This window comes from Diadema antillarum, unplaced genomic scaffold (assembly GCF_040938485.1).
Source record: "Diadema antillarum isolate AM-2024a unplaced genomic scaffold, OU_Dant_1.0 seq00000140_RagTag, whole genome shotgun sequence".
Taxonomy (NCBI): domain Eukaryota; kingdom Metazoa; phylum Echinodermata; class Echinoidea; order Diadematoida; family Diadematidae; genus Diadema; species Diadema antillarum.
The window spans coordinates 130210-418567 of record NW_027271217.1 but is presented as its reverse complement, the minus strand read 5'-3'; the positions used below and the strand labels follow the sequence as shown (position 1 = coordinate 418567).

The window sequence follows — 288358 nt, the reverse complement described above, 5'->3', positions numbered from 1 at the left end:
TCTCTTCCTTGTGATATTCGAGTAATGTGTGTACATGTACAATGATAATGCAGATACCAATCAATCAAATTAAATCATATCAAATCAAATCAAATAAACAATGCTGTAAAGGAAAGCTTCATAATTATATTCTTTTTCGATTATACTTACAACCAAATGAGGATATTTCTCCGTTGTGATAGGTAATCTATGCACCTGACAGACAAACGTAAATATGTATTTGTTAGATAATATAGATTTGTAGATAATATAGATATATAAAGATATTTCCAATTTTGGAATGGATCTTAGAATCAGTTTGTGGCAATATTCAATGAAATGCGCTTGCATTTCATGAAGTTGTTTGAAGGGGAAAATCCAGTCCAAATATAAGTTAGTCTGATAAAAAAGAGTAAAATCTTACAAGTTCAACGGTAAAAATTTGACTGAAATGGGATGAAAAATAAGGAAGTTACGACATTTTAAAGTTTTGCTAATTTCTGCAAAACAGTTCTTGCACAGTGGATAATGAATGTGCAAATGAATGAGCTAACCATGATAACCTCACAATGTTCCATTGCTCTCGTACACAAAATGACGAAAATTCAATGTTTCTCTCATTTTAGTCTGAAACATGATGTTATTCCTAGTTGAATAACTTCAGAATGGTGATTAGTTAGATATATTAGGATTTGAGCCTCGAGCATAATTGCGTCTGAATGAAAAACTGGAAATTTCAAAATGTTATGTACCAACTAAATGGCAAGTATAGTGAGGGGATGACGTGCTCACTTTGCCATTTGCATATTCATATTGACCGTTCAAGAACTGTTTCCTGAAAAATTAGCGAATCTTCAAAATATCATGACTTCCTTATTTTTCACACGATTTCGATCAAAATTTTACCATTGAACCCGTAATATTTTACTCTTTCTCATCAGACTATCTTGAATTTGGACTAGATTTCCTCTTTAAAGTGAACATGACTATTAAGAGCATGAGAGCGGTAGTCATACATTTCAAATGATTCGCAACGAGACGTTATTGAACACGATGGGAACAGACACAACCAAACGTAAGTGTTTGTCTGTGTGTGATAGTGAGTATGTGTGTGTGTGTGTGTGTGTGTGTGTGTGTGTGTGTGTGTGTGTTTTGTGTGTCTTTAGTCTGTTGTTTTATGTTTGTATTCGTTTACGCGCGTATTGAGGTGTGTATATTTGTGTGTGTTCATGGCGGTAGGTACGTGTTGCATGGGTGTTGTCTCGTGCTGGTGCAAGTGGGGTGCTGATGCATTGGATGTTTTCGGCGTCCAGCATCGTCAGGATGCATCGGCGCCAAGCTTGCCGTGGCGCCACGAGACTGCTGGCGTGTTATACTTGAAATGATCGTGGGTTAACATTCGGATGAGAATGCAGCTTCATTGATAATCCTGGCATGTACGATAATCATTAGTAATATTTTGACAATGTTTCCATTTCTTACATCTAGACAGACACCGGATGAGGAGATGCTTGTACAATGCTGTGTTACATTATGTTCGCGGTAGCTACGTGTACTTGAATGAAATTGTGCTCTGTGCATACGCTGACTTTAATCAATTGAGTAGAATCGCACAATTCGATTCAGTTCAATTCAAATGAAATTTGATTTCCAATAACACATGTTTATTACCGATACAAATTCAAAGAAAACAATGTATTACTACAAATATGCAAATATTACGGAACTAATCGTTCAAAATAATTGTGTTGCTAAATGGAAAAGATGGACCCACGTAAAAGACAAACAAGAAACTAAATAATTCTCCAAAATTTAAGTTAAGATAATAGATAACAATGAAGACATTGGGATTGGTTGCACTCTCTAAATTTTTGAATAGCTTCCGATTTTTGTTGCCAGTATTTGTTTAACCTAATGACTTGGAAGTAAGTACTATAGTGAGGTGGTGATGTTAAGCTTTGCTTCCTTTATGTTTGGTCTATTTCTCTCTTTTTCATTATGGGGGGGGGGGGTGGAAAGCTCGACAGGACTAATTTTATGCTTTAGTCCAACAGGGTTATACAGGTGTGTTGACGACTTTAAATGAAATTAACACAATTAAAGAAATCTAACAGAATGTTCATCAAGAAAAAAGTAATTAGCTATCTCTTATTCTTCTATTCATCATGACATGTGTGCATGTGCGTGTGATGTGCGTGTGTGTTTGTGCGTGTGCGTGTGCGCGCACGCAACAGGGTATCGGTCAGTGTCTTTTACTGAGACTTTAGTTCTTCTCAAAGACGTGCCATGGTCTGGTTTTCGCAGACTAGTTGACCTACGGCTCACACCCTGACGCTGCTGCCCAACAATGCCGGGCCGGCCGGGGGCCTCCTGAATCATACATATATATATTTTTAATTGTCAGAGCTTCTCTGACCGACACTCTGACTAATTGCAGTGCCCTTTTCCAAGCTTATATACCATAACCAACTCTGTTCTCCGATCTTTGACGTCAGATTTTCCGAGGACATCTCACTTGCCGCACGGTACAGCTTTCGGACCATTTAGAGCTTCTATTCCCCCTCCCCCCTCCCCCTTTCCTCCTTGCCGTCGTACAAAAACCACAGTTTTCCTTGTCAGCCTATCATTAAACGGGAAAAGAGAGGGAGAGGAAAAAAAAATGAAATTTTAGCCAGCCATCATTTCGATGCGCTCGTTTGTTATCACAAGTGGTCTGGTCTCTTAACGTCAAAAAAATACCTCGTCGTCACGCAGTTTATTCATTCGCGACGCACGCACCAGCAATTTGTTCGACTTGGAGATCTCCCCCCTCCTACCATCCCTCCCCTCCTCCCTATAATCCCATCCCACTCCCGCGGTTCCTTTCCTACCTCTCTACTCAATCTTTTATCCCACCCCACCCAACTCCCCCCCTCTCTCTATTCATCTATGTGCTTTCTTCCATTCTCTCTTTAAACATTTTCATACTTGAATCATCTCAAATACTGCACTCATTTCAACTGATTTTGAACAGAGGAGATGAACATTTGCCCCATGTGTGAATCCTCTCTTGTTTGCAGTTGATGTGGTTTCCCTTACTTGCTTGCTTCATCAGGTACACGGTGTCCACTGATATTTTGAAAATAAAGATTGAATGAAGACATCGAGCATGTCTTTTTCTCGTCACATCGCAGTCGCTATATATCGCCATTATTGTATTTAGTACGCTTGAAATGGTAACAAATGTCATTATTTTTATAACATTTTTTATTCATTTTTGTTGATACTTTACATTGCCATTTTTAGTATTATGATAACGTACAAAGGATTTTTGCTGTTTACATCATAATCACCGGTCATTTGATGGCAATCCATGATTAAACACACACACACACACACACACACACACACAGACATACAGATGTATATATATGTATATATATATATATATATATATATATATATATATATGTGTATATATATATATATATACATATACATATACTGTATATGGTAATCTGACCTGGATTGATACTGTGAGAATCTTGTTTCAACAGTTTGTTTTTTCCAGCCTTGACTTTGATTTTTTTTAAAGGAACGGATAAGCATGTAGGGCTACTTATTTCATAGAACCATATCAATTAGTTCCCCTCTCTATGCTTTTCACCTTTCTTTGTTTCTTTCTCTCTCTCTCGCTCCCTCTCTCTTCTCTCTGTCTTTCATCATATTTCGCCCTCCTTCATGAGGGTAGCCCCACCCTTTGCCCCCCATCCCGCTCTCTTACCATTTTTGTTTCGTCTGTCCTCTTCCCGAGGTGGCGAGCCAATAAATGCGACCTCACGACAGGCTGGTTATTTTCTTTGCCTTCCCATCCTCCCTCGCTCCTCTAAACAAATATAAACAGAGATATATTAACACCGGGCTTGTGTGACAGCGAGGGGAGGGTGGGGAAAAACTTTGCCCTTGTTCTTTACTCTTTGCGAGGTCCAGAAAATGACTCTTTGATTGTCCCTTCTTCGCGCGTTAATTACCCGACCAGCCTGTCAACTTCATAATCGGTCGCGATTTGAGCTTGAGCAGTCTGGTCGATAGTCTCCACTGAAGGCGCTCTATATTTTTTGTTTGTCATTTTACGCCCGCGCGCGTTCATTCCTGAGGCCTGTCGTCATACCGTCGTGTGCGGCAGCCGAGGACTGAAACCCAATCGCTGGTATTGACCTGTTCGAAATAAACACTTTGCTCTTTTTAGCGAGTTCCAGAAGACAGACAGAAGCAAGACTGCGGACTATTTCAGACAATAATGACCCAGCATACCTCCCATTTCAATCATATGTAAATAATCATATTGAGTTCCAAAATGATCAAATCAAACAGTAAAACGCAAATAATTAAGCACAGATTAATGAGGCAAAGTAATTGATATTGATCACCCCACCGTCTGATATGTTAATGACCTTGATATTCATCTTTCGATCAAATTCATACTGAGTGTTCTGGTAATGTTAATGACCTGACAGTGACGTAGATTAATTTGCACTCTGTTATGCTGCCTATGGTAGACGGATAAATTCATATTTTAGCTGAGTACTCGTATTAAAAAAAACACAAACGACCGTATTCTCATTATTTTTGAAAACGACTTATATTTTCATTATCAAACAGTGAGCGTCCAATTACCACATGAAACACAATCAGCCCATAATATATGATCTGATTTTTTATTTTTATTTTTATTTTATTTTATTGGTTCCTGCATTATATCATTTCTCATGCAGATACATACACATACATAGTATAACTATATTACATACATTGATGGTGCTATACATATATACACTCAGCAAAAAAAGAAAGTAAACACTTTTTCGAGGTCATATTTTTCATAGAAGATTTTTATGAAAATCAATGTATTATATACCATATTAAAGGTAATTTAATTGCCTATTAGGCTAATAGGTTAATTACGAAGAAAACTTTACGCATGAGTAAGCACATTCGATTTTGTCCTCCAAGGCACAAAATAAAAGATTGCAAAAATTGACAAGTTCTCTTTTATTTGCAAATGCCCTTGATGATAACATTGACAACAAAAGACCAGTTTAACACAATGAGAGACATGACTTCATAAAATAGGAAAGATAAGTTTTTGTTCTCTTTATCTCTTTATAACCTCTAAGAAAACAAACTGGGAAACTAAGGGGGAAAAACAAAAATTTTCTTTGAAGTCAAACTTCAAATTACAAAGGGAATAATAAGCATAAAGATGGTTAAATGAGGAGAATTTCTTTATTTATTTCTTTCAATCTAGTGATTTAAGAATCCATGTGACAATTTCAAGAACCGAACATTATTTACAATTTCCAAATTTGAAAAAAGTTTTTACCATTTTTGTTAATTATTACTTCTTCTCTTATTTCATTTGAATTTAGATTTGACATAAGATGCTTTATTTTCCCCTTTACTTTTAGCCTTCATTGATCTTTTGGTCTTTAAAGATATCATAGAGATCAAAGGTTTATTTTTGCAACTTAATTCATGTTTCTTTTTGTGTGAAATTTGTTGTTTGTTCTTATTGTTCTGTGGAAGAGCACATACTCATGAATGGCAAATTGTTCAGTTTTACAATTTTTACTTTTGTGCCCTGGAAGAGAAAAACAATGGTGTTCACTCATGCGTAAAATTTCCCTTTTTGATGATCTACCAGGTTGATAGCCGATTGAATTACCTTCAATATGGTATATAATACATTAGCTTTCAGCCAAATATTCTATGAGAAATCTAAACTTGAAAAAGCTTTTACTTTTTTTTTTTTTGCTGAGTGTATATATATATATATATATATATATATATATAAACATTAATTGTTAATAAAGTAAGTCTCTTCATTACCTTTAGAATATACAGCAATACAATTTCTTCATTGCCTTTACAATGTACAACAGAACATATTCTTGGGGTTTTTTTCTGTTACTTTAATGCAGAGGTAAGGCGGAAAGCAGAACAAAGAGGAAAAGCTCATCTAAATCTGACAAAAACTAAAAGGGAAATGAATATTTGATTTTCGATAGATTTTCACTAAATGGCTATACCACTGCAGATGAATTGCGTATGCAATGAGGGGGTGAAGTTAAGTGCTATAAAAAAAAAAAGAAACCTAAAAATTACGTCACAACTATTTTGTTGATCTCAAAGCGTTCCGACCGACGCGACACCACTTAAAAGGCCGAAATTTTGTGCAATCTTTTGTCGGCTTTACACTGTAACGGCACACTGAGGCATTGTCTATGTAACGTATACAGGGCGATATCGCTAGCCCCCCCGCATGCACCCAGTCGCAACCACCGTGTGCACATACGTGATGATGTAGCTTGTCTAGTCTGATACGCCTATATTGTACGTGCGCGCGTTCAGTCGGTGATTTATTTATGTCAATACAGTGGACCCGATAATTTGGTGAAAGTTCGTTATTCCGAAGATTCAATATTCCGGAAGTTCGTTAATCCGAAATTGAAATAAGGTTTGCTATTCCAAAAGTTCTTAGTACCGAAAGTGAGAATAAGGTTCGTTATTCCAAAAAGTTCTTAGTACCGAAAGTGAAATAAAGCTCGCTGTTCCGAAGGTTACATGTACTTATTCCGAAGGTTCGCAATCCGAAATTGAAATAAGGTTCATGATTGAGTCCGGATGTCGCTAGTAGAACGCACTTTCATTTTACTTTTGAACTTTATTCAATTTTCGGATTAACGACTTTTTTTCGAATTAACGAACATCTTGGTAGGCTATGCGGAATTTGTGTGTTTCGGAACAACGAACCCTCTTAATAACGAACCTTATCTCTTATTTCTGATTAACGAGCCTTCAGAATAACGAACATCTCGCGATAACTTAGAGGCAGTAAGCACTGAACGCACGGGTATCGGCAAACGGACGAAAGTCGGCATGGAATTTATACACTGTACTTGATCAATTTCTTGAACATCATTATCGTTTTGTTGTTATTTTGTTTTTAGATTTTCTCTTCACAGAAATCATAGCCATCCCAGATACTTCATTAGCAGATGTGTTTTGTTGTTGTTGTTGGTTGTTGTTTGTTTGGGGGTTTTTTTTTGGAAAAAAACCTGATAATCGAAAGCCGTTTTCTGCCCAGTGGTCCCCCTTTATTCATTTCTAAGAATTCATGTCATTAGGTGAGTTGGAAGAGAAAGAAATTATTGCTATATCAAATTTTTATGTGTGATTACGACCGATAACCAGTATTTCGTGAAAACATGTGAAAAACGTACGTACGGATAATCCAAACGAAATTTCCCTAATTACCGAAAAGGTTTCGAAGAAGGGGCGTTTTATCTTTATTTAGAAATGAAGAGCTGTAATTTGGGGATTTATGAAAGGGTGTAATAACTGGTAAGTCATTGATAAATACTGTTTTTTCTTTCACAATGTACTAATAATTATGCAAGTTGTGCACACAAGAGTTGTGAGACGATGACATCCCCACCACATGTTATGCGCACAAGATGCATATGTTATTATGACAGCTTCACTGTTTCTTTGAATATGTGAAACTTCGTAATGTTTCGTTCTAATTGGAGCATTTCGTTCAATGAATGCCAATTTCCTTTGCTTTCTAAACACCCTTTTAGGTTTGGATAGCGACAACAAAGGCTTATTACCGTTGGTTTCAATTAAGATAAAGAATAGTTTCGTAGATTTTCCAGCTCATTTTAATGTTTGTGTCACTCAAATTCATTTAAAGGCATTTAAATTCAGACTCTACTGTCTAACGATCAGTACTGTTCTTCCCAATTTGAATCCTCATCAAATTCTATTTAAAACTTTCCCATTCATTTAGTGACAGAATGATCATTAACTCTGCACTACGTTTTCTTCATTGTTACGTTTTAACGTTGTGGAGTGTTTTCCTTTTTCATAACAATTATGCCGCATGACAGAAATACACGTGTTCATGATCATGTTAAACCTTATACATGACCATGTTTATTTTTCGATCTGGTTAATGTGGAATGTTAAAAGTGTGTTGTTTTTTCTTTGTTTATTGATCTGTACATGCGTTATTTCCTTTTTATATGGGACGAAACCATGATTATGCATCGCTTGTATTACATAATATAATATTTGGTGCAGAGTTGTAGTTGATATGAAAACTTGAAAAGAGTTTGATCAGGGAGGTCCTCTTACCTCCCTGGTTTGACCCAAAATGAATCTTGTATAGATCTGTATATTTGTAGTCTTATTGTTTACACTTTAAAGAAATGAAATGTGAAATCAACATTTTCAATACTGTTACACATCCAACTTTTCGCTGAATAAGAAATTCAACACTCGAAATGTTAAATTTACACTAAAATGTTAAATTTAACACTAAATAAGCTGAATTCATCATTTCAGAAATGATATCTAGTCTAATATTGGATAACTTATTTGAAGAATATCTTGTACAAATTCGACTATAATAAGCGAAATTGATTTTGAAAACATTCCTTATGATGCATGTTTTTCAGTTAGATTTAGGTGTGACTTTTTTTACATGTTTGTTGTAAGAATAGCGAATTTGAATGAAAAAGCATTTATTTAAACCTTTAATCGTATGCTCCTAATCTAAGTTTGCTTAGTTTTATTCGCACGAAAGACGAATGAATGAAAATGGATTCGAATGACAATTTACCAAGGCGATCAAAATTTATCGTAAATTTGAATGCGTTTGCTATTAAATTGAATGGCAAACATCCAAAATCAAGCTGGAAAAACCTGTAGTATTTTCGACCTAAAGTTGTCTGATACTCACACTGTTGTTTGTCCGGTGACAAGATATTAAAGGGGAATTGTTTATCGATGGCATAACCAGCGAGCTCTCAGATTTGTTCGTATCTTTGCTGACCATTCTTCGGGCCAAGTAGGCCTACTATTTGACCCGCCCTGGATATAGAGGGTTATGAGAGAGAGGGTCTTCATATAGCTTGTTTGGCTCGTAAAGATTTCTAAAACGTGTCACGTATATTCAAACCCTTTGCATAACTGAAACTGAGATGTAATTATTGATGAGGTTTTCCTTCGCACTACGAGTTTTACGTTACAACTACAAATCACTGCACCTTGCACTGACCTAGAATAGTCTGAATATCTTCCATAGGTTAAAGGTATTCCAAACCTCCTTGGCAATTACAGCCATGACCTATTGTATCTTAACCAATCATTTTAATCACGCTCAGTGCCTACCCTTCTTTCATACATTCGCATAACTTTTTTTTTTAACTTTCTAATGTCATTCCACAACAAACTACTTGTACCAAATTCCTTTGTCATATCAATCTATAATGATCCCTTGCTGGAAATCCCACAGTAATCCTCTATATCAATGACGTTCAAGAAATACTGAAATATTATTTCCGAACTTTAAGATTATGATTTCTTCCACTTACATTTTGCAAACATTTCATGGTATTTTGATTACCGTAATATCCAAATGTTTACTGTATTTCTTTCTTTTGCAATGATGATAAGATTCTTCTCATCCAGAAAAGTGCTCTTAGAAGTTAACCATGCGCAAGCCCTTTTCTTACTTATACAATCGAATTATCATTTTCAAATAAAATCTTAAGATAACCGACTTGTTATGTAGAACGTTGGTGTGTTAGTACATACGTTACACCCACTGATAATGTATCTCCGACTATGTTTAGTGGACGCGATGCTTATCCAATCCAACAAAGCCAGTCTTTTCTATTACCACTAACAATTAAGAGCAGTCTTTGCCTTGAAAACGACCAAGTATAATATACCTTAAATCTGGAATGACCTCCCTCATAAAGTTATGAATTGCCCTTCTCTTCAGATATCTAGTTAGTAAAGATTACCATATTTATTGCTAAAAAGATATGACAATCAAACCGTATCATCTGCTACACGTTAATAACAAGATTTTCTTTAGCCAACCCTTTTCATTCTGTGTCTTCGAGGAGGATTCAGATTGGTCAAGTGTTAGTGTGCAACGTGTGTGAGGGTAAAACGCAGATGAGAAGAGCTGCAATGACGTCACAGGTTGGCAACCAAGACTGCCATTCTGAGGAAACCGGAGGATACCAAAAATGACTGGTGATTTATTGACATTCAAACGGTCATAAGTTTCCTTTTCGATTACATTTAATTTGATTTATTGGTTTTTCTACCATAACAATGAATGTTCATCGTGCGCCTATAGTGTACGTATTCGTGTGTGTGTACTAAATGGTATAGAAACATTTGTGCCTTAATAGTAGCCTACATTCATGAATAAAAGTGTTGACAATGGGTAACAGCGGAAGTAAAATTGAATACACGTTTAGCTCTTAAAATATATTATGTATCCTTAAGCATTTTCAGTGATTAGTTGTATGTGTGTCTTCATCCGATACAACTTCTCACTTTTGGTAAAGGTTTGCATACGCGCTACCTGTTTGAGATGTGAAATATCCGATCATAAGAACCCAAATATGACGAACAACAACAACAACAACAAATTAACGTGAACACGTGAAAGCATATATTCAATCTGCAAAACACTAAACATGTAGAAAAGATCCATGTTTGGAAGGTTTTATTCTGACAAAAATTTAGGATTTTTCATCAACTTTTGTTAACTATTCTAAGTTGATTCTGAAAGGCTGATAAAACTGAACAGGGAATCCTGTGGCATACCATAATTCTAACTCGATCTTAACTGTTACGACCGACTCTTCACCTAAAACCTGGGGGTCGATGCATGTTTCTTTCATTTCTTTACACATGAATTAATATACAAAAAGAATATATATTGCATTACAATTTTTTTCTAAACAAAAGATTCCACTCGCGCAATCTTCAAGAAGGTATGAAATGACTTTCCTTTTTGGATCAATACATATTTCTTTAATTCCTTTACACATGGATTAATATACAAATAGATAGTATCCTCCTTAACTATTATATTATATTCTAAACACCTTTAGAAATTTTGTAGACACATCGAAAAATTTATCAAGAGGATTTCACTCATGCATTTTTCATTAAGGTATCAAAATGGTAATTTTCTTTTTTTGGGATAATAAATGTTTCTTTCATTCCTTTACACATGAATCAAAATACAGATTGTATACTGCAACACCCTTTTTTTGTTGTAAACAAAAGGTAACTTTTGATTATGTACGTACTTCAAAAAATTTATCAATAAAACTTTTCTCGTACATTACTTCAATAAGATATCAAAATACATGTTTCTTTCATTTCCTTACAAATGAATTAACAAATAAACATATTGTATACTACATTACGTATTAAAAAAAAAGAGGACTGTTTTCGCCTTGTACGAACTAAAAAAAAAAACAACTTATCAATAGAATTTCACTTGTGCGATCTTGAAAAAGATATCAGAATGATGATGAAACAGCAGCATTTGAATGACATTAGTACTTGGGCCAATACATATTTCGTTAATTCCTTTATACATTACGTAATGTATAAATAGATAGTTCACAGCATTACGTTATTTAAAAAAAAAACACACACACTTTTTTAACATTTTGCAAGCACTTTTGCAGCATAAAAATGATCAGTAGCATTTTGCTCATGCACTTTTCATTAGGGTATTTTTTGGGGGGTGGGGGTGGGGAGGGAGAGTTAATAAATGTTTCTTTCATTCCTTTACACATATATTAATATACACACAGATTGAATACTGCATTACATATTCTAAACGCGCACACACATACACACACATATATATACATATATGTGTTATATATAAATATATATATACATATATATATATATACATATATATATACATATATATATATAAATATATATATATATTTACATATATATATATATACATATATATATATTTCATTTTGTATGTGCTTCGAAACACTTATCAACTGGATTTCAATCATGCAATCATCAATAAGATATCAAAATCACATTCCTACACGTGTGAATACATAATTCCTTTATACATTACTTAATATACAAATGAATAGTACACCGCAATACATTATTGTAAAAAAAACCCACATTTTTAAAATATATTTTGTAGGAACTTCGAAATACTTATCAACAGGATGTCACTCATGCATTTTTTTGATAAGATATCAAATAATATTCCTTTTTTGGTCAATAAATGTTTCTTTCCTTCCTTTACACAAAAATTTACGTACAAACAGATGGCATACCCATTAAATATTTAAAAACAAGATTTTTTTTTCATTTTGTTCGTACTTCGAAACACTTATCAAAAGGATTTCACTCGCGCATTTTTCGATAAGATATCAAAATGATATTCCTTTTTGGGTCTATACATGTTTCTTTCATTAATTTACATATGAACTGATATACAAATACATGGTATACTGAATTACAGTATCATTCCTCTACAGTGAAAAAAAAGACATTTTTTAACATTATGTATGCACTTCAAAAGAGATATTACCTTCGAAACAAATTCTAATTCAACTACAACAAGTAAGTAGATGGTGAAATATGAAAAAAAAAAGTTAGATAAGAGAGGGAGAAATGAAAAGAAGGACAAGAAACAGAAGAAAGGGAGCTGAAGAAAATAGTGGAAGAATCATTTCAAAAACACTCTCAAAGAAACACTTCACATCAACCGAAGAAAGCAAAGAAAAACAGAAAAGAAGTGGAAGATTGAAGGGAAGAAGTGGAAGAAGAAGAGGCGGGATGACGAAAATGAGAAAATGGTAAGATGAAGAAAGCATCAAGAGTGGGTCGAAGAAGACCCCGGGGGTGGGGTATCACGTGGGGAACTGTCTAACATCTCCCCGCCCCATTAATCTCTCAAATTGACGTCTCAACCCGGTCGACTCCATCTCCTTCTCGTTGTTTTTACCGCGAGAGGGCCTCGTTAGCGATAAACATCCTCCATCGAAAACAAAACACTACAGGTGTGGGCCGAATCGGCCGTAAAGAGAGATTGAAAGAGGGAGAGACAGACACAGGGACGGAGAGAGAGAGTGAGAAAGACAAGGGAGTGGGGTGGGGTGAGTAGACTGAGGAGGGTGACGAATGCGATGACGCGAGTGGATGGGTCGCAACTGGCCGTGTTTTATCACAATTTCAAAAACGGTTTCGTTAAAAGATATCGATAATCTTGCTTTTCCAAGAGATGATTATTCTTATATGGCTGACAGCTGTCATTTATTGACCACCCTCAGTTACAAAGCATTCTGCAACGTTATTCTCAAAAACCCAACCAGAAGGAAACGGCAGTTGCAAAGTAGATTGTATGATTTAAAAACAATGCTATGAATGTCACAAACAAATTCTTTTCATCCTTTGGACGGATAAGGAACGACGAATACAAAAAGGTATCTTGAAACTGTTGAAAATAAAAATAACGAAAGTAAAGAAAGATCTTTCCACTTTTTCTGTAGAGTTTACACAGTAATACTTTGATGAAATGACAGGAAGGAATAAACCTTAGTGTGATGTGAACATTAGTGTGATACAAATAGTCGTGCTAATAGCGACAATTCGAATAAAAGGCTGCATATTTTATTGAGATGGGGGATTCAGACTGTAACTTTTTGCGAGATAATTAGAAATCACTTAAGAAACATGAAAGAGCATACAATCCTAAGAGGAATTCAAAGTTTATGATGAAAATCGCGGTTTTAAGATGGCCGAGAAACCCAAAAATAAAGTTAAACAAAATTTGTCTAATAAAAGATGTGGGTCCCACCTTCTATCAGAACCTCTTTGTTTTTGGATATCTCAGCCATTTCAAAACCAATTTTCATCAAATAAACTTAGAATTGTATGTTCTGTTATATTTCATAGGAGGCTTCTCATTTTCTCACCAAAAGAAGTGAAAACCTGAAGCCCCATCTTAACTAAATCTACTCACCACCCTATTAAATGCAAAACCCCGCATAACACAGCTGTATAATACAGCTGTATATCAGGGACACTGAAGTTAACAAAAGGAGGAGTTCAGTTTGGATCGCACTATGATCTTCGGAAGAACAAGCAATTAAACGCTTGAATAGCAGTTCGAAAATAATGACGATTATTGAAAATTCATTTCCTCTATATATTAGTTTGTCAAACGCCACAAAAAGTTGACAGAAACGCATATATATATATATATATATATATATATATATATATATCAGACAGATATCTTTATGTATGGTTTCATCAAGTGGTGACTTCACGTTTTATCACTAAAGGTTACTTGGGATGATGATTACTCAGAATCACTGAGTATCATTTCCGCCTCTCCCCTCTCTCTAGAGTGGAATAGAATCATTGCTCTCTTCATGATAGCCTGGAGGTTGTCTTGGTGCTCACAGAGTGTTATGTCTGACCTATAATGTAAAGAAAAAGAGCTAAACAGGAAACGTCATTAGCAAGCGGTTTTTATTGTTATTGTTGTTTTTATTTATTCCTCTATAATCATTATTATTATCATTATTTTGCTTGAAGATGATGAATCTATGATAGACGAACAAAGGAGAGGTGAGTAGGTGGTTGTCGTGAATAAAAAAGACACATCCATGATGGAACCCCACGAGGGAGTGTTTCTCGTCCCCCAACAGCTCGGGATGTGGGATGGGGGAGACTCCGCCCAGCAGCGACGATGTTATGTGGGTCATAAACCTCAGGTGGAGTTCTGACGCAGTTGTGGCCCGCCGCGGCGCGCCGCCACCACCTGCGATAAACGGACCCAGGGGGTCGCCCATATCATCTACCGTCTCGGTGATGCGTGTTCTTCTTTTACCTCCCCACCTCTTCAACCGCGTCTGACGTTGTCATTTTTATTCGAAAGCCCCCCCCCCCAACACACACACACATAACGCAATAGTTAGTATTGTATTGTATATCCAACTTCGTGCTTAATCTCGTGTTACTTATACATACGCCAATCTACATCAATCTATCCCACTGTCTTCAGATGACATTTGCGTAACAAGATATGCAATCAGCTGACAATGGTATTCATATCACCACCCATCACCTTAGAAAATGGATTACCACGGTTCTCCACTTCATGAAACGTTTTGAACTCCTTGCACGCATATACAGTACAAACTACAGATATTTAAAGGTATAGAGTTGGATAAGCAGTATGTTAACACTAGGCCGCCACCTACATAAGTGTGAACAGGAGGGCAATAATACACAGCACTGTGAGTGATGTCTCATTTAACTTTGATTATAGTCAGTTGATGACCAATTCTAAACACCAATTTTCGCGATTTATTTTGCTTGTGGTAGCTTATGTGAGGCTGGTTTCTTTTTATGATAATTGGATGCACCGATACTAGCGTGCCGGGTGGCGGCCATTTTCAAAGGAGGAATGGCCTGGCCTACCTGAGTGACCTGACGCTTTGTTATTTATTATGCTCAAGTATGCTCGTAACCTCGTCCATCTCTAAAACAACTTGACGTATAAACTGCAGAGAGAGAAAAACACGAGAAATCCATAAAGGGTAATAGGCCGTACATCAAAGTGATGGAATGCCCTCGTATTTTGTCATCCCTACGCGCGGGGAGAAAAGAAAGAGGCTTTTGCGAGGTTACCTCTGCTAAGAACAAGCCCGTAAATTTCTCCCCTCTTCTTTTGAAATAGTCCAGATAGTATGTTTGAACCCCTCCCCTTTGTGGCTGGCCCCATGACACACCCGAACACATAGTAACAGGTATCTCCCGTTAGTTCACATGAAACTGACGATCATTCATGCAGTTTCCATGTTCTTCGCGGCGAAATGAGATCGCGATGCTACAGGGAAACCCTACTCTGTATCTAGGTTTTACTTTTGCTTTAAAAAAACACCAAAAAAAAAAAACAGGCAAAGTGGCAAAGTTTTAGCAAAAATGAAGACAGTTATTGCACTTCGAAAATTGTAATACATGTATTAATATTTGGCACAATCATATGAAAATGAGACGATTCGATCATCACCACAGAGAGTGGCTGTCGATAGCGCGTCTGACTCGGGTTCGATTCCACCGACTGTAGCTGACCAATGTCGTGTGTAAGCATGTCCTCCTTCTAGTAGGAGGTAAAAACATATCAGTCTCGAATAGAGAAGACACACATTTTACAAGCACTACGGTGACAAATTTATCAAAATCGGAGTAAAAATAAGTTATGACAGGCTAAAAATTAGCCAATTTTTGCAAAACGGTTCTCAAACAGTTGATACGAAAATGCAAGTAAGTGAGTTGATGATGTCATCATCTCACAATTTTCCGTTTATCGTGTGCAAAAAAAAAAAAAAACTTACGAAAACTTTTCTTTTTTTCTGCCATTAAAGCGCTAAACATATTCATGGCTAAATTAGAACTCTCGAATAATCAGTCAGATACATTAATATTCAAGACGTATAATGTTGAACAACAACAAAAAAATACTGGAAATTTTAAGATTTTATGTACGAACTATAATTATGGAAGTTGTGAGGTAATTACGTCATAAATTCTCTCATTTGCATATTCTAATTGACTGTTCAAGAACTGTTTTGTGAAAATTAGCGAAACTTCACAATTTCATAACTTTCTATACTTTCCCTATACTATCAGACTTTGTTCTTTAAAGTTTTCACTGTTTGTAAATTTTACTTTTTCTTTTTAGACTAACTTATACGTGGCCCAGAATTGACAAGTAGATCATGTTATAAATACAAAATTTACTACAACAAAATGTTCTACCCATATATAGGTAAGTGTGGTTCGTGCTACTGTATAATATATAGCACTTGATCATGTACTCTGGATGACCGTTACTTGACTATCAAGTTTGTCATAGATACCTAATCAACGTGACTAAACTGTTACGTCTCAAAGAAACACCTATTGTGGCATCCAACTGGGGTAGTTTCCGACAGGGGCAGAGTACCTATAGTGAGTACTATGTCCGTAAAATGATACTTGGTAATATCACGGTAATGATTAAGGCGGTGCTTTAAGGGTCATTCTTGGTGAGACCAGTTTGGTCATGTCCAACTTATGATTTGTATGAACATCACCTGTAAGATATATACCTAACGTTAAACATCATTGATTCTGTTGCCTAACAATGGAGCCATGCTTTAGTCTACCTCTGTTCCTAAATGAAGAAAATGGAGGACCATGTCCTGGGCATAGTTACCATTACAGCAGATAAAGTTTGAATTTCATCGCGATGTCCACTCTATAAATTGAATATCTTGCACTTTGATTTTACCATGTTGATGCTGCCATGATACCACGTTGTTGACGTGACTTCCAAAATGATCCGTTTACTATTAGAGGCATATGAGACAGCAAGCTAATGTATCCCTACGCCGATGATTGACCTAAACTACAACATCTAAAGAAACATCGATGCATTATGCATATACAAACAACGGTATAATTATAGTTACCCCTAAAAGTCAATATTTCTTTATATGGCATGATATTACATCACGCCTGTACTACGTTTCGCTGGCGACGAGGAGGTCTCTCCCTGGTAGAGATCGGAAGTTACATGTCTGGAGACTGGAGAGGCAAAGGACCCATATGCAGCTGGGAGCAGGGTGGGGTCACTTTCCTCGCTTCGCATTGTGCATTTTAGTGCCGGGGATGAACTTTAAAGAAACACGTCCTTCTTGAAATATGTCCGCGTCATTTTTCCCCTCTCTACTTGTCATTTTTTTATTTTCTTCTGCATCATCTTTTTGCCCCCCTCTTAACTGCGTTTGATTTACGGTCTGCAACTATTATTCTTTCACTGAATCGGGGGCTGTTATCATCGGGTGTACGGCGGGCGACGAGGGTCCCGCATGATCATTGCCCGAGGAAAGTGGCTAGAAAGTAGAACGTAAACATCCAGCAATGGTTCCTGTTCGATGTCTCTGCCCTCCTGACACCACTCCAATAATTTCTCCTAATATAATGTCGTCGAACTTGTCAGTTTGGCGTTCCCCGGTCATCTCACTTTGTCATGAAACTGACTTGGTGCCTTCAGTTCCATGTATGTACAAATAGATACGTATATGACTTGTGTATACATGTATTTATGTCAGTATAATTCATAATGTTAATATGTTATATACATATATATATATATATATATATATATATATATATATATATATATATATACATGTACATATATATACATTATATTACATCATACTATATTCTATATATTTCATGTGTGTGTTTGTGTGTGTGTATGTGGGTGTGTGCTTGTCTGTTCCCATTCAGGAAATCATTGAATACCACAGATGAAAAGTGAATGCGTATTAGTGAGAACATAGAGGGCTACTTGAGTGACATAATGATCTTAATAGATCTTAATTATTGATATACATGTAAGCTCGGCGCAAAACCTGTATGACTGTGTACTTTGCATAGGCCACTTTTAAGATCTTTAGTCTGCTTCTACTTATTTTTCGTCTTCTTTCCTCTATTCCTACTTCTTTTCCCTCTCACTTTCACTCCCTCCGTCCCTCCTTCCCTTCCCCTCTCTCTGTCATCTTGCGGGTCTTGCTCTTCTTCTACTGGGCAGAAATCGAGGGCTGACAGCGATGTGTATAAGGGCGAATGTCAGCATGGCAGAGGTCGTGTTATGTACACACTACTAATGGGCTGTGGTCAATGAGAGTCACGGCGAGGCTGTCATAGTCGAGCCTGTCATCACTGACGTCACACGATGACTTTAAAGGCGAACTACAGTCACTATTCAAGTTCCCTTTCGAAAGACCCTGACACGATGGCTTTAAAGGAGAACTACAGTCACTATTCAAGTTCTCTTTCGAAAGACCCTGACACGATGACTTTAAGTTTAAAGGCGAACTACAGTCACTATTCAAGTTCCCCTCTCAGAAGACCCTGACATCACTAAGAGGCAATACGGGCTTAGCCTATACTCTTGGCATCGCATCATAAACTAGGTTCCTTACACGAATCACAAAATCCCCCCCCCCATTTCTTTCAGAAATACTACGTGTTACGTATACCTACACGTCACTGTCTATGAGGCATTTAATATGCATAAGGCCGACACATTTTTTTTTTTTCTAGGAAAGGTATTATGAGTTTTGGTCCAGGAATCGAAGCCTGTTCCGGCGCGAACACCGATACTAATGTTTCATTCATAACGTTCTTCTTCATCAGAATGTACAGCACTATTGGGTAAATCCTAACCAACTGGCTCTTCGGAATCAATAGGACCCTCTGGCAGAGCAACAACACAAAGACATTCTGTGTCTAATCAGTATATCTGGTCTCAGAGCATGGGAATAACGGGAATAACCACGATACTGTGTATAATGGATTTGCTTCGCATTCTTTGTTAATTTTTTGATCTATTTTCATACGAAAACGAAGAAATATCATGCAGAAATCAAGTTAAACCAAAACTAAATCAAACATTTCACAAACTTGCCCCTGTAGCTGCTTTGCAGATCACATGGCGTAGTCCCGTATGAGAGAAATAATGTTTGGTGAGGGGATTGGCCCAACTCTGTAGACAAAAACAAAACAAAACAAAACAAAAACAAAACCCAAAACAAAATAATAGTAACGGGGGCAACACTGCGAAGATTAGATGAAAACATCCCTGGTATCTTCTTTGTATGTGACGGCAATGGCACTAAGAACTGGCAGCCTTCAGAGGATAAGGCGTCAAAGAATTGAAAGTATGGGTGCATTGGCTATGCGTAATGAAATCGTTTTGTTCTTGGAGTTAACAGACTGATGCTTTCTTTGGATAGAAACGGGCAAAACTATCAATAAAGATAGGGACATGAATCTAAAAAGAAATGAGAAGATAGAGAAATATATCAAAACCTCTTGAATAATTTGTTATGCTTGAAAGGACCACAGACATGGATAAATACCATAAACTCGTGTATATCTCGATATCATTTGCTATGACCTGTGCCGTATTATACGGGCTTGGACTATTCACCTCGCTTTTGACAAGTATTTCTGGGACAGAGTTTGTTCCAAATCCTAACGACAGTTTGGTCGTAACCTCATCGTAATTCACCTCATAGCTGAGGACAAGCTGAGGACAAGGTCAGAAAGAACAAACCGCTTTTCATTTATCTTTGGATAGAGGTGCCATCACTATTCTTGCTGTAACAGGATGACCGGACATCTATTGTCTTATGTGAGGATTAATCCGTCACTTTCGACAAACGTTCGCCCCCCCCCCCCCACCTAAAAAAAGTGTAGATCTTTCTTGCTATGGTTTACAAGATATTCCATCTCTCCGCTGAGTTGTTCTCTTTCCCGCGATCAACCAACATCTACAGACAGTGTTCTGGACGACAGCAATGGCATCAATTTCCTCACAGTTTCGTGACAATCATTTTACAGGAAGCGCAGATGACTTCTTAGCACCGTTGAGTGGTTCGACCTTTCACAGTTCAATGTATTTCTTTTCCCTTGTAAAAATATTATTCGACGACGCCCCAAACCCAGACTAATCGCGCAAAATTCCTACGTTGGCAGGGGGACAACACTATCTCCCGGAGCCATCCCCCGTACTTGGTCTCGAATCGCTACCCAAACATATCCCTCTCTATTCGAGCTATGGACTGTTGATGGAGAGCAAGAAGAAAATCGAGATGTGATAATATTTTGCCTGGATTCCAGTTTGCTTCGAGTCATTGTTGTCGAGAGAGACAGAACGAGAGTTAGAGAAACAACGCGAAAGAGAAAGGGAGAAAAAAAAAAAATTGTCCCTCCTCTAAATACCATATTCTTGTAGTGGGGCTGCGAGGTTTGGTCTTCTGTAAATACGCGGGAAAATAAGAATGCGAATTGTATAAACTGTTTTGGAAGAAGAAATCACCAATGTGATGTTATTTGGTGCCGAGTTAATCCCCTACATGATTTTTGTTGGTTAGCGTTTGGCCCTGCAGGGCAGAGTGCCTGATGTATGGTTGGAAAACAAATCACGATGTCTCGTTGACACGCAGCGCATTAGGGGATATCCACTGGAATAATAAGCGCGCCAAGGAGCAAGATGGCGATGGGATTGCTTTCATAAGTTGTCGCCTGAGTGCTGGTGTCTGTCCTCCCTCGAACGGCTTTGATCGGGGAGATGAGAACAGGTCAAGCTAAATGAGAGAGAGGGATTGATCGAGAGCAAAATAATGAGTTTTTTTCGCTGATGTATCACCTTTGCCAGGAATCCCTGCCATATGATTGACAGAGCAGGCCTATTACATCTGTCATGTCTCCAAATAACGTAATTTCTCTCTCTTCCTACCCTCTGGGCTATGTCAAATTCATGCCCATTGGTCTTCTCCACACCTTTTCATCTCCTTATGTTCTCCCTCTCTGTTTCTCTTCAAATGATTTGTCCTCCTCCCTGCACTTTTTCCTTCCCTCCCTCTCTCCCTCTCTCATTCAAATAACTCTTTGCTATACGGTAAGCCTTCATCATCACATTTTTGCTACCGGATTATCTTTCGAATCTCCTCCTCCTCCTCCTCCTCTTCGTCCTCCTCCTCTACATCCAAAGGCTTAGCAACATCATTTCGCTTCTATCCTTGATCTTTCAGTGAATGTTAAAAAACAACAAAAATGAAACTTACCTTTTCATTGCTGTTTTTTCTTTGTACACTGTAACACGCATTCATACATGTATAGGCTATAGCCGCATGTCTTCTGTCCTTCCTAACACTTCATTTCTTTTATAGTTTCCTTTCACATCTTCTCGCTCTGTTTTTCTGCCACTAATAATCCTCCATTCATACCTTTCTCTCGTCTTCCCTAGCTCCTCTGGTCTTTTTCTTTCTGACTTAACCCGAGTTTCTCACCAAAGTCTGTGTCATCACATTAAAGTAACGCGCATTCATGTCATTATGTGATCATGCATTTCCTCTATTTTTTTTTAAGACCAGAGTCGCATTATCTCGTTCTATTCTCACTCCTATTGAATTTTTCACCCTCCCCTTTCACCTTTTCCTTTTGCATCTTATCCCGTTTCTTCTTCATCTTGAGCTTCTTTTTGTCTCTTCTTCTTTCTCATTGACTCCTCCTTTCCATTATCTTCTTCATCATCATCACCACGTTTTTCTTCTTCCCTCCCCATCCTCCTCCCCCTTCCCCCTTTTCTGTTTTATAGGACTACTTGTCATTCAATTTCATTCCTTAATCCTAGCGTCATGCCGTCATATCCTGGAACCCTTTAAAACTTCTTAGAACTTTTGTTATTGTAAATGGGATACTTTTCCATGGTCATTTAGAAGAGCTACATGTTAAAGGGAATGTACAGTACTGGTTGAGGTGAGGATTCAGCTCGTAACGTTTTGCGAGATATTTAGAAACCACTCTATGAAATGTTAAAGAGCATAAAATTCTAAGAGGAATCAAAAGTTAATTTGATGAAAATCGGTTTTGAAATGACTGAGATATCTAAAATCAAAGTAAAACAAAGAGATCCTAATAAAGTCGTGGCTTTACAATTTTATTAGGATCGCGTTTTTTGAATATCTCAGGCATTTCAAGGCAATTTCATCGAATAAACGTTGAATCCTTCTTGGAAATTACATGCTCTTTTATATTTCATAAGAGGTTTCTCATTATCTCACAAAAAAAAAAAAATGCTATAAACCTGAATCCTCACCTCAACCAGTACTGTACAGTCCCTGAACACAAAACACTGTCCTTTCTAAGTTTAAGAACACCATAAGCATCAATAAGATGTATATACAGTGTTGCGTAAAAGTGATTTATTTCTTAATTTCTTTCGGTCACCACAATATCATTTGGAATCATTTGACACTGACAATGAAGAACCATAACCGGATCTGTACATGTCTGCGGACAAAATTCTTAGGAACCCCGCCTTCGGACAGAAGTGAAAGAATAACACAAGGGAAGCGAACAACATGGCATATAAACGACGAAAAAATCATAAAAAAGGGTCCGTGTCAATAAACTATTTCATGGTGTCTTTCGTCGAGAAATTCAACATAAACAAATCGCTGCAGCATGAGTACAAAGGAAAAAGAGAGGAAGAGAGTCGTCCCGAGGTTTTGATAAATTGACTTGAAAAGGTGTACATGTTCAGAAGACTCTTGCCCAGCTGAAGTGGTAGTCTAGGCCTTTCACCTCCGTCACATTCATCACTCAAATTTTTACATTCACTGGAGGGGGAAAAAAGAAGGATCAATCGGCAATTGCACCCAGCTGCACATCTGGGCATACTAGGAGAAATCGGGGAAAACGGAAAGACAGAAAGAAAGAAACAGAGATTGAACTACTTACAGAAAGAAAGAGAGACAGATTAAAAAAAAAAACATATAAGGAAAGAGGCAGATAATCATGAAGTCGGCTTGGTGGAAGAGAGATGTGTGCCATGATACATTTTGACTGCCAGCGAAAGGGCAGTGCACACAAATTAATAACTAAAAGGGCAGCAAAAATAAAAATCACCGATATAAGTAATTCGCCCCTCGGCCATTCCCTAACGGGTTGAATCACCTGAACCATGAGTGCATGGTGAAATCGTACCCGAGTTTGTAAAAGACAACAACAACAACATTTTATCATTTCAGAAAATCAGCCTGTGGGGCCCTATGGCATGGTGGATAAGATTCCTGACTTTCAATTTGAGGTCCTGAGTTCGAATCCCGTAAAGTGCATACGTCCTTGGACAAGATGATTTACCCACCATCCGTGTCCCTCTCGACCCAGGAGTATAAATGGGTACCTGGCAACGCTATGATGATGATGATGACGATGGTGGCAGGGCCCTCTGGTAGAGCAGCAGTAACACTGAAGAGACTAACCTGTAAAAAAGACTGTTTAACATTAACCTAGAACAGAGAGACAGACACAGTGAACAATATCAGTATCAATCAAATCTATGCAATTGATATCGATGCAAGGAGGACTGGTAGATTTCTTAAAAAGCTGAGAAAAGATGAATGACCTTGCATGTTTACAAAACAGCTGTAAATTCCTGAATACCGTGATTTATTGTTGAATATCTGCTTTTTGTGCGTTTTGCGTTTCAAAACTTCTCTTAAAGGCGTTTTATAGAAGATATCCACCCCAAAAATAAATAAACCTTAAAAGAAGGAGAAAATATTTCCTACAGAATCATACAAAAATGACAAAAATCGAATAAGAAATAAGGAAGATATGACATTTTTAAATTTCACTTTTTTTCGGAAAACATTTCTTGACCAGTTCTTATGAATATTCAAATGAGCGAGTTGATGATGTCATGCCCTTACAATTTTTCATGTATGTTATACATGAAATTCGGAAAAATTGTTGTTTTTACATAATACAAGTAAAAGTATATTCCCATTCCAAGATATATCAGAGCTAACGTTTGCTCTTTTTTAGTTTCGGTGGTTTAAAGACAAATTTTATATATTTACAGCTGGATTATGGGATTTTTTTTTGTCATTTGTGTATATGAAATGGATAATAAGAAATTGTGAGAGCTGGTCATCTTCAACTTGCTGATTCGAAAATCCATAAGAACTGGACTAGCAATTTTTTCCGAAAAAAATTGAAATTTCAAAATGTCATAAAGGTTGTATATCTTTCTTATTTTTCATCCGGTTTTTGTCATTTTTGTATCGTCTTGTAGGGAATATTTCTATTCTTCTTTTGAAGTTTATTCATTTTTGGGTGGATTTCCTCTTTAACATCATATATCCGTGCAGATTCAGCTAAGACAGAAATATTAGTTGTTATACACATGTGTAAAATTTAAGGAAAATCTGAAAATCCCTTCAAAAGTTGTGAGTTTTTATCTTTTTTTAATCCATATGCCGCCATCGCTGGATAGGTAGGGTACAGTAAAAAGTCTATCAGTAGGGGAACTCCAGCTGCACACAGATAGATTTTAGATATGTTATTTACACTTACTTATTGAGTGTTCCACGTTTGACAAGATCTGCTCTTCAGTGGATCACTCTTTTTCATCATCACAATATTTCGTTTTTGTCAACCTGCAAAGTACGCATCGTTTTTCTTGTTATCCAATTCATTCGTACATATATTTTTTTAATCACTTTTATGATTCACCTTGTACTAAACGTATGACCTACACAAGGTTAAAACAACGTGATTCATGAAAATTTATGTTCGTATTATATTTCACCCTTTTGTAAGATGGAAATAGATTATACCTGAATTGAAAAAAAAAATATTGAACGACACAAACATATGTGAAAAGAAGTGCACATGATTCAATTTCATGAAAAGTGCACATTTTCTTCAACGTGTTATGGCATACATTGTTTGGGAAATATTATTCACATGATCGTGAAGGAATGAATTATGAGCTTTTCATTATGCTAGAAAAATGAATAATATCTTTCTTTGATTGATAGAACTGCATTGGACAAATCGAAGTGACAATTTCGAGAAAACCGTCGGAATCCTTATATGGCGATAGCCAGGGCTTCCATGGTATTTGTTTTTCTAAATCTACACAATATCATCCTGGTTTAAGTGATTTGAATGATCTAAACATGGACTTACCTCCTCAACTGTTAGAGAAAATTGGGAAAATTGGAATTAGGTGGTCTGGAACTGAGACTGTGGTCGACTTCGTCAATGGTTACGCACCACGCAGACACGAAGCAATCGTTTGCGCACGGGAGAAATAATGTGACTGAGCTTGAAGAAGGCGATCAAATCCGTGTTTATATGTCTTCGCTCTTGATAGGGCTTTTAAGCCTCCAAGTGTGAATAGTACCTTCTCAAGAACGCATTACCGCCTCTATCAGCCGCACGTCAGATAAGCCCGTTTCTCTCCTTTATGTATTTGTCCAGGTGATAAGGAGATCGCTCAATTTTCGCGCGCGACTTATTAATGTGAAATTGTTTTCACTCCAGCGAAATGTTTATTGTCGGGTAATCTATAGCACAAAAGATTCACGGGCTGAAGAACGACGGATGGGATTGTGACGTTGCGTGCCAAGACCAGATGAAGACATTAAGAGGAATCTGTCTGCATGCCTCAAACATGATAAAAAATAGTGCTTCTTGCCGTCATATAGAATTCAAAATAATCGCAAAAATATTTTCATATTTTTCTCTCTTTTTAAGACATTAGATAGTGCTGCTATTAGGTTATAAGCTATTTGTGTTATCATTATTCTTGCTAATAAATTGTTATTCTTTATGTCATGTCATCATTAACATTATATTATTATTATTATTATTATTATTATTATTATTATTATTATTATTATTATTTATTCGGCTTTCAATCACAAATATCATATTACATTTTTCGAAATCAGAACATACACTGGAGTGGTAAGGGTGCACCAGGTTGGGCAGCCCGGGTCTGGAGAGAGCCAACTAAATGACTTGGGCCCTCAGGCCATCCTCCCCAACCCACCTGGTGCACCCAAAACAGTCAGTTTACAATATAAAAAGAAAAATGTCTTTAAGAGGCATACATAAAAAACCCCAAAACAAAAACGAAAACAAAACAACTGTTTCTTTGTAAGTGTCAATTCAAGATATGTGTAACTACCAATCTTTCTTATTCCATTCAAATATCAGAGGTCATTTTCTACATATATTTTGTCATTAGCTTTACCTGCACGTTACCATTTATCATTAAGTTTTATCTTATTCAAAGATCATTTATATCGTCATAAGACCTACTGTTTTCCATATCAAATCTCACTGATGTATTGGTTTTACATGACATATGCCAAACGATTTATACACAAAGTCCTGTATTTCGCTACATCGAAGCTTTCCGTCTTGAAAAACTACTTGGTAACTAATCGGTAAGACTACAGTACCAAAAATACAGTTACGAAAAGATCGTTGAGATGTTCAAATACTACCCACCCAATCTTGCACACTATTCACACATTTGTATCTCGCTTATATGGAATTTCGCATTACACAATAGAAAGGGAAGACAATTACATTAAAATGATAAAAATGAAATTTGGCTGAATATAATCATTATAATCATCATGGAGGGAAAAAGAGGGAAGCACCTGAGAGCGAACTGTTGTGGGATTAAGGCTTGAAAAAGGCTAGACCATCGGGGGCGGTCCAGTCCCCCTAATCTAGGCGCTGTCACGCACTTGGCATCGGGTGACCATGTTATGTGAAAATAGTTGGAGGAGCATTGGCGAAAACAACAACAACAACGGAGCCCAGATACGAAGAAAGACCTCATCGACGCGCGGTCTTCAATCAACATGTGACTAAAAGCCCGATGCGAGCGTTACCCGCCCTTCGGCAGGTAAGTATTACTTGACATCTATCATTATTAGCTCTCTCTTTTAGCCTTCACTCACTCAACTACTATCTCTCCATCTCTCACTTTAAATACTTTTTCCTAGCTAACCAGTTTAACCTCCAAATAATGCAGGGAAGGTGTTTTCCTCTTCATCTTTCATTCTATGAGGTGTTGGAAGGGAGAAAAAACTGACAGTAAAGAGACAGTGAGATACTGTTTTGTTACAATGTTTTTATATGACGATATCCAGTGTCGACAACTATAAAGTTTCAACGCAAATACACACAAAAAATATTTAAAAAATTAATACATATATGATTATGAGGCCCTGTTGATGTTGTTGCGTTTTGCCTGGTTGAAGGGGGAATTTCGGACCAGTAAAAAGTGTATATAGTCTGATAGGAAAGAGTACAAGTTTATAAGTACAGCAGTGAAAGTTTGATTGAAATCGGATAAAAACTAAGGAAGTTATAAATTTGTTAAATTTTGCTAATTCTCACAAAACAATTCTCCATTAATTAATACCAATAAGCAAATGAGTGAGTTGATAATGTCAACTTGCCATACAATTATACAAAGTATCTGGAAATTTCCTTCTTTTTTTTTTGTTCAAATGTAATAATGACAAAGTCTTAAATACCATAATTATAACTGATAATTGTTTCGAAGTTATTCAACTTGCCATATAATAGGTTGAACACAAAATGTTGAAATTTCAATTTTTTAAAAAAAGTCGCAATTTCCCCGGTCTTAGATTACAATACATACAAAACAAAAAAGTAACTACCCTTGATGAAAATAGAGTAACTTTTAACAAGAGTCATGAGAGAAATTAATAAAGTAGCACACACTATATACAAAATTGCCACTTTCCAGAGGTCACATCAATGGTGGTTTTCAAAGGTCTGTGAAGCATTCTGTTTGCTTGTTTTTATTTTTTCATATTCCACGTTTCAACAAATAAACCATAAACATAACCTAAAAACAAAAAAAAAATGCATGGGTGCATTGTCAAATACAGCATTTAAGGCAATTTAACATGTGAAAATGAGGAATCTACATAAAAGCATTGCTTGTATGGTGTAGATTCCCAGATGCTGATATGAGATAAATTCTGACTTGATATTTACAATTGAAAGGAATGACAATTTATGAATTAGGGAAATATAAACGTCGAAGAATATAAAGAAGAAAAGGAGAAGAAAATGAAAACAATGTCCGCGGCACAAAACTTCCAGAGAGTTGCGTGATCACCCGAGCGAGTTAGGCCTATACTAGTATACGATGTCAGATACAATTTACAACGACAGAAATACAAATTATGCACTTAGAAAGTTCAGGAGATAGAAGAAATCGCGAGCGAGGTACATGTTAGATACAATAACAGAAATACGAAGTATGAACAATAGAATGTTCAGGAGGATTAAAAAAATAGCTATAAGTACTAATTCAGAAAAACTAGTTTAAGTTCATGCTTAAATGAATTAAGAGACTGAGATCGGACTATTTCTCTATCCAAATCATTCAAGAATTTAGGTCCTGTAATAGTTATTGTTTTTAGAACAGATACGGTCCGTACAGGAGAAAGATGAAATATGTTTTTGTGCCCCGTTGCATAAAAGTTACCATTGTGGTAACTTTGCCATCCAATGGTAACTACCATTGTAACAATACTCAACAGCCAATCAAAATAAAGAATTCCATGGTAGTTACCATTGGATGGCAAAGTTACCACAATAGTAACTTTTATGCAACGGGGCCCTGGTGAATGTGTGAGTGCTCTTGTTTAATCATCAATTGTTTGGCTCCCTCACACCTATCCTGACACTTTCATCCAAAGACGCTTAACTTATCTCTACTATCTTTGCTTTCATCTTTTCTCTCTTTTTTTAACATTTTGTCTAGCGAAATCTTTTTGGGGAAATGGCTTTGCTCAACTTCAAAATCCATTCAGTTTGTTGAAAAGAATTTACATCAGATATTATCAATAATATATAATGATTATCATGAAAAAGCGGAATGTGTGAATATTTAAAGAGGGAACCTTTGTTGAAAGACTATAGTTGAGTGCATGAGCAAACTCTATAGGGATGGAGCAAGAAATTCTAAAATTCACTGTTAATATGCCATTCTTTTTTCTTCTGTTTTATCAAATAGAGTGAAGGTATAATTTGAGTTAGGTTTTGACGTGAAGATTGGATAAATTTTGGGTATTTTTTTCATTTATCTCTTGTATTTTAATGTGATATTTTTTATTATTGGTCTGTTTTGATAATAATTCGTATTTTCATTTCTATAAGTCTATTGTATATGTGTAAGGGAATGCATCACCTGAGGGCTCATATGCCTAAGGGCAACAGTAAAATAATTACACACTGTTAGAACGCTGTGTAAAATTTCGTTGTTTAAAATACTGTTGTTTAAAATTCTAAACAATGTTGTTTAAATACAGAAAATTGGAGCTTGAATGCCTTAAACAGCGGTTGTTTAAAAACAATTCGGAATGATTGTCCAAACAATTAAACATCGTTGTTTAGAAATTGATGGGCAAGAGTCATGTGATAGTCATGAACCAATCAGCGGGCCTGCATGTATCCTTCGTCGCATCAATCGATCGCCGCCCGGGCGGCGCGGCCACCGTGTACCGCGCCTCACACACACTCCTAACACGTACACGGCCGATGGCCGTACATCACACGTTTATGCGCGGCTATTCGATCATCATGATGGACGGCGGTGACGATGACTGCAATGCAGCTATATGGAGTCACGAACATTCTCAGCAAATGGGGTCTAGCTATAGAAGAACTTTGCCAGTCATTCCAAGGTACATGTATTTATTTATTTAACTGATTGTTACATCGCTTCATGCCCATCTAGATCTGTAATTTGCATGATATATGAAGCTAGTCACGGCTAACGCTTTGGGTTCTTGGCCGGGCTGCGCTACGCCTCGCCTTCATCATGCATGTAACGTTAGATCTAACAAACTGTTAGGTCGTCTGTACCGGTACGTACATTATGTTTTTCAACCAATTCGTGCTTGTATAAACACTTGCATAATTCAATCCTTACATACATTTTCAAAACTTCACATAAAATACGAATTTCTTTTACAAAAACTAATCATCTAAATCAGCGTACAGAATATTCCCATTGTTGACACAGTAGTCAGTACAGTAGCCTATTCGTTGTAGTTCTATCTGAACAGTAACAACTGGCACCGTATCACATCATGCAAAATTATAGGCGCAGTGTCCAAGTTCGATGATGTAGAAATCTAACAAGTTGTTAGGCATAGGGTATAACGTGACAGTTAGGGCCTAGCTAGGCAATGCTAGCCTAGGGCCTAGTCAAGGGCTAGGGCCTATATTTTAGACTGCTGTGCTAGTGCTAAGTTCAATTACACAATGACCTGTCTCGATCACTTCCTACCTCATAATTTAGAACTTATGGTCGGCTGTATGATAGCCCTACTACATCGACCACCCTCTTGTATAACCTTGAAACCGACCGTGTATCAATTGGCGCACTGAACGCTTAGTACGCACTTCACTGCACGCAAAGCACATAAAAATGGATTGGCTTTGACTGTTGATGAGGATGGTGTGGGAAAACGCGAAAATTCACCGTTTATTAACAAAGTTAATGGTTTTAATCAAGGACAAAATTTCGAATGAATATTTTCACCGAATCGTAATGTAATGTCTATGGAAGTTTCTAAAAAGCTTCTTACAACACGGTGTTCAATACAACTTGGTTTGCGTGCATTGTCAATGCAAAAACAGCGGTCGATCTCAATAAGGAGCGTTACCGCGGGGAGCTGAAACGAGGCCACGCAAGTTGGACGGCGATATTTTTGCACTGAAACTTCGAATCGAAAAGGGAACAAAGGCATTTCATAGCCTAGCTCTGGATTTCTCGATCACGTAGGTCAAGTTTTTTGCATGAATTTCAGTGTTAAATATTCTTATCAAGCAAATAAACATTAGGCGGTCGATGAGTAGTAGGTCCAACCGTACAACCAAAATCTACTGTAAACACAATGAACCCCCTAAAATCCAATACTAAAGTGCAAGTTAGGTCCTGCTACTTTTGCTGCATGGAGCAATTCATTCTTTACTGAGCATCATTGCCGTCAATGATGCTCGATGAATTAAGGTCTACGTAAGCTTCCAGTAGAAAAAAAGGCCTAGAACCCCTATAGAAAATGAAGATGAAGACAGAAAACAGAATGTGGTGTTTTTAACGCACAATATAGTCTATGCACCACACGTAAACTTAATGCCTGTAGTAGTAATATACCACCTTTAATAGTAAAGTTCTATTTGTTTAGTGTAGGTAGGTGGATTGGAACCAATTTTTGGCACTTTTGTCACTTTCGAATAAGTTTCTATGCAAAGATTAGGAGCTTTCTTCTCAGTCTGTCAAGATTTCCATGCCAAATGAAGCAAATTGTGCAAATTCACACAAACTTTTTGCAGAAGCTAATGATCATGCATAATTCACTCCATCATTTATGTTTTTGTTATCAACTTGAGTATTATATTTTTTTTTCCATTTGGTTTATAGCATTCTTTCTGGGCCACCCTTAATATGATTACAAATGCAATCTTGTTCCCTAATTTGTACAGATCAAGCAAGACTTCAGCCAGGAGATCATGGCTGAAGACAGGATGTTTGCAGCATGGCCATGTATGCTGACAAAGTACTCTAGTATGGGGAATCAAGATGTCCATCTTAGCAAACGCTGCTTATTTGTCACATGGGTGACACCGATGGCCTTTGCCAAGGTACATTTTAAATAGTATTGCTCTGTGTAGAGATTCTAATCTACAGCCCCAGTACCACCATTTCCTTTTTTGCATTTGAGTGGAGGTGAATTTATTAACAACATTAACAAAATACTTACAGTATGTACATGACTATTTAAAAAAAAAAAAAATTGTTAGACCAAGAAATTCATTCAATGCTTGTTAATTATTTTCTAAGATTTTCGCAAAAACCTGCAAAAACTGAAGTGGATCTGTAATTTCAAAGCCAATATCAAAGAGATCATCCGGGCTCTTGATGACTCTGCTTTGTCCATCATTCAACTTGCATATGTCATGTTCCCGTATTTGGTTTTGTTGCCGATTCGACATCATGAGCTTCCTTGGCATTTATCATGCACTGATCGAGTGACACATTGCATGCCTTTAGATCTCCATTGATGTACACACTTTTCATGTTCTCTTTTCCTTTCAGACTAGAATGCCCAGAATACAGTTTGTTCCTTTTGTTTGCAATAAAGTGGACTTTGATCTGCCTGCTCTTTCCTTCTTGCCTTTTCCCCACGATGATGACAAGATCATAAAGATGAGATGTCCTCTTTCCAAATGTCTAAGCCAAATTCCTTGGCAACATTTGACTCGCCCTCAGTAAGATCTTCCTCTGTCTCCTCAGCCCCCTCTGGCAGGCCAGTCAGGCAGAGATTGTCCCTCCTTAGCTCATGCTGGACCTCGTCCTGCTGGAACTGAATCCTCAAGAGATGACATGTGGATTCACAACATCTTTAATTGTGCTCATACAAGCTTCTTTCGCTTCTTGTATCACATGCGGTAGTGCAGCTTTAATGACTGTAACTACAGCTCGAATGATTATTAGGGAGAGGCTGTCTCCTGCCCCTCTCTCACATTATAGCACCCCACGGCCACACAGTTCATGTACACTGAAACTTCTGGACGGTTTGTCCTTGCCTCCTTCATCTACCATTCCCCTTTTCTTCTCCACTGCCTGATCAACTCACATGATAATCAAGCTTTTGTCATTATAGGATAACATTAACAGAGAAGTCTTTTATGAACTATTAAAGTTTTTGCATTCTTTTTCCTACTACTTGGAATAAAAATCACTGGACCTTGAACATCCCTTGCTCTTGCTAATCTAATTAAGATATATGCATATTAACTGATCTTGCTTTATGCAATGCCAGAATATGGCATGAACCTCCTGCAAAAGCCCAAATGTCATTCATATTGCAATAGTCTTTGTTAAGCACTTAACAGTAGTGCAAGATTATTCTTATTAAGGCACTGGCTGTCAACACCATTCAACTTTCTTTCATCCAAGTTCATGGTAACTCTTGATTTCTGCTTTGTAGAATAGCATGATGGTTATTACAGCATTGTAATTCTAATGCTTGGCCTTACAAGTTTGGCTCTACTCATCCACAATTACTTGCCCGTCTTGGTAGTAAATGCCGTTGCCAGAATCAGTCCCTCATTCAAAATGTGTAGTATTTTCTACAATACCCTCCAAACAACTTTAAAACAGCCCCCCCCCCCCCCCCACAGTTAGTAATCCCGGTTGCAATCAAGTACAATATAAGTACATAAGCCAGCATCTGAATATGAGCTGATACTTGTCAGCATTTCTCTTTATCAGCCTTGATTGTGTTAATATTTTTAAAGGGTATATTTGTACTTATCATTAAAAATACTCCCCCTGTGTCATACATTTTGCTCCACAGAGGAAAAAGAGACGCTTGCATTCAGCATGCTGCCACTAGTTTGCCGAGGCTGGACTGCGAGGGTGTGGGGCAAGTGCTCCTTTCAGGAGTCGTTGGAGTTATTCTACGACTTTCAACCTGTAAGTACCTAACTGTTCGGAGGCTAATCTTCTAAAACAAGTGATGTGTTGCCCTCTTATTAAAATGATGAGATGGACTTTGACATTGCAATACAAATATAAAAATCATCAAGCTGTGGTCCATAGTTACAGAAATTCCCAGTTTACGCTGTTTCATTTGTTAGTTTAGTCCATGGATTCTACATATTTATGCAAAATTACTATGTTGCTAATGTATGCTGTGAATCACAATAATTTTTTTTTAATGAAAAAAAAAATCTTATATTACATAGTCAACATACATATTTACTTTATTTTGTGCCTGACTGCTCAATCACACACTTGTCCAATATCAATATGTCCTTTTCATTTTGACGAAAAGGGGAAAAATTCGCATGAAATGCAAAATTGGTCCCAAATGTCGCCAATAAGGAATATTCCATTCATCAATAAATATTGCACTTGACCTATGGTATCATTATATTCAGCAAGATGCTGGAAATATATCACGTACCACTCATATACATCCAATGTGATACAGGGTGTCTCCCCTCCCCCCCATACCAAAAAGAAAAAAGACCTCGCATACTCCTTAATGTTCCTACAGTGTAAGTGGACAAAATTGTTATACTACTAGTATTGGAAAGAGTAACTTACCCAAAGTAATGAAATGCAATTCAGGAGTAGTTTTTGTTTGAAAATACTTTTTGCCTGGGCTTGCAAGCAATAAAATTAATTGCCTTTCAGAAGTTCCCATAGGCGACACAGTTGAAAATTCATTCAGCAAGGTCATGGTTAGCCCTTGCAAGAATAGAATTTTATGTAATACATGGATGTTATATACTACATAAAATACCCAATTTAGGGTATATGTTTGCAAATGAAATGTTGCAGAATTTGGCCAGGCACTTTATTATGACCTCTACCTTGAACATTAGAGAGGTGTGGGAAATATATCTGTTCTGATGGACCTCATTATACCAATGCCTCAACCCAACACTTCTGCGTAGATTATTTCAAGATTTTATCGAGATGTATAGTTATGCATGTTTCTTTTCCAATTCCATTTCATTTTACAGGAGGGCACAGACCTGGCTTTCTACATTGGACAAATTGACAGGAAGCAGAGACCACAGTCCTTCATCTTGCTGATGGGAGGATCCTGGAAGAAGCCACTGCAAACCTTTGTCATTGGGTAGTTTTGGCTACACGACGCGAAGACCGAGAATATGAGGAAGCGATCACTTGTGACAGTCCCCGTACTCTGACTCCCGTCCCCATATCTATGCAGTTTCGCTTTCCTGTGCAGGACGGAGGCGTGGGGACAAGATCGCTGATTGGTTGGCTGACTGGCTGGCTCACTCCTGCCCAGCATCGGGACCGAACGCTATTTTGGCCAAGTACCGTACTCGTTTTCTCCCGGACAGGACGTTCCTCGGACTTAATCATGTGCAGAAGCAAATTTCGCACACGACACGCTTAACTCCAGGCCGCGTTGTGTTTGCGAAAACTCCCTATTGTAGAGAGACAGGGATTCTTGTTTCCAACTTTGACAAAGGCTGTGGACTGTGCATTCAAAGTGCATTATGTCCTAGATGTAGAGTACCAGGCTCAATGTTTTGCTGCCTGGCAGTTCTTGGAGACAGTTGTGTACAAAATGCCTGGTAAAGTGACGTCCAATTCTGTGAGAGAGATCAGGACATACCTGAAATCTTCAAATCAGGAAGATTAGATGCGTAGAATGAGATTTTCATGGTCATCAGAAGTTTAATTGACAAAGTTGACTTTTAGGTCATTCGTGAAAGCAAAGGTTTGGTATCTATGTTTTATTTGTTTATAACTCAATAAGTAATGGATACATGTCACATGGAAAGATCAAAGGTCATGAGAAGATTGTTCTATTAGTGGGTAATGTTGGCCCTTGAAAACTTGTGATAAAGATGGGCTAGAAATGAATGAATACAGATGTGCTGTACTTGGCACATCCCAGTTATGGAAAAAAAAACTGTATGTGTTCATGGTAGCAGGTATGACTAAACAGGAGTAAGTTTCATTATACTTTTGTAATTACAATGTACTGTATATGTTATTTGGACTGTTGAGATATGCTGAATATAGGTATAGAGTAGAATTTTCACAAGAGATAAAACTTATTTCTTAATGTGAATGGTTTCTCCATCTGCAGTATATTTACAGTCATCATTGTACTGTCAAAGAAATATAATCTAATAACCCCTGACTTACTATTGCAGATGTTCCCCAAAAGCATTGCAACCGAAATGATTCAAAATGTTGTTACATCAAATTGAACATTGTTAAAAATGATCTAGTTAATAGAGAAGCTGTGTAGTGCAATACCTTCAGTAATTTTTTCTTAGTGGGGCAACAAAGTATGGTATTGGGACAGAAAAGCAAATCCTTAGAGGGCCATTCCCGTATGCTTCGCTTATGAGATTTCCAAGCGCATGTTATAGTGACAAACACTTCAAGAACAAAGTCAGTGGTTCTAAGAAAATCAGATAATTATTCCAGGAAATAAGACTCATTCAAGATTTATCTTGTCTTGTCAGGGTATGATCACTATAAAACTGGATAATGTGTCGGTACGGTGTGCATTGGACTGTAAAAGCATTCTAAAAAATTACATTCTCTGTGTATTGTTCATTCAGTTAGCCCTTTTGGACCCATCTGAGGACAACTGATGGTCCCCATGCACCCACACAATATGAGAAATGAAGCAACAAAATATTCAATGTGGCACAGGCATAGATAATCTCAAGCTGAACACATCCATGTTATGCATAATAATTAATTCTTTAATTATTGCATGTTTCAAATTCAATTTGCCATTGCAGTTAAGTTGAAATATTGTGAAATGTGATTTTTACGGCGTTAAGTGCCCCATTTGTATGTAAGTGGAATCAAAATGTACATTTGACAATACACTAAGGTTTAGATGAGTCGAGGTCAATTCAGCTGGGAAATCACTTAACTCAAGCATAACAAAAGCTCGTGATTTTTCCTCTGCAGTCAAACTGCATATTTTTACTAAATCCGCGCAAGTCGACACATTTTTCTCGGTTCTCGAGAACTTCGACTTATCAAAGGTTAACTGTATAAGAAGAATTGTTACTCTGTATATATTCTGAAAATGGATGAGACAATTCTTGATTGGCTCAATTTGTTATTTGTAATAAGTTTGCACATCGATGGACAGATTGACCGATTGAAGGTTTTCTAATGATACGTTGTCAGTGATATAGACAGTGAAAATGTGCTGAAATATATAATTGGCCAAAAAGATAAACATTTGTGTTATTGTGCTTATATACAAGTGAGTTGTACAGTAGTATGGGATTAAGAACTGTTTAAATTCTAAACATGAATATTTAATATTTGCTTTAAACAACCCAGTTGTATAAATTTACTTTTAAACAACCCGGTTGTATAAAATGACTTTTAAACAACAGTTGTCTAGAGTTTTAAACAACTTTTTTTAAACAACTCAGTTGTATAAAATTACATTTAAACAACAGTTGTTTAGACTTTTAAACAACTTTTTTTAAACAACCCAGTTGTATAAAATGACTTTTGAACAACAGTTGTTTAAATTTTTAAACAACTTTTTTAAACAACCCAGTTGTTTAAATTTCTTTTAAACAACAGTTGTTTAGTATTTTTAAACAACAAAGGGTTAAAAGTTTAAACAACTACGTGTTGTTTAATTTTTAAACAACAGTTGAGCGATTCACCGGTTAACTTGTGGTTGTTTAAAATTTTAAACAACCTTGTTGATTTTTTTCTAACAGTGCATGTACTTTTGTGTGCCCTAGCCCATGTATTGCTTCCCTGTTCATACTTTGTGTAATACGTCAACTGTGCCATTTCCATGTGAATGTATGTTATGTTAATGCTATTGTCATTTTCATTTGGCTGAATAAATAATGATAATGATAATGATTAAAATAATGATTATAATCATAATAACAATAATAATAATCATAGTAATATTAATGATAATGATAATAATAATCATAGTAATATTAATGATAATAATAATAATAATAATAATAATAATAATAATAAGGTCAAACAGTAGCTGATAAAAATAACAACACTTAGAAATTCACCAGAAACACAATGTTTCACAGACCCCCCAAAAAAGGAAATTTGTGACTCATTATACTAGTGACTATACTTTGTCTTTAATGTGTGCTCACTCTCACGCATGACTCACGCAGATCACTCTTATTTTCACACACAAGTTAGTCAATAAATGTATAAATAGTCCTGCTAAATTATTTTGCTCAGTTACTTTTTCGGTAAAAGGTTACGCCATTTTTATTGGGGGAGTTACTCTTTTTGTATATAACTGAAGACTGATCATAATTTTGAAGTTATTCACCTAGGAATAACACTGTATTTTTCACTCTCAAAACAGAACACTGAACTTTCCTAAATGTTTTTGTTTTGTTTTGTTTTGTATACACGCTTAATGGAAAACTTTGAGGTAAAGACATCATCAGCTTACTCAATTATATATTTAAATTAACTATTCGAGAACTGCGAAGCAAGAAATAGTGAAACTTCACATGTTCCTATCTCCCCTGATATTTATCTGATTTCGAAAAAATATTTTACCGATGTGCTTATGAAATTTTACTCCTCCTTTTTGGACTAACTTTCAACTGGTCTGGAGCATCAGAGGTAGTCATAATTAATGTAATGATGAAATCATTTCAAATAGTTTCTTTTTCTTTTTTGGAAAGCTTTTGATATTATAGTGTGGTCATCTAACATGACTGCGAGGTGGTATAGACAATTCCATTAACGTTAAACCTGGAAGTAGGAAATAGTAAGAAGCTTTTCATTGCTAACTGAAATTTGATGCAGACTGTCATTTCTGTAAAAACAAGTGAAAGTCAATATAAACAAAAACGAAGGAAGCAAAATGTTTCAGTGTGTTTGTCTGAAAAGGTTTGCACTTGAAAGCTACCATACGAGTTATCTACATCGTTTGGATAAATCCTTCTCGTTGACAGCCCCATGTAATCATTATTCTTTCCCGAGCACCCGCAGCTCGTCATAACACATGAATGGTATTCACGACAGCAGGAAGAAGTTCTGACACCGAAAAACGGGCTTACAACTTCGCAGTCTGTCCGTAAGAATCCCCCAAAGTGACTGCCTTGTTCTCGTTACTCGTGATTGACGTGGAACAATAACTGCGGGCTCCCCATCCGACTCCAGTGGTATCCTGCTGCTGTGTAAAGAAACTACCCGGGGAGCGTTTTCCCGCCCATCAAAAATCACTTTTCGTCGCGATGGTCGTCTGACCACCGAGCCAGCAGGAGTCGTGTCGAGCAGGTTCGGAGTGCAAATGACCCCCTCCCATCTTTCGGTCACCGACAAATTGGTGTCTCTTCCTTCTCCTTCGTTCTCCGCTTTACTTCTGCTGTTCCCATAATGACGGTGATGATAAAAATGATAATGATAACAATACAAAGAGACTCGACAGTTCTCCAAATCCAGAAAGCAAGCTGCAGAAGACGGGAAAAAATAATCAAACCAACAGCTCGAGAAAGGTCGAAAAGAGACAAACGTGAATCTTTTCAAAAAGCAAGATTGAACCAATATTGCCGCGGTGGAAGAATCGACAAATGGACTAATATAATAATGGACTGTGTTCATGCCAGAGCAAAGTTTCGGCGAGTGCAAATTATCTATCTCGACAGAGTTTTCCTCTTTAGTGCTTCAAGCAAACTGCTACTTTCTTTTGACCGAAGAGATGTTGCATATAGGGATAGTATCATACCGAGGAGAGGTTAATCTTGGTGCGGGTGACGTAGATATTCTGAAGTAATTATGAGCAACAAGGAATGACTATTGTATACAATTATCAAACACCATGCTGTAATACATCCTTTAACATAACAAATTTTTTCAGTCAAAGGAAGGCAGACGCACTGAAAAACGTTTGGAAGGGTTTGACGTGAAAAATTAAATCACATTGTAAAGTTTGAAACTTTTGATAAATTGCGCTTGCTTAACACATCACATAGACCTATACAATCAAAAAATTGGTCTATAGAGCGTACTGCTCTAACACGTGGCGCCATTAGCGACAAACTTCAATTCCTATTTAATAAATCGTTACTTTTGCTATTTTCTTGACAAAGAAAGAGATGCCAACGTTTTGATACCCCAGACGCTTAATTAGGTTCTTCCTTTTTTTCCTTACACTCATTTGATTTGAAATTCAATCAAAGTTTTCTAGTATATGATAATCCAACAACCATCAGTTTGCCAAGGTTTTCATGCAATAGCGGCTACGAGGGACAATAATTCTTCATGTTCTTCTCTCACCAACTAGCAACAAGAGTGGCATGACAACTTGCCTTTAGGAAATCTTGTTATTTCCTCTTTTTTCTTCCAGTGGGATGCTGAATTGGGATGTTTGAATATCTCTAAAGATACAACTACAAAGAGAGGGTGAGGGAGGAAGAGAATGGGAAGGCATACAGGTGTGGACAGAAGGTGAGTGAGAGGCAAAAGGAAGGACAGAAAGACATACTTTGCGAACAATATGACTCTTAATTACATTCAAACTCATCTTGTTACTACTCGAAGTCCCTCTTCTTTCGGTGTCTAGTATTATTCGTCATCAGCAACACATTATTTATCAAACTCAGAGAAAAATACACAACCAAACAGAACAAGGAAGTAAAAAGCTTGAAAAGCCGTGTGATTCCCGGGATTACAACTTCCTGTAATCCAAGGGTTTGAGATAGAGGTTTCTTTTCTTTTCGTTTTCTCTTTCAAGATTAACATATAGCAAATGTATTTATCTATTCTCCCAACTGTGAAAAGTATGATTTTGCTCTTAAGTCCCCCCCCCCGCTTTTTCTCTTCTTAATTTGGACATCACCCAAGTCGCTGACACTTTTCTAACAAAAGGGGACGCTTTACCAGGTCCTTGGACCCGCAAAAGCGGGGACAATGGAAGCACAAAAGAGAAAAAGTAGGGGTGATAAGAGGTATTGATGAGCGCCATTCACGGAAAGAGGTTTAAGTGTCGGGCGTAACACTTTGGGATAATACCGCCTAATTGGGAGTGTCTGGTTTGGCCATGGACTGAAAACTGAGGATGAGGAGAGAGCTCAAGGAAGACAGTTCTTATTGAAAAGTTAATTCTGTGTTAAAGTTAGTACAACTATACATTATAGACTTGAAGTTCTATACACGCACACTCAAATCTGTGTGATGAAGAAGAAATGTAAATGTGAATGTAGCTATGTGATGAAGAAAAACATATTGCCGAAATTCATAGAGCTCTCTATATTTCAAACATAATAATTGCCGAAATGCATAGAGTTCTAGATATTCATTTTCATCTCTTTCCTTTATTACGTTCTCATGTCAATTTATATAGTTCAGTCTTAAATGATCGGACTACTGAAGCGAAGCTCTTGCGCTGCCATAAGTTGAATGAGGTAATAACTTTAAAACCCTTTGAGGACGAGTCCCGCGTATACTCGGGCAGGTATCTAGTGGAAATGCGTGTTGTAGCAAAATCAGGCCGTCCTCAACGGGAAGCAGCTGATCGGTTCCCTCTCAAAGGACAAGTTCACCAAAATATATAGATTGAGTGAATCCAGCAATATTAGTAAAATACACACACACACACGCATTATTACATCAGGGAAAGTTTGAGGAAAATCGGACATCCGTTAAAAAGTTATGTGCCGCCATAGCTGTAAAAGAAAACGTCAACGGTTTGTGACGTCACTGCAAGACAACGATATAAGGAAAATATAAGCAGCATTCGACATATTCCATATTTCTAGCAAAGTGAAAGAGCACTTGATTTGCCTCTTTCAAAAAGCCGGGGGAACATAATTATACCATTAACATAATCATGTCAGTATTAACTCGAGGGCAGGTGTGCTTTAATTACAGAAAAGTGAAATTTTGTGGAATCATATTTTCTTTCCTCTTCCTCCTTTTTGGGGGTGGGGTGGGGGTGTAGACGGGGGTGGGGTAATCATTATCATTCTGTAAACACAATACTTTACTGTGTAGTACTCTACTAAAAACAAGAAGAGGTACACACCTGAAGGAGGACTGAACTAGATGATACGTACATGAGAAGGTTTTTTTTTTTTCTTTTTATCAGTGCCACGACCACCCTTTTCTTCGAACCTTATCTTCTTCATGACAATTCATCTCGTTCTGCAATATCAAATACGTAGAGAGGCAGGATCCACCGTGTGAAAGGGGTAAGTTTGAGTTCATTCTCCTTCAGACGATTCATGGTACACAAAGCCGTCTACGCCCAGCTAGTGTCTATCACCGTGCTTGTGTGGCTTGTTTGGGGTCGAGCGCGCAGCGGGGAGTTCACACCAAGGGCCACTGGTACAAAGCGCGTGAGTTCGAACCCCATGCCGCGAGTCCTTTCAGCGCCGGATTAGGGAACATCTCATCACCACGAGGGCTTCTTTCACATAACACACACGTGCGCCTTTATGGAACTCATCTCAGTGATTGGCATGTGAATGAGAAGCCGAGATGGTTTGTGCCCTCATCGAGGTCCACTCTCGTCCACATGAGGTCTATAATAAAGACTGGATCTGGCGTTATATCCTCGTACCATACAATATGAAATAAGTTAGGCCTGAGGGCGTTGACCGATGTGATGCTGAAAAGATGGACCAGCGTCGGAGTGTTGATTATGTGCGTTTGAAAAATCCCATGCGAATCAGATAGGATTTGAGGAAATGGGATTGTTACAAGGACTTATTGATTATGAGACACGGTGCATGTACTATGTATATAAACAGAGATGTATTTACGTTTAGAAAAGTTGTCTGTCTTTTCTCGTGGAGATTTTCTGATGAAAGGAGATCTCCACAAAGGGATGCAGTCATTTCATATAGATTTATTTATTCAAAGAAAGAAAAGCTGGACGGAAATTAGAAAAAAAAAATCAATCAAAAATTCGAACAAGATGCAAATGCCTTTAGTTCGCCAGGTAGAGGGGACACAATTTGGATGGGACCGAACAGACACTTAACATGAAAGAATGATTAGATTCCAAACAGGAGTTCATAACTGAGGGTATTGCACTCATACTATGCGTTTCACACCATGACATGTCTTGTGAACGGAACACAGGTATATTCGTGGTTTTTGTTTTTGTTTTCATTGAATGACTGATAATCTTGTTCTGTACAGGTCAAATCATATTTAGCGTCCAACTAGTCTGTCTTCTGTAATTTGCTTAAGACTGGGGGGGGGGGGGTGAGACATAATATAGAGGAAGGAAGACAGAGAGAGAGAGAAAAAAAATATTCTGCATGTGACGACAAAAGTGTTAATCAGCATGAAGTGTGTAAGTGGATATCCACTCCATCACGAGCTTAGGTTATTTCATCACCTTCATAGACATGTGGGTTGAGTGAATGCAGCAATATTAGTAGAACACATTAGTGAGAGTTTGAGCAAAATCGGACAATCCGTTAAAAGTTATGAATTTTTGAAGATTCTGCTCAGTCACGGCTGGATGAAAAGACTACTATAGCTTGTGATGTCACATGAGTAAAACGATTATAGAAAGAATAAAGAAAATTTGACATATTTCCATTTTTCTCGCATAACAAAAGAACACTCGATTTCTCTCTTTCAGAAGGCAGGGGGAACAATATTACCCTTAACATACGTCAGTAGCAAGTCGAAGAAATGTGCACTTTATTCAAAAAGTAAAGTTTTGTGAAATTCTCTTTTTATTTTCCTTATATAGTTGTATATACGCATGTGACATCATACACTGTAGTAGTCTTCTCTTCCAGTAGTGACTGCGCAGATACTTAAAATATTCGCAACTTTTGAACGGATTGTCCAATTTTCCTCAAACTTTCACTGATGTGTTCTACTAATATTGCTTCATTCTCTCAATCCTTATGTATATGAAGGTGGACTTGTCCTTTAAAGTATCATTGGCACGGCTTGAGGAAAATAGTGGCCTCATGCCTAGAACAAGTATCTACCACAATCTTGCGCCATAGTTTAAAATTCCAGTTTTTGTCATTATTTATCAGTTCATGAAAAGGATAGTGTATTTCGTTTTGTTTGTTTTGTTTTGTTTTTGTTTTTGTTTTTTGTCCTCGCAATATGTCTGTAAAAAGCAAGATGTATTTTTGTTGGAAATAAAATGAAATAAATTCGATTCAATTCACAATTAAAACCTCTCCTCCGAGATCACGTTGAGATATTGATCCCTGTCCTCGTTTCTGTCTGTCTGTTTGTCTATCTGTCTTTTCTCTTTCTCTCTCCCTCACCCTCAGTCTCCTTCTCTTCCGCTCCAATTGTTTGTGGTAAGTGGAGGGTTTTTCGCAACTTCCCCATTGTAGTCAGTAAGTGATGATTACTAGGCGGCCATTGTTCGAGGATTGGCCCTAAGTGTGCCGCCATTGAGAGGCGTGAATGGGATTGGGTAAGAGTCATCGAGAACCGCCTGTCAGTCAACCCATTCAACACTGCTGGCAAGAAAGGCGAGACTGCTGTCTATAGGGGGCGCTTACACAAGAGCCCGACTGTGTTCCTTTTCTCTTTCCGCGGAGAAGTCTGTTCCCACTGTAGCTCATGGATTTAAACATTCATTTTTACAGTGGATTTTTCCCTTTTTTTAAAGTCACTGTTATTCCTTGTCATACGAGTTAGAGATGTGTGTTTGTAAGGAAAAGGGAGAAAAGTCGGTACTTTTTGTACAACACGAAGTGTGTGTGCGCGCACGCGCGATTCATATTACTTTACATTTATTAAGTTCGTGAGCGCGTTGATGTTCACCAATGTTTGTTGGTGTGAGATATCGTCAAGAAATTGTCCCTCATGGAAATTGGAAGCAATCATTGATTAGGCTTCTGTATCAAAAAGCAATTGACAAATGATAAGGGCGAAACAGGAACCTGTCCTCGTTGCATAATCCACTGGTTCAGTACAGGGAGGTGACCTCCCTGTTCAGTATGAGGAAAAAAATTGTGTCACTTTACTACTACCAGGTGTGATAGCAAGCTCGCATGTTTTGTGGTTTTCCCGTGAAATTATTTTAGATTAAAAAGTCGTTTTCGCTTAATTTTGATGCCAAAATAGTGTTTCTATCAAACTCGCGTTACGAATAAGTTTCATTGATGTATAGGTCATAAAGAGATAATTGCAGAATTATAGTATTTAGTACGACTTAGGTGTTTCCCTAAACGGTAGATTTATTGGACGCAATCACGTAGCACGCAAATCACACGAAGTAATAATGTTATGGCGTCTCAAGTCTTCCATTTGTTGCCATGGTTGCAGACAAATATTGGCGATACTTATCCAGTCTTTGACATGAAGTCAAAAACAATAAGAAGAAAACTGTACTTCATACTTTTGTTGGAAATGATATAAAATTAAATTTAATGAAATGAAATGAAATGAAGATAACATAAAACTCTTGGTGTCAAAGCGATGTAGCTGTGAAAACAAAGGAAAGGGGTATATTCAAGTTTAAGTTATTTTTTTCATCTGAACATAATCAATGACACATACGCATTATGTACCAAGGGTAAATAAAAGGAAAGACAGTTAGTGCCGAGTGCCAACAGAAGTAATAAAACAGGGTACATTATACTTTTGACAAGGATTAAAGAAGTGAAACAATAATTAAATGAGTGGTAACTAATTTGGAGCTGCAGATGGAGGACCCACTTAAAGTGAAGTTTGTTGATTGTGGGTCTCACCAGCGACAATATTGTTGAACTATTTTTGTTTGAAGAAGAATTTAGATGTCCTGGTATATTTTGACATTCTGTATGGACGCAAAGCAGATGCCGCACACTAACTACGACTAAAATACTTGTATAGATGTGAGAAAATAGGATAAAATAGGTGCAACAAAGGTTATAGGTTTTGACGGGAAAGGGAAAGGGGGTTACAAAAGCCCGTAATGAAGACGCTTCAGTTGTCCATCGGATTCAGAAATTGTCCGGCTTCTTTCGAATCGTCTCTCTGCTTTGAGGGTGCAGAGATGCAAACATGAGTGTCTTCTATGCGTTCTATGTCACCCGAATCGACCAAAACCTCCAGTAAGCCGTTACATCTCAAAGGCGCAAGCATTTTATTTTGTACAAAAGGAACTCACAATCAATGTGTAAAATTAATTGCACCGAGCCAGGGGGAAAAGTGCCCGCGTTGAATGAGCGCAATTACGCCGCTATTGTTGAACAGGAGAAGCGGCTTTTCCTAATGATGATATCATGAATGATTGTGTGTATCGCATTATGCTCTTCAAGGAGGGGAAAATACAAAATCGAAGGGCAAGAGGGTTCGAGACAAGGGAGGGGGGCGGAGGAGTTGTTGGTCGGTCTGGGAATTTAGAAAGGGAGAAGGGGAAGGGGAGTGTTAGAAAAGTGTGAGAATTAAGTGCGAGACAATCTGCGTGAAAGAAATCGAGAAGTCTGGAAGATGCATCACAATCAATGGATCATCAATGGAGAATAAATCCTAAAGTGAAGTCTTTCCTCTCTAGGGTTTGACAGAGATATTAGAGTTTATGTAATTGTAAATTTTTTATCTTCATTTTAAAATTCATTTTCTTTATCAATGACCTAAGTATTATGGAGATGAAAGCAAGAAAATATGACATAATCATATATTTGTATACTATTATATACATTATGTACATAATAATGTATATTCCCTATCGTATAATCTTATTGCAATGTATCTTTATTGCAGCACAGCCGCAATCATGCAGAGTACCGCGAGCAGTGGACGTGATTATAACACAGTCGTCTATGAGGCCGATACCGATAGCACTTTACACACGCGATCGATGTCATATTCATGGTATAGTGCACTATGCCATGAAAATTATGATTTTCTCAATCGACAGAGCAATGTTTGGTCACTTGGCGCTTTGTAGATCAATCAGCGAACAGAATTTAATTAATGAAGGATATAAAACAAAAGGTATACTCTCAGAAGTAATACGTGTCCTAATTTCAACTAAACCGATATCCCTAATTAAACCCGGTTACAGTCTCACGAATGGCGGAGATATTTGATTTACCCATTCCCATAAACTGAAAATCAAGCCAACAAAGATTCTTTCGATTGGACAGGTGTTAGTAGTTGTAGGTCTGCTACACATCATACAACCACTCGATTACCTTTGTTCTACGAGTTTACACGTCACTTTGAACGCGTCTGAACCTCTCGAGTTTTTTCTCGGTTCGCACGAGATACCAGCCGCACATGACGTCGCAGATAACTGAAGAGGGCGACACTTCAGATCTCGACAAAATGTCTTTGCCTTCTCCCAGCTCCTCAAACACTGGTATGGACTTTTTCGAGTGCTCTTTTCTAGGTAGGTTGAAGGAGAACGTAGTCTTTTACACAGGCATTCTGACGAACAAGAAGTGTCTGACCTCTTTTTCCTTCTTCTGTGTTTTTTTTTTTCTTCTTCTTTTGATATCTCTACCTTTCTATGAACTGCTCATCACAATCTAACTTTTTTTTTTCTTTTCGATTAGCATTGTCTAAAACCGTCTCCACTTTCATAGATCCATATCTTTCTGAACGGTCTCATACTATAAGTCTTAAAAATCTACCATAGAGATCTCGAAAGAATAGAATCAAAGAAGGCAGACAATGCTTCTTAATACTGTTGCATTAACCCGTTGAGGACGAGTTCTGAGTATACTCGGGCAGGGGTCAATGGAAAGTGCGTGCTGTATCAAAATCAGCCCGTCATCAACTGGTTAATTATGATGAGATCGTAAAAAGACGCCACTTTAATCACACACACACACACACGCACGCACACACACACACACACACACACACACACACACGCACACACACATTTACAATTCATTTTGACTCTCTTATAGTACAATCCATGCCTCACATTTTGGGGGTCTATATTCTGAACAGATGTTATTATCTCACGGCATGTGAATTTATGGGTACGGCAATCATTACTCACGCATAAAGACTATGTCTCGAAAATGGGTTTGAGAGGTAGACTACTGAGGCACACCTTTGACCTGTATCATGGGCGCGGGGAACAACTTTTAAAGTAAAATTCTACCCAAAGTTTAGGTTTTGACTGTAATAAATAGTGTAGACCAAAATGGGTGAAACCATACACACTGTTGTGAAAAAAAAAATCGGACACAAAGAAACCCGTTACTGCATTTAAAGTTTCACATTATTTAATTTCATTAAGAAGTGGTAACGGCCACAATCGAGTATGCAAATGAGAGAGAGTGATGACGTCATCGTCTGATTAATCTGCACACAACTTATTTTTCTATTTCCTTTTGTACAAACAACCAAAGAGGAAAACTACGTGCATGACATAAAGGGTGATCACATGATTCTGGTGTCTTAAGAACTTAGAGCTGATAACTCATAGGGGAGCGAGATTTTAGTCACTTTATTGACCAAAATTGTGAAGTTAAAAAAGAAGAAGAAGAAGAAGCAGGAGAGCTGTAAATTGTACACATCATCAGCTCATCTAATTTGCGTGTAAGCATGTTTACGAACGTGTATTACTGTTAGGTAAAATGTGTGAAACTTTTAATGTCTATTATCATCTCATGTCGCATGAAACTATGTCTGATGTCTCATGAATCTTCTTTCATTGTGGTACGGCACTTTAAATTGAACACAGTGTGTGGGTTCCCTCCAGTTATCTCTAGAACCTATAGAGAGAATTAGTTAGACTCGAGGAGGGATAGACAGTCCTTATCCTCCTAAACCGATTGTTTCCAAGCTCTCAGGTGCTAAGTGGATGGACAGAAGGACGTGTCACTCACCAAGCCCTCAAGTTTGTGGTCTGCCTTTCCTTTCTTTCTCACTGGCTGTCTTTTTCTTCGTTTTTTTTTTTTTTTTTTGGGGGGGGGGGGGGTAAGGTTTCAGACGGTCCTATAGCGCCCTTTTGCACTTGGCGTGTGCTTGTTTGTGTATGGTATCTCTGAATCGCGCAATTAAAATTCTTATAGCATGAAGGACCTTCTGACAATCACTCTTCTCTATCTCGCAGTTTTTATCTGCCGAGCCCATTTTTAGTATCAGGCGTGGCGGGTAATGTTCTATTAGAAGCACTCAGAAGTAGAAGCGTCTCCCATCCATGTCCACTATGTCGTCATTGGTGGTAATGGGCAGCCCACGAGCTAGGCACCCACGAGTCATACGGCCCACGAGCTATAGGCACCCATGAGCCATACGGTCCATGAGCTAAACACCAGGTAAAATGGGCCCAAGAGCTCGACACTATACGTGAATTAAGCCTCGAGATGACTGTACGTGTATAATGTCGAGTTCGTGGTCCTTCCTAGTTTCGAGCTCGTGGACCTTATTTGCCCAGTGACAAGGATGTTGGGTCTTTTTTTGTTGTTGCTAGTATCCAGCTCGTGGACCGTGTAGCTCGTGGGCCTATTTCACTTGATGTTCACTTAGTGTCTATAGCTCGTGGTTTGTATGACTCGTGAGTTTTATAAGTACTGGTAATGGGCTATATGACTGGCGGGGCAGTATGACTCGTGGGCTGTATGACTCATGGGCTGTGTGACACGTGAGTATTGAGCTCTTGACGTGTACCCTGATGGCAAGACCAGCATGTTCCGTCGATGTTAGACAGACCATACCCATAAAACAAAATATTCTAATTTCAGTAAAACACAAAATTCAGCCATTGAATTGAGTAATCATAATCACGTGATAGTGATCTATCTGTACAATGTTACCCTTCTTTAGCAGAGCATTCTAGGCCGTTTTCTTACAGGAAAGAAGTGACATATTATACCAAACAACAGAACTAGCAATCATCAATTCTTGATTCAATGATTCAATTATTTAGAGAAAACATGCGAAAAAGATACAACAAACGAAGAAAAATCAGGATCTGAAGTTTCTTTTATGGGGCAATTATTGTCCCATCAAATAAATAGAATTTCAGACTCATCGAACAGAACATTCTGTACTCTCTCCCTTGCGTCAGCCACAAAATATACTCTGTTTAAATAATATGCCAACCTGTTCAGGAATAAATGTATCATACGCGAGTAGATTTGAAAAAAGATATGACGTCAGCCTAAGTACTAACACTTGACTCAAGATCTCTAAGCTTGTTTCTGGAAAACATGCCTGCCAATTAATTCTTGTTTTTAAACCTCGGGTATAAGCTTTTGCATGCATTTATGAATTATTTCTGCGTTTTCTTTGTTTGCTTGCATTGTGTTTCAAATCTGCCACAAGCTGACACTGACTAAAACAGAAAAAAAAATCCTATACATAAACCGAAATTGTCTGTGAATTTCTGGCCACTTGAGAGAGGACTTCATATATATATGTATACCTATGAATAGCTACCAAAGAATAAACACGGAAATGATGTGTGCTTACGAAGAAGTGAAATGTCAAGCGACGTACAAGAAAATGATAAACAAAAAGATAAACAGAAGAGGAACTCTTGGAAATTATCATGTTTGCCTATGGAATTAAAAGAAGTAGTGCTTGTTGTAGGATGTTTATCATTCACATAATGTACCACCATATGAAAGGAAACTGTATTCAAACTATTTCGCTTTAAGGTGTACTAAAATTAATGTAAGCAATATTTTAAGGATGATGTAGGGAAAATGGAACTTATCTTATTCAATCGCGTAGTATGATAATGAACGAGTAGGCCCTATGCACACGGGTCCATGAAGCAGCCCTTATAGAAGCATTTATGGTCCCTTCAAGCTATATTGTGTGTATACATGCGATGTTTTGCATATCTCTGATCCTTTCTTTGAATTTTCCCAGCAGTATAAAGGCATTTGTAATTTTGATCATTTGCGGTTTGAAACGACTTTGATTGATCTGCGTCCTTAACTTACATTTGATTTCTGAAATGTAATTCATGTATTTCCCTATGATTTTTTTATATATATTTAAAGCTGTGTAGGCTATCATGAGTTAACTTTGGGACAATATGACTTAAAAGGATATAAAAGTATAAAAACCCAGACATGTGTACACAAAATATAGATCCGTCAAAACTAAAAAAGAATGAAAGAAAGACAGGCTTAATTACTCTGTAAGATGAAACCTTATCAGTATGAACGAACACCATTTAGGTTTAAGTCAAGCAGTTAACTCCAGCAGTAGACACACGGTATTCTTCGTGTCTTTTTCAATTCAATTCAATTCAATTCAATTCAAATTTGATTTCATTTTTCGACAAAAACATAATTATACATAATCACTTCCTTTGGCAACAGCAAACAAAGTAAGCAAAACATTGTGAGATGAAAAGATATAGAATAATTGTGGAACCCTTTAGTAATTAGGCCCTACACCGCGTCATTGTTTTGAAAACTTAAATGAATAAAGTGAAGCAAAGTGCGAAAAAGATGGACCAACTGAATAAACAAAGTGTGGCTCCTCTGAAAAGAACATGAATACAAAAATAATGGTCAATGAAATGGAAATGGTCAAAATTTCAATGGTAAGTGTAAATAATGATATTGGTGGGTATGGTGCGGCATTTTGATTTTCTAAGATGTCCAAACACGTCCAATTTGGGTTAAAGTATTTACCGCTGCACTCTTTTGCTGTGGGTTGTTCGCTGGGACCCACAATTGCGATGAATGTTCCTATACTATGATCTACCAAAGATGGCGCTCGACTAACAGAAAGTATGCATTTTGCTCTGAGCATGTGCGCGAAACCCGAACAAAATCGCTTGGTTTAATTTTTCTTTCTTCATCTCCTTCTTCCTCTTGCTACTGATTTTTCATTTATGATTCTTATGACATGTTTACCATCTGACTCGCTCGTTTGCAACTTCCCACCTTTGACATACTGTCTCTTGAGCTGACGACCATGACTGCTCTAATAGTCATGTTTTTCACGAACTTTCAAATGATTGGGAAACTGTCAATAATGAGTAATTAACTGAACTGATTCAAGCTAACAAGCTATTCCATAATGTACAAACAACGCATTATATGCTATTCAGTAATTCCTTTGATAACCTTTCTGATCAAATCAAATTTAGTCAAACTCCCACTGACTGCAAACAATTCAGTTGTGGCCATCATCTCCGCCCTCGATATAAGCTGGAGAGCATAAAAACGCTTCTATTTTGATGTCCGTCCCCGCAGTAAAATCAAAGTGCGCCCTCTCTCTCCCAATTACCAACTGTCGCTGGACGTTGAACAAGGCTTCGCATCTCATCCTATATCACATTCTTGGGGGGGGGGGGGGGGGGGGGGGGGGTACTGAAGTTTCTGTATGTAACAAATTGTCACAGTGAAGACGAGATAATTCTTCTCCTGCTCGAACTTTTCGTGCCGCAGAAGGCGAAAAGGTGAAATGCAAGATCTCGTCTTCTTGACTTTTCGGTTCCGAAAAGATAAAAGGATGAGAAGACGTTGTCTAATTTGGATTATAGCTTTGGAAACGAGGTACAGTTTACATACTCATAAAGTTTTCGTGTGTAAGAAAAGGTAACATGTCTCTTGAAACTTGAAGTTTTAGTACTGGAGGACATTCCTTCATACGATCGTACCTTGATCCATTTCAGAATGAAAAGTCAAGAATAAAAATAGTGAAAAAGTTGTTTAATCATACAATCAAGTTCAAATATTTAACTTTAGTTCAGAGCAAGTGTCTGTGTGCATTCTGTGCGTTGTCCATGTCTACAAGATTTATGCTAATGAAGGGCTTCATAGCAAAAACTTTTAGCCAATCAGGTGAATCTATACACGCTGAGAGACGTAACCATATAAAATCTCTTTGGGTTATAATAATACTTAGGACACAGGTGAATATGCCTTTATTCTTGTGCTTTGTGCTTTACAGTGGAATCCATCAAAAACCTGCTCATTATACCGTAACATAATTGACTTCACACACACACACACACACACACACACACACACACACACACACACACACACACACACCACTTTTATACAGGTGCAGTGCGTGTCCGATGTGTTAAAAAATGTTGATGATTCGTCGCTTGACTCACAAAAACGTCGCTGGTCTGTTAAAGGGGAAATCCAGTCCAAATATTAGTTAATCCGATAAGAAAGAGTAGAATATTACGAGTTCAACGGTATAAATTTGATCGAAATCGGATGAAAAATAAGGAAGTTATGACATTTTGAAGCTTCGCTATTTTTTTTTTTTTTTTTGGGGGGGGAACAGTTCTTGAACAGTCAATATGAATATACAAATGGCAAAGTGAGCATGTCATTCCCTCACTTACTTATATAGTTTGTACATAAAATTTTGACATTTCTTGTTTTTTATTCAAACGCAATTATGCCCGAGGCTCAAATCCTCATAATATCTAACTGATCACTATTCTGAATTTATTCAACTAGGAATAACGTCATGTTTCAGACTTCAATGACAGAAACATTGAATTTTCGTCATTTTTTATTTTGTACACAATCAATGAAAAATTGTGAGGGTATGACATGTTAGCTCACTCATTTGCATATTCATACCCACTGTACAAGAACTGTTTTGCAGAAATTATCAAAACTTCAAAAATTTCATAACTTCCTTATTTTTCATCCGATTTCAATCAAACATTTACCTTTGAACTCGTAAAATTTTACTCTTTTTTTATCAGACTAACATATATTTGGACTGGATTTCCTCTTTAATGGGGTCAAGGCAAAGAGAAATTCGTCACTGAAATGTCGCCCTCTAGAGTTCTCCGGTGCGTACTTGGTGTAGTACCCGGGTATTTGAGTTTATTTCTTGAGTTCCGTCAAAAAATAATTTCAAATTATTGTTACTTGTCAATTCGTCTCTCTTTCTTAGTGATGGTTTTCACATTCAGCAAAAACGCGGGTAAAACGTAGAATTAGAGTTCATCAATGAAAATACACACACATACTAACACAACACAAGGAAAAAATCACACAAGAAATCGTCCGCATGTAACTCAAGATGTTGACCAAAGCCAGAACATGAAACACCACAATGACCATCACTCTGAATCTGACTCAATGATAATCACCAGTTTCTTAATCCAACATGCCCATTTACGAGTCTCATCTTGCAATCTGAGCATGAATTTCTCAAACCATAAAAGCTCTTAATGATTCTCCCCATGCAACTGAATAGCTCATTCGTATTCAAGACATGGTATTATGCCATAGATTAGAGATGAATAAGAGGATGTCTATACCTTTAGTAAAGGAATTAATTTCACTCTTTGTCATCAATTCTTGCCGTGCAGCCACAATTACAAATATAAAATTATCATAAATTGCAATCACGAAGAGAAGAAAAAAAAAACCGTTATCAAATCTAGCCTGTCCACAACCCATTACAAAAACAACTTCATCATCATCATCATCATCATCATCATCATTATCATCATCATAATCATCACCATTATCATAATCATCGCCATCATCATCATCATCATCACCATCATCATCGACAACAAAATAGATACCCTTACAATTCTGGACATGATGCTTTCTGACTTTTTTTGTTTAATTCAAACGACAAAATGTTTCAACAGTCTCGTAAAGTCCGTGATATGTCACAGTTTCACTGACAATTTTCGTTGCTACACTGGTGGTCCTATATTAGTGCCTTACATAGAGATATATACTAAGAACACTAGAGGGCGGACTCCGTAAAATCCCTGTGACCGATAGAGGGCTCACACCCGTAAATACAATGGAATGTCCGAAACCCCTTCACAAATTCGTACCAAAGATACCAAAATAAATGAAGAAAAAAATTAATTAAAAATCAATGATGCAGTTTGGCAAAAAACTGAATAGCTGTAGATATTGAGTATGAATTCCTCTACAAATTGCATTTTGGTTAGAAGATGAAAGCTTTTCTGGTGGAATTTGAGGGGACTATATTTCATTGGGTACGTGCACGGAAAATGGGTGACTTTTTGAGTGACAAGAACTCGTAGTCTGGCTTTTCGTACCCCTGAACAGAATTTGAACTGAATTATCCACCCAGAGAATTTGATGGATGAAAGGGTACATCTAACTTATCCAGGTTAGTGAAGCTGAAACACCTCATTTCTCCCAGCTATTTTACAGAATTTTTTGAAATTTGATTTTTAACACACGTCCCTATGGGGAAATATTTATGGGTGTGAGCCCTAGAAGGAGGCGTTCGCCATTTTGGTCCGGGCAAATTTCGACTAGCGACCGTACCGATAACGTGTAGCGCTAGCGGAGCATGCAGGGGGATTGACGACGGGATGCAACGGCAGTAGGCTAGCATCTATGCCAAGGTCTCCATCGGAGTTTGGAAATCGAAAATGTTCTTAAATTCGCAAATTCTACTTAAAGTAGCATAGATCTATGTTGCAAAATGCCTGGTTCATGTGCTGCTTTTGGTAGAAACAGGAGAAAAGAAGGGGAGCCGGCGGAGTTTCCTTTCACAAGTAACTAAAATTACATTATAGTGTGAGTTAAACAGATTGATTCAAGACAAAAAAAAAAAGAAAAGAAAAGGTCTTGCAAAATTCGTCAGGGGCACTCCGCCCTCCCTCAGCTATTCTCGATCTATTGCTACTATATAGATAGCTAATACAGTACATAACTATATGCAAGGTCGGCGGAACGGGGGGGGGGGGGGGGGCATTTGCCCCATTTCCAAAATAAAAAAACTCCCCTTTTTAAGTTTAAAAAGTGCTCATTTCTAAGTGCCCTATTTGGCCCTTGAGCCCCCCCCCCCCCAAAAAAAAAAAAAAAAAAAAAAAAAAATGTTCCTCCACCCTTTGCTATACCAGCAGTTAATTTCACTAAGATAGTGTGAGAAAAGCTCAGAATACGTAATATATGCCTGGTGACAGGACATATGCTCCGGCATTGATATCTTTCTGAAAATAGAATTAGCATCATGGGTCTGATTGGGCTTTTGGTTCAAGGGTGAGGATTAGGGTTAGGTGTTTTGATTTGGGTTAGGGTTTATGTAAGCTTCAACATTAGCATTTCGAGCTTGAACATGCAATAATATGTCATGGAACCAATATGCCTACACGTACTTATAAAAATGATTTAATTCATTTCCACAAAAAAAAAAGAAATACAATGAAACACTCGTATATACAGATAGGACTATAGAATGCAGTCCCCTCATACAGAAAAAATATAATTGCAAAAAAAAAAAAAATACAAAAATTGACGCAGTATACTGTATCACAAGGGGCATCCGGCTGTCTAGAGACCAAGAGAACCCTTTGTATTGCATGGACCATGGTCGTGTTGGTCGGCTTGAAAGTATTTACCGGTACCTCGTTGAGAATAAAGTAACTTTTGTTTGATTTTCATTTTCTTTACCACTCATAATAAGAGATTGCTAGCATCTTAAATTTTTGAGCTGTTTCCTTCTCTCATCTCCGACCCCCTCATCTGCTTGCTGAAAGCCAATACGTGTTTGAGCGCTTGTTGTTTTCACGTGTCCACCACTACTGCGCTGCCCGGACGCGATGTTTGTTTTTGCCCGGACAAAGATGGCGCGCGGCCTCTTCATCTCGGCACACGAGCAATGCGTACGCGCCACACGCAGTCCGCGCTCTAGTATATTATTAGTATACATCTCTATGGTGCCTTATTACTTTCTCACGCTTTGTTCTGTAAGAATCGAAACTCAAAGAAATGGGTCGTATAGCATGCTGCATAATCACGTTAACTATTACAGAATCACCTAGTGTATACCTGCCAACAAAGATGCTTCCATTCACAACAGATGTGAATCTCCATCTGAACATTTCTTTGAAAACAACAACGACGATTGCAGGGTGATTTTTTTTTCTTTGTTCGTACTACCAGAAACAAAACAAAAACAAAACAAAACAAAGAGGTTGCAGTGTACAGGCAGTTGAATGTTGTAATGTCATAGACAGTACATGTGTACATACATCAATTAATACCGGGATATTTCGCAAAGTGCTGCACTCTACATCAACGTTGATACAAAAGCCCCACACAAGTAAGTTTATTCCATGTTGCTGCGCCTTTGCTGTTATAGTTATGACAGATATGACGTCCGATCCTCTCATAAGTTTAGCAACAGGACAATGCGTGACATAGATGTCACTGCATAACGCTCTTTTCATTTATAGATGACTTCGCATTTTTGCCGATTCCTTTAAAGAGAATTTAAAAAAAAAGATGATAATGCGGATGACAGGCCAAGGCTCCGGCCAATTCCTCATGACTGAAGTAGGCCTATTTATAACTAGCTGATTTCTATTATCGTCGAAATTGCCAGGATAGATTAGCAAAAGGCAGACACCTTTCTAAAGACGGGCTACCGGGTAGGACGTCTCCCGGTAGGCCTACATTATCACAACTGATAGCATAGCCCACTTTTTTTTCCCATAAATCAGAGCAAGTTTGTGGACATTCCTAGCCCATAGGCAGGTAAGTACAAGGAAAAATACAATATTACAGCACAATATAATTGACTACTCTATATTATACAGTGGTGGATCCAGAAGGGGCGCACCCGACGCCCCTTTATTTATTTATTTATTGTTAAAACACAAGAAATAAAAAGAAAAAAAAAACAGGGGGGTGCGCCCCCTTTTTGTAAAGGCGCATCCCCTTTATGGAATTCCTTGATCCGCCTCTGTTATACCTATAGTTTTGCATAAAAAAAAAAAACAACCCACGAAATCCAGGTTATCTTAAATGCTGTAAACATTCTATGAAGTGATCTTTGAAGTAAATTCGACTTACACGCTTTGTGGATTGGGTATTTCTAGCTTTGGTTGGGTGTCTTTTCTCATCAAACCCTCACCGGAGACTCGATACAGATCATTCCATCCCACCACGAAGACACAGGTGGTAGAACATTGATCGCTCATGAGGATGAATACCGTACATGATTCTTATGACACAGGGCCGGCGCAGCGTTTTCAAAAAAAAAGTGTGGGGACCCACTTCCGGGTTTCATGAGCTAAAAAAAAAAAAAGGTCCTCGGCTCATTTCTTCCCATCTACTTCCGGGTTTTTTCAGCTGACAAGCTAAAAAAAAAAAAAGGAAAAAAAAAAGGTCTTCAACTCATCTCCGGGTGTTTTCACCTGACAAGCAAAAAAAAAAAAAAAAAAAAAAGGTCTTCAAAGAAAAAAGTTACATAACCTTACCGCCGCCAAACTTCAAGATCTCTATCTGGTGTCACTTACGTACTTCCGGGTTAAAAAAAAGTGTGGGGGCCCAAAGTGATGACACCTTATATGTATTCCTTTGCATGGTGCACAAAAAGTGTGGGGGCCGAGCCCCCAAGGCCCCCACGGCTGCGCCGGCCATGTGACAGACGTACTACTAAATAATGTTTATCGTCTCAATCTGCAGTATTCAGATTTCAGATTCAGATTCAGATTCACATTCATTTGGTGTCCATTTAGGAAATTCTTTTTGTTAGCATATGGGCATACACATAGGAATATCTAATACATACATACAGACATACATACATACACTCAGCAAAAACAGAGAGTAAACACTTTTTCGAGATCATATTTTTCATAGAAGATTTTGGTGAAAACCAATGTATTGTATAGCATATTAAAGGTAATTTAATTGGCTATCAGGTTAGTATAGGTTAATACAAAAGGAAACTTTACGCATGAGCGAATACATTCATTTTTGCCCACCAAGGCACAAAAGCAAAAATTGCAAAATTTGATAAGTTGTCTTTCATTTTGCAATGCCCTTCAAGATAACAACGACAACAAAAGGTCAGTTTAACACAATGAGAGACATGAATGAAACAGCAAAAACAAAGTTTTTGTTCTCTTTTTTCTCTTTATAACTTCAAACAAAAAGAAAATGGGAAACTAAAGGGGGAAATAAGAATTTTCTGTCAGCTTAGACTTCAAACGACACAGGAAGTAATGGCATAAAGATGAAAGAAACAGAATTTCTTTATTTTACTCTTCTTATTTCGTAATTTAAGGATTCATGAGATAAATTTAAGAACCAAATATTATTTACAATTTTCCTTATTTGAAAATAAATTGAAATTTCTACCATTTTTGTTAATATTGCTTCTTCTCTTATTTCATTGGAATATGGGTTTGACCTAAGATTCATCATTTTCCTCCCTTATTTTTGGCCTTTATTGATATTTTGGGCTTTAAAGATATTATAGAGATCAAAGGTTTAATTATGCAAATTAATTCATGTATCTAACTGTATTAAATTTGTCTTTTGTTCTTATTGTTGTATGGAAGAGCACTTGCGCATGAATAACAACTTGTTCAATTTTGCAATTTTTGCTTTTGTGCCTTGGAAGAGAAAAACAAAGATGTTCACTCATAAGTAAAGTTTCCCTTTTTATTGACCTCTAGGATGATAGCCAATTAAATTACCTTCAATATGGTGTATAATTCATTAACTTTTAGCCAAATATTCTATGAGAAATATAATCTTGAAAAAGTGTTTACTTTCTTTTTTTGCTGAGTGTACATACATACATACATACATACATATATCCATGTACATTATTATACACATAAATACAATTTTCATTATTATACACAATTCTACAATCATAATTATACATCATTACAAATTTAAAATTCATTACAATTCATTATTTTTACCGATCAACAACAGAATAACAAAATTAAGAAAACGTGGAGTCCGTCTTTTCCGAGGAAGTGCATCTTTTACATAACCTTTGCACCCCCCCCCCCCCACGCACACACACACACAACATACACACTCACACGTACTCAGAGGAGTGATACTTTTTCAACATCGAAATTTTGAACGAGTTTAGGTGTCGAAACTCCAGCGCAGAGGGCTCTCCTCATGCGACAACAAAATGTGCAAAGGCACGTACAGTTTTCACCATTGCCGTGTGTTATGAGGCTCGTACCTGCACCAAGTGTATGCAAGGCGACTGGGATGCCCTCTTCCTGCAGCATATTATAGCACTGAACTTGCGCGGCTTCGTAAATTCGTACTAGCTCGATCCGTACAGGGACCGTACGGTCGTACTCGATGAATGAGACTCGGTGTGTTGTACGCCAGAAATGCCAGCAATTATTGTTTGAGAATAGCGGACTGTAAGTATTACCTTTTCAGGAGTATGTTTCTATTTCAACACCCAGTTGGGTCGTGTAGAAAATAATTACCGAGCAAATTTGGCGTGTCCTTGTTGGTATTTGCATTTTGCCAGTGACGTGTTTTCGTTTCGACCCGCCGACCGACTGTAATCACTATGCCCGGCCTCGCTGGCTTGGCGCGCCGGCGCGTGATCAGTCAGTCGGGTCATAGGGCAGCTGAATTACCACTACTGCACCGCACTGATTCTAAGTTGCGGAAGAATCGAATTTCTTATCATGAAGGAATGGGTAGGAATGTCAGATTCAAGCCATAGCGTAATTTATGTATTACTAGGCGTAACATAACAAACATTTGTATGGGTGATAGCCATGCATAGAACAATAGTCGATGGAATTGGACGACTTCAAGCAAGCAAACTTGTGTGTGAGAATTATGTGCTTGGGCTTCATCATAAATAGTGACACATTGCTGTGTTGGATTGGAGAAGAGCTGGTTCTAGAGCTATAGAACCTACTGGTTATGGTGACCAGTCCAGCCAGTTCAGTTTTGGTGCTTTAGAAGACAGATCCAGACCTCTGTTGCCACTGTTTAGTCATCTAGTGAAAAAACAACAAACAAAAACAAAAATCAAAAACAAAAACAAAGTAGGCCTAACTTTCTATTTAAAGGACAAGTTCACCTTCATAAAAAAAACATAAGGATTGAGAGAATGTAGCAATATTAGTAGAACACATCATTGAAAGTTTGAGGAAAATCGGACAATCTGTTCAAAAGTTATGAATTTTTGAAGCTTTTGTGCAGTAACCGCTGGATGAGAAGACTACTGCAGTGTGTGAATAACTTAGATGTCACATGCGTACAACAATATAAAGAAAATATAAAGAGAATTTCACAAAATTTCATCTTATGAAAAAAGTTCACATTCCCCCGACTCGTTACCGACAAATGTTATGGGTAATATTATTCCCCCTGCCTTTAGAAAGAGCAAAGTCAAGTGCTCTTTTGTTATGTGAAAAAAGTGAAAATATGTTGAATTTTCTTTATATTTTCTTTATACTGTTGTATGCATATGACTCACAAGCTGTAGTAGTACAAAAATTTTAAAAATTCATAACTTTTGCATCGATTGTCCAATTTTCCTCAAACTTTCACTGATGTGTTCTACTAACATTGTTGCATTCTCTCAATCCTTATGTTTATGAAGGTGAACTTGTCCTTTAATAGCTTTTCAAATGAATTGAGTAAAGTACCATCGCACAGTCCTGGATTGGACGAGTGTGGACGGGGCGGGGAAGGGGATTTTGATACATATACTGCACCAGAGGATAGGATTAATAAAGGTATAGTTTATTTGGGATGTTATAAAGAATATCTGAATTGCGGATGAATGGCAAAGGCCAGGGCCCAGCAGATATTCCTTGCAAGATAGGATTTCATTTTCAATCATTCACTTTTCACTTTCAGGCACATCAACCCCATTCAGACTCAGAGAATTCAACCTAAAAATAAAAATAGATTTACTAAAAAAGAAGCCCCTCTGTTGTAGTGTCGATTTTGCGGTGTGAGCAAGCTCCAGTTAAATTCAAGGGCAAGGTTAACGTAGCCTCTCTTACAATGTAAACAATATTCTCAGTATGAAGTGAAAGAAAGGGCGCCCTCTTGGACAGGAGCATCATCATTCTTTCTCAACCTTGTTTTCCTCACCCATTTGTTTGTACAGTCTAATACCTTCTTTGTGGTAAAATTTGTATGGCTTCCATAACTATAAACTATAGCAATTAAAGGATGATGAGAAATAGGGATAAAGGTATAAAATGAATGAATGAATGAATGAAAATACACTTTGATAATGGTCAGTTCCAAAAAATAGATTTTAAGTTGGAGTTGATTCGTGTCAGGCACTAGAACATTTTCACTGTTGATGTAAAGTAACTGTTTTTACTATAAACGTACATACAGTACATGTACCATGTTTTCCATTCTTGTGGATGTCATTATGCTCTCTTGTCAGGCTATCTTGGAATACCTCTGGTTTGTGACTATCAGCTATTTTCTGGATAACCTACATAGTTGTGCTTGTGACCAAATTTGCTGCTCAATTCCTCCACAAATGAGGACCCAGACGCCGGGATTTTCCCAGACAGTGGACCAAGCGGCCGGTGAGCATGCCGATTGCATCGACTGACGACAGCGATTCCAGTTCGAAGTCTCACGAGCCCGTTCTGAGGAGACGGCAAGTAGAATCAAAGTCCTCGCAGGCTAGCTCGGCCAAGGACTCTCTCCACAGCCCCAAGGTCAACTGCCCCGCCCGGAGAAGCCCGAATCACTCCCAGAGCCTGTTCTCATTCGTGGATGCGTCCCTAACAAGGGCAGAGACACCCCGCGATCGGACATCCGCCGAGCACGCTGCGTCCATGCTGAATCCCGCTGGTAGCTACTGGGGGAGTGTTTCTCGAAGGTCAAACTCGCCAAGGACACGGCTGTCTCCATCCTCGTTCGGTGGGAGGAACTTTTCTGGGAGGACGCACACCTCGACCAGGACAGGGCGTGGTCGTTACTCGCCGCCCGACAACGTGGCCACAAACCAGCCCCGCTCCCCCAGCTACGATTTCAGGGATACCACTAGTCGCAGGAGGTCCTATCAAGGTTTGTACTACCTCCTCATTGCTCTTCAAATACCAACAACGACTTTTCATGTACTCATTTGTATTTTCATTAATCTGTGGTTTTTCAAGAATTCCATGATTCTCTCTGTGATAACAATAATGACAGGACATGTCAGTACCATATATGACGATCATTGTAATGACATAAAAAGTCTATTGGAAAATAGGTCAGAGATCTCAGTTCTCTTCTCTTTCTACTATTTTAACAGGTTTGATCACCCATTGATCCATTTGTTATAAAGGAATTCTGGTCCAGTTTTAATTTAGTCAGATAAGAAAGAATAAAATCTTATGAGTACAACAGTAAAAATTTGATCAAAATCAAGGAAGTTATGGAATTGTCAACTTTTGCTAATTTCTGCAGAACGGTTTTTGTACGGTTGATATGAGTTATACAAATGAGTGAGCTGATGATGTCATCTCCTCACAATTTCCAATAGTCGTATACGTACACAACCCCCCCCCCCCCCCCCCCCGAAAATGATGAAAATTAATGTTTCTGAATTATTAAAGTGTGAAAGCTGATGTTACAGTATTCTTGGTTTAAGTGTAACTTCGAAAGAATAAGTTGAATAGGTATAAAATTATCAGGATTTGAGACTGGGGTGTAATTGCATTTGAATGAAAACTTGGAAACATGTCAAACTTATGTACAAATTATATGGCAAGTTGTGAGGGCAGAACATCATCACTGCACTATTTGCATATTCATATTGACTGCATTCAAGAACCACTTCCTGAAAAATTAGTGAAACTTCAGAATGTCATAACTTCTTATTTTTCATCCGATTTTGATCAGATTTCATTGTTGTGCTAAGAAAATTTTAGTCCTGTCTTTTCAGACTAACTTTCAACTGCACTGGAATTCCCCTTTAAATTCACAAATGATAACTGAGTTTCACTTGTATGATTCCCATATTCCCAGTTTCTCCGACAGCTTTTTTCTAGGGATATTGGATATCATAAAATTACAGGACTACAGTCATACTGTTCATTGAATCCCCCCCCCCCTTTTTTTTTTTGTCTGCCGAAAAGGTATTATGAAGTGAAGCCTCATGCGTTTTTCTTCATATGAGTGGCTCAGAGGCCTGGTTTGAAGTCACCTTGCAGTTGATCAGTGCAGTGAACTTGAATTGCCATGTTATAATTATTCCATGAGCTGTGGTACATGATATCTAATGGAGCTTAATGAACAGTATTATTCACTGAGCGTCATTCAAGGAAGTACCGCAAACTGAGTCTACATGTATGCCAAGATGCTTTTTAGAGCTCTATGAATAGAGACCTACAAAGTGTAGGCGAGATGGCCTCAAAGTTGGGCCCTGTTTTGACAGAGCCTTTCAAACTAGAGTTACCGCAGCAACGTTCGGGTGACGTCAGGGTTTCTTTTTTATCACCCTGCCTGTTAAAACGGTCCCCGCAAAATGTTGCTTGGACATTGTTGCGGTAACTTTTGCCAAATTCTACCCTAGCATTACCATGACATTACTGCAACACTACCCTGGTAACCCTTCTATTAGAACGACAACTGCGGTAACATTCCCGATACACTCCACTCGCATAATGTGCAACATTGCAGACAGACAATGATTGATGCGCCAATCACTTGCGTGAATTGTAACCACTGATCTCCATGTAGTTGAGATCAGTGATTGTATGTGCACAATCTAGAACAATAGGCAGCGCTGGCCAGTAGGCATGGTTGTCGCATCAGTGGACACACCCCCTTCGTGGAAATCTACCAGGATAAGGTTTTCAGTCTGTGTCTTTTAAAATGGTACATCTCGCTCTTTCGTGCGGTTTCATTGGAATTTCAGAGGAATTTTGTTCTTCGGATACTGTCGCGATGTTGCTGTGGTCGGGTCTGTTTTAAAAACAGGGCTTTAGATCTAGAAAGTACTGTAAAACATGATATATTCGCGGCATGAAATTTTCGCGAATTGGAGCGGACAGCCTTTTTCGTGGCATGAAATTTTCGCGAATTGCTTCTGGCATTCAATGTATGTAGTGTAGACAAAAGCTTTCGCGTGCATTTTAATTTCGCGAATTTTGGCGCTCGCGAAATTCGCGAAATTAAAATGCACGCGAAAATTCCTCGTTTTACAGTATGTACCAGGTAGTGACTTTGGGTAGACATGATCTGTTAAAAAAATATATTCTGTGAACTCTCACAGTTCTCTAGATCGTATTTCATTGCATGCGTAATGTGATGGTACCCACAGAGAATGTCAAGGCTTTTGACTTCTTATTTGATGTTTTGGTCTTTTAAATTGTCTTTAGGGGGTCATTACTGAAAGATGTGTTTGTGTTTGGAGACAGATCAGTAATTATGGCCTATCTTTGTATCTTTTTTGTATCTTTTCTATTTGTGCCAATTCAGAATGAGGGGAAGCAGTCAATTTGAGTTCAATTGAAGTCAGTTCATATTTATCGTAAATGAAACCATAAACAGAACAAGAAACCATAAACAGAACAAATATTAACCAAATACAAAGAAAATACAAGAGGAAAACACGACAAAACATGAAGTACAGACAAACATTGAATGAAAGGCATGAACGACATATGCGAATCGTCTGATGTTTGTGAGATACATTGTACATGTATTGTGTTTACTTCTGTCTGTCTGTAGGCCTCAGGTGCCTGTCTGTCTGTGTCAGCTGTGTTTAAAAACACCAAAACTAATGTCACTGATTTCCTGAAAATTAATGGTTAGGTGATGCATTATGATGAATTGCATGATATAGTATACCAGCATTGCAGAGGGCCAAAGGCCCACTGTACGTTGTAGGCACCCTACATACAATCTTGTAATTTCAATAATTAGAAGTGTTGTTTTCTGTGTGAGGTGACTGCTGCATCTTGTTGACATGAGCAGTGCTACATGTGACAGAAAATAAAACATATTTTGATTCATTAATGCTTCGATTGTGGTAAAGGCTGAAGGCAGCACGCAAAATGTCTTGCTGACATTTATGAGTGATCATTTTATATTTTTTTAAGCTCTCACTTGCATAGATACACTGTTGTGCAATGTATCATACAAATGTATACATTTATAATTAACGTTTAGGACTGCGTACAAATGAGGTACAGTATGCATCTGAACTATTTTCATGGAGAAAATGTGTGGCAGTAACGTTTGCCAAAGGGCTGAAAGCCAATATGTCTGATAATGAGAATCATTTGGGACAATATATGAGTATCATCAAAACAGCTAATGATGTAGTTTTATTACCCAAGAAACCACTTGGAAAGAAGCTTAGCATTCACTATTGTTTCTGCCAGATCATTCAATGCTAATGAGGTTTACTACAAGTATGAAGTATTTAAAAACAAATAAGGTAAAGTACTAAAATGACAGATTTTGGTAGCACACTATTTATGATACACTGCAAGGGAAAGGTACTTCACAGCTGAAAACTAGTAGAGTGGATTTCTGATGTATTAAAGGACAAGTTTATTCATGTTAATCGAGTGAATGTAGCAATAAGTAGAACACATCAGTAAAGTTTGAGGAAAATCGGACAATCCGTTCCAGAGTATATTGATGAATTATAAAAGTTTCATTGCCGCCGTTGCTGGATGAGAATACTAGGAATTACTACATTAGTTTGTGACATCACCGTGTGACGATGATGTTAAGAAAATAGAGTAGAAAGAGATTTCCACAAAATTTTTGATTTCCCTCAATTTGTTACTGGCACATGATAAGAGTAACATTGTTCCTCCTGCTTTTTGTAAGAGTTTATTAAAGTGCTCTTTAATTTTGCAAGAAGTTTTTAAAGTATTGCACTGCATTCACTCAATCCACACATACTGTAGTGGGTGAACTTGTCCTTTAATGCACATATGGTGGAATAAATAATAATGGCTGTCCATCTGGATGAAGCTGTATGGTACCTACATGTACTTTTGTTTTGCTTCACATTTTGTGGACGCAGGTACCATACACAACACTTTGTACTATGTACATAATACAGCATATGTGCTTTGCAATCAATACAGAAACTGTGATTGTCATGATTCAGGTTATACTACAAATGATGCACAATCCATCTGTTGTATGCAAGTGGAGTATTTGTTTGTTACAATCTCATTATGAAGTGCCACATACAGACTCTGCCAATATTCTAGGATGGACATGAAATCAAATTTAAGTTTTCTTTTTTTTCTATGATCTAGGGATCTATGTTCAAAAATTGGACAGTTGAAAATGTAAAATTATTATTATTATTATGCTTGGAAGAAGGCTTGACAACACAGAAGATATTTAGTCTCTGTATAATTATACTGTAAAAGTAGAAATTTCCGCGGTACATTAAAGGCATAATTTACCATTTGCAGATGAAACAAAACCCCAGCATTTGTGCTTCAAAATAGTTCTAAAATGTGAGTTAGGGCTAGAAGCACCCAATGTAAAATTTTGAACCAGTATAATCGATGTTTTAAAGTATTGTTAAATAAACAAAATGTTAACAGTAGTTATAATAGAAATGCAGGCCTCGAATTAACCGACGGCCACCGACGGCCATGGCCGTCGGTGCCCCTCTCGTTGGCCGCAATGCCTTTCTTTCCTTGATCAAAGTTACGGCCAAAAAAAAATTTGCCCTTTTTCTTGTGGCAGTGGTGCCCCTTTTAGAATGAAAGTTAGAATGAAAGTTATAATATGCCCTTTCTCAAAGTCTACTCAAATATCATACCTTCAGTTCACTCACGTCCCAATATATCTGATTCAAAGTTTCAAACTCAAAGTATCTGTCCGAGATACGAGACGACGTGTACGTACATGTGTCTACACCCGACCGGCTTTCACCGTCCCGACTGCCTCCGCAGCGCAGCGGCCATAGAGTTACTAGCTAGGCAGCGGCGAACTGGAGCAAGTGGTCGCAAACCATGCTAAAAAATGCCAGGCTTGTCGGACGGCTGCAGCTGCTAGCATTGCCATCTCTCTCGCTCTGCATTCATGCCCGCCCGACCGACCAGCGCCGCATGCTCAAAGCAATATGGCGCCTGAAGTGCTCCAAAGCGAGCGCGGCGTGTGCGTTGAGAACGTACTGTATTACAGAACCTACATCGTATTGCGTATGGCCTACTGCCTAACGTCGTCTGCTGCGGAGAGATCTTATGCGTGCGTGCGCTGCTGGAGTGTAGCAGCACGGTCGATAGCATACAGCTCTATGGGGCATTCACATCACATATTTAACACCCAACATCCCCTTTCGAATGTGGCCTTGGTGCCCCTCTGACTGACCCAAGTGCCCTGGCCTCTTGGAAAAAGTGCCCTTTTCTAAATGGCCTTGCCCCTCCAAAATCCAATTTCGAGGCCTGGAAATGTTTCCAGACTAAACCGTATGTACAGTTATGGTTTAATTAGAAAAATAATGATATCTCCGATATCTTAGGCTTTACTGCAAAAATTTTATATGGTAGGATGTTTTGTGAAACAACTGACCTACACATATACATCAAAAGTGATATCTTGAACATTTTTTAAATCACTGCTCCCAAAGGTAAATAGGAACTTTAATTTTTGCATATTTCGCACAAATTCTAAAACCTGCAAAAATTATCTTCACAATTTTCTCTGTGCATTGTGATAGGATTGACAATTTGGCAGCGCAGATTCAACAACCCACGAATATATGTTTTTGAGCCACTCAGTGCGAAAATTTTGACGTTTACAGTACTAGTTGGTATTTGCTCATCTCTGAAGGCAACATGTAGCAATTTTATGTTAACATTCCCGTAGAAAGGTACGTGATGATATCATTAAGACCAATCATGTTTTTGTTATTAAACCTTGTTAGATTCAACGTCAGTAGGGTGGTAAAACACTTCGAGAAAGTAACGCAAAGAATTAGTTTATGTTTTAAAAAAGACACTAAAGCGCAACAAATTTAGTGGAGTGTAAAAGAATCAATGGAAGACTTGCAACTTGCACTTGCACTGATGGTAGTGGCCCGCCAGCATCAATGTTCTGTTGAAAACATGTCAAAGTTCAAAACCTTGTGACTTTGTTATTTTGTGTCAGGTTGTAAAAAGATTTCTGTCACTCTGTTTGGTTGAATTTACCCTAGATGTATAAAAGGAGAATTTACATCAAATACATACTCAAAACATAAACTTAAATACAGTTGGCATAGGGCTGTAAACTCTGGAGACAAGTGTTATTAATTTTTTTTTGGTGACATCATTATGAAACATCTCTGCCATTTGATAGTACTTGGAGTGTGACTGCTTTGTTTGTGTTCTTGGGCCTGTTTCATAAAACTTGTTATCAGTGACAAATGCCACATTTCTATGACAAATTTGCTCTCAGCCAATCAGATGCAAGGATTTCAGTAGCTTGTCACATCAATGATGACTTGTCACTGATGACAAGTTTTATGAAACGGGTCACACTGAAAACAAGAGCAGAAACACATTTGAAGGTCAGGAAATCCTCCAATAGCTCTGGTTTGTCATGAACAATTCACACAGTCCAAGTTTACTGCAAGGGTATGAAATAGATGATCTATAGACAAGTTAATTTGTGCACCCCTCCCCCCCCCCCCAAAAAAAAAAGAATGTCCATAAAATGCTTCCTTTCCCTCTTGTCCACTCCTTAAAGAGGAAGTCCACCCCAAAAATGAATAAGCTTTAAAAGAAAGAGAAAAACATTCCCTACAGAACAATGCAAAAATGACACAAATCGAATAAGAAATAGGGAAGATATGACATTTTGAATTTTCACATTTTTCTGAAAACAATTCTTGACCTGTCCTTATGAATATCCATATGAGCAAGTTATGATCTCATGCCCTCACAATTTTTCATGTATTATGAAATTTGGAAAAAATTGTTATTTTTAGCTAATATGAGTAAAAGCATGTTCCCATACCAAGATACATCAGAGTTGACATCTGTTCTTTTCTTATTTTTATATTTGTACAGCTGAAATATGATATTTTAGTCATTTCTGCATATGAAATGAATAAGAAATTGTGAGAGCATAACATCGTCCATTTGCTGATTTGAATATTCATAAGGACTGGTCAAGAACGACAGTGTATCGAAAAAATGTGATATTTCAAAATTTCATATCTTCCTTATTTCTTATACGATTTTTGTCATTTTTATATTGTTCTGTAGGGAATATTTTTCTCTTTCTTTTGGAGTTTATCAATATTTATTCATTTTTTTTTTTTTGGGTGGGGGGGGGGGGGGGGGGGTGGGGGTGGATTTCCTCTTTAAACCCTGACCTGACCCCAGGGATTGACCTTTTATGTAGTGACCCATCACTATGCTGCTGAGATGAAGGCTTAGACATTTGAAAAAAATTGACAATATCTCGAAAATATGAAAATTTATTTTGCTCACAAGTCTGGATCATCTGTTTGTTACCGTGTGACAGCACTCTATAAAGATCGTATAATGTACTGAAATATTGTAGTTTTCATATTCTTTTATTATTTTCAAAATGATTTCTAGACTGTATTTCAGTGGTCAGCATCCTTACAACATCCTCTACATATATGCTTGTAAGAGTTGTATGGAACATTGTTCTGAGTCAAGTGGAGAAATTCTCCATCATATGAAAGCTTAGAAGTCTAGAACCAGTCAGACTCTTGTGTCGTAATGTGATAAAGTTTTAATGATGATTGGTCATAAACTATATGAAGACAATTCATCTTACTGTCCATATCTCCATAACCTGAGACGTTAATTTTTTTTCTTGACATCTTGTGTTTTTTGTTACAAGTAGATCTAACAATATTGACATCAAAAATCTATCATTTGAGGGTAGAAACAATTGAATGTTACATCTCCACACAGTTTTCAGCTTGTTTTTTTTTTTCCCAAATGTGAACCCTAAACACTCCCTCCTTCCAAAATGCTTCAGTATCATATCTGTTTGGACAAGTTGCAGACTTCATGAACAGAATTTAGGAGAAGGGTTGCCATGGTAATGAGCATGCATGTAAGCTGTCATTCCTGTGACTATGGTGACTGATAATACTTTGCTCACTCAGTCCTTCCGATTATGTAATGTTATGTATGAATAAGAGCTCTTCAGTGGAATTGTCAAGCGAACAAAGATTTTTTATTTTTTATTTTTTTTGAGGGGGGCATTGTGTGAAGAGCAGATGGAAACAAATCCCTCTAAATCTAATGTCATCTTTCGATTGAGCTGCAGTTTTCGGTGATCTTTTGGTGCATTTTGTATTTATATTCTGCAAGAACTTGTGTTCAATATTGAATTTAGAATGCACTATTAAGATCTGTTGCCACATCAGAGAATCTGAAGAAAGTGTTGAAACACAGCATTAGTCATAAAAATGTATCCAGGTTATAGCGTTTATGTACTATGTACATTGTACATCAAAGTAGCACTGTACATTGTAGGATTGGTGATTCTTGTGATGCACAACATGTCCCCATTTGTACAAGAGGCTTTCCGTCCTTTTCTTCACAATATAATGAATTGATGCTTTGGTCTTCCACATTTCAAACCATTCTATACTGTTTCTGAAGGTTCATATTGATAATTGAATGATGACTGGAACATCATTTTGAACATTAAAATGACTGTACTGGCTGTACTTTGAAAGTTCTCTGTCTGGGTGGGAGTAGTCTCAACTGGGCAGGGCCCAGTGTATCTCTCTATCATGCCAAGTTGTCCCAACTTCGGACTCCGAAACCGACGTGGATGTGCGAGCATCATCATAGCACTTTGGGCAGAGCCCAAGAGGCTGTGTAATAGTGAAACTCTTTCATTGCTTCACTGCTGCGTGATAATTTATCACAAACCAGGGTCTGCTGTCTGAATGCTCTCATACACTGTACATGTTGTGTTTCAGGGGGCTGTGTCTGGGTATTTTTTATACGATTGCACAATGTGTCTCAGATGCCCTTTTTCACCTGGATATAAAGTGTGACAAAGTGATTTACTTTCAGATCAGACATGAAAAAAAAAAATGATGTGTCCAAAGAATTGTTGTACATGTACATTGTATGTGTTCATGTGTTTACTTTTTCCTTGGTGTAGCCAGCTGTGCGATTATATGCATGAACTTTTATGGTATGTAAGGGAGTGGGGGAGGGGTGCTGGGGTAAAGGTAACACCAACAAGCGACACCATTTTGTAGTAGTTGTTGTTGTTGTATGATCCAAACTGAATTGTGTTGACAGTGCATCATCAGTTAATACCAAAGTTGAGTTTGAAAAGAAAAAGAAGAAAAAAAAAGTGCTGACTTTGCAACTGATTAACAAATTACGCTACAGTGTACATTGACGTAAATAAGCACTGAATTGTTTAGTGTTTTAGTAGTAGCCATGACAAAAGAAATCATGGGCATGTTGGTACTCGGGCAGGATTTGAACCTACGACCTCCTGATCTCCGGACAGCTAACGATGTGCAAATCAATGGGACAATTGGGAGGGAATGATGTCTTTGCCTCATCTCACTACATGTCACGGTTTTAATACCCTGGTGCGAACTTTAAAATGTTATGTTATTCATATAAATCAGTGTATAAATCAGCGTAATAAAAATTGTTACCATTCTTGTTTGTTTGTTTTTATTCTCTTTACTGAAGTCAACTTAAGTAATTGGTGCGGGGGGGGGGGGGGGGGGATGGAACCGGTAACAAGTTTACCAAACTGAGCAATGCACTGCAGCATCAGTGGGGTTTTCATATGGTGAATCTCTTTTGAATAGCGTCCAGTAAATCAGCCCTGGCGATACGGGGCAATTAACTCACTGATATAAGACGCCAGAGCTTTTGAATTTGTAATGGTCATCGAAGCACTGTGCGGAGGGAAGGACAAAAAAATCTTGAAAGTTCACCTCCTCGTATCTCCCTTATTTTACCACCAAATCCCTTGATACTTCACACATATATATCTAATATGGATATATCATCCTTCATATGATTTTTGGGCAAAAATGCTGATGTATCTTTCGAGATATGTGTGTTTTTCTGTTTGAGTCGACCGTTGGAAAGGGTTACGATTTTTTCTGAACATAAGTCTGCGCCTGCCTGAATATTCATTTGATGAACATATTGCTAGTCTGTATACACCAGACTCACTACCTGCGAAGTTTTGTGTTTGTGCAATTAGTAGTTAGGTAAAAATAAGAGCAAAACGACAACCGAATTTAAGAGAAAATACTGGACATGCACAACTAGATCATCCTCCTGCGCATGCGTTCTCTACTGGTCAATGCATGCTTAGCCAATCAGCGGTGTCAGGTTCAGCGCAATGCGACAGGGTTCGGTTTTTGGTCCACAGGGTGGTGAGTGGGCAAGAGAGGAACCCTGCAATGTGCTTCAACTGTTTCATGCAGCACGAAAACCGATACATCGGACTGCGTACTGCTTACGCTATGGATTTTACGTGGGTCACAAGTGACAGTGATCACAATTTTTTCCGGACATCACCGTGCGCCAAATGAAGGAAAATGTGAAAAAATAGCACTTGTTTTGAGACCAAATCTTCTGTTTTGGAAGCTAAGTTTCGAGGTTATTTTCACACGTTCATCCTCAATAAAACCCCAAATAACTAACATTATGAGTTAGAGAATAGTTTCTTCCTCAATATGCTGTATAGATTTAATCATTTGATGGCTTCTGAGGTGAGATATTGCGATTGTCCTGCAACACTTCCCCAGCGGTTTTGCGTACACAAGCTGTCTACTTTATGCAAATGAGGCTTCAAGGTCATATGCTTTTGGCGAGTTAATTGCACCGTATCGCCGTGCCTGAAATAGCACTCACTATTGTTGACTGGGAGATGTATTTGGCAGCCTGTGGAATTGGTTGTCGCACATACTAGTAACTATCGGTCCAACCTTTGTGATATTTCTCTGAGATGCTTTAACTTTTTTTTTTAAAACCTGGTAGCATGGGGATTCATGGATGGCCCAATTCATTCGCTGCCCACGGAGGTACATAAAAAAAAAAACAGGTTATATCAGGTTCCCAGAACAATCTAGTCAAAAGGGGAATGTGTTTTTGTGTTTAATGCCAACTCTAACGCCAACAATTTGACTCATTGCAAAGGAGTAATCTGGGTTCAAAAGTAAGAATATTTGTAAGTCCTGGACAATATATTTCCTATGTGACCAAAATAAATCAAAGTGGCATTTAAGTAGGTTGACAGGGTAGGACCCTAGTGACTCTAGATCAAGGAGCTTGTAGATGTAGCTGATGTGATTACAGAATATTTAAGATGGCTATCAAAATGTGACTAGCAGTTGATACAATCATTGTTGAGCTCATGTCACAGTTTAGAGTGTGTGATCTTGGTCATCAGAAATTTGCAATGGCTTTTCATAATCTCAGTCTAAAAAATCCATACCCTTTAAAAGAAGAGAATTTGCTGCACAAGTATGTACACTTGTAATGCATGCATGCATGTACATTGAGCGTAATTTTCAGCTCAGAATTGAGTGTTAAATGAATGTTTTACATTAATGTGGATGATTATTGTCCTCTTTCAGTCAGAATGACATAATATATGTGCACCTAGCAGTAAAGTTGTTGGAAAGGATGACTGCCTTTAATCATTGGGGTCATTACTGTAGATGTCTGTTTAGCACAGTATACCTGCCCTATGCAGAATGTGTGTTGAGGTACGTGTGCAGGGATAGGCTGATCTTACGTTGGAGTAGGAAATCCATTATTGTAGGGAATTAGGGCAAACGGGAGAGGGACAGCAGTGTCAAGTGTGGAGAAGTCCAGATGATACTTGACACTTTTCGTCAGCTGATCTTGCAGCAACAGCCTCCAATGAGTCTACAATAACACAATTTACAAGTGATATGGAGTGTTTTTTTTTTGGGTGTGTGGGTGTGTTTATGTGTGTGTCTGTGCGCATAGTTTTGAGCAATGGTTGTTGTCGATGTGTTTCACAGTATACTGTACAGTATGTGAGAAATCAGAACGCTGTTGGTTAAAGGGTACATGTACGGTGCAGCCTGCCTTTTCAGTTTTTTGCTGTTGGGCAATTCCACGGTATGTAGGACACAGATGCTGAAAATTCAAAATTATATTTGTTTCAAACACCATACATTTTCAGACAATACTTGAGTTGAAGTTTTAAGAATCATTATGTTTTTCAATAAAAGTGGCCATTTTGATTTTCAAAATGGCTGCCAAAATATGCCTATAACTCAGTGGTAAGAAAGAGTGTATTGTCACATAATTTACCCTCTGTATATCCACTTTACTAGTACTCTAAACAACAATCTTTTATATGTATGCAGTTACCAGGCATGTCTTTTACCACATGATAGAAAGAAAAAGCTGGTTGCTTTAAAGAATTTTATAAAAACTTTTGATTAGTTTGACAATGATGGATGTAACGTCAGTTACCAAAAACAAGGAATTTTTAAGTTTATTCATCAAAGAAAGTGAGCTGTATGATGTAACTTAGGATTTCTAATGTATGCCCACATGCCTTCCTTTCAATACCAGAAAATAAGGATACTTGGCATACTGGAGAGTCAAATGAACACATCAAAATGTGTAACGTCAGTTACCGAAACGTCATATACCAGTATGTAACGTCAGTTACCATGACAGTAATTATATCTTAGGCAAATTTTTTGACTTTAGGCCATTTCAATACATCTGGGAAGTCAAAGGTTATCAACAAAGAGCAGCAATCCCTTTGATAGGGAATGATGTCATCAGGGATACATTTTTTTGGTTCATTTTATCTTATTTATTTATTTATCATATTTTTTTGGTGGAGGGGGCTTGAGCTTTTGATTTTCGGTTCAGCACAAGTTTAAGGCTGAATCATCTGGAAGTTTAGGTTTACCACATGCAATATAAAATGCACTCAAATTACTATGCAGTACATTCACAGTCCTAAGGGATGATAAAGCTACCAAATTTGTAGGCCTAATCAATGATGTGGTTGCATGGTAACCACCTTTTTCTATTAAAAAGCTTGTGTACAGCTGTATACCAACAGTTTTATAATCTTTACTAATGACTACTTTTGTTAGCATTTTTCTTTTTTTCTGGAAGCTTAGTGAAGTTTCTACCTCAAGGCAAATGCAGAGAGAGATATGTGACCGGCGACAACGGTTTCAGGCAAAAGTCGGGAATTTTGAAAATTCATTTTTTCACTGAATCTCATTGCCCATTTCCTAAGCTTTACATTGATATAAAACACTTGTATTCTTCGGCACAATAAGTGGGCATAGAAAGAGAAATAAAATGCACTTTTTAAGTTGTTAGCCTGACAAATTTGCGAGAAAACAGGCTTTGAAGATTCACCTCTTTCTCAAAGACAATGTCCGAGCGGCGAAGCGAGGGGAGAATCACCCATCCGTACGATGGTGCTAATCGATGTTAAGCTCCGCCTCTAGCAACCACATCGCCTTCTGATTGGCTCACTGAGAGAGTCAAATTTCCCGGGCACCTTCCTCGGAGCTCAGCGTATAGAGCCTAAAAACAATGCATTTCGCTCGGGTTTGTTTACCCCAGGACGTCTTACAAGATGGCGAATACGATATTGCACGTATGGTGTACATGTACAATGTACATGTGTATGGTGCACGCATTACGCAATGGCATCCACATGCCATGTCCGTGTGCATGTAACAGGAGCGGTGGCGAATCCACACATTTACAAATCGCGCTTTCATTGTGGTGCATTTTGAAGGCAGAAAATTGCTAGTGCTGGCTAGGGTCACGCTTCCTGTTTGTTTCACTTTTACAAGACATGCATAATTATGTTGCTTTGTTCGGTGGTGCTAATTAAATTAAAACAAACAAACACGACTCGTTAGTTTGGTGCGATCTTGACGTGTAGTATTTGAATAGAATTGGTTGCATGTAGTGTGGCCGCTCCTTTCCTGTCATCTACCTTCCATTAAATCAGTCTGCTGTCATAATTTTTACTACATGTACAAGTAGACAAATTTGAGAATATTTAGTTTTCTTTTCACACGATTATGTCATGCTACATGATTTTTGTTTCACTTCCGTTGTCGAATATTGCGGCAGAATGTAGTTTGGATAGAAAGCCAAACGAACAGCACGCAGTACAGAGCGAGCGTATATAATAAACCACTATAGCAAGAACAATGGAGCATGTAATCGTGCACGCGTGGACAAAGCATTCCCCAAACGCTGCAACTGGTGTCTCCGAAAGCCAAATTATGTAAATGTATGCGACGCACCAGCCAATCACATGCGAGACCCTGCGCCGTAGCAACGCTGAGGATATTGGCGCGGCGTTCGAAAGAAGCTTGAAACTGACGAGTGCGATCCCACATAGGGTGTTTAAAATTCCATTTTTGATAGGAAAAACGTAGTCTTATGCTATGAAATTTAGTGTAGATGTAGAAAACATATCAAAGATTCGATTTCTGCAAAAAACCTAAATCGACAAAAATAATGGTCAAAATCTTTGTACCCCGCCTAGGAGGGAATTTGCTCATGCGACTTTTGCCTGAAACCGTTGTCGCGGGTCACATATATTTCTTCGCTTGCACTTAGATGTTTGGTTTAGTTGATATGGCACATCTTGAAATGGTACATAAGCAGGCCTGACACAAGGCATGTACTGTCATTACTGTTTGAAACTAACACTGATGTTGCTCAACGTTTAACAATAACGTTGCTCAAAGTGAGAGGTGATTCTAGGGTAAAATAAAAAACTGTTCATATTTGTTGATTACTTTATTTCATTCATGCAGGGACATTTTTGTAATACATGATAATTATGAACAGGAAGATTCATTTATATTGATCTTAGAATTCTTTCATTGCAAAGTCCTATTTCTTGGGTATCTGGGATGTATTTGCAAGCCTTGATATACCAGTGAAAAGGAAAAGAAAAACAATTACATTCCTTCAAGCAAGGAATAAACAAATGCCCCTTTGACCAAAAAAGCATGCTTCTTCTTCACAGAAAAAATATTAAAAGTGTGATAACACTATTCATTTAAATCATTATTGATAATGGAGATCATTTTGTCATTTGTGGCCCTAACAAAGCCTTGAGGGAGAAGGAGTAAAATAAAGAAAAGAAGAAAGAATACATCACATTGGATTTCATATGAATATTTCTATTTGTATGTGTTTTTTCCCCATGACCTGAAAGATATGTTGTTGTTTTTTTTCACACACAAAAATATCTGTGTTTTGTGTAGTACTGCAGGGCATTATGGGTGGGGTACTCTAGATAGAAACTTTCCTGTTCATTAAGAAAAAAAAAACCCTTAGTTATGTCAATATTCATACTTGGAACTGCTGAATCTAAATGGCTCTGTGTAATCATAACTGTTGAATAAGCATTCAATCTTAAGACAAATGTCAAGAAATATCCTCTGGTGCATTTACAGTTGTACATTATTTTTGCTCAACTGTGCTATGGCATGGGGGGGGGGGGGAGCTTGCCCTCTAAGGGCCCCACCCCATTTGTGTCTTTAGATTTTGTTTTAACTTGTTGCTAAGTAAATGCCTGGGATTGTTACTGGTATACTGCAGCAGTATAATAACCTATTAAATAAGTTAGTTCTTTGTAAACCCCATAGCAAAAGTATGTGTAACGTCAGTTACGTAACGTCAGTTACTGACATGTTTCCCTTTAAGTTTTCATTAAACACAAAGAAAATGGGCAAATGTTTCATTTCATTTGGGTATTTGTAATTGATGAACCAAGGTATGATTCCATATCAAACAAATCACTCTGAAAGGTCAGAATTATAAAATATCACAAAACAATTCCTAATTATGATTTTCCATGTGTAAACCCTATGGCAAATGTAAGCGTAACGTCAGTTACGTAACGTCAGTTACCGTCATGCCTTCACTGAAATTGGCATGGTGCTAAAAGGAAATATCTAAAGTGCACATTATTTTGCACACCTGTTCCTAAGAACCTAGGTATATTGCCATATAAAGCACATAAAGTTTAGAAGTCAGGGACATGAGATATTTCCATTTAAATCTACACCATAATTTCCCATGTCCTTTTTCCGTAACGTCAGTTACCGACACATTTTCACTTGCTATGTGATAAGAAATGCAGTTTGAGAGAAAAACTTTCCACCCATTTCTTCATTCTCATGAACTCATTCATCAATGCTAATTACAAGCCCCAGGTGCTTTCATTCACAAAACTAAAACATAAACAATTTCATGAAAATCCTTACGCGTAACGTCAGTTACCGTGGAATTGCCCTGTTGAGTTTTCTGCGCTCTAGTATGGGTGGAGTGGTTGCTGTAAACTACAACTACGACTGCTGCTGTATCTATTCCACTGCTGTTCCACAGCACCAATCATTGCCCAACTGCTGCTACCCCTGCTGATGCTACTACTACTACTTCTACTACCACTATTACTACAACTACAACTGTACTTCTACTACTACTACTACTACTACTACTACTACTACTACTACTACTACTACTACTACTACTACTACAACTGGATTACTACTCCTTCTCATACTACTACTATTACTGTAATATTAGTACTACTACTACTACTTCTGCTGTTATTGCAATTACACGACTTATACTACTATTGACACAGCTACTACACGTTCAACTGCTATAACAAGTGCTACTACTTCTACTACTACTACTACTACCGCTGCTGCTGCTACAGGTACAATGTTTACTATGGTTAGAATCAGTGATGTCACTTTCACAGCAACATCATTTCCAGTACCACAACTCGGGATTTCTAAATTTACAGCTTTGTCTGCTTGCCAAGAGTGACCCAAATCTGTTATAGGGCAAGTGAAAAGTACATGACATCTTTTCTGGCATGGCAACTGTTATGACTTAAGGACAAGTTCACCTTAAAAATGGATTGAGTGAATGCAGCAATATTAGTAAACACGTCAGTGAATGTTTGAGGAAAATCAGACTTTCTGTTCAAAAGTTATGAATTTTTAAAATTTGATTGCTGCCATCCCTGGATGAAAAGACTACCACAGCTTGTGATGTCACTTGCGTAGAGAAGGATGTAAAGAAAATATATTCAAAAGAAAATATATTCAAAAGAAATTCAACATATTTTTACTTTCCTCACATAATAAAAGAGCACTTGACTTGCCTCTTTCAGAAGGTGGAGGAATAATATTACCCTTACAACATACAGTGTATGTCAGTATGAAGTTGAGGGAGTGTGTATTTTTTTCAACAAAATTACGTCATTTCGCTGCTACGGTTTCATGCCACGTGCGTGCATAGCGCATGCTTGCATAGGCACGCGTGTAGATTTCTGTGCTTCGGACAGAAGCTAGAAGCTAGAAGCAGTGGTACAGCGCGCGCTGAATGCAAGCACTGTCCAGTGAGAGATTCGCGCCACTGTACACTTTGTATGGAGCATACTTCCGGCTTAGGAGTGAGTTTTACAGACATTTCAAAACGAAAAAACTAGTATAAATCATGCTTGCGTCTCCTTGACTCCAATATATGATGAGCATCTAAGTTTCCTCTCTACAAAAAAGCCAAAATCAGAAACAACAGTTTCTTAATCCGGTCAGGAACCAAAAACGAACTTTAGATGACAAAATCTTCTGTGAAAAGCAGGTAAAATTTACGCAAATTCAACTGATTATATCATCATGATAAGAACCGATATTATATGCAAATTTAGTATCAAAATAAAGATCAAAGTCTGGAGAACAATTTACCGTGACTTGTAGCCATGATAAATGTACAATGTATGTACAAGTCGCTACACTGTGAAAACCATAGCCCTGTCAAACTCTCGCAAAATCTCGCACGACGAGACACCTTTCGAACGCAAAGATCGTCAACGAGAGTGCTGAGTAAATCTTGCCGAATTGGCTCATTAGCATACGTGCTGCGGTCTGACTGAATACAGAGCAAAGGAGCAAACATCCGACCTCATTAGCCATTCATTATGAAGCTAGGGCTTTCTTTTTGTAACTTTGAAGATGGTATTAGGCATACTTTGTAGTGTGTACTGATTATATGATTCCTCCCTTTAATAGTGGGGCAAGTGATTTTTCACTTCAGCCTCTCGAGTCTCAGGCACCCATTTGTTTATCCACTGGTCTGATTGAATGTGTGACACGTATTATGCTGACATCTGTACAATTGTACTTCTAATACAAAGTATACTGGCATTGTACTACCATTCCAAAATTACAGCAAGTATCTTGCAATGCTTCTGTCATTATATCGAGCAACTGCTACAATATTACTACATGTAGGCCTATGTCACTGGTGAAGATACAACAGCGACACTACTAAATTATAGTACTGCTGCTACCCCTGTTACTATCATTACTATTGCTGCTGCTGCTACTACTACTTCTACTACTACTCGCAGACTACTACACTGCACTACTACTACTTTTAGTATTACTATTTGATATTAGTTTTACTGTTTCTACTATTTCCATTATACCTCTTTGCGAAAAAATATTTTGACTAGTGTTACTGCTACATTTGCTATTAAAGAGACCATGCAGATTTCTGCAGACTTGTTTCCACTACTATACATGGGTAAGCCTTACTACTCCTCAACACAGTGCTACAGCACTACAGTATAATGTCTCTGTGTGTGTACGAGCTACAATAGGCCTACAGAACACAGTGTACAAGTTAAGCATAGCGTACTAAGCTTGGAGTCTGCCCGTGCACAACAGTGTGAACGAGTGAATCGATCGAAGCGCCACTCGGCTGGAGAAGCAGGAGGTTAAGGCTAGGTTGTTGGCAGAGAGAGAGAAATAGGAAAAGAGAGGGAGAGAGAATGAGTGGTAAGGCTGTCGGAGTGAGCGGCTCTGTGCCATATTTCGCAGAGCCTGAGCCAAAGCAGTTTGGCTAGGGCTCTGTGAATAACGAGTGAGCTCTCTGACCCTGCCCCTTTATGCGGCACAAGGTTTATGGTCTTATGCCCACTGCTATCAGTCAGTTGCTGGCATGAATTGCCAGTGGGGAAAACAACAACAACAACAAATATATGTATATATATATATATGCATATATTTTACAAATATACTTTGCCTTGAGAGTTTGTGGTTTAAAACTATGGACAGAGGTGACTCCAAAATAGTACTATTCACTAAGGGGTGCAGTCCCAAGAGGAATAGTACTCTTGGAGGCATTGAGGCCTATAGTTTTAACCAGAAACTTGAAATTATGCAGAGTGTATTTGTTTTGTGTTTTCAATGGAAAAAAAAAATAAACAAAAGAAGGGGAAAATGTGAGGCGAGAAGTTGTGTGGTGCATGCGATGTTGGGGGGGGGGGGGGGGAGGGTTCTACACTGACCATACAAAGTAGCGCACAATGTCAGAATTACTTTGTGTTGTCAGAATTACTTTGTGTTGTCAAAATTGTTTTGTTAGACTAAATCATTATTAGAAATCATTACATTTCACCGAATGAAGGTACGGAGCAGTGCGCAATGTCAGAATTTCTTTGTGACATTTCACAAATACTATTCGGAAAATGTCATCTTAAAAAGTGATGTCATTTTGCAAATAGTAGGTACGCCATGGAGTGTCACTCATGCCAACATTCTGACATAGCTGAAAATACCAATAATCACATGAAGCTCTTTTGACCCATTCACCAGAGGATTTTTTTTTTTTTAAATCCAAAATATAAATATGTTCAGGCCTACATATTACATATATATATATATATTATTAGAAAATGTCGTCTTAAAAATATACATACAGTATATACACTGTATGGCTGGATAATTTAATAGTGCACATGTATGTATATCTAAATATAATTATAATGTATATATATATATATATATATATATATATATATATATATATATGAAAATGGTCTCATACGCATGCAGCCTACACTTGTATATGGGTGTAAAAAACAAAAATGTACTGCATATGGATGAACATAACAAAATGTTCCTTTACCACAGTGATCATGGTTTAAACACAAACAGGGAACACAAACAGGGAGTGCACATGAGTAGTAGTTGTTTTGTCTGTTTTTCACACTGAGTATCATGGGCAGCCAATGTTATCCATATTCTGGTCCATCAGTATGCACCATGGATTATTATTATTATTTTTTTTAGTACTTGTCTTCTCACTCCACACATCATTTTATTTTTGATGAAGATTTGAAGTTTGGTAGTTGAAGAGAATTGTTCTGAAATTACGCCTAGTTGCTACATTGTAATATTCTTCTATAAAAGAAAAGCAACAAAAATGCTATCTGTGTGAGTGTGCTCAGTGACAGAGTAGTGGCACAAAATTAAATCTTGCCAAGCTGTTACAGTTTTGTCATGCACTTATGGGCCCATTAATTCCCTGTTTGTGATTAAAACATGATCACCGTGGTAAAGGAACATTTTGTTATGTTCATCCATACGCAGTACAGTTTTGTTTGTTACACCCATATACAAGTGTAGGCTACATGCGTATGAGACCATTTTCATGTTGAAACAAATGCAAATGATACAGAATGGTGCTTTAAAGCAGAGGTGATTAGATACTTTATGTTTGCAAATACCAGGAATGCCCAGGGACAATATCTTTTTAAGGATCAACAGAGTGTTTGTAAACAAGTTGGAGATATGGGTCTTCAAAATCCTTTTCTTGTGAAACACATAAATCAGGACATGGTACGCAATCAAAATGGTATGGTAACTTTTTGTTGTCAGGAATAATTATTGTTCAAACTTCAGGATATAAATGCTCACACTGGGGATTACAATCAGTCTCCCAAGTGCACTTTAACCCGTTGAGGACGGTTTGATTTTGCTACAACATACATTTCCCATAGACGCTTGCCCGAGTATACTCGGGACTCGTCCTCAACGGGGTAAAGGGATAGTGTAGTATTGGTAGAGATGAGGATGGGGCCTATAACTTTTTGCGAGATACCAAGAAACCACTTATGAAATAGTACAGAGCATACCATTCTAAGAGGAATTCAAAGTTTATATGATGACAATCGGTTTGGGAATGACCGAGACATCCAAAAACAAAGTAAAACAAACAATCAAAGGTTGGTCCCACCTTTTATCATAATTGCTCTGTTTTGGATATCTCAGCCATTTTGAAACAAATTTTCATCAAATAAACATTGAATTCCTCTTGGAAGTACATACTCTTTCATATTTCATGAGAAGGTTTTTCATTATCTTACAAAAAGAATGTTAGAAAAGATAAGTTACTGTTAAACGAGGAATGTTTGCGTGCATTTTAATTTTGCAAATTTCGCGAGCGCCAAGATTCGCGAAATTAAAATGCACGCAAAATTTCTTGTCTACGCTATTTGCATTGAACGCCGGTGGCAATTCAAGAAAATTTCATGCCACGAAAAAGACTGTCGGCTCCAATTCACGAAAATTTCGTGCCGTGAATATATCGTGTTTTACAGTAGGTTTCAACCAAAGCTATAGGATCCCTTTTAAACCTTTTGAGTAGAACATTCTGTATGTTCCCCTCCCTGCCAGTCAATATCCATGTATTGTTGCAGAGACTGAGCTTTGATATCAGTAGTGATCACACTGTATATTGTTTGTGATTTGTGAACAATTTTACATGGCATGGCGTTCTTGTACCAGTTTCTTTTTTCCCCACTTTGATATGAATGGCTGAGTGTAACCCAAATTTCTCTGACTGGTATGCCCTCTACTTCTATGCTTCTTAAATGTCTCATGCATTATATGCATTGTACATTGAATCACCACAATGGTAAAGTCTTCAGAAGAAACAAACAAGCCAAACAAGCAAACATAGATGCACACCTGCATGAACATCCCCCCTGCACACACAAAAGAAAGCAATAATAACAAAATTAATTTATGAAACCTGTTAAGATATGGAGAATCCTGGTGAAGGTTGTACTTTCCAATGTAGGTAGACTTAGGTGAAGTTGTTTATTCAGCAATTTATTTATTTATTTATTTATTCATTCATTCATTTATTCATTTATTCATTTATTCATTTATTCATTTATTCATTTATTCATTTATTCATTTATTTATTTATTCATTTATTTATTTATTTATTTATTTATTTACTTATTTGCTTATTTATTTATTCATTTATTTATTTGCTTATCTATTTATGTTTTTTAATTATTGATTTATATATTTACATAGTGTACAAGTTGTTATGTGAAAGGTAAATGAAAACCAGCATTTTATGGTTGTTACACAGTTTGTTTGTTTGTTCATGCTTGTATAATAAGTAAAGTGATATTTCATGGATGAATTAGCTGAATTAATTTTAGATGATGACTGATTAGATGAATATAGGATGAGGTAATTCACAGTCAGTTCTTCGTAAGTTGATGGCACATACACACTGTATGTCCATCAGTTGGCTACATCAATGAAAATAAGAAATCCCAATTACATTGATTCATAGCCTTACTGGTTTTGCTCCTCTATACAAGCAGAAATCAAATATCTCCATTAAAGTCAATGTATTTTCCTCTGTCCCATTAGGATTGATGTATACAGAGTTGACTGTGTGTAAATTTCATTATTTTATTGTCATTAGTAGATTATTCTATAAATCTATTCAGTTGTACAACCCTGTAATTTTGATGTATTCAATAATTTTAGATATTTTATTGAGTTATTTACATTGTATTCATTTATTCTTTGTATGCTTTCATTCATTCATGCATTCATTTATTCATTCTTTCATTTATTTATTCATCTTTCACTCATTCATTCATTCATTCATTCATTCATTCATTCATTCATTCATTCATTCATTCATTCATTCATTCATTCATTCATTCATTCATTCATTCATTCATTCATTCATTCATTCATTCATTCATTCATTCATTCATTCATTCATTCATTCATTCTTTCATTTCATTTCATTTCATTATGATAGCCATCATGCCCAAACTCAGAGTTTTCCTGGTGAAATGATAGATAGCACTCAGTTTTGGAACTGAATGTGCATGTTACGTTTGTACCTCATCTGTGCCTGCTGCACATTAATGCTTTTTTAGATAGCTTTCATGTCATTTACAGAATTGGGGAAAGTACTATCTCTGTCATTCCTTGATAGCCAGATACTGACACATGCATTTCTGTGCAAACAGCATACAGGGGATGAGATTATCAAGGGATAATATCAAGGTGGTTACCTTCATGTGTGGCTTTTCATTAATCTGTTCACTTTACGTGCAGATTAAAGTAAGATTAGTGTAGTTATTGGTGAGCATACCAAAGTTTTAAATATTTTTTTTTTCTTTATAGAAGTTCAGAAATAAGGACTAGAAATTCATGTAGGCAAATTTTAAAGGCATTTACCATTTACAGATGAAACATGAACCCAGCTTTAATGCTTCAAAATAGTTCTGAAATGTGAGTTGGGGGTAGAAACAACCAATGTAAAAATATTAATCAGTATAATCAATATTAAGTATTGCTGAACGTACAAAATGTGAACAATAGTTATGATAAATTTTTTTCTATAATAAACCATCTACAGTTACGGTTTATTGAGAAAATTAGTGATATTTCCTTATATATTAGGCTTTATTGCAAAATTTTCATATGGTAGGATGTTTTGTGATACAACTGGCCTACACATAAGTTTGCTTCAAATATGGTAACTCAAACATTCTTTAAATCACTGCTCCCAATAACCTTCGAAAAGAAATGTACATTGTGAATTGCAATACAGGCATCTTTGTCATCAGGAGGCTCATATGTGATATTCTACAATAACATGACATGTGAGCGATCACCAAATTATACGGATAGAGAGACAGACACAGTTATTATCTGCCTGCAGAATTGCAGATTTTTTGCTCTATTGTATACATTATATGCAAAGAAATACATGTATGTGAAATAATGTTGTAATAACACATTTTCAGTTGGGTAACAACGAAAACGTGAAATATCATAATAGCCAGAAAGGTTTGCCGGAAGTATGACAGTCAAAGGGCATAAACAGTCATGGTTGCTATGTACTGTATACGCCGAATATTTCGCGAGGTTTTTATTTTCGCGAATTTCGCGAGTCAGCTGCTATTCGCAAAATTAAAAACACGCGAAAAATATTAACCCTAATGCCGATATGAATGTGACGTACGCGTATACAATTCTCCGTTCAGTACAGGACTCAATGATCGCGAATTTAACCACTCGGGGAAATTGTCGGGAAGTCCCGACTCGCGAAAATTTAGACTCGCGAAATGTATGGCGTATACAGTAATTTGTTATCATTGATTATTGATAATAAAATAAAAAAATGGGCAACAGTAGTACTCACTGATCTTCTGCGCTAGACTGAATTGCATAGAGCTTGTTGGGAAATACAATTGCTAGGGCACGGTAGATTGTCACGTAACATTTTACCTGCCCACAATGCTGAACAGGGAGGTCCGTTCAGGAATAAAAGTTGCATGCATGCAAATCAAAATTATTCTACTGACCATGGGTATGTGATGATTGTGCAGTTCAGCATGTAAGAAAACTGCAGGCAACGGAACAGACCTATTCATGTGTTGTAGGCTGGTAAAGATAACCATGCATCTTTGTATTCAAGATGTGACTCCAGTCGTGGGATGGGAAGAGATATGGTTCAACTTTTGCCATTCTATACAGATTCATTCAGAGATAAATGGTTGCCTATGGTTACTCCTTTTGTGAGGAGGGTAAGTAATGAATGTACAGTCCAGCTTGATAGTTGCTGTGGACCTGTAAAATTTTATACATACATGTATATCCATGAGAAAGTATGAGTTTATTTTTTACAAATATTTTTTTTTTTTGTTTCCTTTCAATGCAGATTCATTTGGAGGTGGTAGCCAGTTGTTACATCACTCGCCTACAGCGGTACCCAGCCTCCAGCCGTCTGAGGAAGGGGACAGGAAGGTAAGGCGCGGTCTTGTGAAGAGACTACCACTGAAAAATGCACAGTTTCTTTGTTACAGAAAGAGACAGATGGACAGACAGACAGACAGATGATGGACCAAAATGTGACAAAACAAAAAATAAAAGGGAGATAGTCTCTGTTCAAGTTTGCCAGCATGCACACTTGCTGTGAGCATACTGACAAAAAAGTGGTAGACCTATAAGAATACTGTTTGCTTTGACGTTGGTTGCATATATCCTTATACAGTCTTTTGTGTGTGTGTGTGTGTGTGTGTGTGTGTGTGTGTGTGTGTGTGTGTGTGTGTGTGTGTGTGTGTGTGTGTGTGTGTGCTCTGAGAGATCACTCGCCCACAGACTTGCCTCAAATAATGTGCCAGCGTGTGAGAACGGTTACCCATAGCAACGCGACATACATATCTCCCACATTATTGTGCCGCAGAGAAGTTGCCTGTTGCTGCGGACTGCCGCCGTGCATTGTGAAGTTGTTTAAATGAAAATTTCTTCAGGATCTCTGCGAGTGGTAAAAACTGTTCCTCAGCCATATACCCTCCTATGGCATTTATTATGATGCATCAGTATGGATGTGTATCATTTGATGAAATGCCATTTAAAATAGTATTATGAGATGCTATTTGTGCATTGCTGGAAGAGTGGATATGAGTAGGCATACATATAAAAGCTGAAATTTTACCAGAAAATTGTAAAATTTGGTGGCTTTTTTGCATAAAATGATCCCCCCCCCCCCCCAATTGGGGGCCCTAACAATAATCGGTGCCAGTGAGCAAACTCAGCCAATTTCAGCCAGTGTTTTATTAGATGAAAATCAGGATGTTTATATAAAATAGATATATAAGTGCTTCAAACTAGAGGTGAACTCCCTCTGGCTTGTGAATTGATGAGCCTGCTGTCGTAAGTTGAACTTTATGTAACTGTGATACCCTTTAAAAAGAAACGAACCAGGTAAAGATGTAATGATATCATCAATGACACTCTTAAAATCGACGACAAAGCAAAAACAATATACGCGTTGAAGTTAACAACTATATGCTTTTAAACCAAGAAGTTTGTCTTGCAACCAGCACAAGCACACAAGATTGCAAAGGTTCCACTCGCTGTGAAAGCACAGATTTTGTCTCCGAAAGATAGACCAATGATTAAAGGGATGGTATAGTGCTGGTGGAGATGAGGATTGGGCTTTTAACTTTTTGCGAGATATTAAGAAACCACTTATGAAATAGTACAAAGCATACCATTCTATTAAAGAGGAATTTAAAGTTTATTTGATGAAAATCAGTTTTGGAATGGCTTAGACATCCAAAAACAAAGTAAAACAAATTGATCGTAATAAGAGGTGGGTCCCACCTTTTATTAGGATCGCTCTGTTTGGATATCTTAGCCTTTTCAAAAACCAAGTTTCATCCAATAAATGTTGAATTCCTCATGGAATCATTTCATAAGAGGTTTGTCATTATCTCACCAAGAAATGTTAGAAACCTGAAGTTTGATTTCAGCCAGAACTATATGACCCCTTTATAAAATGGGAGAGGAGATTCCTACCATCAAATGAAGGGGGTGGGGAGTTTATGTACATGTACGTAGTCCCGTTGCCAATTTGAGATGACCAAAATGTGGTTGTACTCCGTGCATGTATTTAGCGTTAAATTGGATAAGAGTCTGCTATTGGTTCCCAGTGACGGACGAGCCATCCTACGTACCAACTGACCTCAAATGAGAAATGATAATTCAATATGCAGGTACCTTAATGAAATAGCTGTGCTTCTCTGCTGAGCTGAGTCCTCGATAGTGAATAAAATGTTTATCGGGGACTGTGTTTATGAGACATATATCAAGCATATGTGTCACATATACTATGATGACTCAAGTGTGATGTGATTTAAAAAATCAAATTAAAAAATAAAAAAAGTGTGTGGATGTGGAGATTCTTGTGTGATTTTTGGTACCTGCATTGGTCAAAAGTGTTTTTTTTTCAGATGACTCATGTATATACAAAGCTAGTTCATGGATATGACTTACACATATGCAAAGCAAAAGGTCATTTGAGAATGTTTATGAATGTTCCATTGACTTAAAAAATGGAAAGAATCCTCCGACAAGCTCTATTTAGAATGTTAAAAGTTAAAATGTCTTTTACACTGGTTGGAACTGTACAGGTGAGAGTGATTCATCAGAAGTGTCTAACAAAGCTCAAATGTCAAGGGTCATCAAACTTGGGCTATTAACCCGTTGAGGACTGGCTGATTTTGCTACAACATGCATTTTCCTTAGACACTTGCCTGAGTATACTCGGGACTCGTCTTCAACGGGTTAAACAGTGTCTTTTTCCTGCCAAAACTTTTGCTCTGCATGTGCAATGATGATTTAACCCGTTGAGGATGGACTGATTTTGCTACGACATGCATTTCCTGTAGACACCTGCCCGAGTGTACTCGGGACTCGTCCTCAACGGGTTAAGATATCGAAAAGAATGTTTAGAAGTACTAGTAGACAATATTCATGATATCAAAGTGGTGTGTGGTCAACAGTAATGGTCAAAGGTCACCATAGTCTGATTACAACTGGCATATTCTTCCCACTACGACTTCAGGTTTGAGAATGTCCAATTGTGATGTGATGTGGTAAGAAGGAATAAAATGAATAGTCAATCAGTTGCATGCAAAAGAAAATGTTGAAGCTCAAAGGTCACTTCCAGCTATAACTTTTGCTAGGAACATGTTATGACCCATTTACCACCCGGTTTCCTTTCGTATCCTTCATATATAAAAGTTGATATGAACACGTGGCAAATTTTGATTGTTGAACTGTCATTTGTCAGGGTCATTAACTTTTGCCAGTTTTATCAAGTGTGCAACTGGAGCATTGGCACATAAAATTTATAAGTATTTTCCTCAAGCTCATCATGTTTGGATGAGTGGAGACTCATTGACAGGTTTCTGTCAAAGTTTTCTGCTGGTGTCGATATCCAGCTCTGCAAGATGAGTCATGCAGTATGTACAACTGTATGACTTCAGTAGGGTTTCTCCCGTCTTGTTTCGGAATAGTTCCACACGTAGCAGTGTTAGACTCAAACTACAATGCTTCTCCATCAGTTTCTGTGTGGGGTGATGCTCTGTAGCACCCAAACCCTGAATAGTGAAGAGATTTTCTTGAACAGCAGAATATGGCCTTTGGGTCTGTTAGCTGGCCAAGATATGAATGAATGGAACTGCATTCAAGATAGATGCGTATAGCGTGTACAGTGAAATGAGACCAGGGGGATGGAGGGAGACAGACTGGGTGAGGATGGGTTGCCATGGCAACATGCTTTCTCCAGTGGTTGACAGTGGAGAGGAGTGGAGGCTTGTGTATAGATGGGAGTGGGATACGAGTTGTCACTCTCTCCCTCCCCTCCCTCTCTCTGCCTATTTTTCGTTCTCCTGTTCAGCACAAGAGCTGGAGCCCCTCGAGGTCATATGCGCAGCATGTAGCTGCTCCGTGAGGCTGTCAAATACGAGAGAGGAATGGAGGGAAAGAGAGGGAGAGAGAAAAAAAAAAGGCCAGTGGAGTGCATGCATGCTCAATTTTTGTGCGGGTCAGAGAGAGGTGACGCGCCCGAGAGAGGGAGATTGGTACTAGGGAGATGGCTTCTATGGAGTCTGACTGGAGTGTAGTGCTTCCACTGTGCTAGTTATTGCACAAGCTCTACAGAGAAGTCATAGAATTGTCAAAACTATATGAATTCTACTTTCGTAATTCTTTTCTGCTTCATTGTTTTTTCTCTTGCACCAATGTATAAAATGGTGTAGTAGATGCCACACTGTTTGTAGTAGTGGCATGCAGTGCATAACAGTGATGTCAACAAGTTGATTTGAAACACCAAGCTTGAGTATTATCATACTAAAAGATATAAATTTCAAATTTTGCCAATGGGCTGATGAGCCCAGATCTTGTAATTATGCAGTCTGTTCAAGATACGGCCATGGAATGCTTGTGATGTGATTATTTTTCTGTCATGTTTTTGTTTTGTTTCTGTTTTGACGAAAAAAGTTCTGCAGTCTGACCATTCAATGGAGTTATGAGTTCATTGATTCGTGAATGAAGTACACGTACACAAGTGGAGCTTGGGCGAACACAATAATGCTTGTTTGCAGCGGTAGTTATATTGAGTGTCATTGGAGGGACAGAGTAGAAAGCTGTGCCTGTTGCTTTAATGTATTTGAGATTAAATGATGTATCTGCAGAAGGTTGTTGACAGAATGTTTGCATTCTGCAAATCAGTCCCTGGTTGAGCCTCGAGTTAAGGCTTAACACTGTGTTCTTGGCTGTCCATTTGCACCCCCCCCCCCCCCATCCCATTGCTGAGGATCAATGTCAACAACTGCCATTTCACTTCAACAAACCAGGGGCAACTGTGGATAATTACGCAGACTGTTTTACACTATGAAAACATGTCTTTGCTGTGTTAGTGTGATTGTAGTGACAATAATCCATGGACAGGGCTGTGAAAAGATAAATAGAAAAGAAACAGTCAAAACCCTCCAAATTTGAATATAATTTAAAAAAAAAAGAATAAACTTTTGCATAGACAGATAGACAAATAGACACGGAAAGTAAAGTCTTCCATTGAGCACATTGAAGACAAGTATTCAAAGAAATGAAAGCAACAATAATGCAGCAACTGACTGAAGAATTTGGGATAGAGTCCCATGTTTTGAGAACAGTGTAGTATGTTTTTAACTAATACCCTCCAAATGCTTTCGCCAGAAACAAATGATCCCTGGGTAAGATTTACAACACACTAGCTACTTGTAGATCTGCCTAAATTCTTTCGAAATTCTTCATTATCAGTGCATGGTTCATACATGGTAGAGCAAGCCTGTGAAATAGTAAACATCTATTTTCTTGATGGTATATAGAATAAATGCACTGGATGCATACTTCACATTAAAGGCATAATTTATTATTTGCAGATGAAACAAAAACCCAGCATTAGTGCTTTAGAATAGTTCCAAAATGTGAGTTTAGGATAGAAACAACCACTGTAGAAATTTGAGCCCATATAATCAATGCTGAGTATTGTTAAATAGACAAAATGTGAACAATAGTTTTAATAAAAATGTTGCCAGACTAAACCGTCTACAGTTACATTTAATGAGAAAAATAGTGATATCTCCTTATATTCAAAGCTTGAGTGCGAAAAATTTTATATGGTAGGATGTTTTGTGATACAACAGACCTACTACACATGGTATGTATCAAATGTATCATGAACATTTTTTAAATCACTGTTCCAAAAGGTAAACAGGACCTTTAACCCGTTGGGGACGGTTTGATTTTGCTACAACACGCACTTTCCATAGACACCTGCCCAAGTATACTCGGGACTCGTCCTCAACGGGTTAAAGAAGAGGGCTTGTACAGGTGTCTCTCACTTTCAGGGGTAACCAGATTGTCAGTATTTTTGTGAGACATAATAACACTTTACTTTCATTTCTTAGGTTGACTGCAATAAGGACTTTACTAAGTTATTTTAGTCCTTAAAACATATAGGACATATTTATTCACCAAATGTCACTTTAAAGTATGAATCCATGAAGCTATTTCTGATTCCAGCATATTGATTGCTTGATAGGATGTGTTACGGGTGCTGCAGTGCAGTGGTGGCCATCTTGAGAAGTACCTTGCACTTTATACATTTACGTATGTGTGCAAGAAGGTTGATAATTTTAGAATCATTAAAGGAATAATTGCACCAAATTTGCCCAAGAAATACATATATGTGGCACTATGATGTCACAGTCCTGTCATCAAAATGAGTATGTGGAGGTGATTGTTATGCAGCCCACTATGATGATTTGTTTACAATTTGAGGAACTTTCTCAATTGTTTATCATTTGTCTGCCTTTGGCTCTCACAGATCTTTGGCTTTAGTTTCACTGGCATTATAACTCAGATTAGATATCTTGATTCATACCTCTTAATAATAATATGTATGATTGCAGGGACCTGCGTTGTTGTTGTTGTTTTTTTGTATGACCAAGCTCTGTATATAAGATCATTTTGATATTTGTCATGGAACTTTTGATGCAAGAGCTGATTTATATAAATGTTCATGTGCCATTAGGGGAATACCGGAAAAAAAATGGTGGAAGATACGTATTACATTTTTGTTGGTGTTTTTTTGCTTCATCTTCCTTCTGTGCAAGTGTATGATGCATTGATTTGTGTATTTGCAGACCAGTAACGCTTTATCATAGTTTGCTAGTTTCTTCATTTTTTTCCCTCTAAGCTTCTTTGTACAGATTATTTTGTTAATGTACAGCATGGAAAAAGGCTTGGTGTAACTAACTGCCTACTTTATTTTCTGCGTTCTTATCCACCCTGCCAAGATTTTATTAGTCAAAGCTGGGTCACATTTTCTCGCTGTTGCATGGATCTTTCCGTGACCCGGAGAGATAAGAGTCGCCCGTAGGCGAAGCTGCCACTGCCTTCGGCCGAGCCACCGTTCATGCAAAAATGCGCATTCCCAGGTCGGGTCGGCTGCTGGTCAGGCATAAAGCTGTCACGGCAAGGGACAAATGCTACTTGCTGCTTTGCTGCCATGTAGGCTGCTCGACAGTGGTAGGTTGCATGGGGGCCTCTTTACACTGGTTGGGGAAGCGCCTTATCTGTATACATACACACAGCTGCTTGATAAATTGAACCATTACATGCGTGGAGGCAATGTATGCAGTGCACTCAGAGTGTATAGTCCCAGTTACTATGTATACTGTAGTGCTGCTCAGGTGGCTTTGCTTTCGTAACACATTAACTTTGAGGTATAACTGGTATATTGTCTTTTTGTCAGAATTGTAAGCTGTAATTGTGTAGATACTAGCCTCACATTATTGTGGGATCAGTTTAGTGCAAAGTTTAAAGCATCCATCTTTATCAATATTATCAAATCTTTGAATCACAGGTTTTCTTGGAAAAAAAAAGACCAAACCAAAAGAAAGAATCGACACTCATATGTGAACACACTAAGTTGGAAACTAATATTTTCCACTGTGGTCACTGTCATTATACTGGGCATTCGCTATTAAAAAACAAAACAAAAAACGAAACAAAAACAAAAAAACAACTACCTTGTAATTCTAAGTACTTGTATTATCTGCATCGACATGTAGGACAAGATCATGACATAATTTAGGATACTCGCCTATAGCCTATTGCTGTATATTTTTGCAGTGATTACAAAATCTTCATGATGTCGATGATCACCTTTGGTACAAATGAAACTTTAATCATTTGTATTAACTTGACTCAAACTACACATATCTTTCAGTTGTCTTGATATGCGCCGAGTGCACGTCACATTTATTATTCAGCCATAATACACGTACAATGTACAGGTACATAGAATGATATTTGTGAAAACGAGAAAAAGATCTGCGTAGTTGTACCTGTGTTTTACTGCATCTGTGCTGTATGGATTTCTCATCCAGGCATATTTTTTTTTTCTTTCAGCTGAGGAGAGTTTAGGTCTAGTTCACTGGGTAGTAGACACAATGACTAAAATCTATTGACTATCAATATCAATGTGTAGTTATGCTACTCCATTAGATGCCAGTTTGGGCTCAGCATATTGTAGATCCCATTTCTCATCCAGATCTTTTGCCATGTTTTTACCCCTCAAAATGGATTATCACCTCCGAGAGTTACATTTAACACTTTCTTTTAGCAAAATGCTGGAGGAAATAGAATGGTGTGCCTCCTGCCCCCCCCCCCCCCCTAAGATTTTGCTGTATATTCAAGCTTTGCTGATGCAGCCTCTTGCCTCTGTTGTTGTGGGGTAGTCAGTGATTCCTTGTGCTTGAAATCCTGTCCAGCACTGAAGTCTGGATGTCCGCAGAGTAGCCAATCGCGGAATCTCTTCGCATCCTGACGGACTTGGCAAACTGCATGGCTGGAGGGAGGAAAGAATGGACGAAGAGAGATAGAACGAGAGAGAGAGAGAGAGAGGCAAAATTTGCATTTTCAAAGAAATCCCTCAAGTTTCACAGACTTTGGGCTCAAAAATTGGCGACGCCACTCCTGACACTACATCTGATTACGGCTTGACAAGGCATTTCTCTTTGGAATGATCTGAAAAAAATGTAGGGAAAAGGGATATCATCTCCGTGGAAAGACAGTCTCTGCGTCTTATCTCTGGTCTCTGTGACTCCTCTGTTCAGAGCAGTATTAAGTTTTTGTTTTTCTCATTATTACTACTCTCTCTCTTGTAACTCCAGGAAATGGTTAACAGCAAATCTTATTGATCAGAATCTTTGCTACATTGGGTAGTTCAAGCATCTTGATTGTGGTTGGAGGGGGTGGGGATGGGAGGTTTACCGAGATGCTGTGCTCTAGCTCAGGATTGTTATTCTGAAGAGCTGCTATGTGTAAATCACACAGATGCACAGTGATGGATATGCATAGTAAATTTACAAACAATGTTTTCTCATGGAAAGACAAAAGCTAGACTGTGCATAACATGTCCAATATCATGCTTTTCAACCAATATTTTTCCTCTCTGACATTGACAAAAGGAAAAAAAAAGATATATCATAGATTCCTGATCAAGAGTTCTTTATAGCAAATGAGAAATACTCCAGTGACCATGTGGTAGCTGTATTAAAAAAAAAAAAAAAAAATCCTTACAGGCTGACGACGACAACAACAACAACAACGACAACATTTGGAAAGGTATGGCTAAAGAAGGGAAGAGAAAGCTGCAGATACTCAAATAGAAGAAAATGGCAAAGGAAAAGTGAATGAGAAAAAAAAATACATTGGGATGAGGTTAAGACAGGATATTCAGGATTGTACACATGTCTGTACAAATACTTGTGTGTCTCAGGCTCTGTATTATATGTCCCTCTATGTATGCAAGTTCAATGTTAGCCATAGGAGGAGGGGGAGGAGGGGGAGAACAGGAGGAAGAAGAAGAAGAGGAAGAGGAGGAGGGAGTGAGAAGGAGGAGGAAAAGGAGGAGGATGAGGAGGAGGAGGAGGAGGAAGAGGAGGAGGAGGAAGAAAAAGAGGAGGAGGAGGGAGTGAGAAGGAAGAGGAGGAGGAAGAAGAAGAGGAAGAGGAGGAGGAGGGAGTGAGAAGGAGGAGGAGGAGGAAGAGGAGGAGGAGGAGAAGTAGGAGGAGAATGAAGAGGAGGAGGAGGAGGAGGAAGAAGAGAAGGATGAGGAAGAAGAGGAGGAGGAGGAGGAGGAGAAGGGAGTTGGAATGCTGAAGAGGATGCTTTGGAAGAGGAGGAGATGGAGAGGGAGGGGGATGAGGAGGAGGAGGAGGAGGAGGAGGGAGGAGGGAGGGAGGAAGGGGTGTGGGGATGAGGATGACGAGGAAATAGGCCAGAGGGAAGAATGGAATCCTTGGGTGAACTAGCATCGTCGTCGCCAGGACTTTATGGTTAGTGAGCATCCTTTGCATTTACAGACGGGTCGTCGCCTCCTATGTCTGAAACCTGAACGTTGCCGTCCGTACTGTATGGTATCTGCAACAGAAGCAGTATAATTTTCCGGAGAACTGGACTGTTGTCTCTGCCTTTGTCTCACTACTCCTCTGTCTGTAATTTACTCCTGGTCTTTCATGGTCTCTCAACCTCTCTCTCTTGTTGTCATTTATCTCTTCATATATGATGTTACCTCTTCCAGTAGCTTTTTTGCTTCTCGTAGTATTTGTCATTGTTGTTCTGTCTGTCAGTCTGTTTGTCTATCTCTCCCTCTTTCACTATGCCACTCCCCCCCTTTTTTTTCCCTCTCAGAATGCTTTTATGAGATAATAGTGCCTTTCTCATTAGGCGTTTTCACATCAACCCGATAAAGATCCAAGCTCGAGATATTTTTCGCAGAAAATAGTCAGCAAAATAGCGCGCTATTTAGAAACATCAGGCTGATGTGAAAATGCCTATTGCAAAAATTTCAAAATTTTGGTTGCGATCAGGGTGGGTGTCGTTTTGATTCAGCATTGTCAGTGTAAACAAAAAAATGCGAATCTTTTTGGATAGCGATAATACGCGAAGAGCTGGGTCGCGCATTTTATGAATGGTTTCTTACTAGTCTATGTCTTAAGGCCAATTCAATAAGCCATGGCATGCCAAAGAATGCTAAAAGAAAAAACAAAAATATCAAGGAGCGACCTGCGCGGTGCATTGGGGGATATAAAATTTCAAAATTTTTTGAGGTCACTTTCTCACTGCACAACACTGCATCCTTTTGAAGAAAAAAAAAATCACACAAATTCGTGTGATTTGAATTGTGACCCTAATCTTGCAACAACAAAAAAAAATCAACACACATTTCTGTTCTCACTGTAAAACTTTTTAAATTTCGATCGCAATCTGGATCATGATTTAAAAAAAAAAAACCATTATTTTGGTGGCAATGAGAATGGCATTACACTAGTGCCTGCAAATTGGCACTATGTCTTGGGAAGTGAGTCAGCCAATAAGAGTTGTGAGAGGATGGCAACAGGCACAAGGGAATGGAATGGCTACCTTTTAGCCCCTGCCAAGTTCTTTTTTCCTAGTTTTTGTGAAAAATTTGCAAAAAAAAAATTGTAATCAGAAAAAATTGGAGAGTACAACATACATTGTACGTAGTCAGACTCTTCAATTGGGCAAACTATGAAATAACATTTTTGATTACACATGAAGTTTGAGATTATGGACACTTTGAAACACTTGCTGCAGATCGTCAATGTAAATACTTGGGTACGGCAAAATGAATCAGACAATGCATGCTTTAAAATGGATGTGAGGCACCTTAATGATGACTGTCTTGGTTTCAAAAAACAAACAACATATGTAAATCATTTCTTCTATCTCAATTTTTCGCTTTCTTTTTCTCTGTACACAGTCTGATATCATTAGGAGTGTAAAGACCATAGAAACGAGCAAAATTCTAAAGATTAGTAATTAATGCTGCACATGCAAAAAATGACAACCCTGCATTTACAGGATTACCACTATTTCACAAAACAGTAATTTAATTGCTGATTACATGTGAATATTCAGAGCTGCTAACTAGCCAGCTATTTACAATGTCAAGCGTGTTTGAAGTTTTTTCTTGAAAACAAGAGGAAAATACTGTATGTTCTTGGAATGCAATATGTGCTTTTTGTGAAATTTGATTGAGGGAGTGCAGTATACATGCGCTAACAAGTAAAACAGATGATTTGAAATAATTTTGGACTGTATTATGAGCTTATAACCATTTTTTGGTTGGAAAGGTCAACTTTTAATTCAATATATCCCCCTCTCTTTCACTAAAAATGATTGATCACGTGACATCACCCTCCCGAATCTAAGCGCAAGATGAATAAAAGAGATTGAGAGCGATTGAGGCCAGTAGGTGATACTGTGCATCATAATTTTCCTCCTCCTCCTCATCATCATCCAATGGCTTTTCATTTGGTCACCATGACAACAAAAGATTGAAGACTTATGTGTGTCATAGTGAAAGGTCTTGTGGACTCTTTGGCTGTGGTATGATACTGCACATCGTATATATTATCCATCATCGTTATTTACATCTGCTAACCTTCAACAGTGAGATAGTTTGTCAATTCTGATATTTCAAGCATTATTTGTTTTGTGTAGCTGTCTTTGAGAAAGTGAGATTAGCTTCCAAAGGAATGTATTTTTAAAGAAAGTAAAATTTTAAACTGTAAGTTCATACCAATTCTGCAGGGGGGGGGGGAGGAATTGATTTCTCTGCACAGAGTAATACAATTTGCTTTAATCGTAAGTTTCTGTGTATACAGACTATATTCCGTGAAACACATAGTTGAACTTATTATCCAAGCATGATGAAGAGAAACTATTGTTATTATTTTGAAGTCCAGGAAGAATCACTGGTTTTATTTCAGAATCACGAGTCTTTTGTTTAAAAAAAAAAAAAAAAAAATTATGTTTTCTTTTTTAAAATATCTATACTTTTGTGGGTCTTTATGTGAAATTGCTTTTGTGATATTATATTTATCCCTTCCCTTCAATTTTCCACAACTCTTTTACCAAGATTAGCGGCATCAGGGCGCTGGCTGACAACAAAGAAACATCTAAGCCCACGTAGCCTCGTAGGTTGCCATGGTGTTTGTATCACTCCCGAGAGTCGTGCACTAGCCTGTTCTAATTAATTAGGACTCTCTCTAAATGTGTATGGAATAGGACAAAGTGAGTCCCCCCAAATCCACCTAATAGATCTCCGGCTAACTTGGATGTCTTTGGCCGCAAAAGCTGCTGTCAGACACGGATGAATGTGATTCATTTTTTTAAGGATGGGGAAAGGGGGGAGGGGTGGGGGGTAGAGAGCTCGTGTTATCCGCTGTTTTTTGCGCCGTCCATTCACCCGCCCCTCCAGTAATCAGAGCATTGCCCCGTAAAAAGAAAAAGCAGGAAACAGATCCCAGGAGATGGCAACACGAAGATGGAGGGAGAAATCAGGAGGCAGTAGAGGGATGGCGGTGGAGGAAAAAAAGAGAGAGAGAGAGCAAGGGGGACGAAGGAAGAGATAGAGAGAAAGAGAAAGAAGGGGAAAGAAGGATAGAGAAAAGAAAAGACTCGAATCACAACATAGATTATGTTCGTAGATGGAGAGATGAAGTGAGCAAAGGAAATTGATGGGAGGCAGAAAAAGAGAGAGGGAGAGATGGAGGGAGAGTGAGGGGGGAAATTGAGTGAGGAAGGAGAGACAAAAATGAGCGAGGGGGGAAAATTGCAGTTTGGTAATTGCCAATTTGATGTATTCAAGTCATCGTGCAGCGATTTCTGCTGGCTTGATGAAATTATGGTAATGAGAGGGAACAGGGGGATATGTGTTGCCGTAGGGGGAGGCAAAAATGACTGCATAATCACACAATAAATTATTGATTACTCATTTGTGTATAACAATCGGCATCACTGCCTAATTCATTCAGCCTGTCAGGGGTGGGAGAGAAGGGAGCTCCTGATTAATATTGTGTGACTTTTGAGAAAAAAAAAACCCAATATGTCATTTGAATTCATGTTATAAAGATGTTCATGTCAGATGCAAAATGAAATATGGTTTGGATACATCATTTTACTGCAAGTTATCTTTAGTACCAGGGATTTCTGTCCGCTTCTCCTTAAAATAAGAAGTTTTTAGACATTTCATCCCTTATTGTTTTAGTGATAGTTTCTATTTATGTGAATCCACTTATTTTAATCCACTTTATTTATGTTTATGCAGCCACCTATTTTTTTTGCTATTGCAGGGTGCTATATTACTTTTTTTTTAAACCACTTACCCAGTCGGACAAACAGATTTTCAAATTGTTGCAGAACACATACGCGAACATGTATTTTACTTGCCCGAAAAAAAAAATCAAAAGATGTAAGAAAATTAAAATCACTTTTAAGTCAAGGGCATGATAAAGCACAATCATTTGAATAACCAGCACATGTTGGTTTGCACACTTAAACATGTTGGAGTAACAAACTTGGTTTGATCGAGTGTTGTGTTGCATCACATCAGAGCTTCCTCATCTAAGTGCTGGTACGTTGTTGACATGAGCATCACTAAACAGTCATTATCTTTGGGCTTCTGTATGATTGACTTTAGGGGTTTAAAGAGGGAGGGGAAAGTGGAAAAAAAAAAAGATGGCTGCTTAACCTCTAACTTGTCCAATTTTTCCCCATCGTTCCAAAACACTTGTCTAACTTTGATTTGCCTTTGGCGAATGGGCAAGCGCCTTTCGTGCACCCTGCTTTTGACAATTTCATCATTCTTGTTCGCTTGCCCAAGTAGCTTTATAGCCCTTTTGAACTTCTAGCACTAGTTAATGGCTTTGAAAGTGATGACTCGTCATGGTTTTCAAAGAGTTCGTCACCCCCTCCCCAACCATCTTTTCAGCGTGTTCCTGCTGTAATTAGGCTGCGTTCATGTAATTTTTGAAGCCAGAAATGCAAACATGAATCACGATTCAAAATGCGGACATGAAACTCATTTACTGTGAGATACATGTAGTATTAATTCAACTTTTCATTGATGCTGATTCTACCTCAACTCAAGGTCTGCCATTGCACAGCATACTGTGCAGTTTGACCCAGGAAGTATAGGTCAACTTCAGCGTGCACTTTCTCAATTTTTTTTTTTTTTTTCACCAACTCCAAATCCGGACAGAAAGTGGCATCATAGAATCTTGATTGAAAACTTCGTTGCATTCATGCAATTTTGGCAAAGCTGATTCTGGCAAAAAAAAAAAAAAAAAAAAAAATGATGGAGAATGCACATACACGTATTTCAGCATTTCATGTTGCCGTTTTGATATGTGTGTACTCTAACAACAGACAAAAAAAAAGATTGCAAGAATGCAACTGTGTTTTAAACTAAATGTGTTTGAAAACTATGATTCTGGGGAGAAAAAATGGAGCATGAACACAGCCTCACTGTACCAGAGGAGGAGAGCGAGTCTTTCCCCCCAGAGCTGCCAAGGGAATGCAGGAGAGAGCCAGGGGTTAATTGTAAGCAGGAACTGAGCAGAACTGGAGACTGCAGAGATAAGCCATGTCAGCCAGTAACTGCCAAAAAAGAGATGGGAAAAAAAAGAAGAAGAATATTTAAGACAGAAAGTAAAAAGAAAGAAAGAAGCGGTAAAGTTTGAGGATGAGAAGGGGGCACAGATAGTGTGTGCAAAAGGTAGCAAGTCCTCCTATTAGCACATCTGAGCCTTGGGAGCGAGTCGGCCATCTTGGCAGGGAATTCTCGCAAAGGCCACCTTCCTGCAATCTTGCCTACTTTATTAGGACTGTACATACGTAGATGGCGTGGTGGATTGTGTCATCTCTGTGAGTTAAATCAAGGAATCAATATTCACGAGGCTTGTTACTGTATACGCCGTTATTTCCGCGTACAGATATTTTCGCGAATGAGGAGGTCACGGACATTTTCGCAAGATGTTGCTTTCGCGAATTGACACAGAGGCCTACATTAAAGTGCGCTACTACCTTAGCGTATGGTAACATTTTCGTGTGTTGTTAAATTCGCGGTCCAATTGAGATTCGCGAAAATTAAACCCTCGCGAAAATAACAGCTTATACAGTATAGGCTACAAGTAATGGCACATATGCAGACTGGCCGGGAAGACCATGGTCTCTTATTGTCATAGACCTATTTGCTTTTAAAGCACTGTAACTTATGTTGGCCATTACTGGGGACAAAATATCATTGTATATTCATTATATCAAAATACGTATAAGAACAAAATGTGATTCAGTCGATTATGTAATGAGTCAGATGCATTGCTATATCAGCGCATAAGTCAACTATTGATAGGCATACTGAAGCCTGCCCCCCCCCCCCTCCAAATCACGGCTAAAATAGACATTAACATAAAAAGTGCCCTGAATAACTGAGCATGTCTATATGACAATAACAGCGGCAGTGATCACAGTTATAATGGTGATAATCAAGATGATAATAATGACAATAGTGATGATGATGATGATGATGGTGATAATGTTAACAATATTACAATGATTATGATGATGACTGTAATAACAATACCAATGATAACCACGTCTGTGTAGTAATAAGTAATGGGCATACATATAGCAGTTTTACTAATTATAATAGTCTTTGTAGTGATGACAGTGACAAGTATTTTCATGATTGTGATTAGCATCAGTGCTATCATCTTTATGTTTCAGTCATCAGTAATACTAAATGCCTTTTTATATACATTAAAAAAAAAATTGTAGTATATCATCAGATGTGGACCTTTCATAGCCATGGTTTGCGTACTATGTCCATTCTTATTTTCATGTTCAGAGCTGAAATGGTTGAAAGCCTCAGTGAAGTTTTTAAAAGCAAACAAGGGTGGTTCGTTTGGTGTGAAAAAGTTTATGATCTCTTCTAAAGGTTGTTAGAGACATATGCCAAGGGTAGTTGTATTCTCCCTTCCTTATGAATCAAGAATAGTCAAAAGATTTTTCATCATTGTGCGAGAAAAATGAAGATATTTGGAATTCTCCTTTTATTTTTTTTACAGTGCCGACCGCGGGAAACGTCACGAAAACCCCTAGGGCAAATGCGGGAAGCCCTTTCGTCCGGGCGTACTAGGTAATACGCGGGCGTTTGGACGCGTACAGACGAGGGAAGTCGCCCGCACTTTCACGCTCGTCTAAACACCCGCATTTGCCCGAGCGCTCCAGCGCGGAATTAATGATATGAAAATCAAACTCTCCCGTCAACCATCGGCTACATGAAGGAAATTAGCTGAAATCGATCCGCGAAAATCTTTTGAAAAGTATCAGTAATTTGCCGGATGTTTGCTTTTACGTTCGAAAGTAAAATAATAACCATGACATTCAGCTCCCGAATATGCTAAAGCAAATGTCGAATGATCCCTTTGACGTTTGGAAATGAATAACAATAATACTCCGTACGATGATTAAATAAATGTCGGATGTTTGCTTTTACTTTCGGAAGTAAATAGCAATAACATTCAGCTCCGGAAGATGCTAAAATAAATGTCGGATCTTTGCTTTGACGTTCGGAAATGAATAACAATAATATTCAACTCTGTACGATGATATAAAATGGCGGATGTTTGCTTTTACGTTCAAAAGTAAATAACAATAACATTCAGCTCCGGAAGATGCTAAAATAAATGTCGGATCTTTGCTTTGACGTTCGGAAATGAATAACAATAATATTCAACTCTGTACGATGATAAAAATAAATGCCGGATGTTTGCTTTTACGTTCAAAAGTAAATAACAATAACATTCAGCTCCGGAAGATGCTAAAATAAATGTCGGATCTTTGCTTTGACGTTCGGAAATGAATAACAATAATATTCAACTCTGTACGATGATAAAAATAAATGCCGGATGTTTGCTTTTACGTTCAAAAGTAAATAACAATAACATTCAGCTCCGGAAGATGCTAAAATAAATGTCGGATCTTTGCTTTGACGTTCGGAAATGAATAACAATAATATTCAACTCTGTACGATGATAAAAATAAATGCCGGATGTTTGCTTTTACGTTCAAAAGTAAATAACAATAACATTCAGCTCCGGAAGATGCTAAAATAAATGTCGGATCTTTGCTTTGACGTTCGGAAATGAATAACAATAATATTCAACTCTGTACGATGATAAAAATAAATGCCGGATGTTTGCTTTTACGTTCAAAAGTAAATAACAATAACATTCAGCTCCGGAAGATGCTAAAATAAATGTCGAATGATCCCTTTGATGTTCGGAAATTAATAACACTAATATTCAACTCCGTATGATGATTAAACAGATGTCGGGTGTTTGCTTTTACTTTCGAAAGTATAAATAGCAATAACATTTGGCTCCGGAAGATGCCCAGAAAATGGCAGATGATTGCTTTTTACGTTTGGAGGTGAATAGCAGTAACAGTCTGCTCCATATAATAAAATAAATGTCGGATATTTGCTATTACATTTCGAAATGAAGAACAGTAACATTCAGCTGCGTTTGATGGTAAAGTAAATGTCTGATGTCTGCCTTGACGTTCAAAATGAAAAAACAGTAACATTCGGCTCCGTACGATGCTAAAATGATTGTCGGATGTTTGCTTTTAAATTTGGAAATGAATAACGGTAATGTTCTGCTCCGAACGATGCTAAAATAAATAACAGATTGTTGCTTTTACATTTGGAACTGATTAACGGTATCAATCGGCTCAGTTAGATGCTAAAATAAATAGCGGATGTTTGCTTTCAAGTTTGGAAATGAAAAAGGATAACATTCAGCTCCGTAAGATGCTAAAATGAATGTCGGTTGTTTGCTTTAACATTTGAAAATGATTAACGGTAACATTCGGCTCCGTAAGGTGTCAAAATACTAGTAAATGTTGGATGATTGCTTTTGCGATCAGAAATGAATAACGGTAACTTTAGCCTCTTTACAATGCTAAAACAAATGTCGGATAAATCAGATAATTTTGCTTAACATTCGACGTCGTGCGATACCAAGTTGATTGCATAAACCTTCGACACTTCGTTGCTGCTCAATTTTATTTGATCTCGACATTATGGACGCTATACCTATTTGATTTAATTGTCCTTTAATATTTTATCAACTTTCGACATCAGCCGCTATTTTCTCGATCACTAACGTCGGACGGTATGACCTAATCAACTTTGGACATTGGTCGCTATTTAATAATTTCATCAACCTTACACATCGGTAGCTATTATTCCGATGTTCGTTATTCCGAAGGCTCTCTAGTCCGAAGATTCGTTATTCAGAAGGTATATTGTTCCGTTAATTTCATTTTCGGATTCATGAATCTTCAGAATAACGAACCTTCGGAATAACGCCACAAACGTTCGAATTAACGAACCTGTAGGTTTAGGGAATTTGTGTGTTTCGAATTTAACGACCCTTCGGAATTACGAACCTTCGGAATATTACGAACAGCACCCATCCGATTATCAACCTTCGACATCGATCGCTGCTTACTGATTTTATCAACCTTCGACGTCGACCGTAAATAACGTATTTGATTGACACTTTCGACGTCGATCGCTGCACATTAGATTGGCAAACCGTCGAAGTGTCGATCGCTGCCTATTTATTTACTGGTTCCCCAATTTCTGACTTAGTTACTGATTTAATCTACCTTCAACATCGGTCGGTCATTATATTGTAAGTGGCCACTTATTGTCTCGAGCTTGATATTTCCCAATGGCGTCCACGTCTACACACACACACATAAAAAGAAAGAAAAAGATCTGAGTCTTAAAGGTCTAACGAGGCGTGAAAGTCCTTGTGTGATGCTTTTAATTGTGTCATTCACAATAGTGTCACGGTCCCTAAGATGGATGAAAGAGGCGCAGATCTTAAGAAGCCACTTGAGTTGAAGTTTAACACCGTCTGTCTATTCTTAACTCTTAACGTGCCATGGTCGCCGAACGGCGACCTTAGTCCTGACGTGCCATGGTCGCCGATCGGCGACTAAGAAGAGCGAGAAAAGCATTGACCATTTAAGTTATTGTGGTACCGTAATGTGTTACACCAAGAAACTGCCAATGATACGTACTGGTAGCTGATTAGTATAACCATCGTTTCCACAGAAAATATGACCATGTTTACATTGGAAATTTTTGAGTAAATACATGATTTTTCAGCTAGATGTATTTTTTTCGCGTCGGGAAAATCCGCAGTGAGCGCACCCTCCGCAAGATGTGTATGGACCAAAAGTCTCATTGGTAAACCACGCGTGTGTATGCTATTGAATCAGCGTGTATTGTCTATGCGGTTCCACTCGCATTGTTCCACTTGGATGCTGTCCTGCGGGAAGCTGCTTTGATTTTGTCCCTGAAAGAGGGTCAGCTTTCGTTGGTCGGTCAAGTCTTTCATCCTTTTGTTTTGGTAAACGTCACTAATCGTCCCCCACGCTAGCATAGGAATTACGCGCGGACAAAGGCCAGCCGATTTCAATAGAATACGCCCGCCCCCGGTCCGCTTAGACAAAAGGAGGATTAGTAGGTTCTTCCTTCTCAAGTGGACAAAAGACACTCTTCCAGGGCCAGGGACATTACTTCAGTTGCAAATACAGGATCTGGGACTAAAGAAGTCACATTTGGGAATGAATTACTGAGGCAGAAAGAGAAATTGCTAAGACAAAATAAACTGCTAGTATCTTTGGAATCATACAATTCTAGAAGGCAATTTTGTTATCATTTGAAAGAGGAGATGTTGCTCTAAAACTTTCTCACAGAGTCAAGGGAGCGTTCTATTGAAGAAAAACCGCGAGTGACTCTTTTTTTTCCATACTACACAAAAATGTATAACAATTTTTTTGATGTATCAATTATTTCTGCAATATTTCAGGTTCTGATAGAAACTATGGCAAACTGACTACATGTCATGAAAGAACAAATATTTCTTGATATATGTTGTGTAGAACTCAATTCAAAACAGTCAATAGTTTCAGAGATATGGCGGTTTTAAATTTCATTGTCGGTCCAATTTCGAAACGTTCTAGCTTTAGGTAAAAACCTCTGGCACGTTAGGGGTTTTGGGCCTGGCACATTAAGAGTTAAAGTACACGATTTGTAGGGGAAAAAAAGACAAAGAGAGGGAGAAAACAAAGAAAACGTAGGAGAGAGAGAAGGGTATGGCGAAACCACCAGAGTGGCATTATGTAATCAACAAAGCTGCGTTTAACTTCACTCGAGTCCCCGAGAAGTGGTACTACACGTGCATGCATAATGTTTATCTTGGATACATGTACTGTAGGTACCCTTCTCTCCTTTCATGATAAATTGTTTATAGGTATCACATAACTATGTCAATGCATGTTTACGTCGCAGTTTGTCCAATCGGGGTTTTCCCTCTTTAAGGAGTGCTTGCTTTCCAAGAAAAAAAAAAGAAGGATGAAATTAATGATTATGAGCAAAACTGAATGCATTTAAGCAGCGGAATCGCGCTACATCAATAGCACTCCAAAATCTTCGAGTGATCCCGGAGGTCACTCCGAGTGAAAATGAACATTTTCACTCAAAATTCACTCCAATTTCACTCTAAATTGACTCCGTTTTAAATGTATCCACCCCTTCAAGTGTGAATGTTTTCATTTTTTTTTTAGAGAGAAAGAGAGAGAGAGAGAGAGAGAGAGAGAGAGAGAGTAGGCCTACTGTGCATTGGAATACGAATCTCTGCTGTGCAGCGATATTATGATCGCTATAAAAACGATCAGTTCGATGAGCAAAGCACGTGCTTGCCCTGCCAGCAGTGAGTGCGCCATGTGGTTCCAACATACTCATCTTGTGTGCCCAGCGTGTTTTTATCACAGAACTCTTGTGTGTAGAGTTCTGTCGTTTTTACGTTATGGTCAATTCATGACGTGTGAGTGCTTCGACTTGACGCCTGTGAGATTGACAGGTGCCGTTTACGAGAATAAAAACTGTCAGTAGTGACTATCAATCCCAAAATCAGTTGCTATATAATAATCAGACTAATTACTTAAATGTAGAGTTACATGTAGTTACATGTATTTCGAATGACAATGCGCACATCCCCTTTATCATCACACTTTTGATACGGCGGACAGAAGGCCGTTAAATTTCATTTCAATGATTCGATACAATCATAGCTTTTAAAAGGTCCAATTAAACAAATTGGATATGAAATCACGGTTACAGCTCGTTATTCCGAAGGTTCGTTAGTAAGGTTCTTTAGTCCGAAGGTTTGTTAATCCGAAAATGAAATAAGGTTCGTTATTCCGAAGGTTCGTTAATCCGAAAATGAAACAAAGCTCGACTTACTTCGAAGGTTCGTTACGGACCCTATATCATTTCGGATCCTATATCATTTCGGATCAACGAACCTTCGAGATAACGAACCCTATTTCATTTTCGGATTAACGAACCTTCGGAATGACGAACCCTATGTCATTTTTGGATTAACGAACCTTCGAAATAACGCCGCAAATGTTCGAATTAACGAACCTTTTTTCGTTTTCGGATTAACGAACCTCTATGGTTTAGGGAATTTATGTGTTTCGGATAAACGAACCTTCGGAATAACGAACCTTCGGAATAACGAACAGCACCCGAAATCACAACGTCTTTATCTTGTTAAGATATAAGACAAAAAAAAAAAAGGTCCCTCAGTTCATGAACTTGCAATGTTTCTTTATTGCGTGTGTTTCTAGCTTGTATTTGGCACTCACGGAATGAATGCGCGTACAGTATATGGTAGGCTACATACTCGTGCTCTTGTTGTTGCTGAACATTTCCCCTTCACAGTGATTGTGTGGCATGATCGTTCAGTATGTTCAGATGGTGTTAGTGCGTTGATTAAAATGTTACCACAATAGATGCACGTGTGCTATAACAACGATCTGAGGTCTTTGCTACGCGCTGCTTTCTTGTTTACAAACATTGAATCTTGGTGAACTTAATTCACTATCGTCCCCATGCTAACATGCAAAAGAAGAAAACGCTTTTGTTCTTGTTTATGTGTACCATGCAGTGAACAGAAGGTAGACCTGTAAACTGTGCCGCTAGGCCCTAGCTGTAGTTTGCACTTTGACGGATTGTCACTGCTCGTCTACTATTCGAAGCGAAATGAAAATCAAACTAGAGATCTCGTGCTGTATACTTTCTCGTACTGTGTACTATATACCATATTTAAAATGCAATTTGTGGTAGTACTTGTCAACGCTGTGTTTTTGGCTCAAACTTTTCTCTCTCAAACTTACTTGGTTACGCAGGGGCGGATCCAGGGAGGACCGCAACCGGCGCCCGCCCCCCCCCCCCTTTATTTTTTTTTTTGTTGTTGTTGTTGAAACAAAAGAAATGTAAAAAAAAAAAAAAAAAAAAAATGGGGGAGGGGTGCGTGCGCCCCCCTTTAATTTTGTAAACGCGCCCCCACTTTACGGAATTCCTGGATCCGCCCCTGTTACGGGATAATACCTATCAGAATTGTGATTTTGGTGCAAGCTGCATGGCAGTATTGATTTTGAGACACTTCTATGGTCCGTCAGCGCCTGATTCTCTTTATGTGACGATGTGCACGTGAAAAGCATTCAAACTTTCCCATGTTTTTGCTCTTGCGTTAAAGGCGTATTAATTCACCACGTACATGAAACAAAACCCCCATAGTTCTGAAATGTGAGTTATAGGGATAGAAACAACCGCTGGAAAAAAAAAAAAAATTGAATCCGTATGATCGAAAATACAGTACACTATGTGAACGGTTACAGTTTGCTATTCCGAAGGTTCGTTAATCCGAAAATATGAGGTTTGTAACTTGTTATTCCAAAGGTTCATTTATCAAAAAATGAAATAAGGTTCGTTATGCCGAAGGTTCGTTAATCCGAAAATGAAACAAAGGTCCTAATTCCGAAGGTTCTTTACAATCTATAAGAGAAATACTGATATCTCCTTATATTCTAGGCTTTATTACAAAAAATTATGTAGGATGCTTTGCACAACGGACCTATTATGCATCACATGTGATATCTAAAACATCTTTTAAATCACTGCTCCCAAAGGTAAACATATGACCTTTGTGTATCTACTCGTTTGTGTGTATGTGTGTGCGTGTGTGTGTGTGGGGGGGGGGGAATAGTTTCCTCCTTCTTCTTCTTTTTTGTTAGAGTTTATCTTAGTTGATCTTGATACAGTGTACCTCTTTCGGTGCGCCCTTTCTCTTGTTATGTGTCACTTCATCTGTTTCTACATTTTGAAGCAAAGTAATTTGTTCAAGCATTGTGTATGTCCTCGTAACCGTAATGTGTCATTTTGCTGCGATGAGTTGGTTCTAGTAGGCCCTATTATCGCTGTGAGATGTAATTTTTGTAATAACGTGTTGAGAATAACAGATTTTTGTTTCTGAACGAAAGGAAAATGACGGAATTGTTTTGATAACCAATGTGGATGACGTGTTGAGAATTCTGATTCCTGTTTCTGAACGAAAGGAAAATGACGGAATTATTATTTTGATAACCAATGTGGATGACTACCTTCTATAAGTGATTTTGGTGTGAAAAGAGAGTTTGCTCAAAGAAACGCTTCTCATGAATGGTCAACGAAACAAAATACATCATACAATGCAACGTGACTCGCGTGCATTTAGCAAACGAAATGTCTAGACCTTTAAGTTCAAGTAAAATGCATAAAACACAGAATAAGAAAGCAGACAAACTAACAAATATGGAATTAATGACCGCAGACGTAACGTAGGAAAACCTGACACCTATGCTTGAAGAAATTCCCACAAAAGCAGAGCGCAAGATAAAAGAATACATGTGCGTAGTCCATACAGGTCGTGATGCGCTCGGTCGAAATGCGTATGTCGCAGTAAACGAAATTTTAGGCATGTCTACACATGTATATATAAATACTTGAATTCTACATACATTGTATAGTTTTATCTTTACAATAATATATAAAACAACCCCTTTCCGCATCCCTAGAAGTCATAAAAGAAAAAAAAAAGAAAATCGCCCTTAAAGTTCAGGTTATGTTCAAGCTCACAACCCGTTCCCCCCCCCCCCCCCCCCCATGATGCAACAGTCCTGCTTAGCGACGGCGTTAACGCTTCATCGCACACACATAAATGGCGACAGCTTGGGTGTGTGAGAAAATTCATTCTTAAATGGATGCACCCCCATGGCACTCAGGATTATCACTGACCCTCCTATGCCTTTTGTCTATCCACCCTCCTGCTTTAATCCCCCTCCCTTCACCTGTTGGCCTCCTTGCCCATGACCTCCCATCCTCTCCTTTTGTTTTCTTTGTTCCGTGTCCCTAGCCTGTCCCTGACTGTTCGTGTTGTGTGAACTTCTTTATAATGTGATTGCTTTCCCTGCCTGATTATCATTTTGCCTCTGACGAAGATTCTTCTGGAATCAAAAGCTCAGGCCCCTTTAGAGTATAGACTCCATTTTACTCCTTTGGCACGCCACTGATATTCGATAAGCAGTTTTCAGCATTTTTGTGTTTGTTTGTTTTGTTTTTGTTTTGTTTTGTTTTGTTTTTGCTACAGATAATTAGCCAATCACAAGACAGATATAATTCGATTCTAACCAATACCAAAATACGGTTGCCTGAATGTAAACTTTGGTGTGTTTGTGTTGTGTGTCGGCTGCAGTGTAGTTTGAAACAACAGAAACAGAAAAAAAGAAAGAGGCACGCAATGTGTGCTATATACGAAAAGCCTCATTTACCGAGAAAGTTGATCGCTTCCATTCTCCTCCCATGGCATGTTGTTGTCAATGGAAGCTAAAGAGAATGCTTTTAGCAAGTATACCAGTACCTAAAGAGGACCTGAGGAACCCGTTGTTTTGAATGCTGTGCTCGGTACGAGTTCAAAACGCAGTCGAAGTTATCAGAATGCCATTATAATAGAACTGATAGCTCTATAGAAAACTTGTTTAGGTCAGTAAAGGTTGCTGTAATGCAATCTTTGTGGAATTGACTCATTACATCTGAGCATTTTGAAAAACGTGTAGAGTACTTTCGTTTTGCATATAAATGTTAAGAAATAGTTTGAACTATGAAAATAAAAAAGTATGGTTACTTCAACGATGTTGAATAGTTCGATTAGCCGTGATGCATAAAGTGAATTCATGAATTCATCTGACTAATCCTTACCGATTGATGATCACTTCTATAAGCCAACAGTTAAGCTGAACTGCTTTGGAGTGATAAGACAGGTAAACGATGAAAACTTGGTACATGTTGAATGCTATTATAATTATTATAAAATCCTGTAGCCAGAACTGATTTTACGATCATCTTTAACCTTTCAGAAAGTTCCAGTTTTCAACTTAAATAGTAGCGATAGCTTGTAAGAGTAAATTAGCATCCCTCTGACTATTTTTGGTCAATATGCATACTATTAACCCTATTCTAACTGGGTGGGGGGGGGGGGGGGTCAAATGGGTCAAATTGACCCCCCCCCCCCCACGTTTCGCGTCACGATTCTGCAACGCGCAAAGATTTTGCCGCGTCGTTTCACAACTTTTTTCATTGAAGTCTTCCGCATATTTTGAGACCAAATTTGCGACGTCTGAGTACACCGTTCTGAAGTTACGTAATGTTATGCAAATGCATGTCAACCGGAAAACAGCTCAAATTCATGATATCGTGTGCAAATTGAATGTAAATTGTGTTTTTGGGGTTAAATTGATATAAATTATAGTATTTCATCTTTGAACCATTGAAATTAATCAATTCTATATAGTGTAGATAAGCCTGAAAAAGTGCCTGCAACAAATTTTGAAAAACAACAGAAAACACAAGGTCGAACAATCAATAAAATACATAAGAAATTAACAAAACAATAAAAAACAAAAGAAATTGGTTTTGACTGTGCTTTATTTTTAAATGAAAATTGGTTTATATGTCTTGAGGAATTTTGACACAAAAATTTAGCAATACTTCAGTCTTTTTTATGGAGTTATAGGTGAAAATATGATTTCATGCACAACTTTGCATAATCAATTTATTAAAAATAGAAAGGCAATATTTTTCTATTGTATGACCATGTAATCTTGTAGTTGACATCCAGCTCTATCTTCAGGAAAAATTTCGCAGCGATCGCGCGATCGGTGGCCGAGATCTGAAGGGGGGGGGGGGGGGGGGGGGGGGGGTCACCCCCAGTAAAAACTCCTCCCAGTTAGAATAGGGTTAAGCCAGCTGGACAGAGCGATCAATGGGCGCGATTATCACCACGCGTGGTTAACCTAAACAATGCTCGGCCGGCTTGTTCGGTTTCAGTGTTGTTTATTTCCCCCTTTTAAAAACGAAGGTTCCTTAGTCCAGCCATTGTTTTCGCTTCCTGCTCAAGACATTGAACAGTTCAGCAAAGCTGAGGTTTAGATCACTAAACGGCGACATGAACTCATGATGATAATAGGACTTAGATCACAGCCGAAAGTGCGCTCCTTCATTACTCTAGAATGAGAAAGAATACCCTGTCTGTGTTCAAAGTTGGGTTACGGACGATGAAAAAAAAAAAAAGGTTTGAATCATGAATTGTCGGATGACGTCGGCAGATTGATGATATAAATATTAGCGTATCATGGGAAAGATTAAGTAATGATGAGCCCAATGATATCGCAGGGCTCCAAACTAATTTTTATTTTTGACCACCAAAATCATTGATTTCTATTTTTTTTTTTGGTGGCCAAAAAAATCAAGAAAAACATAGGAAAAACTAAATCGGTCCTACTAAAAACAATTATTAAGCATTACTGACGTGACAGGTACCCATGTCTAAAATAAATGAATACAAAAGTAGATCATCTCAATCACCATTATTCTGAATTCTAAGATTTAGCAAATAGGCTTATAGATAATTATAAAAGTTGATGCCTATGCTATTAGGTGGTCATAGCTTACTTTTGGGATGAGAAAGTGGGAGCATTTCCAGATTGTTTGTTTTAGCATTGTAAAGAGCCGAAAGTTACCGCTATTCATTTCTGATTGTAAAAGCAATCATCCAACATTTACTATAGTATGTTAGAACCTTACGGAGCCGAATATTACCGTTAATCATTTTCAAATACACTGTATAAAAGCAAACAACCGACATTCATTTTAGCATCTTATGGAGCTGAATGTTACCCTTATTGATTTCCGAATGTGAAGCAAACATCCTCTATTTATTTAAGCATCATACTGAGCCTATGTATACCATTAATCATTTTCAAATGTGAAAGCAATAATCTGTTATTTATGTTAGCATTGTACCAGAGCTGCCAACCGTTCCGAAAAATTCGTATACGAAAAATCGAAGGGAATACGACAATATGAAAACGTCCTTAGAAAGTACGAATTCACAGTGGGGCAAAATAATGGGTAAAAATATAGCAAACGCACGTCGCATGTGCCATGTTATCTGTATTCAGCTGGGATATCGATGCAACGCGTACGCACCGTATGTGGAAAGCGCTGAATAGAAAAATGTGCGCACACGCATATCGCTGCTTGCGTACTGTGTACACCGAACAGAACTTCGCGCGCGTGAATCCCTGTCGCCTACGGACCCTGGATGTTTACATGGATCGCCGTGGTATCCCCATGTGTGGCCGGCCGGCTGGGGATTGTCTACACACTGTAGCCAGCTGCCACTACAGTACCGTATGAGGCGGGGTGAAAGCGTCCCGTTGTGCAATGTCTACTTCTTTTTCTCTTCTTTTCATCCTGTTGTCCCTTGCCTCCCAAGTACGAAATGATTTTTAGAGTGTTGTCTGTTTTTTTTTTTATAACGCTATTGCATCATTTTCTGCGAGGAAGTTGTAGAGGTGAGTTTCTGTTCGTGTATTGATGACTGATGTGCACTGCCCTCTGCAGTATATGTGCAGGTGAAAAGCGTTCGAACTTTCTTTCCAGAGTATCGTGGAAACTCGATTATTTCTAGGCCTATTAAAGGAGATCTCATATAACAGAATACTTATAACAAACTATTTTCCCGTCAAAATGAATCAATTTCCTTTGTTTTGTATCGTTTATTGACTTGATCCCATAGGATCTCGTCGCAATACCGAGTTTTATATGTGTGTTTATTTTCGCGTAGCTTTCGGTGCTGCAAAACTTTTGCTAGGGCCTAAGCTTACTACTAAACTTCGTTTTATTTCCGTCGTTTCTCACACCTCGTTTAGTACGATTTCTTACATTTTATATCACTTTATCTGTTCCCTTTATACTTTGAAGTATTTAAACGTAATTCTCTTAGTGTCTCGCACTGTTATTTTCGTAACGGCGATTTCTCCGCTTCGCTGCAATCGAAGCGACGGAGTTTGATCCCAGTCGCTTCGATGTGCTATTTGCTGTCTTTTCTAAATGTTTGTGTTGTTGGGAGGTGTTGATACTTTGTATTTATTATTGAGTTTCCTAGGTATTTATCTCGAGGGATTATGCGTGTTTCTTAATGTTGATCATAGGAAAAGGCTAAAATGATCTTGAGTGATGTCTGATAGTGATGATAACTATGCTGGTGACTGGTGTAAAAAGACGGCTTCCTGTGAATGCTCAGCGTACGTGACGTTTGTTTTATTTCCCTTTCCCTCTAGTCTTCTTTCCCCCTTACTCTTCTTTCCCCTCTCAAGAATGATTAAAAAAAAAGAAATTACGTACACCTCACAACAAAACGAACCATGTGCTATAGCAACTTTCGTAAAGTTAAATCTAAATGTTCAATATCAGCAAAGAATAAGGCGAAAACACGAATGACAATAAATAAAAGCGAAGAGATTGTGTATGCAGTCTCTTCGGCTCGAAGAAACTTGACACCCCACCCCTCTCCCTTGTGGAAATTTCCACAAAAGCAGGTGCCACACCCAGGTGCGTGCCAGACGAAAGAATGCGCGCATTGGAATAAACAGCGTGTAAGTATCCTGGAAATATCGATCGAAGAACCAGCTCATTAGTTGAATTAAAGGAAAAATTCCAAAGATATCATGGTTCTATGTCTATAGCCTTTCTTTTGGCGCATAGTAGGGAACATCGAAGAGTCGATTATAGTGTACTTGATCGAATATCTAATGTTCCCTGAACAATAACAAAAGGATTGATTATTTAGTCAATTAAAAATGCAATCACAGAAATACATGAAAGGTCTCGTATGCCCAGACAAATTCACTACGAGAAGGTCCAATGAGATGCAGTCATCACCTGGTTAGACAGCAAAATACAACGTGTAATGACAATTAATTTCAGTTCACGCGCATCAAAACTGCTTATTACTTTTCAAAGTTTTGGCTATCAACATTCGTTCGTGGGTGTATTTTGTTTGTTTGTTTGTTTGTTTGTTTTGTGTGTTTTTCCCTCGTGAAAGACGTAATGATTTCTTCATATCGAACGTAAATTGCATGTTTACCGTAAACAAGCCATTCAGCTCAGCTCAGCTATGGCGCATTCGATCCATCGAACTTGCAGTAACCTCTTATAGGCAGGAGCACATGGCGCATTCATTTAAACTTGAAAATGAAGCCACGTGTTTGCACCACATCGGCGCTTCCACACACAGCGCGGCATTTTGCGATCATCCATATAGCAGACTTTCCGATTCCAGTCAGGGGAAAAGTAATTGGAATACTTCGAAAAATACTAGTTACGTTCAGACGGGAGCCCTTAACCTCGAAGTTAGGAAACTTCGAGGTTAGAGCTTGTAGTTAGGGACCGTGAAGACGCACTCGTAGTTAGCAAACCTCGAGGTTTGCTCGATGTTTCGAGCCACGAGAAATCTTATGGTTAGCGCTCTAACCACGAGCCGCGGGGGGTCCCCACTCGTAGTTAAGCACCGTGTGGACACAAAAAACAACGAACTCGAAGTTAAGAGTGACCTCGCCGTAAACTCCAGCCCCCACAATTTCCCTCTGCTTCCGGGTCAACCTCCCAAACGTACACCACAAATACACTACACGTGAAAAACCTATGACGCACGACACAACAACATCATCATCTTTTCTTCCCATGCGCTTGATCTCTGAAACTGAACACGTCGAACTCGCTACTGTATTCTATATTCTTCTCCGACGCTAAAAAAATGTTTTCGACGAATATCTTCATAAAGGCATAAAGTCATCAGTGCAGTGCTATCTCTGCATACCATGACAGAGAGCAAGAGTACCTGTAAGCGAGTCCGACAGGGTTGGACTAAAGAATAAATAGACGTCTTGTTAGCAGTGTGTGCTGAAACTTCCGGTTTGACCCACTCGTAGTTACGGGGGGCAGAAGCTTTACCTCGAGGTTTCGTAACCTCGAGGTTAAGATTCGTCGTGTGGACACACGTCGTAGTTAGGGGGCAAGAGCTAAACCTCGAGGTTTCCTAACCTCGAGGTTAGGGCCTGCCGTCTGAACGTAACTACTGATGTTTAAAATCCAATAAAATGAAAAAAGCCTGAAAACAACGCATGATTATGTTTTGATAGTACATAATTGGAAACACAGAACAGAGTTTTGCATCCGCTCACACAGAAGCTCTCTTGAGAAGATCAAGCATTCCCCGTCCCCTGCTAGAAAATGGAAGCTTCCATAATCAGCCCAGAAAGATTTTGGAGGTACAAACTTGCACTTGTACACATTGCGAGAAAGCAATCAATCAACGCTGAACATTGCGTAGTTTAGAATCTTTATCGTGCTGGTGACCAGCTGGATGCTTCGGCATGTGTCATAACGTTATGTTTAGAGCCTGTAGGCCTCATAGCAAAAAGAGGGAGATTGAAAAAAATACGAATTCTGGTGGAAAATACGAATTTTGGAGCTGCTGAGTACTAATTTGTGCTTCGAAAGGTTGGCAGCTCTGTCGTATACGGAGCAGAATTTAACAGTTAGTCATTTCCAAATATAAAAGCAAACATCCGACATCTATTTTATCATCGTACGGAGCCGAATGTCACTGTTGTCCACTTGCGAAAGTGAAATGAGTCATCTGACAATTATTTCATCATATCGTACGGGGCCGAATTTTGAACGTCAAGGCAGACATCAGACAGTTTTGTGTGTGTGTGTGTGTTTTGTTTTGTTTTTGTTTTGTTTTTTACCATCAAACGCAGCCAAATGTTACTATTCATTTCGAAATGTAATACACATGTAGCAAATATCCGACATTTATTTTAGCATAGTACGGAACAGAATGTAACTGCTATTCACTTCCAAACGTAAAAGCAATCATGTGACATTAATCATTTTGGCATCTTCCGGAGCCGAATGTTATTGCTATTTATTTGCGAAAGTACATAGCAATATAAATTATAAGCAAGCATCCGACATTTATTTAAACATCGTACGGAGTTGAATATTATTATCATTCATTTCCGAAAGTCGAAGGGAGCTGATTGTTATTGTTATATTTCGAACGTAAAACCGAATATCAGACATTTATTTTATCATCGTATATACGGAGTTATTTTGGTTATTCATTTCCGAACGTCACAACAAACATGCGTTATTTATTTTAGCATCTTCCGGAGCTGAATGTTATTGCTATTTACTCTTGAACATAAAAGCAAACATCAGACATTTATGTTATCATATACATGGAGTTGAATATCATTGTGTTCATTTCCGAACCATCGAACGCAGCTGAATGTATACTGTTATTCATTTCGAAATTTAAAAGCGAACATCCGACAGTTATTTTAGCATCGTATGGAGCAGAACATTACTGCTATTCACTTCCGAACGCAAAATCGTATATACGGAGTTGAATATTTTTGTTATTAATTTCCGAACGTCACAGCAAACATTCGACATTTATTTTAGCATCTTCCGGAGCTGAATGTTATTGCCATTTACTCTTGAACATAAAGGCAAACATCAGACATTTATGTTATCATCGTATACACGGAGTTGAATATTATTGTGTTCATTTCCGAACCATCGAACGCAGGTGAATGTTACTGTTATTCATTTCGAAATTTAAAAGCGAACATCCGACAGTTATTTTAGCATCGTATGGAGCAGAATATTACTGCTATTCACTTCCGAACGTAAAAGCAATCATCTGACATCTATTTTGTCATCTTCCGGAGCCGAATGCTATTGCTATTTACTTTCGAAAGTACAGGCAATCATCCGTCATTCATTTTATTATCGTAAGAAGTTGAATATTTTTGTTATTTATTTCCGAACGTCAAAGGGATCATTCAACATTTACTTTAGCATCTTCGGGAGCTGAATGTTATTGCTATTTACTTCCGAACGTAAAAGCAAACATCAGATATACATTGTATATTTTATAAACGTAATATACGGAGTTGAATGTCATTGTTATTCATTTCCGAACATCAAAGCAATCATTGAACATTAATTTTACCACCGAACGCACCTGAATGTTACTGTTACTCATTTCGAAATCTAAAAGCAAACATCCAACAGTTATTTTAGCATCGTATGGAGCAGAATATTACTGCTATTCACTTCCGAACGTAAAAGCAATCATCTGACATTTATGTTAGCATTTTCCGAAGCCGAATGTTATTGCTATTTATTTTCGAAAGTAAAAGCAAATATCCGTCTTTTATTTTATCATCGTACGGAGTTGAATATTTTTGTTATTCATAAATTTCCGAACGTCAAAGGGATCATTCGACATATAGCCTACTCAAGCATTTTCCGGAGCTGAATGTTATTGCTATTTACTTTCGAACGTAAGAGCAAACATCCGGCATTTATCTTATCGTCTTACGGAGTTGAATATTATCATTCACTTCCGAACGCCAAAGCAAACATTCGGTATTTATTCCAGTATCATACGGAGTCAAATGTCACCGTGATTCATTTCTAAAATCAAAAGTAAACATGCGACATTCATTTTTGCATCTTACGGAGCCGACTGTTACCGCTGTTCATTTTCAAAAGTAAAGGCAAACATCCGACTTTTTTTGTAGCCCGATTGGGCCACCGAATTTTCAGCAATGAAATTTTGGTGGCGCAGGTCGTTAAAAGTCGTGAATAGCGAGATGATAGTAACCGATGTCGATATGTTCTAATAATTATTGATACTTGAGTGATGAACGCATGTGCACAACTTCCGCAGGTGTACTTCTTTAGAAAGTAGCGAACAATCAAGGCAGTGGACATCAGAGTGTGATTAAATCGAAAAGAAGCCCCTGAAATCGGAATTTGATGAAAATGGGCAAAGTCGGAACTCCATGAAATGTATTTTGATTGAGCGGTCAAAATAAAGCTTAACGGGAATGTGCCCTTGAATACCCTCGTCCACCCTCGTCCACCCTCGTCCAACCCGCGTCAATCGAGACGCAAATTCCCGAGGATGGATTATCCGTGCGGGCGGATGGACTCGTCCACTGAACGCGTATACCCGCGGGTACCCGCGGGGATACGCGTCAGTGGCCTCGTCCAGATCTCGGAAAAGCGTGACGTTTCCCGCGGTCGGCACTGTAATATAATTGCACTGTTGTGACTTCAATATTATCCAGCAAGCCTTTTCCCCTTTCAGAACATTCTGGGATGCAATCATTTCACCGCAAATGTTTAAAATTAATTACTTCAGAATGGTCATTAGCTGATTTGTCAAACTTTTCTGATGTGTTTTAACATTTTGGCATTAATTGGCTCTGCATATTGTTTGGGGTGAATTCCCTTTCAGGCAGCCCTTTTGGACCATGCATGCTGTTTGCCCTGCTTTTGATTTATATTTATACAAATATTCTTCTATATGCTTAGTCCAGGCATTGACTACTCAGTTGTTATGCATCTTTGTCTTTGCTATGAAATTAGATTTTATTCCAACAAACTAGCAAAAACAGGTGGTGACGTATTGAGGTCTAATACTTCATCGTGTCAACAGAAAAAAAAAGAATTGATTCAAATCAATGTTTCCATTTATAGGGACACCCATTAACTACCATATTTTGCAGGAAAGGTATTCCCATGTTAAACTTAGTTTTCATGGCAATGCATACTTTTGAAGAAAAACAGAAACTTTCCAAAATATAAGTTGTTAAAATAAAATGATCTTTACCAAATCTTGCATACCCGGTACGTGTTTGGCTTGAGTCCTGACCAGATAAGTATACCACATGCCAGGAGAGTAGCTGGTATCATCATCAGTGTTAACTTTCAGCACGGGGAAAACTTAAATTTATGCAGTTTTGGAGTGGTGTATATTTCACTGGAATTACAAGAGATCATGTTAGCCTGAATTTAGAGGAAATGTGAGAGAATGGACAAGTTTTCATATCCTTTTTGCCAAAGAAAATCTCGATGGAGAAAAAAACAATGCTTTAGCCTGTTTTCATAGGAAATTATTTCCACAACATGAAAATTACAATATTTTACCTGTCCACTAATACTTCAATGGAAAAAAAAAAATCCTTAATCAGCCATTGTTCTTGAAAATGGCACTGGGCGCTAGAGCGGAATTGCAGGATTTTTGTTCTGCAGTGCACATGCACAGTTGGCTTGAGAACTTGCTGCCTGCAACTATGACTATGATTTAACAAAAAGCCTGGCTGGCTAGCTACATATTTCATAGATGATATACTGTATTAAAAGTGATTTGTGTTTGTGTGTGTGAGTGTGTGTGTGTGTGTGTGTGTGTGTGTGTATGTGTGAGTGGAATGAACGGTCTCACTGCAAATCATTGGAGCACTCTTTACACAAAGTTAAGAAAAAAAAATCACAACTGGTCTGCAGTTTTTCTGCAATCGAATGGCTATTGGCACTGTTGCCTAGCAACTTTTACTGTATTGCCACAGGAATTTTTTTTTCCAATAATGTGATTTTTCACTGGCAGTTTGAATAGTCTTTTTCTGTGTGTGTGTGTGTGTGTGTGTGTGTGCAAGCATTACACGCATTAAAGGCAGTGATATGTTCATCTTATTCCCTCCCCCCCCCCCATAGGACCAGAGGATATTTTAGATTTTATATAGCAGTGTTAATATGCTGAGCACTGCCCACGCACCAAAGTTTGTGTGTGCAATACTTGCCACATTTCTTGAAGGATTTTATCCAAATTTGCTGTGGAGGTGTAGTTTAAAGAATCTAGCCACCTACGAATTTGGTGTAGCGCCCTGGCTCATTCAGTCTTTACACACGAAAAGGTCAATTTCTTAGGGTCTGCTTGTGTGCATTCTGCTAGTCATATTTCTGGATGAATTTTGTTCAAATTTTGTGAAGATGGTAGCATCACTAAAAGGGCAGCATCATTTTGATGCTGCCCTCAGTGTTTAGCCTTTAAGGTCAAAGGTTATATTTCTCTTGGTGTCTTGTTTGTGGCCTGTGGACTGCATTTTGTAATGGACTTGGAATGTAAAAGTCTAGTTGTCTGTAACTTTTGATGTTTCATGTGTGTATGATGGAATTTCATCAAAACTTATTTGCATTTATTGTGTGTTTTTAGTTATCCTAGTAATTTCTTGCTTATCATAGCTTAACTTTTGTAAGAGAGATAGATGCGATTGTTATCATGTTCACTGTAATTACGAGAGAACTGTGCGGGATTGTCATCCAAACACAAGTTAATCCTTGAAGGAATAATAGACAAGAAGTCAATTCATATTCCAGCCAATGGATTTCATTGTCTCAGTTGATGTGGGATCGTTGATGTCATTTTAACCCATTGAGGATGAACTGATGTTGCTACAACACACATTTCTCATAGAAACTTACCCGAGTTTACTCAGGACTCGTCCTCTGTGGGTTTAAGGGAACATCCTATTAAATGGAGAATTTTGTGACAGGTTTTGTAGTGTCAATTCTTTGTGTGGATATTAACATTTTGGTCAATTCATAATGACTCTGGTATGATATATGTGATGCCATGTGCAAACCCTGTCTCGCTGAACATAATCCCAGCTGTGCAGCGAAGCATGGCTACGTAAATGCTAGAGTGAAGGAGATGGGAAGAGGAAGAAGGAGAGAGAGAGAGAGCGCTCCGTATACATATCATCCCTGCGTGTATGATAATCCGTTCGATGGCGACACGAGGTAAGTCTCCCCCCGCTGCCGCTCAGACGACTCTGCCATACTCCCGCTGCTGCAGGTATCGAACAAAGAAACGACTGTGGTAGGCTCATTTCAGCGTCGCCTTCAACTACCTAGCCATCTGGCTGATGCCGGGGAGCGCAAGGCGAGAAAGACATCAAGATGAGCGACGTCAAGCCTGGCTGGGCAGGCATCGTGCGTCGCCAGGGAGAGACTGCGAGAGGCTGCGCTGTGTGCGTGCGTACGTGTGTGTGTGTGTGTCTGTGTGCATGTGTGTGTGCGTATGTCTGTGCAATGTATATGCCAGTGTGATACCCATGCATACAGAGAGTTGAGTCATACTGTTCGTGCGAGGCTGATTCGCTGAAGCGGCGATCGATGTTAGCCAGCGGGCTTGTATGTGAGATGGCGTCATGCAGACTCTTGTGACCGCCTGCCGTGTAGCGCCCTCTATGAAATGATTGCATCCCAGAATGTGCTGAAAGGGGAAAAAGCTTGCTGGATAATATTGAAATCGGTCCTTTCCACATAATATCATAACCACAGCGTTATGTCACATTATTGAATATGTGGTCAGTACTTGTTTTTGAAGTGATCTTGAGAGCTATCTCATTTTCTGCAGGATAAAAAACTGACTTACCAACTGTTACATGACTCAGATGCTGTACCTCAGGCAATTTAGCATTTCATACATGTATTTCATGGACAAAGACATTATCACTCAAAGGCAAGATATTATGCACAGAACTGTACCTTCCCCATAATGATATCCTTTGGTCTTTAAAGGGGTGGTATAGTTTTGGTTGAGACAGGGATTCAGGTTTTAACTTTTGTGTGAGATAATTAGAAACCACTTACAAAGTATATGAAACCTTAAAGAGCATACGATTCTGACAGGAATCAAAAGTTAATTGATGAAAATCAGTTTTGAAATGGCTGAGGTATCCACAAACAGAGCAAAACAAAGTAGTCCTAATAAAAGATGAATTCCACCCTTTAGTAGGACCTCTTTGTTCACAAATGTGGATATCTCAGCCTTTTCAAAACTGATTTTCATCAAGTCAAGTTTTAGTTCCTCTTAGAACTGTATTCCCTTTAATATTTCATATGTTAAAGTGGTTTATAATTATCTTGCAAAATGTTAAAGTCTTAATGCCCATCTCAACCAAAACTATACCATCCCTTTAAATGTATTGTAAACATTCAGAGGACTATGCAATGACTACATGGTGCAGGGCATTTTTCTTTCTGTTTTGTGTTTGTTTTGTTTGCTTGTTTGCTTGTTTGTTTGTTTCACTTCAGTGCAGCGACTAAAACTATAGTGACTCAGACTTCAAATAAGGAGTTTATATGTGGAATTCATCTTTTTCTGTGTGTGTTTTTGTGTGTACAGTAAATGTGTATGTCAATGCATGTACATGTACATCCTGTACAAATCTGTTTGTGATGGACTGGGAAGCCTGTTAGCATGTAGTCCACTCTTTCATTGTTGTGCACAATCCACAACAAAAAACAAAACAAAACAAAAACCTAGATGATGTCCACCCCTTGCTTCACTTGGCTTTTTTAGATAGAAGGCCTACTTTCTCAACTGTTTTGACTCGATGCCGTCACATGAGGCAGCTTGAATCTGATACATGAAGCGGGGCCAAATGCCAGTTTGAAAACGTGAGACTGACATGGCTGCTCGGGTAGAGAGCAGCTAGCACTCTAGATAGAGTTTGAGCCAGAAGCACTGGTTCAGTGCCTGGCCCAATGTCGGCTCTGTGCCAGGGTAAACCACTATGTGTGCGTGCGTAGATCAAGTGCTGAAGAGACTTCACATCGAGGTGGCTGAGTTAAAGGGAACAATCAAAAGTGTGGAATAAATCTTTCATGACTGTTCTCTGTGAGTTTGATGAGATTTTAGATACAAATAATGCAATATCAGTGCACTCTATATCTGTCAGAGGGCGACATACGAGCAGGAAGACTACGATTTTGTTCTTAGCATTCATCTATTCAAAAAACAACAATAATAAAGAAAACACCAATCTTAACAAAGATGACATGATGAAAATTTATGTAAATTAAGTAAAGTGAAAAACATTTCAAAATCATTGCAATTCAAATTCATTATTTATTGTGTGTTTATCAACTCACTTCTGGTGTAGAATTAAGGTTTCCAAACGACTTTCAAGGAGATTTGGGCAGATGATAAACGCAAAGCTGTTTTGATTATGGGGTTAGAAACACTTTCTGAAATGCTGAAAACAGTGCAATCTCAAACACTTTCAAGCCAGAAACGCATTTCTGTATAAATGATAAAAGCAAAGTCATTAGGAAATGTGTTTATAGCTCAAACCTACCTACTCCAACTATGTGATCTCTGCTCCTTGGGTCAAGCAGCGCAATATGAGCTGCGCTCTGAAATGGCCTTCCTTTCGACTTGTGATAGAGAGATGATAAACGCAACAACTAAAAAAACGCGATCGGAAAGGCCTTTGCCAACGCATTTTGATAGTGGGTATTGAAAAGTGTTTCAAACATGGGAGAGAGTGATAAATGCAGCCTTATAGAAATTCAAACATGTGTCTTGGCAATATCCTATTAAAGGAGAGGAAACTGCTCTTTCATCAAAGGGTGAGAAATAAAATGTGACCGTGCACCTCAAAACGAACATAAAGTCGCACACACTGATTTTGCGTGAGGACTGAAAATAAGTGAAATGGGTCAACCCGACCAAACTTGACTTTTTCATATTTTCTGAAAGAGCGGGTCTTCCTTAACATTATGCTAAAATTTGGTATCATAAAACGGGCAGGAAAGAGTGTTTTTTAAGCAGTTTATCTCGAACATTTTTGGTAGAATAGTGTGATTAGGTGTGTCTTTAGAATCCCTTTTTCATTTCTGAAAAACCTTGTCCACACTCTTCACTTTCAACTCTAATAACTTTTGAAAGGATAGCGCTACTGCTTTGAAAGCTTGCGTTAATTATGGACAGAATGTGTTAATGAGGCATGCTTAATTTCAGTTTAATTTGATAATTCCTTCATTGTTGTTACTCTGGTGGTTTACTTCCTGTTTTTTTTGTCCCATTCAGCGCACAGCCAGCACGGTTTGGTAAAGATTAAGCGCTTGAATAGACACTGTACTTCAGAGCCTCTTTTCTCAGTTCACACTTTTCCTCAGTTTGTGCTTTCTTTCCAATATTTAGATAGGTTAGGAGAGTCCATTTGATTTGAGTTATACATCATCTTAAAGCTTAAAGTCTGCTCTTTCAGAATATGGTCTTAACTAAAAATTAATGTCTGGCGACTTTTTGTTTGTTTTGAGGTGCAGGGTCACAAATAATCTTTTCCCATAAATAGAAAAATATTGTATTTCACTATAACTGGGTGAGTGGTATTTCAGAATACAGGGGCCGTAAGTTTTTATTTTGTGTGTCTTTGTCTTCTGTACCCTTGGCCAATCGACCAGCCCCCCTGTTGCCCCAAGATCAACATCCTAAAATTGTATTGACATTGTATGTAAATTTATGTGTTACTCATGGGACTGAGAGTTAAAGGGGAAATCCACCTAATAAAAGGTTAGTTTAGTGTGAATAGAAGTGGAAAATTTAGAGGAGGGGGATGGTGAAAATTCAAGCAAATTCTTATCAAAACGAAAGAAAGTTATGATTTTTTTGAAGTGATCAATCAAACACAAATTGGCAATTCTGTGATGTCATGCACAATCTCGTGTATATGTCTCCCATTTTGCTCTGTACTTTAGCTTAAGAAATTCTCATTTTCGCATCAAGTAAAATTCCAGTCATGCATGTATCTGCGCCCGTAAAACAGATATTGTAGATAATTTTCTACATCAACCTGTGTATGCAAAAATATATTTGTCATCATCAATGAAGAAAACAAGATTTTATGGAATGTCATGGCACAGTACAGTTTTAAGGTGAGTTTGCATATGCTACATCACCAAGTTGCCAATTTGCGTTTGATTGATCACAACTCAGTGGCGGATCCAGAGGGGGGCGCAACCGGCGCACGCCCCCCCTTTATTTTTTTTGTTAAAAACAAAAGAAATAAAAGAAAAAAATGAAATTAAACCCGGAAGTGGCACCAGAAATATTAGTTGCGCTCCCCCTTTACAGAATTCCAGGATCCGCCCCTGCAACGTGAAGTAAAAAAAAAAAAATAACTTTCTGAGTTTTTATTAGAATCTGCTAAAAATGTCACTGTTACAGTATCTTGTACATTCCTGTAATTTTCTGCTTCTATTCACATTAACTAATTTTCAGGGTAAAATTCTCCTTTAAGGACATTTATGCAGTTGAGGGGATAATGAACCAGCAGGGCTAAAACTGAAGTTAAACTTGGCGGGAAATAATAGGATGGTAGTGCAAATGCTATAGTATGTATGCTTGCCTCATGTAATTATGAATAATGTAAAATAGTAGATGTGTCAGTTAGAAGACCGAAATTCACTTAAATAGAATGCATATGAAAAGAAAACATTTTCTGCCTCAATAGGTTTCTTGTATAATGTGAATACAATCGTTGGTTAATGAAATATCCACTTTACATTAATTGATTGCATTAATCATATAAAATTATTATGTACTCTTAAAGAAGTATTTGATGTATAGAAAAGACCCCCCCCCCCCCAAAAAAAAAAAAAAAAAAAAAAAAAGAAGAAGAAAGAAAAAAAAAAAGAGGAGTATCATTTTTATCAAAGATGTTCAGTGTCTATAGAGCCTGAATCAAGTTTAGGACAATGACCAGTTTAAAATATGAATTCAAAATTTCACTTAATTTGACATAGGAAAATCGTTGAAGACTGATGTAGTAACAGATACGAATATGTTGGGTATTTGAATTTGATGGATGAAATGAAAAAAAAAAAATGTCAGTCCCTTTTTCCCATATTTTAGTAATTTGTGTATATTGTGTGTTTACTGCTGTCATTTTTCACAATATGTGACCTGCCACAACAAAAGAATATGAAAGTCGCTGACGGCTGAGCCGAGAAAATCAAATTTCAAATCAGATCATCAAAATCGGTCAAAACCATCAAATTTCTGATGTTTTCTCTATCTTCTGCTGAAATTTTGAAGCTAAATGATCAAAGGAAAGGCAAGAAATAAGCGTTTTTCTGAGCCATCATTTTCTGACTTTCAGCTGAACAGAAATGTGTCCAAAGATTTCGATTTAGCTCCGCAGATAGACTCCGCCCCTTACAATGAGGGAGTGATCTCATTGGTCAGTGCATGGCATCCTGGTTACTGATTGGTCATGTGTAGACCGCTGGCACTAAGCTTGAATGATCATGGTGGAGGTTGCTGGGAACATATCTTCTATTGTCAAGAGGTAAAAACTGTCTTACCTCCCCTTGATCATGATTGCATTGGAAGGAAAACTGTGAAGGTGGTTTTCTTGAAATGCTGAATTCATAGACCACTCAACATGTTCTCATAAAATCATTGATATCTCCACAACCGAGTATTTTTATGAGTCATGTTACATATGAAATTAAAGCGGAAGAGTAAGGGAATAAGGCCATGTCATTTTCTGAAAATCGTCCTCCCCTGACATTCAGATCCTTTTGTTGTAGCGGGTCACATGTGTGCAGAATATTCAAATTCTTAATCTTTAAAAGAAAGTATGCCCAGTGTCTCTCCAAAAATATTTGCCTATCAGTATGCATTTTATTACCCGCATTGCAATGAAATCGCAGGTAAAACCTTCAGTGATAGTTCTATTATGCTGAATTAGAGGAACCTTGTGAAACATAAATCATGGACTATGCTCATGGACTTGAAAGAACATATTCTTTGAGACATTTGCACCATCAAATTTTCTATTTAAAATGATAATTATGGGTTTGTTCACATCTGTAAAGAAGTATGTACCTTACATGCAGCCATAGTGTTATCATTTGTACGTGATAGAGAGGCCATTCTGTTATTTCGTTAAAGTTCCACATCTGATTGGATGATAATTTACAGCCAAACTTCCCCTTTTTTATTATTCATTCAGTATGTGGTAACTCAGGAAGTTATGTAACAATCATTTTAATAGTATTTAGTATTCATTGAATCTAGTATCATTGTGAAATGCAGCTTGGTCCCTCGTCCACGTTCCATCATTCCATTTGATCATTGTCAGTCCCAAGATATAGGCCTCTCAGTGTGGCCACCTGTCCTCAGCAACCACCTGTGTAGGACCTTTAATAGTGGTGGCAGCTAAACCCATGTTTGTAGTATTAGTATCGAAGGGATCTTGTTAAACGGTATGTGGATTGTTTTCGGTTTAGTCTTCCCCTTAGTTTACTGTATACGTCATATATTTAGCGAGTCTAAATTTTCGCGAATCGAGACTTCCTGACGATTTTGCGGGTGGTTAAATTCGCTATCATGGAGTCCTGTACTGAATGGAGAAATGTATACACACAGAGTAAATATTTTCGCGTGTCTTTAATTTCGTGAATAGCAGCTGACTCGCGAAATTCGCGAAAATAATAACCTCATTAAATATTCGGCTGTACAGTAGTTGCTTTTAACTGATGGACTGAGGTAATTTTGACTAGGCCTATTCAGTGACTTTCTGTTGTAACAGGTGACCTGGAGTTTTGTCAGTGACCACCTTTCCTTTTCATTTATATCACATATTTGACAAAGACTTCCTGAAAAAAACCCAGCAACAACAACAATAAAGGTCATATTAATTACGCCAACTTGACAAAATATGTATGAAATACCTGTATTAGTAACAATAAATGAATAAGTAAGTAGGTAAGATACATACAGAGATACATATGTTGTACATGATGCAAATGCACCAATACACTATACACGCATTCACATGTATGCATATGTACACACAAACAAACATACATTATACTGAATAATGTCCCATTCTTCCAGCTCTCTGCTGATGGTGTACAGAGACTCCAACCCCAAGCACCTTCTGATCTGGAGATTCTCCCGCCTGAAACCCCTAGCAAACGGGAGACCCAAGTTTATGCGTGCGAAGCGCGAAGTTCCTAGGGTTATAGATGCTCTCTGGTGCTATCTAAAGGCTTATTTTTGCAACATACGATAGCAATAAGTAAGAAATCCTCTCAAACGGGAAACATTAATCCAGGGCAGGAGAAATTAAATCTCAAACGGGAGAACGGGAGATTTTGCAAAAACGGGTTTTCGGCGGGAGATCTCCCGTCGAAAACGGGAGAGTTGGAGTCTCTGGGTGTAGCCGAAACTCCGTGTAGTGGTAGGCCCTGTCATAACGAGAGTCTGTTTCTGTTTCAGACGGATTTCTGCGTCACTACTGACGAGTATGCCATCTTTGTCAATATGTATGAAAAACAGTGTTAGATGCATAGTATGGAAAAGAAACACCCCCACAAAAAGGGGGAAAAAAAGAGAAAAAATGAGATGGGGAGGGGGGAGGATGAGGGAGGACAGAAAAAAAAAGAAAGAGAACAGGTGGAAAGAAGAGAGAAGGAGAGGAGATGTGAAGAACAGAAACTGATACAGAATGATGGATTTGGGTGCAGGTTTTATTTGTTGTGATGGAGAAATGAGTCATTTTTTTTCCCCCTCGGTTTTTCTGTTTCTTTGTCAACTGTGAAACCACAGAGGCTCAATCAAATGAGCTCTTAACCCACACACTGCTAGTGCTATAACAAACTATAGAGAGGGTTGAACAACTTGAAAAAGAGAGAAATACATACAAAATCTTTACAAAATCTAAGATTATCTGGGAATTTTGCAAGTAAGAATTATTGGATCAGATTTAAGAAGAAGATACTAAAAGTATTCCACATGTCATTTTTCATACCTCTTTTTTCTTTCTTTCTTTTTTGTTATTGTTATAGAGCATATGGGTTAAATCCGGAACTTTGGCATAACAATGCATGATAGAGGTGAGGGAGTGGTGGTATGCTAGAAAGAGTATGCTTTGTCTGTATACCGCTCCCCACCACCACATAGCTTTCTCTTTCTTCTTGCCACAATTTTCACAGAGGAAGAGAGGCCTCTTGCGGTCAGCGTGCCATCTGGGCAAATGGTATCAAAATGTACAGTAAAGCCTGGCTAGTAAAGCGTACTGACCCTATAAAGTTGAATGGGTGAGCCAATCCATCTTTGTTCCCACTTCTAATGCTGCATGAATGCATGCCAGCACAGATCAATGTGTATACAGAGCGGCACTGTGCGGGCGAGCGCATTGAGCGCATTGCATTGAGCGTGTGTAAACGAACCTTCCAGTTATGTATACTTGGGAGGCCATCCGCAGTCTGTAGTCTGTATAGATTGGGTGCAGTGTTTGTGTTTGTGTGTGGCACTAGGTCAATGTGACCAGTGTGTGTGAGTGTGTGTGTGTGTGTTTGTGTGTGTTAGCTATATTATGTGTGTGTGTGTGTGTGTGCGCGCTCACATGTGTGTTGTTTGTTGTGTTCAGACAGGAAGAGTATGTGTGTGTTGCACACACTGGAGGCATATAGTAATTGGGGGCGATGCTATGCTAATATTGTAGTTCATGCATATTCCATCAGGGCATTTGGGTTGAATGGGAGTGTTCTATTTTGCATGCAGGGGAGTCATATTAAAAGTCAATTTTTAAAGCTGAATGAATCTCTTTTTGTGCTCAGTGGTGCCCTAGTGATATAGTTGTGATGATGAGATTTAATATGTACATGCATTAGAATGCTTGTTTGTGAAGATGTGGAGTTAGAAAGGAGCTTATCCTTAAAATCTCCCAAGTCAGTCACTGGTGTGAAAACACACACACAAGAGTATGCTTCTTTCAATCTGGTGGTTTATGCAGAGAAAACCCACATACTTCATTGAAATCAATAATTTGTGCTTTTTATTAGTCTTTAGATTTCAGTTTTGGTAGGAATTAGTTGAATATCAAATATCTTTAAAAACAAAAAACAAATTTTGTCATAAATTTTATGTTCTACTCAAGTCACTTGATTTTACATGCAGATTTAGTCTGATGAGTTCGTCTCTCTCTCTCTCTCGAGTCTTTGTTTATTGTGCGACAACATACGTACAAATTTACATACACACACGTTCATACATGAAGCATACAGACAACATGCATACACCAAGTGCGAAGGACAACATGCATGTTTATACGTGGGATGCTAAGAACATCCTGTAGTGTGAAAAGTCTTTGTTGTTTTCTACTCAAGACAATAGGCACCTACCTCCTAGCATTCTTTGTGTGCTGTGGGCTTCTTTTCTTCCATACCCGATATGTGACACAGATGATGGAAAAAAACAACAACACTTGTCTTTCATTATAGACTGTATTCATCTATTCATTTATCTATTTGTTTTCTTTATATCATCCTGTAGGGTTGGCCCATTTAGTTATAAAGGTTCTCGGCAGTGTTACATGACTTCATACATTATGAAAATACATGGAACATACAGTATGTACATAAGTTACACAATTTTCGTTTCCTTGAACTTGGGAGTAAGTCAAACAGTTATGTACATCTGCATAATATTGAATGCACACAAACATGCACATTTCCTTCTCAAATCAAGTCAAATCCTTAAGTTTTGCAATATTCTTTATTGTATGGAGGGATGTGCAATTCTGAATATTTCAAGAGAGTGCAATGTACAAGATTGCAGCAACATACAAGTGTATGTAAATGATTATCATTGATATTCATATACCAAATACATTCCATGTTTGTTTTTGTTTTGTTCCAGTTTTGTTTTGCTTTGCTTTGTTTGTGTGTATGCTTCCCAGCCTTTCTCTCGGACCATTGCCAAAGGTATATGTGCAATATTCCTTGAACCCATTGAGCACAAGCTGATTTTGCTATAGCATACATTTTACTGAGACACCTGCCCGAGTATACTCGGGACTAGCCTTCAGTGGGTTAAGGACCAACGAGTGAAAAATCTCCTATTTTCACCCAGTGCATGATGAGGTTCTGCCTGGAGAACAGTGCATGGTAGATCCCTCGTCTTGGCCTTTGCTAGTCAGGAGAAATAGACTGAAATCCACTTTCCGAGTGAACAGGATTAAATTTGCACTGGAAAAAATCCAATTAACATCCCGCCAGCCCACCTCTCCCCACCCCCCTCCCCTTTTTCCTCAAGCAACACCCCCCCCCCCCCCATCCCCCATCATCCGTGGTGTATGTTATTTTAGATGGAGGAGATGCTAAAAAACCACAGAGAACATGAGAGTTCTGTGAGTATCATTATGCCCTCTTAATCTATATAGAAATTCAATAAAGTTATTAAAAAAAAGGTAGGAGGGAGGGGGAGATGAAGGGATGTACCCATGGGTAGGCCTATCCATGAAGGATGCATTGGAATGAATTAGGAGGAGGGGAAGAAAGGAAGATGGAGGAAGGGGTAATCGATTGGCTATATAACGGAGATGAAGCCTGTGTAGTGCAATGTTGTAAGGAAATATATCAATTCTGAGAAAGAGTTTATACATTTCAGTTTTTATTCTTGATTTGTGCAGGTGCTTGTTTTTTTATCTCCCTGATTTTCTATGAATAAAAAATAATGTAAAACATGAAAAAAAATATGAAACTGGTTACAGAATGCAATATGCAACACCTGGCAAAGCATTCTTATCTGTTAGACTACAAATGCTTGTAATTATTACAATATACTTCTCTTCCATGCACTGAGCATGCCAAGATTGTCTTTTACTGTACCTTCATACATATCTTAGATGTATTTACATTTTACTTGTCTATTCATTGTGCTGAATGCACAAAAAACAAGAGAAAACAACACAAACAAATGCTTTAAAGAACAAAATATGGTAGAGACTTCTATCTAATGCCTACAGCACAATTGATACTTCACATTATGTGATGATGGAATGTTGTGGGATGTCTGAAGTCGATGTGCTTGTTTTCATTTTTCTTACCATGTTGATTGATAGACATTGTAAAAAAGGGAGTGATAAAGTGGATGATATGATCTCCCTGTATTTGACCTCCCCAACATTCGGGGTTGAATATCACATTTGCTACACAGGACCCTGTTTTTGATGATATGTGATTTCTTGCAGAATTTACTTATACTTATTTATATCAGTCATATGTATAATTATATAGGGCCTATATCTATACTTATCTATATACTGTTTATTTCTATATTAGAAATATATATACTTAATAATGTAGATATAACAGAAGCAAAGACAACAGCCTTCTTTTGTTTGCTAGAATCTTCTCCCCTCTCTTGTTTTCTCTGCACATAGTATCTATTATATTATATGCAAGCAGTAGAAATACAAGTAACCTCACAACAAAGAAATGCAAAGGCCTCCCTCTATTGGGGAGAATAGGCTGAACTCCCTTTATGAAATGCTTCAACAGAAAACTACAGAAACATATGGCCTTTTTTTTCTGCTCTCTCGAAACGAGAAGTGATCCCCCCCCCCTTCTCTTCTTTTGAGCGTGTGGTTGAGGGAGCGACGGCAGATCTGCACTAGCGCCACCGTAGTCCGCATGGCTGAGCAGCAAAGGAAGAGAGAGCAAGGTAAATAGAGGGAGAAGGGAAGAGAGAGAGAGGGGAAGAGAGAGAATAGATGAGGAGACTGCAGAGCGTGGAATAAAGAGATAGGGAAAAACATGGTGTTTACTGATTCTGGCGCAGCGAGCCTCTAGCCAGTGCGTGTATGGAGGCGGAGAGCAAGACTCACAAACTGATGTAGCAACGGGCACCAGCTGCGAACATTCCCACAAACCTATTGCCCAACCTTGGCTGGGTATCTCATCTGTGTACATATATTATATGTCTGTGTTCTATAACAGTGAGATACTGGAGAGAGACACTATTACCACGACTGCTTTCCATGCCATGTTTCTCCTGTGCGCTTTCTGAGGCTGGATGCGTGTCCCACACTGAACTTCCCTGATAGTGCGGGATCACGGGAGTTCGCTGGCAACAACACTGCACTGCGCAGAGAGCAGCCAGATTTCTACCCAACGACATTGTTGCCATCTTTCTAATCTATTGCTTCAACCTGCTTATCTTCCGTGTGGTGTCACAGGCTGCCGATCAACATACAGGAAAAAGTGGTAAATCCAAAGAGGTGAGCAGTGGTCTTCATTTTCTTTTTATCAAATTTCGGTTTCCCATCAGTCTCTGTGAAACTATGCCGAGAGAGAGAGAGAGGGGGAGAGAGGGTGCAAAACGCTCCATCGTACGGTGGCGCATTGTTTTGGCTAGATAGCTCCCTGGTCGTGTGTGTGTGTATGTGTGCACATGCGGCATGCCCGCCGTTCCATTGTTTACATCAAAAGCGAGAGGCTGCCATGCATTGGGCTGGGTGCATGCAGCCGTGGACCTTGATGCTTCTCACAACACTGCGGTGCCTAGCGAGCTGGCTGTCTCTATTGTGCTGAGTTGAGGGCATGGCATAACATAGCAGTGGCAATGGCTGTGAATGCAGCTCGCCTGCAAGTTGAAAGAAGGCATGGCCATGCAGGTATGGCGCTTGCCAGGAATGCAGGGTTATAAATACTGAGGGCTCCAGCTCTAAAAATGTAACCAGCAGAGAGTATATTGCATTGGCTTAGCAGCTGTTTGCAGTTCGTGATGAATTACAGTATGCGGCGAATCGGAAGGGAATCTCACCTTTGCTCTGGGACTGTGAAAGACATTCCAGTCATGCCCAGGGATCGGGAAGAGCTATGGTGCGTCCCATGCAGATACCTCCATCATTCCCACATATATGAATGAATGAAGGAAATGTTGTATGTGAGGGAAGTGTGTTGCACATACCCTATGTAACAAAGGCGAGTCTTTTTAAAGTAACATACATTTAAACCATGCTGTAGTATACTATTTGGTACACAAAGAGAGACGCATGAGGTCACCCATGCATGCAAATGAATTTTATATCACACATCCATATTTTTGCCTATTTATATAATTAGGGATACCAATAGGAGGAGGCATCAGTTCAAAATTTCACTTTAAAATGTTTTCGAACTGGTTGAGCCTGAAACCAGCATAACACAGTGCTGGAATTCTTTATACGCCTTGCAAATTGACACCACGTAGCACCCTCGGTTCTCGCAAACATGTTGTTACGAAATCCCATGGAACCTTGTTTTTCGTGAGGTGAACATGTCGGTTTCTGAAGAGAAGTGACGTTCGAGGCGGCCAATGGCGGGGGTGGGAAGATTGTGTTTATATGGACAGTCATGGAGAAGATATTATTGTACACATCCTTTGCTTTATAGGAATCCCCACAGGTTCTAATGATGTTAATGAGCACACTTTTAGAAAACATAAAAAACAGTTAAATACATAAACTACCCTGACACTGGCTAAAATATCTTATTTTGGGGCCTCTGTTACAAAATGGAAGCCCTATATTATTTTGTGGTTTGTGGCAGATAGTTCTTTTGAGAGCAATTGGCTTTATTCAGATAATGGAAATGGTTGGAGGCATACCTTCAGATTCATATTTCTTCATCATATAATGAGGGAACGAATGGACATAGCAACAAAAAGTATGTAAGTTTAAAGAGGACCTTGAGTACGAAAAGTTCCAAAATAAGTATGAGGAATGAGCATTCTTTTAAGTGCATGCTAAAATTGAGATTTAAGCAATTTGTCAAATGATTGCTCTCGTTTCGTTTTAATTTTATTAGTCTAATGCAGTGCTTGTGATTGTGCAATCCTGTTTATTTTGGCATGAAAGAAACATCAAGCATTGTAGCGTGAATTTTAGTGTGAGCTATACAATCTTTGCAAATCTGGGCTTTACCTACGTATCGAAGGTTTGATGTCATATCAAGCTTGCCTGTTTGAAAAGTGCAGATTCTAATTTGGGCTTAATGTTCTCATTAAGCGGCTTTCACGAGAAATGCATTAACCTTGATTGCTTCTTGTCACATTGAAAAAAATTGACATGAGGTTGTGCATTATTCACCAGTATCAAAAAGTTGCACACTAGTGGTATATGTGCACTGGATTATGCAATGCACATCATGTTTCAAAATATTTGTCTAATTATCTGGCAACTTTTGGCACAGTTTTGACTTCTGGCAGTATGGGTGATTAGAGATTAATGAAGTGAAACCAGAGATGCTTGTTAATGAGGACAAGTCCCGTGTATACTCGGGCAGGTATCTATGGGAAATGCATATTGTAGCAAAATCAGACCATCCTCATTGGGTTAATCATACAAAGTAGTTGTCAATCTAGAAACTTGGGTATAAAAGCAAATATTTCCCCAACATCTTTAATTTCATAATATTTGGCACAGGGCTACAGATTTGTATTGAAAGCAACAAACCCCTCCCATCCTTTTGGTTGTGCAAGTCAAAGTATCTAATCCACATCTCCAGTCTAAACACAACAGGTGGATGCAGGGTACAGCCGACTGTCTGTACGACTGGTACAAGTAAGACCAAAAAGCAATACAAAATTGAGGTTTAAATAGAGCTGAGAGTGAATAAGGCCTGGTAGACAGAGAATGAAAGAAAAAATGACTGAACGGTATAAGAATGCAGGATTAAGATGAGAAAGAAGACCTCAATTCTGTTTGGCGGTGTTGTGTTGCCGCAAGTATGCTCCTTGTCGAACAAGATGGGGGTCAAGAGGAGTGTTCGTATGGGGGCGACTGGTGCGGGGGCATATAGGAGATCATAATCGTGTGCTATCTGTACTATAATTGTGGCTCCCAAATATTTCTCGGATCACAGAGGCACAATGGTGCCCATTCATGCGGAAGAGTAATGACATCGACAACGTACCCTATACAGAGCATACCATTGCCCTGAATGTCAATGATGCAAGGTACTATAGTAAGTAGATCTAGAGGGCGTGAGAACATTTGCACTTCTGAAGCTCTTGCTCGTCTGCATTTTGGAAAGAGACGTCGGCAGACCAAACCATCCGAGTCCTCACCCTCTGGTAGAAATTTGAGGTAGGGGCATCAGTATTGGTTCTCAAAACTTCATGCCAGATTTAGTCGGAATCATCAGCCCGAATGTTTTTGTTTTGACAAACCCAAATAGTTCATTGTGTGGAAAAAGACTGTATGATAGCGGAGTGATGATACATGGATGTGCTACATTTGCATACTATGGTTTTCACTACTGTGGAGTGCACCTTGTAATCTAGGGCTTCTGAGCCTGTGATTTTGGTTGAAGCTATTTCACACTGCATTGACAATTACAGTTGAACCTCTCGTATCCGGACAAGTCGGGACCGGGGCTCATCCGGATAAGAGATTTGGCCGGATACGGGAGACTCAATGCTTTATACATGTACATATACATACACATGTACTGATGTAGCCCATTGTAGTACCGGTACCACATGTAGTAATGTGTATACTGCAACCTTTTCATTGTTACACTCAGTAACAGACCCAAAAAAAGAGGTTCGTGTTTGCAAGAATTTGGAAGGAAATTTGATGTAATGTATGTTAATCATGTTGGAAGTAATATTTAATTCATGTGTGTTTGTGTAGGAGTTCTCAAGGAGTTGGGAATCCCCCTTTCCTCCCGTAATTATTTTAAAAAAATCACGGCAAGATTGCGTCCGTATAACAGAGAGATCCGGATAAAGGGAGGCCGGATAAGAGAGGTTCAACTGTATTAGTATGACCAGAGTCTGTGTCTTGATTTGTTTTTGCTTTGTGTCTCAGATAAGATGGAAGGGAGGTCTCGCTGACTTTATTTATAGGCTGAAGATGATACGGTTTTAATAGATGTATGCTGTATTCATAAGCTACAGCAAATCCTGCATTCAGGCACACAATGGTTTCAAGTATTCAAACACAGTCATTTCTGGTTTGTTTGTTGTTATTGTTTTTTTTTTTTCACTTGAGATGTTATTATGTTGTTTCAATAACCTTTTTGAGAAGGTTGTATTGTTTTCATTTTTGTTGATATTGAGTGAAGATTTTTTCTCGAGTAGAAGGTGAATGCTACCAAAATGCCATATTGTTAGTATTTATGGAAAATAACCCCCACCCCAGCATCAATATTCATATTTTGATCATTTATCAATGGATAGGAGATTAGTCATTTACAAAGCATTTCGAATTTGATAGAAGATGATCATAATATTCTTGATAAGAGCATGTCACACCACTGATGCAAATTCAAAATGCAATCTGGCTGAAGCTTCCTTTAATTCAGTGGAACATGTTTGACAGAAATATCGATCAATTGATTCTCAGGTGACCGACCAATTTGCCACATTTCAGAGCCACATTCATCTTTGCTGAGAATACCATTATTTCCTGAGCATCCCTTAGGTGATGTCATGCATCCAATAGTAGACAAGATTCATATTTGAATTCTGAGTTTACTTTTTGTCAGGCAAGGCCTACAGGTATGCTCCATCCTACGTCTGAATGCATGCTACATCATTTAAATTTTGCCCTTGGGCTTTGTGCAAACCAGTCCAAGATTTAATGCTGCAAATTCAATAGACATTTCTGTACTAAAACTGTAGATGAAAATGACCGAACATGAGCATATCATACAATGCAAAAATGTTCCTGTACCATGCCCTTACTTTCAGACCAGTTAAACTTCAGTTTAGATAGAAAGAATGACATTTTACAAGCACAACAGTGAATATATGAGCAAAGTTGGATAAAGACTAAGTTACAAAATTGTGAAGTTTTGCTAATTTTCACAACTCCTCAGCTCTTAAACAGTCAATATGAATATATGCAAATAGTGAGGTGATGTTGTCACTGCTTTACATCTTGCTGTATAGTTTTGTTTTGTTTTGTTTTGTTGTTGTCCTTTTTTAGATGATATAGATCTAGAAGTCAATTGCTATAACAACTCATATCATCTTTTAGTGTACATCCCTAATGGCTCTGTCATTGAAATGAATCGTTGACATGAAATATCAATTTGAAATAATGCTACCAGTAGAGCAGTTTACCAAGAAACTGCAGGATCTAGCTTTTCTTTTTATGAAATATTTTGATGTTAAAAATGTTTGTTTGTTTGTTTGTTGTTGTTGTTGTTTTTTCTGGCAGAAAAGTGCAGTCTGCACATTTAAGGAAGGACAGCCTGTGTAAAACATAGTGCTCTTTAACATTTAATTCATCTTTGTCATTAATGCAAAAATGCTGTAAAGCTTGCAACACGAACATCCGAAATAGTACAATGGCACGGGGATGCATTTCATCCATTCTCGCACATGCATTATTCATTAGTATATGCCTACCGGAAGAAACTGGTGTATGAAATGTATCAACTGCAAACAAGATGTCGAAGAGATCAGATTCAAATCAAATTGCTGCTGACTTATTCCAGCATTGGGAGCGTGTACACGAGCGAGCGAACGAAACCGAGTTGATACATGGAAAGTGCAGGCTAATGCAAACTGTAGGGGTCAATCTTCTCTTTTCTTTTTTCTTTTTTTTTTCTATTTCCTGCCGCGCAGTGCGCCAAATCAGGCGTAGGGGTCAGCGGGTCATGTTGAGGTCGCATTCATGCCAGCAAGCCAGGGCTAAATTCCTGAGCAGCACAATGGAAGAGGATCTGCTAGAGTCAGCCTCGCTTTGGCACTGTGTACAGGAAGAATAGAAAAGACCCCTACAAAAATAACCCACGAAAAAAAAAAAACAAGACTACAAACACAGAAAAAAATTGTTTCTGATGCACATCAAGAATGCTTTAGACTTACAAAAATTGGTAAATCTGTATAGTTTTCATAGCAATGGCACTGAGCTGTATGATATCAGTGCCTGTGACAAATTAAGTGCAAATACAAGTAGCATTATTTAGCAATGCCTCTTTGGTCTGTCACTTTTTTTAGATGTTAAATGGAATCACCAGCTATTACCCCCCCCCCCCCCCCCCCCCATACTTTTTCTCTTCATAATTTCATTAAAACTTATCACAAACAGAGCTACTTTTAATAAGATCAGCAGTAGGTTCACTGTGTGTGGATGCATTGTCTGTGGAATTTCAGGCAAATGGAGGAGAATTGTGACACCATAACATGACCTGTTTACCATGTTGGATGTTGGATACAAATATTTGTCTTTTTCTTTTGTCTTGTGATGTGTGCACCAAATGACCTCCACTCTTTATTTGTGACAATGCATGATCACCCTTACACAAAGAGAGAAAAAAAAAGAATAATGTTTGTGATCAAGGTTCTTGCCCTTGGCAGTCATGAACTCACATTACAAAACAAAAACAACTTTTCTACGTGTTTGGGCAAAACATCTCTCAAAATGTGCATGATATACTTGCCCAAACAATTAAGCTGAATGAGTGTAATAGATATTAAGCTGTTGCATACCCATTACAGAGCATTGTGTCACATTTTTGTCCAAATTATTTGTTTGGTCATTTCTCCATCTGAGAAGATGGTTGGATAGCCCATATTCAGCTACGTTAAGCTGGTCTTCCATGGGGTCCAGTTGGATGTGAGGTGGGACCAATTCACCAGGTTGTGCACCCTGCTCTTTGCAATGAATGAATGAAGTGGGATTTTTTATGTGCATGAGTTGTGACTCTCTCAATCACACATGTTTTGATACATATTAACATAATGAAAGAATGAGATTGAAAAACAGAATCCAGTGAAGGATGCGGTGAAATTAGACCCCCAAAAGTAGTGAGTTATGTAACCCTTTAATTGTTGTCTCTATGATTTAGGCAACAGTGTATGCAAATTGGAGTAGGCCATGATATCATGACCATACAAGTCTCTGTTTGTTTTGTAAACAAATATTAACTAAATCCACATTTGGAAAATGCAATTGTATGGATCATATGTGTTGATTTCATTCTAGAGTTGGAATGATTTAGTATTGATGACTTTTCAGTGGTATGAATTTGTGATTGTAGGTGTAGGCCTATATACCAATTATTTTGTTTCTGTTTGTGGTAGGGACATCATATGTGTTCAAACTTACAGGAGGAGAATTGAGAAGCTACAGTGTATAATCACTTTATTACCTCCGCCAAGGGGGGAGGTTATTTTTGCAATGAAATATGCACTGCTCAAGATATGTCTGACTTGACTTTTCATAAATCTGATATGAATTAAACATGGTGTTAGGTTTCTGTCAGGACATTATGAAAAATATGTGCCACTTGCCGGATTGGGCGTGTGGGCATGGCCTCATACTTCCAAGAGGGCAAGTGCACATTTATTCTACTTGTCCCAAAGTTATGTTGAGTTGCCCTGGGCTAGGAGGGAAGTATAGGGACGTTGTGCCCCAAAAGAGGGACATGATGCTGAACTGGGCAAGTATGTGTACAGTGTACACGGAACATGCCCTGCAGTATTGGGTGACTATCAGCTGATTTCATTTAATACAGTAGGCATGTATGTTGCTGATTGCTGAGACACCCTGTACTTTGTCCTGGCCGTGCCAGTTGAGGTGAACCCAACAACAAATGAGTTTTGCAGAGAGGCAAGTTCAGAATCACCCCCCCTCCATTTGTTTTCTCTCCTTTTCTCTCTCCCTCTGTCTTTCACTCTCTGCTGGCCAACTCTCACGCAGGTAGCAGATTAAAGGCATTTTTTACCATTCATTTGCAGATGAAACAAAAATTCACCTTTTAGTGCTTCAAAATAGTTCTAAAATGTGAGTTGGGGATAGAAACAACCAGTGTAGAAATTAGAATCTGTATAATTGATGCTAAGCATTGTTAAATACACAAAATGTGAACAATAGTGATATATAAATGTTTCCAGAGTAAACCAACTACAGTTATGGTTTATTGAGAAAAGTACTGTTATCTCCTTATAAATATCTTAGGCTTTATTGCAAAATTTTAGTGTGGTAGGATGTTTTGTGATATATAACAGACCTACACATGCTTCAAGTGTGATATCTTGAACACATTTTTTTCAATCACTGCTACCAAAGGTAAACAGGACCTTTAAAGGCATTATTTACCATTTGCAGATGAGACAAAAATCCAGCTTTATTGCTTCAAAATAATTCTAAAAATGTGAATTAGGGATACAAACAACCAATGTAAAAACATTGATCAGTGTAACCAATGTTAAGTATTGTTTAATATACAAAATGTGAGCAGTAGTTGTAATAAAATTGTTTCTAGAATAAACCATCTGTAGATATGGTTTATTGAGAAAAATACTAATATCTCTGTGTATTTTAGGCTTTGTTGTGAAAATGGCGTATGGTAGGATGTTTTGTGATACAACTGACCTACACATATGCATCAAATGTGATAACTCGAACATTTTATAAATCACTGCTCGCAATGGTAAACAATACTTTTAAGAATAAAAAAGATGAAAAAAAAAAGCAACAGAGAGAAAGAAGGAGATAGATTCTCGTAGAGAAGACTACTAGATGGATGGCATTTATAAGACAAGTGAAGTAGAATGAACACCAATGTTGAAAGGTCTATTCTAATGTTGAAGGTCATATTGTATGTGCATTCTTTTTTTTTTTTGGGGGGGGGGGGGAGACATGGGGCATTTATGGTAGGCATGAGTAAAAGATGCATCACTTGAAACATTTTTTTTTTTTTTTGGGGGGGGGGGAGAAGGAAGGTTAGTGTGCATTCACTGTTATGCTCTGATGTCATAGTTACATGTGTTGATAGCAGGGAGGCCATCAATATTTACACTATGCTAATTGCTTGGTTCGTCATGCCTTCCTTCCTATGGGCGTCACAGGTGTTCATAATGTCAGCTGGTCTATTAGTCCATCTGTATGCCCCAGATCTACTAGTATAGTTTCATTTATGCTCTCCTGGGCAAAGTTTATTTGCCAGCAACTCCAAAGTGCTTGCCTAGGCCTTACCTTTGCTTATGCCAGACATAGCAACAAACAAACAAACAAACAAACAAGCAAACAAACAAATAGACAGACTCTATGTATGAATATTTACAACTGTACATCAAACAGGCAAGAGGATCTCCATGTGGAAGTCACAAAATATGATAAACATGATTTATTCTGAAAGAAGCACTTAGATATATTTCTAGGAATGGAGGAAAGGGAGAAAGAATCTGAGACTTGCACTATCAGGGAGAGAACTGCGGCTGCCGTACACCACTCCTGCTTATAGTTGATCTGACTCTATTAGAGTAATATGGCGTCTGTGTATCATTTGCGTGTTATCATAGCGAAGGAGACACCATGCATCACAGGGACCATCCAGCTAGGACATCTTGGGCATGGTTTACGGCAAAGTCAGATGGACATTTGATAAAGGCATTGTGCTAATTATAATGGTGAAAGCATAACTGTGTGCCTGCAGGTCTTGTCCCTTTTTCCTTTCCTCCGAACAGCCCCCTCGTGTGTCGGGTAGGAAGCGGCAACCTCCAGCCATCGTGCCCCATTAGATCGTGGACACCGGTCCACTGAGATCGGTATGCCAGCAACGTGGAGACAAATCTCTTCCCTGAATCCATACCCCATTCATACTCACGCTTGGGTCTGGACTCTGGTTAGGTCTTGCCAAGAATGTGAATGCCCCTCGATCATCTAGGTCTGGGCCACTTGATGCTCAGCTGATGTATCCCAAGAGGTACAGGCTTGTAGTTGATGCCTGGCCCAGTGCAAGCCACATCTAGAGTTGTGGTGTTCAACCAGAAAACTCCTATCAGCTCATGTAAGGCAATATCAGCCTTGGCTTTTCCCTGTCAACATGTCAACATGTAAAAGATGAAGCGTAGATCGACTTCCAGTATTAAAGTGGGTGTCAGTGCCATGTCAGCGGGTCACCTCAGCATCACCGTGTCTGCACTCCTATTTCCTGACCATCCTCATTCTCTTCCCCTCCCCCATATTTCTTAAAAATTGACACTCCAGTCTCCAAGGCATGTTCCCAGGTATCATATTTCCATGGCAACAGCTAAAACAGAGGTCAAGTGTGAGTAATTTTTTCTGCTCTGGACTGGTCACTCTACAGCCAAGAACTCTTGATGTACAGTTACAGGAGATTTACAGTTGATGTCGTAGGAATATTGTACGAGTGACCTTACTCCATAGCAGTGAGAAAGACTACTTGTCCCCCTCAGCATGTCACAGGCCTTAAAGGGGAAGGCTAGTAACTGATCAGTGGGAATCAGTGGAAATGCTGGGAGATGATTGTTCCAATCCTTATGGGATTCATTCAAGAGTTCATTGTATATCTATTGTTGTGTGAAAATGATTTGCTTCAGAATGGTCTCATATTCAAGTAATGTGCAGTTTAATGCTTCCAGGTTAGCGTCCCTGGTCAGTGACGGAGCATTAATCTGCACATTACTTGAATATGAGACTGTTCTGAAGCAAATCATTTTCACACAACAATAGATATACAGTGAACTCTTGAATGAATCCCATAAGGATTGGAACAATCATCTCCCAGCATTTCCACTGATTCCCACTGATCAGTTACTAGCCTTCCCCTTTAAATGCAAGGAAGTCCAGGTACAGCGAGGTCGATGCAACAAGAATCCGCTTTTGAGAAGGTAAATCGTTGGGTCCCTGAACTAACTTTGATGTGATGGCCTATGGGAATTCAGAGTTTCTTTCATCGTGAGATAAATTTTGGGCCAAAAACACACACAAAGAAGATGAAAGAAGAATTTTTTGCCGAAACAAGAAAGAAATGTAAAGGTCCTGAACCAGGCAATGTGCAAAATCATACTATGTGACATGCCGAAATCAGCAAACTTTTCTTGAATAATCACTCTCCATAATACCTGTCAGCATTGTCACTATGTGCTTGTAATAAATGGAGACTGCCCCAGTGATGAGCACCACATGGGCCTATATGTGTGCTCCGTATTTTAATAGCTGAGCTCAATAGGCTTAGTGGATAAGAATGTAATGAAAAGCAGGTCTTTTTTGTGACATACTTTGTAAAACATATTAACAGAGAATAATAGATTTTTTTTTTCTTTTTTGTGAGAATTCTCTCAGCACTTTCCTGTTGGATTTCCGACTTTGCTGTTCATCAATATTGTGGTGTGCTAGTAATACAGTGTACATTTATGGCTGTGTTCCAAGTGTACAGATACAACGAGCATCTGGATATCTTGGAGTAAATTAGACAGGCCTGACGTCCTCGTTATAGCTTGAGTCACGTTGCAAACGTGGAGAATGGTTTCTGTGTGTATGCATGAGAATAATTCTCAGCAGAAGTGTGAATTTTTGCAGATATTTTTTGCCAGAATGATTCTTTTGTAAATTTTCATCGACGCCGCCTCTCATCCAGACAACAATTATCGTCCAGAGATCTGAAGTCACCAAGACTTGCACAGTACTCACAGACCTCAGAAGGCTTGTGCAGTACACACGACCACTGTGGAAGAGGGCCTATAGAGAGTAGTTCTGATTTCCGGAGATTTGTGAGCATGAATTTCATTGTTCAGACTGTACCGATTGGACATTGATTGTCGACCACAAATACCTGATAGGGATGTCACGTAGCATACGAGTAGCAAGTGGAACCTGAGTTTGACAAAGCAGCTTTACTGTGTACCTGGTGTATGTTTCTTGCCAGGGGTTGATTGTTTTTATTGAGTATCTCTCCATACTGGGTTGAATTTTTGATTCATTCTATGGAGGTGAAATTTGTTTGTATTGTATCAACTTTTTGGAAAACATCAGCTACTGGCTCTCCCATGTTTTCAATCCTTTTTTTTTTTTTTTTAAATTCGACAACCTCCCTCTGTTCCTCATTCCTGTTTCTGGGGGGCAGACAGGGCAAAATTTCTTGCGGCAATTCAACTTGCAAATGTGGGGAAGGTGGAAGTTGAATGGGTGCCTTGGCCCCTCCCATCCCATTTATCTCCCTGGCCTGGGGTTATCCCCAGGGACCCATCCTTGGGCCACGGCTGTAACCCGCCCTCCCATTCACAGGACTCCCGATTAAGTGCGAGGGAGGCGAGTCATTTGAGGGGCTAATCGGCTGGGAGGGCTCTCGTGCGCCCTCTTGTAATCAGGCTGATCCCTCTTGAATCCTGGCCTGTGTCTTGTGAGGTGGCTGCCATGAGGTGACGAGGAGAGAGAGAGCGGAGTCCAATTATGAGCTCTCGCTGGCTGGCCGACAAAGAGCCACGAGCAGGCTGAAAGAGTCGGGGCTGACGGGAGAGGATGGAGGAAGCCCTCCCTGCTGAGGAATGATTCAGCTCTAGCCATCTGTCCAGAAATTTTAAACTGGCCAATCACAGTGCGCCATGCTCCGTAATTGAATGTCATGCTCGAGGTATTCCAGCCCCCCTGTACAAAATGTCGTGGATGTCCCTGCAGCATATTTGGCTGGCAGGCTTCGAACTGATTATACTGACTCGTGAAGGAAATACAGTATTCCGCAGTCTTGATTATGTGATGCGTGCACAGTGAGATGACACTGAACGTGATTTTCAGCTAAATGGTGTGTCATCAGACCCACAATGGATAAATCCTGAAAACTGACCTTCCTCCTCCAAACTCTCTTCCTACATTTTTCTGTTCTGTCTGTGACTCAATTTTGTATCCTCTTCCCCCTGACAAAAATGAAGGAAAATAACCCAAAACAAAATAAAGACAAACTAATAAAGACAACAACAGATATTAACCATACCAGACAACTTTTGAGCATTTAAATTCTTAGGATCCTGATCAACTTCAACATAGCGAAGAATGATACAGTGCATAATATTAGTGTCAGTGATGTGTCCATCGCTAATATAAAGTGTTGAGTCTATGTGTATGCAACTTGCAATCGTGTAGAGTCCAGTGCAATGAACTCTTGTGGGTTGTGTGATTACTAGTATGCTGATACACACTGTTGGGAGCTGCGGAGCACTATCGTAGAGATTCATAAGCCTGGATATATCAAAAGTGCAGCGCTAGTGTGATAAACAATCCGATCTGTACGTGTGTCGTTGTGCAAGTCATTCGGATGAAGCCGACACGGGATAAAATGTCCTCCCTGTTGGCAGAGCCTGCGAACATGGACGGACTCCATGATACGAATAAAGCTGTCATGTCAGTAAACTCCCGCAAAATATTTGATCAATTTCCTGCCACAGATAATACGTTTTCCCTCCCGCGTTTGGATCCCATATCTGCCACGATGATTCATGCAGTGTGCAGCACGCAAGTTATTGCCCTTTCACTCACAGCTCCTTCTCACTCACCCCCCCCCCCCCCCCATCATCTACTCGCATCTCCCACAGACTTTGATATTACCCCAGAGTTAATGAGATGCAAATGATGTGCATGATGAAGTCATGTGACATGCATGTACCAATTGCGCATTATCCAGCTGTTCTTTCCATTCCGCTCTTGGGGTTAAAACTATTTTCCACGCATCTCTGTGCTGGGCTCGATCTTTCAACATCACTCTCAGTATTGCCATCCCTGTCATTTTTTTTTCTTTTTTCTTTCATTTTTTAATTTTTCCAGTTCTTGTAATAACAAGAAGTGTTCCGCCACCATGGGGAATGAAGGGGAGGCCAGCCATTCATATGTCACAGTTTCCCTGCTGCAGATGCCGTGAAACAAATGGTTTCCGCGTGCACCTTCGTGAATTTCGCAACGAGCCAAGATTCGCGAATATAAAATGCACGCAAAAGTGTTTGTCTACGTAATGCACTGAATGCCAGTGGCGATTCCCGAAACTTTCATGTTGTGAATGTTTCTGGTCTTATAGTATCATTTTGATGCAGTGACATGGTACTGTTACCTTAGTTGTGGTATGTTAAATCAAAAAGGAAATTAAGATATTCTAGGCTCAGTAGCAATAGCATTGACAAGCATTACAAAGGATATTTCACAATCCTCTAAACCTCTCTTGAGTCATCACATATGATTCCATGGGCATACAAATCTGTGCTTTAAGACTTCTATCAAAATCGAAAATTTTAATCTTCTAGTTAAAAAGAAAAAAAAAGACAATAAATTTGTGAATCTTTATACTGAATGAAATGAATATGTGGTGAATATCCAGGTACAAAACAAGATTTAAATCAGTATGATTTGGTACTGAATAACCATGACGTGATAAATGTATATGTCTTTTCATTTAAAAAATGGTCATGTGTCTCTTCCTAACCCTTGGCATTGCGATTCTGGATTATACTTACCTCATGAAGGAGGAAATATTCATTCGAGTTGAAGCTGCTTTGAGTACAAAAAGAAAAGATGAACCTGCCCCAAGCATTTTGTATGAGTGTGTGTGTATGTGAAGGATTAATATAATTTATACAACACCTATTTAGAATGTAGCTATCTGATTGGTCGATTGCCCATCACATGATACTTAGTGAAAGGTTTTATTGCACGCTCTGGCTGTCTCAGCGTGCAATTTTGGTTTGACCAAAATGTTCTATTGCACGCGCTCTGATGTCACAATAAACAAACATGTGCCGCGCGCACTCAACAATTACAAGCGCGCTTACAAGTGCGTACTTTTGCCGCTCATTTTTGTAAACAACTTCGTTTCGCATACAGTACGCAGTACGTACGTACACATGTACATACACGGTGACTGCGACTGTGAGGCTACTCATTCGTCTTTCACGGAAAATGGTTGCCATTTCTGTGCTAAATTCAAGAATCTGTGAGTACCAAATCTATTGACGTTCGAGGTGTTGTATAAAACAAATAGTGTATGGTCTTTACTTGTACAATGGAGTCAGATTTCGCACTCGGTGAAAGATGAGGCGCACTACTGTAAAACAAGATATATTCGCGGCATGAAATTTTCGCGAATTGGAGCTGACAGCCTTTTTCGTGGCATGAAATTTTCGCAAAGTGCCACTGGCGTTCAATGCATATAGTGTAAACATGAACTTTCACGTGCATTTTAATTTCGCGATTCTTTGCGCTCGCGAAATTCGCGAAATTAAAGTGCACGCGAAAATTCCTCGTTTTACAGTATTCAACTCGGCTTCGCCTCATTGAATAGAGCGCCTCTATCTATTAACCTCGTGCTAAATCTTGTACCATTGCACTCATGACCATTCACTATTTGTATACTGTTTCTCACAAGAGTTTTAGCAGCATTAAAACCTTGATAGTTGGATAAGCTGTGGCATGAAGAAATAACTATGTTATGCATACAGTAAATGATCACATCTGTGAAATAGTAGGCGTAAGAAACAAAAATGATGGAAAAAATAAAACCTGTAACATATGAGTGTTGCGCCAGTGATGCGAAATTGTCAAATGACCGAAACACCATTTTTGGAATCCCCTCAGAATGCAGTGGTACAAGTGTAGATGACTCAACAGCAGTCCATAACTTTGTAGATGTTTAACCAACTTTGCTTAAATTTTCACTTATCTGTTGCTTTTTTTTTGTCAGTGCTTTCGCTAAAAATTGAAATCTCTTTTTATCCCTCTCACGCTCTCTCTGAAACTCTTCCCTTTCTCAGTGACACATATTTAACGTACTGTTGTTGTTGCCTGTGCCATTCGATGTTTTTAGATGCAACTTTCCCAGATTGTATGGTGAGTCATACATGCAGTTTTGTGATGCCTCTTGCATACATATTTGGCTGTCTCTGCTAAATTAAAAGGTCATGATACACACTCGTAGATGGCATGATTTCTCTCTCCCATCAAAATGGTGAAAGCATAACCACCTGTAAAGATTTCATCTCATATCTTTTCCCATCGATCATCACAAGGATTTTCATTTATATTTTTTTTAACCAACATGCCACCATTATTATGTTGCTGTAGGCACATTCATGCACACCCAATATCGATGGGTTTCAAAAATCAATTTTTGTTACGCGATGCAAAAAACGGTAATTCTTGAGTGTGAACACAGAACCAAATCACTATTATGATCAGCATCATGATGCAAAAATTAGTCTGTCTTGTTATTGTTTAAACCCTTGTGATAATTTGCCTTGGGAAGTGTGTGGGAACGGCACAGGAAAGAAACACATTTTCTTTATTAACCTGTTGAGGATGAGTATGGTCCCGAGTATACTCGCGCAGGTGTCTTTGGGAAATGCGTGCTGTAGCAAAATTAGTCCGTCCTCAATGGGTTAACATCATGATGTAATTCGCAGAACAAGGCCAGGGTGAGGGTGCATAGTGTCAAGCACTGGTCATTGTTGAAAGCATGAGCAGATCAGAGATTAAAAGTGCCCTTCTTGCAGCAAAATTCTTATTATTTATTTATTTTTATTTTTATTTATTCATTTTTTTTTTTTGGAGGGGGGGGGGGGTCGTGTGTGAATGGCAGCAAATAATATTGATCTTTGCAGCGCAATCCAAAAACCAGTATCAAACTCTTGTGTATGTGAATGGGCCTACAGTACAGTCACAATGATAAACTCAACATAGGTAGGGTGGAGGATGCTGAGTAATGGGGAGAGACAAGAAATTAGTCGACAAATTGGAAGGTAAATGGTCTTTTTGGGTGTGGTTGGTTGCCATGGTAACTAGCAGCATGAATTAAATGCTAGTTAATAGTAGGTCTTATACATTGTGTGATGAGGAAGACTAGGTTGATTTTTTTATGGATACGTTATGTACATGCATGCACCACACAGATTATGTTTGATAGTCCCAAGGTTTGTTGATTTCTATACGATGAGTATTTCAAGGTCCTGTTTACCTTTGGGAGCAGTGATTCAAAAAAATGTTCAAGATATCACTTTTGATGCATATGTGTAGGTCAGTTGTATCACAAAACATCCTACCATATAAAATGTTTGCACTAAAGCCTAAGATATAAGGAGATATCACTATAAACTGTAACTGTACATGGTTTAGTGTGGAAACATTTTTATTATAACTATTGTTCACATTTTGTATATTGAACAATACTTAAAGGGGAAGGGTAGTAACTGATCAGTGGGAATCAGTGGAAATGCTGGGAGATGATTGTTCCAATCCTTATGGGATTTATTCAAGAGTTCATTGTATATCTATTGTTGTGTGAAAATGATTTGCTTCAGAATGGTCTCATATTCAAGTAATGTGCAGTTTAATGCTTCCAGGTTAGCGTCCCTGGTCATTGACGGAGCATTAATCTGCACATTACTTGAATATGAGACCGTTCTGAAGCAAATCATTTTCACACAACAATAGATATACAATGAACTCTTGAATGAATCCCATAAGGATTGGAACAATCATCTCCCAGCATTTCCACTGATTCCCACTGATCAGTTACTAGCCTTCCCCTTTAACATTGATTATACTGGTTCAAGTTTTTACATTTGTTGTTTCTATCCCTAAATCACATTTTAGAACTATTTTGAAGCACTAATGCTGGGTTTTTGTTTCATCTGCAAATGGTAAATTATGTCTATAAGATGAGTGACGCTTTTTCTCCTCAAAGATATCTAAGATGTCAGCACGTCAGATGACAAAAATGTATCCCAAAATGCAGCCACTCTCATTTATCATTTTTTTAAAACAATATCTCTGAAGTAAGATCGGTCAATTTGTTGTTGTTGTTGTTTTTTTAAAGCATGCCTACAGACTCCTGTGTGTTCTAAGATGCACAAAATGCCTCAATTGGCATTAATCATATTTAAACATCTATACGCAGTGGTAGAGCTTTTAATTACTTTCCTTTCGTGCTTGTGAATAACCTCTTGCCAACAAACTGTGCCAAGGGGGTGGGTCTGTAGTGCAAAAAAAAAAAAACAAACAAGAAAAAACGAGAGTCTAATGTGCCCCAGTTTCTTTATCTTCGTGAATTTTACAGGCATGGCTCCAACTGATTCGCAGAGTCAAGCCTGCCCTCAACTCTAGATTCATCTGGTAAGAGGCAAAATGTAAACTAGAGTGTAAACCATATGTCAGCTGACCCAGTAACAGCAATAAGGTATGGAAATTGTGGAGAGAACTTGTGCACAAGCGTCACTTGCGCCTGGAACACAGGTGATTGAACCCTCACTCACAGGAGGGCTTCTGTTTTATCAGTGAGGACTGAATTTCGTTTGTCACTTGTCTTCTATTCAAATTACATTTATTCTGCAACTCTTCTGAGTTCCTCTTCTTAGCCATGACTTCTGCTACCTGTAGTGGTTGTTCACGGGGCTGTACAGTTCTGGTTGAGGTGAGGATTTAGCTTTTAATGTTTTGCAAGATATTCAGAAACCACTGACTCTATGAGATGTCAAAGAGCATACAATTCTAAGGGGAATCGAAAGTTTATTTGATGAAAATCGGTTTTGAAATGACTGAGATATCCAAAAACGAGGTGAAACAAAGAGATCCTAATAAAAGGCGTGGCCTGTCGCCTTTTATCATTATCGCTTTTTTGATATCTCGGCCATTTGAAAACCAATTTTCATCAAATGAACGTTGAATCCTTCTTAAAATTACATGCTCTTTCATATTTCACAAGAGGTTTCTCATCATCTCACTTAGGAATGTTACAAACCTGAATCCTCTCCTCAACCAGTACGGTACAGTCCCTTTCAGTTACACCTCCCACCCCCGCCATGTTCACACGGTCACCCTATCTGCAATGATAGGGAAAATTGTGCCTAAACACCAAGTTATGTTCGCATGGTGCTTATCATCGATGATATAGGACTCATGGGTAGCTATCAGTGAGCTACATGTGATGATAAAACTCGGAAATTGTGGTGTGCTGCATGCAATGACTCCTGTTTTAGGCATTTTGAGCATTTGCCCAAAACCTCCCTGGTAGCAGCCCCATTCACACACAGGAGGTATCGCCTTTTGCATCGTGATGCAGAAATCAATTTCATTTGCTATCGTTCACACACACTGCTCAGGACACATCACCCTGAAAAAGGTAAAAGAAAAAAAAACAGTTACTGGAATGTGACTCCAGGCATCCAAGTGTCAGGAGCTACAGTGGTGGGTTGCATTATGGGATTTAAAAAAAAAAAAAAAAAAAAATTCTGTATGCCATTCATCCACACCATGCAGGACAAGTTATCACAAGAGTTTGAAAAAGAAAATCAAGTGGGAATGTTTTAATAATAATAATAATAATGATAATAATGATAATAATAATAATAATGATAATAATGATAATAATGATAATAATAATAATAATAATGATAATAATAATAATAATAATAATAATAGTAATAAGGTCTTATTTACCCTGGGGTAGACTCTTCAGTGTTGCCACTGCTCTACCAGAGGGCCCTGCTGTTATTATTACCCTAGCGTTGCCAGGTACCCATTTATACACCTTGGTCGAGAGGGACACAGTGGGTAAAAACATCTTGTCCAAGGACGTAAGCACTGGGCGGGATTCGAACTCGGGTCCTCCGATCAGGAGTTGAGAGTCTTATCCACTATGCCACAGTGCCCCCTTTGGTTTTTCACATGGCAATGCAGATTGTGAGAGTTTAGTTTTTGTGGAAAAAGATGATTAAAAAAATTTGATTTTAAGTGCGTGTGAATGCAGCTAATAGTGCTTAAACAATTTAAGGTAATCATTCACAGGGGTCGAGCTCCACCATGACCTTTAGATGTGTTCACACTGGCAGGCTAACTCTAGGCCCTTTAACACACAACGAAAATCGAAATTACAATCGCGATCCAAATTTCGATTTTTTTTTTTCGACTGTTCATACACAGGGAAAAATCGCACTTCGCAGCAAGGAAAGAACAATCAGTGGCCAAATTGCGCATGCGCTAACATTGCATGACCGAAGACTGACCCCACGGTTCCAATAGAGTTTCACGCGCGCTACGAACGATGGGATTGAAAATACTGATTTCCGAATCTTGATCACGCTCACACACACAACGCTAGGCAAAATAATCGCAATTTTTTTGAAATATCGCACTAATAGTGCGAGTTGGATCGCGATTAGGATCGCGAAAATTAGTGAGATTTTTCTGTCCTCACAGGAAAAAATTTCGAAATTTTGACCGCGATAAGAAAATCGATTTTTTAATCTCACTTTTTCCCTTGTGTGTGAACGGGCCTTCTGATTACTCTGCAGGGGTGCCCTTTCTATCAAGCTACCACAACCTCACCACAAGATTTCTTGTGGTTTGGAGTGTCTATGCTAACCTGGAGTTAGCTACTAGCTAGCTATGAGTTACATTCACACAGTCCCAATATAAACGTAAAGTTATGAACCCTTTGGGCTACACTATCATGAAAGTTTCGATCATCGTGATACTGAAAAAGTCTTTACCACTCTCTTTTTTATTTTCTGAACTTTGAATTTGATTTTGTTTTTTTTTTTGCAGCTTTTCTTTCATGGCTTATTGTGTGACTATTTGAAAATATTCTTTTAATTTCAAATGCTTCTGATGCTGGAATTGGTACCCAACGTGAAAGCAGTTTCGTTCTGATTCAAAATGTCAGTGAAGCCATATTTTTTTTTTTTTTTTTTTGTAATTGTCTTTCCAGCAAAGAAAAAAAAAATTCATCAGGGCAAAGTTTTGTGATGCTCACATAATGTCAAGGAGCTTCATGGTAATGCTGTGCAAAATCAGTCTATAACTTTGTAGAGGAGGAGGATGAAATGAGATGGGAAAATTTCATTCCCTGAACACATGGCAAAAGAGGAACAAAAATCTTAGGTATAACGTTGAAACAACACAACATCTTTTCTACAGAGTGAACAATGTGCATACATCATTGTGTTTTCAGTGTTATTTCGATAACACATCTGAATATATTGTTATCAATGCTAAATCTTACAAGGGAAATTAGTTATTTGCTTTTTAGGAATGGAAAAGAAAAAGAAAGAGTGATAGATTGTGCATGTGTCATTTGTTTGACACGGACCCATGACTGTATGTGTCGGGATGGAGCAGTTTTAGTACGCAAGTGCCGATCCTCTCATGGTGGCAGCGTTTGAAAATTGAGAGAACAATTTGCATTGTAATCCTATAGGGTGCTCTCACAGTTCACAAGTTCATGTGGATCAGGGTGTGCAGAGAAAGGGGAAGGGGGCCAGCTTTCAGATACTTCTTGAGTCATTGAGCATAGGCCATGGTTCGTTCTGTTTTGTTCTTGTTTTGAGAGAGAGGACGCGGTAAAAACCCGCTCAAGTCTATTTATCATATCCGCATGCATTTCTGCATTTCGTGGTAGTATGAGCAAGCTTTAGATGTTACGATGAAAATCATTTGGTTTGTAGTGTCTCGGAATCTCTACCCACCCACCCACCCCTTCAAAGTGCAGAATGAAGTTTTGTTTGAATATTTCCCTGCCAGACTGTTCAACCACATTTGTTTCTTCATGTAAACTGGCACCTTGGATACTCCATATAAAACAAAACAAAACAAAACAAAACAAAACAGAACAAGGTGAAGTATTGATCATTGTAGAAACCATACTGTTTGAATGCATTCTTTGGTAATATTTGTAGTTCTTATTTGCAAACTTCATCATTGTGCATCACATCATTAGGTGCTCTCACTTGATTCATGAAAACCTGCTTTTCTCCCATTGTGAAATGATTCTTATATTGATCCACTGATTGTTTCTGTGCAGAAATGGACATCATAATCGGTTTGACACCTTGTTACTGATGATTTACATATTGCATACAAATCTTTGACTCGTTAAGTCTACCTTGAGAAATTTGGAGCCAGTCCAATCAGCGTGCCACACAAACCCACTCACCCACTTACCTTAGGCAACTAAAACTCATCGGGCAAGTATAATAAATTATTATTTGCCTGTTAAAGAGTGCAAAGCTCTTGCCTAATTGCCCACTTACATAGGGCAAACACGAGAAATACCCTTTGTAGTGCCCTGCTATTAATCAGAGAGCAATTCAATTATAGCCCCATCGAACGTTTTAACCAGAAATTCTGGCGGCTGTGGATTTTTTTAAGAGCCATATATATATAAAAAGAATGAAAAAAAAAAGTTTGGCTGCTAGGGAGTGTTTAAAAGACAGCGATATAAAAAGAAAAATGCACCAAAACAGTAGCTAGATTCCAGTGATGCCCACAACTGTTTGTATACGTGCCTATTCTCGAATAGGGGTCTGCTATAAATGATCTTGTTGTCATGGTAACTGATTGCCCCTCAGATCATGCAGGTGAGCTAGTCAAATTCCAGTCTGCCTGAAATTTAACATACAAATCTACATACACACACTGTAGACACATGTACATGAAAACTAGGACCACGCTAGGACAGCGGTACTGCGTCACGCAGGGTACCATGAAATATCAGTGTTCAGGTTGACCAAAACACCATTTCTTGAACTGTGTTGTTGAAGCCAAAATGACTTTTCAATGCAACATCCCATGCGCTGATTTTTATGAACAGGTACAGTGTAGCTACAATAGAGTTTTATAGTTTTTCTACAATGAGCAGCGAATGTTTGGGAAATTGGATCATTCTTGAGCTCCAAAAATTGAGCATAAACAGTAAGTACTCCTGCGAGTGGTGTTCGGATCAGCATTTCAGATCAGAGTTTCAAAACAGTGATTCTGCCTTTGCAAATATGTGCATAAACTCACCCTCAGACAGGGTTGATTGGGCTTGACTCTCGCTGGTGGCCTTACTCTGTCTCATGTGACAAATGGCTGTTGGCTTCTACTGCAATTACTACAGTGAGAGGGCTTTGACAAAGGTTACCTGTTAATTAGACTGTTTTAGTAATAGTCTGAGCTTACAGTCCAGTACCAGATGGAGTATCATTTGTTTTCTAGTTTGGTTTTTACATTTTGAATGTGTGTGTGTGTTTGTATTTTTATTAATGTATTTTAACGAGATAGATATCATACAATAATGTATTTACAGCAAATGACATGGTGGGATTTTTTTTAACATTTGACTGGGAATGTCTTTGCTTGTTGCAAAAAAAAAAGCAAAACACAACAAAAGCAAATGCACTTTTCAAATTGTTGTGAATTGCTGAAAATACATTTCAGCTTGTTGTCCTGGGAAATGTACACTGCTCATTTTGTGCTCGACTCCCTGTGCTGGGCATGTTTGTGTATTGATGTTGAGTTGGATTCATAATTGAGAAGAAAGAAGAAGAAGGAGGAGGAGGAGGAGGAGGCGGCGGAGGCTGTGACGACATTGATAACAATAAAACTGATAATGAAGAAAAAGAGATCGAAGAAAAGATTGAAAAAGAGGAAGAAGATGAAAAAAAGTGTAAGTGTACATCTTACTGAAAAATCCTGATGGAATCCCATTTTCTTTGCTCATTTTTCTTTAACTTTAAAAAAAAAAACTGTAGAGGATTTAAGCTGATAGTGTAGATTACAGTGACAATGATGTTAAGTCTAGAGAGATTGGCAGATGTCATCCACATTTTGATTGATTGCTATAAAGGCCCTGGCTATGCAGTATCAGCAAAAGGATTTTTTTTTTCTTATCCATTTCTACCTGTGCTTGGCACATCATATTTAACCCATTGAGGATGGTTTGATTTTGCTACAACACACATTTCCCACAGACGCTTGCCCGAGTATTCTCGGGACTCGTCCTCAACGGGTTAACAAAGGGCATAATGTTCTAACTTTGGCATCTGTCTTGGTTTTCATATTAAAGCAACCACCAAACAGTGTGGCCTCTATCATGAATGACCACATTATAAGCGGTCTTTTTTCCTCCCGCAAATTTTCTTCATAGATAACAGTGGTGGGATTTAAATTGTGAGATATCAATGTTATGCCATTGTGCGTGTCGTGAAGCATGCACGCAGCTAATCAAGAAAAGGCCAACCTTCAGTGATATCAGGTCCTGTTTGAGTTTGTGTGGTTCCTCTTTCCAAGGATTAAACCTTTTAAATCTGTTTACTCTGCAAATGGTCAGTCCTCAGTAGGTGGATTTTCTTCCCTGTGTGGCTTAAAGCAGCAAACTACTTTGGAAATTCATTGCTGATATATCAAATCAGAACATACTATAGTATTCCGCTCTTCTATCATGCAGTTCGTACAAGTTGTATCTTGTTTGCCACCATCTACATATTCTGGCAATGAAAAGACAGAAGTCAAAAGGGTATAGTCAGTGTTACTGAAGTTTTAGTTGTTGATGCTGAACACATTCGCTTAGGTATTGCTTTTGGGTCGAAACTTTGAACTGAGATAGTAAGGATTTCTTCTTTCATAGTTAAGGAGATCTGCCGTTTGAGTTTTATTCTTTTGTTCTTTAGTAGAAATACAAATGAAGAATTGGTTTGATTTCTAGAAAGTACTAGTTTGAGGAAATTGACACCCCTCAATCCCACGTCCATCCACACATATTTGTGTGCTCATGGGAAGTTAGTTATGATCTGAACGGTATTATCAATTTCTAGTGCCGCCTTATAAATAAAGTGCATGTCGAAAGAGCGAAATGCATGAAAGTTGATAATTTCCCTTCGGTATGAAACAAATGGGTAGAGCAACATCAGTGATATCAAAAAGAACTGAATTGCCTGGAAGTGATTATTCAGTGATTTTTTTGTTAAGTTGATTCTAACATTTGCATGATTCTCCTCAAATTTTGCCAGACCTAATTTTTTTTTTGTCCATTTTGCCATGCCATCACTCTCATTTGATACAGCTTAGTGTGGATGTCTTTCTTCCCCTGACCCATATATATTTAAATCTGTATACGTGATTTCAGTCCTTTAAACTGGTTGCATGGTGTGCTGTGATCCAGAATGCTGGGTTATTGCCGAGAATGGGTGCAAGGATCGCTGCTGTGCAATCAAGGCAACTCATTTGCGGGGATAAGTAGATAGATTTGGCGATAGCGTCTGATAGTGCCGCCCATTTATTGCTCCTACGGAATCGCTGAAACCAGAATGGAAACCCGCAGAAATGGCTGACGAACATGTTCTCGTGATATAGATTCTTCAGCACAATTGCTTTTTGGTTTGTATTTTCAAAATATATAGCATCGTATTCCATCTAGGAACTTCAGAAAGTGAGTAACACATAATTGATTCATCTGTGCATGTGAAAAAATCTCATCATGCTGTTGTAATATAAGACCAGAAGTCTAGAGTAATGACAAATTTGTTTTGTACGCCTCGCTCTTTAATAGATGATAGACCTTTGAATTTGTCCAATTGATTGGCTCAAACTGATGCTGTGAGAGGAACACAACCTATTCCATCATGTCATTAATCTTTCTCTTGAAACTTGCTATTACAGCAACAACATTGCACACACCTTGCAATAGTTACTATCATGATTTTCTTCATAATGAACACTCTTTACATACAATATTGACAAATTGTATGGCCAAGATTCTTCTTTAAAGTGTGCGCTCCCTGCTTATCAAATTTTTTTTTTTGAATGCTGTAGTACACAATGTCACTGTAGTACATGTAGCATTATACCTCTGAAAAAGCTTTAATTCAATGGAATCATGCAGGCTCTCAATAATAAAGAGGGTATGCCTTGGTCCAATCAAATTTCACAGGAAACAGTGCTTACCATATTTTAGATGGCAATGTTCCACCTTTTCTTTTGTGCAGCATCATTACAGAAAGTGGCAATTAATATAGCACAAGAGAAAAATTGTGATTTTGCCACCTTGACGGACACTCTGCTGTCTGCTGCTCACAAACGGACATAACATTACCAGTAATCTGACAAGCCAGCTTAACATTTTCATGTTGGGCTGCGGGAGTGATGTAAGCATTGACTCTAGGTCACGGTATGACAAAATTTCAACTTCTCAGCAGTGAAGAATTCACATTGAAAATGTTAACAGCAAATTTCACACAGTGATTCTGAAGCTGTTTGGGCTGACTTTTGCTACAGTTGCCCAGCAACACTTGCTGCTAAGTTTGTGTCATGATTTCTTTAATATCAAAAGTTTTGCTGTCTTTTCGAATAGATCTTTTATTGCAATTTCCAAGATGTGTCATCAAACGAAGACCTATCATTACATTTTGCTATTCTGATTTGTTCGCACAACAGAGTACGATGTACAGGTTTATGAACCACTGTTTTCAGAAAGTAGCTATAGGAGATGGGACTATAGGTTGTGTCCCTTGCCAGTCCTGACACCGATACCCTTTCTTTCCTGCAAACAAGGAAGTGATTTGGAAGGAAGCAGTAGTGACCCAGTATCCCTCCACCCCCCCCCCCCCCCCCAACCTTCCACCCCCTCTCACTTCCTCCTTCAGGAAAGTTTTCGTAGAATTAGCTCTGGCTTTCTACTTCCTCCCCTTTTCCCCAAGCATTAGTTAGGTTCTCACAATAGTTAGGTTCAGACGACAAGCCTTAACCTCGAGGTTAGGAAACCTTGAGGTTAAGTTTGTAGTTAGGGACCGTGTAGACACACTCGTAGTTAGCTAACCTCGAGGTTAGCTCGATGTTCAGAGCCACGAGATATCTCATGGTTAGTGCTCTAGCTACAAGCCGCGGGGGGTCCCACTTGTAGTTACGCACCGAGAGGACACAAAAATCAACGTACTGAAAGGGGCAGGAGCTTAACCTCGAGGTTTCCTAACCTCGAGGTTAAGATTCGTCGTGTGGACGCACGTCTACTTAGGGGGCAAGAGCTTAACCTCGAGGTTTCCTAACCTGGAGGTTAAGGCCTGTCGTCTGAACGTAACTAATGGTTTTCTTCTTCACTGGGTACTCAAAAGTTTGAAAACTTCAGTGATAAGCATTAATACAGTCAAACCTGTCTATAACGGCCATCCAAGGGAGACAAAAAGTGGCTGTTATAGACAGGTGACCGCTATTAATACACAGGGCCTTTTTAAATGGGGCTTATCTTTTGGGAGAAATTGTTTTTAGTGGCTATACAGGGCAGGTTGTCGCTGTAGACAGGTAGTTGCTAAGGCAGGTTTGACTGTGGTTTTAAACTTTTGAGTGAGAGTCCCACTTGATTTTTAAACCACAGAACCAGAAGAAACACGTACACACAGTCCTAGCGAGTGATGATACAGCAGTCTGCAATGTGCACTGGATGTCGACCCGGAAGCTGAGGGAGAATAGAGTTCATGGCGGGGTTACACCAACTTTAAAGTTTGCTGATTATTGCGTCCACATGATGCTAACCTATGAGTAGGGACCCTTGTGGAACTTGTGGAAAGAGCATAAACCCCCAAATATGTTGTGGTTCTAATCATCAACTAATCGTTAAGATTGCTATACCAAATCTTAACTTTGGTCTCCACAGTATTGAACCTAAACTTCTAGCCTAAAGCTAATCACCAAAGTTTTAAAACTTCAAGTTAATCTTTATAAGATAAAACATTATGTGAACCTATTTAACTAGTGTGTCTTCTAGATGCAATTTGACCTTTTACTGGAAATCTTGAATATCTCAGAAGTTGCATGGCCATGTTGGTATTTGTTTTTAGTGTCATTATTGTGCATTTTTTGTAATGATTGTGATAAAAAGAGGACTGACTGTCCACCAGAATGTGTGTGCATGATGTGCTACACAGGCTTTGTAAAAATCCATGATCTTTTGTGTATTAGTTCTGGGATGCAGTGTAATGCATATTTGTGTATCTTACCCCCCACCCCCCCCCCCCCCCATCCCACTATGCTCAAAGCGAAGACACATCATTAGTGGAATGTACTATAATTTACCACATTTTACAGTGCCCATTTTTCTTCATGCACAGGAGCAGCTGAAGTTGAAGCTCTGTTATACACTTCCAAAACATCGTGTTCAACCCCAACAGCGCTTGTAAAATGACATTTTTTTTAACTGATAATATTACCAAAAGTGCTTCAGGGACAAGCATGTGACATTGTGCTGCAAAGATTAGTGACTTGCAAATCCTGGTATCAAGCTGATTTGTTTATTTGTTTGTTTCGTTTTGTTTTATGGTTTTTTTTCTTTGTTTTGTTTTGTTTTGCTGTGCCAGGTCAGGTACTGTGCATTTTAACCTCTCACACCACTTTGCTTTTTTTTTTTTTGCGCCAAAGTGAAGTAAGAGCATGGCATTGCTTGCGTGTTCAAATCAACCCTTCCACTCGTCACAAATGACTTTTACTCTGAATCTGCTTTGAGGTATTCTGATAGATTCTGTTCACATCAAAGCGTCACGATCTAAAGTGCTCTGTGTTCCTTCTTCTTCTTCTTTTTTTTTCCAGCCTGAATTGCCTTAAAAGGGATTTTGAGATTGATTTTTGTGTTGAGAGATGCCACACCACACATGACCTTTGACCTTTACAGTCACGGATTAACCCTTTCACACCCACCTGCCTGAAATGTGCTGACATTGTGCACATACTAGGGGCCATTGGTGTTGAGAGCGTTGGGGTGATATCATTAACAGCATTCAAATTTTCATGTCCATGTAATGGACTGTGACATGGTGATGACTTGAAGTAATTGTGCATGCTCAAGGTTCTCTGGCATATAGGCTATTCAGTGCTAGAATCGAGAATGCAAGTATGTGAAGAATTTCATTGTCTCTTCAGTTCTAGGACAGATGATGTACGCGGATGTAAAAATCAGACTAGCTGCGGGGCAGAGCCTGTGAGTTCATGATGTTCGTGATGTGAACATGAGAACTGAAAATTTTAATGGGTTTTAACTAGGCGGACGTAAAGGGTGTGGACCGCAGCCTTTTGGCACCACTAGAGAAAGAGACTGGCGTCCTCATCCACACGATTGAAAAGTCCCTATTCTCACACTGGTCACGGAACAACTTACAACCCAGCTTGAATAATCATAACCACTGCATTCATACATCTTCTCCTCAAGTTAAATTCGTTTTCCATGAATGGTGACCTTCAATGAATACGAAACTAGACAATTAAAGATAATGAAGAAGCGTGTAATGCAAAGAGAGCTGATACACAGTAATGGGACCTCCACACAAAAAAAGTTTCCATATGTCCCATGCTGAATTTGTACTTGGTATGAAACTGAAACCAAGGGCTTAGGCAAGATTCTGTGCAGTTTTGAGGGCCCATTCAGCTTTATGTGGCCCCCAAAATTACAGCGAATATCTTTTCAGCCAGTCAGAGAACATACATAGTCATTGCTGTGGCGTGCCTTCCAAGAAGTGGAGACAGTTTCCGGGCATTCTGTTTGAGCTGTGCCACATTACAGGACCCAGCAGAAGGACCTGTTTGTATGAGGGCGCTGGGGGTGGCTTGGTGGGTGGAAGTGACGTAGGGGGTGCTTTTGTCCAGGGCCAGCGAGGCGGATAACTTCGGCTGCTGTGAATGTGACTATTGGACCCTAATACGAAGCAATAGACTCTTTAGAATTGCTATGCCCCTCTAGTCTAGCTGATTCAGACTTTGTTTATCATGATGAATCACCTGTGTGTATGATGATATTTTATAGCCTCCTTTTGTAGCAAGAGAATGATCCCGCTGGCTGTAACTTACATCTCATCAATACAGGAGATTTGGCTCTCGTCGGCACATTATTATACTGGTTGGGTGTACGCAGATTTGTTAACATATTATGTTCAAATGTGTACAATGTGATTCTGAGATCAGAGCATCTATCATTCATAAATGGTATAGGCCCTACTGTTAAACCAGAAACATCCACGGCATGAAACTTTCACGAATTAGAGCCATTGACCTTTGCCAGGACACAAAACTTTTTTACGAATTAACACTTGAATTCAGTGCATTGTGTAGACAAAGCCTTTCGCAATCCCTGCGGCTCTTCATGCAAAAGTTTCTGGTTTTACAGTACTTTAGAAAAATTATTTGTGGCGCTGTGTTTTGCTTCTGGTTTGGTACTACATGTAGGTAGCTCATAAAAATCTGTGAACTTATCACAGATATTACATTGGTCTTCTTGGATCATGTGTCCAGAAACTAGACTAATCAGAGTCTGGATGAAGAACTAGCATTTGCATGTGCTTTGATATAGATTACCACATTCTTCCAGACTTAGCATGTGTGTGAGAGAGATAAGACTGTCCTTTGTTTGGGGACTTTTCCAGTTTGGCCGCTTGCTTGGCCATTTGGCTCTAGAGTGTCCATCCCTTCCCCTTGCCCATCTCTTCTTCCAAGAGGGACTCTTTGTTCCTCCCCTCCACCTACACATGCTTGTGAATGCATACCGCCCTGTTACGCACAGTGACGTAGGCGATCATTACCGGGAACTCGCTGGACCGTGAGTCAAGCACTGGTGTGTGAACCTTGCTTCACCCTTCCCAAAGCTAGTCTCTCTTTCAGAACAACTTGAATAAGCATTGATGTATCGATTACGTCGTCCCGCTGACTGTGTGTTCACTCATGCTCTCGTTACTTTTGGGCTATCTCTGTCTAGTTCAATTGCGAGTATTTTTTATGGTCTACAACCAGTTTGTAAGTGTTAACTGGAATAGTGAGTTGAGCTTGGAAGTAAAGGGTTATGATGAAGAGACTACCCATTGCCCTGCAAGAAATGCAGACCGATGAGTGTGCACATGTGTGAAACTCTGTTAATGCTGGTAGGGAGGACAGGGCGAAAGTGGAATGGGTTACGATGGTGTGAATCACTGTATTGTGTGACGCTGGATGCCCTACCCCCTCACACGTTTGCCCGCTTGCCGTCCCAGCTTGATTTCCCTATTCCGTGAGAGTTGGAAAGCACTCTCGTTCTCGGGGCGTGATGAGGGGGAAAGATCGCGAGTGTTGTAGCTGGGAGGATGTGGTCCATTTTCAGTAACAAACGTTAAGGCGGACGTAGCCTCACCAGGATGTTGCCTCTGAAATTTAAACCACACAAGTTAATATGAAATAGGAAAATATGACCACTTTATCAAACTTCTCCTGGAGCATGGTGGAGGGATGGGTGATGGGTTTTTGTTTTTGTTTTTGTTTTTGTTTTTGTTACTAAGCAGATGTCCTTGTCCTACATGAGAATGTAGAAATAAATTGGAAATATAGACATATGTCCTTTAACAAGTTATTTTATACTTTTAAAACTGATTCCAAATGTCTATGCAGTTCCAGAGTATGGTATAAAATCATTCAAATGATACTTTTCACCTGTTAATTCCTGCTTGAATTATCAAGTCATTTCAAGTTGAAAACCTCAACTACACATTTCCCCCTTGCCAGTTCGAAATGATTTTGATTTTTCATATATTATATCTCTATATCTGTATATCTGTATATATTTAATATACATATATACAGCAAGACAATGTTGATGCCAACTTAGACATCATTTTATGTCTCATTTCCCACAAAATTAAATGGGAAAAAAATGTCCATCAGACAGGAAGCAAACTTGGGACGAAGTACAAAGTATTGCCTCTTTACTTTTTAGTGTTGACCGTGACACTTTACACTAGTATTAACAGTTCATAAAAGTTGCGTGCAGTCTGGCTGCTGTGTATTTACTTACACAGCTGTTCATAGTGGATTGATTAGCAAGATGCGGTGAAGAGAAAGCGAAAGTATCATGGGACGTAAACTTCCTGGTGGGGCATTGTGGGATTGGTGTGTCCGTGGCCCTGCAGGAAAGCACCCTTTCCTGTGGGTTAACCCTGTCGGGAGACTGAATGTAAACCACCTGATGAAGCTAAAAGCCTGGTCTCTGTCGCCATCACGTAAGGCGCACGCATAGTGGAACTACCGTAGTATGATAAGATACCACGATAGTTTGTTGTCGCCCTCCTCACTAGCAAATGCCACAATGATAGCTACCGCGGTATTTCAGATGAGACCAATTTCATCCACGAAATAACCGTGGCATTTCTGGCCCAAAAGTACACCTCTCCTAGGCTAGGTAGGCACTGCGTATACGTTTATCGCCTACGTGGAGAAGACAAGAAATGTGTCAGGTCAGGTGATGAATACACCCTTGTACTGTGAGTGGTATTCCATGACGTCACATACGTATTTTGCATGACGTTTGAATTACCATCCTGAATACCACAGTATTTTGCGGTCTATGTGCATTCACATTACGAAATGATGCGCAAAATAACGTGGTAATACTTTGTAAGTGTGAATGGGCCTATATCAGTACTTGTTCTATATTTCTGGTTGCAAGGAATGATGACATTTGGTACTCTGTGGGTGTTTTAAACAGCATGGCTAAAAGAGGCAATCTTTTTTTTTGCTCAAGCCCTGAGGTACTCAGCTATTGTTAAAACGGGTATGTCGAAGCCATAGTTCAAGTTCAGCTTGATGTTATTGTCATGTCTGTTCACATGCCACCCACAAGCCTGAATCCATTTGGTGTACGTCAGCAGAAATATTGATCATTTATCATGACATTCGCCCACATTTAAAGGGATGGTACAGTATTGGTGGAGATAAAAATTGGGCTTTAACTTTTTTTTTTATAGAGATACCAAGAACACACTTATGAAATAGTACAGAGCATACCATTTTAAGAGGATTTCAAAGTTTATTTGATGAAAATCGGGTTTGGAATAGCTGAAACATCCAAAAACAAAGTAAAACAAAACGATCGTGATAAAATGTGGGTCCCACACTTTATTAGGATCACTGTGATTTAGATATCCCAGCCATTTCAAAATCAATTTTCATCAAATAAATGTTGAAATCCTCATGGAATTACATGCTCTTTCATATTTCATAAGAGGTTTCTCACTATCTCACCAAAAAAATGATAAAAACCTGAAGTTAAGTCTCAACCAAAACTATACAATCACTTTAAAGCATAGTGCACGAGGTAAAACCGGGAAAATGTTACCATTTTCTCTCTCTGATTGAACTGAAATCTTGACATTGAGAACTCTCAGTCTGTGTTGTTGTTAGCTTCCTATACTATAATACTCGAAGTTGTTGTTGTTGTCGCGGCCTTATGTATTTCCTGTTTTATTTCGGCGTTGCTGGTTTCTCTATCTCCTCCCGAGCCGTCGGCTCCGGGCAGTTGCGACCGGTGCCGGATCGGCCGCAGGAGAGTATCCTACATCAAATGGCGCGGGTTTCGTCCCCTCTCCGCCTCCGTGTCGACGTCGAGGACGAAAAAGAAAAATTAATTAGCTACATGCATAATGCATTTTTGTGCGTGACGAAAGAGCCAAGCGTTTCAATATTCACGGAACCTACGCTGGCCTCCTGCTTTCTCGATTTTCCATCTTTTAGCTTGCAGAGACACTGGGGGATACTAAAGATGATGGTGCAGCGAAATCTCTGACATCTTCCGGCGGACGCGCACGCACACACACAATGTACCTCGCAGAACTCTATACACACTCTACACTGTGTGTATATAGTTCTGTGATGTACCTTTGCCTCCGCCTGTTACGTGTACTGAATGTATTGACGATGGTTACACGAATCTGTGTGTGCGTGATATGGACTACAAGGGCATTTACGTACAGTTCGCCATTATTGGCGTCCCCAAATGAAAACAACGAACGTTGGTTATGTAGTTGTATTTTGCACAACTGCAGAATACTATATGCAGCTCAGGTACGTCATTTAGTTTGCTCGCCGTTTGCTCTCAAGTCCGGTGTCATTGTACGCAGACTGTTTAGGACGCGGCTAAATATATTTGCCGATCGTACCCTTACATATCAGATTACACGCGCAGCTGTGTCCATTCGTTTACTGCAGAGCTGCTGTAATCATACATATTCATAAGATGAGCGGACGTAGAGGAAAACCTCGCTTTGCCGACCGCCTATTTTTAAAATTGCAAGTGGAAATAGAATGTGTGGTTCTATGGTCTATCAAACCAAGTTTTGGTGACAAAAAAAAGAGGGAGCAAATGAAGACGAATGCAGTGATGTATATATTCTTCTTTCTTCCATAACATGGGAAAAATATTAAAGAAAAAAATACGAGGTCGTGAGAACCTACTCACACGGGTGCCTATTAAACCTGATGACTATGATCTCCCCCTCCCCAAATAATAACAATGATAATAATAATAATCATAATAATAATAATAATAATAATAAGGATAATGATAATAATGATATAATAATAACAATAATAGGAGCAATAATTGTAGGCCTAATATTAATTATGACAATGTACAATCTGAAGCAGATGTAGTTCTATATTAATATGATATATCAAGCCAAGTTTTGGTGATTAAAAACAAAAAGGAGGGAGCAAAATTATGAAGACGAAAATACCTTATTTTTCTCTCATAACGTGGGGAAAAGAAACATGAAAAAAAAAACCCACAAAACAAACCGAGGCCTTGAGACCAGCCGTGGATTCCCGCGGGTGCCCGCGTGGATGCAAGAGCAGGGGGTGATCAAAGTCATAGTGTTAATATCTTCCCGTTTCGACGGGAACAACCTGTGGGCAGAACTTTCGGGGAATCTCATTTGCGTTTTTGGTAATTTTTCCTGAATGTTTTTGTTTTTTGCCCTGCGGAGGTGGAAATGTGTGTGTGCGTGAGGGGGGGGGGGGGGGGGGAGGGGCATAGGCGCCGGAAGTGGGGGGGCAGGGGGGGCGGCCGCCCCCCCAATCCAAAAAGTGGGGGGGCAAAACGCATTTTTGCCCCCCCAAAAAGCTCCCCCCCCAAAAAAAAAAAAATAATAATAATAATAAGAATAAATGAATAAACAAAGAAAATAAAATAAATATGTATACATATGAATAAAAGGGAAAAAATATGGCTACAAACGGCAGCTTTTGGACTGTAAAATGTCAAAATTTTAAAGCTCGCTCGCTTCGCTCGCTCGCATCCAGCAGTTGAGCCCGGTGCGCCTCCCCTAGCTAAAACATAGCTACGACGGCAGCTGTTGGACTCTAGAATGTCAAAATTTTCAAGCTCGCTCGCTTCGCTCGCTCGCATTGAATCGTTATGCCATTCTCCTAATGTTGCTGACACTAATTGCCAGTACGGTAGTTGCGCCCGATGCCCCCACCCCTTAATTTCCAAAGCGAAAGATAAATATAGCTACAAACGGGAGTTTTTGGACTGTAACATGTCAAAATTTTCAAGCTCGCTCGCTTCGCTCGCTCGCATTGAATCGTTAGGCCACTCTCCTAATGTTGCTGCCAGTAATTGCCAGCAGTTGCGCCCGATGCGCCGCCCCATTAATTTCCAAAGTGAAAGATATAGCTACAAACCCCAATTTGGGACTGTAGAATGTCAAAATTTTCAAGCTTGCTCGCTTCGCTCGCTCGCATTGAATCGTTATGCCATTCTCCTAATGTTGCTGCCAATAATTGCCAGCAGTTGCGCCCGATGCGCCCCCATTTATTTCCAAAGCGAAGTATATAGCTACAATTAAAACTCCAGTTTTGGAACTGTAGAATATCAAAATTTTCAAGCTCGCTCGTTTCGCTCGCTCGCATTTTATTGTTATGCCATTCACCTTATGTTGCTGACAGTATATAATTTGTCGATCGTTTCACACCGTCATTCCATAATCCATGTAAGGAAAACTTACAATGTTCCTCAATGACTGCGTTCTTGAATGTATAACATTCCGTAATGTATTGTAGTCCCATTATTGCTCGCGCACACACGCACAAGCATACAGACCGTCAAAATTACTTTATGGTTCCCCCCCCCCATGTTTCGACCCACCGTACGCCACTTTACATATGTATATATATATATATATATATATATATATATATATACATATATATATATATATATATATATGTATACATAATAGATGTGTGTGTGCGTGTGTGTGTGTGTGTGTGTGTGTGTGTGTTTGTATGTGTATATTGTGTAACATATGCATGGTCTAATCTTGAGCCCCCTCCAATGTTTGCCCCCCCAATCCAAAACTGCTTCCGGCGCGCCTGGGGAGGGGTGAGGGGCAACAAGACAACTGTTGGACTTCAACGGGTGCAATAATAACCCCTCGAAACTCAAGTTCTATAATAAAAGCAAGTAGTGGCGGGAATGATCCCTACCAATGGACCGGATCGCCTGGCATATACTACAAAAATGTATTATAAAATTTCTGGGAAGGGCGGTCATTTAGAAGACAGCACAATTAACGAAAGAATGAGAAGACTTTTCTTTTTATTTCTTCAATAAAAATGTGCAAAATCGTATTATGAGAAAAAAAAATTAAACCCCTCAAACCCGTGGATTTCCACGGGTGCTGCTAGTGTTATTATATTTATTGAACTAGGGGATGGATTGAGGACACCAGAGTGGACGATGTGCCTTTCTGTAGATGAATGACTCTTCAAATTGAAATATTGAAAAGAGAGCAAGCGAGTGATATAGGAAAAATAAAAATGACAATACATTATAGCCAGTCGTTTTCCATAATAATGGTGTTCTGCAGTTTCCTTTGCTTTGCCCTCTCTCACTCATATCAGGATGACTTGGTGAGGGGTCATATTTGATGAACATCCCATCCTCCTAACAAATGATCCATGAATCTATCCTCTTGGCCAGAATCTCATTCAGTCTCCAAACTCCAAGTTTTGTATCTGGCTTTTGATATTTTCCCCTGTGGAAAAAAAACCCAAAACAAAACAGGAAGTGTGCTGAATCCACAGAACTATATGGCAATCAATTTCTCTGATCAAGTAAATAATGAGAGATGGATATTTGTTCTATTGTAAGCAAAAATCGTAATACCCTCAAAATTTTCTGCCACTGGAATTAAATATACCCTTTGCTAGCCATGAAGGTACATGTAATACAGATATTTGCCCAGTTTTATTCTTACTTTTTTTGCTTGTTTGAATGTAAAGGTTGTTCCTTCCGATCAGTCACTTACACTGTATAGTCTGCATGCCAACACAGAATGAAATAGTGCAGTGGGACTGAGCAATTCCTGTGCAAAGAATTGATATATGATTCTCATATGATCAATCGCTTTTGATATTTCTTTTTTCTTTCGATTGCAAGCATTTTCTTTCGCTGCTGCATATCATTGTGACTTCTTGTGAAGAAGCAGATGTGTTATCCATTATATGCATCTACATGATGGAAGATGAAAATGGAATAGACCCCCCCCAAAAAAAGAAAAAAAAAAAGAAAAAAAAAAGAGGAGTAAATATTTTGGTATAATGTTTGTATCCTGTGGCTGCACAGAGGGAAAGTAGATAAGATTACTGTAAAACATGATATTTTCGCAGCATGAAATTTTCGCGAATTGGAGCCGACGGCCATTTTTGTGGCATGAAATTTTCACGAATTGCCACTGGCGTTCAGTGCATATAGTGTAGACATGAACTTTCCCATGCATTTTAATTTCGCGAATCTTGGCACTCGCGAAATTTGCGAAATTAAGATGCACGTGAACATTCCTCGTTTTACAGTAAGTATGTCAGTAATGTGTGCTCTCATAGAGGAACCAGAAATAGCAAGATTTTTTTTTTTTTTTTAAGCTAGATCCTTTGAAATGTAGAGGGAGTTTGGCATATTCTTTAAACAGCCTTCTTGGCTCAGATATCCCGGTTGACTGCGCATATTCCCATTTCCAGTATCACCCAATTTCAAGCAGTGAGACCGTCGAGATGAGGGTGAGCCAAATAGTTCGATTCTCACGTTTGCGACTCCTGCCCCAAACTTGGCTGACTCCCCCACCACAAGGAGGCCACAGCGGGAAGGATAGAACAGCGTCTGTTGTACACTGAGTAGAGTAGCCGAACTGGGGCCCTGTCTTATTAGCCAGCCCTATTCAGTCATGGGCTTAGCGTAGTAACAAAAGCATGGTTCAGAGCTCCTCCAACCCATAGGGGTTAGTGTGGTTAAACCCCCCCCCCCCTTTTTTTTTTTGCAGGTTGAAAGAGGAGGGGGGTACAGAAGATGAGACATGGTAGAAAAAGAAACAGTGATAGAGAGAATAAAGGGAAGGGAGAAGAGAAGAATGAACGGAAAAACAGGAGATCAAGAGGCAGGGATGGTTACAAAAATACGTTTGGCATCGTTCTTCCAGAGAGCATCAGCCAGCCATTCATGCAGACTTTTCCTTAGCCGTGGGTAAATTGGGTTCGGGAACCAATCAATAGGACTTTAGGGGCTAGTGGTCAGTGGGAAGATGGGGTAGCTGACCACTGAGAAGGTCCCTCCATCTATATGTAAAAAAAGAAAAAAGAATAGAGGGATGAAGTATTTGTGGTCATTATCCACAGGAGATAGTCCAGACTACTGAGAATTATCTGAAAGGATGACTTAACTTCAAATGAAGATGGGTGCACAGAAATTAGAGGACATGTGTGGCCAGAGTTTAGTACTAGTAAGCTTCTGCCCCTGTTTTGTACCCAGAGAGATGCTACTTACAGTATACCACATAAAATCAATTATAGGCCTTTGGTTTTTAAACCAACTGTACCTGTGACTTCAATGCTAAAATGTTTTTATCTCTGCATACTTGCTTCAGTGTATATGGGAGAAAAAAAAAACTGACAGAAAACAAGAACAAAATGTCTTTTTGGTATTGATTCATTGGTATGGCCATAGTTCAACATGACCATCTGAATTTCTTAGAATTTATTCTGGTACAGTCATCCTACGCAAAACACGCACGCCTTTATTATTCACACGCCCTCTATGCCCATGTTATCTTCGTCTATAAATTGCTGTTGTTCCTGTTTTATCTAGATAAAAGAGGGAGAGAGGACGTAGCTCCGAGTTGTTTGGATGTACTTACTCTTTGGCTACCCATACAAATCACAACCCTATGACCAACAGCCAAATCCTGCCATTGTCTATTCTCTCCCATCCTCCAATACATGCTGGCAGAGCTGTATAACACCGCAACAAAAATATGCAGGTACCACACAGTCACTCCTATTCCAGCCTTGCCCGCAGAGAGAGAGAGAAAAAAAAAAGAGAGAGATACATAACAGAGAGAGAGGGAGAGAAGAAGGAGGAGGTACGGGGAGAAAAATAGCCAAGCTAACCCAAGCTTCCATCTCCCCTATTCAACTAATACCACCACAAACACAGGTCAATGCCCCACGCTGATTCAGCCCCGCGATAAAAAGCCAAATCCCTCCTTTTCTCAGCAAACAGCGCCAGCAGCTAAGGGGGGCCAAACCTGCACGGCTCCAGCCAGCCATACAGAGCGGAGCATTCATTAGGAAAGGGTCAGACTCGCTCAAACTCTCTGCGGCAGTGTTCTCATAGGGCTTCCTCTCTATACTCACTGCAAGCCCCTCCGCACAGATACGGCATGCAGAATAGACTTTGCTCTCTCGCAGAGAAGAGAAGGCATACATCAATACACAGCAAGCGCCAGTGCACTGTGGCATAGGGAGTTACATGCACTACGGATTGGAGAACATATACAAGTCTACACAGCCTACACTCTTGTGAGCCGCCACTGTACGCAGCGGAGAAGGAATATACTGTACTATACACAAGGCTTACAGCTACAGGATCGTTTGTATCAATTGGCAATCTTCAACATACGACTATTGGAATCTCTGGGAAATTAACTCGATTGGAAAGCAGTGGCCAGTAGTCGGACGAATGTGGCAAAAAGTGGAGGATATTTCCGATGGGCTGTATAGGTGGTGATCGTAAAAGGCAAAAGGTTGGTGCGAGTGGTGTTTCTGCTGGCTGACTGTGTACAGTCCAGGCGCAATCAGATGGGAGATAATTGTTATCACTCAGTCCTGTTTGGTGCATTTTAGATATTTTCAACCTTCTTTCTTCCGTGGACATCACATTGTTGATTCACCTGTACTGTTATATTTTCTAGTATTAGTTGATGCACCCCCCTTCCATAGTTTCTTCATGTGTTGATGTGTATATTCTTGTATATTTACCTTTTCACAGATATATCTCTCTCTCCTCCTTAAATGTGATTATTGCAATTTCTTTTCTTATGATTACGTATTTCTATTACAGTGAAATGGTAATAGATCATTCACTTTTGGTTGAAGAGGTATTTTGTCTTGATCAATTGTATGTGCTATTTGTTTTATGTTTTTACTCTTCGTAAGTGAGTAGGTGATTATCTTCTCATTCTTTCTCTCTCTCTCTTTCTCTCTTGTAAGTCACCATCCTTTCTTTTTTCCTGAACATAATTTCTCTCTTTATTTTTTCTTTCTCTCTCTGTCTCCTCATTGCGTGTGTATATTCCACGTCTGTTTCTCGCTTGTCGTTGCCAGTGTTTGGAGGGACAAAGAAATTCAGTGAGAAGAAGTAGTGATGAATCATTGTGATTCCTCCTGTGCTGAGTCGCTTCACTCAAATATATTAAACGTCACAGACAGCGTGTTGCAGTGACCCATTGAGTCCATGGCACTGTAGCCAATCTCTTCCCCTAGTATCCTCCATTATGCTGTAAAACGAGGAATGTTCGTGTGCCTATTAAATTCGTGAATTTTGCGAGAGCCAAGATTCGCGAAATTAAAATGCACGCGAAAGTTCTTGTCTACACTATATGCATTGAATGTTAGAGGCAACTCGCGAAAATTTCGTGCCCCGAAAGAGGCCGTTGGCTGCAATGTGCGAAAATTTCATGCCGCGAAAATATCGTGTCTTACAGTATCTTCCCTTCTCATATGCAATCTCTCTTACTATATACTCCATATAGCCAAAGCATACAGTAGTTCTCAGAGGAACAAGAAATTCATCTTCTACCATCTGGAATTTGCTTGCAGTATATCGAAAGTCTCTATTGAGAAACTTGTCCGGCAGATGTAATGTGCAGGGATAATGAGTTGTTCTGAAGTATTTTGCGATCATGAAAGAGTACAATTATTTCGATCGTATGCATACAACCTTTATTCCTGAAGCGCCCTCCCCATTCAGTTGTGGGTAGGTACATGTAGAATGTGACTTATACGTGATGATCGAAATGTGCCTTTGTATTAGTACTAAATCGCATGCAGGTGACAACCTGTGAATGCAGTTAACTCTCGCATGACAAATACATGTACTGCTATTTCCTGATATATGATAGTCAGTGTAATCGATGGGGAAATTCACATAGCAACCATGATTGGGAATGCTCTGAGATTGCAATACTTCCAGCATATCTTTTTGGGGCAATATTTTGCATTTTTGTCTTTACCAAACTAAAACCGTGTTTATTATCTCAGCTTTATTTCGCATGTTTGTTAGACATATGTCTCCATTTCAAAGCAGAAGTCGACAGTTTCTCTAGTGAAATGGAAACTATGTTTTACCTTTAATAGCAGACATATAATATATAGACTTTAACAAGACCAGGAGAATTGTTGCATCCTTTGCCTGCTAAAGTTAACTTCTCAGATCTTGGAGTGAATTTTGCTGCCTCTCATGCAAGAATACAGAAGCGTGCAACTTGTCACTGCAACCACTTTTAGGCTGTCGGTACTAGTCTGCATACATGATAATTCAAGAAATCCTACGGAGATAAGTGTGTGTGAAATGTTTATGATGCCTGCTCTGGGCATGCAGTTGAGCGCTTACTCTTATTTACTTTCATGTCTGTTTATATTACTTTGCGTGTCACATACAAACTGAAGAATTGAAAGAAATTCAGGTGAAAGAGTCAGTTTTTCAAGCTGTGATTATCATCATATACTTCGAAAGGTTTTCCTATCACGCAATGTCAGAGATGAATGCTGCCCTTGCTAGATACGTGTATCACACTTTTCTTTGACTCATGCAGTAACTGGCATTAGTGGCAACAACTTAAAGGGAACCCAAACCCAAAGAGCAATGTGGATTGAGTGAAAGCAGCAACATTAGTAGAACACATCAGTGGAAGTTTGAGGAAAATCGGACAATTGATGCAAAAGTTATGAATTTTTAAAGTTTTTGAGTTGGAACCACTGGATAAGGAGACTACTAGAGATCATGACATAGGTTTGTATGTGTGGACAACAATGTAAAGAAAATAAAAGGAATTCCACAAAAATTCATTTTTCATGAAAATTACACATTCCATCAACTTGGTACTGACATATAATGTTAAGGGTAGCAATTATTCCCCCTGCTTTCTGAAAGTGTTTAGTCAAGTGCTCTTTCATTATGCTAGAAAAGTGAATTTTTGTGGAATTTTCCTTTATATTTTCTTTATATTGTTGTACACACGTGACATCATAACCTCTAGTAGTCTCCTCATTCAGCGGTTCCAACAAAACTTTAAAAATTCATTGCATCAATGATTATTGTCTGATTTTCCTCAAACTTTCACTGATGTGTTCTGCTAATGTTGCTGCTTTCACTCAATCCTCATTGCTCTTTGGATTTGGGTTCCCTTTAACTTAGGCGTAATTTCTGTTGTTGTTGTTGTTGTTGTTGTTGTTGTTGTTGTTGTTGTTGTTGTTGTTACCCTTTTTTTTGTGGCATCTAATACATTGCAGAAGTGTTGGAAGGCTTGAAAGGCAATGCCTAGGTAACTCTTGTACTACACAAACCAAATCACATCCCAGACATTCCCGGCACATGTATGTAGGATGTGACTCTGTGATTTCTGCTCTGCGCAACGAGTGTTGGCCTACTGCCAGTTGCTAATACACATTTATTCATCTCCATCAACTGAAGAACAATCGTCATGTACACTTGACACATGTGTTTGTGTTTTCATTTTCAAAGTTTGTTTTGGAATGAACATGACTGATTAACCCTTTGTCTCTCAGATACAGCAGTCCTTAGTCCATAGCATAGGTGTACCTTGTTTCCGTTAAAAAAAAAAAAGAGAGATGTCTATACATTTGTTTATGTTTCACATGTACCCAGTCTGGCAAGGGGATTGCATGCATAGTAGTCTAAGTTGCAGTTACTTGCCCAGACACAGCAAAGAGTTGGGAAATACAGTTGCATGAAGCATTATATATGCTAACACACATTTATTAAAGGGATGGTTGAGTATTGGTGGAGATGAGGATTGGGCTTTTAACTTTTTGCGAGATACCAAGAAAACACGTATGAGATAGTACAGAGCATACCATTTTAAGAGGAATTCAAAGTTTATTTCATGAAAATCGGGTTTGGAATGACTGAAACATCCAAAAACAAAGTAAAACAAAGCGATCGTAATAAAATGTGGGTCCCACACTTTATTAGAATCGCTCTGTTTTGGATATCTCAGCCATTTCAAAACCAATTTTCATCAAATAAACATTGAGTTCCTCATGGAATTACATGCTCTTTCATATTTCATAAGAGGTTTCTCATTATCTCACCCAAAAAATGTTAGAAACCTGAAATTAGGTCTCAACCAAAACTATACTATCCCTTTAAGTCTTCCAGGGAGGTGAGCAGATCACCTCCCCCCGAGTCCTCTGACCTCGGCCACTCCTTTACATGTGATCTTTTTTTCACAATCACAACAACAATTGCATTTACAAGAATACCACGAATTGCACAAGTCACAAGTATCATCTTCCCTATCCATTCTTCTCCCGTCCCTTTAACCCTTTCTGTGCCATTGAGTTAAATGTGCCCAAATTTCACACACAAACATATGGAGAAGAAACTAATATGGCACTCAAAGGGTAGGAAAAAAATGGATACTTATAGTTTCCTGATGTTCACGAATGATATCTTTCCTTACCTTTGAGGAACATTATTTTGAATGTGTTTCTTTACATGGAGGTATATCACATACCAGCAGTGTTGATGTTATCAATTTCCTTGCTGCACGTACAGTGCTAATAAATTGCTGGTGCTCTTTGATAATCATGCGTTGTGCACGCTCCATGCTCAATCTTTCGTCTGTTCTGTACGATTGATCTCAACAGAGTGAGAGTCCAAGTCGTAAGCGCAGGAGGATGTCTCAAGGCCTGGTGGAGATAGCGACGTCGCCCAGTCCCCCTCTTTCCAGGCCCTGGCTTTCCACCGCCCCGCCCTACCACCCCCACCTCCACGGTGGCACGGGGGCGCAGCACCGCTCCACCCCAATCAACTACACCAGAGGGACGACTGCATCCTTTGACTGGTGCAACAACTCCGCCCAGCTCTCGGCGGGTAGACTTAGGTAAGGAACGCAATTCCATTCAACCCTCGTTCCTTCCCAACCAACCAACCAGCCCCTCCCCCCTTAAAAAAAAAAAAAAAAAAAAAAAAAAAAAAAAAAAAAAAAAAAAAAAAAAATCCATATTGACATTGACATGTAAGGAGAATGAAACCTAGATATGTTGATTTAGTGAATGTAGAAACATTGGTAGAACACAATAGTGAAGTTTGTGGAAATTCAAACGATTGGTTCAAAAGTTATGAATTTTTGAAGTGACCTCCATGGCTACATAAGAAGACTATAATAATTTGTGATGTCACAGTTGGGACAATTACAAGTACCTGTAAAGAATATATAAAAAGACTTCTTCAAAATTTACCCCTGGGAACTTTGTATGAAAAGTACACATTCCTTCCACTTGTTTCTGACATGTTTTTATTAAGGGGAATGTTAGGCTCATTCACACAACCACGATTATTTGTGTCACAATTCAAATCATGATTTTTTTTTATGTGCATGGACATAATAATCGTGCTGTGAGTGAGATTCAAAACATGATCCATGCACCACTAAAAGTGTGACGTTTCTGAAATAGGCACAATTGAGAGATGTGTGCATGAATCCTGCGCAAAATCGCACCGTTTTTTTTAATATATTCCACAATAAAGGCATGCATCAGGTCAAAACAGTATGGCAATGCTCAAACCGTTGCGATGTGAGTTGCAATTTTTCCGTCAAGTGGTGAGATTTTGATGGCGATATTTTTGCCTGTGTACATATAAACAGGAGCACAAAAAGTGCAATTTGCATCACAGTTCGAATCACGCTTTTTCAGTGTGTTCGAATGGGACTGTTATTACCGGTACCCTTGCCCTCTGAAAGAGGTGATCCAAGTGCCCTTTCATTATGCTAGAAAAATGAAAAGTGGCTGAAACTAAAAATTCCTAGGTTTTGAAGGATCATCCAATACTAATTGAATAAACTTTACTGATGTGTTCTACTAATAATTCTGCCTTCCATCAATCCACTATTTGGGTTTCATTCCCATTTATTATCAAATAAAGTTTGTAATTCACAACCACAAATTTTGCCAGAGACATTTCTGACACACACATCCACTAGTGATATAAACAGGATTGGAAGTATTGCGATGTATTCAGAAAGCCTGTTGAATTGACCAGCTTTCAAATTCAATATGGACGTTCACAGCACAAAGGGTTTTTGCTGACTACCATAGAGCTTGTGTCTGGCCTGCTGGACACAACAATAACTAACGCAATACATGTAAGGTGAACTGGCCAATGATTGGTATGCATGCAGCAGGAACAAGTAGAATTGAATAGCTCATTACATGGTCCTCGGGGAAAGTTAGCCATTACTTTGAATTCATGACAACCTGCCAATTGTGCTGATAGTATTCCCTCGTAGCTTATTTCGCTCATTAATGCTCTGGATTTTAGTAAAAATTTCTTTGTGAACATTTTTTTTTTGCCCTCTCCCCAATATGAATTCATGACATCACATTACAGCTGTATAGGGATGATAGAGTTTTGGTTTAAATGGGGTGGCAGGTTTCCTACTTTCAGTTTCCTAGAGACTTGTATGGTCTTTAACATTTCATAGTGCGGTTTCTAAATATCTCAAAAAACATTAAAAGCTGAATCCTCACCTCAACCAATACTATACCATCTCTTTAACATCCTTACAAAAATCTCTGATATCTGGCAGCCTTTGTTCATAGTTAGACTTCTACAAAATTAGTGATTCTATGTTTAAGGGGAGATCAGAGCAGAGACTCCAAGCCCAAGTATCTCTTACAAGGAAGATTCTTCCACCCATGCCCCCTGGCAAGCTGGAGACTCTAATCGTTGAATGTGCACAATATTTATCATGAGCACAAAGCCTGACATTTCTTGCAGCCAGGGTCCATCATCAAGGTGTTCAGATGCAAAAAAAGATATACAAAAACGGTATAGCTATACCAAAACAGTATAGCTTTATGATGAATTTATACATCTGAATGCTGACTAACGAAACAATGTATAATGAAACGACATATAACGAAACGACGTATAATGAAACAACGGTCAGAGCATCGTTTCGAACTAGAACTCGATAACGAATCAGCATTCCATAGGCATCTGAACCTATGGCGACCATAGAAGGGTTAAACTGGGCAGGGCTTAATGGGAGTGCGCACGAAAGGTGACCCTATACCCGTCACTCGTGACTCATGACCATAACAACATGCGCAGTGGGTTACTGCGCATCTATACGACGTTTTCCAGAACAGTTGAGATTAGCGTCTGAACGGTCTGTCAGCTATACGATGATTCTTTATATGTCTTTTCTTTATCAAGTTTTGGTGTAAACTCAGATTCTCTCTGGTGCTATGTTAGCCTTTTTTCTTTCTTTTTTTTTTGATACACATGGCAGAAGTAAGGTTGGAAGGGAGAAAGCTATACTTTATTTGGGAGACACACAGCCAGAGCAGGAGAAATTCAAACTCAAGCGGGAGATCAGAGCAGGAAAGAATGGCCTCAAAGTGGAAGAGTTTGAGTCTCTAGGGACATTCTCAGTGTAAAGATTGTGAAATTTGGAGTGATCAGGGTCACATCGTTTTAATACATCGTTCTCACTGAAGAATTTTGAAACTTGGGTTGTGATCAGTTATGAAGAGCTGATCTGCACATGTACACGAATATGGTTGGCTTACTGCATACAAAGATTACACACAATATGCCACAGTTCAATGTACTACAGCATGTTACAGCTAGTAGAGTAGCAAGCAGCATATAAAAATCTTGAAATTATTTGCAGTCACCATTTACACTGCACAATTTTACATCTTTTTGCAAAAAAAAAGCAAAAACTATTGCAATTTGAATTGTGACCTGAATTTCATAAAATAAAGAGTTGATTTCTGTTCAAACTGTGACAATTTTTAATATTTGGGTCACAATCCTGATAGCTACCCGAGATAGTGCATTATTTTAAATGCAACGAGAACAGTACTGTGAGAGCATGTCAGTGAGAGGAAGGGCAATTCTTGACTGAACAAAATCGTAAATGACGCTTTAAAAGAATAAAAGCTGTATGAAACATAGTCTAAGGGTGTCCATGCTGTATTGTAGGGTTTATTCTTGTTTATCTTGATAGAGATCGTGGAGAGCATCAAGACTCACTGTAGAGAGAGAGAAAAATAAAGGACTGGATGATGATATGTGGTCCTTGATATCAAAAGAAGTTTCAGATATCCTGGGCAAAAACAGAATATTTGAACAAACACTCAAAATACATCTTTAGAATGTGGCTTATGGGTATGTCCCACTGTAGTTGGAACAAATTCAATAGAAACTGAAAATCAAAATATTTGAACCACAGGAAATTGTTGAAAAGACTGAAATAAAGCTTTATTGCTGTCTCCGTCCATGAAAACAAAAACAAAAACCAAAAAAAAAACAAAAAAACTGAAAGGACACTCTGTACCCAGTGAAAGTGCAGAGGATGTAAATAGTAAAGTTCCCCCCCCCCCCATTGTGTATGTGTGTGTGTGTGTGTGTGGGGCGGGGGGGTTAGTGAAGAGCATTGCTGATAAGTAATTCAATGCTTGTTTTTATTCTTGGTGTCAGACTGTATCTTCTGAAAATGTGACTGACTTTGAATCTTCCCAACTGTGATTTGACTTGTTTTTTCACCAGTCCGCCAACCACCAGCATGAGGAGGCAGAGCCAGCGCCAGCGGGAGAGACTGCTGAGGAGCAGGAACCAGCCCACCTCCCTGGGAGTCATGAGCACCGACCAGCGGGCATTCCACCCCCCTAACCCACCTCCCCACCCAGGGGTCCTGCCCCACGGGACCCACGGGGCCCACCACCAGGGCGTGCCCTTCCAGCCCCAGCTCATCATCGACCTCAGCAATGAGGTAACCGTGGCAACGATATGACGCTCGCTCTCTTTATAAAGTCTGTTTATAGGAGAAGTGTTTTTGCTCTGGGGACATGGTTTCCCTTCTGAGTAAAAATAACACATGCAGCTACCAAACTCCTAACAAACAGTGTGTGGGTGTGTTTAGCTCTCTGCAAGCTTAGCAGGGCTCATTTACATTGGTCCAAAGTCTGCTACAAATATTTTGATCATTGTATCTACTTGAAGGGTATCAAAAAGATAGCAAGGCAGCCCTGAAAAAGGTTATGGTTCCTTGCAACTTTGCAAAAGTTATAGTTCTCCTTTGCTAGGTAACAGTGTTTGTAGATTGTGGCTCGTCTCACTGTTAACAAAACAACAGAGAAGAGACCAACAAACATTATCTATTTTTCAGTGATAGGGATAGATGTTTTTCTGTTTCCCATCAACAACATCCATGTGATTTGTTCTACAGTTTATTCTGTACTGGTGATGCATATTATGTACCTTTAAATGATATGATTGTTTGTTGTGGTGCTTTAGTCTTCAGGGAAATCTAACCCTCTGTCTGCAATGATAGTATCACATGCAGAGTGAGATTATTAAGAGTAAGTCAGCAGCAGTATACACGACAATGGACAATCGAGTGAATGATGGTACAGATGGAACAAGTTAGTGAAGGCATCTTTTTATATCAAACTTGCACATGTATTCCTGTAGTCCTATAAAGTGGCTGTTTTGTGTGAAATACTTGGACCCTAGAATGAAGCGTTACATTTTTTACATAACTCCATGTACACTTGTATCAAGCATGGCAGAGGACCGCAAAATAGGATGTTATTTGAGATGAAAAGAAATATCATTTGAAGAGGTATATGAGGAGATAAGGTTGCCATTCTGCGTGCCAGAAAGATGCTTCCATTTTGGCACCGTGACAAACTGCCATCAGTCATGGCCCAGCTCGCACATAATATTGAAGACTTTTTTCTTAACCAAGTCGTTAAGTCTTTTCAGGCATCATTGAGTTGTCTGTCACAGCACCAGCTCATGCCAAATGTATTCATATGAGAACATACAGCAGCAGCCCCAAATTCCATGTGGTGAGAGACTTGCATGTTCTAATTTTAGTTCCCCCCGCCTAGACCAACAGCTGTTCCATGAAAAAAAAAGGATGATAATGATAATAAGTTTCTATAACAGTTCAAGGGAAATCAGTGCGAGCTACATGCAAACCATTCTCCTCTGTCTCGTTGCAGGTATCTGTGCCAAGTAGCGTACCAATTTCGATTCCAATGTCAGTTCCAACCTTTGCCGTGCCAATGTGCACCGCCCACACCACCATGCCGACCTGCAGCAGCCAGTCGATCCACTATCCGTCGCCCGTGTTTGCCGGCGGGGCACCCCCGCACCACCCGCCCACGCCCACCCACATCCCTATGTGCAACGTGGGCCACCTGCCGGTCTGCGGCATTCACATGCCGACCTGCCACGGCCACCACATGCCCGTCTCCCAGGGCACCCAGACCTCCATCCTACCCCAGGAGGCCCTCCTGGGCCACCTCCATGCGGCGGCGGCGGCCCAGCAGCACCCAGCGGCCCACCACCACCACCATCACCACCACATGCCCACGGCACAGGTGCAGTACATTCCGTCGGCACCACATCATCAGGTTGGTTTGGCACATTTTTTTGCAAGGCTGTTTAATTGTTCATTTGTATATCTCACATCTACTCATCTCTCTATGGAGCTATTCCTTCGGAAGGAGTGATAACTTTGCTTTCAGCAATGCTAGTCTTTCTCGATTTTCATTTCCCTGAAAATCTGTCATTTTTAAACATCAAACTGCCATTACAAAAATGTCAGTGCCTCCTTGCTTTTTATTTCATTTCCTTAAAATCTTTTTTTCCTAGTGAGGCTCTATGCAATTGATAAAAAACCTCTGATTTCAAAATGAATCTCTGAGAGCTGAATGTAAAGATGGGCATCTTTTGTCTTTTTTTCGTCATCTTTTTAACATAATGATTCTATATTCTTGTACATCCGTCCAATTTTAGTGTTCTGTAGTTGTATGAGGCATGTACCTCCAGTGATGAGCATACTCAGAAGGTTGCATTGTGAAATCTTCATCACAGACTGTTATGCCTGTCCATTTGCCTAGGTGTATGATGAATAATGTACCCTTTGCAGGTTATGATAATTCAATTCTGTTAAAAATTCTGATGAATCAAAGCATGTTTAGATCAACTTCTCATGTCTGCCTGTTTGCTTTTCTGTCTGTCTGTCTGTCTGTTCTGCAGCATCACCAGCGAAGTGGTGAGGTCGACTTGATGAGTGAAAGTCCAGCAGCATTCCATGTGCCTTCCTCCACCCATCACAACCCTCCCTTCACCTCCTCCAGTTCCCTCCACATCATCGCAGATCCCTACCTCAGGACTTCTGCAGATGTTCACCAACTGGTGAGTATTCGGCCTCTCCCATCTCTCTCTTTCTCTCACTTGGCTTTCTCCTCTCTATCTTTGCAATATGTATCATTCTTTGTTCTCTCTTTTTCCCCTCTTTTTATTCTCTTCATATCTTATGTCACTTAATTGTGTCTTTTGCTCTTTTGTGGTGTATCTTTCTCCTTTTCTCTTGATTGATATACCTGTCTCTATGTGGAGTACATGCAGGTGGGTTCCATTAACCCTTTGTAAGCCAGGCATTTAGCTTTAAGGGGAATTCCAGACCAGTTTTAAGTTAGTCTGGTAAGAAAGAATAAAATCTTGCAAGTACAACAGTGAAAATTTGATCAAAATCAGATAGAAATTAGGGGAGTTATGAAATCGTGAACTTTCACTGATTTCTTTGGAGAAGTTGTCATACAGTTAGACATGAAAATGCAAGTGAGTGAGCTGATGATCTCATCACCTCACAATTTCCCATTGATTGTGTGCAAGAAAAACGAAAACTCAACTTTTGCGTTATTAAAGAGTGAACCATGATGTTTTTTTCAGATTGAATAACTTCAAAATAAATGATCAGTCAGATGTATTAGGATTTAACACTGGGCAAAATTGCTTTTCAAATAAAAACTGGAAGTTTCAAAATTTTATGTGCAAACTGTAATGCAAGTTGTAAGGGGATGACATCATCACTTCACTATTTGCATATTCATATTGACTGTAAAGAACTATTTCAGGAAAAAGAAATTGTGAAAATGCACAATTTCATAATTTCCGTATTTTTCTTCCGATTTTGATCAAATATTCATCATTGTGCCAAGAAAGATTTACTCCTCCTTTTCAGACTAACTTTCACCTGCACTGGAATTCCCCTTTAACTAATACCAAGCTTTATCATCAGCATGCAGTAAGCCATCCAACCTAATTGTATAGATGAACAAGCCTGCTCAGGTGTGGCAGTGTGCCTTGGTTCATATAATGCAAAGGCCATGGGGACACAATAGTGATTAGGGGCTTTAGGTAATCTCTGTTCATTGACAATTAGTTTCCAGACATCTGCACTGTTTGGTGGAAAAAAGGACCCCTGGTGAGCATTCCAGTCGGTGAACGAAGCGCAGTAAGGGTTAGGGAAAATAAATTTGTTGTTTTCTTGAAAAACAAATGATATATCATGTGTACACATGTATGTGCACTCTTTCTGACCAATACACATACATGAAATATGAAGGGATTTACGGCTTCAATCAATTACAGCAATTTATTTGGATGCAAAGAATGTATTAAATGTATCGAAGTTAAATTCATTAAATCTGAAAGACACATCACATTGTTATCATTTTATGTAGACATCAGTTACATTTTAGCAAATCAGGTGAAGACACACGAAATGAATACACAAGCTGTTTACAGCTGTATAGAATGTTCTGTGTGCATGTTATGTCACACATTTTTTTTTAATGTATGTGGTAGTGATTGCTTTATCTCGTCTTGTATCTCACAGTTCACCTACCCAAGGTTCAACAGCATGGGGCGTCATCAAAGGAGACCAGTTCCCCGCCCTCTGAGGCCACCTCCGGCTGCTCTGCAACCGTGGTTATTCAGATATTTGTAAGTCACCAATTTTTTATTTTTATTCATTTAATTTTTTTTTTTTTTTTTGGAGGGGGGGGGGGGGGGGGAGGGGTAGGGGGCTAGCATCTAAGTTTTCCGAGTTCTGGTCATTAATTTTCGAGATGCTTATCTTCATCAATAATTTCCGTCGATATCCCTAATTTCTAAAGAGAGTGTAACTAAGGTCAGTCAATCATTTAAAATCCTGCTGCTGTAGTACAATGTACATGTATGTAAGGAAAAACAATTTTATAGGGGAAGGAAATAGACTGGTATGTCATTATATTTCCTTTCTCCTTCATAATTATTGCAATCTATCGTTGTCGTCTCGTCTATTATACATTATTTCTACTGTATGATAGCATTATTGTTGTTATTATTATCAATATTATTATCATTACAATGATGATGATGATGATGATATTATTTATTATTATTATTATACCCCCGCCAAACGAAGTTTGAAGGGGGTATATAGGAATCAGCGGACGGTCGGGCGGTCGGTCGGGCGGTCGGGCGGTCGGTTGGGCGGTCGGTCCGTTGCAAATCTTGCGTCGCGAACTACTTCCTCAGTTTTCAACCGATTCCCATAAAACTTGGCACAGATGTGTGCCTTGGGTTGTAGATGTGCAAGACATATTTTTTGACAGTACCCAAAAGTACGTTGCCATGGTAACGGCATATTATGGGCAAAAATGGGTACAAATCTTGCGTCGCGAACTCCTCCCACAGTTTTTGATCAATTTTTATGAAATTAGGTACAGATGTTCATCTGAATATGTTAATGTGCAAGACACATATTTCTGCAGTGGCAAAAAGTGCGTTGCCATGGTAACGGCATGTTATTGGTAAAATATAGGGCAAAATGCTTCATGGCAAAACTGCTTCATCAGTGTTCTTCCAATTCTCATGGAATTCATATTGAATGTTTGTCTTAGGATATAGGTCAGCATGACACATTTCTTGACAGTGACAAAAAGTATGTTGCCATGGTAACAGCTCACATATTATGAGCCAAAATGATGGAAAATTTTGTGTTGCAAACTACTTCCTCAGTTTTTGCCCAATTTCCATGAAACTTGGTACAGATGTGTGCCTTTGGTTGTAGATGTGCAAGACGCATTTTTCGACAGTACCCGAAAGTACGTTGCCATGGTAACGGCATATTAATGGCAGAAGATCAAGGAGAGATCTTGCGGATTTAACTACTTCCTCAGTTTTTTGACCAAAGCTTATGAAATGTTGTTTTGACCAAAGCTTATGAAATGTTGTTTGGCGGGGGTATAACCAGTCGCTGTAGCGACATTTCTAGTTAGTAGTAGTAGTAGCAGCAGTAGTAGTAGTAGTAGTAGTGGTATTGTTGTTGTTATCATCATTTTTGTTATGATGATGATGATCATCATCATCATCATCATCAGGGGTAGTAATGGTACATGAATATGATGTATTACAGATAGTTCTAGGTAATCTTGTGGTAGTGGTTTGCTTATGTATCCGTCAATCTCCAGTAAGTTGGTTGACCTGATCTAAAGATCATCTCTCTCTCTCTCTCTTGAACATTCCAATCTGTCCTCAGATTGCCAAGTCCCCAGGTGACGCAGGGCTTCCCCGTCGAGCTCGAGACAGACGATGCGGAGGTGGAGAACTACGAGGCGCTGCTCAACCTGGCCGAGAGACTCGGGGAGGCCAAGCCGCGGGGCCTGAGTAAGGCCAACATCGATCAGCTCCCATCCTACCGCTACAATCCCGAGACGCCTCGCACAATCAATGACCAAACCTGGTGAGATAAAGCAGTGCTTTGTTGCTATTGATGGTGATGATGTTGATGTTGGTGGTGGTGCCAGTGGTGGCGTCGGTGGTGGTGTTGATGGTGGTGTCGGTGGTCGTGTTAGTATTGTAGATTGTGATGTTTGTGTAGGTGTTGTTGTGTTTGGTGGTGGTGGTGTTGGAGATTGTGATGATGGTGTTATTTTTTTTTTTGTTGCTATTGAGGGGGGGGGGGGGGGGGGGGGGAGACCTGAACTTTTATTTGAATATATTATCATTTAGAGTATGAGAAATTTAGATTTTCTTTGGAAAAACACCATACCATACATGAAGTTAACTTGTAGAACATATTAAAATGATATTGAGGCTTGCTTGAAAATTGTATAAAGTGAAATTCAGCGACAACAAGAAGTGATGAATTGCATGTACCACAGTTCATGGAAGGTGGCTTGTTTTTTAGTGTAACACCTTGCTGTTTGTGTTTCACCCCCTCACAGCTGTGTGGTGTGCATGAGCGACTTCGAGACCAGGCAAACCCTCCGTGTTCTCCCCTGCAGCCACGAATTCCACGCCCGCTGCGTGGACAAGTGGCTCAAGAGCAACAGGACGTGCCCCATCTGCAGAGCGGATGCCTCCGAGATCACCAGCCAATCCAGCTAGAGCGTCTGCGTCTCGTGCCAACCACCTCCCTCCCGCCCCCCTCCCCCACCTTAGAAAGATACCAGCGAACAGTGACCAACGAGCAGGGCAGCGGGGGGCGCTCTTCGGCTATGCACCTGCTTCTGTTGCAAGCCAAGCAGATGAGAAAACTATGGGGCTACAAGAGAGGGGTTGTCGTTGGGGGAGTCGCCTGTGGCTCCAAGTGGCGCCGAATTGCCGGCCACGCAAGAACAAAGTCTTGTTTGTTTTTTTCTATATATTTCAGGGATATTTACTTATTTACTTGCTTCAAATTTAGGATTATTTTGTTTGTTATTTATGCGGTTGAATATGCACTTTATGCAGAGAAATAGATTGTTGTTTGAACATTATCTAGTCATGCTTGCGTTGTACCTCAAAGTAACTAACAATGTGTGTTTGGTAAACTAGAGCGATCTATACTCAGTCCTTTCAAATATGAAATACTATATGATCAGTCAAGCTAGTACTGTTATTTCAAATTATCTAATATTTGATAGGGAATATTTTCAGTAGATAATCTAGACAACTCAAGAAAGTATCGTTACCTGGATTATTCCATATAAAATGAGTTATTGGCTACCAATTTTGCTAGTTGATTTCAATTCTTTCAAACAGCACTATTATAATGTGTAGTGTAAAAGGCCAGTTCAAGTATGCAAGATTTTATTCTGTGTTTTTATTTTGTTGTCAAAAGTAGATTTACTAATGACTGCAATAGATGTATCTCCTTAGGCAAGTGCTTTTATAGGCAGATCTATTTTTTCCTCCAATTAACTTGACTGGCTAGATTAACTTGTGCAATCTATACTCAAGCTTTTTTAAGTTGTTATGAGCTTTTCTGTACATTCTATCAATGTATTTGCATTAATTCAAGATTTGCGATTTCAAACCTTGCTGTCCATTTGCTTTTGATGATTATTATCGTTCTTTTCAGTTTCTTTGCTTCTGTCTGCAAATCATGTGCCAGTTTACTTAAATTCATTTTATTTTGTATTCATTCAGCATTGTTTTGTTGAAATCTCTTGTCTTATTTCTTACATGTTCCGGCTGCCATAAAAATTTAGCTTACCATACTTGTCACCACTGTCAAAGAAACATACAGCCAGTCTTTGATTTTGGATTTGTTTGATTGTGTAAAGCTGCTTAATTCCAGCTCCTAGATTGTATGCCTGCCGCTAACTGAAGTATTACCCATATATTTATTTTTATAGGAATGAGTTTGCACATATCCTGTCTGCTGTCTTTTATAATCTGTGTATCTGCTATTCTCTGTTGCATAACAATCACATAAATTGTCACAATTCCGTCAAAAAAAAGAGAAAAATATGAAGGGCTAATTTTGCTCTCTACCATAGATCTCCTGCCCCCTCTGCCTCAAATTCTTGATTTAAAAAAAAAATGCTGCATCATTGTATACTGTTCACCCAGCGCACAATTTCTGTCTCCCGTCTGTCCCTCACAAGGGATTGATTCTATTAATAAACAGAAAAGACAAAGCCAGCAGTGTAAATACATTTTCTTCCTCCCAAAATAAACAAGCCTGTGTCAAAAAATTACAAAAAACCCCAAAAATCGTGGGAAAAGAGGGATGCTTGCTAGTGCTACATACCTAGATTCCATATAAGCTCGTTTACGGCTGTTCCCATTTGGGGCTAGCATCCTGTCTATTAAAGGACATTGATGCAGGATGTACCAATTTGATTCATTTGGTTTTTGCAGCTTTATGGCATGCGCCCTCCCCACAAGCATTACTCACAGCAAAACTATGTATGCTCAGGGAATTCCATAATAACTCGGAAAAGGATTTTTTTTTTCTTTTTTTTTTCATAGCACTATTAAAATTCATTCTGTTTGCCCCAATTTTTTTGATATGTTTCCTATTATAGCAACTTTACATTGTATGTGCATTACCTTTTTTGTCTTTTTCAAATATATTTTTCTCCATTTTCACAAGTCATTGACAGTGCCTTATAGGTTTGACTCCTCTATTTTCCTTTTCGTCCACTGTTGAAGTTTTGGTACAATTTATAGTAGAGTGTCTTGATCTTGTGAAGCAGGTGGGCACTGTTCAAACTTTGCTATGGTGTACTTACTTTTTTATATTCATATTACATTTTCAATAGATTTCATGAAATGTTCATGTACCTTGTTTTGATACAGTTTACGGGCTTAGAAAGGCTATATAGTTTTCTTTGTCTTCTCCGTATGTAGAATTTATATGTCTCGGCCCTGGCCTGCTGGAATTAACATCATTTCAACCGAGAAATGCAATATTTATTCCTTTTGTAGATTGTTTGAATCTATTCTGTTCTTCTCTTGTACGACAAATTCTTCCCCCTCCCTCGCAATTTGAATAGACAATTTTCTTTTTAAAAATGACCATGTTACTTTTCTCTTGTCCAGTCTTCGTACTGTTCTGCCCAGCATCTCCATGCATGCAAGTTGCGAATCATGGGAATTGAGCTTGATGAGATAGTCACCGAGGAAGGAGAATCTTTGCAGGGGTGACTTCCTCTATAAGTTCAGAATTTGCAAGCTCTCTTCAACCTCTTGAACACGAAGTCTTAAAGGATTCCTCAGGTCTGTTCATGAATTTCCCCTGACTCGCGACTTTCTCCGTGAGATGTTTGGATAAGGAACAGTTCTAGAGTATTATTACTAACCCATGCTGTACTAGAAGGCAATATGCAATAGTGTATTCTGCAGAATGTGGTGCTGTCTTATACGGTAATGAAAATATAGAATGGGCCTGTGTTTTTTGTGTCCTTTTCGGATGATTGTCTTTATGTCCTATATTTTTGCATCTAAGCCGTAGAAACTTGAGAGCAGTCTCATAAAAAAAAAACCAAGAGCAACAAAAGATACCACTCTTTTGAGGATTCAGATGTACCGGCAAAAAATGTAATAATTGATAGCCAGGTATTATGTGATGGGAATATGGATATGTATGGCTGTGATAGATTATGGGATATCAAAGTGTTTGTCTTACTGTTAGCATGTATGTGAGTGAGTGAGTTTGTGTGTGTGTGTGTGTGAGTGGGTGGGTGAGAGTGAAAGAGAGAGATAAGAGAATATACTTGTGAAAAAGTCCATTTGTATGTAGCGCGCTCAGAGACACTTACAGTTGTAGCCTACAGGGAATTGTTGTTTCAAAGTTAACTTTAATTGTCGATAACAAAATATGCTAACATGCAGTTTTTCCACATTTACGCAATTTGAAATAGTATTATACTGTCTGTGCTCTACAATGATGAAATGTATGTGTGTGTGTTTGTGTGCATTTATATATATATTGTATGTGTGTATACATACACACATATACCCTCACACACACACACATGTATTTCACATTAGTTAACAAAGGTTTCCATTGTGCTGTATATGTTGGCTTAGTGCTGCTAGTACCAATGATGGTTTGTGTGTAGTCAATTAATTGCCATATTAAAGATGAGGTGCTTTGTACAAACACATGCAGAAATCCTCAACGGCGAGAGTGTCATGTTTTCTCGCACACCTGCAACCAGCTCTTTGCCGTGCCGTGGTTTTAAATCGGAGATGAACGATGTAATCTTCCCTTGCAAAACTGCTTGAAGCTCTTTATGACCGAAAAAGTAATCCCTCGCCTCATATCTTTTGTCATTATTATCTTTTTCTTTTTTTGCATTCCATTTTTTTTTTCTTCAAAATTTGTGTGCATGAACATCTGTGTGATATTGAGTATTATCCAGTAGAGACAATCCAAAGTTTGAGCACATAGATGGAATGGCAAACTACAATTGAACCTCACTCATGCATCACGCCATGGTATTACGGTACTTTGGCCGATTGGGAATGTCTCTGCCACTAATGTTGTGTATTACCTCACGTATGTTTTCCAATTTAGGCCGTCGCACTCTGTGGATGGAATATTACTCTCGTCTTTTACATGTTTCGATAACTTTTGCCTGTTTGTTGGTCTTGCTAAGGTCTTTTGGAATGTGGATGTTCATGACTTGAGTGCCTAGTATAACGCTGAACTAATGTAGGATAAAATTAGTGCTAGAAAAAGACACACGAACAACACAATCAACAAATAACCGGTTGGTTTTGGGGAAAAACTGTATATCAACATTGGAACTTGTTTCAAGCAGATGTATGCTTTGAGTGGTATACTTGCATTTCGTAGATAAGGAAGTATGAAACCAGGATGTTCTTATCGGCTGCTTTCAAAAAAATATATATATTCACAGTATTTGTATCGATGTACATCTAACAATGCATATATATACACACACATATATATGATGATATATGGTGTTGCTGAAATGTATGAAGAATTTTTCTAATGGTCTATTTATCAATAGCTGTGGAATTCGTAATGCATTATTTTTGTCTAGTGATTACAAACGAGAAAAAAAAATCTAACCAAATTGATAAAAAAATTAGCATGTGAATTTGCTGTGTTTTTAACGAGTCAATATCAAATGAATGTCAGAAATACAAAATTCATATTTTGGTCTCTTGTAAGATGGAATTCAGTGTTTGTATGCATCTTTGATCTTAGGATAGATTTCTCATGCTCGTGAACATTGAAGGAGGAAAATAATGTGATATGTGTAGAAATGCAGTGATACATTAGTGTGGGACCCTTGTTCGTGAGATGGATGTGTCATTACAGGTTTACTGAGCATTGGTGGAAAGTTGTCACACGTTGTGAAATTGGATCAAATTGTAGTTGTTGGTTGGAGAGTGGCCATTGTATATTTCATAGCACACACAAACAAATATGAATGCATCTTTTTATATCTCCACATTGTCTTTTTACATGGAATTTGATAGCTTTAGAGAATTTTCATGAGAGGTTTTTTTTTTCTCGTCACCTCTCGTGGGTTGGTGGCCCTAGAGTAGAAGTTTTTTTGTTTGCACCAGAAATATTCCTTGGAGTTATTTTGAAATCTGATTGAATCAAGTGTGCACAACTGGTCTAAAAGCATTTTTTTTTTCTTGAGTGTATTTGTCATTTTCGTGCCTCCAAGAATTTTTTGGGTCCACTTTGACGAGATGCTTCAGTATCACATATTACATTTGTCGTGGTCACAAAGTTAGGTCTTGTTTATATTGGGATTGATATTTAGATTTTAATTTTATTCGTTACACGGTTGTTTTGAAAATGCGCATTATTGACAGTATGGCAGTTACTTGACGAATACATTGTTGATGGTTTGCTGTGTTTAAATGGCTTGACTGATTAGGGAAGTGAGTGTATATTCTTTGGAGAGATTTGATTTTAGTCACAAATTTCTGCCTTAGTTCCAACCGTCAGGTTATGAGTGTTGATAGAAAATTCCTCCGGATCAGTACCTCGTGAGAAAAAGAAAAAGAAAAAGATGTAGGCTTTAAAGGTACATATTACTTCTGACAGAGTGCAGAATATTGGTTTAAAAAAAAAACTGTCACAACAAGATATTTTGATTTGCAGTAGTTGCACTGACAAAAGAAATTGTACTCCATACTATTATATTAGTGAACGATGATTTCCATATACTCAAGAAATGAGATTGCATTATCAAATGCAAAGAAAGTAAGGTATGAGCAAATGTAAAAATGCATTATTCATTGGAAGCTACATCAAACTGCAGGCCAAGGGGCTACTGCGTTTCTGAATTTGTGTTTGTTTTTGGTGTTCTTTTTGCTTTTTATCTAGGGCCTGCACTGGTTCCTCCTGTGTGATAATAGTTAGAGATGATACTCACCAATCTACCTCATTTCAGCTTCTATTTGCAACCATTGTGTAGCCTTAATCTTCATAATAGTGATGGTGGTGTTGTTGACTCGATTCACAGTAACAAAAAAAAAAATACATCTAGTTCCACATATACAGCCACTTGCTATCCTTTATGTACGTTGTGTGTGCATCAAGTTTCTGTGCTCAAAATAGCAAGGAAAACAAAACAATAAACTGTAACGATGAAACAAATGTGACACAATTGTTTGTTTGATGTATGAAAGTTATATACGTATAGATTTCCTTGATAACTTCACTTATTGAGCCTGTCAGTTTTCATTCACAAAATTTGGTAGAGGCCATTCAAATGTCATGTAGTGTTAGACTTGGACTCACAATCAGATATCAAAAAGGGGTAATGTTGATCGGGTCAAAAAGATCATATTTCAGTAGCTAAATGCATCACAAGGGCTTGTCAGAAGAACAAGTTATAGTGACCATTTATTCTCATTCAGTTTTCTCATGCAGCAACTTCACCAGACAACAAGTGTTTTGATATCTGGAATCAAACATTTGTGATGATCAGGTTTTTGAAACACATTTTTGAATGAGACGGACTCTCATCACTTCACTGAAGGTAGTGTTTTCACCACAAGGCTTGTTCTCCATAGAGCTTTGAATTGCACGAAACTGCAGTTCCATATCCAAATCATGTCAACTCCACATAGTACCAGAGAAGTATTAACATTAGTCTTGAAGTACTGTAGTTCTTCGCTTGGTTTCCATTAATCGTTAAACTACATGTACCATGATGTTTGGTTTATGTAGGTCAACTTGTGGTTTAAAAAAAGAAGAAGAAAAAAATAAAGAAGTGTCAGGTTAACGCATCAGCTGTTGATAAAGGCCACCGCACACAATACGACTTTCAGTCACACGACTGACAGAATTTGGATCTGATATAAAGCGAATAGCCTCAGAATAAACATGCTTGTTTATTCAGATCCAAAGTTGGTCAGTCATGCGACTGAAAGTCGTATAGTATGAAGTGATCTTAAATCATCAGAAAGATGTGAACTTTCTGGGATGTGTACATTTGTACTAATTTCCTGATTCTTCACAGTAGTTGATGTCACAATTAGAGCAGAGTAGTTTTGTTTGGCTGTAAATCTGATGGTCGCATATTTCACTCATACTGTTTTGGACTCTGTGATTACTGTTATTTGAGAAACGTAGCTGTAATTATGTCTGTCAGGGTCCAAGTTGGTATTTGATACAAATTACCAAACAAATCTTGGTTGTTTGAAGTTTATGGACATGTGTAGAGAAGCATTCCCAAACAGGAAAATATTGTAGGGGAAAACAAACAAACTTTTTAGAACCATAGAAGAAAGAAATCAAGGTCAGATCACAAAGAAAAAGTGATAGTGGAGGATTAACGTAAATTTGTTTTAAGAAAATGTTAGCCATGTCCCCCACCCATCCATGATTTGCCAAGAATGATATGAAACTAGTGCTTTTCTCAAATAACTAAAGTTATTGTCAATACTTTTTGCTAGAATGGAAATATTCACACTAATGCACTTTACTGCGACACTATGTGGCCATTTTGATCTTAGCACATTCCACATTCTAAACTTCACTTTAAAGGAGTTGAGAAAGATTTAATGTGAGAGAGAGGGAGAGAGAGAGAGATGGGGGAAGAGAGGAAGAACATGATTCAGTGATAAGTCATGTTAACACTACAGTGTCTTGCGATATAACTTACCATATTATGGAGCAGGAGCGTGTGAAAGCACCTTTGTACAATGTACACAATTTTACTACAAGGATAGAAGTGCGTAATATTGGTCGACAAATACCACAGGGAGTGGATGTAGTCACATAAAAGTATGAAACTGAATATGAATGGGTAGATGAATTATTTGTGTACCAATCTGGCTTCAGTATTTCTCAGTAAACACCAATGTCATGCTGAAAATAACAAAAAGTAAATGATGGCATGACATCTACGGATATGCAGTGAGTCAAATATGGTCTTGCGTCCAATGTGTCTGTCACTCAAAGATGGGGTCAAAGTGACATTGTATATTTTTAGTCACATCATTATCTTGGAATAGAGCCTTTGTTACTTGATATTCATGAATTCTGCAGCACTTTGGTAGGAGAAATGGAAACCGCCCTGCAACTCTTGCTACCTGGGAGGAGTAAGTTCACGAGAGGGCGCTATACATGCTATTGCATGCTCCGCTAAATGCGAACTATCCAAGCATATACTCCTGGTAGGATGTTTCGGGCTACGCAACATCACACCTTCTCTTTTAGCTGGTTCTGAAAGGTATTGCGTAAAAGCTAGTGCACTCTTAGAAGCAGTTGACATCAAGGGAAAAATCCAGATTTGATACCAATGTCAAATCACGGATGGAATGTCTATCAATTTTATTGCCATATTTTAGGGCATGTCCCTGTTCTTAATGCAATGTTATGCCAGCAAAGGGCTTTGCAAAGCACACAGCAACCCAGGTAGCATGGGTGGCATGGGAGAAGTTATGCTGTTCATATGAGTGAAATGTCTTAATATCTGTAGGTACAGATGTATACTTGATATGCAACAATTATATAACTTGTCTTTGATAGAGTTTAGTCGGCTTTTCTTACTGTAAATCTTGAGGGCTGTTTGAGGAAATAATCAATGTGAATGTCCTGTAACTTGGTGCTGTTTCATGGAATTGTGAAAAAAATAAACAGATTTCATAGATTTTGTTTGCATTTCATTGTTTGTATACAAGACATGATAGACAAAGAGTGGTTTACCTTGTTAGTCTAGATCAAGAACTGATAAAAAAAAAGAAGTATCTTTCGTACTTGGGTGCCAATTATGTGAATGCAGAGGGTTTGGTTGTGGATGCATGGCTCTAGTAGTGACGATATAAAGTGAAAGTTAGGTTATGGGGGCACTTCAGTGTTTGTCGTAACAGCAATTCAGTGTGGGATGTGGTGGCTTGAAATTCTTAAAATTCAAGTTTTTTTCTCTCAATGTATTGATGTACATTGCCTTTTTCATGATGTTTTACAAGTGGATGTTTACAATTCCTGGTAGAGAGATGTGCCTGAACAACACTTTTTTGACAAATTGCCAATTTGATGTCTTTTGATTTGTGTTCACCTTTCACCTTTTTATCAGAAATTTTCAAGGCTTCGATATGATTCTTTTTTCCCCCTCCTTTTATTCAATATGTATACCCGTTGTGAAATTGTATTGACATAGCAATTTTATTTTTCTTCTGTTGTTGGGGTTCTTTCTTCTTTTTTTTTTTTGAAATTTACTGAGGAGTTGTATGAATTCCATTGACTTGTTTGGCTAATGAATATCATCATACGCGTTGTACCGTACTTAATATTGTTATGTATTGGCTCTTCCATGCGTGAGTGAGAAACAATGTTTTTCACCTTATCTTTTATTTCTTATGTGTGTGCCTGAATCTTCAGGATAGTAGATGTGATATTATTTTCTCCAGGCAGTAAATATTTAGTGATTCCATGAGCGTCTTACAATCCCCGTTGTTTATGAAGTCACCACAGCTTTCAGAGCATCCCCAGAGAATGTATCCACAGTTCTTTTCTGACTGAGGCATATTTTACATTTTGATATAGAATGTTAGCGAGCATTTTGCTATTGGTATTTGGGAAATATATATATTATACATATATTATATATATTCTTGCGCTTTCTGTGGCATAAAATTTAGATTAATGAATTGCTGGAGTATTAATTGATTTTGTCCATTCCAGGTCATATTTTAGCATCAAATTAAATGAAGGAATTTAAGAGAAGCATTATAGGTGTGCAGCTTGGCAAAAAAAGAAAAGAAAAAAGAAACTTAAAGAGTAGTAATACAGCAAAGAAAAAAAAAGTGAAGGTTAATAGACATTTGGATAATGCTTTGTTCTCTTGATAAAAATATGCTGACTGTGCTATTGTCCATATTCTCCTGAATTGAAAGTCATATACACAATGTACGTGGAACCTGTTCCAACATGGGTTGAGTATCTTTTTCCAATGATCTTGGATGCATGAACATGGGGCATATAATTACTGCAAGTCTCATTACAGTAAAGAGTTTAGTATTACTCCAAGTTATTAACCTCAGTTTTAGTATTTTTAACATGAAATCATTAACATGAATTTCTCAGCACTATTATTAATATTATCATGATTCTTATTTGTATATCTATTTATTCACTTATTTATTTATTTGTTTATTTATTTGTTTATTTATTATTGGCAGTAGTAGTCCTATAATTATTGGTTATTGTTATTTCAATTTTTATTTTTGATAGTAATGTTTCCTTTGGTATCATAATTATGATGATGATAAATTTAAGGCAATGATTGATTTTATAATAATAATAATAAATATCCTTGGTTCAGAAAAAAAGAAGAATGTTTGTTGCTTTCGCTTTGACTTTGAATTCCACCGAATGTTAAGAGTTAGGCCGGCTTTGGTTTGTACCTGAGAAGATGCAACCAGTACACAGATAGGTACAGCTGTAATCCTTGAATGATCCTGTGGTATAAAATTTGTATTGTGCATCACTGTTGTAGGTCCTGTACAGTGTATCAGTTGGTTATCTGAATTAATTTGTGATAATCCCTTTTTGCAGTTTCTCAGCCCAGTGTACATGTTTTTCAGATCACCAAAGTAAACATTCCTCGACTTGGCTATGACTAAATCGGTAATATAGTAGTTGAAATTTAAGGCTACAGTCTTAAACTACATACAACAAGGAACAGTTCATACAGAGGAATTCTAAAAGTTCTGGTGTAACATTGGCATTCTCAAAGGCTAAAGATTCTTGGGTGTATTAAGACAACTGTGTCTTAAATTTCCAAGGCTGAAATGATTTCAAGATTTTGACAACCAGTTACAGAGTAATGATGCACACAGGGAAATGTCTCAACTGTAGTTCAGTTTGTTGATCTGTCATGTTATATTAGCCAATCAGAGCAATTGATATGGTTCATGTGGTTCAAAACTGGTGAGAAAGTGAACAAATGCCTCCTGTATTGACACTATGTTTAGATTTATGCTCACTTTGTAGTTTTGAGTAACATTTTGAACATGTCCAACAAAGCATGAATGTGTCAGTATTGAAGTGATTTTAATTTTTTTTTTGATTCTGTTATAAACTCATAGTTCCAACTTAATTGATTATTTTTGATTGTTTCAGTGAGTTTATGATGTGATTAAGGTACTTCAGCAATGGCTTCTTTGTGTGAAATTTGACTGGCTTCTATGTTTAATAATGGGAAATTGTAGGATTTTGGCAATACACCAAAGCTGCATTGGAATATTGGAGTGCTGTGTTTCCTTTATTTACTATCTACGGCCCTTTTTCAGAAAGCAGTTTACATCAATTGCAACATCCATTGATTATAGTTACTGTAGCTACAAACAAGCAAATAACCAATCAACTGTGGACAATTGCTTTGTTGCTGGAAACAACAATTCTTGTCACCCTCAGTAATTGCAAATCTCTTGATGAAACTGGGCCTAAATTGTGTGCATTTTTCATCTATGTATGCAATTGTGTGAAGCCTTAAGAGCGAGTGAGAGTCCGAGAGAGAGAGAGTAGGGTTTTATTGTGCGAGTATTGATTACCAAACAGATGGACGTGCAGCTCTGCTATCATTTTATAAAGGAGAAGTCCATCCTTGGTGAGGAGTTCTTGTTGTTAGATTTCAAACAGACATCAAATGAGCCAAACAGTAAAACTGGCAGTACAATTTCATGAAAATTAGTTTTAATGGAATTTTTTATATATGTGTGTGTATATATATATATATATATATATGTATACACATATATATCAAAATATGAAAGTTCTGCATTGGTGTGTAGTAAGTAGATATCAAGTTGTAAAAGCAGTCGTATAAACACCGCAGGAGTCCATTTTTTTTTTTTTTTTTTGCTCCTGTGGTGTTTACACGACTGTTTTTACACTTTGTATATATATATATATATATATATATATATATATATATATATATATATATATATGTATATATATATATATATATATATATAAATTATATACTTTGATAGTCATGATGAAAGAAGAGCTAGTAGATGTTGCAGTTGTTCACTTATTGCCTTTAATGATGCCAAGCTTTTGACCCTTTTACAAAACAACATACACATAACAAAAAGCAACCAATTTGCAAACAGAACAAGGCAAAAACGAGGCAGAAACAAAACAAAGCCAAAAGAAAAAGAAAACAGCAACATGAGTTGACATTCACGACACCAGAACAGCAATTATCACATACATTGAAATGCCTGGCGGTGTGAGTAATAGGACAGCAATATGGCATAAATACACAATAGCAGCGAATATTATTTGCAATGAAATAGTTCACAATATAAAACACAACAAAATTAAATTTCTTTGACGATACATTATATGTATATACATGTATGTATATATATATGTATATATATATATATATATATATATATATATGATATATATATATGTATATATATATATATATAGTTTAATCGCAAAGTGAGCTAACCCCATTCTTGTTAAGTACAGATATTTTTTATTAAAGCTGCTAAAAAACAAAGAAAATGATAAGAAAATACAGGATGTTTTTAATCATAACTTCTAGAATGTTTCTTGTTACGTTACAAGCAGTTATGACTGGAAAGGTTTAATTTTGCTCTATATTATGATGGACGTACTTTGAAATGTTAAAAAATGGTGCTTAGCTTGTTTGCAATAAAACTCATACACACACACACACACACACATTATATATATATATATATATATATATATATATATATATATACATTAATGGAATAGGTATTTATAATCACCCTTGCAAATGAGATGAAGGGGACATTGTTATTCATTGAATTGATTTGAATTGAAGTTATTCATTGATTTAAAAATACACACACACACAGAGTAAAACATAGCAGCCAGCAGGCTGAATTATACTGTTTGTACTTCACAATTATTCAAAATTACTGGATAACACACTAAAAACTCTAAGTTATCAATATAAAACAGTTGATAATATATGGACTTAACCATATGTACAAGCTAGAATTAATCAATCATAAGAAACCATTAGATTCACAGAAAAAAAAGAAACATAAATCTGGTCTCTAACTTCCTTTGGTGTTTTAAAACAGAAAAAAAAATATATATTTTCATTCTCATTGTGATATGACCAAACAAGTAAAGAACAAAAAAAAATCTCATTCACTTCATCCTAACACTTCCCATTCTGTATGAAATGTGTAACAACCAAAAATAACAAAAAAGCAACAAAAAATGAGAACAATAAAGGGAGAGTAAAAGAAAAGACAATGGAAGTGTGAGAGGAGTGGAGAGGAGAGAGAAGTGTGAGAGAGAGGTGAAGTAGAAAAATGATCGACAGATATATAGGAGTGATGAATGAAAGCGCGAGAAGAAAGGAAGGGGGATAGAAAATGAAAACGAAAATAACCTTAAATCAAAAGATAAAAACAAATTTAAAAACAAATCTCAATTTCTGGTTATAACACAAAAGTACACTAACTCCTACCTCCAGTTTATCTTGGTATCAATAAACAATGCATGAAGTATGAAAAGCAAATAAAATATTAAAATAAATAATGTGATATGTGCTATTTCATAATAAATATGCCTTTGTTTACTAGTAAAATATATCATTATTAAAAAATCTATGTAATATAAATTTATGCACAAATCTCCCATTGGTCTGTACTTGAAAACTATAAAGATCAGTCGTTGGTTTTGGTTTTCTGTTTAACTTTAGCGTCTGTTACTAGCTTCCCTTTAATAGAAGTAATATTTGATATCATTACATCATGAAAATAATTTAATGCAGTGAGATTATGTCTTTGGCTTGGATTCACTTAATAAATCAAAATATTATAAAGTCGACTATAATTCTGGTCTTGAGAGACTTTGGAAGCAGTAACATCACCTCAACTTATTAGCATTAATTGATATTAAGTACTTTACATCTTGAAAAAATATGACATTTTGATTACCTTACAATAGCTTACAAATTTTTGTCTGCTTTATATAAAACTTCCCATTTTATATATATATATATATATATATATATATACATATATATATATTCAATCCTACCAGGTAGTATCAAGTCGGTAAAAGAGTCTCATATGAAGCTGAAAGGTCGTCATTTCAAATTGCAGCATGCCCCTAAAATCTTGGACATGTCGGTTAGAGCAAAGCAAAAAAAGAAAAGAAAAAAGAAAAGAACAAAGGCCATGGGAAAGGAATAATTTTTGTGTAATTGCCCATTTGCTATGTAATTGTCACATGTCCATTTTGCTTTTGCAAGTCAACAATACAAGATGACAATTCTAGCATAAAATGACACAAACCTATTAGGTATATATATATATATATACATATATATATATATATATATATATATATATATATATATATATACATACATGCTTATAATGGCACTAGGACAGCGTGTAAGGCCTTTTTTTTTTTTTTTTTTCTTTTTTACTTGTCAGCTGATGAAACCCGGAAGTGGCACCAAAAATATAGACTGGGCCTCCCACTTTTAAAAACACGGCGCTGGCCCTGCTATTACACATCGGCAGAGGTCATGATGTTAAAGGGGTATTCCAGACAATTTGTATAATATCAGGTACTGCACATAAATCGATGGTGCTTTGCACAGATTGTGGATTTTATTGCGATCCATGAGCAGATAAACAAAAACATTCTGAAAAATCCAAAATATCTATACTGAACAAGGATGATGCCATATAGGAGGTAATTTCTTTGCAGTACCAATGTGCTTCACAAGTTCACTTGTGTTAAACTTACACATACTTTCTTCTTCTGATGTGCTTCCTTTAGCACACAATCATCGATCATGCACTCTTATGCGAATCTATTTTGTCATCATCCTTGCTCATTGTGATTTCTTATGAATTTTGCGGCGATGCAAACATTCATATTCCTGATCCCAATCACAATAAATCCTGAAACTCTGCACCAAGCATAACCATATATCATTGATTGATGTCCAAATTCAAAAGTCTAAAAATCATCTGGGGACCATCTCCTTTAAAGGCACCTCACAACACTCCATAAATGATTTAAACAGTTGTGTTTAATCCCACATCCCCTACTTGAAAATAATCGTTGCTCATATTGTTTAATATATATATATATATATATATATATATATATATATTAAATATATATATATATATATTAAATATATATGAAAATGCGCTGCAAGGTTTACAACTTTATATCTTACATTTTCCCCCAAACGAACTTTTAAAAAGGAAACTACTTTGTGACCTGCAAGGTGACATTATCACCTCTTCAAATTCATATTCATTTTATGGAGGAGTGAACACCTGGGAAATGTGGGAATCTTGAAAATAGAGACGAACTTTCTCTTTTTAAACCTCATTTTTATGAAATTATTTAGGTAAACTTGAACTTGATGTAATCTTTTCTTTTCCTCATGACTACTGCCGCACGGCCATTCATACTTTAGCAAATCATGTTCATTCCAGTATACTGAGCATGCACATTCTCGAGATCCGGCAAACACCAAAAAGCCCCACTACACCATTTCGGAATTTTTCTGGGGTTTGAAATTCATCCTTTTTTCCGAACCCTATTTCAGGATTATTTGGAAAAGATTTGAAAATTACCCCAAACTAGAAATAATCCGTGACAGATTAATATTATTTAGAAAAAAGAAGATATTTCAACGATTTGTATACATCTTACCCGTAATGAGCTCCCAAAAATATACCCCTTTTCCGAAAAATCGGGAACGCCCATGCGGTATATACTGGCAGATGACAACCTGAGTGCCGGGAGGAGTAACAGGGGGGGGGGGGGGGTCTTAATTACGTCTGACATATAAGGGAGGCTTTCCCAGATTATGGAGTAATTTATGAATAGCTGTCTGGCGTAAAATTCAGTTCTATAGCTTTTACAAGATTCGCAGAGGTTCGCAATGATATAGTCTTACAATCCACGCACACAATGTATTAAGAATAATACCATCAATTAAGGCCAGTGCACCCCTTTAGCAGCCGCAATTAAGCTACATCGTCGTCGTCATCGCTTTTCAATCATGTCAATACTATAATTATTAGTGCCTTATCGCTACCTAACCTCTAAACACTTTGTCAATCGTTCGACTGTTTTATCCAGTCGCGTTTCAAATGTTTTTGTTTGTGTTTGTGTTTTTGTTTTTGAGAGGGAGGATGAGAAGTTTTAGATATTTTGCCGACGTTTTGTATTTCTATATACATAGATACATTCTATACAGAGCTAAAATGTCAGGAATGTTTTCTGAAGTTTGTTCCAGTCAGGAACTCTCGATGTGTAATCTCTTGATGTGCAATCGATCCAGTCCTCAACTGTGGTCGGTCACGACGACTTTGAGTTCTGTTTTGAAGGACTTTCAATTTAGATTAATTGTATGGAGTAGTGTACATAAAACATCACTTATTTAAGTTGAAATTTGTAAATGATAATTTATGTTCCTTTTGTCATAAAGATGAAGAGATATATAAACGTTATACATGTGAATTTTCTAGGAAGGTTTGGAAAAGTGTATTTTCTTTTCTTTATGTTGATTTGCAACAGTTGAATTCTTTTTTTTTTTAAATATTGATTTACCAGACAAAGGAAAGGCTTAATAGGTTAATCATGTTTTATTTTTGGTTAACACACAGCCAATGGAACATTTTTTTTTTTATTAAATTTTTGTAGAACAAGATAAGTTAGAAGAAAAAATAGCAGTTATAAGCAATACGTTTCATTTGGAAACATTTGGAAAAGTGGGAAAAGTGAAAAAAAAATATTAAGGTTCTGTTTTTGTTTGTTTTTATAGTATTGGACATCCACCGGGAAATACCTTTCGACGCACTCGAACTGAAATATGTGTATGACAGGCGAGAATGGGGAGTAGATGACGAGGGTATTTTAGTAAGGGTTGCTGGTGATTTTGACAGGAAGGGGAGGCTTAGGCCTACTTTGTTGTTATTTTTTTTATTTGTGTTATTAGGGTCTATTACTATTATTATTGTCATTATGATTATTATTATTATTATTATTGTTATTATTATCATCATTATTAATATACTTATGTAATTATTCATGTATTTATTTATCTACTTATCTATTAATTCGTTTATTTATTTATTCATTTACATGTGTGTTTTTTGTTTGTTTTTGTTTATTTGTTTGTTTGTTTTTAAGAACTAAACTTCAGTCAATGGATATTGACATTTAAAGTCCGGTAGAATGCATGTGAGTAAACTAGGTTCTGTTGATGACTACTAGTAGAAAATTAAATACACTTTGTATAGTGATGAATGTACATTGCTGAAAAGGAATTGTCTGTCAGTTAAAAACATCGTTTAAAAATAAACGCGTAACCTAATGGATTGTGATCTATGTTTTGGTAAAGAAAAAAATCATCACATTGTATTGATCATGAAATTGATGTAAAGATTTTTCCTTTGTGCAATTTGTTTCCATTGATGAAGAATGAAATATTCTTTTCTTTTTTTTTAATCAGTTTTATAACAAAAAAAAAAAAAAGATGCACAGCACGCTGCTGTCCGTGCTGTAGACCACCTAGTGTGAAGCAGAGATCATGCATGCACATGCAGTAGTGCTCATGTTGGCAAGAGATGATGTTTTGAGAGAGCCTACGAGATTATCGCGATCGGTTGTGTCAAAATGGCAGTGGTCAACATTAGCGGAAGTGTGTGGAGCTCGTTGCACTACGACAACAGTTGTTGCGATGGTGATCAGGTAAATATATTAATCTTATCCACATCCATTGGCCGTCATTCATAGCGTGTGAAATAAATGAAACGAAGTATGCATTAGTGTAGAAAGTGCGAGTAGTTCTAGTCTAGTTGTAGTCGTAGATGTATGCTACTATAAGTCGAAAGGTGGGGCAGTAGTGCTTGGTCCCATATGTTGCAGTTTATGTTGGGAGCGACCCAATGTGGCCAGTCCAGTGAAAATGCAATCAATTGGAATACTCAATCATGTACAGGAACAGGCTGTGTATAGTTATCACCTAAAGTATAGTATTAAAGTCTACTACTCATTGACCACCTACTGATCGACCACCGTTGTGCAATGGCTTTCTTGCATATAAAATCAAAAGTATGTGCAGCTATGCAGTGTGGGATGCGGACGGGGCGCAGTATGCTGGAATATTGGCACATAAATACAAATCAAGACAAGAGATAATGAGGAGGGTACAAAACATTGTAGAGGTAATAACTTGAGGAAACAAGAAGAAAAAGAATTGAAGAAAATCCCCATTAGTTAATACACTTAATTGATGTTAACATGTCTTTTCCATTCACTAGGTTAACTTGCTTTATCAATGGAGAATACAATGTAGATCTAGCGGTCGGTTAAATGATGCGCACATTAAAAAACAATTGTGCTTGTCGCCCAGAACTCTGCACGTACAATTCATATGAGTAAACAATTCGAGCTTGTAGGGATGAATCCGGGGTATTTTCTGCCATACATTGTACACCCATACATAGTGAAATGGAATTAAAGGGCCCCTGAAATCCAAATGCATGTTGATTTGTGTTGATTTATGATACCCTCAACATCACCTTTGTGGTGAAATGAATATCTAGAAACATTCCATGTATTTTTAACGATTTTTTTTTCTTCTATTTTTCCTCTGATTACTTAGGAATGCCCACAAAAAATCCTTCCAAACCAATATTCCTGAGATGACCTCATCTGTCAATCATTGCTAAAGTACTGAAATGTTTAACAATAGACATTGGAATGCACTTTCCCCTCGACTCAGCATAACTTGCATGTTTCTGTGATATTAATGTGATTAACAAAAGACATGTTAAGGGAACATGCAAGTTATGCTGGTTGAACAGTATATTATATGGTAATAATTTATAGACGTGCTCTGTTTAAACATGTAGTTGATTTCATGACTTCTACTTTCTTTACTTCTTTTTGTAAGATCCTTGTGAAAAGAAAAGAGAAAGGCGCTTTCGCAGTAAACATGTTTTAAGGAAAAACAGTTGGTCTAATATAATATTGAAACGCCTCAGTAGATACTAGTTCCCACTTGCCTGTATCATCAGTACACACTTGCACATTAGTACGCAACCACATGCTAGTGCAATGACAATGATGTGCGTGTGAAATGCTTCATTTTCAGCGTACCTGAATGTTATTGTTCACACAAGCGCGGACCGTCGGGTCGTGCTAATACATGGAGAGAGTTCGTGGATTTATGTGGTGCAGTGCTGGTCACCTGACTTAGTGCTGGTCACGTGATGCCTCGGGGGAAGATTCACACCCGTGAGCGTCTTAACAGACACAATCACGGGGTAGCCTCCGCGGTTCGCCCGAGGTTACCCCGCGTCTACCCTGGTTGATCAAAGGGTAAGGTTTCCGCCCGGGGCTACCCCAAGGCTACCCCAAGGCTACCCCCGAGGCTGTCCTGTGTTGCATCTTAACAGACACAGGGGAAGATTCTTCACCCGAGGTTACCCCGAGGCTCCTTAGCGTTTTATAAGACTTCGCCCAAGGCTACCCCGCAGCTACCTTGAGCATGTCCACTGTGTTGCGTCTTAACAGGCACAGTCTTCTCAGGGGAAGATTCTTCACCAGAGGCTACCCCGAGGCTACCCTGCGTTTTATGGCCTGTTAAGATGGGGTATATGCCTTGTCATTGTATGTTACAAATGCTCTGACTAATTCCCTTCAGAAATTACAGCTAACCTACGATGGTACAAATCTCATGACATATTTGTTGTAGCTGGGTTTTTTTTCTCTCCTTTTTTGTTTTAGTAGGAGTACTAGATGTAAACCCCAGCATTCACATCATTGGATTGATATTAGCATTTTCTATTGAAGTAAAATTTGCCATACTAATTGAGGTTACCTGCCTTCATTTGATTTTGTTTTCTGAATCAAGACTTCTATTTTCTTTATTGAAACAGGAAGGGTTCTTGATCGGGGAGGTCATCTACCGAGAGACAACTAATATCAGTGACTCCCAGATAACGAGAAAGACAGAGGAAGTTGACATAAGTAAGTTGTGGTTGTGAGTCGTGATTTGTGGCTTTGGATTTGGATTTGGAACCAGGCTGCTCCAGGGAGCCATTTGGCAATAGTGCCACTTGAATGCCCCCTTCCCAAGTATTTGTTTTCTTTAGTATGATATGTGATTTACACAAGAATCCCCATGTTAGTAGACATCACGTAAAAAGTCAACAAATCATCCAAATCAACTCAATGAAAAAAATCCAGATTTCTTTCTTAGAAGTTTCTTATAATGGATGATGTGTTCATTTTGTGTACAGCTGCATGCATGTATAGTCAGGATAGTATGTATAATTAGTAATGATTGATAACTTGTAGAAATGTAAGCTCAAATATCATTTGAAAGAGAAAAAAAATTAAAGATTATAAATCTTTTGCATTGTTACTATTTCAATTTCAGTTATTTTTAGATGTATACTGGATGATGTACATTGTATTGACTTATTATGACTGTCATGGCGCATATTGTGTGTGTGAGTACGAGAACATTGTACATTGTGTATGTGCATGTGTGTAGTTGATCAATGTGACTTTTGTATCCCATTGAGCATAGCCATGATATATTTAAGATGGTTTAACCACCAATTTATTTTCATTTTGCTTCCTTTGCTAGATGTAACCTCCCATTGTCCCTGCAGAGGACCTTTCAGGTATGAAAAGTTCAGTCACCTTTACTATCAGATTATTTGTTGATGCCTAATAATACTCCATCAAGTAGAGATGAGTCTATGAAAGAAAAAGTGTAAACATTGAACACTGAAGGATAACTGCTGTATACTCATCAATTTTGTTTGATATTTTGAATGTCATAAGAATTGATTTAAAAAAAAAGAAGGTATGGAAAGGATTTAAAAATGTAATAAGGTAGCAATGAATTGCTGTCAATTTGGGTTTTCGGGTTTTTTTTTTCTGCACTACACTGTATGTGTGCAATTATTATTGTGGAATATCAACACAGTGATAACAAAATTCGTGAAACGTATTTGTATCATAAATGCCTACTATGTGTGTTGTAAGGTGACAATGAATGAACAAGTTCTTCCTTTTAAGTGTGCCCTTTAATTTTCGTCATGTTGGAGATCATGATACTGAAACTGTCTGGACTGTAAAGAAACCTGTAGGGATTGAAAGTGATTGATACTCATTTAGCAAACTTTCTGATTGATTGAAATGACATAAAGCTGCATTATAATGTTCTTGTATTGCAGTGTGTAATCTCACAGTTGTGGTAATGACAATTTGGAATGCACAGGAACTATTGCACTGCTGCCCTTTATGTGCTGGAGCTGTCACAGCTAAATTCTTGCTTTTGCATTGTATGTTGTTCTTCTTTTGTACAGTTTCTACGATGGCAAGGGTTACATTGATCAAGGGAAAGTAATGGCTCTTCTCAAATCAAACTTCAAGGTAAATGTGGCAAGCTTCTTTTACTTCTTTCACACTCTGTAAGACTGTTGTAAGTGTTCTTTTGAACCTGCATCCACACCAGTGCTGTGTTCAGTAGATATTTGTGACAGTGCATCACAAAACCAACAAAAAGTTGCACCCCTTGATTTTAAGTGAGGACTAAAAAAAAGTGAAATGGGTCAACCGAGTCAATCTTGAGTTTGTCATATTTTTTGAAAGAGCTATCCTTCTTCTACACTATTCTTTAGTTTGGAATCATTACATAAATGGAAAAGTGTGTTTTCAACAGTTTTTCTACAACCCTTTGGGGGTGAGTAGAATGAGCAGGTATGTCTCAGAGGCCCCATTTCATTTCTTGAAATCTTTTGCAAACTCTTCACTTTAAGTCTAATAACTTTTGAAAGGATAATGATACTGCTTTGAAAGTTGGTATTAATCATGGATAGAATGTGTTAGTAAAGCATGCTCAATTTCAGTTTAATCTGATAGTCCCTTCATTGTTGTTGCTCCCTTGGTTTACATCCTGCATTTTGTCCCTTATATCACACATGGCTTGGTAAAGATTAAGCCCTTGAATAGACCCTCTACTTCACAGCCTCTTTTCTCAGTTTACACTTTTCCAGAGTTTGTGCTTTCTTTCCAGTACATTGTATTTAGACAGGTTAAAGGAGTCTATTTGAATTGAGTTATACATCATTTCAAAGCTTAAGAGCCTGCTCTTTCCGAATCTGCCCTTAACTAAAAATCCATGTCTGGTGACTTTTTGTTGGTTTTGTGATGCAGGGTCACATTTATTGCACTCATCCAGGTTACCAGGCCCCACATGTACCTTTGTATTGGACATTGTATTTGGGTATTAGAAAAGGTCTGGTGAGACAACACTGAGACGTGTTGCTGTATGCAAAATATGAAATACTATACAAAGTTTTCCCCAAGGTGGAGGGGTATGACTCTGTGATTTAATTTGAATGAATTTTTTGGTAAAATATTCTTCATAAGTCTCTACTCATCATTTGAGCTTGATTTACAACATTTGTAAGTAAGAAGAAAAAAATATGAATAAAACAAGCAGTGAAATTTCCATGCATGTCAGACCCAAATTATAGTTTTAAAAAAAAGTCTTTAACATATTCTACGTTTTCCATGATAAAAAGGTTAGACTAGGAAATGATGTCACAGCCTCACAGCTGTCTCATTGGTTTGTACACAAACATATGAGGATACTCTGTTTTTCTGTAATTCAACATTTTACATGTTTATATTCCTGTCCCTTTTTCAAAATCATCTTTGCTAAACATCCCCCAAATACTTTTATTTCCGAATTAAATGTAAATTATTGTGAAGATATTTATTTTAGAGGCTTGTGAGGTTGTGATATTGTCCCTCATCTAATTTGCATAATGTTATATTTGTGTCTGATATCAATGTCAAAAAAATGTAAAGCAGCACTATGATTGTTTCTGTATACACAGAGTTTAAAGGAAGGGCATGAATGCCATTAAGTTTTAACCTTGATCTAAAGACTTGCCTGCCCTTGAAATGGTAATGCTAGAAATTATTTTGTACATTTGTTGTTATTAAAGCACTTGCCCAAGTGCATCAGACAACTGCTTTGTTGAACAGTATACCGTTTTGCGATAGAGGAGAAAGTGGGCCTTTAAAGTTTCTTTGAATGTACAGATACTGTCATGATGATCACTCTGTAGGTTTTATCATGCTCAGGAAGAGAGAGAACAATTTGAATTTGCTCTCAAATGTAATGCTGGGAGACACCATATCTTTGAAGATAAAAGTACCATACGATACATGGCTTCCTCTTGCGCATGCAAATACTCGTAGTTCTTTGTCTTTTTTTTCCTACATCTATGTGCAGAATGTGGTGGGTTTTTACCGTTTTCGGCGCAACACGTTGCTGCAGCCATCTCTTCGGGAGATGGTGCTGTATAAGCGGCTCCTAGCCAGGCTCCGTGACGGCGTGCAGCCCGAGACATTTCTCCTGGGCATTTTCTCGTGCAGCAGCAGCTGGAATCTTGCCACTCACACTTACCCCTACCAGTTCTTTACCTACGGATTTACGTGAGTTGTACAAGAGTAGGAGAGCATTTGTCCCAGGGTATGAGAAAACCATCTGGGGCAGTGTATCAAAGAGTTGTACTGCCTGTAATCTCCTCACTGGGGTAGAGATAGTCAGATAATATTTCCTTTCTGATGACCCTTTGCCAATCTGTGACATGCTTTCTCTTTCCTGTCGTTTAAAGTGCACATCCTTTTCTGTTATTATTCTCGACCAGCACTCAATTGCCCATGTTTAATACCAATCAACAGCACACATGTGTTTGATGATAGACACATCATATACTTGGCCATGCTTTTATGTTAAATGTTAATTGAACATGTCTCTGATTTTCTTGAGAAATTATGTTATATGTGATGGCTTTGTAGTTTTTCTCATGACAGAAACTTACCCTTAAACTGCTAAAATCCTAGTTTCATATTTTCAACCACTTGATCTCTAGTCAATGAACAAAAAATCATACCCCTAATGATAAATAAGTGAATGCATAGTTATTGACTTATCCTCTAGCTCATCACCTTTAAGAACTTGTATCAGTATCATTACCATAATCATCATCATCATCATCATCATCATCATCATCATCTCTGTCGTGATCATTTCATCATCTGTTCACTATCGAGGCATATCTGTGAGCCAGGCTGCCTCAATTATCCCTCCTGCCAGGTTCATGTTTGTATTCACTGTCATCATTTCAAAAATCCCCATTTCGCTTGCAGTGGGTTCCAGGCGAGAAAAGTGTGCATCGTTAACCTTGGTGACACGGCTGAATCAGAGTACAAACTTGCCACAGTCCAATCAGCGATATCGTCTGGTAGTACGTGCTTCCAGCAGATCCTTCACAGCTATGGGTGAGATTTCAGTCAGTGAGCGGGTTTGCTAAAAGTTAGCCCCCTCAGCTGCATTGTGATGTGACTAATCTTGCTTGATACCTTTTAAATGATGAACCATGCACACCTTTCACAATGCCCAAGCTCTTTTTAGATCGACAAAGTTCATAGTTACCTCCGCCAATAGGTAAAACCTACATCTGGCAGAGGTTATGTTTTTCAGTTCTGTGAGTTTGTCTGTCTGTTTGTTTGTGTATGAGATAGCTTGAAAACGAATGAACAAATTTTTACCAAACTTGCAGGGTGTGTTCATAATGAAGTAGGGGAAAAAAAATTGAATTTGGGGGTCATAAGGTTGAAGGTCATGGGGCCATAAAAGGACATGAAATAAGCTTACTCTCCTAGTAACTCAAGAATGAATAATAGAATTTTCACCAAACTTGCAGGATGTGTTTATAATGAAGTAAGAAAGAAACAGTCCAATTTGGAAGTCATGAGATCAAATGTCAAAGGTCATAGGGGTCATAAAATATGATTAAGCTCCCAATAACTCAAGAACGGATGAGCGACTTTGCATCAAACTTGCTGGGTGTGTTCATAATGAGGTAAGAAGGAAACAATTTAATTTGGGATCATGAGGTCAAAGGTCAAAGGTTGTAGAGGACATAAGATAATCTTAATCTCACAATAACTCAACAATGGATCAGATTTTTACCAAATGTATTGTGTAGATGTCTGTTTACCTCTACATGTATGTTTATGTTGAAGATACTTCCTACAGAAGGGTGATGTCTTATTCATGGCTGCCTGGTGGAGGTCTGCTCTCTCAGTAGTGCTTTTTTTAATATGTGACCCTGCATCACAAAACCAACAAAAAGTTGCCAGACATGGATATTTAGATAAGGACAGATTCTGAAAGAGCAGACTCTAAGCTTCAACATGATGTATGTATAACTCAATTCAAATGGACTCTCCTAACCTATCTAAATATTGGAAAGAAAGCACACACTCTGGAAAAGTGTGAACGGAGAAAAGAGGCTCTGAAGTGCAGGGTCTGTTCAAGCACCTAATCTGTACTAAAGCAGTGCTAGCTGTGTGGTGAATGGGACAATAAGCAGGATGTAAACCATCGGAGCAACAACAATGAGGGGGTTATCAGATTAAGCTGAAATTCAGCATACTCTATTAATGCATTCTGTCCATCATTAATGCCAACTTTCAAACCAGTAGCACCATCCTTTCAAAAGTTATTAGAGTTGAAAGTGAATAGCGTGCAAAGGATTTTCAAGAAATGAAAAGGGGCCTCTATAGCATACCTGATCACACTTTACTCTACAAAAAAAAAAAAGGGTTGTATAAAACTGCTGCAAACAGCAAACTTAGGGATAATGTAGAAGAAGAACAGCTTTTTTAGAAAAGATGAAAAACTCAAGATTGACTTGGTTGACCCATTTCATCTTTTTTGAATTCTCACTTAAACTCAAGGGGTGCGACTTTTTGTTCGTTCTGTGATGCACGGTCACATATTGTAGTTGCTTTGATATCATGCATGTATTAACCTTACAACAAGTTAAATCAATTTCTTTGACTTACTTCCCTCCCCAATTTTTCCATGCCTTCTTTGTTTTAACTTGTTTGTGATTACTGGTTCAAATTCAACATGCATATTTTCGGAGAAAGTTGTGTCATCTACTGATGCATGAGTAGGGCTGGGAGGTAAGTGGGTTCTACAAACCCATCACAGTACAGTGATTGTGGTGAAATATTAGCACTCCGTCATTTCATAACATATGCATTGTTGCTATTGCTAACACATGAGGATGCTACCAACCATACCATGCCCAGAATTTAACTTTGTCAACTTGCAATTTTGTCCTTTTGTCCCTTTGTATGTCCATCTGTCGATCACTTAGCTCAAAACTTGGAGGCCAAGATGCAACGCTGTCAGGAGTCCAGGCAATAAAAAGTCTCAGCACCGACATCCACAATAAGTTACAAGTAAGAATTGTCATCAGCTTTTGCAAAGTACTCCTCTCTGGATACAGATTTATCAATCTTCTTAATTTCATCTCAGCAGACGAATCCCACAGTGACTTTTCTGAATTTGATGCAAGTAACTGAATTACACTGTATGCACAGGTCTGCCATTTTGTTCAGGTATCACTTGGTTGGTGAGTTGTAACTTTTTCAGATGATGAACTTGAATTGTCTTGATACGAAAAGGATCATCATGTAGGAGAGTCTAGGTCATAGGCAATATCAAGTTAGGACAATAAAGATACACTGTATGATTTCTATGCACGTGGAATGTCAATTTCAAATATTTGTACAGAAATTTACACAGCCAAATTGAGTTTTGTGGGAGGCTTGTAATATATTTCCACCTTATTTTATTTTTCAGGTATCACGAGAGAAACGAGCAAACCAAACCCATCATTCATGAAAATATGTGATGACTAAAGCTGTCTAATTACCTAGTGCTTATTTCCAGAAGTATCACCGTATGTCACCAAGGAGTATAGTATATCTAAGGATCAAACAAATGCTTGTTACATTCCTGCGATCTTTATATGTAAGTAGTAAATGGAAAGAAAAAAGCGACTGAAATTTGTGACATTGTGTCTTTGAAGGAGGTGAAGCAGAAGGTGTGCGACACTGAAGGACGGTTACGAGACGTCAGCCAGGAGGTGTTCGAGTTGAGGAGGAGAGCACAGCGCCAGAGGCACGAGAGGATGGCCAGGCAGAAGATGGCCGGACAGGTACTCAATACGAACAACAATGCAGGTCAGTGGTAAATGGTGGGAAACAGTGATGCCTGGTTTATAGCATCTCAGTCATAATTTACCACTTGCAGATGAAACTAGAGAGGGGCCGTCAAAGGCGGCAGACCCACGCCTAAGTACAAAGTCGGGGTAAACATAATGTGCATTCGGTCATCTACCAGAATTCGGCCACTTAATTGCCAGTGTGCTTCATCACCAGCCAGTGAGTTCTACCAAAGATCTTACACTGAAGTGTACGATCTTTGGTTCTACAGTCACATCACACGCAAATCACATCATTACACATACGGTATTAACACTCATTCACGTACAGGAAAGTCCTTAAGTCTCCTCCAAAAATCCATCGAAAATCCCAAATTCCACCGTCAAAAGTGCAGAATCGGAACTTTTCCAAGCGTGCGCGAATTAAGTCCAGTTTTAAGACTAAGAGTATTGTCTACGCGACGGGTCGCCGAAAAAGCGCTAAAAATCGAGAAATACGCCGTTTTCTTGCGGATATTTTGATTATAGCAAGCCGAGAGTGTGATGATATCAAAGGTCGTATGAGTGTACGATCTTTGATGGTATCCACAAAAGCGCAAAAGAAAAACAAAATTTACGTACCCCCTAGGCAATTACCCCTATGATTAGTGTCTACGGGAATTATTCAATGCAAGGGTTGAATGCAAATGTCTACTGCACCAGTATTTGGCCACCAACGAGCGCCGCAACGTCCCCGATGCAATTTTGCACCAACAGTGTAGAGCGCGATGCATTTTCAGCGGCCTTGCACACGCATTGACATTGAGCGCGCATATCGTGCAGTGTGACTGCGACCGAGCAAATACTCCTCCAACGAAAAAAACAATCAATGTTAATTTGAAAAATCATCAAAATACGGGCCAGTTTGTGATGACGGAGAACGAACTTTCATAAATCTAGAAGGACATAGTCCCTCAAATAGGCCTAAGCGTAAATTTCGGAATTCTTACGAACATTTGAGCAGCGAAATCGGATCGTTTGGAAGTTTACGTTTTCGTATGGTAGCGGAAAATCGCAAAGTGAGAAACGGGAAATTTTTGGAGGGGTCACTATACCATGGGGTCAAAACTTCAAGGTCACACAGAATTTGCAAGGGTCAACCGATTATCACCAAAATCTAATCGATTCTTTCCTGCCATTATCCAAACATCCCCATAACATTTCGTGCAAATCCGTTTACCCGTTCTCTTGTTATCTTGTACACAAACAAACAAACAAACAAACAAACAAACAAACAAACAAACAAAAAACAAACAAAACAAACAAACAAACAAACAAACAAACATACGGAACCCTTTACATAACCCCCTGCCGATTTTCATCGGCGTGGGTAACAAAAACCCAGCATTAGTGCTTTAAAATTGTTCTTAAATGTGAGTAAGGGATAGAAACAACCCCTGTAAAAATTTGATCGGTAAAATCGATGTTAAGTATTTTTAAATATACATAATGTGAACAATAGTTATAATAAAAATGTTTCCAGACTAAACCGTCTACAGTTACGGTTTATTGAGAAAAATACAGATGTACGTGTCATCGCGGGGTAAATGATTTCAAGGCTTTTCCCGGTCCTTTTTTTGTAGCTGTGAAGCATGCAATCACTATTGCCAAGTGATTTTACTGCAACTTGACATTACTGACATTAAATTTTTGAGTACCAAAAAGGGTGATTGTCTGCCCATCATGCAAAGCTCAGAGTAAAATCCCACTCCATGAATTGTACTTTGATGAAAACTTCAAATGGACTGAAGAGTAGAAGTTTGATTATTAAGTTTTGGCATAACATGGCAAAGGCATTGATTGTTCAACTCTTATACTATGTGTTCATGAAAAAGTGATTTTTGTCATCATCCATCTTGATGCAGACTCCTGTTTCCAGTGCCCTTATTCATTATTACAGTATATATGACCAAATTTTTGGTTATAATCTCCATGCTTAAAATGTGGTTAACTATCATAAGTGTTTTATTACACAATTAAAATCTAATTCTAATTTTGATGGAGAATGCCATAAACCTACTTACCCACTTTCCCAGAACAGCTAAAACTTACTGCTTAGCAGGTAAAATAGATGAGCATAAAATTATGCATGTTTCAATCATGGCATGCCTGCCCAAATGCCCATAGTGGTAAATTGGAGAAATTTCTTTTGTCAAGCCTTGTACTACCCTTGACTCTTTATTAGGAAGGACCAAAATGTGATGTGTTTAATAGTATTAAAGATTGCTGTCATTATGTAAATTCAGAATTTGGTCAGAGTCCTCTAAGTGAAGCTTATCTCGGACTCTGTATACTCTCCCCTCCTCAATCCAGGTCTCCGTAATATGCAACCACCAACATCCAGCGGGAGCATTACTTCATTGGAAAGTGCCATGGAAACTCATTCTGCCATTTGTTCAAATGCACCCTCGAGAGAAGCTGGTACTGCATCACCGCAACCCGTTACCCATACCCAACACCAGCAGCCCAGTGCAGCTCCCCAGACCAGTCAACATCACAATGCATCTGCACCATCGTCGCTAAAGCAGGACCTCGTGGAGCAGGCGGCGAAGAAGGCTGCCGAAGCGAAGCCCACGGATCCGTTTGCGGGGCTCCTCATGGACATGAAGCAGAGTATCACAAAGAGCAGGTCATCGAGCCTCAACTCACAACAGGCCGAGAGCGCCTTGCAGCAGGGGAGCGTGAATGGCGCGGAGAGGCGGACGGTAGACTCCCAAGGAGCAGGCCCTTCCCCCTCCAGCCAGGATGGGTCTCAAGGACACTCTAAAGCTGGCAGTGGTAGTGGTATAGATGATGATGAGACGCAGATCGATGGAGATGCAATGTCATACACTGCTACGCTGTCTCCAACCTTCTGAAGGAAAGAAGTTCTTACTATTTTTTTTTTTTAGGTCAGATACATAACCTGGTAGTTACATATTGAACTACAAATAACAACAGCCAACTGTCATAATATTTATGTATGTGTGTTTATTTATATAGATATGTATGTGACCCCAAACCACCAAAGTCTTATTGAGCTGCCAAACAATGACTTCAAATAGTTCACATTTCTTTTTATGCCTCCGCCACGAAGTGGTGCCGGAGGCATTATGTTTTCGGGTTGTCCGTCCATCCGTCCGTCCGTCCGTCCGTCCTTCCGTCCGTCCGTCCGTCCGTCTTTCCGTCCGTCCGTCCTTCCGTCCGTAATGAATTTTGTGGACAGCGTAACTAAAAAACCTTTTGAGGTATCCTAATGAAACTTGGCATGTATGTGTATTAGGGGGTGAAGTTGTGCCTATCAACTTTTGGGTGCACGTGCTCAAGGTCAAAGGTCAAAAGGTCAAGGTCAAATACGTAAAATTTCACTATTTCCACCATAACTATGCAATGCTTGAAGATATTTTCTTGAAACTTAGTGTATACATGTATTACCCAATTTAGATTCTCTGGTGAAAGTTCGGGGTCATGAGGTCAAAGGTCAAAGGTCAAAAGGTCAAGTAAAAATATTAAAACTTCACTTTTTTCTCCGTATCTTGGAAATTGTTCAAGGTATCTTCATGGAACATAGTACTAGTATATATACATGTACTGACTGGCAGTGATTATCTAGAGAATTTAGGGTTCATGGGTCAAAGGTCAGGGGTCAAAGGTCATGGGCAACACTTCGAAATTTTACTATTTCCCTCATATTTATACAATGCCAGCAGGATTATTATTTTTTTTTACACTTGGTGTATGCATGTATAACCTAATAGAGATTCTCTGGAAACTGTCTTTTTTCTTCTTTTTTTTTTTGTTTGCCTCAAAGGTCAAAAGGTCAAAGATCAAGGAAAAGTGCTGAACTAACTTTTTCCTCCATATCTCAGAAGTGGCTCAAGTTATCTTGAAACTTACTACATATTTATGCATGTTGTGCCTGACAGTGATTATCCTATGAATTTTAGGGTCAAAGGCCAGATGAAAATGGTAACAATGAACTTTTCAATACAGAAATTGCACTTTTTCTCCATACCTTGAAAATTACTCAATGCATTATAAACTTATGAATGGGTCAAAGTCAAGTTAAAGTCCTTAAATCCCCAAATACATGCTCTCCTATTCATCCAATTAAACCTACAAATGTAGGTCAAGGAAGGTGAATATTCAATATATTTGTGACAAACTTGTCATTTCAATATTTTGCCAATTTTGTGAAAATGTAATCACACATAGTCTACATGTACTATAGACCTATTAGGAGAATCATGCATTATGGCGGAGGCATACCAGTCGCCTTAGCGACATTTCTAGTCTTTTTTTTTAAGTTCTGCGGATTCTAAGTTCTCTCATGATATATAATTTATTTCACTTTATTCCGTAAAACTTGCCACAGAAGCAATAAAGAAAGCCCATCACTGTGAACTCAAAACCTGGAAAAGATCGACACTGAAGTTTAGATTCAATTAAATCATGTCTAGGAGATTGACCAGGTAAAAACATGATGTCAATCAATCCATCAAGAGACTTCATGAAATTCAAAGAGTGTTGAATTTCAAAACATTCTTTAATACTGTGGAATTCTGCCTAAAGAGGAAGGTGGGATATCAAACTTATATCTGATATAACAACATCAAAGCTCTTGTTTTTCAGCCATATCACTGTATTTTGTAGTATCTGTAATGTTGCCAGGGATAACGTGGTCGTGGGTCACGTACATGTCTGCAGTTCCATCCATGAGGTGGTAAATATCTCTGGATCAATTTAGCAAATTATTACGTCCAAGTGCTCTCCAATTTTGACAAGACAGACTCTGCAGTCGCGTGTAGAACATGACTGTGTTTTGCAACTGGTAGGTGGAGTGCAGGGCCAATATGGAGGAACATACCCAGGTGCGGCTGGGGATTAGTTGAGTTTTAGCTGCTGTGCAGTTCATTGCAGGGCCTTGGGTGCAGGCCCTATTTCGAACACCTGTGGGCCTCCTGTTGGCACCGTACTTGCTTACTGACAGATGTACTCCTGCACTCAGTTTGCCGAGTGAACACATTTACTGGCTTTTGTGCCAATCATTAGATAATGGCAGGATGGTTGTCATGTAGAGAGAACCCCAAGCTATGCATGAAGAAATGATTGCTGATCAATTAACGTTTAGATGCAGATGATACTGATGTTTTAAGAAAAAAAGAAATATAGAGAAATATGAGGTAGCAGGATGCTGCGGAAAAATTGAATTTCAAATGGCTGCATGTACACTTGTAGTGTAGAAAGCAGCTACATCAGCACAGACAGTACAACAATCTTATGAACTACATAATTATATTGTACTTCCGCTTGTTTTAATGTGCCATAGTAGGTCGTGATAATGATGAAGTCCACCCCTCAGTGTCATTAACATAGTGCTTGACCTTTGTTCCAAATCTGTCAAATTTATTTTCCAAATAGCAGTGCACATCTGTTTCATTACATGTGGTGGACAGTGAAAAGTCAGTAAGAAAACATAAATCAAGAGTTTTATTGAATGCATTATAGTACCGGTAATTTTCCTTTCACATGTTTAGAGATGACGTGTTCCAAAAACTCTTTGTGCATCATTTTGATAAATACCAAAATTATAATGACAATTTGGTTGTGCACAAAAGGATTTACAAAGGAGGGGGAGGGGGTTGAGGTGCTGTTTGAAAACATACAAATAAACAAACAAACAAACAAACAGAACAAACAAAAAAATGCTGGAGAGCTATACAAGGCATACACAAGCAGCACATTACTTATTACTAGCTCAAGACAAGTCCATGTGGTATTACTTTGCCGGAACAGTCCAGCAACTTTGCAACTATATTCTGTATGTTCTCTGTACTGTGTGGCATTCTGTATGATGGGCTCATGCTCGATTTTGGTTTGTAATGACTGGGAGGCAGTATCATGAACACGGTGTATGCAAACTGTCATGTACGTATGTTCTCTGCAACATTATGTATGATGGGCTCATGTTCGATTTAGGGATTGCGATGACTGTGAGTCAATGTCAGGAACAAATATGCAAACTGTCGTGAATGGACAGTTTGGAGAAACAAGGATGGTGCGCCATGGGCCATGCATCTTGCTACTCCTAATGACATTATGCAGACCTCAAAACCATTCTGAATTTGGAGGAAAGAATCTGAATTTGGACCATTCCCTGCTTTTGCTCCAAAAGGATTTTCCTATTAAAGCAATATGATATTGTGATATTTAACTACAATTGTACACATTCCTGTGGGAACTGCTTTTTCTTCCCTACTTTTGAGCCAAATCATCCCCATTTTTTCAGTCAGAAATATTGGTAGGTTTGCATGATGATGTGCAAAGCATATCATTACTGTTGAAAGAAAACAAACAAACAAAATAAAAAGCCTGCCATATTTATATCTGGTAGTTTGGTGACATGTGCATGTTTGTCTAGTGCATGCAAGAAATGAAGCCCTTTTTATGGTTTAATACCTTTTTTATGGTTTAATGCACTATTACTGACAAACAGGGGTCATACAATCATACAATACAGCATGTTAAAGGCATAATTTGCCATTTACAGATGAAACAAAACCCCAGCATTAGTGCTTTAAAATAGTTCTAAAATGTGAGTTATGGATACAAACAACCACTGTAAAATTTTGAATCCGTATAATCGTTGTAAAGTATTGGTGATATACAAAATGTGAACAGTAGTAATAATAAAAATGTTTCTAGACTAAACTGTCTACAGTTTCAGTTTATTGAGCAAAATACTGATATCTCCTTATATTTTAGGCTTCATTATTAAATTTTTATAATGGTGTGTTTTGTGGTACAACAGACCAACGCATATGCATCAAATGTGATATCTTGAACATCTTCAAATTTATCATGCTTCTGTTTCCAGTGGTCATTGAGTGTGTATACTTGACAGTGTTAACTGATGTTGCCTCAACGGCATCAGCACAAAGACTATTCCAGGAAGTCACTGCGCTATGGCTGAAAGTGTTTAACCTCTTTCTAGTGCGACACCTTCCCTTATACACCTTAAACCTATATAACCGCGTAACATGATCATTGATAACATCTGGATCAGAATCTTCCATATCATGCAAAATTTAAATACTTGAATGATATCTGCCCAATCATGTCGATACTTGAGGGATGGAATTTCCAAAGACTCGAGTCTCTCAGAATATGACAGTGACCCAAGTCTAGATACCAGCTTGATGACTGTCCTCTGTTACTAGTTGTGTAAATGGTATTTAAAAGAATGAGTAAGGTTAGAAAGCTGGTATCATGAATTTTCACTTTTTCTCTAGTTGCCCGAGAGAGAATTATGATTTATTTGTCCTGTAATGCAACTCAAAAGTCTAAAACGTTGGTACATATGGGCTCGACTGATACAAACTATACCTCTTTCATGTCATGGCTATAATATCTGAGTTTTTTGGGTTTATTTGTTTGTTTGTGTGGTTTTTGTGTGTGTGTGTGTGTGTGTGTGTGTGTGTGTGTGTGTGTGTGTGTTTCAACATAATCATATTTGTACACAAATCTTTTTCTGCATGCATATCCAGTGGACATGTCTACAAATTCACCTTTAATTTTCAGGCTGCTGCATATTTGACATGAACATATGCTGATAAACCACCGACTCTCAGTGTGTGTGGCTTAATGTGTTGCGCCCTCTGTAGTCCAAAATACATTGTATGTATTGATGTAGAAACCTATGGGCGTCTGTTTCAAACAGTTATCATAATGAAATTTTATAAAAGTGAGGATCCTGATATAAGGTAATTGCCACGATTTTTAGGTCGTCGCTGTGTGTAGGTTCTCCTGTATTACAAAGTTGAAGTGAAAAAAAAAACAATGCTGCAGAACTGTAATGAAACAAGCTCACAGTGAAGATGTGTCTGTGTTGAACAGGGTATGTGAAATACTGGTCTGAATGCTGTTCATCATTTTACACAAAAACTCCACTTCTTCTAAACCTTTCAGTGTGTCATGGTTATCTATGGAGAAATAGTACAGAATACCAAAGTGTAATGTCATAGCCATTCATCGCCATGGAAACTGGTTCTAAACAACCTCACCTGGCCTGGACTGTCAACACCATTGTTGTTGACCATGTTTGCACCTGGTTATAACAAAAGAGTGTGCACCTGGCTATAACAAAAGAATGTGCACCTGGCTATAACAAAAAAAAAAAAATGTGCACCTGGCTATAACAAAAGACTGTTACATCATCACTTTGATACTCTATCTTTGGAGGAAAGGGCAAGTACATGTATTGTTCGCCAGGTGATGTCTCAACTTACTGTGCAGGAGTAGAGCTCAATGCCATGTGGTGTTCTCCTTGCTGTGATCATGACATAGCAGCAAAACTTCAACCTGTTTCTTGTTACATGTATTTGAAAAGGTATTTCAGTAGGTCCTCTACGAAATAAACCTGTTGCAATGATATTTACACAAATAAATTCCAAATGTAGGAGTAGACCAAATTTTGTATTACTGTGTCAATCAAACACAGAAGGCCATAGTACATTGAGTATGTTCATGTCTTGGAAAATATGACTTGTGTCTGCTGCTTGTTTCTTACAGACTTACTGAAACACAATGCCTTTTGCTGCATAATTACATAAACATTTTTGAGACAGTACTTCTGTTTAAGCAAAATTGGAGGCACTTATCATGTATCCATTGTATTTCCATTTTTTTTTGTATGTTTGCTTTTTCTTTTGGACTTTGTTTTGTTTTGAATGAGGATATTGAAATACAGAGTGAAAAGAGTACTGTTCAAACTTTTTAATTGATTTTTTTTTAATTTATTCACACGGGGTAAAATCTACCTGCATTGAATTCATAGTGCACCATGCAAATCGGGCCTTTCACTGTGGGAAATGACTCCGAAATTCCCCAGCTTCCAGCAGTTTCAGTGAGCACATGATTTCATGGTGAGCTTTATTTGCCCTGCGACAAAATATAATCCTTGATAGAGTAATAGATAGTGGTTAAAATAATTTCATATAAATGATGTTGTTATATCCACCATCATAATAAGCAAACTGTCCTGGAGATTATTGCGGGAGTTTCTTATTTCACTGTATTTTTTTGTTGTCTGCTTGTTTGTTTGTTTGTTTGTTTGTCTGTTTTATAATTCCTGCATTCCATTCAACAAGATCAAACTAGGTAGGCCCCAAGCATGACAAAGTCACTTATTAATTTTATATATTTATTTTGTATTTATTTATCTTTTTATTTCATTGTCAGAATTTTTGAAGTTTCCACATGGGCAGCTCTGCTTGAGATCAGACATTTCAAATTCACAGAGTTAGTTTGACCCTTTCTTTGCCATTGAGTTAAAATGTGCACAGATTTCACACACATACCTATGGACAAGAAATAAATTTGGTGTGGAGAGGGTTAAATCAAATCCATGACTAAAATCTAGGGTCACATTAGGAAAATCTAGATGACTTTATAAGCTAAAAATTGTTAGGCTGAAGACAAAGATTGTGTTGCTTTTTCTTTTCTGCAACCTCTAAATAATTCAGGAGTGCAGGAAATGTTTTCCCTAAAGCCCCTGAATTAATGAGTGCATTACAGCTTTTCCTACATTTTAGGTCGTGTTAGACACCCTCACATCATGCATAGTGTATCAATAAACTATAGCACATTACCTATGCAATAGCTCGTAGAGGGCACTAGTGCATGGACCCACAGCAGATTCACCCATGTAGTACGATAATTTTGATGCTTGTGCATCTGCAATGCAAGTACCAAACGTCCAATGAAACCGATTCATAAATTGTGTCAAAACAAGCAGAAAATACAATTGATAAAGTTTGTCATCAAAATGTAGTGACGTGATTAAAGTTACAAACTGCGTAAAATCTTCCAGCTATGGTGTTTGTTTTCTTTTGTTTTGTTTTGTTTTGTCACGGAAACGCCTTGTGCTAGGGAATTTAGGGGGGGGGGTGGAGGGGTGTTCATTGATGTAGATCTTAAATTGATGTTACTTTCGTATCTGTGCAGTCGAGATAGCCAGAACAATGGGTGATTTCAAGTTCGGTGCTAGTGCTAGTGCTAGTGCTATCTCAGCACTAGCACCGGCAATAAAACCGAACTTGAAATCACGTCGGTGTTGGGAGTTGACCTCAAAATTATGACGTATTTCCGGTTGCTGGTGCTGGGCTTGGTGTTGAATGTCGTCTGCTGAACCGAGCTCCGCCGATTGTGTTAGCGATTTACGTGCTTTTTCGCCATTGACTAACACTAGCCCCTAGGGATTAACATTTTCGTCATTTCAAGTTCGGTGCTGGTGTTAGCGTTGCCGTGCGAGACTCAAATTCACGTCCATAATAGATGCACGTTTTACGTGCAAAGTCTATGCTAATGCAGTGGTCGCCCACGTAACGTACACGAACACTCTCGACATGGCTTCATAAATCTGAGCCTGGGAGCAAAATTAAGATAGTTGTATTTTGGGGAGTGGATGAAATTTGTGGCATTTTAATATTTCTTCCCCACTATGTCCCTAAAACTAAGCAATTTTGGCTACATCTTTTAATATTTGACTGTAATCACGCGCAATCACTTTTTTCGTCGCGCAATTCCCGCGGAGCTCGCGGTGCTGTGATTCCAACACCTAGTGCTGGTGATCGATAATTTTGATCGGTATCGCCTCGTTAATCTGACCGTCGGTGTTGGAGCTCGATTTAACGCTGTTATTCGGGGGCTAGCACTAGCACTAGCACTAGCACTGAACTTGAAATCACCCAATGCCACAGCATTACTATTAGAGTAGACAGTGCAACGTAGTACACTTAGTAAATGTGTAAAGTTTTTGTGACTATCCGTCCAGGAGCAAAATATTGTGTCCACCCATATACAGTAGCTATACCTATTACGCCTACTCATGCAATCGCTGTAAATAGAATCAAACTTAGATGACCAGCGGTCTTCTACAGGCACTATCTCACTGTGCATGATTACTGTTTATACAACACCTCAGAATGATGTCGAATTGTGATTGGCCAAGAACATGTCACATGACATTCAATAGTATACGAATAATTTATGAGTTGTGAGTGCATAGGGCACGAATACCGCACGAGGCGCGAGATAAGCCACTGGTCTATTCAACAAGGCGCGTAGCGCCGCGTTGAATAGACCAGTGGCGAATCTCGCGCCGAGTGCGGTATTACGTGCCCCAATGCACGAACAAAATCATAAATTATTCGTTTTATGCAACACCTTGTCCACAATCACAGTAGGCCTACTAAATTAGTGACCGCCAACTCAGGAAGTCCCAAAAATAAATGTAACAATTAGAATTGTAAACCACCCTGTGTACTGCTTTCAAACACTCGTCATGATTCGACCACAACAGTCACAGTATAATCACAAACTTCGCAGGGTCTATACCCATTCTACGCTAACGTTAGATCGAGTTTAGGCCTGACTGTTAGGCCGATCTGAGATGTCGGTAGATCTAGTAGTAACGTTAGGTCTAGACTTTGTCTATTTCCGAAAATGATTTTGTATAAAAACACAGAAAAATAAACTCAACTTGAAATGAAGTCTTGATTTTGGGATCACTGTGGTCCACGTAGCAGATCAGAGTCAAAAGTAAAAACACAGCAGTAGGTATAAAAGGCCGCAATACATGCAACTAGCTAGGTAAAGCAGCTGCGCGTACACGTTAACGTTGGAGTACTCCGCCGCGCCTGGTCTGTGAGACTTACCGGCAGCGCAGCGCAGCCGGCCAGCACGTACAATGTAGATTGCTGGCGCTTTGCTGCTGTGAGCCACAGAACTCTGTGAGCGGCCATGCATTAGTAGCCCCCCGCGAAGCCGTGCTATAGTACCTTCGAGCCGTGCAATAGGCCCATGCCAGGGGCCTATTGTATGGCTGTCACTCTCAATGAGTTTGATAGGTATTTTTTATACAACACCTCAGAATGATGTCGAATTGTGATTGGCCAAGAACATGTCACATGACATTCAATAGAAAATACCTATCAAACTCATTGAGAGTGACAGCCATACAATAGGCCCCTGGCATGGGCCTATTGCACGGCTCGAAGGTACTATAGCACGGCTTCGCGGGGGGCTACTAATGCATGGCCGCTCACAGAGTTCTGTGGCTCACACCCACCCGTATGCCGTAGCAAAGCGCCAGCAAACTACATTGTACGTGCTGGCCGGCTGCGCTGCGCTGCCGGTAAGTCTCACAGACCAGGCGCGGCAGAGTACTGCAACGTTAACGTGTGTACGCGCAGCTACTTTACCTAGCTAGTTGCATGTATCGCGGCCTTTACACCTACTGCTGTGTTTTTACTTTTGACTCTGATCTGCTACATGGACCACAGTGATCCCAAAATCAAGACTTCATTTCAAGTTGAGAAACCGTAATTTGATTATTTTTCTGTGTTTTTATACAAAATCATTTTCGGAAATAGACAAAGTCTAGACCTACTACTAGATCTACCGACATCTCAGATCGGCCTAACAGTCAGGCCTAGAAACTCGATCTAACGTTAGCGTAGAATGGGTATAGACCCTGCGGAGTTTGTGATTCCTGTGACTGTGTGGTCGAATCATGACGAGTGTTTGAAAGCAGTACACAGGGTGGTTTACAATTCTCTGCCTAATTGTTACATTTATTTTTGGGCCTTCCTGAGTTGGCGGTCACTAATTTAGTACTGTGATTTTGGACAAGGTGTGTATAAAATGAATAATTTATGATTTTGTTCGTGCATTGGGGCACGTAATACGGCACTCGGCGCGAGATTCGCCACTGGTCTATTCAACGCGGCGCTACGCGCCTTGTTGAATAGACCAGTGGCTTATCTCGCGCCTCGTGCGATATTCGTGCCCTACGCACTCACAACTCATAAATTATTCGTATATTATATAACGCCTAAAGAGATCCTTGTCATTTGATTGGTTGTTTGCCATTGATTATTCGGCCCATTTCACTATGACGTCATCATCCGTGCAATTTGGATCCGTTTACCGTGCAATTTTGGATCCATACGATTTGGTCCATTGCACGCAGACAGAAGGCCCACTAAGTCTGCGTACGTAAAACGCTGTGCTTTCAGTGTGCATGCGATCAAGCTGACCGGCCGCGCCAGCGCGCTAGTATTAGCAAATAACGATCTCTTGTATCTAAATTCAGAAAACATCAAATGACAAGGGTTAGGATCTCTTTAGGCGTTATATAAAACAAATAATAAATGTTTTGATTCGTGCAATGGACAGAATATTTCATTCGGTGAAAGATGAAATGGTTGATCCATTCAACTCGGCTGCGCCTCGTTGAATGGATCATTTCATCTTTCACCTCATGGAATATTCTGTCCATTGCACTCATAAACATTCATTATTTGTATAATATGGCGGCACAGAACTCGGGTTGGACGGTATCTGCTATTCAAAGAACAGGGCCTCCTCCGCACTGACTAACGTTAGTCCTTAATTTATGCCCGACTCTCGACATCTCGGCTACAGCCAACCGAATTATTTTCAGTCAACCTCCTAAAACATCGCTTTTCCCCTTGCATGTCTTGCTTTAGGAGCGGTGATGATGGACGGTATATACTAGTATACATGTGTAAATTGTTGACCCAGCCCATAATGCCAGACTTATGAAAATATACTGTACATGCATTATTAAATTGACTGCAATACAGTGTATTTTGAAGTACTGGGTTAGTAATGAAGTTGCAGTTGATGTTCGTGACTTCAGTCGAAAAGCTACTTTTGATGATGCCATTGTCTGTGAGTTGCCATGGATACAACAAATGCCCCCCCCCCCCTTTGGGGTGTGAAGAGCTATCATCAGTAAAGAGTATGGAAAGTTTAGATTAATCGTGTGATTAGCATGCTACCATCCCTCGGTACAAAAGTGCTGCACAAGTCTGACTGTGTTGGTAGGAATTATGTGCATAGGGTAATTGTGGAATTGTGTTATCCGCAAGTTGCAACCAAGCAGGTTAATACTAGTTTCCATAATAACACATGCACACTCACAGTTATTCCCATCGACACGCGGAAAACAAAAGAAAGCAAGTAAATCATCTCATTCATAGAGCCTACTGGTCAAATTTTCGCCAAAAGTCAATCTTTTTATTTCAAATTGTGTGTGTGTCCGGTGATTATGACTCATTACAAATTTACCAGATGCATGCCAGCCATGTCATGCGTCTGTATCATTGTCAGACGCAATGGTAAAAAATAACCTGAACGCGATTTGTGAGATATCTGCTCCCGCCTTACAACTATCAGCATGTGTTGCCGAGTGAAAACTGTATGATTAATAAAGAGTTGAATTGTCATCAGACTTCGAAAAGAGTTTTCAGGCAAAAAAAAAGGGGGGGGGAGGCATTCTTAAGAATGAGTGTAGAGAGTTCAGATCAGATCTCTACCCTTGTATCAAATTTAAATGAGTGTGCCAATTCCAAGACTAGATATAGAATGAGCCTCATGATTGCAATACAGTTTATTTGTCTCGTTCCAGTATATTTACTATATACGGATGTCGATCAAAGATGCTTTGTTCATTTTTTTTCTTCAGATAACATATTGTTACAAGTCGCATCGTTTAGACCGTTCGTGATTATTAGGTGATCCGAGAATCCTCTCGGATCACCTTCTGTATCTGTACTGATTCTTTGTTCTTCTTCTTCTTCTTCTTCTTCTTCTTTATTTCTCCGCAAAAGTTGTGTAGAGATAAGCTCAGAAAGTGCATTGCCTATGAATGTCAAACTTATACCATATGTGTATCATGTCCCAAAGACGACATGTCAAGTAAAATCGTAGTGATCAGTCGACCGTGACGTCACTATGACGTCATTATATGAAAACACATTTTCAATCATATCTCATTAATGGAGTGGAATTTCTCAATGAAATTTACGTCACATAAATTTCAATTCAAGGGAATTCTACCCATATTTTCAGAATTCCTCGCATCGTAAAGACGTGCGCGTACGCGCGCGTTGAAATATTTGTATGCTCCAATCAAGCTCAAATTTTTTTTACATACGTTTCAGACCATTTGGAGCATTTTTTGAAAAATTGAAAAAATTGGACGGACGCGTACGCGCGCGCACATATACGCACGTACAGCTCATATGCAACAGAAATTTCCCGATTTTTTACATTTATCGGATGTCTGAAAAGTCAAGGAATATTTCTAGCAAGTTTCAAGTCAATCCGACTCAATATGACGTCATACGGGACTGTCAAAGTTGAAATTCCGCGCGCGCGTCAATGGCGATATACAGTACAACAATGCCCCAAAACCGCCAATTTTAAATCCGATTTTACTCGTCAGGATGGACGGTGACCCCCCATTTTCTTTACATATTCTGAAAGCTGATGAGTTGTACATGTCAGTTTATGGGTTGGCGATACTGAAAAAGTCATTCAAAGATATCAAATTTCTTAATAAAGTTAAAAAAGTAAATTTTCAAAATGACGTCATCAAATTTCAAGTTCATTCAAGCATATCTCACTTTTTCTTTAATTGATTTACGTCCAAATTTCAATATGTTGTAGCTTATTAAATGGTCTTTCAGATATATAATAACAACAATTTGATTGGATGACGGCATCACCTCGTAAAAAGGGATTTAAAGTAATCTTGTCAAATTTGACCAGTTTACGTGTTATCTCTATGGGAGTGCAGTTTTTCTGGAAATGAAAACTGACATGACTATCTTTATCGAGCACTAGCTCACTTATGCTTCGGTGAATTTCTCCCATATTTTAGTATGTTGTAGCTGAGACTTTGGGCTATCGTTAATGTGCCCTTCGTTTTTTCATACGGAGTCGGCATCATGCCCAAAAACTTGGTTGAAATTAAAGCTTATCTTCCATGTATTTTCATATTCCTTTCTTTCTGCAACTTTCTTTGCAATAACTCAAGAAAAACAAGCTCTATCAGCCCAATATTTTGCACATGTTTAGTTTATGTCACGTACATTATTTCATAAAATAACAACTACTTGATCGGGCACCTTCTTGGGTATGTAAATTAGGGTCAAAGGTCAAAAATGTTTCATCCTGTATCTTGGTTAATACATGTCTTATCTTTCCCATATTTTGCATACGTAAAGACCATGTTACAAGAATCATTTCACAAAATAACCACTTTTTGCTCAGACGCCATCTTGTCTGTGCAAAGTAGGGTCAAAGGTCATATGTACTTCTTTCTTTATCTTTATTATGACGTGTTATCTCTATGGGAGGGAATTTTTCTAGATGTGAAAATTGACATGATTGTCTTTATCGACGACTAGCTCAATTACCCTTCGGTGAATTTCTTCCAGATGTTAGTATGTTGTAGCCAATGTAATACTCTTTAAGTTTTGTTAATCAAAGTTTTAATCGGATGATGTCTTCACCACGTGAAAATGGATATAATGTAACCTTGTCAAATTTAACCAGTTTACGTGTTATCTCTATGGGAGGGAATTTTTCTGGAAATGAAAATTGACATGACTTTCTTTATCGAGCACTACCTCACTTACTCTTCTGTAAATTTCTCCCAGATTTTAATATGATGTAGCTGAGACTTTGGGCTATCATCAGTGATTCTTCATTTTTTCATACGATGCCGAGATCACGTAAAAACTTGGTTGACATCAAACTTATATTCGATGTATTGAGATATTTCTTTCTCTCTGCAACTTTCTTTGCAATAACTCAAGAAAAACAGCCCCTATCATCCCCATATTTGGCACATGTTTAGTTTATGTCACGTACATTATTTCATAAAATAACAACTACTTGATCAGACACCATCTTGGGTATGTAAATTAGGGTCAAAGGTCATAAATGTTTTAACCTGTATCTTGGTGAATACATGTCCTATCTTTCCCATATTTTACACACGCAAAGGCCATGTTACAAGAATCATTTCACAAAATAACCACTTTTTGGTCAGATGCCATCTTGGCTGTGCAAAGTTGGGTCAATGGTCAAATATACTTCATTCTGTATCTTCTTTATAGTGTATACCGAATTTGGTAACAGAGATAGCAGACCTAACTCTCTTTTCTAAATGAGAATCCAAATATCACACGTCCAATGTCTCTAAACACAGATGAAACCTATATGGTCATGCCTATTGCGATCAGGACTCGAATCATTGATTAAAAAAAATCGGATCACCTAATTTGTCAGTCTTGACAAATTCCAAGTCTAGTTTCTATTTCTCCCCACTCCCTTTCCTTACCGTAGTTCGTATTCGTATGAGGTATATGCAAACGCTATGTCATTGTTCGACATTGTAGGATGAGTATACCATGTACAGTAGACCATCACATAGCTGCAATTTTGATACTTCTATGTCAGTATCCGATAGGCCTAGTACGTAGAGTGATTGAAAACTTCGGAATGTTTTTTTTTCGTATACAGACATATTTATGATTATTATAATCTCCCTGGCGGGATTAACTTCGAATGTGCACTATCTCAGTTCCTGCTGTGACTTGTTAAGATTCAGATATATAGTGGTCTAAGCATGCATTAATGTTCAGTGGATGGTCTATTAAGCTCGATCACAGTTTATGAATAAATCTGTATGCGTTGTTTCATTGGAAAAAAAAAGAGATAAGACTGCAGCTTATTTTACGTGTTTTCGTTTGATGGATCAATGGTCAGTAGACCTTTGTACATACGCACATGCACACACGCACGTAGTGTGTGTGTGTGTGTGTGCGCGCGCGTGCGCGCGTGTGTGCATGTGTGTGTAATGACAATAGACAATTAATATGAAATACTTGGGCATGCAAGGAGGCAAAAAGGGGCAACACGTTACAAAATATTCTCTCTTTTACCATTTGGTCACTGGAATGTAAAGCCAATAAGTCAGCTATGAATTGAAATTCCTGTAAGTTTATTAAGACTTTCCTGGGGAAAAAGTGGTTCTGAGAAAAACAATGGGAAACAAACTACTAGCTAGTACTGTGCAGGTATCCCTTTCTAAAACTACATGTTTTTACCTTGTATTCGATAATAATAGGATAATGATAATTTTTTTAAAGGTTAATGGATAAAATGAAGTCCTTGAGACGTCATTAGATACTAGCTATGGTAATTAAGTGGTTTCTGGTACGAACATCGTCCACTAGGGGGCAATTTTTCCTTAGCCTTGGTCGTGAGCGCGCTGCGTGGACAGCAAGCCGGAGGTCTTCCGTTTGAATATCGACGGAATTCCGTTTTCTTTGCTCATTGTCATTCCGCTAGATTAATCTAAATTGATGAGATTGTTAACCAAAAAACGTGTAAACATGAGCTCCAAGTGCGTCGGGTTGTAAATCTCGAATCGTGTAATTGGACCCCCATCCTATTTTTCTTTTAATATTTCGTTGAAGCAAGTTAGAGAAACAATGCCCGTTTAACAGGTACATAAATTCTATCGTAGGATAGGCTTGCTAATGAAATATCGTCAGGTGTTTCCGAAATTGGCTCACTATCGTATGAACTGAGTTGTTACGTGTCAAAGAAGAAGAAGAAGAAGAAAGTAAATACAATGTACTAGTAACTGGAAAATGTTCTCACAAAATCTCGCTATGAAAAGGAGTTTGCCTATATAGGTCTACATGTGCTGTTGTGACATGAATGAGTTCATGCGGAAATTGCTCGATCATATCGATGGGACTCAGCCGACCAACTAAGTTTGTGTATTTCCTAGTGTTTCCAGTACAAGTTGTTATTAGTCTGTCTCGTCTCCTTTTGCCTTCTACCTTCCCTTGAATAAGAGTCTTCTCCATTTATAATAAATACATTCTCATGATGAGTCCAAAAAGTATAGAGCTTTTGGGCGACTGTCCTCTTTAATACGTTTGACTGACTATATCCATCATCCTATCTTCTCTTGCGAGTGCCTGTACCCAAACCTTACATAAAATGTTCATGTGTTTTTCCCCTTGGCATTCTGTGGTAACACCACTAGCTTTTCAGATGCATCCATCCTCTTGCAATTAGCTTAATTGTTTCATTCCCCAATAGTCTCACTTCCATGGGATCGGTTATACGGTATAGTTACCTTCAGACGGCGATCCTTTACCTCGAAGATAAGCTAACTTCGAGGATACATTCTATGGGGCGCCAATTTAGTGTCGAGGTCGATTTCGTTATGAAACTAGTCATTTCGTCTACGTCATAATAATCTCGCCATGGGTAGTCTCCTGATCTTAGGGGCTGGTGGTGCTGCTCATTGTTCATTTGTGAACCCAAGTACAGCGCTTCTTCATTTTTTCCTAGCTCTTGTTCACTCTGTCCCTGTCAATCACGATAATGTTAATTTTGTTTTCCTCGTGTTCAAGGGTAGATTTTTACTTCTCATAAGTTTGCTTGATGATCTTGAAAAGCTCTGGTAGCTCTTCTTCACTCTGAGTATACGTGTGGCGGTTGTGTCAGCAGGAATTTGCAACCTTTCTCCATTAGCAACGATGTCACCGAAGAAAAAATCTGTAGTAGGCCTATACACTTCTCTCATGATGTTTTTAGAGTATACATTGTCAAAGCCACGTGACGTTATCATGGTTTTATTAATAATACAAATTCATAGATATCAGAATAGATAAATGATTACAGGTAACTCCAACGGCGTAGCCAGGATTTCATCTTAGGGGGGGCGGTTAGTCTGCGAGGGAGCGAAGCGACCGAGCCCGAGCGAGCGGAGCGAGCGAGGGGGGGGGGGGGGGGGGGGGAGGGTGTGGGAGGGGGGGTGTCCCCCCTCCCACGGTAAGAACTTTTTGCATTTTGATGTTGTAAATGGTGCAATTTGATGCATGCTTTTGCGCGTTTTATCGACGTGAATCAGTCCCACTTGTTTAAGGTAGCAGTTTATTTTGATGTAGATTATTATTGAACAATTTGCCTATAAAATGGTATAATTTAAATACACTTCTTGTATTAATTCTTTTCACTGAATATCATGAACGCGACTGAACCCGAGCAAGCGGAGCGAGCGAGGGGGGAGGGGAGGGTGTGGGAGGGGGTGTCCCCCCTCCCATGGTGAGAACTTTTTGCATTTTGATGTTGCAAATGGTGCAATTTCATGCATGTTTTTGCACGTTTTATCGACGTGAAACAGTAACATTAGTGTAAGGTAGCAGTATATTTTGATGTAGATTATTATTGAACAATTTGCATATAAAATGGTATCAATTTGAATAATCTTCTTGTATTAATTCTTTTCACTGAATATCGTGAACGCGACTGAACCCGAGCGAGCGGAGCGAGCGAAGGGGGAGGGGGAGGGTGTGGGAGGGGGTGTCCCCCTTCCCACGGTGAGAACTTTTTGCATTTTGATGTTGCAATGGTGCACTTTGATGCATGTTTTTGCGCGTTTTATCGACGTGAAACAGTAACATTAGTGTAAGGCAGCAGTATATTTTGATGTAGATTATCATTGAACAATTGTCTATAATATGGTATGATTTAAATACACTTCTTGTATTAATTCTTTTCACTGAATATCATGAACGCGACTGAACCCGAGCAAGCGGAGCGAGCGAAGGGAGAGGGAAAGGTGTGGGAGGGGATGTCCCCCCTCCCACGGTGAGAACTTTTTGCATTTTGATGTTGCAAATGATGCAGTTTGATGCATGTTTTTTGCGCGTTTTATCGACGTGAAACAGTAACATTAGTGTAAGGTAGCAGTATATTTTGATGTAGATTATTATTGAACAATTTGCATATAAAATGGTATCATTTTGAATAATCTTCTTGTATTAATTATTTTCACTGAATATCATGAAAGCGACTGAACCCGAGCGAGCGGAGCGAGCGAAGGGGGAGGGGGAGGGTGTGGGAGGGGGGTGTCCCACGGTGAGAACTTTTTGCATATTGATGTTGCAAAATGGTGCAATTTGATGCATGTTTTTGCGTGTTTTAACGAGTTGAAGCAGTCCCACTTGTTTGAGGTTGCAGTATATTTTAGTGTAGATTATTATTGAACAATTTGCGTATATTTAAATACACTTCTTGTATTAATTCTTACACTGAATATCATGAACGCTGTCTGTTCAGCAATCAAACAGAAAAAGCATGCACACGAGGTTGTAGATAGGGGCATATCCCCTCCCACACGAAGGGGATTTTGCGTTTTCAGACCTGAAATTCAGCGATCTTGTGCAAATTTTTGGTGCAATACTTTTTCATCGAAGTGTTAAAATCACGGAATTTAGCTCTTATTCCGAATGTGCACCATCTGTGTGTCAGTGTATAAAGTCTAGTGAGGTAAAGCTTAGGGAAAGGGGAATTCCGCCTCCCGCTCGCGGAACTTTTGCGTTTTTAGAATTGAAATAAAGCGATCTGGGTATAGCCACAGTCTACTTATATGCATGGCGGAAGGGGGGGGGGGGAGGAGGGGCGGGTGAGCAGGGAGAAGGCGTGGGCGAGTGTTATCTCCACCTTTCCCTTCCGATGGAGCTTTTGCCTTTTTAAGGTTGAAATTGAGATATCTCGTATACGCATATTTGATGGAATCAACATTTGGGAAATCAAAAAAAAAAAAAAAAAAAACTGATGGGGGGAAGGGACTGAGGGAGGAAAGGGTCGATTAAAAGGGGAAATTCCCCTTATACATGAGGGAACCTTGAGTTTTTTGAAGGTATGTGATAAGTCTTGTGCACTCAGAATTATTCATAATTTTTTTGTAAATCTAAAAAGTGTACTATAAGCTAGGGAAAGAGGCACAGAGGGGGAGGGTTTGGGAGGGGGATACCCCCTCCCAAGCACGAGAGATTTTGCATATTTTGAATTGAAATTCAACGATCTGGTGCACACTTTGAGTGAAATATTCAAAAAAATATCTTATTTGATGAAAGGTTGCATGCTAAGGAGACCCGCTTCATGTGCATGAATACAGTATACACGCATTTTTTTTTTCCGCCTCCCAAATCCCCGGTCCAAATCTTAGGGGGGGGGGGGGGGGCGACCGCCCCCATCGCCCCCCCCCCCCCCTGGCTACGCCAGTGGGTAACTCCCGTTTTCGTAACGAAGTCCTCGGGACAGTTTTCCTTTGTTACATCGAAATTTCGTTAGATCCAAACAAATAAAGTGTTTGATAATTCTGGACCCTGAATTTTACTTCGCAGTGTCCGAAATGTCGTTGTAACCGTGTTCATTATAACGGGAGTGCACTGTACAAAGATTACACAACAAAATGAATGTGTTTACAATGAACTTATCTTCAAATATGCCACTTAAGGCCAGCAAGGCTAAAATATTTGTTTTTACCCCGAAGTAGGGGCATTTTGACTAGACCCAATAACCAAGTTGATGACACAATTATTGGATACAGAGACTACTTCAAGGAATCAAACTTTCAGTGGCGGTACGACTGAGCTCAAACTTCTGCTGTCTTCGTGGGTTTGCATGAACAACCACAATTCTTTTTCATCGTCTGACAACACGGCTGATCAACTTTCGCACTTTTTACAGGAATGAACAGTCCTTTTTTAACGTCCGTTTGCCTTCGTGGCTGAGGCGGTAGAACGGCTAAAGTACGTTATTCCGAAGTTTCGTTAATCCAAAAATGAAATAAAGTTCGTTATTCCGAAAATGGAATATTTCTTTTTCAGAACTTCGTTAATCCGAGAACGAAACACCACAAATGTTTGGATTAACGAACCCTTTGTCATTTTCATATTAACGAACATCTGTTTCGTATACGGAGTAGGCCCTGTGTTTGGGAATAACGAACCTTCGAAACATTGAACATTATTTTTTTTTTCGCATGAACTTACCTTCTGGATCAAGAACATTACCCATTAGAATTGAGATTCACAGATGTTTACCTTGCTTTTGGTTTTGTTTCTTACAGGAATTAATGACTCGTGTCGCTTCAGTTAGATATGGGAACGAATATTGTGTGTCGTCGATAGACGGAGAACATTTTTCTTATCTGTTTTCTCCGTATGAAGAATTACTCGTCAGTACATCAAAGTTGCATTGCATTTATTAGATAGAGATAAGGAATATGTAAGTTGCTCATGACAAGGTCTGTATTGGCAGGAGAAGGGTTTCTTGGGCGCGTAGCAAGTTAGGATGCGGAAATAGAAGTGAAATTCATATCAATTCCTCGAAAGTTACGTGTGATTAGACTTTAATCAAACTTGACTGGAGTGTGGCAAAAAAAAAAAGCTGCTGGAAACTGCTTATCCAATAGAGGCGAGCCAATGGAGTCAAAAGGGGCCTTAGCTATCGAACCTAGCAGACTCTTCGTCACAGGCAAAATGACAGGCAGGGAAAGCAATCACATACATGTATCAGGACTTCACACAGCAAGAACAGTCAGGGTCAGGCTAGGGACACAGAACAAAGAAAACAAAAGGCCGTTGGGAGGGTAGGAGGTCATGGGCAAGGAGCCCAACAGGTAAAGGGAGGGGGATTAGAGCAGGAGGGTGGACAGACAAAAAGCAGAGGAGGGTCAGTAATGATCCCGAGGACCAAGGGGGGCAACCTTTGAAGGATAGGGATGAATAAGGAGGCAGCATCAAACAAGATAACGAAAAACAGGGGGATAGAGAAAGGAAAGAGTGAAATAGCAACAGCATGTGGGGGGGGGGGGGGGCTGAGCAAGCAGCGAGACCTAATAAGGTGTACCAAGAGGAGGCAACAAAATGAGAGTGAGAGTAAACCAACAACCGTGTTCATTATAACGGGAGTGCACTGTACAAAGATTACACAACAAAATGAATGTGTTTACAATGAACTTATCTTCAAATATGCCACTTAAGGCCAGCAAGGCTAAAATATTTGTTTTTACCCCGAAGTAGGGGCATTTTGACTAGACCCAATAACCAAGTTGATGACACAATTATTGGATACAGAGACTACTTCAAGGAATCAAACTTTCAGTGGCGGTACGACTGAGCTCAAACTTCTGCTGTCTTCGTGGGTTTGCATGAACAACCACAATTCTTTTTCATCGTCTGACAACACGGCTGATCAACTTTCGCACTTTTTACAGGAATGAACAGTCCTTTTTTAACGTCCGTTTGCCTTCGTGGCTGAGGCGGTAGAACGGCTAAAGTACGTTATTCCGAAGTTTCGTTAATCCAAAAATGAAATAAAGTTCGTTATTCCGAAAATGGAATATTTCTTTTTCAGAACTTCGTTAATCCGAGAACGAAACACCACAAATGTTTGGATTAACGAACCCTTTGTCATTTTCATATTAACGAACATCTATTTCGTATACGGAGTAGGCCCTGTGTTTGGGAATAACGAACCTTCGAAACATTGAACATTATTTTTTTTTTTTCGCATGAACTTACCTTCTGGATCAAGAACATTACCCATTAGAATTGAGATTCACAGATGTTTACCTTGCTTTTGGTTTTGTTTCTTACAGGAATTAATGTTTCGTGTCGCTTCAGTTAGATATGGGAACGAATATTGTGTGTCGTCGATAGACGGAGAACATTTTTCTTATCTGTTTTCTCCGTATGAAGAATTACTCGTCAGTACATCAAAGTTGCATTGCATTTATTAGATAGAGATAAGGAATATGTAAGTTGCTCATGACAAGGTCTGTATTGGCAGGAGAAGGGTTTCTTGGGCGCGTAGCAAGTTAGGATGCGGAAATAGAAGTGAAATTCATATCAATTCCTCGAAAGTTACGTGTGATTAGACTTTAATCAAACTTGACTGGAGTGTGGCAAAAAAAAGCTGCTGGAAACTGCTTATCCAATAGAGGCGAGCCAATGGAGTCAAAAGGGGCCTTAGCTATCGATCCTAGCAGACTCTTCGTCACAGGCAAAATGACAGGCAGGGAAAGCAATCACATACATGTATCAGGACTTCACACAGCAAGAACAGTCAGGGTCAGGCTAGGGACACAGAACAAAGAAAACAAAAGGCCGTTGGGAGGGTAGGAGGTCATGGGCAAGGAGCCCAACAGGTAAAGGGAGGGGGATTAGAGCAGGAGGGTGGACAGACAAAAAGCAGAGGAGGGTCAGTAATGATCCCGAGGACCAAGGGGGGCAACCTTTGAAGGATAGGGATGAATTAGGAGGCAGCATCAAACAAGATAACGAAAAACAGGGGGATAGAGAAAGGAAAGAGTGAAATAGCAACAGCATGTGGGGGGGGGGGGGGGGGCTGAGCAAGCAGCGAGACCTAATAAGGTGTACCAAGAGGAGGCAACAAAATGAGAGTGAGAGTAAACCAACAAATACAAGTTATCAAACATATGAAAGCATATATACAATAATAATATTATTATTAATAATAGTAATAGTAATAATAATAATAATAATAATAATGACAATAATAATAATGATAATGAAAATAATAATAACAACAATAACAATAACAATAATGATATTGATAATAGAAACGAAAATGATAATCGATAAGGGGGAAAACACAAAATCCAAGGGAGAGAAAATACATAATACTATGTTGATATGCAAGCATGAATATGCATAGTAAGCACATACATGTGTAAACACAAACAAATACAAGTGTGTGTATGTGTAGGTGGAAAAGGGCTGTATAAAAGAGACTCTGACAACAGGAAGAAATCAATCGAGAATAAAAGGGTCTGCAATAGGAAAAAGCACAAAGGAAGAACAAAAAAATAAAATTAACTTGACTGGAATCACACAAAATCAGACACAAAGTTGTACAAATATATAGCTCAGGAGGTCACCACAATAAGATCCAGAGGCAGAGCCCAAAAGGTATTTAAAGGGTTGTTATAATCAACCCTGCTGAAAAGAACACAGTGTCTCTCACTGTGCGAACACAGTGTCTCTCGCTGTGCGAACACAGTGTGAAAACATTGTGAACACAGTTTAAAATCTCTTCACACTGTTAAATTCGAGAGTTTTAACAGTGTGAACACAATGTGAGTCGTAAATTCACAGTGTGAAACAAAGCATTACTATGTGAACACTGTGAAAATCACATCACAGTGTGAAATCATCTTCACACTGTTAAATTCGAGCGTTTTCACTTAGTCGACTATTAAACACTGTGAACACACTATGAACACACTGTAGGACACTGTTCTGTAAGGGAAAGGTCTTTTCTACGCATCGAAACAGTGTATATCACCCGAGTCTACATTATGGTGTTGATGTCTATCATCTTCAGGCATGCAGGTAGTAATGTTTATTATACATTTTGTGTCCCACAGTTTATAGGCCTGAGAAGAAGAGTCACAGGGCATTGTCTCAACGGTCAGATGCAGTGACGACGATTAAAATTTTCTCCATATCAGGTCGGAAACATCAATATTTTGTGGTATATTATTTTTTGTGTAGCCGTGCCATTGTGCCTATGTAGGGAGCAAAGGAGAAATCTCAACACATTCCATAGAGGGTGGCCTAACTAAACCCTGTCATAATTTACTTCAAGCGCTTTAGTATCAGATTCGACAGGAATATTTTGTAGGGGTATATATAGAGGAAAAGTACACTTATTCGTGATACATTATATGAGGGCAGAATAATTTTGGAAACATTTATAAATATTGTAACTGTTTGCGATGCCCCCTGCTTCTAAAAACGTATAAAATGTAATTAACCATCACGGAGCACCACAAAGGGGTTTCGGTATTAAAAGATTGAATTTGACGTCAAGCTCGTGTGGGCGTGAAGCCCCCGGTAATTTTGTCTGAGTAAATAATCAGTCCTGCAAACGTATCCTGTGCTCCTCACATGCATCATGCTAATTGATTGTTGTCAACTCTATAGTACATAAAATAGAGCTATACATAATATGTTATATACACGTACCACACACACACAGTACACACACACAAAGAACTTGTTTCCAAAAGGTGCTAAATCCATTAAAAATGATTAAAAATGATGGATTTAGCGCCAATTAAGCTCTTCACTTATATATATATATATATATATATATATATATATGTGTGTGTGTGTGTATATACATATAAAACAACACCATTTGGACGCTTCCTAATGGTGTGTGTGTGTGTGTGTGTGTGTGTGTGTTGGGGGGGGGGGGATGTCACGACGTGTTAAACATAGTGTACTGTAGTGGAAAGCGGCGTACATTGAATGCACAAATTGCTGTATCTAGGCCTACTAGTATTCTCCGTATGAGGAGATCTAGTAGTCTAGTTTACCAGTTTATATTTCATAGAGCATCACTAAAATATGTTCTTTATTGAATTGTGGTTAGGTTTTCTTGATGCTTTTTTTTTTGGGGGGGGGGGAAGACGATTTCAGAACACTGGAAAACTAGGATATGCCGTTATAGAATTGCTCATTGATGCATTTGTGCTTAAAGGGATCGAATAGTTTTGGTTGAGACCTAACTTCAGGCTTCTAATATTTTTGAGAGATAATGAGAAACCTTTTGTGAAATATGAAAGAGCATGCAATTCCAAGAGGGAATCAACGTTTATTAGATGAAAATTGGTTTTGAAATGACTGAGATATCCAAAAACAGAGCAACTCTGATAAAAGGTGGGACCTACCTTTTACTAAGATCACTTTGTTTTACTTTATTTTTTTATGTCTCAGCTATTCCAAAACCGATTTCCATTTTATAAACTTTGAATTCCTCTTGGAATGGTATTCTCTGTATTATAACTTCTTAAGTGGTTTCTTGGTATCTCGCAAAAAGTTTAAAGCCCGAACCTCATCTGCACCAATACTGTACTATCTCTTTAAGTCTCATGAATAATAAAGTGCAACATGTTCCCAATCAACAAGGGCAGGCGCGACCAAACTCTAAAAATTAATTATATGCAGAGCAGTTTGAACTTGCAGTGCTGAACCTTAATTAAGACGAACACGCACACGAGCGGCAGACTATACGAATCAGTGCTGTTCAAGTGACTACTCAGTGTGTCGTACGTTTCTAAATAGTGAAATTTTCATCTCAGCAAAGGAAAGCGATTAAACCACGATTATACTGGACCTGGGAAGAGGTGGCTTGTCGTAGCTTCAGCTGCGAACTCTGGATACTGAATTCATTGATGCCTTTGATTGAAGTTATGGTAAGTAAGGAGAATCATTGGACGGGAATCGAGTAATGTTATTCAGCACGACGAATACTTCAGTTTATCTTCATGTTCATTGTCTTACAGCAACATCTGGATCGAAGAATACGATTCTTTCATTGAGCAATGTCGAACTATACACTCAGCAAAAAAAAAAACAACATAACTTTTCAAGTACATATTTTTCATAGAAAATTTTGATAAAATCAATGTATCGTATACCATATTAAAGATTATTTAATAGGCTATCAACCAGGTAGGTTAATTTAAAGAGAAATCTTACGCATGAGTGAACACATTGATTTTTGTCCCCCAAGACACAAAAGTAAAAATTGCAAAAATTGGTATTTTGTCATTCATTTGCAAATGTCCTTCAAGATACTTGAGTAGCAATGATAACTAAAGACCAATGTAACACAATGAGAGACATGAATGAAATAGCAAAAAATTAGTTTTCGTTCCCTTGTATTTCTTTACATCTTCAAACAAAAACAAAGTAGGACACTAAAGGGGAAAAATAAGAGTTTTCTGTCGAATCCAACTTCAAATGACACAGGGGGTGAGTCCCAAAGGTGATAAAATGGACAGAATCTTTTGATTTAGAAATTTAAGAATTTACGAGAAAAAGTTTAGAACAAAATATCCTTTTCAATTTTCTTAATTTGACATAACACTTGAAATTTCTGCCATTTTTGTTCATATTGCCTTTTTAATGCCATTTGAATTTGGATTTATTTTGGCAGAAGATTTTTCCTTCATTATTTTTTATCTTTGGGAGCTACAAAGTCATAATAGGGATCATAGGATGGATTTTGCAGATTAATCTGTACATTTTATCGTGTTAATTGTCTTTTGTTCTCATAATTATTATGGAAAAGCACTTTCGCATGAATCACAACTTGTCCATTTTTGCAATTTTTACTTTTGTGCTTTGGAAGAGAAAACCGTTTGTGTTCACTCATGCATAACTTTTGCCTTTTTATAGACCTAGCCAATTTAATTACCTCAGAAAAATGAACTTGAAAAAGTGTTTACTTTCTTTATTCTTTGCTGAGTGTATATTTGAAATGAAATTTTTATATACGATATAAATACATACATATTATATACATATATATACATACATATATATATATATATATACATACATATATATATATATATATATATGTGACCGTGCACCTCAAAACGAACATAAAGTCGCACACACTGATTTTGCGTGAGGACTGAAAATAAGTAGAATGGGTCAACCTAGCCGAACTTGACTTTTTCATATTTTCTGAAAGAGCGGGTCTTCTATATATATATATATATATATATATATATATATATATATCGTATAATATAGCCCTATAAGATAGTTAACTATTAGTGCCTATAATTGCAGCTTTAGCTTGAAGCATGGAACTCTGCTGCTGAATACCATTAATTGACGTTAGATGGTAAGCTGGGAGAATCAATGAGCGGGAGTGTCATTCAGCATGGTTGATATAATTATCATTTTAAACACATTTTTAAATGTGTTTAAAATGACCCTGCATCATCACACAACCACCATAAAGTCGCCATGAATCTTTAGGTGACTTTAGGTGACTCGTTGTCTTCAAGCTGCAGTTCGGATAATGCTAAGATGTACTACGAATTGTGTGGTTGGCAGTGGCGTATCTAGGGAAAACGGCGCCCGGGGCAAGCGCGGAAATCTACGCCCCTAATTTCTGAAAAAGTGTTCAACCCAAACCCCATCCTGGTAGGGACTTTATGCTTTTGGATGCTTTGTCAAGCACTTAAAAGGGGTCTTTTTGAGAGTGATTAAAATGTAATAAATCGTGATAAGTTTTGGCGAGCGAGCGCAGCGAGCGAGCCGAAAATTTTTTGTATTTCAGCTTACAAAACATGGAATTCTTGTCATTTTTTTGCTTATTAAATCTTACAATTCTAATCAAGATATAGTGACGGCCTTATAGATAACGATTTATACCAACAAACTAAAATACTCCAATTTAGTACGCGCGAGAAAGCCGAAATTTGCATATTTCCGCGTCATCATCACGTTTTGTTCTTATCTTTTTTTGTGACAAATTTTGGCGAGCGAGCGCAGCGAGCGAGCCGAAAATTTTTGTATTTCAGCTTACAAAACATGGAATTCTTGTCATTTTTTTTTTGCTTATTAAATCTTACAATTCTAATCAAGATATAGTGACGGCCTTATAGATAACGATTTATACCAACAAACTAAAATACTCCAATTTAGTACGCGCGAGTGAGCCGAAATTTGCATATATCCGCGTCATCATTACGTTTTGTTCTTATTTTTTTGTGTGTGACAAATTTTGGCGAGCGAGCGCAGCGAGCGAGCCGAAAATTTTTGTATTTCAGCTTACAAAACATGGAATTCTTGTCATTTTTTTGCTTATTAAATCTTACAATTCTAATCAAAATATAGTGACGGCCTAATAGATAACCTAACGATTTATACCAACAAACTGAGGAGTTGACGAAATACTCTAAATTACTATGCGCGAGTGAGCCGAAATCTGTATATTTCCGCGTCATCATCACGTTTTGTTCTTATTTCTTCTTTTTTTGGATAAATTTCGGCGAGCGAGCGCAGCGAGCAAGCCGAAAATTTTTGTATTTCAGCTTTCAAAACATGCAATTCTTGTCATTTTTTTGTTTATTAAATCTTACAATTCTAATCAAGATATAGTGACGGCCTTATAGATAACGATTTATACGAACAAACTGAGGACTTGAAAAAATACTCCATCTTAGTACGCGCGAGTGAGCCGAAATTTGTTTATTTCCGCGTCATTATCACATTTTGTTCTTATCTTTCTTGCTTTTTTTTGATAAACTTTGGCGAGCGAGCGCAGCGAGCGAGCCGAAAACTTTGTATTTCAGCTTACAAAACATTGAATTCTTGTCATTTTTTTGCTTACTAAATCTTACAATTCTAATCACGATAATAATGACGGCCTTTACTTAGATAACGATTTATACCAACAGAGGACTTGAAAAAATACTCTAAACTAGTACGAGCGAGTGAGCCGAAATTTGTATATTTTCGCGTCATCATTACGTTTTGTTCTTATCTTGTTTGATTTTTTTGCCGCCCCCCCCCCCCCCATGTTCGAAACCGTTGCCGCCCTCCTTTGATCCAATCGGCGATCGCTTCAGAACGAAAGAAATTGCAGCCGCTGCTCCGTGTGACATTTTGCCTGCTAAATATAAAATGATATGTGTGAACACAATATACATTGTCATTTTGTCCGCACCATCTTCATGTGTTGTTTTTATCTTGTTTGACTTGGTTTTCTGCCCCCGCCCCCGCCCCCCCCCCCCCGGTCCCGGCGAGGGTTTTTTCTTCTTTTTCTTTTTCTTCTTCTTCTTCTTCTTCTTCTTCTTCTTCCTTTTCTTCCCCCCTTTTTTCTTTTTTTTTCTTCTTCTTCTTCGTTTTTTTTTCGTTTTTTCGTTTTTGGCGCCCCCAAGGAGTGGCGCCCGGGGCACGTGCCCCCCTTGCCCCCCCCCCCCCTAGATACGCCACTGGCTGGTTGGGCTGATTGTTCCTGCGTTATGCTTGCGTGGGGTGGGTATGACTCTGGTAAATGTGATGTGTATGTGTTTGGGGGGGGGGCTGCATGGTATGTGTTGTGTATGGTGTGTAGATGCGTATGTGACGTGTGTATGGGCGTGCGCATAGCTGTGTGTGTTTGGAGTATAATAACCAAAGAGATAATCTCTTTGATAATCACACACACACACACACACACACACACACACACATACACAAACACACAAACTGAGGCACTAACACATACATCCCTCCACACAAACACCATACACACAGAGACTCACACAGACACACACACACACACACACACACACATACAGACATCCCTAACGCATACCTATTTACACACCCCCCCCCCACACACACACACAAATGGACACTAAATTTTCGTGTGCGCGCGCACATAATAGGCCTACACACTTCCTCGAAATGACTTTTTACATGGCTTGTGTGCATGGATGTAGGCATGAGTTATGTGTTGGTATTTCAATCAAATGCCTATATCAAGAATGATATAACCCCCCAAATGTGCTTCGAGGGCGGATGACAATTTATTTGTCCCGTTAGCCCTCTGCACAAATCGTCTCAAGGCGACAAATATTGTGCAGGGGCGACAATTTGTGCCGTCAGCTCCCGGCACAATTTGTTTCATTTCAGGGGACCACAATTTGTGCCGCAACATATTTAGAAGAAACATAATTCGTTCAGAAAATATAATCAACTATCTAAAAGGTGACACCAAGTGGACAAAGAGCACGGGTTCGACATCAATTTAGTAAAATAGGCCCACGAGTTACAGGGCCCATGAGTTCGACACTACGTAAAAAAAGCTCACGAGACCTACACTCGGGCTCACCGACAGTAGCAATCAAAGCCCACGAGACTGACACTATGCAAAAATGGACCAACACTACAAGCAAAGAAGGCCAACGAGACGAACAGGATCAGCAGCGCCATCTATAAACCAATTAAAAGCATAAGAATGCTTAATAGTAGGCTGTCCCGATAATGGCAGAAGGAAGAAATCAGTGATAGAAAAAGGGAGTTACTAGGGTATTACCACGTCAGTCTCCCCCCCCCCCCCCCCCACCCCCGGAATTTTCAATACCTGTATTTGTTTGTGCGTGTGTGAGTGTTTACGAAAAAAAAATGAATAAAAGAACTGAAAGTGTGCACCAGATCTTTTCACTTCAATTCCAAAAATGCAAAAAAGTATCTTCGTAAATAATGCGATTTATGAGTTGTCATGCATATGACACTTTAGCATATTGCAAATGTTTTCATTGTTGTTAGAGTCATAGGATGCATTGATAATTATAGTAACGTGAAGATCAGATACAAAGTCCACGAACTCGGAAATAAATAAAACGATACAAATCTATTTGTACATAAGGTTGTAATAAATGACAGATGAATGATTAAGCTACTACACAGATTTCGAGATTGTGTGAGATACTATTGTTAAATCTTCGATCTACACTGGTTTAACAAATCAGGTTTATGAACGACAAGAAAAAAATCTCTTGAAATCCAATGGCAGTCAATGACAAAAATATGACATTATCTCATGTACATACTGAATCACTGTATCATTTTGCCTGTGTTGCATGCATTATTTCGTCTAAAGCTTAATTGTCCCCGCCGAAAGAGTTCGAGCAGGGGACTATGAAACGGGCTCCGTACGTGTGTGTGTCTGTGTGTCCGTCCGTCTGTCCGTCCGTCCGTCCGTCTGTGCGTCCGTGTGTGATCAAAATGTTCAATTTGCTACTTCTCTGTCATTTATGAGCCAATTTTGATTCTGTTTGCGTTATATGATAGCACTACATGGGAGCTTTGAAACTGCTACACAGAATTTCAGTTGTGACCTTTGATCTTGACCTTTGACCTATATTGTACATTTTGCTTCAAAATGCTACTCCTTCGCCATTTCTAACCCGATTTTGATTCTGTTTGCTTTATATGATAGCACTACATGGGAGCTTTGAAACTTCTACACAGAATTTCAGTTGTGACCTTTGACCTTGACCTTTGACCTATATTATACATTTTGCTTCAAAATGCTACTCCTTCGCCATTTCTAACCCGATTTTGATTCCGTTTGCTTTATGTGATGGTACTAGGTGAAGGCTTCAAAACTTCTACACAGAATTTTGACCGTTGACTTCTTTGACCGTTGACCTTGATTTTTGACCTATATTGTACATTTTGCTACAAAATACTACTCCTTCGCCATTTGTAACCCAATTTCAATTCCGTTTGCTTTAAGCGATGGCACTAGGTGAGGGCTTCAAAACTTGTACACAGAATTTTGACCTTTGACGTCTTTGACCTCTGACCTTGATTTTTGACCTGTATTGTACATTTTGGTACCAAATGCTACTCCTTCGCCATTTCTAACCCGATTTCGATTCCGTTTGCTTTAGGCCTATGTGATGGTACTAGGTGAGGGCTTCAAAACTTCTACACAGAATTTTGACCTTTGACCTCTTTGACCTTTGACCTTGATTTTTGACCTATATTGTACATTGGCTATAAAATGCTACTCCTTCGCCATTTCAAACCCGATTTTGATTCCGTTTGCTTTATGTGATGGCACTAGGTGAGGGTTTCAAAACTTCTACACAGAATTTTGACCTTTGACTTCTTTGACCTTTGACCTTGATCTTTTTACCTATATTGTACATTTTGCTACTAAATGCTACTTCCGGCGGTGACATATATTACGGTACGCACTGCGTAATTTCTACTTTTCCTTGTTATGATTTAAAACTGTGTCAAGGAATACTGAATCATTTCATTTCATTTTTATTTCATTTCAACACGGTATGTAAAAAGGAACTTGCTCAGCCATCGGCTGCTTTTCTGCAAGTCCCTGCATGTATACAATATAACAGAAAAACAAAACAAAGATCCAGTAGATTCAGTGTATAGGCTAATAATGATAAAAAGAAAGAAAATGAGACAAATCACAAAGACAGAGAATATGTATATATATATATATATATATATATATGAAATATGTATGTATATTCCACATACTAAGAATCTTGCTCTAGGATTGGTCAAGAGCTGATCACGTGATATAACTTAAAGCTTAGTTTTGCCCATCACATCACCTGAGAAGAAATGTTCGTTACACTCTATAATGATGATAGTCATTTTGTGTCGCTGATCTCGTAGTCGACAGTCCTAACGCGTGATAATAACCCGTTTCATGCTGAATTCTGAAATCCCCATAGATTTAATACACATGCCGCCAGGGGTGGTATTCTGAGACTGTTTTATCTCTGTTGTAAGTCTGTTGTAACAAATCGGTATTCTGAACACCGTTTTATCTCTGTTGTAACTTCTGTTGTAACTTCTGTTGTAACTTGTGTTTTATCTTGCGCACTCTTTGCCTGCGCATACCATTGTCTTAGGGTATGCGCACGCGCGTAACAGTGGGCGCAAACCTGAACACCCATTAGATTACACGGTATTCTGAAAACTGTTTTATCTTCTGTTGTAAGTCATGCCCCGTGCAAATTTATGCTTCTGAGATAAAATAGGGTGGAAGGTGTTATAACCCCGTTGTAACTTTCGTTTTAGCTTATGTTAGATGGTGAGATTATTCATCAACTCAATATTGTGGTATGCGAGTTCAAAATAAAAAAGATACACAAAAAATAAAAACAATGTAAGTACAGAAAGGCAAATGATATAGCAGTTTGACAAAATGTTAACTCATTCCACAATACAAAATTTGGTAACGGTAACATTGCAAGTACATACGCGTAGCATAATTATGCACATATAATAAAAACACAAACACATGAACAGAAAGGTCACCGGCACTGTCGGCAGTAACTTGTTTTAAGCACTATTCATTTCAAAAATATCTTTCGAAATATAAAATATTTTTTTAATATGATTTCACTATCTTCACCAATAAGAATTCATTATCAGTACCTTTGGGTGTTTCAAAAATATTTATTGCTGGGGATGGCGCGAATCCTGAGAAAAGTATTAGAAGTCTAAGGTTCCATGATGGAACTTTACGTGATAATGATCGCCAAGAGATATCTTGTGAAGATAGTGACAACAACAACAACAACAATAATAATGATAATAATAACATGGCATTGCAAGGGCTTAACTTAATTTAGAAGCGTCTAGTTCCCCATAAACCATGAAATTTGGGTTCCTCTTATGAACGCCAGATATCTTTTTATTTTTTCAACAACATCTCAAATAAAAAGACTCAATCTGAGATAGCTTTGCGAATCCCCCACTGCACCAACTATACGTCAAAACCGGTAAAAAGACATAATGATCAAGCTTCTGTTGTAACTTTATTTTATCTCTGGCTCTCTTTACCTGCGCATACCATTGTCCTATTTGTGCGCACGCCAGAGAATGAGCGCTTGTTAAAACGCGCAGAGTTAAGCAAGGCGCATTTGCCCAAGGGAGCAATCTTATTGGTTGAAATGTCTTAGATGCTACTTCTAACAATATTTCCTATTGGATATGATTATTGCGATGGGCGTGGCTTTCATGACTTACAACACCGCTAAAACAGTTTTCAGAATACCGATTAAAGTGAAAACTAAGTTTCGGTAAGTGCTTGAGAACCCGTCTAGCACCATTTCATTTTTTTCTTGCAATATATCGAAAGAGTCCACTAAGAAACTTACCTGGCTGACGCGGTTTGCCGGAATGATGAGTCGGTTTGGAGTATTTTGAGAAAAATAATAATAGTAGGAAAACCGACTTTTATTCCAGAAGGCTCTAGACTAACTCGGTCTCGGGAAAAATTCGACCCTACTTCAGACAATTCACACGCAGTTCGTGATCGCCACATTCTACTGGCCACTGCATAATACCAAATGAGGCCTAACTGAATGGACAGGAAAGTGCGTGCTAACGTATTACCGTACGTAAATCCTGTACAAAACAAAACGAAAATGACAGCGCGCGGTCCTCAGTTGCTTAGACGCGCGGTCTTTGGAGTTTTTGTTGTTGTTTATCAAGCGCCTTTGATTGTTTTAGAGGTACTTGATAGGCGCACACTAATTTTGCATGCGCGCAAAAGAGGTTTTTGATGCACGCGTTGTAACAACTCGGACCATTACTGCGAGTAGCCAGAACACGAAGCACTAGTTTATACAGGGTGCTCCCATAGGACAACACTGTACACAGAGGGACAACCATTACAACTCATCCCGCCGTCATCAAAGCGAAGCCGAGTTATCCTCGAGTCCGAGTTTAGCCTGACCCCGTTCGGGTAAGTAGGGTTGACTGAACCTTTTTGGTTAATATTTCGCATTTTCGTCGTTACCCATCGAATATTTTGTTATAGCACTTTTGCAGTCGTACCAGAACTTTGTTTGGGCTTTAACAACTGTTTTAGCGGTGTTGTAACTCACGGACTTACAACAGTAGTTACAACAGAAGTTACAACAGAGATAAAACAGTGTTCAGAATCCCACCCCAGGTTCCTGTCGTGAATGGAATAACTAGGGAGCTTTAGATTTTGACGCGCGGACGTTAGAGCCTACGCTTGCGCTGGACGTTCTCATCTCCCTGCGTCGTGTGGAGAAGTAGCTTTAGAGTACGCTGGGACGCAACCACGACGCAACGTTTAAAAAATAAAATCGCGCCCCCATATGATCAGTGCATGAAGTAGCTCTCTACGTCGCAAACACAGAACTGTGGTCGCAAACTGTGCGGACGTGAAAATAGCCCAGTACGCGTAGTGAAAAACTCACGCGACGCAAGCTAAAATAGATTGACTTTACACGCGCTTCTTCTGCTTGCTTATGAGGCAGCAGCAGCTAAATAATGTCCCTCAATAATTGTTGTAGCCAAGTTACAGTCTCTGGAGTAGGTTGTGTTAGGTCCATGTTGTCAGGAGGGCGGAGATCAGGGCATTCACTCAAGATGTTTTGAGCAGTCTGTTCTGGTGCACCACACTGGCAAGCTGCTGACGGACGTAGCCCCCAACGATGCATGGCTGCATTGAAACGCCCAACTCAAAAAATAAATCAAAAAATAGATTGACTTTACGCGCGCTTCTTCTTCTTGCTTATGAGGCAGCAGCAGCTAAATAATGTCCCTCAATAATTGTTGTAGCCAAGTTACAGTCTCTGGAGTAGGGTGTGTTAGGTCCATGTTGTCAGAAGGGCGGAGATCAGGGCACTCACTCAAGATGTGTTGAGCAGTCTGTTCTGGTGCACCACACTGGCAAGCTGCTGACGGACGTAGCCCCCAACGATGCATGGCTGCATTGAAACGCCCAACTCCCGTTCGAATCCGATTTAGAGACACCCACTCACTCCTTGGGAGGTTTGCTCCTGGGGGGACAGATGTGGGCGTGACAACGAGTTGGACAGGTCGTTGGGTGTCTTCCCAGCTTGTTCTCCATGTCTGGCAGATGTTGAAGTCTGATTCTCTCAGCGTGCACTGCATGGCGGGAGAAAGGGCGGCGAGACTTCAGTCGCTGATGCCGCTGACCCAGAGTTACAGAGCCCTCAACTACGTCGTGGAGTGGGTCGTCCGGGTTGCTGGAGGCCTTGGTGACCAGCCTATGTGTGTGATGTTCTCGACGCATGGGGGCGGGAGCGATGCCTGAGAGAACAGGTAGGAATTTTGTTGGTGTAGGCCGGAGACATCCTGTAATTAACTCATGGTGTCATTCAGAACTGAGTCAAGTTTCTTGGTGTGAGAGCTCCTACACCAAGCAGGGGATGTGTATTCCGCGGCACTGTATACCAGTGCTAGCGCACTAGTGCGGAGAGTGGTTGCACTGGCACCCCATTTTCAGCCTGCAAGTCGGCGAAGGAGGTTGTTCCTTGAAGTCACTTTTGCACTTATGGCCTTGAGTTGTTCCTTATAGGTCAGCTGCCTATCCAACTTCACTCCTAGGTAGGTTGGTGTGGCACTGTATGGAAGAGGTGTTCCATCAAGAATGACACTGAGCTGCCGATTAGCCTCCTTGGTGTTCAGGTGGAAGGCTGTTACCGTTGTCTTGGACATGCTTATCTTGAGTCTCCAGATCCTGAAATACTTCGCGATTTGCGACATATCTGCGGTGAGGGTATTCTCTACATTTGACCAGGCTCTGTCAGAGTGAAGAAGGGCGAGGCCATCTGCATAGCCATACTGTCGTGAGGTTGTGAAGGGGATGTCACTGATGTATAACGTTGAAGAGCAAGGGGGATAGTACAGAGCTTTGATGAACTCCATTCCGCAGTTGGCGTGGTCTGCTGGACTGTCCATCACTAGTCTTCAGAACGAACCTCCTGTTGGCTAGAATGTTGCAGAGGAACCTCACCATGTGGCGATCAGGGATTGTCTTTAATAATTTCAGAGTCAGACCCTGGTGCCACACAGTGTCATAGGCTGCAGTGAGGTCGACAAAGATGGCGCCAGCTTTGTGATTCTTTTCAAAGCTGTCTTCGATGTCATTGGTCAGCTTGACAATTTGGTGGACTGTACTCCGACCATGGCGGAAGCCCGCTTGTTCGTCTGGTAATTGTGGGTCAACCACAGGTTCTATCCTCGCCAGAAGGAGACGTTCCAGAAGCTTGTAAGGGACACAGAGAAGGGAGAAGGGATGACTTGGTTGGTGAAACAGCAGGAATAGAAATCTGTCAACCACTTCTGACATTTGACCCCGCAATGAATAAGGAATTCCGGTGGGATGTTGTCGGGACCTTGGGCCTTTCCACTCCTAAGTAGGGCTAAAGCATTAGCTAACTCCTCCTGAGAGAAGGGGGCCGACAACCATACATCCACTCCCGGGGCCTGCCATAGGTTGTTAGTCTCCTGTTTCACAGATCGAGTGTGGGCCTTGTCACAGTCCTTGAATCGCCCATTGCTAACAAGTTGTTCCGCGATTGGCTGATACGGGACATGTTCTAGGTTTGGTACTGTTTCCAGTGAGGCGTTTGAGAGTCTTCCAAGCAACTGTACTAGAGTGAGTGAAGTCTATCCCTTGCACGGTTTCTTCCCAACGTTTACGACGCTTCCTGTCTAGACAATCAGTGAGTTCTGAGGCTTTGGTGGAAGCCATGTCTCCAGGTCTAGATCGCAAGAACTGGTTGTAGATAGCATCACATTCTTCGTCCCAGGTGGGTATAAACATAGTGTCGGCGAAAGCCGCGCGGGATGGAACTCGTTGCTGCCTTGATGAGTATATTATTGCACAAGTCTGAGTAGGCTTGGTCGATGTCACGGGGATTTGGTGGAGGGAAATTGCATACGGCTTCATCTACCAAGTTTGAAAATTTTTCCAGTCGGCCTTGCGGAAATTCCAACGCTTACAAGGCTTGGTTGTGACTGGTCGGACTGGGTTCACCGGTATGAGTAGCGATGGCCTGTGTTGTGACTTGGGAAAGGGGTCTAAGATAATCCGGTGAGGTGATGGGCCTTGGAAGTTGACAAAGGCTAAGTCAGGCTTTGACGTTGTATTCTATCTGCAAGAGTGGAAGCTGTTTGGCTGTTTTGGGTTAAACAGTAATTGGACACCAGCTGTTGAGGACCAATCTTCTAGTGCAAAACCATCTGGATTAGTGGATGAGTAGCCCCATGAAGTACTGTGACTGTTGAAATCTCCAGCTTAGATGCAAGGAGCACTGAAGATAGGAAGGGTATTTGACTAGAGTCGAAATGAGGGTGGCTTGTAGATATTTATAATGGTAACCTCTTCAACTACTCTAGTAACGTTGCCGTCCACTCCACTGGTGAGTCGGATGGACATGAAACCAATGCTTTCCAACTGTGAGTACTCTTGACAAAAGTTTCAATCCCATGAATTTCGCTTACTGTATGTGCGGCCAGAGTGAAGCCAGGGATCTTGAGATAAGAGCTGTCCTTAGCATGAGTTTCCTGCGCACGCTCAGAACATGTTTTTTTTTTTCCTTTGAACGTCCGCGCGTCTAAAATCTAAAGCTCCCTATTTACAATTTTAAGTACGCGCGGAATAAAAGTGCGTTGCACTGTGGTCTATCATTTGTCAAGACAGTGATAGACCACAGTGCAACGCACTTTTATTTCGGTGCCACGATCGGGGCGCGGAGCAAATTCGTTGTTTTGTCATCTACGCGCATACGTCTATGTAAACTAATGTAGCCTAAGCCCTGAGGATACCTAAACACAGCTAAAATGGTTTCAGATGTGGAATAAAATGGGAATATCTAGGACCCTAGATGTGGAATATAAAGCAAATAATCAACTTTTAGTTTGAGGCAATGAGACAAACTATCACTTCCTCGGCGATCTGAATGTGTACGCTATCTTTCCTCAGCTGCGTTTCGGAAAGATATATCTACATCCAGATCACTTCGGAAGTGATAGTTTGTCCCATCACCTTCACCAACGTTGATTATTTGCTTGATAACCGCACATAAAAAATACAGACGTTGACAAGAGATTGACATAAAACAAATGTCAATAATTCTCATCGCTTATAAACATATTATGAAACTTTATCATAATTGATATAGTATTGACATAATATTATAATATAGTAAATATTGAACTGCAACTGCTGCTGTTTTGAATTATTATCACCTGAAATTATTAAAAGTAATAATCTCGATATTGCCTGAAAGATCATTGCACACTTTACATCCCCTGTCGTGTAAATTTTTACTTTTAAAAATTAGTTGAAAATCTACATAACTCAAATTTTTACGTGCTGAATCTAAAAAACAAAATAACCTGTATATTCAAATGAAAACAACTCACAAGGACTTTGGGGATAAGCCCCATGAGCAATATCATGCATGGCATGTAACATTCTGTGTCTCTGTCGTATTTCAATATCAAAAATACTTAACTGATCATATATTAATTGCGTTGGATATACCACCAATTGACTTTGAGAACGGTACGCAGTGCAGGTTTTTGTAATCTTTGCAATTTTAATTAACATTTTATTGCAATTTGGAACCAGTGGGAGTGTCATCGGGGTCATCCAATGAGTCATACAGCCTACGAGTTTGACATTGAAAGCAGGTCCATGAGTCATACATCTCACGAGTCATACAGCTCATGAGTTCGACACTATAAAGGTAAAAATAGCCCACGAGTTCGACAGATTCAACACGCGGCTGAATGTGTCGATCTCGTGGGCCTTGTTTGCTTAGTGTCGAACTCATGGGCTGTATGACTCATCGGCTGTATGACTCGGTCTCGTGACGTGCACTCGTGTCATCTAATGCTTTCTGGGCAACGACACTATAGTATACCACCAGACTATCCATAGTTGCTAGCAGTTACGCGATGAACTTTGAGCAAATATCCATGCTCTGAAATTCTGGCATTCTCAGGTTAAAATAGCCCAAGGCCGGCAAGGCATATTGAATGAAAGTAAGAGAAGCAGTTCATTATAACAGATTCGATTCCCTCTGGTTCCTTTTATGGACATGTTTGTTAAAATGTAGTTCAGCAATCCTGATCTTACAAATACATTTGAACAGAGGGTGACAATTGATCCAAAAAAAATGTTATTATGGATAAGAATATATGTTGGGCATTTGATATACGAAAATGCGATATCAACACGTAATGAATATAACAACCTGGAGTTCTGTATGTCTGTTGTTTTTTCTGGTTTTAAAACTTGCTGGTTGGTTCCGTTCTACGACAGCCTGTTCCAAAGGAGTTTGTCCGGATGAAATTGCTTGCAGTGATCGCAGGTTTCCTGATCATTTTACTGGGTAAGATGATGGATCATGATTATCATCCGGGTGAAATCTTGACTTTGAATTGCTCAGTATTGTCTAAGTGATGTAATTATAAGCAAAATTGATTGGAACATTATTCTCACGTTGATATATTCTATTAATTGCGTTTGTTTTTTGCTGTAACTTTACTCGTTTGCATGTAAGAAAATAAATCTGTATATTTCGGTCCCTGTTTTAGTAGAATTGTGAGTTTTTTTAAATAAGTTGTGTGATTTATACTGAGCTTTCTGTTGATTTTAAGCAGGCCTTGTGAGACTTTTGAGATGATTACTACCACATCAAATCATTATAATTGGCGATATGATGCACCATTTCGCGAGTATTACGTCAAACACTCATCACTCGCAACTCTGCATGTCCCGTCACGATCCTCGCTGGTAGATTAACTTTATGTTCAAACTAATCAAAGTCAACAAGCAACGTTAAAGAATTCGAAATCAGAGGCATTAATCCTTAAAAACTCACACGAAATAAGTTTGCTAGCGGTTCTAGTCTAAGGTGACAAAGCTTTTATTTTATTGTCCGTATATATAGAGAAAGAATTTTATTGCTTGAAATGACCCATCGTTGGGTCACCCCCTCCCTTTATAGCAAAAAGGTAGGTCTGCCCCTGAAGTTATAAAGTAAAAAGGTTTGGACGCTTTAAAAAAAAATAAGGCTGATAATGGTTCTCTGAACACCTGGTATGTGAACCTAACGATTACCGTCTTGATTTAAATGACGTCATTCTTGGTGCAAATTTGATACTCACAACAAGTAATGAAAGAATGAACAAGTGTCTTTTATCGAAATAAATAATCTGTATGAGCGCTCCAAGAAGTATGACAAATTATTTGCAGAAGTTTTTTAGGTGTTTTTTTTTTTCCTGAGAGAAAATATTCTATCGCTATCAATTTGGTAGATGTTGAATGTTTGCGACCAAGTGTCAAAGTACCAGAGTTTAGATAAGTTAAAAATCAACGTAGAATACAACGTTTGGAGGTTGGATAATGAAGAATGATACTGTTTATACTTTATTAAAGATTCCTAAATTTGGGGATATGGTACGACAAACTTTATCAATATGCGAGGTTTCCGTGACAATTTTTTTTCTATGGTTATAAATCGTAAGACTGTCGCAGTGGCCACGATTTCCAGGATTGTTCCATTTAAGGTATTATCTCAGTGGGTCATGCTCTCCATATAACTGAAAGTAATACATTGGGTTTTTGAAGGTTCAATGACAATTTATTTGCTCTGATTTAAGAAAGTACATTTTCGAGTTCAGAGACTAATGCATGAATGTATGTAAGGAAAGCGTTTGAGTCGTCTGTAAACTGTATAAAATAATGAAAGAAGTTTAGAGGAGTATTCAATGTCGATGATTGAAGAATAACAACTATATAACAATGGGCAAAGCAGGAAGTTGTCTGGGGGACACCGCAAAATACATCTTGTTTAGAAGAATAAAACCCGTCAATCGAAACACATCATTCGTTGTTCTTAAGGTAGTTCATATACCACTCCAATGCCTTCCCATGTATAACATAATGATAAAATTCGCTTTCAGTGTATAGAATATTACCACTTCTAGAATAACTCCAGAATGATGCTCCTTCGATCCTTAGCGATATTTCTGTAAGTGTCACTTTATTTGGGTTCCCATCAAACAAAAAAGCAGAATGTAGAAGCACAAATGACACGTTTAGGTCATCGTGCCGCGACGGCTACGGTCTCAACTACACTCTACCGATGGTTCGGCGTTGCAAGGATAATACCATCCCGAAGTTGATTCAATGGTCGCCTACTCGCCGCTGCTAAAGGCAAAGCAGGCTTGCCAAAATATCAGTGGGTCAGAAAGTCTGTCGAATTCCAGGTACATTCAACTATCATGTTCGTTCTTTTGTTTGATCGTTCTTTCATTTTTGTCTGGCTCTCCTTTTTCTCTCTCATCCTCCTTCCTTCCTTCCTCCTATTTTGAACTCTCCATCATTAAATTTAATTCATACCTTCTTTATCCTCCGTACCACACTTCCACTTTAACGTCTTTTAAAGATAGTCCATGCTGGTGAACAAGATTGTACGGGGTCATCCCACGAGACCGACACCCACGAGTCATAATGCACACAAATTCGACATTAAAAAAAAGATCCATGGATCATACATGCAGCCTAAGTCACACAGCCAATGAGTTCGACACTAGACAAATAAGGCATTTGAGTTCGACACTAGGTAAAGTCAGCCCACGAGTTCGACATTACAACACGAGGTTCTTAATGTTTCGGCCTCCTGGGCCTTGTTTGCTTTACAATAGTGTTGAACTCATGGGCTGTGTGACTCGTGGGCTGTATAATTCATGGTCTGTACGATTCGCGGGTGTCGAACTCGTGACGTGCCCCCGATTGACTGTTCCCTCAGATGCCTGACAGATCCTTTTTTCTTCAGAAAGTATGATACCTCATTTGTTCAATCAGCTGAACAAGAGCAAGATTAAGTTGAGAAAACTACTTACCAAGCTGATCTCAAATAATGTAGATTGATTCAGCCGGTGAAGATAACCAACATGATTCGACTGCACCAATATACTGTTTCAATGGCATACAATTGAGGTTATTTGTATGGTGTAATCATTCAGTCAGTCATACATAGATGAGACGCGAAACACAACAAGATTTAATGCAATTCATCACAGAGAAAAATGTAGTACAATAAAAAGAATGATGTCAAAGGTCAAAGAAATCGAAGTTTAAATGTCTCTCCAAAATAAACGTATTTATACCTTGCAGCTGAGTACTTTTTGGCAGTTTTAGATATTGTGCTGTAGTGAAGTGGAGAAGACTTTTGACTTTCTAGAAAGGGCACCAACTTCGAATTTCTCCAAAAGGTGATATCTTCGATCAAGATAATTTATATTGCTATGATATCATTCACCCTTTTGCAAAAGTTTACTAGACTTATAATGTCAGGGCCCTATGGTAGAGAGGTGACGACCCTCGTCTCTTTTCCCTCACGCTACCGTAACAGACCTCATTTTGAATATCTTTCACAGGAATGGCGATGGTTAATTGCTGTTGTTGTTTTCTGTGTGCCATAGGGAAACGTCAGGAGTGAAATGACCTCGGAACCTTACAGCTACCAAAAAAAAAAGGACCAAAAAAAAAAAAAAAAGATTATACCGTTATACATTTTTACCTCTTGACGTTTTACCTCTGACATTTTTACCTCTATACATTCTTACCGCTGACATTTTTTACCTCTGGCATCTTTACCTGGTACCTAATTTCCCATATGAATTCATTATAACTTCAATACAATGATATTCTGGTAACTTACAGATTGCCTCAGCAACCCTTGCGGTGGAGGCTGGTGTGAGGAGACGATGACCGGCTACCGCTGCCACTGCCTTCTCGAAACAGGGGTGACAAGTAAAGAACACCCACCTTAGATTACAAGTCTAAAGAAACGTCGACAAAGAATGATCACGATGATAGCTTATGCAAAAGAAGAGTAAAATCATTTTGTTTTATGAGCATTTCTGTGTTTTAGCAGTGATTTCTAAATCTGATTGTAATAGATGTCATCGCTGTCTCCCGAAAACGAGTCAACTTCACAATGTTGTATATATTCAAGAACTCACTGACTATTTCTATTCGATCGAGACGAAACTATCTGTTGAAGTTGGGTTTACCTGCATGTTTTAAGATATTTTGTTTAAGATATATTGTTTAACTTATATATTATTATTATTATTATTATTATCATTATTATTATTATTATTATTGCTATTTTCATTGTTATTATTTATTCGGCATTTGCAAAATAATACAAGTGATAACAGTGAAACAAACAAAACAAGCAAAACACAAGAAAACAAAGTGTCAGGCTTTCCCTGTTGAGCTTCCCTAAGGTGCCGGGTTGGAAAAGAGCAATCAAAATCACAATGACCCCTGGGCCTCTCCAACCAACTTAAGGAAGCACATCAGGGAGTAGTTGAACATAAAAGAAAAGAAATAATACATATAATTTCAAATTGAGCGTGTACACCAGGTGGATTATTGTACATTCAAACTGGAAATATCATTGTGGTGAATGGGTATTTGTCCCCCCCCCCCTAAAAAAAAAGATAATAATCCAGTGTACAAAAAAGTGTTATCAGAGTACATCTTAACAACAAAAACAACAACAAAAACAAGAAAGATCCCCTTTAACTGCACTACTAATTGATTATGTATTCTTTGCCCCCAAACCTATCCCATTGCCCAAAGCCTCCGCCTACTATATCCTCTACAAGGAAAATCTTTAGTCAAACCTGAATCTTTAGTATTAAAAAATATGATAATAATACCATCGTGCGACGCATGCGTATCACATATTTTCTCTCTTTCCTTGTGTTCAATGAAAACAATCAACTGTTTAAAGTTATACGAGTGTACTAAAGTGATGCATCTACATAATTACTAAGGTTGCATGGATAACAAGGATGCTGTAACTAAGCAACAAGGCAGTAGCGGAGAGCATGTCAGTTCAAGCCAAACGAATAAAATCTTCTGCCGAGCAGTTGGAACCTGCAGTGCTGAACCTCAGCAGAACACACGCACGAACGGTATAAGAGTCTAGTGATGTGCAAGTGACTACACAGTGTGTCGTACGTTTGTAAATACTGAAACTGATCTCCTCAGGAAAGGGATTAAGAGACGATATACAGAACTTTGGAACAGGTGCCAAATTGCAGCTTCAGCTGGGAACTCTGCTATACTGATTTCTTGATTTCATTGAATGAAGTTATGGTAAGTAAGGAGAATCAGTGGGCGGGAGTCGAGCAATGTCATTCAGCACGACGAATACTTCGTTGTTGTTGTTTTTTAAATCTTTACTTTCATGTGTCCATGACCAAACACAATTCAATGGGAATTCAATTCGATTCAATTAAGATTCAAACTTTATTTTTCACTTTTTATCAATTGAAAATGTCATCTACTTTACTGTATCCGGGCAGCGACACTAATAGTATTTACCACCGAGTTATTCCTGGTTGCTTCCAATGAACTTGGAGCAAAAAAAAAAAAAAAGAATAGATAAAATTAAATAAAATGACAAAAAATAAGGCTGTGAAGTTCCGACATTATTAGGTTAAATAGCCCAAGGTGGGCAAGACTTACTGAATGAAAGCAAGAGAAGCAGAAAATAACTGGCTTGATTCCCACTGTTTATTTTTCGACATGTTTGTTAAAATGTAGATTAGCAGTTGCGATCTTAGAAACAGACTTGTACAAAGGGTGACAACTGATAAAATCATGTATTGCTCTTGATAGGAATATATGCATAGACATTGTTACAGGAAAATAATTACGACGTAATGAATACAACATCATTTCTGTTTTGTGTGACTTTTTTCTCCCTTTAAAACTTGCTGGATTTGGTTCCTTACGATGACAGCCTGCTGCAATCGCTTTTGTCCGGATGAAATTGCTTGCAGTGATTGCAAGTTTCTTGATCATTTCACTTGGTAAGATCGGGAATTAGGATTATCATCTGCGCGAAATCTTAATCCTGATTCGATGATTATTTCTCATGCTTTTGTCTTTTATTTAATTTGTTTGTTGCTAGGAGGTTTCTCTTTTCTATGCAGCTGGGAAGACAAAATATATGTATATTTCTGTCCATGTTTTAGTTTCCTGATTGCATATCTGAGCTTTCCGATAATGTGCAGGACAGAATGTGAGACTTGTGAAGCGATAACATCACTACCCTATTTCATTTGCATATTAGGGCGATATGTATTTAGGCATATTACCATTTCGCGAGTTTCATGTAAAACACTTAACACTTGCGACTCATCACAATTCAGACAGATAACCTTTATTGTCTAATTAATCAAAATCAACAGCTAACATTGAAGAGATCGCGGGACTACTCGCGGAAAGCAATTTTGCGAGTGATTTTTAGGTGACAAATCGTGTATTCTATTGCCCTTCGAGAGCATGAAACTGATTTCTGGGGAATGTTTAAGTTTTACTTGAACAGTGTATCGGCAATCTGTCAACTTCATGATAGACATCAATGGTATCTTGCAGCATGTGTCAGTTGGAAAATTGCATTCGCTCTCAATGCAGGATATTGTACGTTATTATCATGGAAACATTCACATGAATCAAACTATCGATTATTTCATTCGTTTTATTTTTTGTTCATTGTGTTTCATTTTCAAGATATAGTTGTACATCATGCAAGAAAAGCAATATACATATTCTGCATATCGAAACAAAGTTTGAACACAATAAATTCAAAAGCCTAGATGCATGATATTCACTATTAATGCTGAAAATGCTGAAAAATGAAGGGAAACAAACCAGCTCAGGCTGTAATATGCATCCCCTCAAAACCATTATTGATAAGGTACCGAATGGTGTTACCATGTACGGGTAGAGAAGAGCATGTAGGCCTACATAGTAAAAACAACACATTGGTCTTTAACTACATCATTACATTCTTTTTCTATAACATTACTTATAACATCTTTCTTTTTATCACATGTAAACGTACACTCTAGCACTAGTCATGATTTTCCATGAATGTTTCTTTTTTTTTAAACAAAATGTCTGATCAATGAAATGTTTGTTATATTTTGCTACACGCATTATCTTAGTGTTGAGTGTTTTTACGAATGATACGCCAAATGGGACTGTTCAGTCCGATTCATTCTATCTATATAGTAGTACATAATTACATAGACTTGGAAATCGGGGTACTTCCGTATGCTAAGACTTAGGTTTCATCAAAGGAATGTGTTTTTCTATAATGGGGTCAGGATATGTATATATCACTCATCATAGGATGAATTTATAGGCAAGACGCCAACAATTCGATATTGAGATTAACACAGTTACAAATGAATTGAATATTAGCTACGAGAACGACTGCGACAGTCACATCACTGTGTATACGGTATAGCCACACACATATTTCATTTCATTTTTCATTTCATTTCTTATTTCATTTCCGGCCAAACCATACAATATGACATTGCATATACACAAAGTCAGTACAAAGTAACTTTTACATGTCCGAATGAAATTTAAATACACGTCATTTGTCTCCATGAAACAAAAAACATATTTTGGTAGAAGAAGTACAAGGACAAAATGTGACTGAATCATAACAAAGAAAAGGTCGGAAATGGAGGGGACTGCTCACGCTTCGAGTGGTAAATATTTATGTGAATGTATTGTGAGCTAGTTTCGCTATTTTCATCTCGGTGTGTGTTAGGGTGTGTCAGTGTGTGTGTGTGTGTGTTGTGTGTGTGTTGTGTGTGAATGTGTGACAGTACCTCCCTCAGACTGAATTGAATATTGCAATAGAATGGGCTGGATTGGTATGAAAAGCGATAAAAACTGGACTAAACAATGATTTCTGGACCTTATGGGGAAACAGATTGTTATTCGTGAAAACTGAGATTAAGTCAATATTTGGAGTCAGTGGCAACTTGACAAAAATTAGCGAGTCATTTGTACACAATATTACATGGACTCCTCACGTAAGTGAAGTATAAGAACAATATTTCGGGCTACTTCTTGTGAACATAGGATTTGCTCACTAATGAGGAAAAAAAACATCTTTCAACAGATATTGCTTAATATTATCTCATAATTGATTTACAATGACATCCTTTTTATACAAGTTTACTCAATGAATGCTCATAACGCTGATATCAGTTCACTAAAATGTCTTTAAAGACCTCACTAAATGCCAAATGGTTTTAAAAAGGAATCTAGTTCCATACTGGGTCTCGATTTGTAAATCGCTGTATATTGTTTCTAATCGGCACGTGACAGGCTTCACACCAAGCTCCGCTATATATCTCGAAGCTAAAACCTGATTATATTATATTATTTTCATAATTTGCGAGCTTGCTTTTCAACTAACTACCCAGTTTATGTGCAATATTTGCAGACTCATAACACTTTCAAATGAGAGATTTCAGTTTATATCTAATCCATTTTTTTCCATTTTTAAGATAGTAACGTATTCATATCATTTTTATTTGATATTTTGTACCTCGATTGGTCCCCGTGAGTAAAACTGTTTGCTTCAGATAGTGAGAAATGTTAATGTAATGTTGCGTGTTTGGTGTGTAGTTCTGTTTAAACGTGATTATGGTGATCAAGGGTGATTGTCTGTTGCACGCTTGCTTCAATTCGTTTCTATTTTGTTAATCATACTCATTCTTATCTTAAAAATTAGTTTATATTTGCGAAACGCTTACCCTGATTCTTACCCTGACCCTGTTTCTTATTTTTACCCAGTGGATTTATGCTCATAACATTTCCAAGTTTGATTGTCCTTTATCCATTGTTGATGCAACACTCCACCTGTTTCAATGAGATCATCTGCTTTACTGTTTTCTATTGGTAAAAGCTATCATTGTGTACGGCATTTTAATGTTACAAGACTCTGATGTAGGCCTATTAAAAGCTGAGCCCTCGACTCTGAACCAGACTATGCTGTTATTAAAAGAAAAATGATATATAATTAAATGAATAAATAATAGTTCATCTTAAAAAAAAAACTCTCTCATCTTTGTACATAAAGTTGCTGTTGTTTGCCATTTCATTGTGCTTCCTATTACACACACACACACACACACACACACACACACACACACACACACACACACACGCACACACACACAAATCAGAATGTAGCAGCACAAGTGATGAGTTTAGGTCATCGTTCCATGACGGCTACGGTCTCAACTACACTCTACCGATGGCTCGGCGTTGCACGGGTAATACCATCCCAAAGTTGATTCCATGGTCGCCTTCTAGACGCTGCCAAAGACAAAGCAAGTTTGGCATTATACCAGCGGGTCAGAGAATCTGTCGAATTCCAGGTACATTGGATTAATAATTATGTTCATTCTTCTGTTAGTTCGTTCTTTCGTTTTGGTAAGCTTCTTTCTCCTGCTCTTTTTTCTCCTCCCCCTATTTTGAACTCGCCAACCCTTAAAACCACTTAGGCTTTATCATTTATGCCACACTTCTTCTTTTTAATACTTTTCAATATGGTCCATGCAAGTGAACGAGATTGAACCTCTAATGATTCGTTTATTTATAGATGAAACGATACATCACTTGTTCAATCGACTAAAGAACGGGAAAGGTGGTTAAGTCTCGAATACAAAGATTAATTCAGATGCTGAGGATAAATTACAGCACTTGAATGAAACTATAAATAGGCCTATATAATCTATGTGTGTTTATGTGTGTGTGTTTCGAGGGGCAGACGATTGAATTTATGATGCCAACATTCAGTCTACAAGATCTAATGCTATTCATCAAAGAGAATAAGGCATTTAAGAAATAACATATCTCTAAAATGTCACTATAATCGATCAATATAAATGCCTGTATCTTACTTATGTTGATGTCGTATATCTTTCACAACCACGGCGACAGTTAATTGCTCTCGTTTTCTTTTGTTTTTTGAGCATGTCAGAATTGAAATGACCTCGGACTGAAATGACCTCGGAGTCACAGACGCTGTCTGTGTTTTTCTGTGCAAAGATTGATCCTTGGGAATAAAGTACATTAGGAATAAAGCATAATTATCATTGATAGATTTACCCTAATATTGTAAATGCGTTTGCCTGCAAAGAGAAACAAGTGACTTATATTTACTTCTAAATCATAGGCTCTATATGCAAAGCTGTAAGTAACAATAATGATATCAAAAGTAATACACGAAATAGTAAATGAAATTATTTTTAATGTATATATAAATATATATATACATACATATCAATCTGTATATGTATATATATACATATACATATATATGTATATATGTATTATGTTTGTATGTACATATATGTGTATATATGTTTATATGTACATATTCATAAAAATATGTGTACATTACATACTTTTATGTTGTATATTGGGTATTTCATATCAATTGTTTTCTTACATGTAGCATAACATAACATATGAATTAAAACACCGTCCTTATATTTGCCTATTATTTCAGCAAGTATGGTAGAGTAATACATTTCTTCATATTTCCATAAGTGACTGCCGCTTCGACCTAAAGGGTTGCATGTGTGTTGGGTTAGGGGGAAGGGGCCAAAATGTTGGAACTTCAAAGGAATTTATTCTAACATATCAGTGCGACCGATCACACTCAATATCAACATCCAGCCTTGCAGTAAGCTAGCATGCAGGTATGCGTGACCAACCTCTAAATATTATATGAAAGTAGCGCTCGAAAGCGCAGGTGAGATCACGTCCAATACTGACACAGACTTAACAATCCCCACCCCCACAAAATAAGGAAATAGGCAAATATAGAAAAAGAAAGAACGTAAAACAATTGACATTGCTTATTTTCGACATGCTTAATACCTCTGAAACCAATGATATTCTGGTAACTTACAGATTGCCTCAGCAACCCTTGCGGTGGAGGCTGGTGTGAGGAGACAATGACTGGCTACCGCTGCCACTGCCCTTCTGAAACAGGGGTGACAGGTAAAGAAGATAATCTGAAGAAAACACCCAACTTTGGATAACAATTATTCATTCCATTAAAAAGAATAACAAGAAAAAACAAACAAACTTCTACAAAGGATGTCAACCATGGGGTGGGGTATAGGAAGTCATCCTGTTTTATGAGCGTTTTTGTGATTGATCAATAAAAAGGGGTCACTAAAAAAAAGAGAAGAGAAAAGAAATTACAATATCTGAAAACGAGTGGGATAGCGGTTATTTCTGACACGCGTAGTAACAGATGCATATCATCACCGTCTCGCGGAAAGACGAAAACTTCACTATTGTTTGAGGACTCGCTATGTACTTCTGTTCGATCAGGACGAAGATGAGTTTACCTACATATTCAAGATATTCTTTTGACCATGCATTTTGCATCGTCCGCTTTAAAAAAAAAAGTCGTCTGTTAAGTTTAAGATTCCATCTATCACGATTTTCGAGCATTTTACGTCTTGTTTCTCAAATTAGAATTTTCTTTCTTTCCTTGTTTTTTCCTGACAACCATGCTAACATTTTTTTTTTTAGATCAAGGACAGCTCTCGACACAAATGGTAGTTACTTCTGACTTGGGTCCCTGTCCAACGTTGAATAAGACTGGTGAGTGAATCTAAGATGTAGAACGTGCAACGCACAACCAAAGTTTGCCATTTTTTTTTTCTTGTAGAACATAGAAATCAATATTCTTCCTTTGAATAAAAAAGGCAGCTGATCAGTTATGCTTTGGAGTTGAAGTAATCGATAATGATTAAACACCGCACACGTTTTGACCGTTTGAATGTCCAATAATTATGTACATCCATATCTATCTATTTATCTTTCTGTCTATCTATCTATATATGCTCATATTTCTTGGACAATTCAAATGAGATTTAAGAATACCTTCCACAACATCAGGGGTTTCAATTTGATGCCTTTTGTGCAAGACTGTACAGTATGTTAAAAAAAAGTTACAATCAAATTTCCGCATTGATAACTTTCAATATGTTATTTCAGGGTCTAGAAATAAAACATTTTACCTATATTTTGCTGAAAATTTCATTCAGTTTGGTTAAAAGGTCACGGAAAAATGTGGATCGTTGCAAAGCAGGTCATGGGTCCGTTTCTTCCAAGTTCAGCCCTTGGATGCTCTTGGAACTGCACATTAATGTGTGAACAATGGACAGAACTTGGAGGGTCGGGATTCCTGACAAGCTCTACAAAGATTCTCATTTCCCTTTGACCACTGAAGCAAATCGGATGGGGTTTTCTGTAAGATGTGGGTAATAAGTTATTTACAAAGAAATAACAAATAGCTACTCAGGCAAACACATACAGGGCCTACCGTATTGACCCTACCCTCCGCGAGGATAATTTTAAAAATAGTGAACCAATCCAAATACAATGTCAGGGTATGAAACTAAAACTTATTACCCACATCTTACAGAAAACCCCATCCGATTTGCTTCAGTGGTCAAAGAGAAATGAGGATCTTTGTAGAGCATAATTATCAGGAATCCCTCCCTCTAAGTTCTGTCCATTGTGTTCACACACTAATATGCAGTTCCGAGAGCATCCAAGTGCTTAACTTTGAAGAAAGAGACACATGACATGCTTTACAACGATCTACATTTCTCTCTGACCACTTATCAAATCGAATGGGGTTTCTGCAAAGTCCATAGTTAAGATTTTATATTTTTAGACCCCTGAAATAGCATCAAGATAGTTTACTTATGTTGAAAGTTGTCAATGCGGAATCCGATGGTAAATTTTGTTGGGGACATAATTACTGTATATTGATCATTATTATGACGTGGGTACATTTACTTAACCTTCTTACTCAGCTGTAGATAGACGTCATTGTATTGTGAGGTTTTTCAGCTATTTCGCGTGCTCTGGTATCAAGAATTGTTTGTTGTATCAGTTTGCAAACTGAGAATAAGATTTAAAAGTCACGCAATTCTCGCATCTCATTTTACATCTATTAAGCCTGTACTCCCTCAACGTGCAAAAACGGAGGTGTATGCAGAGCTACGCCTAACGGATTCACGTGCAATTGTACTGGCAATTACTTTGGACCCACATGTAGTGAGTATCTGAGCTACGTGTACGTGTCCCTTTTCTTTCCTGGATGTTGATTATTTCGTCATACAAACTAAGTTTATAGGTCGAAGAACTAAGTATCGGCAATGAACTCAGTTTGTCAGAATTATTGGGCAAATCGCGCGCCATACACTTATACATAATAAGCCCAGCTTCATTAGGATACCGCAAACAGTTTTTGAGTTACTGAGTACGCTGTCCACAAAATTGCTTACGGACAGAAGGTAGGGTGGACGGATGGACAACCCCAAAACCTAATGCTACATTTTGGGGCAATATAAAATGTTTGACGCAATATGAAATGTGTTTACGAAAATGCTGAAGAGAAAATGTATCTCGTTTCGATAAAATGAATTTCATTAGTGGAATTTTTGTTATATCATGTCCTACGGGGCTTCTATCTTTTATATTACTCTGAAAGCCGGCAGTTTATCAAGTTCATCTTGTTGCTGTTTTGGATTGGTAATTCATGTCATGTACTTCGTTTTATTTTTTTGTGTATATTTCGAGAGCAATGCTTATTGCATTTTAAGTGATATATCATATAACTATCTATTGATTAATTCATGCACATGGCATGAAAACAAAATTGCCTTACATTATGCTGCACAATTAAAGAGTATCCTTCATCATACACAACACATTTATTCAATTTGAACTTTTGTTACATAGCCATAATCTATAGATGCAAAGAGCTGCCATTGCTAAAACCGCTGTTAATGACGTCTTTGATTCCTTAAGCAACAACCAAAGAAAATAATTATATAGAACCATCTCCATTCTTGAGAAACCAGCAATGTGTGGTATTGGCTACACTGTCATATAACGGTCAAGATACTGGAAGCAAATTATGTGATTCCTATCTCATCTCCCGTGTCTAATGAATTATATGAGAATTTTAAATTGACTTGTGGTTTTCAGGCTGCAATGTCCTCCATACTCCAGATGAAGGAGTTACACGAAAGTACTCTTTTCCTGGATGGAATATAACAGACGACATGACAACACTGGACTTCGAAGTCAGCGCCAACAACGATGTGCATATTGGACTCAGTGAGATCAACATGGGCCAGCGGGATATGTACGAAATAGGTACATTTATGGCACTTGCACATACTCTATAGGTCACACGCACACACACACTCTGATATGTTTAGGTTTTTTTATGCAGCTTAAGCGACCTCATCGTGTCCCTACAACGTCTCACATGAATGCATTTTACCCAATTGCAGTTTTGCTCCTCTCTCTTATACCTCACTGAAAACAGCAAAATGCACATGCACACTTATCCTTGCTATGCAGAGTATAGGGAATTCACCAAACTATGTAACGCCTTTATCTTATACTTATATTGTATAAAGGCCTTTGAGAACGCTTATTTGAGAGTAGCGATGAAATACGCCCTCATTTATATTTGTTAAATTCAATAAATGTATTCCTCTCTCTCTCTCTCTCTCTCTCTCTAACTCTCAATTAATATTTGTGAGTACACAATATATATATACATATATATACTCATATATTCCTGTATATATATATATATATACATATGTTTATATACTATTTCACCAGTTATGTGTTATGATGTGAATCCGATGATTTGTCGTAAAGTATTCAGAGATGGTATTCAAGGTCTCCTGCATTTATTCTCTCATTAAAGACACCGATATGGCAAATATTTTTGCCTTTTTTCCAAAAAGATCAATGAATTCAGGAAAAAGAAAGAAAACGAATAAGCCAAGCAGAAGGAGACAAAAGATAAATATTTTTGGTACCTTCAGTTTCCCACTTGTAAATAGTAAACATCGACTGCCCAGGCTATATGCATGACTATGGTGGACATACTTCTCATTTCAAGACCACATAGCAACGCACAAACGCATACACACACACACCATCAATATCATAATCAATGACAAAAGATTTAAATCGAAACTACCTGATTAACTTTTCAGTGCCGACGAAACATTTCTGTCTTGTTTTAAAGCCTGAAGTTTATACCACGAGAGTATGCAAGCAAGTCATCAAAGGGCAATATGATGGTTTTGGAGTACAATGACTGTCCTGTTTATGTCGTTTCTGGGGTTTTTTTCCTCTGAAGGTCTACTTGAGAGTAATTCCACCCTCCTACTGAACATAATAAGTCATTCTAACCCTATTGGAATTCAGCTCTGGGGCATAGGTTTTGCTTTGTCAAGCAGTGGTAGTTGTAGGGAATAATGCCTTTCCAGGAAGCCGTTTAAAACATGTGAGTATGTGTGTAACTTGGGCATTTGACTTTCTATCAAGTGACCAGCTTATCTTCTATACTCTTTGTCCCATCAGCTATCGGAGGTTGGGCAAATACAGGTAGTTCTGTTCGCCAGTGCGCTGGGGAAGATTTTAGTGGTGATTGCGGCATTAAGCACCGTGTTGAAACCCCAAATATACTCTCCGGTATACCACATTACGATCGCTTCTGGATATCTTTCGCCGATGGTTCCTTGAAAATTGGTCACTTCAACGCTACGGATGCCTTTTTTAGTTTCAGATTCACCAAGCTCATGGATATCAACTATGTCGGTGTGTTTACTGGCTTTGGCTCGGAGGGATATTGGAAATTTCATTCCTTCTGCTGAAGCAATGATTGCAAATTGTGAGTTACATGTGACGATCATCTGTAAATTATCAACGAGTTCTATTGATTACTGCTAAACATGCTCAACTTTGCCAATATATTGATTTATTTTGTTTAGCTTGTGTTAAATGTTAATTAGGGTTGAACTTTCTAGCCAAACTGTTTTCTTTTCTTTTAGCTATCTTTCCTTTTACCTGCTGTAAATCGGACAAATTCTATTACAAGCCAAAATTCACTAACTAGATCAAAATCAAAATAATGAACAATATGGAAGAGGTCTGACTTCAGTGAAACATATATAATGATCAGTATGTTATTTTTTTTTCTCACGGTTTGAAGAAGATGTTTACAAATTATCAATAATTATTGTTAATGTTTTTTCACTCTACTCACAAATGTTAAAAGTAGGTTTAACAAAATCAATTAATGCAGAGGATATTCTTTTTTTATTTTATGTTAGATTCTATGACTAACAATAATAAAAGTTGCAATACAAAGTTTCGTCAGTTATTCATTCCGATCATTCGATAGTATCCGTATGCACTTCAAAGATTGTCACTAACCTTCGAAAAGACATATTTTTTTTTTAATTGAGTGTAGTTTTCAGCGAGATGATGACAAATCTATATTCAAGTGATTAAACAGAAGAACAGTAAGCTTAAAATTAATAACGATACCAACAGATTCATGTAATTCTTATGCCAATTGGGATGCACGTATTCTTACGTCAGATAAGAAGGATGTGCATGGAATATGGAGATTTAAAAAACAAAAGAGAAATGAAGGAAAGAATCCTTGAAAAACCCCACCTGATGTAAGTTTTTTTTTCTTTTTTGCGGTTGGAAAGGCTTTGTGATTCAAAATGCACTTTTAATTAAGTCTATTGACAAGGAAAGGGGTATACTTTAATAGGACTGTCCTGTTTCACCTGAATTGACTTTGATACGATGTTTTTGGAATTATGACCTTCGCAAGTACACAAAATGAAGATTCCCAAAGGCGAAATAATTATATAAGAACGGAAGATCCGATGGGTCAATTTGTTTTTGACCGTACTATTGAATCCGCCAATGGGTTTTTCTATTACTCTGTTATTTTGTTGTTTTGGTGGTAATTTGAACGTATCAAGGTCAGAGGCATTTTAGATTAGATAAAAAATATCATTAAGATTGCAATTTTCCTAAAAGGGATGTCTTTGAAGAGGTCCAATTCTAAACTCCTTGGAATAATTTTTCATTGCATATAATGTACATTGTATAACTATTTGACCTCACTTATCTTACTTTGTGTGTTAAAACAAAACACAATGAAAGCAATTTAAACTGTTGGCGGGCAAAAAAAAAAATCTTCAATTGAAAAGATACATGTAATAAAACGTTGTTATTGCCACCATTTCTGCGCATTTACTCAGTGTTGTTTATGAATATCCCTGCTAATCTTTAATCTTTCTAATTGACCCTTCTTGGTTTTCTTTTGTTAAAAATGTCAGAGATTTAAACCTCTAATTGTTTTTTTTTTATGTTATGAAGGATGCGTACATGATGGCAATCATATGCATCTAATAATAGAGTGTGTAATTTGTAATGTAGTTGACCTGCAGGTTCTTTGATAACGTGGTATTTTTAGAAGAAAATTATCCATAAAGAATTGACAACGTGCTATATTCTTAGAAGGTTTTCTCAATACGTTCTATTTATGCTATTTTCAGTCTCACCTACTTCAGCTGAACACAATTTGTGAAATTCCTGCCCCTGCCGTTCAGTCTATCATGTGTTGCAGAGTATCAGCTGCAAGACAAAAACAGATAATGTATGATTATTAAAATAACGCGCCTATGATTTCTTGTTTTTTTAACCAAATAAACCAGCTTCACAGTCAATTTTAGTGCAACCACTTTTCTGCACAGAATTATCCTGTGTATATTTACATGGAGAAATATAGATAGTAAATTGACAAGAAATTCACGGTTATAGGCATAACTGAGACATATAATTCTCCACACACAGTCAAATGTATGATATAGATGCTTATAACCTCATTGTAAATTGCAGAGCTGAAGGTAAAGAAGGTGGTTGGGTATAGGCGTTTATATAACAGATCATTTTCATTTCGAGAAAAGATGTGAGGTAGATGTATTAAAAAGTACAAATCTTATAGAAGCTATTTTCATTGAGACTGTACATTCACGGAAAATATCATTGTTTATCACCACTTGCCTATCCTGTGCAAGCTTTTCTTTATGAATTTATGAATGAATGAAGTTAGTGAAATTAGATGCTGTAAGCACTGGTATGTACAGAAAATAAAATTTTATATTTAGTTGGGGATTATAACATGAATTCATTGAATGTTCAATCTTGCCATAATGTAAATGACTTTCCAGAAATGGAAATGTGCACAAATTTGAAAATAATACAGTTCACTCCCGTTAATATATCAACTATGGTTAAAGCAAAATTTCGTTACAACGAAGTAGAAATTCAGGTCGAAGAATTAGTTTCTGTAACTTTCTACATATTCAACTATTTGGCCATAGCAAACTTTCGCTATAACGAATGAAAACTGCCGGTCCCGACGACTTCGTTATAACGGGAGTGCACTTTATTAGTGATGCTGACTGAACAGTCACAGAGCAGGATGCAAATTCTGCTCGTGAGTTATTTTTGAGAATTTGGGTATTTACATACCATGTTTCCCTGAAAATAGAATATAGAAATGTTTATAAGATAACGCCATGGTTTATAAAGGAATTAAAAGGAATGTGCAAAACGAAAACCATCTTATTTCTTGTTGTTTTGAATTTTCTCACACAAGTTTTGTCTGTAGTATCATATCATTAGTTTGTAAACTCATAATTCTGTGGTCTGGAAGGGTCAAAGCAGCTTGGGCTATACAGGGTTAAAGAAATTATATATTGTATATGTATGATCGTGCAATAGATTTGTAGGGTGTTGTTTGTGTTCATTGTACCTTTCATTGAGATATATAATTGTGATCTGAGATGTGTTAGTATTGTCATGATTTCTGTACAATGTAATGTCAGTGGAAACAAAATTTCTATGCCCCGTCAGACCAATAAAAAAGATGAGTGAATGAATGAAACATAGTTATTGGAAATATTTACAAACAGAACTGAGTGTAGACTGAGTGTACATAAAATATACCGCCACTGTTAACCATACAATAAGATTGGTAAGAGAAATTAGTATCAGAGAAAATGTAGTCTTGCTAAATATATGAAGAAAAATGCCAAGCACTATATGAATGATTTGTTGTATAAAAAGGATTGCCATTATGCTACTCCTACCCAGATAGCGTGGAATAATCAATCACTACAATCCACTGATAATAATCATTTGTAATATTTTTAGTGACATCGGTTTTAATCTTCCATCACAATTATATGAGCAGACGTAGAATTTTGAAAGAAAGCGATCAATGAATGATTACACTGCTTTTCATCCCATTGTTCAAAAATCGTACAAATCGTATAACTCACTTGAAAATGGCAAACGTTCTTGGTTTGATGAAATGCAAGCTGACTAAGATTAAGAGGTAATTACTAGAGTAATATAATCTGTTGTCTACTGAGTGATATATGCAATTTGTCTATTTCTTCTGCTGTTCCAAATGTTTATCCAAAAGAAGGAAAAAACTTTTTTTAATGATCGTCCCATTTAACTTTTTACCTGTGTTTCCCAAAGTATGAGATTTTCGAATATAATAACACCTCATTGATAAGGTGTCAGTTGAATTGACACTTATTTCCATTCATCCACCAGAACGAAGCAAAATACAGGGTACATTACTAAATAATTATCATTGCATCCTTTCTTAAATAGATACATAATAAAAGTATCATGACGTATGACTAACTATTCAAACAATTTCATTAAATAACCCCCCCAAAAAAGAATGTACACTTTGAAGATTGACAGAGAAGCAAATATCAGAATGGAAGAAAGTGGCCCGAGAAAAATCAAAGCTTGTAAGATGTGGGTCACTTGAGACGTAACATACTAAACATCATCTGAAATTAATTCATTTATAACACCAAAATCATTGTAAACAGTACCTATTTATGAATACCCCCCCCCCAAAAAAAAACCAAACAAACAAAAAAAAACAAAAACAAAACACAAATTGCAAATTAAGACACTGGCAACTACAGTCATGACAGTGTTACAAGCTACAGACACATGGATTGAAAAGAAAAGAAAAATGGACGCCATTGAACTTGGAGTTCCGTGCTAGTGTATTGTTCGGAGAATTATCTAAAGCATTTTATCCCTTCCTATAGCAGTGAAGTATCATTCACATCTCCTCTGCGTCGCTGTAAACCTTGTGCACTGGATCTCAATCTAAATCTAATTTTACCACTTATTCCACTGATCCATTGATTCCAACAAGTATTATAAACACATTCATAAAATACATGGTTTTTAGATATGGGCATTCCACATCTCATGCATTACTAAAATTGTACTTAGGTTATATTGATTTTTTTTTAAGGGAAAAGAGATAATGCTTGCTTTATTAAGTAGCTCTAAGTGAATCTTTAGATATTTTGGATCTTGTCATATTATTACCAAATCATTAAATCATGGAGTTTGTGGTATTTTATTGCAATGGTTGAAAAGTTATCCGAGTAATAAAAAAAAACTTCTTTAATGTTACAGATAATGAACAGTCTCATCAGAGAACCAGAAGGTGTGAAGTGCCACAGGCACTCTCCCTGGGCCATTATTCATTTATTCTTTTTAATGTGCAATATTCCCGGCAATATCTTAGAGAAGTTCGATTAGATTCAGTTTAATGATCACCGGTATGATCGTGTACCACTACATCTGACAGTATAGCATAGAGTTAATCATGAAATATAATAAGTAAACTTTTTGTTGCAGGCAGATACGCTATCATCGCTTATCATCCGTTGTTCGTGCGTACTTTATAGCATACTTTTCATATTTTCAGCTTCTTCTTGAGAACCCCAAGGCATATTTTTCAAAACTTTGCCGGTGGCATCGTCAAAGTGATAGTTTCCAAATTTGTTTAATAGCTTAGTAGTTAATGCTCATAGATTCGTTTATAATTGAGTAAGTAAACTGATGACTGCAGTTTCAAATGTTTTTATGCAGGATCAGGGGGTGTCTCCCTCGGGATCGGGGGGGGGGGGTTAGGGGTAAACAAATTGTGATGCATATTAAATGATGAAGCCGCATGGATAAAAATATGCTGTAACTAAGCAACAAGGCGATCTCGAAGAGAGTCAATTCAAACAAACGCTATAGAATTATCTTTATTAGAATTATATTAGCAGTTGAAACTTGCAGTGCTGAAGCTCACGACGAACACGCGCACAAACAGCAGACTATACGAATCAGTACTGTTCAAGTGACTACACAGTGTGTCGTACGTTTCTAACTACTGAATTTAATCTCCTCTGCAAAATAATTAAGACACGATATACCTGGACTTGGGGACGGTTGCCAAATTGCAACTTCATCTGGGAACTCTGCTACTGATTTCATTGATGTCATTGATTGAAGTTATGGTAAGTACATAAGGAGAATCAGTGGACGGGAGTCGAGTAATGTCATTCAGCACGACGAATACTTCATTTTACACGCTTTATCTTTATTTTCATGTGTCCAGAACCCAACATCTGAATCGTATAATGCGATTCTTATATATATATATATATATATATATATATATATATATATCCGTTGGGTATATATCCGTCGGGAATATACAGTTTGTTGAGGATGGAAAAGTGTTCAATGCTGTAAAGCAGAGCATATTAGGCGTACCTGTGTTTTGGTGCCTTGTCTGCTACCGGCGGTTTCACGCTGTCGCGATCTTCAGACAGGCTGACAAAGTGGTGTGTTTCTGTGCTTATGTGGCGCGGTGGATCAGTTTGACGCATGGATAGTTTGTCTGTTCCGGTGTCTGCATTTCGATATAAGTTCGGACCTTTTATTGAGTGCGTTTTTGTTTCGGATGATGATAACCTTCTCATCGAGGCAGAGGTTGTATAGGCCACTCCTTCTTAGAGTTAAGTTTGACTTTTTTGGGATGTCCCACTGTAGTGTGAAGTTTGCACGTTTGACTTTCAGGCTCCAGATATATTTGAAGAGTTGGGTTTCATTTTTGTATTTCTCGTACTTGGTGGATTTAACATGGTTCCTGTATCTGTCTTTGAATGTACTCCCGCCAGCCCGGGAGGAAGATAATAAACGGAAAGATGTTAACTCCGCAAATGCCATGGGTCGTCAGCAGCACACCAGGGATCATAAGTGTTTCGGCCATTTAAGTGCTGTACATCTCCCCCTGGCTGGCCGGTGCTGCGCTGGGATCCCCTTGACAGCACCCCCATGGCATTTCAAAGACAAAACAAAACAAAACAAAACAACACAAAACAAGACAAAAACAGGAAAACGCTTGGCCTCAATCACCTCTCCTCACTTCAGACACACTCTCTCTATACCCCCCCTTTCCCACCAGCCCCCAAGCCTTCCCAACTATCCATGCAGATCCTGTCTCTGCTGCCCTACAAATTCTCCTGATCCACCTTTGCCCGTCCCTACCACCTATTCCCATCCCTCTGACCCACCTCCTTACCGATCGTCCAGCAAATCCCCTGCACCCCACCTCCACAGTATGCACCTCTGCTCTCCACCCCCTTTTCTCACACTCCTCTCTCAACTCAGCATACCTATCCAATTTTCTTTCCCTTGCCTCATCTATCCTTGTCTCCCATGGCACAGTTAGCTCCACCATTGCTAACCTGTGCACAGACCTAGCCACCAACACCATGTCCGGCCGAAGGGCAGTTACTACCACCTCCCCTGCCACTGTACGGTTCCCCTCATCCACCCGCACCTCCCAATCGTCTCCCGCCGCTAAGATCCCCCCACCATCATCCCTCTGACCCTTCCTTCTCACACTGCATCTCACCCCCTCCTTCACAAACCGGATTCCCCTCACCCTAGGAGGCCCACTCTTCTTCCTTGCCTCCACTGCCACCCTTGCCACCTCCGCCATCTCCTTCAACACCTGGTTGTGCCTCCATGTATATAGGCCTGTAATAGACCTCCACATGCTGACAAAATGTGCTCTAGTGAGCCCTTCGCCTTGTTGCAAACCCTGCATCCACCATCCTCCGCAATGCCCCATCTCTGAACATTTACTGGGGATGGCAAAACATCAAAAGTGGAACTGATCATGAAGCGCACAGCTCCAGAGGACATTGACCAAAGGTCATTCCATGACACCTTCCTCTGCTCCACCCCTTCCCGTCGAGTCCATGCTCCCTGCACTCCCTGCTGTACAGCCTTGGCAAAGCGACATTCCTCCTCCTTCTCCTTAACCGCCTCCACCACCAACTCCCTCCTACCCTTCCTGCCTTGCTTGCTGTATCACCTAACACCCTGATGAAACCCGACCCCTTTTCTACCCACCTGAACCGCACCCTGCATCTCCTTCCACTTTGCCATTGCCACTGCCTCGTCCACAGCCTCCTCCGTCCTCCACTTCCTCCCTGTGCGGATCGGTGGCCTAACTCCTGCTATTTCCTGGTCCTTTGACTCCCTCATCATCATCACTAGCCTAACCTTGCCAGCTTTAAACTCCTCCATCACTGACGTCATAGGCAATTGCAACCTGCCTGATCTGCAAAAGAATGCCTGATCTGTAAGCATTCTTGGAACGCCTAACCACTTCCGGTAGTACGAGTTCATCTTCTGCTGCATCCTCTCAACCCTGGACACTGCCACCTCGTACACCTGCAGTTGCCACATGATCCGTGGTAGCAAGCCAAACTGGCAGCACCACACCTTCGCATTCCCAGGGATGAGTGTCCTGTCCACCCTCTTAAACCACTCCACCACTTTCTCATAGATCTGAACTCCTCGGTGCCTATTATTTAACTTGCCCTCATACCACCGCCCCAGGCTCTTTACCCCCTGCTCAGTGACCTGAGGGATATCTTCTCCCGCAATCTGAAACCTCCTTGCCACCACCTTCCCCTTCCGCACTGACACTGAGCGGCTCTTCTTGGCCTTGAACTTCATCCGTGTCCAGGCCACCAACTCCTCCAACCTATGGAGGCCATCCTCAACCTGGGTCTCGTTACCAGACACGATTGTGAGATCGTCCATGAAAGCCCTAATCGAAGGCACAACCACATCTGCAGCCAGCATCAACCCTTCAATTCTCGGGGCCACACATCGGGTTAACACTTCCATCCCAAGGACAAACAGCAGCGGCGAGACTGGACACCCCATGGGGATGCCAATTTCTAGCGCTTGCCATTCTGTTGTGTAAGTCTGAGTCGTGAATCTCATCCTGAACTGGCTGTAGTAGCTCTGCACCATCTCCCGGATCACCCTAGAGACCCAGAAAAACTCAAGAGCAAAGCTGAGATACCTGTGAGGAACTGATCCATATGCATTTGCAAGTAACATAGTAGTAACACTTTTCCTCGTCATGTTTGACGGTTACCTTATACACAAGAGCCGTTTCCATGCATCTTCCTCTCAACGGGCATTGGTCTTTTTGGCGGCAGTTGCATTTGGGTTTGGGTTCGGTGTCACGTGACTTGGATTGTCTGATAACTCTTTGGTTGTGGATTTTTATGACTACATCCATGTTTTTCATGCAGCTGTAGCTCACTTTTACCGTATTCTTATTGAATATTGGGTTCAGCTTGTTCCCTTTGAGGAAGTGTTTGCTGATGAGCTTCAGAAATCTACCCCCCACATTTATCTTGGTCGCTGCATTGTATGGTGCGTTAAGCCATGTGATATTTCTGCTCCTGTTTTTTCGCTTTTCTTCCTTTTCCCTCTTCACTCGGTTTGGAGTACTTGATGTCCTTCTCGTAGCCGCTTTTTTTCAGGGCTTCATCGTATATACATATATTTGATTTGATTTGATTTGATTTATTGGTTTCTGTATCATCATTGTACATATACACATTCATGTACAAACATAAATATCACAATATATATAAGTATTTTCTTGTTCATTGCCTGTGTACAATGTACAGCAAAAGTACAACAAAACATACTACAATGAATAATACAGAGGGGCTACAGCATAAGCGTAGCTTGATTTGCGTGCAGCCCCCGTAGCATAACATAATATATAATTTACATCGGAAGGAGAATAGGAGGGAGGGATGACTTGCATAGAGATAGGATAGTTGAAAGGAGAAAAGGAAGGGAGAGGCTTGTCTGCTTTCACTAAAGGTTTATACAAAATAAAATCACCTGTATCACTCATTTAGCAAGACATGACAAAATATTTCTTCAACGAGGTACAGGTGGACAGTTGATACAGGTCATGGTCGGTTACATAATCATTATTACATAATAGATTAATTGTGTCGATATTTGTACGAAAGAATTTCGTGTATATAACAATGACAATGGAATTACTGATATTCAGATAACAACATCGTTTTTACAGCCTTCCTAAAAGAATACGTGGACTTTAAACTTCGAATTTCAGAAGGAAGAGAATTCCAAACATCGGGTCCGGTATGTCTGACAGATTTCAGAGCCATCACTGTTTTGGTATTGTACAAGTGAAACTTATCAGATTGTCTTGTTGGATAAGAATGTATTTCCTTATTTAATTGAAATAATGAGTAAAAAGAAGATGGCAACTGACCATTATGTAAGCGAAACATAAAGAGTGAGTTTTGCAAAAAGTTAATGTCATTTACCTTAAGTGTTCTTAATTCTGCGAATAAAGGATCTGAATGGTCTCGATAACCTGAGTTGGTGCATATACGTATTGCTTTCTTTTGCAAAAGTAATATACTATCAATGTGGCTTTTTGATGTTGCCCATACAATGTTGCAATAAGAAATATGCGATAATATCAGTGAATTATATAACATAAATAAAATATTCTGAGGGACATAATACTTTAACTTTTGAAGTATACCAACATTACGAGATACTTTATCAGAGATATATTGTACATGAACATTCCATTTCATATTTTCATTTATATATATTCCGAGGAATTTAATACTCTGTCTTTGTTCCAATAATACACCATCCACTATAATATTTAAATGTTGCATTTCATTGTTGTGCTTCTTGTTATAGAAATACATAAAATTTGTCTTTTTCAGATTAAGTGATAATCTATTACTCTTAAACCACATAGATAATTTCGGTAATTCAGTGTTAAGAGTTCTTAGTAGCGAATGAAAATCAGAATTGGAACAAAATACATTGGTGTCATCAGCAAACATAATATATTGCAGTGACTTAGATGAGTTTGAAATATCATTTACATACACTAGAAATAATAACGGTCCCAATATGGATCCTTGTGGGACTCCCAATTGTATAGGTAATACTTCAGAGTTAACAGATTCATAGTACACATATTGCTTTCTATTTAACAAGTAGTCTTTAAACCATTCAAGTGGAATGCCACGAACACCATAAGACTGCAATTTACGTATGAGGATAGTGTGGTCAAGAGTGTCGAATGCCTTGCTTAGGTCCATGAAAACACCGATGACATGTTTTTGTTCAGCTAAGGCAGTCGACACTCTATCGTATAATTCAGCTAGTGCCATATCTGTTGAATGAAATTTCCTGAAACCATACTGGTCTTGGTTAAATATATCATATTGTGTCAAAAAATCATACAATCTGTTATATACAAGCCTTTCTATTACCTTAGATATACTAGGAAGAATAGAAATAGGACGATAATTTGATACAAAAGAAGAGTCATCTTTTTTATATATTGGAATAACTTTAGCAATTTTACATGCATTCGGAAATATGCCAGTTGAGAGTGACAAATTACAAATGTACACTAAGGGTGTCAGTATACTACCAATAATCTGTTTTAAAAAATACGTACTCATTTCATCATGACCAGTTGCATAACTTGATTTTAATGAGTGAACAATGTCAAGAATCTCACCATAATCTGTTGGTTTAAAAAATAGTGAATTATCATTTGACGCACCTAAATACTGCGAAAAATCAGTTTGTGTGGGATCTATTTTTGAAGCTTGACTTGGACCTATAGCAACAAAATACTCATTGAAACAACATGCTACATCCCAAGGGTTACAGAGTGTTTGACCGTCACGCATAATTTGAAATGTTGACATATTCTTTTGCTTACCAATAACATTATTAATAACTTTCCAAGTGGCTGACATATTTCCAGTAGCATTTTGAAAAGCTTCTGTATAAAACATCCTACGGGAAAGCCTTATAATTTGTGTCAATTTGTTTCTATATAATTTATATCGATTAACATTATCATTATTAGGATACCGTAAACTGCATTTATATAACATATTTCTTTTCTTTATTGATCGGAAAATTCCTTTTGTTATCCATGGATTTTTAATTTTTCTATTACTTTTCCTTTCAATTGCGGGGATATGTTTGTTAAAATAAGAAAGAAATATATTCCAAAACGTATCATAAGCAATATTTGGGTCTGCGCAAAGCAATACATCATCCCATGTCTCCGAGATTAAATCGTCGTTGAGTAATGATATATTTTCTGATATGAATTTGCGCTTCTTCTTACTTTCTGTTTGCTTGACATGGGAATGTTGTATCTCGTCACAGATAAAAAATATAGGTAAATGATCAGATATATCACTATACAAAAGACCAGATTTCGAATGATCTGTGTCAATATTAGTAACAATATTATCAATCAATGTTGATGAGTTAACCGTCATTCTCGAGGGCTTATCTATAGTGACATTACAGAAATTTGCTTGCAAAATATTGCAAAACTTATTCTTAGCATTACTTCCTTGATTCAAAAGATCAATATTGAAATCACCCATCAAGTAAACATCTTTGTTTTCTTGATTGATCAGCTCTAATAAAACATCCAAATTTTCCAAAAATAAATTACTGTCAGTATGAGGGGGCCTGTATACAACACAAAGTATTATATTTCTTCTATTACATATATTGATTTCAACACACATGCAATCAAATTCATTTCCGTTATATATCAAATCAGGTCTTACTTTAAACGATAACGAGTGTGATAAGAACAAAGCAACTCCGCCCCCTCGTCCGCATTTTCTATCAGACCGGACAACAGAATATCCATCAATGTTATATAAAGGGGGAGATTTGTCGTTAAGCCATGTTTCTGTGACACCAATAACTGAAAATTTCATATTTATCGCAGACAACAATAATTGCATATTTTCAAAATTTCTTTGAAGACTGCGAGCATTAACGTGTAATATACTGAGAGAATGTTCGTTACTAGAAAATTCTGAATTAAACTCGTCAGGTAAATAATACCGACATTGGACATTTTTATGTGTACATAGATTTAATTCATCCATATTTTATATAGGAACAACATATTGACCATAACATGATCATAAATACTTGCTTACAAATTACTGAAAGCAGACAAGAAGGGAAGGAAGGAATAGGGCAAGTCATACAGAATGTGCGTGTGAAGGTATGTGTGCTGATAGATGAGTGCGAGGTGCGACATGGTATATCATCATGGCACCTCATTAAATTACGAACTACAAAATTAGCGATTGTTTTGCACATCTCAACTGAATTACAAAGTATTTCCAATGAAACATAAGGACGCTCCACAGCGATCAAAAGTACATACTAAAAAAAAGCTCAATTTCGAATCGAGCTCTGTTTGTCGAAAAGACTATAACAAACAAAGTCATTATTATTATGGTGTAACAAACTTGTCATTATAGCTGACAACTCGCAGCAGCAATGACAGCAAAATATCAATTACTTAATATCGTTTAACATTTATCCAATCTCAACAGATTCATTTAATTTTTTAATTATTCATATTGTTTATATTCATCCAATCTCACCAATGATCTTTTAATTGTATAAAAACATTCAGAATATAATTATTTTTATGTATATATATATATATATATATATATATATATATATATAGTATACATACATATATATATATATAAACAGAAAAAAAAAATGATGGCCCTGTAAGACAATAAAGTAGAAACCGCAGCACTGTTGTATAAGCTGTTTCATTCAACAGTTGCTGCATCCGGCCTCCAAAAAAGGAAATGATGTAGTCACCTTCTCTCTATACAGTCTTTTTTGTCAGTGTTTGTGAGAATAAGCAAACATGAATTCATAATGCAGATATGAAGGATATCATCTTTGAATAAAAGTAAGAGGATGCATAATTAGGGATGAAGATGTGTAATGACAGTTTGTTTGTTTGTTTGTTTTTGGATGATGTCGTTTTTTTTACCCTAGTACTGTAGAGCTGCATTTGTGAGATCGCAGCTGCTGATCTACATTTCAACAAACATGTCTTTCCGGCAGCTCTGGTATTACCACCGGCCTATTCCTATACCTTTACAGTGGACGACAAATTTGGATCAAAATCCAAGGCTCGGAAATTCCGACATTGTTATGTTAAATAGGCCAATTCGGGCAAGGCTTACTGAATGAAAGCAAGAGAAGCAGTAGATGGCTGGCTCGATTCCCACTTGTTTCTTTTTCCGACATGTTTGTTAAAATTTAGATTAGCAGTTGCGATCTTACAAATACATTTGTACAAAAGGTGACAATAACTTGCTGATGGGAACATGCATAGGCATTGCTACAGAGAAATGCGATGAAAACACGTAATGAATGCAACAACATTTCTGTTCTGTGTGACTGTTTGCGTTTCTGCTTTTAAAATTTGCTGGTTGGTTCCGTACTACCAATGACTACGACAGCCTCCTACAAAGGATCTTGTCCGGATGAAATTGCTTGCAGTGATGGCGGGTTTCTTGATCATTTCACTTGGTAAGATCGGGAATTAGGATTATCATCTGAGGGAAATTTTAACCTTGATTGATTCGAATATTATTCTGTTTTTATTTCACTGTTTGTTGTTGTAATTTTTGCTCACTTATTCATTTATAAAGTTTCCACACAAAATATACTGTGTTGTATACTGCACCATCCATCCATGACAATGTGAAATAACACATAGATTGTAAGTTCAGCATATCTACATGACACAAAATCAATTGAAATCAATCTCAAGTACATTTAACATCCATGATGGATGAATATACTTGTGTGCGGTGGGAACCTACATAGAAGCAGATGCTTGTGACAGTAGGTCCCCAGAAAAAAAAAAAATCATCAAACACAGACAGTTACACTCACCCACACACTCTGCATGCACGCAACTGCACCTGGACAACGGCGTGCGTGCACACATACAGACAACAAAGAGAAGAGAATGAGACAGAGGAAGAAGGAGAAAACACCAACAAGACCGTCATCGTGGTCATATAGGGACAGTATCCATGACGGTGCCTGCAGCTGCAAGAGATAAAGGCCATGTCACACCTTTCCGGGCAAGCCTTGCGTGCGACTTGCAAAGAAGAATTTTTACTACCCGGAGGTCCCCGGAATGAGCCGCACATGACAGTACCTAGCACGTATCTCACCCGTAGTCACCCGGAGGTGTGCACGCAAATCTTTTTACCCGCAACCATGTTTATTCCCTGTCACACCTTTCCGGGCAAGCTATGCATTCTGTTGCG

At 38.4% G+C, this 288358-nt stretch overlaps 2 protein-coding genes across 3 annotated transcripts; both read left to right on the top strand.

Annotated features, from left to right (window-relative positions):
* The first annotated feature begins 59817 nt into the window (after positions 1-59817).
* Positions 59818-191955, top strand: LOC139727666 (E3 ubiquitin-protein ligase RNF38-like). 2 transcript variants are annotated; one of them, XM_071638645.1, is made up of 10 exons: positions 59818-59909; positions 61922-62556; positions 87330-87415; positions 178679-178914; positions 182595-182817; positions 184055-184468; positions 185097-185255; positions 186742-186848; positions 188428-188631; positions 189116-191955. In XM_071638645.1, the coding sequence occupies exons 2-10, from the start codon at positions 62076-62078 to the stop codon at positions 189276-189278; spliced, it is 2073 nt and encodes a 690-aa protein (XP_071494746.1). In that variant the 5' UTR covers positions 59818-59909; positions 61922-62075; the 3' UTR covers positions 189279-191955. The 2 variants fall into 2 exon arrangements, with proteins under 2 accessions (XP_071494746.1, XP_071494747.1); XM_071638646.1 differs by lacking the exons at positions 59818-59909; positions 61922-62556; positions 87330-87415 and adding an exon at positions 174063-174531.
* Positions 191956-206774: 14819 nt separating this feature from the next.
* LOC139727658 (BRISC complex subunit Abraxas 2-like) lies at positions 206775-219424 on the top strand. The gene is made up of 9 exons (XM_071638637.1): positions 206775-206871; positions 209067-209157; positions 209783-209819; positions 210510-210576; positions 212450-212652; positions 213370-213501; positions 215394-215478; positions 216111-216264; positions 218598-219424. The coding sequence occupies exons 1-9, from the start codon at positions 206797-206799 to the stop codon at positions 219140-219142; spliced, it is 1389 nt and encodes a 462-aa protein (XP_071494738.1). The 5' UTR covers positions 206775-206796; the 3' UTR covers positions 219143-219424.
* The last annotated feature ends 68934 nt before the right edge of the window (positions 219425-288358 follow it).

Excerpts from the sequence above, each read along its gene's own strand:
- LOC139727666 (XM_071638645.1), top strand. The coding sequence starts at position 62,076 with ATGCCGATTGCATCGACTGACGACAGCGATTCCAGTTCGAAGTCTCAC. Across the intron at positions 87,416-178,678 it reads CTGAGGAAGGGGACAGGAAG|AGTGAGAGTCCAAGTCGTAA; the intron begins GTAAGGCGCGGT and ends TGATCTCAACAG. Across the intron at positions 184,469-185,096 it reads CGTCGGCACCACATCATCAG|CATCACCAGCGAAGTGGTGA; the intron begins GTTGGTTTGGCA and ends TCTGTTCTGCAG.
- LOC139727658 (XM_071638637.1), top strand. The coding sequence starts at position 206,797 with ATGGCAGTGGTCAACATTAGCGGAAGTGTGTGGAGCTCGTTGCACTAC. Across the intron at positions 206,872-209,066 it reads GTTGTTGCGATGGTGATCAG|GAAGGGTTCTTGATCGGGGA; the intron begins GTAAATATATTA and ends TTATTGAAACAG. Across the intron at positions 209,820-210,509 it reads CCCTGCAGAGGACCTTTCAG|TTTCTACGATGGCAAGGGTT; the intron begins GTATGAAAAGTT and ends TCTTTTGTACAG.